The sequence below is a fragment of the Phacochoerus africanus genome, chromosome 12, assembly GCF_016906955.1.
Source record: "Phacochoerus africanus isolate WHEZ1 chromosome 12, ROS_Pafr_v1, whole genome shotgun sequence".
Classification (NCBI taxonomy): Eukaryota; Metazoa; Chordata; class Mammalia; order Artiodactyla; family Suidae; genus Phacochoerus; species Phacochoerus africanus.
In genome coordinates this window covers 26,860,635-27,148,992 of record NC_062555.1, presented here as the reverse complement: position 1 = coordinate 27,148,992, position 288,358 = coordinate 26,860,635, and the positions used below count along the sequence as shown (strand labels likewise).

Below are 288,358 nucleotides of genomic sequence, written 5' to 3'. Positions count from 1 at the left end.
TTTCAGATAACAGGGTTTTCTCTCTTCCGACACAGCATGGAGACATAATCTCTCATGAAAGATTTGAGATCACAAAGTTAAAACATGGGAATCTTGGCACAACATGATGGGGAAAGACATCGTATGGTCTAGAGGCAAAGTACCCCATGGACCAGCACGGGGCCAGATACCCACAGTGCTGACCCATCTAGGAGTGATAATACCTGACAGGCTGTGGTGCTCTGAGGGTTGCTATGAAGTTCCCGAGAGAGCTGTCAGGCATTTTACGCCTGATGAACCGAAGAGCAGCCTGTGCTTCTCTGACTGTGTTTTTCCAGTCTGGGAAGTGGAGAAATGGCAGACGCATAAACCCCCCGGAAGCTCTATTTTGTGGCCTGACACAGGGGATTTCTTTCTAGACTGACTTCGGAATATTACTCAAATGTCATAGAGAAAGCAAGAACCACTCAAATTAATTAACTGTCTATCGAGGATTTTGCTTGTTCTTTGCATTCCTCTTGTCGCCCCCACCTTCTTCTGGGTCAGTGTCCCCTTTTTTTGGCATTTTTCTCCTCTTTCTTTGAAGTTAACTCATCCTAAGTACATCTTTCCTGGGCTTTATTGTGTTCTTTTTCTGGATCCTGTAAACCATACATCATCCCCTGGCCCTTGATGCTCCACCCCCACCACACATACCCTCACCTAATCATCTTCTTACAAAGCCCCCCTGAAAGAAGATATTTGTAATGAAACCTTAGGAAGATGTTGACAATCTCAGAGAATAATTACACACCAAATATACTTTTAAGTGGCTATTACATTCCAGGCATTTTGCAAGCTGCTGGAGACCCATCCACGGAGAGAACGGGTACCTCCCTTTTCCACGCAATTAAGCAGATGCTTATGGATGTGTCATAAACACTATGGAAAACTGTAAGGTTCCAGGGGGTGGGGGGAAGCTTTTGGCCAGAGACACCTACAGGAAATTGAAACCTGAAGGATGAATAATGGGAGGTCAATGGAAGAAATTTTCCAGCCAAAGAAAATGATGTTTGGAAGCCTTGGGGTGGGAGAAAATAGAGATTGGTCCAAGATCTGGGAGGAATCCAAGATGGCTGGAGCTTAGGAGAGACAAAGCAGATAAAGCCATGTGTTAGGAAGGAAGACCTCAGAGGCCACTTGTAGGACTTTTCCCCAACGTCTAGGGGCAGACCAATGGTCTACCAGAAGGCTGACACAATGGGGGCTGTCTTTTCCCAAGATGGGTCTGTGGACCGAGATGTATTGGGAGGAGTGAGATTTGATGTGATTTCCCATGTCCAGCAGAGAAACTGCAAAGATTTCACTGCAACATCGTGAGTACAAAGAAAAGAGAGTCATGAGAGTAGATTCTTTACCACCTTCAGAGATAGAAACTGCAAATATGAGCCTTGTAGGAGGGAAAGTGCTGGGGTTGTGAGAGAAAAACCCATGGGTTCGAGTTTGAGAAAGTAAGGGTCTATAAAAATTAGATATGCCAAGCTGTGAGATGCAAGAATGCCAGATTGAGAGGGAGGGCTCATTATCAAAGTCATTAACAGCTTGGGGTATGTGAAATGGCGTGACGAATAATACTTGACAAAGGGAAAGCACACCCTTTTAACATTCCTAGATATTACAGTCTGTGGCGTTTTAGCTTTTGCTAACTTTGAAATATTTGCGCCTGCCTTACCTCATCGTATATTGAACTTCCATAAAACGGATTTTTCATTTGGGTAATAAAGCTCACTCGGCATTACTTGTAAAATTTGAGCATGTATTCTCACAAGACATGGACCAAGGGAGGAGACAGTGTGAGCCAGGGTCCTCGCAGAGATGCAGAAGGCTGGTGACTGAGGCAGCCTCTGAAAAATACATTAATTCCTATTTTTAGCTCCACTGGGACCTTGAAAGAGAAGGCAGTGGGACCTAAGATGAGCCAGCGCAATTCCCTTCCCTGACAGGGTTTGAAAGTCCTGGCCACGGACTCTTAATAAACCTGTCAGGGTGACTTTCATAATTTTTTTAAAACTCTAGCCCAAACCTCTTTTCTGAGCTTCCATCTCATTTATCCAACTGCCTGCTTGACTCACTTTTATGTTTAAGGAAGAGCTTAACTTAACATGCCCACATCTGAATTTCTCCCCTCCAACTCTGAAGCTTCTCTGCTTGTGGTCTCCACACCTCTCAATGGCATCACTCTTCACCCAGCTTCTCAAGCCAGAAAAATGGGAGTCATATGTGACATCTTCCTCACTGACCACATCTCATCTACCCATTCTTTTTATTTGTTTAATTTTCACGTATAAAAGAGACCGTATAGTGTTTGTCTTTCTCTGAATTATTTCACTTGCCTTCAACATCTGTATTTTCACAAATGGCGAGGTTTCGTTAGTTTTTATGGCTGACTAATATTCCATTGTATATGCATGTGTATATGGATAGATGTGTACACACACACACACAGACACACACACTGTATCTTTAGCCATTCATCCATTGATGGATACTTAGGTTGTTACCATATCTTGGCTTTTGTAAATAAAGCTGAAATGAACCAAGGAGTGCATTTATCTTTTTGATTAGTGCTTTCATTGCCTTTGGATAAGGACCCAGGTGTGGAATCTACGGGTCATATGGTAGTTTTATTTTTAATCTTTTGAGGACCCTCCACACTGCTTTCTGTGGTGGTTGCACCAATTTACATTCCCACCAATAGCACACAAGGGTTTCCTTTTCTCCGTATTCTCACTGCCTGTTATTTCTTTTCTTTTGATAATAGCCATTCTAAAAGGTGCGAGGTGATATCTCATTGCAGTTTTGATTTGCATTTTTGATGATTAAGCCTCTTTTCATATACCTGTTGTCCATTTGTATATCTTCTCTGAAAAAAAATGCCTATCAGATCTCTCGCCCATTTCTTAATTGGATTGTTGGTAGGGAGGTTGCTATTGAGTTGTGTAGTTCTTTATAAATTTTAAATATTAGCCCTGTATCAGATATGTGATTTACAAAATTTTTCTCCCATTTAATGAGTTGCCTTTTCATTTCATTGATAATTTTCTTTGCTGCAAGGAAGTTTTTTAGTCTGATATAGTCCCATTTGTTTGTTTTTGTTTTTGTTGCTTCTGCTTTTGGTGTCAGATTGAGAAAATAATTGCTAAGCCCTATGTCAAAGAGCTTACTGCCTATGTTTTCTTCTAAGAGTTTATGGCTTCAGGTATTACATTCAAGTCTTTAATCTACTTTGAATTAACTTCTGTGTATGGTGTAAGATAGTGGTTCAGTTTTTCTTTTGCATGTAACCATCCAATTTTCCCAATACCATTTTTTAAAGAGACTGTCATTTCCCCATTGTATGTTCTTTGCTCCTTCATAGTAAATGAATTGACTATATATGCTTGGGCTTATTTTTGGGCCCTCTGTGCTCTTCCATAAATCTGTGTGTCTATTTATGCCAATACTATACTGTTTTGATTCATGTAGTTTTGTAGTATAGTATTAAATTGTGGACTGTGATACCTCTAACTGTTGTTCTCTCTTAAGGTTACTTTGGATACTTTAGGTATTTTGTGGTTGCATACAAATTTTAGAATTGTTTGTTCTATTTAGGTGAAATATACCATTGGAATTCTGATAAGAATTGCATGGAATGTGTAGATTGCTTTGCACAGAGTGGACATCATAACAATATTAGTTATTCCAACCCATGAGTATGGAATATCTTTACATTTATTTGTGTATTCTTCAATGTCTTTCATTAATGTCTTATAGTTTTCAATATACAGGTCTTTCCACCTTCTTTGTCAAATTTATTCCTAGGTGCTTTATTCTTTTTGATGCAATTGTAAATTAGTTTGTTCTCTTCATTTTTCCCTCCAATAGCTCTTTATTAGTGTATGAAATGGAACACATTTTTGTGTATTGATTTTGTATCCTATAACTTTACTGAATTCATACATTAGTTCTAACAATTTTTTGATGGCATCTTTGGGGTTTTCCTTATATGGTAGTGTGTCATCTGCAAATAATGTCAGTTTTCCTTCTTTCATTCTGATTTGGATAAATTTTTTTCTTGCTTAATTGCCACAGCTAGGACTCCCAAATCTATTTTGAATTAATGTGGTGAAAGTGGACATCTTTATCTTGTTCCTGATCTTAGAGAAAAATTTTTAACTAGGTATGATACTAGCTGTGTGCTTGTTATATATGGTCTTTATGATATACATGTACATTCCCTCTATACCCGCTTTGTTGAGAGGTTTTTTTTGTTTGTTTGTTTGTTTGTTTTGTCATTTTGACTTTTCTAGGGCCGCTCCTGTGGCATATGGATGTTCCCAGGCTAGGGGTCTAATCGGAGCTGTAGCCACCGGCCTACACCACAGTCACAGCAATGTGGGATTTGACCTGTGTCTGCAACCTACACCAAAGCTCATGGCAACACCAGATCATTAACCCAGTGAGCAACAGGGATCAAACTCGCAGCATCATGGTTCCTAGTCAGATTCATTAACCAGTGAGCCACGATGGGAACTCCTGAGAGTTTTTTTTTTATCATTAATGGATGTGTAATTTTGTTAAATATTTTTCTGCCTCTATTGAGATAATCACATGATTTTTATTCTTCATCTTGTTATAACGGTGTATCACACTGATTGGTTTGTGGATGTTGAATCACCCTGGAATAAATCCCTCTTGATCATGATGTGTTATACTTTTAATACATTGGTGAATTTTGCTTGCTAATATTTTGTTGAGAATTTTTGCATCTATGTTCATCAGGGGTATTAGCCTAATTTTATTTTTTTGTGGCATCTTTGTCTGGTTTTGGTATCTGGGTAATGCTAATCATGTACCAAGTGTTTGGAAGAGTCCCCCCCCTTCTTTTTTTTTGGAAGAATTTGAGATTTGGTCCTGATTCTTTTTTGAATGTTTGGTAGAATCCACCAGTGAAGCCATTCGGTCCTGGACTTTTGTTTGTTGGGGGTTTTATTTTGTTTTAATTCTCTGGAAGAAGGCACAAAATTTAAGGGCAGCTCCCTTGTTTTGTGAGGAATGAGGGAGAGGAGAAGTGTTGAAAAATGAAGGTGTCGTCACGTTTATTGTAACAATCAGAGGGAGAGGTTTAGTTTTCCCAACTGAAGTGAAACTAGAAAATGGCCCTTCACTGTGCATTTGTACTGCCTTTTTTTCTTTTGTGGTAGAAAAATAACTATAGGGAGATTCATATGTTCATGGGCTGCACTTGGTTTGTTTTGACAAAGCCCTACTGTTTAATCCAGCAAGGGTAAGTGGCCAATATTGCCTGCATTCCTGCCTCTCCTGTGTCTCCTCTCAGTTCTTAGAAACAGACTGAGAAGTTATAATTTTGTTCCTTGGATGCTTCATGCCTGTTTTCCTGCTGTGTCTGTTATATATATGAGTCATTTTCCAAATGTTTAAAAGAGAAAAATATTGTGTCAGAGCTCATTGTAGCATCTTGAAATCCCTTGGGGAGTCTGAAGCCTCCAATGGAAACTGCCCTGGATCAGAAGCCTTGATATTAGCTTTCTAGTTCACTTTGTCAACCCCTGGCTGCATGAACCTGGACAAGCCGATGTTGTCTCTGGGCTTCAGTTTACAGGCCTAGAGAGATCCCTGGATTAGATTATCTCCTAATCATGTGTTCATGATTTATTTTGTATGTGTGAAGACTCCCTCTTTAATTTAGATATGCTCAGAGATTATAAAGATGCCAACACAATGGTTATTGCTTCTGGGCTGTTCACAGAAAGAAATTGAGAAGAACAGAGAAAGGGGGGCAAGAAATAGAGCAAACACTGGTCTTTGGACCATTGACTCACTGCAGCATCACAATGTATTTTGGCCAAATAAGGAACTTCATTTAGGATGCTGTTTCAATCAGCTTAAGCTAGATCTTGCTACAATAAAAAAAAAATGGTGCACAAATTATCAGCAACAACAAAAGTTTCACATTTTTAAATTTTATTTTCTTTTTATGGCTGCACAGTATGTGGAAGTTCCTTGGGCTAGGAGTGAATCGGAGCTGCACCTGCAGGCTATGTTACAGCACAGCAACATTGGATTCGAGCCAGGTCTGTGACCTACACCACAGCTCATGGCAATGCCAGATCTTTAACCCACGGAGTGAAGCCAGGGATCAAACCCACATCCTCATGGACACTCTGTCAGGTTCTTAACCCGCTGAGCCAGGGTGGGAACTCCGTTTAATATATAAATTATATCTCCAGCATGACTTGTTTTGGCTCTGCTTTCAAGTTTCTCCATTCCTAGGCCCCAGCTTGAGCAGCAGCCTCTCTCAAGGATGTGCCTTCTTAATTCAAAAGCAAACAGCAATGGTAAAACCAGAGAGGGCCCTTGAACAGCCACTGAGAGGCATCACCCTCCCCTGCTCCTCTCATTTTTTTGGTCAAAGCAAAGAACACAACCAAGTGTGAATTCAGCAGAGAAGGAAGTATGATCCTCTAAACAGAGAGAGAGGCAAACAATTAGGGACAAAAACATAATCAACTACAGGAACATTTTTCTATGTGAAGATTGAAAAAAAAATAGCAGTCATACTGGAAAGTAAGGGCCTCTGACTGCTGACATACCCAATAAATGTTAAATCAGGGCTTATGCGTCTATCATTATAGATTGACTTTCTTTATACGGAGTAAAGAAAGTGGCATTACCTGTCTTTCTAGTACAGCTGTCTTACAAACTCTGACTTAATTATACACCAACCAAGCAACAAAAGAGCCATATTCTGCTCTCTGGATTGTCCTCAGATGTTCAATACTCCTGCCAAGCCTGACCTTCATTCCCTCCATTCTTATCTATTTTTTCCTATTTGGATTGTGTCTACAGTTTAAAAAAAAAAAAAAAACTCAAGAGTTTCACAGCTTTTAAAAGGGTTATAAAGCACTATATTTGTTCAATATGTGTGTATGAACTTGGCTTCCTACAAAGCAATAACAAATCAGCCACTGTAGGAAAGCTAACGCTTCTGTAGCTGGGACAATGTGTAACTTGTTTTGTGGGTCATCATTTTAGTTCTTCAATATTTAAGCTTCTTGGGAGTTCCCATCATGGCGCAGCGGAAACGAATCTGACCAGGAACCATGAGGTTGCGGGTTCGATCCCTGGCCGTGCTCAGTGGGTTAAGGATACAGCGTTGCCGTGAGCTGTGGTGTAGATCGCAGATGCAGCTTGGATCTGGGGTTGCTGTGGCTCTGGCGTAGGCTGGCAGCTATAGCTCCAATTAGACCCCTAGCCTGGGAACTTCTACATGCTGGGAGGTTGGCCCTAAAAAGGAAAAAAAAAATTGAGTTTCTCGGGTACAGATGTCATACCTACAATATTTAAAAGATTAAAATAATTTAGGACATTTTATTTTTAGAGCCTTCCAAGATTTTGTTATTTAGTTGAATGAGAGGGAAAAAAAAATTGGTCTAAAGGAAAATGGGCTTAGAGTTTGCTATATATTACGAACCAACCAATAATGACCTTTCAATGTTTATTGTTGTTTTGTTTTATTTTTTAAGCAGGAAGAAATCTTTACATAAACATAAACACATGAACTGCAGAAAACATTCTTAGCAGAGGTCTTTAATGTTTTACATATATATATACAAAATCTAAATATATTCAATCTATATTAGATTACAATACCCTTTAATTATCCAAATAAAAATTGGGAATGATCAGAAACTAACCATTTCTATAGTTCCATTCTCTACAGGAGGCAGGATTGGAGACCACCATTAGATGGTCTTGCTCCTCCTTTTCTGTCACCTGATATTTAAAAAGCCCAGTTAAGAATCTGACTGGCATCCATGAGGATGCAAGTTCGATCCCTGGCCTCACTTAGTAGGGTAAGGATCTGGCATTGCTGTGGCTGTAGTGTAGGCCGGCAGCTACAGCTCTGATTCGACCCCAAGCCTGAGAACCTCCATACACCGTGGGTGCGGCTCTAAAAAGACAAATAAAATAAATAAATAAATAGGCACATTAACAAGATTTCTTGGGGGGGGGTACATGCCCCATTGCACCAAAATTTCGGCTAATTATATGATGAATCGCCATCTTTCCTTTACAGCCTCTTTTCTTTACACATCAGGGCCTCCTACGGATATATTTTAACTAGTCTCACCAGGCAAACATATATGTCATCCTCTTCCTGGTTTACCATCTTCTTTTTGTTGACCATGTTTTTGGTGTTTGAAGCAGGCTGCCCGTGAGACCAAAGGCCCATGAGAAAACTCCTGCTGGAGTTCCGCAGAGGGTCAAGAATCCAACCGCAGTGGCTTAGGTCCCTACAGAGGTTCATGTTTGATCCCCAGCCTGACGAAGTGGGTTAAAGGATCCAGCATTGCAGCTGTAACTCAGAATCAATCCCTGGCCGGAGAACGTCCATATGCTGCAGGTGTGGCTATGAAAGAGGAAAGAGAAAAGAGCAAACCACCTCCACTGTTCGTTCTAGCAATTGTATTCTATGCTGGCCTCATTGTGTTGGGATTTTGCTTGCAACTTCCACATATTGATTTCTCACTTGCTGCTATTTTCAGCTATGTGATCCTGGGCCAGTTACTTCAATGCCTTGTGTCTCAGCTTTCCTACTTGTATAATGCATCTACCTATTTGTGTTGTTAGGAAAATAAAATAAACTCTTGCTAATAAAGCACTAGGAACAGAGCCTGGCATCTAGTAAGTCCTCAATAAATGTTAACTATTACCATAGAGATGAGGACATGTAATCTTGAGCTTTGGAATGTGACTCCTCTATTGATGGAGAGTTCCCATTGTGGCTTAGCGGTTAACGAATCCGACTGGGAACCATGAGGTTGAGGGTTCGATCCCTGGCCTTGCTCAGTGGGTTAAGGATCCGGCGTTGCCATGAACTGTGGTGTGGGTTGCAGACGCAGCTCAGATCTGGCATTGCTGTGGCTCTGGCGTAGGGCGGCAGCTACAACTCCGATTCGACCCCTAGCCTGGGAACCTCCATATGCCACAGGAGTGGCCCTAGAAAAGGCAGAAAGACAAAAAAAAAAAAAAAGTAAGTCTTTCCATTATTGCTTTGGAAAATAAAAAACATTTCCAACAATCTGATACATTGTATTTCACTATTTTATTTACAAAGGAATTTTGCATGTGATATTTTGATAAGTTCCAGGAAGGTAGACATGTCAGGCTTCCTATCCTGGTCTCTGTGATGGACTGTATATGGGTAGCTATTTGTTGACTGAATGAACGAGAGAATAATATGCTTTGATCCTTGCGATCCTGACTCTTGTGAAGAAATGGTGACGACGTCAAGCAGTTCTATTGCTTTGGTAGGCCCGCTTAACAAGGTACAGAGATTTAGCAACTTAAAGGACAGAAATTTATTTCCTCACAAGTCTGGAGGCTAAACATCCAAAAGCAAGCTGTTGGCAGGGCTAGTTTTTTTCTGATCTTCTTTCCCTGGCTTGTGGCGGGCCTCTTTCTCCCTTTGTCTTCCTGTGGTCTTCCCTCTATGTATATCTGTGTCCTTATCTCCTTTTTTTTTTTTGTCTTTTTGCCTTTTCTAGGGCCACTTCCCTCGGCATATGGAGGTTCCCAGGCTAGGGGTCGAATCGGAGTTGTAGCCACCAGCCTACGCCACAGCAATGCCAGATCCGAGCCGCAACTGCGAGCTACACCACAGCTCACAGCAATGCCGGATCCTTAACCCACTGAGCAAGGCCAGGGATCGAACCCGCACCCTCATGGTTCCTAGTTGGATCCGTTAACCACTGCGCCATGACAGGAACTCCCTTATCTCCACTTCTTAAAAGAACACTGGTCATCCTAGGGGTCCATCCTAGAAATACCTCATTGGAAACATCATCACCAGAGTTCCTGTCATGGCTCAGTGGTTAGCAAACCCGACTAGCATCCATGAGGACACTGGTTGGATCCCTAGCCTCACTCAGTGGGTTAAGGATCCAGCATTGCCGTAAGCTGAGGAGTTGGTTGCAGACACAGCTTGGAAACCATGTTGCTGTGGCTGTGGTATAGGCTGGGGACTACAGCTCCCTTTGGACCCCTAGCCTGGGAACCTCCATATACCGTGGGTATGGCCCTAAAAGGATAAAAGACAAAAAAAAAAGAAAAAAAGAAAGTAGAGAAGGAAAAATACTAGAAAGTTATAAAGGAAGTAATGAAGAAAGGAGAAAGAAAGGACTGGCTAAAAAAAAAAAAGTAGTGTATCTTATGTCTTAAGTATTATTTTAAGGCTAACTCTATGCAACATCAAAAAAAAAAGGTTATAAAAGTCAGTAATCTAAGAATAAAGGGAAAAGCTAACTCTGGGCATACCATTTTCACCATCTTTCTCTATGATTAATCCAAAACCTCACTTGTTACTGTAGAATCACATTTAGATTATTTTCCATTATGCAGATTTTAGTCCAAAAACACAGACCAAATTTGGGTTTTTTTTTTTTTTTTTTTAATCTTCCATATAGCAAACCATCAACAAGCAAACGAAACCAAAAGTAATTAGTAGGGTTTTTATGAACTGCCCTAGAACTGGCTGTTTGTGTCTGCTGGCAGCCTGTCCCAGCAACCACAACTGTGATGTCCAAAGCATATAGCTGGAAGCTTCAACCCTTGAAGCAATATTCTCCCCGCTGCCTCTGCATTAATCCATGAACTTAATAAGCATCTGTCTCCCTGGTGGTGCCTCAATGTCTAACTAAACTACTTATATCCTGTAAATGTGCAGTCTGTCTGACTTCTAGAAAACAAAGCAGTCAGACTTGCCTGATCTCATCAGTTTAATCTTAGAATATCTAAGATACTCAACAACCCATGTATCTTTGCGTTGAAAAAAAAAAAAATTGGTGCAGCAAGAGCTGTTATTAGAGACATGTGTTCCAGGCTGGGGTCAGACATCGTTAGTCTTTCTGGGGGAACATGAAAATATGGATATGATAGACGAAAAAGGAGTGTGGCTAATAAATGACCATGTGTTGAAATTAACACAGTTGTCTGTAGGAGGATATCGTCAGGGTCTTGAGCATCAGTGAGAAAATGCACTTCTCGGGAAAACGATTAGTTTTGAGGGTCAGGAATCTTCGGATGACCCAAGAGAGTCCGTGTGTGTAAGCCCGTTTAATATGTTAATTATGCTTACATCTGAAAGTTTCTTAGGTCTGCTAATTTAAGTCTGAGAAGTCAGGAATGAGTATACACTAGCCAGGAGTTGCTTGATAACCAGAGGTATCTGGGGACAAAACGGTATCCTTTCCTTAGCTGCCTCCTTAGTGATCTCCACCTGCTTGGTACCAGGTAAGCAGGCACTTCTGTCGTATAATGTTGCACAAAGGAGGGAGGAAGTGTTTTGGTAAAGCAAAGTTTTTATCCGCAAGGCTTCTTCCTGCAGTACATTTGGGACGGCACCTCACAAACCCCATCCCTGCTTTGTGCTCAGGGCAGGGACAGAGTGAGAATGGCCAGCATGGACCCAACACTTACTCTGTTCCAGTCGTTTCCAACCACGCACATTACATAACCATCCTGTGAATGAGCATCACCCCCATTTAAAACCAGGAAAAAAAAGAGGGGGAGGGAGAGCTTGAAGACTTTCTGAAGGTGCCATCATGAGGGAGCAGCAGATCTTGGACTTGAACTTGGGCGTTTCACACCAGAGCATTGAGATTAAGCTCTATGCTATAGAGCAATTGGGGGCATGAACAGCTGGTTAATGAGGACCCTGTTCTCAAAGAGGAAATGCCGCAACTCCCTGCTTGTCCCACTTTGCACACACAGTAAGCTGTGTGTGAAGGGGTATGAGTAGGACAGAGGCCAGCTTCTTTCAAGGAAGAAATAACAATAGGACTTGCTCTACGTGGGGAACGTCCTCTGTGAACACTCCCAGCACCTTCTATCATCAACCAAGAACAAGGGCTGCGGGAGCACGGGTTTGAATGCAACGTTGAGCCCCGCCTCTCTACCCCTGGGCTGGAGGATGAGCCATGCCTTTAACTTCTTGACCTTTGGTTTCTCCACTTTTGACTGAGGATAACAATAGCATCTGTCGCCGACCTTGGAAGAAATCAGAAGATTTTCCCATTTCGTCTTCTCTGTAATGGGACAAATAACATTAAAAGGGACACATTGTTAAATCCGTTTGACAGGGGAGAAAACTAGGAAGCATCAAAATTTAAATGAAATCCATGAGTTCTGAACTCCATGCTTTTTTCTCCTAAACCACGTGGGCTATCATAAGGTGCTCTTCCGAAATTTTTAAAAGCCTCCAATGGATTGTTAGGGGACACTAAATTGCCTCTCGAGAGGGATGTTCGTATGTGGGCTGCAGATCATCCAACAAGGAAGTAGCATGTTGGTGAAAAAGGAGAACATGATGGAAGATGGTATGAGAAAAGAATGTACATATATATTCACATATATGAACGTATAGTCACATAGATGACTGAGTCATTATGCTGTGCAGAAGAAATTTACACAACACTGTCAATCAAATCTACTTAAATAAATAAGTAAACAGGAGATATGCCAGAGTCTTCAGAATCTGAGATCCTTGACGGCTAGATCGCCCAAGATCTATCCATCCATGGTTCTGACTTTCTGGAAGATTTCTATTTCATGTAACCTGTGGTCATAGTGTCACTCTATAGTTAGTTGACTTAGTTGGTTATTTCATGTTTCCAATCACTGAGTCCTGAAGGCTATATTTATTTATGTATTGCACTGTGAGCCAGTACATTTTGTGTTCCATGACCCTGAATTAAGTCCTTAAACCCATCAAGATTCCTTGAAATACAAGTATGACGGAAATAACTCAATCCTTCTCCAGTTCTGGGAACCAGACGAAAATACCTGTGTTACCAAGGGCAACTTGGTAGCCTTATCTTATTTCCTTATCCAAAGGGTACTATTAATCATTGGGTAGAAACAGCTCACTACCAAAAAAACAGGTACATGTCCTGGAAGGTCCTTTCAGTTTCATTGGTCCTAATGTGGGCTCTACTTTCCTAAAATCTGAAATAGACCTGCAACTTTCTGAATTTATCTTTAAACTACACCTACCATGCTAAGTGGGTTTCTTTTTAAACTGAGCTTGTAACTAACTGACTAAATAAATAAAATACGCACATTGGAACACATCTTTTGATGTAATTTACCATTCTAATACCATCTGTTGCCTTTTGCAGGCATTGTGGACGTGTCAGACTGAAGGTTAATTCAAGAAGAAACCAGAATGCTCCTTGAAGGCGTTTGTTGGCACTGTGTGTTCTGCTTCTATTGGTGGTGTAGAGTTTATGTAATTTTGTTTTTGAAGAGGCAGGCATCTCCTGAGAGCTTTATTTTTTGAATTGACATTTATTTGTGCGCCTTGTCCTTGCTGTTTTTATGCTCCCAGACCATCCTCAGTGATCATCTGAAATGAATGAGAAAAGATCAACTTGAGTGAATCTGAGCAAAGAAAAGCTAGGCACACGCAGAGCCCTCAGCCACCAGCCAAGATATGGTAGTGGCAACTCTGCTTTCATTTTTGAAAGAGATGACAGTAAAGTTTTTACCAAAAGGTGCAGGGGAGGGAGATTCTTTAGATAAATCCTCACTGAGATTTTCCAGTAAGCAAGAATTGTTGGAACACCTGATATCCGACACGATATCTAATATATCTAATAGCGTGTGTTTCAACTTCTGCTTCCACTCATGAAGGAGAACCGCTATTGGACTCCACCATCCAATCACTGCTTGCCACAGAAAATAACCTTAAAACCGAATAAAAGATGCAAGGCAACAGTTGAAAGTACCAGATAATAGGAAGCGGAGAGTATGATCCTTGAGAGCAGGAAGCACATAAAATAAGCCCCAGAACTTTCCATACTCCAGTACCAAGAGCGACAGTCCAAGGGGAGGACAGTGGGCCATTCTGCTGATGGAGGTGGAGCTCAGGGTCAGAGCTGATAAGACACCTGGAATCTGTGAATATAGGAAACTACCCAGAGTGGGAAGCCCCTGAGGTCTGCATGGAAACCTCTCAGGTTCCTGGCTGAGCGCTGGTTTATACACACAAAAGACAGGACCCTGCAGGTTAGTGTGGTGAGTTAGGCAGACATTTAAATGGACACACCAGATGTTGTGCAGGGCAGGGAGCCAGGTTTCGCTAAGCTCCTATTGTAGGAATCAGAGCACCAGGGTAAGCATGATTGTGTTTTTAATACACATTTAATTAACAAAACATTAATATATATGCATCACTATTTATAATAGCCAAGATATGGAAGCAACTCAAGTGCCCATCAGCTTAAGAAAATGTGATACACACATACAATGGAATATTACGCCGTCGTAAAAAAGAATGAACTATTGCCATTTCCAACAACATGAATGGACCTGGAGAATATAATGCTTCATGAAACAAGTCAGAGAAAGAACAGTACCACATGATGTCACACAAGTGGAGTCTAAAAAATAATACAAATGAATGTATTTACAAAACAAAAATAGACTCACAGATATAGAAAACAAATATATGGTTACGAAAGGGGAGAAGGAGAAGGGAGGGACAAATTAGGGGTATGGCATTAGCAGATACAAAGTACTGTATATAGATAAGCAACCAGAATTTATTGTATAGCACAGGGATTATAGTCAATGTCTTATAATAACCTGTAAAGGAATATAATCTACAAGAAATTTAAAAATCAATTTAAAAATCAATGCTGTACACCTGACACTAACACAATATTTGAAATTAACTATACTGTAATTTTAAAAAGAATGAGATCAATCAATAAATTTATATAACTTACTATATATATATATATAATTTTGTATATTCTAAAATGTATAGGGGGTTACCCTCATGGCTCAGCAGAAACGAATCTGACTAGTACCCACGAGGATGTGGGTGGGTTAAGGACCTGGCATCGCCATGAGCTGTGGTGTATGTCACAGATGCGGCTCCGATCCTGGCATTGCTGTGACTGTGGTGAAGGCCAGCAGCGGTAGCCCTGATTCTACCCAAGCGTGGGAACTTCCATATGCCATGGGTTCAGCCCTAAAAAGAAAAAATAAATAGATAAATAAAATGTATAAAATACCTTCCTGGTATTTGCCTTTTTCTCATCCATGTTTTCATTATCTGCCCACAAAAACCCAAAGTAGTCTCTATTCCAACTTGAACATAACTAGTCTGCAGGTATTATTACCCACCTGGGAATGAAGGGGTGCATGCAATCAGGAGAAAGGCAACAAGGAAACCCTGGCTGTGATCCTCAGGGAAACAGCCAAAAATCTTGAGTGGATCCAGCATGGTTTGTTTAGTGAATAAAACCCATACCTGGTTTCACTATTGTTGTTCTAGAGCCAAAAAAAGGAAGACTGGTTCACCCAGTCTAAAATTATGAAATGAGCACTGTAAGGCTATGTTTTAACACTATGCCAACGTTAGGGTAACAGAAGCATGCTCACATTTTGAATTGATTAAAATTCTTACAGCCATCAAAGGGCATTTTTTTAAGCAGACGCTGTTCAACAGTTTATAGGGTTATTTGATGTATTCCCTCAATGTGTACAAACACAATAGGGACACAATGCCCAGTGCTTTTCTTGGGAAGAGTTGGAAGCAGAGCTTACATATCACAACACTCACATTAGTCTGTGTGCCAATATTTTCAAAGCCAACGTATTTACCATTTTACAGATGGAAAAACTGAGATTAATTGTGCATGAAGTAATCACATCCAGATTTCTTCGATCCTGCCCAACATTCACTGGCTTCCAGCAAAGTAGCTGCTTGAATTTAAATTTTCAAGAGGGCTGGTTTTCATTGGAGGCTTACATGTATCTGCTGTTGGAGAATTTCAAGAACGTAAAAGGCTCTTTGTGTACAAGTTTCATTCTGGCAAACAGATCAAGTGGCTTTTGCCATAATGTGGAATGAAACTTGAGAAAAGTTGGAGACATTTATTAATTTCTGAGTTAATGCCATGCCAAGATTGTTGATCTAATGCAAATGATAAGATCGGGGGTGTGATATATTTCATACAAAGAATAATTAAACTAAAACCACATAGAAATCAAGAGAATTATAAACATTTATTATGAGAAAAAAATTAGTTGACCTGCTTATGACACTTCCTTACTTTTATCAAACTTTTGTAACTAGGTGCTCTTAACCGAGGTTTGCAGATTATAAGGTTTCTAGTATATTCATACATTAACTCACAAGAAAGCCTAACTTCAGAAAACTACTGTATATTATGTTAGCCTTCAATCCCCAAAATAAAACCAACCAACAAACAACCAACAAAAATCCCTGAAGCTTGGAGTTCCTGTCGTGGTACAGTGGTTAACGAATCCGACTAGGAACCATGAGCGTGCGGGTTCGATCCCTGCCCTTGCTCAGTGGGTTAACAATCCGACTCTGCTGTGAGCTGTGGTGTAGGTTGCAGACGTGGCTCGGATCCCGCATTGCTGTGGCTCTGGCATAGGCTGGCAGCTACAGCTCCAATTCGACCCCTAGCCTGGGAATCTCCATATGCCATGGGAGTGGCCCAAAAAATAGCAAAAAGACAAAAAAAAAAATCTCTGAAGCTTAACCCTGTTACGCTAAAATCAATCAGTGACTGCTTCTGAAACAATCAGTCTTTGAAACAACTCAGGGACAACTGCTTCTTGGAATTGGTGACATAAGGACTGAAATTCATTATCTTTCACTGTGGAAATCCATGCTTCAGTTGGATCAGTAATCTTGCAGGACCCTGACAATGTAGAGGCAGTATCTTTAGGGAGGTTCCAGCAGTGAGCGCTGCAAACAGAAATTTACATTAGACCAGTGGTTCTCAGCCAGGGGGTGAACCAGGACGAGGGGACATGTATCAATGTCTGAAGACATTTTTGGTGTCCCAACTTGGAAGTTATTTAAAAAAAAAAATACAAGGGGAGTTGCATTGTGGACCAGCAGGAGGAGAACCCAACTTGTATCCATGAGGATTCAGGTTTGATCCCTGGCCTCACTCAATGAGTTGAAGTTTCAGTGTGGCCGTGAGCTGTGGTGTAGGTTGCAGACATGGCTCAGATCCAGCAGAACTGTGGCTGTGGTGTAGGCTGGCAACCACAGATCCAATCTGATCCCTAGCCTGGGAACGTCCATATGCCACAGGTCCACAGATGTGGCACTAAAAAGGCAAAACAAAACAAAGCAAGAGGCCCCAGATGGAGTCACACATGCTAAGCTCCATGTCACCAAACCAACACTTAATTACAGAAATGGAATCTTGAACCTGTCAATCAGGAAGCACCTGATTAGCATGAAGGAGGCAGCCCACCTGATAAATCCTTACCATTCCCTAAAAGAAAGCAACTTTGAAATAACCCCACCCACTTTTTTGCCTGTTACAACTTCCTTGTGCTCATAAAGTGTTTCATCTTACACAGCCACTCAGAGCTCCTTTCTGCTTACTAGATTGAATGCTGCTTAAATCAAATCCATTTTTTTGCTCAAATAAGCTAAAAAAATGTATTATACCTCCATTTATCTTTTGACAGCATGTACCTGGCATCTAGTGGATAGAGGACAGGGATGCTGCTAAACATCCTACTACGTGCAGGTAAACACCCTACAGCAAAGAAGTTTTCAGCTCCAGGTATCAATATTGCAGAAGTTGAGACACTCTGAATTAAACTATCTTCAGTAGTAATCATTAGGTTTTTTTTTTTTTTTTGAAGCATTGAGATAAACCTATTAACATGTATATGAAGAGATTTATTAGAAAAAGAAGATTTCTATGGTTTCTTTGCTGGTGATTGAAAACATTATCAGATAGATAGAGATGTGATGTATTTTGGAATCTTCTTTGATTGAAATTCTTGACCTAAAATCAATAGACCGACAGATCTTTCTCCAGCAAGGATGGGTTTGTTTGGGATCAGCAGAGAATTGTAAATTGGGGTCTGCAACTATGTTGAGCCAAGTGCCAGTCCCACAAGGCAGGGGAAGGAGAAAGCTTTTACAGAGGGTGTCTGGAGGGCTATGTAAGCAAAGAGTCCATGGCTTTTCATTGGCAGAGTCCTTGCCAGGAAGTAAGAAGAATCTTTCTTCCTGTTTGGGCTCTGCTTTGGTCACGAGTGTCAGCCCACCTCCTTCTGGTCTCCTGATTCTATTTCATTGAGGTTTCTGTTCATAAGCATTTTTTTTATTTATTTTTACAAAATCACAGGAGCCTTTGAATAGGAATAGGAAGAAGAAGATAGAGAATATATTAGCTGTGGTCAAGGTGTTAAGAGCTTAGGATTGTATCTGAGTTACGTCCACTTAAAATTTCAGAAAAGTCAAATGTTGGCACACTTTGGTATGATTTTTAAATAGAAGTTGTATTCTTATGCATCTGAGGTCCCTGCTCACATGCCTCAGGGACCGCACCCTCATTCGAAAGTGCCAGGACATTGATGTCGCATTAACCACGGCTCAAAATAAAGCCTACTCATTTGTCAGGGTGGAAATGTTTTCTCGCAAAGTGTGGTCTCTGTGTAGACACCACGCTGAGTGCTTTCTCTGATGACGTGCCTGGTCCAGCGTCCTAGCCAATCAACATGTGTTGGTGGCAATGGTGTGATTGATGATGGCTGCTGCTTAGATCTTGGAAGCAACAGAAAGTTATTCATCCCAGACCAAATATTGTCCGTGTCAAAACAAAACCAGTGGACTTAAACAGGGTGTGTGAGTTGTTGAACACCACTCTAAAGCCATGCAGACTGAATGAAAACTCACTCTGATGCTGAGGATAACAGCAATGACATGTGTAGGACCTGGAACCCATGTGAGGGACACCCAGCTCTTGAATGCTGATGAGGAAAAAGGAAAATCTACTGATTATCCTCTCCTGGGCTGAACGGGCACATCCTTGCTTTTTCTTTCAGAAGCTGTGTTGTTTCGTTTCGTTTTGTTTTTTTTTTAAAGATTGAGATAAACTGATAACTTGCTTTTTAATCATACATTTTTATTCACAGAAAACTTCAGTTATTCCGTCACTTTGGTGAATGACTGTTTTGCTCTCTCATATGAAGTGAGAATAATACTGCGTCTGTCTCCAGATAATCCAAGGGTGAAAGGTGCTACCTGAATACACGGTATTTATCACAAGACTGGACCCTATAATTTTCATGGCGATTTCATCTGGGCTTAGCTAATGGTTTTTCCATTCTGGCGGGGTAACCAGTAGAAGTGGGTAGAATCCTATAAGCCCACCCAAACTGGAATCATCTGAAAAGTTCCAGCCACCGTGGTGAATGTGTGTGCTGGCCTAGCGTCCTTCTGGGGGGCTCTGTGGCTTGTGTGGATTAATTGCCTTTCCCTCCGAAGCTCTTACAAAATTCAATATCCAGTGTTTTAAATACTGTCTTTCTGAAGTGATTTCCATGGCTCTCTGCAGTTCTCAAAGGCTGCGATTCTCTATAAGTACTATTGTTTCTCTTTTTATAGCACTTTTCTTGGATATCATCAGCATCATCATAGAAATTCATCCTCTTGTGACAAATTCAGGCAGAAGAACTCTAGGATAGACTCGACAAGACAGAGTTATCGAAGAAGGAATATCTGAATGCCAGTAGCACACATGGTTTAAAATGTCCAAAGAGAGACAGGTAACGCATTTGTGATGTCTTCTCAACCTTTTTCTGAGTTACTTTGTGGAAGAACACATTAAGACCGCAACAACAATGAACACTGGAGTTATTTAATATCCTTTATAATGAACATATGTTCTGTTCTAGGGCAATTTAAACCATCTAGAAATTCCCCTGGAGAAGTATATGGTTACTGAATTTCACAGTGTTTGTGTTCTTAGTCAGAACCTAAAGATATTTCCATGATCATGGAAAGATATTTCCATGATTACAAAACTCTTTACCATCAAAGATGGATTTTTTTTCCACTGTTTTCTTTGGAGAATGGAGGGTATTGCACATATTTCTAAATAACTTATTTTGTTGAAACAATTTATGCTCAAATAAAAAGAAGGACAAGACAAGAGAAGAAAAACATAAAAAAAGAGTGGAAAAGGAGGGGAAAGAAAGCAGCAGTCATTCAAAAATATTCATTGACTGCAAAGCAATCTTCAGGGTTCTGCTTTTAATATGCAACATCTGTCTTTAAAAACATATCAATCACATGATCACTAACAGCTGTTGCATTAGACTTTTAATCAGCCATGATTTTCAAAAGGGAGAAAGAATGCCTTTGGATCGGTTGATGGAAAGTTATAGCTTAGAATGCACCAGCTTGGTTCTGGCAACCAATTCAGAATTTAAAGAGACCAAACTTTACCAAGCACGGTGAGCACTAATCATGTGTCAAGTGCTATCAACAGCATCAACGCCCCCACCTGTTTGGAAGCCTGAAGAAAACAAGGCAGGTCATGCCCTGTAGTTAAAGTGATACATTTAAGGTGATAGCAGTGTATGAAAATAATGTGAAAACAGTCTTTACGTTCATAACAAGGCAAACCCAGAGAAAAATCATGATCCATTTTCACCACAACACCTACTTAACAGAATGGATCCTCTCAATGCGGGGAGACTACTTCTTCCGAGGTGTTGCAGCTCCCACTCATGCTATTGGAAATTAATAATCCATGTGAGCATGAGAATCTCAGCGCTTGCAGCCATTTTACATATATGGGGGAAGAGGTTACTCCTGTTTTGAATTAACTTCGAGCTTTCTTGGAGACAACTTGTCAGATCTGCGCCATTTCCTTTTTCGTGCTAGGATATGATGGCAACGCGCTAAAAAAATTCTTGCCTTGAAGTAGGTCATGTTGTTTCCAGTTAAGAGGGAAAGATACTTGCTTTCAGCCCAGAATATTTCTTAATTCATCAATCATTTGCTGCTGGAAGTGGTCACAGAGGAATCAGTGGGGTCCATTGAGACTGAAAGAGAATTAAATTCACACGTGACTCTGGCAAAATATGTTACACCCCAGGAGTACATCTTTCCTCCAGAGTCACTTCCACTGAGACTGTGGTGGTGATAATATCTCATGGGTGATGGCCACCATAAATTGTAATTGAGTTCCCTTGGAAGACATGGATTTCCAAGCAGAAGATGGAATGACCAAATGACCCTAAATGATCAAGACAATGAATTTATCTTTAGTCTTATGTATTATAAATAAAAGAAGTAGAGTACTTATAGATGTGGATATTGCATAGTACTCAATTTCTTTGTCATAATAGGAAATCATTTCTTTTAATGACTCTCAATTATATCCTACAAGATTCATGAGGATAAGCATGATGGTTAACTGTCCTATACCGCTCTAGAGCCCAGCAAACATTTACTGCAGATATACATGCCTGTGTTCTATGTGTAAAAAAATGATGTATCAAAATATACGAGGACATGGGCTTGCTTTCCTAGAGTTTAGTTCTAGAACAAACCTAGGGCCATTGCGACTGAGAGGCAAATGGAAATCAAGAGACAATGACAACCTCCGTCTCGGGGTGGTGGGGTTCCTGCGATGAGAATCTCTGGAGCTGGTGTTGTGACAAGTCTTCTGGATGACGCGTATGTGTGTGGGACTGTGGAAACCCTGATGTAGAGGGTGAGCCAAAGTCCTGAGGTTGGTAAGTGGAGTGCATGGTGATTGACAATGAGAGAGGGACGTTTGGAGACCAAGATAATCATTTCAGTTCTGGGTATGTTGTGCTTCACAAAAATAAAGAGTAGACAAGAGATATTTTGGAATATGGGCCTGGAGCTCAAGACAGGAATTGGCTGGGTTATTGGTTAAGCTGGTTCATACGGTTCTAAGACCACCAACTCCTCAATGTCGATGGCTTAACCTGCAGGCATTTATTTTCACTCATGTAACGTCCCAAACAAGTACTCTTTTTTTTTTTTTTAATGAAGTACAGTTGATTTACAGTGTTATGTTAGTTTCAGGTGTACAACATAGTGCTTTGATTGTTTATAGATTGTACACCATATAAAGTTATGATACAACACGTTCTTAGAGTTCCTGTTGTGGCTCAGCAGTAACAAACCCGACTAGTATACATAAGGATGTGAGTTCTATGCCAGGCCTCACTCAGGGGGTTCAGGATCTGATGTTGCTGTGAGCTGTGGTGTGGGTTGCAGACACAGTTTGGATCCTGCATTGTTGTGGCTGTGGCAGAGGCCAGCAGCTGCAGCTCCAGTTCGACCCCTAGCCTTGGAACTTCCATATGCCATAGATGCAGCCCTAAAATACACACACACACACACACACACACACACACACACACACACACACACACACACATACACATATTCTTGATCAATGGGTTGGCGAAGGCTTCTCTGACGCGTGGCCTCACCAATGCCAACACTGACCCACCAGCCTCAGGCCACAGGAGAGGAAGGGCATGGAGGACCATCCATGGCTGGATGGGAAGATGTAATGTCACCTGCACTCCCATTCAGATGGGAGAATGCAATGCTTTGGTCACATCTTACGTCAGGGGAGGCCAAGAAACATATATCTTCTAGCTGTGGCTCCGGGAACGAGTTTTGATGAGAAGCCAACCAGTCTTCACCCCTCCTGAAGTTAGCAACTGGGGAGTCAGCAACCTTGGAAGGGCTCCTCTAGACATGGAAGAGGCAGGGACTGCATATTCGACAGGTGCTTTGCCAATAAGGAACATAAATAACACAGTAAGATAAACAGGTAGGACGCACTGCCTAATTATGAGAAATAAGTCCATGGCACTTTCAGAAACGCATGTGCAAAGCTGGGAACATGACATAAAGTCAGTGATATTCAGATTAACAACTTTGCTTTTGTCCTCTTCAGGAAGATGGCTTATTTAGCTAGAGCTTTTGTGATAGTTTCTTGAGATCTAAGGAAGTACATCTAGTTTTTAAGATAGTCCCTTCTTCTTCTAAAAAGGGATTATTGTAAAGTACGTACCTTCTACTTTCTTGAATAGATATAGTATTTCTTTGAGATATGATTTTTCATACTATTATTTATGTTTTGACGCTCCTAGAAGTGCTCCAGGCTTTTCTCCTATGTTGTCTCGTTATTATTATTATTTTTAAATCACATATGTGGGAGCTAGGATGGTAGATAATTTGAAAGATGATAGAATAAAGGCTTAGCTGGTAAAGGTTTTTGTCCAGGGGTACAAGATAAGTGCAAACCAGCCCGGGGCAAATGCAAGGGGATTGAAAGCCACAGGGCTGATCCGATTTGGTAGCTGGAAACCAAGATCCAGCGAGTGTTATGTTGTCTTCAGAAAACCTTCATTTCACTTTTGTAGTTGCTGGACCACTAGTGTCTCATGGGCATTCTCCAACCCATCTCCACTGCTCCTAGCAGGCCTTGGAGGTAGAGGAGGGAGTGAGAGGGCTTCAAGGAACTCAGAGGGAGGGCTTGGCAGAGCACATTAAAGGACTGGTCCAGGAGTTCCCACTGTGGCTCAGCGGAGACAACCCAACTAGCATCCATGAGGATGCGGGTGCAATCCCTGGTTTCCATCAGTGGGTTAAGGATTTGGCATCGCCGTGAGCTATGGTGTAGGCTGGCAGCCGCAGCTCCAATTTGATTCCTAGCTTGGGAACTTCCATATGCCACACCTGGGGCCCTAAGAAACAAAAAAACAAACAGAAAAGGACTAGTCCAGACAAGAAAACAGGCGAAGAAGAGGCATGCAGTCTGGGCTTGGGAAACATGTCTTTCTCCAGAACTTTTCCTCAGGAGCCTGGTGTCCAGAGTAATTCACTCCATTTACAAAGTGAATGTGTTTATCTGAATGTATCGTGTTTGTATTTGAAGATCACTTGGAGCCTTCCTCATCATACAGGGGATAATAATATGACATTCAGATGTGCGTTGTAAGATACAAAAGATGTAACAACTGCCTGAGATACAAGAACTCAATAAAGACTGGAAATGACTCCTATTGTATGATTTTATGTCTCCCAGGACATCACTAAGTGAAACCCCCAGAAGAGGGAGCCAAGGCTGATTGGAGGTTTACTCCCTGCTCTCCATGGAGACAGGCCCACACAGCACACTGTGGGGGAGGGTTGCTATGGTTATCAGGGAGGGGCCTGCTGAAGGGGGAGGGAACAATGACAGCTGTTGCAATGTGGAGGGGCCCTTAACCCCTATAAACTCCTGTGAAAGAGGCTCCCTTTGTGATGGCTTGAAATGGTACATGGCTACTTCCCAGTGTCAGTATCATGAGGTCAATCAAGTTTCCTTGTATGGGATGGGCCAGACTTGTGTATGCCTTCAAGGCACTGCCCAGACAACAGCAGGGAGGCCACAGTCCCTGAGAGGGGTCAGGCATCCCAGCCACCTTTTGTCTAGAGTGTGCCTCCCCCATGCCCTCCCTGAGAAAATTCTAAGCATATTTCCAACGTGGCTTCTTTCCTAAAGTCTCCCTACACCTTATCCCAAGCCATCCCAGAAAAGGTGCTTCCTATTCACTGTTCCTGTTGTGTTTTACTCAACTACTCAATGTGCCCACAGGCAACTACTGCCTTGAGCGACAGCAGGAGAAAGTATGGCTTCCTTGTGTTGCAAATTGAGTGCCACCCTGTCTTTATGCCTCTAATGCAAATGAGCATTTCTTCTTCCTGAAAATGCCAGGACAGTACAAAGCCCTATCATTTTTTAGATTCCCACTGATATCCTATGATAGTTGCCTTTCTCTGTCTGACAGACTTCACTTAGGGTGAGAATCTCTAGGCCCATTCGTGTTACTACAAATTTCGTTATGCCATTATTTTTTCTGGCTGAGTAGTATTCCATTTTGTATATATACCACATCTTTTCCCTTCCTCTGTTGATGGACACTTAGGTTGTGCCCATGCCTTAGTTATTGTGAACAGCGCCGAGGTCCATCTTGAAATTACATCTTGTACATGCCCACGGTTCTGTTCTGTGGGTTACTCCTGGGTCCTACCACACCTATTAAATTGAGTGTCTTTATACCTGCTGGTGGAGGTTCTCTGTCTTGGTCTTTCTGCTGTTCATAGACCTCTTCCATGGCTGTCATCCTCCTCTCCTTTCTCCTCTGCTCATTCCTCTCATCTCTCCCTCTCTCCTCCCCCCTTCTCCTCCCATCTCCTCCTACCTCCCTCTCCCCCCCCCTCCTTCCCCCCACATCTCCTTTTCCTTCCCTTTCCTCCCCACAGTATTTTTCCTTCTTTTCTCCCTCTCTCTTTCCCCTTTATTCCCATCTTCTCATTCCATTAATTTATTCTTCAAATAAAGAAGAAATCACTCAGATAACTTGACTATTGGAGATAAAAGCAGAATGAGATCTGAGTTGAGGGAGAAATTGCTTCTGATGGGGACAAATCTAAGAGAAGTATCTAAAGAGGCATGAGAAGTGACTCTTGCAGTGGGAAGCATTTGAGTTAAGACAACATGACAGCCATTTTTCAGATCATCATCTTCAAGGTCAAGACCTTCCAAATAGGATGCACACCACCATAAATTCTAGGAACGTAAGAAGTAGATGGAAGTTCATGTAACATGAGCAGAGCAGCTCAGCTGGTGTGTAGGGTGGGTGCAGATTAGGACACTCAGGTCAGCAAGAGGGTGACCTCCCCCTGCGAGCCATGGGAGAATCACAGGCAGACCGTGTGACCCTCATGGATGTATTATATGAAAGTTAGTTGACATCAGTGGGTTGGATAAACCAAAGATGAGAGCATTTGGAGTCTGGGAGACCATGAGGTTTTAGATTAAAATACTCTAATTAAAAAGTAGCAAGGACTTGCGCTGCGGCCTTGGCTGTGGGTTTCAAAACAGTGGACACATTCCAGACCCTTTGGAAAAGCAGGATCAGTCACTCTTTGTGATCGTAGGCTGTGGGAACAGATTAGAGTCAACACCGATCTGGGACGCTGGGTGATTATTGATTCCATTTACCAGGACAAGACAGGAGTACCTAGTAATGAATTAAAATAATGGAAGATAATATGAAAAAAGAATATATATAATATATGAATGCCTGGGTCACAATACTGTACAGCACAAATTGACTCAACACTGTAAATCAGCCATACCCTACTGTAAAATAAATTTAATTAATAAAAAAGTGAGTTGGGTCCCTCCAAGGAGCAGCTGATTCTATATCTTTTGGTGTACAGACCACCTATATAAACAAGATACAGACAGCACCATCCACAAAGGAAAAAAATGCATAATTTTCCTTATATGTAAACTAAGAACTTCCATTCATTGAAAGTCAGTGCTACGAGTAATACTCTATATCGCAGAGGACACTAAGGAGGAATCCACCTCGTTACTGAACATGGTCAACCCTGGAGCCATCATCCTACGCTTAGGAACGGGGCTCTAGGGAAACTGGTGTCTTTTCTGTGGGTTCGAGGCTCAATGCCAGAGCAAGTCCTTGAGCAAGGGGCAGTGGGCAGCCCATGTCTCTAGTCCCAGGTGAGTGGGCAACTGGGAGAATCAGCGTATGGTGTCACCTATTACTGAAGTCAAGAAGTCAAGTCACAGGAAGACGAGGAGACATTACTAAATCTGATAATCCAGAGTTTATCATTAAATTTCAAAGGACTAATGTTAGGCATTGGTCTGGGGATATGCATTAGATTCGAAAGATTGAAAAGTGAGTGTGGATGAGGCAATGTAGCCGCAGAGGTACACCACTGCTCTTTTGAGAATTTGAAGTTGATTCAGAGGCAGCTAGGATGGGATGAGCTGGGGGGACAGCCAAACAGAGCATTGTTTTTAGAATGAGGTAACGTGCTTAGAGGTCAGAATGACCAGCAAGAGAGGGAGTTCCCGTTGTGGCTCAGTGGTTAATGAATGTGACTAGGAACCATGAGTTTGTGGGTTCGATTCCTGGCCTTGCTCAGTGGGTTAAGGATCCGGCGTTGCCATTAGCTGTGGTGTAGGTCACAGACGCAGCTCAGATCCCATGTTGCTGTGGCTATGGTGTAGGCCGGTGGCTATAGCTCCGATTAGACCCCTAACCTGAGGAACCCCCATACGCTGCGGGAGCAGCCCTAGAAAAGGCAAAAAAAGACCAAAAAAAAAAGAATGACCAGTAGAAGAAACAAATTTGGGGCGAGGACCAGTAAAGTTGTGTGTGGGGCGGGGGGGAGGCCGTGGAACCCAGCACACAGGAGGGATATCCTTTAATCAAGAAAAGAGGAGCCCCAGTTCTGCGAGAGGAAGGGAGTCTAGAGGAGGAAAACACAGAGGGACCCAGAGTTTGGGAGAAGCTGGCCGAGAAGACACTTGAGGTCATTTTGCTCTTGATGGAGCAGAAGGAAGTCACTTGCTGAGACGGGGGATGGAGCGGGTGGGCTCAACTGCTGAGAATCCTGAAGCCTTGCAAACAAACCATGGGTTGCAAAGACGTGCAGGAGATTTAATCACTCAGCTGTGGCAGAACCCACCAGAGCCCATCTAGCTCTCTTTTTAAAAAATTGTTATTGTTGCTGTGCTGTTCTTGCTTTGATTTTGCAGGGTTTCAGTTTCCTAATAATATTAGCGCCGAAGAGGGGAGGGAAAGATTTTTGGTTTCGGCCTCGCTGCTTATAAAATATGTTAATAGGCAAAAATAGAAATCAAAGCCATCTCTTTTTTTTTTTATATGTGAAATTACAGAGTACACGTTTAAGAAACAAGTTTTCCTTTAACTCCAGAGGCAGACCTAAATCTTGAGGGGTATAAAAAAAGGTTTCACATGGGAAGCTGGATTTTTAGGCTAATGAATGCAACTCTATTTTTGATACTATGCTGTGTGTTTATATAAAATAGAGGAGCATTTTAGGCCAATTAGTGGCTTGCAAACCCTATACTTTTTCCAGCAAGGGCTAAGCTTGACGAACTTGAGACGTTAATACAGAAAAGTGCTGGCAGTAGATCCTGCGGTCGGGTTGATTCAAGGCAACAAAGCTTGAGCATAAATTAGTTTTTATTTGTTAAAAGAAAAACAAATTCTGTTTGTTTTTGTAATACAGTTTGTTAGTTCTTTTAATTTGGGGGAAAATTTGGGGAATTCCAGTGCTCAGAGAAGTGAGAGGCTCAGGCCAGCGGGAGCCAGGCCCCAGCTCCCAGGCCTGTGTAAACAGCCACACGCGTCTCCCGCAATACACCTCCTGGGTCAGCGGCAGCAGGGTGGGTCTGTTATGCCTGGACCTCAGCTGCACCCAGAGAGCCAGTCGGGCGGGGGCTGGGGTGGGAGCCACACTGGATTATTCAGACCACCAAAAAGGAGCCTCTGCCCCTGCTGCCATCCCCCGTCCCTCTAGACATTTATGCAGGGGCTCTGGAGATGCAGCTTTAGAGGATGCTGGCAGGTCCATAGAGTTCAGAGATCCAGGGGTCCTTCCCCTTCATTTTGCAGATAAGAAAAGTTAAGGTCAGAAGTTCCTGTCGTGGCGCAGGGGTTAATGAATCCAACCAGGAACCATGAGGTTGCGGGTTCCCTCCCTGGCCTTGCTCAGTGGGTTAAGGATCCAGCGTTGCCGTGAGCTGTGGTGTAGGTTGCAGATGTGGCTCGGATCCCACGTTGCTGTGGCTCTGGTGTAGGCCGGTGGCTACAGCTCTGATTAGGTGCCTAGCCTCCATATGCCGCAGGTGTGACCCTAGAAAAGGCAAAAAGACAAAAAAAAAAAAGAAAAGTTAAGGTCAGACACTTAGTTTGGCATTGTCCAAGCAGATCCTACCACACCAGGCCGACTGGATTCCCAAGTCCAGGGCTCTTTGACATAAGCGGCGCCATCAGAGGGTAATTCTATTTTGCATTAGCTTTTTTAAGGAAAATTTTTACTGTTTTTCCCTAGTGGTTGTACCAGGTTACACCCCCCTCCCCACAGTGTAGGAGGGTTCTCTTTTCCCCACACCCTCTCCAGGTTTTGTTATGTGTAGACTTGTTAATGAGGGCCATTCTGACCCTTGTGAGGTGATATTGTGGTTTTGATTTGCATTTCTCCAATAACAGAGATGTTGAGCTACTTCTCATGTGCCTTTAGGGCATCTGTAGGTCTTCATTGGAGAAATGGCTAACTTAGGTCTTATGCCCATTTTTTGATTTTTTCTTTCTTTTTTTTGTCTTGGTTGTATGAGCTTTTTGTAGATTTTAGAAATGAATCCCTTGTTGGTTGCTTCGTTTGAAAATATTTTCTCCCATTCGGTAAAGAATCTGAAAAAGAATAATATGGTATTATATGTATAAGAGTATATATCTATATCTATATCTATATATATAGATAGATAGATATATCTGAATCACTATGCTGTGTGCCTGAAATTAACACAATACTGTAAATCAATGATCCTTCACAGAAATACATGAAAACATAAGTAAATAAATAAACTGTGTCAGCAGCAGCCTCCTCTGTTTGTCAACCATCTGAGGAGAACGCACGACGTGGGGGGCTCTTCAAGCCTGAACCTAGAAAAGATGGCATAGGTGAAAAGCAAAAGACTTGCAGCCCAGTGAATGGTAAACCCGTCCACACTCAGAATCCCTGCTCTGCTGTCCTTGAGCCCTTCACCTTGACCTCAGCGGCATCTCCCAGCTGCAAGGAAGCTTGGTCCTCCTGGGGAGACTTAATGGGATCATTGCTACATTTGACTTACTTGGTTGGATACGTTGGTAACATCTCAGGATTTGGGGTGTAAGAGCTTTTTTTGGAAGAAGTCTGCAGCTAGGGTTCGTTTGCATACGTGTGTTTTTTGCGTGTGTGTGTTTTCCTTAGGGTTCACCAAGCTCTCGCAGTCACGAGGCCCTTGAGACGGATGACCACACTGTAGAGTGCTGGGAGCAGAAAGTGCTAGTGGGTTCCAAGTTCCCTTTTCGTTTTTCTACAACAATAGAATCCGTGCATGAAGCAGGGTTCCTCAGAGAAACAGAACTGATAGGAAATAGAGAGAGAGGTAAGAAGGGATGGGTTTTGGGACTTGCTCCACAAGGTGGTGGAGGCCAAGACACCCCTCCCCACCTTCTGCCTCTGTTGGCTGGAGACCCAGGGGAGATGCTGGTGTGATTGAGTCTGAGAAGCAGGGGTCTTGGTACCCAAGGGAAGGAAAAGGTGGACAGCCCAGCCCAAGACGAGAGAGAGGGTTCATCCTACCTTTACTTTCTGTTCCGTCTGGGCTCTCCAGGCCCTGGGTGAGGCCACCCACCTTGGTGAGGGGCTATTTCTTCACCCGGTCCACTGCATCACATGCCCATCTTTTGCAGAAACATCCTCACAGACACCCCCAGAAATAATGCTTTACCAGCTGTCTGGGTATCATTTAGCCTGGTCAAGTTGACACATAAAATTAATCATCACAATCTCTGATTTTTACGTGGACACAAAAGAACAGCCACACACCCCAGCCTCCCGGGCGCTAAGTGTGGCCGCATAGCTGAGTTCAGCCACCAGCACTCAAGTGGAGGTGATAAAATGGGGGTTGACAATGGGTGCTCCCTGTGTTCAGCCATGAAAAGGTAATGGCAAACCCTTTCCACTTCCAAGGAGAATATTGCTAGAATAGCACTGAGGTTGACAAATCTCGTTCTAGGTGATTTCAATACATCCATAAAGAATAGGAGTTCCCGTCGTGGCGCAGCAGAAGCAAATCCAACTAGGAACCATGAGGTTGCGGGTTCGATCCCTGACCTTGTTCAGTGGGTTAATGATCTGGCATTGCCATGAGCTGTGGTGTAGGTTGCAGATGTGGCTCGGATCCCGCGTTGCTGTGGCTCTGGCAGAGGCCGGTGGCTACAGCTCCGATTAGACCCCTAGCCTGGGAACTCCGTATGTCGCAGAAGCAACCCTAGAAAAGGCACAAAGACAAAAAAAAAAAAAAAGAATAAATGCAAAAGATGGCTATTTTTATAAATGCTAATGTGTCCTCAGGTGCATTCCGTAATCCTTCTGAGTTGGTTTTTCCTCAATGGAAATTGGAGGCGCTAAGCGTTGCCTTGAAGACCATGACATATATTAGAGGGGCTGTGTACCATGTGCCAATCCCAGTGCCCTTGTTATTGGCGACAGCGAGCTGATCCTGGGTGTGGGAACAGGAGCACAGGAGGGAGAACGGGATGGGGACTGTGGCGAGGCGACCAAGGGGGGTGGGCATCGTGAGAGGTGGTGGCCAGCGGGGCCAGGCTTTCCTCTCCTTTGTGAGACCACTGCGGGGGTTTCCTTAGTGAACAGACAGGACTCTGTGGTTAGCCCTGGAACGCTTTGTCCTCAGTTCACAGGAAGAGTGACTCAGTCTCCAGCCTCAAAGGATGGAGAGGCTGAGTCTGGTTTGGAACTTCCTCCCTCCACTCAGCCTTGGTCTGGGAACCAGAAGAATAGAGCTGAGTGTTGGGATGATTCAGAGATCAGGGGGCCCAGTGGAGGCAGGCGTGGGGGAGGGAGGGAGGCACAGAGGATGAGAGTGGCCCAAATTGCTGGCAACAGCCATTGTTATCAGGGGTGGTTTGAGCCCTGTTTTAAAAGCCAATGGACCTAAGCTTGAATCTCAGGTCTACGCAGTAGCCACTGTTATTGGTACTAATTTCCACCTTTTTATGGCGGGGGGGCATACCTGTGGCATATGGAAGTTCCTGGGTCAGGGATCAAACCTGTGCCATCGCAGTGACAAACCAGATCTTCCACCCACTGCATCACAAGAGAACTCCAATTTCCACATCTTTAAAGGGGTAATAACTACCTTTTGAGGGCTGTTAATAACAGCCATCATCAACTGAGTACTTATTATGCGTCCATCACTCTCGGAACTTTTTTTCACATTCTCTTGCGTCATCTTCCCAACACCCCTTGGGAGGTAAGACCTCTTGTGATTTCCAGGTTGGAGACGAGAAGCCCGGGGCTTGGAGAGGGCAGCAAACAGGCCCACCCTCAAACTCAGCTGCTGGCTTGGCTTTCTGCTTGGGAGGAAATGAGACAACCTAGCATGCTTAGCCCAAGCCTGGGGTTATCGGCTTGATGAGAGTCATTTTAAACCATCATCCCCATTTTAGCGATGAAAACCTGAATGGAAGAACAGCAAAGGAAGCTGCCCCCAATTGTACAACGGGTGTTGGGCACGCCAAGTGCAGACTTTCAGCTCTGAAGGCTTTTCCTACTCCCTCACACTGCCTTTGCAGCAAAAGGGCAGGGAGCTGTTTGAAAGCAGACACCTCACCCAAGATGGAGCAGCAGGTTCCCCCAGCTCCTGGGGCCCAGGCAAATGCCCTGGCTCTTGAGGACACGGACTCATGCCTCTGAGAAAGGATGTTTTCGTTGCTGGATGCATCTTAAAACAGCAGCCTCTGTCCCTGCCCCCAACCCTTCCTTTCCAGGGATCCGAGCTGCCCAGAGCGCTGGAGTCACATGGTCTCTTGCTCACTTCTGTTTATGGAGTTTCTCAGCCAAGAGGAAAACCATTAGGTGTCAAATTGCAAGTTGAAAGCATCCAAGAAGCTGCCTATTCCAGCACGAGTTCCTGCCAAAGAGCCTTAAATAAACTCGGTGGAGGGAAGATGTCTAAACCTATTCTGTGTGCAGTATATTTAGTTTGTTAGAGGAATATTGTAGAAGTTGATTGCACCTCACTAATTGGTTCAGTTTCTAAAAGCAGAGGAAAATAATGGGCTCCCCCCCCCCAATTCTCTTTTTGGGTTTCTTTGGGGCAAAAAGCAAGTCAAGGCATTATTGAGGATAAAAGAAAAATCTAAAGAGTTAAGCAACTCTATATTTTTAGCCAAAGGTGAGAGGTAAAGTCAACAGTTTCTCTAGGAATCAAGGGCTGTGCACAGCAGTAGCACAAATAGAAAAAAATAAAAAATAAAAAAAGACTTGAACACGTAAGAGGAAAAACACAGGAGTTCCCCCTGTGGCACAGTGAGTTAAGAAACCAACTTCAGGGAGTTCCTGTCATGGCTCGGTGGTTAACGAATCCGACTAGGAACCGTGAGGTTTTGGGTTCAATCCCTGGCCTTGCTCAGTGGGTTAAGGATCCAGCATTGCCGTAAGCTGTGGTATAGGTCACAGACATGCCTTGGATCTGGTGTTGCTGTGGCTCTGGCGTAGGCTGGTGGCTACAGCTCTGATTCAACACCTAGCCTGGGAACCTCTGTATGCCATGGGAGCGGCCCAAGAAATAGCAAAAAGACAAAAAGACAAAAAAAAAAAAGAAAGAAACCAACTTCAGCAGCTTAGGTCACTTTGGAGGCACAGGTTTGATCCCCAGCCCAGAGAGTCCATCTCCAGCCTGGTGCAGCAGGTTAAAGGATCAGGCGTTGCCACAGCTGCAGTGTAGGTCTCAGCAGTGGCCCAGATTTAGCCCCTAGCCTGGGAATTTCCATATGCTTCAGGTATGGCCATTAAAAAGAAAAAAAAAAAAAAAAAAGGAAAAAAGCCAGTACAATTAAAAACCACCATGAAATATGTAAGATGCTTTGCCTCCATTTTTCAAAAAAGTATTTTGTTTCATTACAATGCTTTCTGAAAGAGACTGAACTATTTTACCCTCTTTTAAAGTGTGTGTGTGTATATATATGTATAAACTTTATGTTTTACATAACAATGAATTTCATGCTACTTGACTGACATCCAGACCACAAGGTGCCTCAATGTCAATGCCCCTCGGCCCTGCGAAGCTCCTCCTTAGAGAGCAGAGTGTGGGCCGGAGTCAAGTTGGTCCTGGTACCTAACCCTTGAGAAGGGCCAGGGCTGGGAAGTGAAAGAAAGCAGTGTTTGACGTTTTACCTTTATGCCAAATTTCTTTTCTCCAAAGAAATTTCACACCAGGGAATGAGCAGAACTTCTCTGTACACATCCATGGAAATGTTCCGGGAATAATTTTTGGAAGAACCTGGGTGGAGTTCAAGGCAGATGTTAAGAGTTTCTGGGAAACCAGGAAGAAAGAAGAGAGAGTTCTGTAAGGAAGGCTCAGATAGGCCAAAAGGAAACCCTCCAATAGGACAGGGCACAGTTAAAACATAAAACAAGAACCACATACAAAAGCCGTAGGAAGCTGGAGATTTAAACAGTAAGGTGCTAGTCTGTGTAGTCAAGATAAAAGCAGTAGACAACTACCTGAGTGAAAAGCAGGAAAGGGTCAGGAGGGCAAATAAAAACCTAAATTATTTTGTTCTTTTTCATGACTGAGTAGTATTCCATTGTGTATATATACCACATCTTCCTAATCCAATCATCTGTTGATGGACATTTGATGGAGCATGATCATGTGAGAAAAAAAGAATGTATACATGTATATGTAACTGGGTCACCGTGTTGTACAGTAGAAAATTGTCAGAACCAGCTATAACGGAAAAAAATAAAAATCATTATAAAAAAAAAAAAAACCAACTAAATTAAGGTGCAGAAAATTACAAGCAGCGAAAGGTCCAGAATCCAAGCTGTGAAGCCAGGGGTTTCCACGTACCAGTCCCAAACAGCATGTCAAGGAAAACGTACAGTACTTACAGCTGATTAAAAGAAGAATTCCCTTCCCCTGGGACAGCAGCATTGAAAAAAGAGCGAAGGCGTCTGTCTAAAAAAGCAAGGTCATTTTGCTTCTTGGCACAAAGCTGCGGAAAAAGGGAAAACGCTTGTGAAAGAAGGAAAGGGACCTTTAAGACAAGTCTCTGTCTCTGAGGCGCGGTGATCCCACGGTCTGCTAGGACCGAGAGCTGTATAAATAGCCCTCCGCACAAAGAGTGGAGAGGCCAGAGGCTCTAAAACACACTCCGCATTGTTGAGATCTATAAATCAGAGGCCACTGATATGCCATCGTGAGGCCGAGGTCCATGCAGGTCATAAGGACGGATGTATTGATCCTATTAAGAGGCTCTGCCGACCACAGACACTTGACCCAAGTGATAAGTGGCCACGTGGCTCGGCTGAGCCTCCCAGCATGTTCCCCTCACTGAGCTCAGAGTGAATGAAAGTCTGTGATAAACAGCAAACCAAAGACACGGTCCTCACAGGATGCTGCCTCTCCTTGCAGGTGACCAGCCTCAAGGTTCTGCGGCTTCTGGAACCTGGAAGATCCACGGGAGTTGATGTCCAGGTACCCCAGGAGGTCCAGCTCACCTGGCTGGGAAGCCCTGCCTTGGGGGATGGGTTGAGGTCTCCTGAGATAACGACCCTTAGAGGCAGATGACCACACAGTGAAAGAAAGGGATCTAAGCAAACGTCAAAATGAAATGACAAGTCCTGGAAATTATTGGACAGAGAAACTGAGCCCAGTGCAGAGTCAAGGGATGGCTCAAGCGTAAACCATAACAGAGAGAAAGAAGCCATTGTTTGCCTGAGTGAAACAAGGACAGGGTACGTTCTCTCTCCACACCCCCTCCTCCCTCCCCTCCTCCATCTCCTTCTCCTCTTCAGTGGAGGCACTTAACAGTGAATAAATGTAAAGAAACAGACAGATGAAGAGAAAACAACCTAGCAGACCAGCAGCAAGAGCTCCCTAGGACAGAAAACGGACGGGTAAACATAGCCCAGAGATGGTGCAAGCTTAGGCTGCTGGGGAAGTTGGTCAAGCCAGAGCCATGTTTTAAAAATAATTGAATTTGAGTGCTTTTAGGTGGGGTATGCATTTTCCATGTTTTTCAAGCTGCCACCCTTAATATTGTATCAACTTTTTTCATTCCTTCTCGTTATTTTCCTAACCTCTGAAGGTATTTGAGTTTGCAAACTCCAGCTCTTGAGCAGTTCTGGGAAGATCTTGAGGCCAGCATTTTTAGAGGCACAAGCTCCAAAGATGTTTAGCCCAGAGGAGATAAGCTTGGTTCCAAAGGAAGGGATGCACCAAAAAAATAAAGACCACAGCTAGCATGGAGACAGAAGCAGTTCCTGGTAAGGAAATACTGTTACTAAAACCTATAGTTTTTATATATATATTTATATATATATATGTATAATATGCATATATATTTATGCATATATATTTCCTAAAAAACATATCACTAGCTTCCCGTCATATTATGTTATTTTGTTCTCGATTACCAACAACAACAAAAAAATATTTCAGTTGAAGTACATAAGCTTTCTACCACCTGAAAAATGTCTAACTCCTTTGGCAGCAAAGATCTTTGATTGAATCTTCCGTGTAGCCAAATGGTTTGCACAAAAAGGCTTCAGCCACTGTGTCTCTGTAGCTGTAAGATACATAAGGCTTTTGCAACATTGTTCTGATTCGGGGCAAAGAAAACTAAGACCAACCTGGAGTTCCCTTAGTGTTTTTTGCCTCCAAGGGGACTGGTGCTGATGCAGGATGGATAAAGGGATGCGCTTGGGAAGCGTAGAGGGATAGGATGTATGGATGGAAGCTCTGACCCTAAAGACAACTCGCTTGCCTGGGGTTCCACTGTCAGGGCAGTGACGATGGAATGGATTTCTATGATGGGCAAGTGGACATGTCAGGCTGGACCACTCTGGCAGATGGTGTGGAATACAATCTAGAAAAGTCATTCTTCTCAGAAAGAATATCATTGATTTACCTCGTGGGACCATTCTTAGGTAAGTGTGAATGAGCTCGAGGATATAAAATATCAGCAGGCACTTGTGAACCTGTAAAGCAGGCATGTCTGAATGTGTGGCCGAGTGTACTGACATATCCCACATTATGTTGTAGCATTTATTTTGAAGCCCTCTACCCCTCTCCCTCCCAGCCTCTGGCCGATGAAAACCATGGCAAAGCTTTTAGCGCAGCCTGGTGGTCATTCTATGTTATACAATAAGGTGAGCAAAAGCATTCTAGTACATCCGTGTAAACCCACCTTAGGGGAACAAAACTATCCTCGAGAAAATACAAATCATTCCCACGTACTGTTCGGCATTACCTCGTAATAAAATAGGTACATAAGTCAGTAAAATGAAATGTACGTTTTCTCAGATTTGTTTTTATTCAGCCCTCATTCCGAAAGGAAATATGTATTATGGAAGAAAAAGAGTCCTAAGCAAAAAAAGTAGTCCTCAGAGACTGCTTTTTTTTTTTTTTTTGGTCTTTTACTCAGAGAGTTAGCAATTTCCATAGAATTTTTAAAAGTATTTTTAAGGTTAATAATTTGGTCTTAATCCAAGAAATGAAAGCCTGGGGTTTAAAAATAAGTTAATGAAATTCTATTTTTTTTTTTTTGTCTTTTCTAGGGCTGCACCCATGGCATATGGAGATTCCCAGGCTAGGGGTCTAATCCGAGCTGTGGCCACTGGCCTACACCACAGCCACAGCAACGCGGGATCTGAGTCGGGTCTGTGACCTACACCACAGCTCACGGCAACACCGGATCCTTGACCCACTGAGCAAGGCCAGGGATCGAACCCACAATCTCATGGCTCCTAGTCGGATTCGTTAACCACTGAGCCACGATGGGAACTCCAAGTTAATGAAATTCCTATAAAAACATCTTAGGAAGTCCAAATTAAATTGTGAATATTTATATTTTGTTTCATTTTAAATGAACAATCCTCTTAGAGTCATAAAAAAGTATAAAGTAATTGCATGGAGTTCCTGTCGTGGCACAGTGGTTAGCGAATCCGACTAGGAACTATGAGGTGACGGGTTCGATCCCTGCCCTTGCTCAGTGGGTCAAGGATCCGGTGTTGCCGTGAGCTGTGGTGTAGGTTGCAGACGCGGCTCGGATTCAGCGTTGCTGTGGCTATGGTGTAGACCAGCAGCTACAGCTCCGATTCGACCCCTAACCTGAGAACCTCCATATGCCACGGGAGCGGCCCAAGAAATAGCAAAAAAGACAATAAATAAATAAATAAATAAAGTAATTGCATAACTTGTTTGTCTGGTTTTCTCACCCTAGCGTATAAACCCCACTGAGTTCATTTATGTTGTATAGGTTCATAAGTTTTATAAAAAACATTTGCTGTTTTTCATAAAGCAACTGTTAGAATAGCTGGGTTGACTGAGATACAGACACGGGAAGATTTACTTTCCAGGGAGCATTTAGGGACATATTTCCTCTGACATTTTAGCGCATAAGTTATTGGGGTCAGAACTGTGTAAGTCAAGAATTTTAAATCTCCTTCCAAGATTTTTTAATAGTTTTTTGGAGAACAATTTTTATCAAGCAAGTGTAAAAACAAAGCAGAGGATTTCCACATTGCATTTATTATGAATCCAAAGCTTTGGTGATCCTCACATTTTTTTAATGATAGTTTGATTTTTAAAGGGTTAAATACCAGTTTTATTTCAAAATTAGTGAAGTAATACTCTTTGAGTCTGTGATCCATTAAGAATAAAAATCATTAAAAAATTTAAAAGAAAATTGCTATTGAAATATGACACTTTTAATAATTGGAACATGGCTATTTTATTGAAATTGGAATTGGGATTTTTTACCTAGCTCTCTATCATGGGCCCAAGGCTGAAGAGCTTCACGTAATGGAAAAAATGTAAAGGCTTCTCTTTTTTAATATTACAAAAAAAAAAATTATACTTTCCCTTGGTAAGATTGACTCACTTGGGAGGGGATTTGTGTTTGTAGAAAAATGAGGTATTTCATGACTACAAATGCTTCCTTTATTAAAAATGCAGATTTCTCCTGAAAAAAATCCACCAATGTTTTAAATACCTATTCAGTAATAAAATCACTGGGACCCTGTAAAAATCATGAAACAGTGCCTCATTTGTACTTCAGATTGTACGGCAACAATAATAGCTGTTTAGTTAGATAAAGTGGAATTGCTAACATGCACCCAAAGGGAAGTTAATTGCGTGTGCATGTTTGCACGTGTCTGATGGAAAAATAAAATAAAAATTATGACTTATAGCGAGTTGTGTTTCATTAGCTGCTGCAAAGCAAGCCCCCTTTCTTATCTTCAAACGTGGTAGGTAGAATGTGAAATTAATGTTAGGTGAAGTAAGAAAACCCTGGAGAGAGGGGGCCTGGAAACAGAGGGTCCCCTTCCAGATGACAATGTCCCAGAGCGAGGCCTGGGGAGGGCAGTTGCCGAGGGTATTTAGAGCAGAGTCACTCCTCCAAGTTCCTCTCTGAGTTGCCCTCCCTGAACCCTCCCCTTCCTGCCCAATGACAGGAAGGGCTCCCCAGGCTGCAGGCACAATGTGGCCTGAGCAGCGTAGCTCTGCCCTGTGCCTGGGTTTGTGGCAGACCACAGAGGCCCCCACAAACTGGCTTCCTTCCGCTTAATAACACTTGCCTTAAAAAGTCCCCAGAGCCCACCTTGTGGCAGGTGCTTGAAATGCAAGTGACCGGCTCCCTGAGGCATGAGCTCTGTCGAGGTTGAGGAGGGTTGAGGTCAAGAGCCAGGGGTGAAAGGACGCTGCAGAGGAGGTCGGGGGGGGGGCAGCCTGCGGAGCATCCATGGGGGTTACAGCTAAAGCAACTCAGAGTCCCCGGAGCTGGGGAAACAGCTCGACCCTCGTTCATAAATGTGGATGACTTGGGTGAGAAAGCATGGATACGAAGTTCAAGATCATCCCTTTCCTCAAGTCAATACTGCACTTGAGGTTGATATAAACTTAGGCAGACTCTAAATTTATATCGGGCAGACTCCAGAGATATCATGGGTTCAGTTCCAGACCACTCCCAGAAAGCAAATATCACACTAAAAGGAGTTGTGTGCCTTTTTTGTTTTCCCAGTGCCCATAAAAGTTTGTTGACACTATACTGGAGTCTATTAAGTTTGCAACAGCATTGTGTCTAGAATATGTCCATTTCTTGGAGTTCCCATTGTGGGATCAGTAGGTTAAGGACCAGATGTTGTCTCTGTGAGGATGCGGATTTGATCTCTGGCCTTGCTCAGTGGATTGAGGTTCTGATGTTTCCGTGGCTGGGGTGTTGGCCTCAGCTGCAGCTCTGATTTGGCCTGGGAGCCTGAGAGCTTCCATTTTTACATTAAAAAGCACTTCCTTGATTTTAAAAAAATGCTCACCCTCATCTGACAATCCAGGGGCTCCACAGACCTTCAGCTTGTAAACAACGAAGTATCTGCAAAATGCAATAAAGTATGTCTGCATATCAGAAAAGTTAGGCTCGCCTCTAAAGTGAAAGATGATTAACAGCTTTTAAAACACACCTAGTGACCACTTCAGCGTTCTCCCTAGAAGTTGCTACAGAAAGGATGCACAAATAGGTGCAGACACAGTTCTTGATTTTGAGGAGCTAGCTTTCCTGAAAGAGACACTTGCGTAAACACTGCAATAGAACATGATGGATATAAATGCTGTGGTAGAGTTATAATTGCTATAACTCTAGCCGTGGGCATAAAATGAAGGGGTGATAAATTCTAGCTGAGGCAGGAAGAACATACTTCCAGATTTAGTGACCTTTGGGATGTGTCTTAAAGGCCTAGAAGTGTGCCAATCAGTGGAAAGAATGCATTGTGTCACCAAGAAAGGACAAAATCTAGAGTTGGGCAAAGGAAACATAGGAAAAAAAAAGAAAAACAAAACCCAGACCTGCTACCAGGAATAGGATAAAATGGTAATTAATACACTCAGAGGCCTTTTCCCATCATAAAGTATCAACATGAGATGGTTAAAAAGGAAGATCTTGGAGTTCCCTGGTGGCACAGCAGGTTAAGGGCTTGGTGTTGTCCCTGCTGTAGTTTCGGTTGCAGCTGTGGTGAAGCTTCCATCCCTGGCCCAGGAACGTCCACATGGCACGGGTGTGACCAAGAAAAAAAAAAAAGACCATGAGAATAAATAAATACATTAATGAATAAGAATTCTTACTTTAGAAGCAATAATCCATATAAGAGAGAAGAGGAAGCCTATCTCAGAAAGGAAACCCAAAAGACAGGGAGGTTTTGTGGGGTTATTTTTTGTTCGTTTGTTTTTTTTTTTTTTTGGTTTGTTTGTTTGTTTTTTTGTCTTTTTGCCATTTCTTGGGCCGCTCCCGTGGCATATGGAGGTTCCCAGGCTAGGGGTCCAATCGGAGCTGTAGCCACCGGCCTACGCCAGAGCCACAGCAACACAGGATCCGAGCTGCGTCTGCGACCTACACCACAGCTCACGGCAACGCCGGAACCTTGACCCACTGAGCAAGGGCAGGGATCGAACCCGTAACCCCATGGTTCCTAGTCGGATTCGTTAACCACTGCGCCACGACGGGAACTCCTGTTCATTTGTTTTTAATAGCAAAGGAAATATAAGAACATCGGAGAATTTGGAAATTCAATACAGCAGGAAAGGTAACTCTCCCCACCAACACACACACACACACAAACACACACACACAAAGAAGAATGAAATGGGGGTTGGGTAAGAGAGAGCGAGAATGGAAAGAAGGAAGGGCAGAAATCATCAAAGACATAATTTATGGTAAGTCCCCCAAACTGGAAAATACTCGTTTCTATATGAATGGGCCTCTCGAGTGACTGAAACAGGGAAATTGTAAAGCAAACAAACAAAACCAAACCTGCCCACACCAGGGCACCTCATGGCGCATAGCAGATCCCAAAATATCTCAGGAAGAAACCAGGTATCAGGAACCAAGTGACGTGAGACTTCTCAGAAGCAACAGCCAGGGTGTGAAACAAAGAAGAAATGCCTTTAAAAATCTGGAGGAACCTAATGGGTGTAGACGTTTGAACAAATGTTCCTAAAGGAAAGCAAATATGTGGAAGATAAATTCAAAGATACAGTAAATGAAAAAAAATCATAAAAAAGGAAAATCCAAATATAAAAATTCAAAGTACAGAAACCCCACAAGTAAGCCCACAGAGAGATGGGCAATGAATTTAGGATAAAGGAGCCAAGAATACACACTGTGGGAAGGATGCTCTCTTCAATATGGGGTGTTGGGAAAACTGGACAGCCTCATGCCAGAGAACAAAACTGGACAGCTGTTGTATGCCATACATAAAAATCAACTCAAAACAGATCAGAGGCTTAAACCAAAGACTTAAGACTCCAAGCGAAAACTGGAAGGGTAATTTCCTTGACACAAGATCGGTCTTAGCCATGTTTTTCTTGATTGGATGGAAAAGGATGAAAAGCAAAGGCAGTAAAAACACACATAAACAAGGGGAGCTTCATCGATCTAAAAGCTTCTACAGAGCAAGGAAAATCATCCATGAAATAAAAAGGCAAACTACTGCATGGGAAAAAATACTTGCAGGTCATCATCTGATAAGAAGTGACTATCCAAAATGTATAAAGAATGTATACAATTCAACAGCAAAAAAAAAAAAGAAAAAGAAAAAGAAAAAGAAAAGAAAATCAAACCATCAGATTACAAAATTGACCGAGACCCTGAAGAGATGCTTTTTCTAAAGAAGGCATACAGATGGCCAGCCCCTACAGGAAAAAGAGTTCAAAATCCCTCATCACCGGGGAAATGCAAATCTAACCCACAGTGAGATATCACCTCACACCTAGGAGAAGGGCTATTATCAAAAAGACAGCACATAACAAGCGGTGGTGAGAATGTGGAACAGGGGAACCCTCATATGCTGCTGGTGATAATGCAAATCGTTGCAGCCACTATGGGAAACAGTATGGCGGCTCCTCATAAAATTAAAAATAGAGCTACTACATGACCTGGCAATTCCACTTCTGGATATTTATCCAAAGGGAATGAAAACTAACTTGAAAAGATATAAACAGCCCCATGTTTATTGAAACCTTATTTACAATCGCCAAGATATGGAAACCGCCGAAGTGTCCTCCAGTGGATGCATGGATACAGAAGATGTGACATATGGATACAATGGGATATCAGTCATAAAAGAGGAATTTCTGCCACTTCTGACAACATGGGTGGATCTAAAGGGTATGAGGCGAAGCAATGTAAGGCACACAGAGAAAGACAAATACCATATGATCTCATATGCGGAACCTGAGAAATGGCAACCCAGCAAATCGAACCCCTAAGTCATAGATGCAGAGAGCATAGTGGTGGTAGCCAGAGGTGGTTAGGTGTGAAAGTGAAGAGGGTGAACAGACATCAGAAGGTACAAACTTCCAACTCTAAGATGCATAAGTCCAGGGATGTGACATCTAGCACAGTGACTGAAGGAAGCAATACCATGTTCTATTTGAAAGTTGCTTAAGGCAACTTAAGCAACTTTCTTAAAAATTCTTATCCTAAAAGTTCTTATCTTAAAAGTTCTTATCTTAAAAGTTCTCATCCCAAGAGAAAAAATTATAGTGTACACCTGAGACAAAGATATTACTATATGTTAGTTTTTTACCAATAAGAAAAGGAAAGGGCTACATGCTGTGTCCCAGGAAGACTTCATGTAGAAAGATCAGCACCATGATTGGGTGGGATGAGTTATTTCAAAGAGTAACAAAGAATCGGAAAATCAACCAGGAAGGAAACACAAGCAGATACTTAAAAAAGGTTTCAGTTAGCTCCAACTTTCCATAGCAACCATCAATGACAGACGTCAGCGAAACAAAGTCTATAAAATTGAGATTAAAAGTGTGACTCCTAGGAGTTCCTGTGGTGGCCCAGCAATAATGAACCCAATTCGTATCCATGAGGATGCAGGTTCGATCCCTGGTCCCACTCAGTGGGTTAAGGATCCGGCGTTGCCATGAGCTGTGGTGTAGGTCACAGACAGCTCGGATCCTGCATGGCTGTGGCTGTGGTGAAGGCCAGTGGCTACAGCTCTAATTCGACCCCTAGCCTGGGAACCTCCATATGCCACAGGCAAGGCCCTAAAAAGCAAAACAAACAAACAAAAAGTGACTCTTAAACTTTATACCTCCTACTTGCTGTCTCTAGTTCACAATCAGCTGTTGACCATCTCAAGTATCAGATCAGAGGGAAGCGCCTTCTACAGAATATCTACTGAGACCTCCTTGACAATGAAATCCAGCCAATGAGAGATTAATCAAATAAGAAAACTGGGAATGGTGAAGCCCTAGAAAGGATTCTGGACCTCAACTCAATTTAAAGGCAGGTCTGGGAGTCCCCTCTGTGATGCAGTGGGTTAAGGATCCTGTGGGGCCACAGCTGAGGCTCAGATTAGATCCCTGGCTCTGGAACTTCCATATGCTGTGGGTGTGGATGGTAAATACATACATACGTACATACATACGTAGGTACATACATCCAGGTTTAACACAGGGCTTGTTGGCTTGATATCATGAAATTAGCAATGCAAAGAGGAAAAATATTAAGAGGCAATGAGAGCAGATTGTTAGGAAGTGTGGATAGGACAATGCATCATCTTTAACAGCAGGAAGACAAAGAACAGTAAGAGACGTTAAGGCATTTTGGGGTTTTTATGACTTTTGTTTGCCTTCAGTTTAATGTGAAGTCGTTTACATGTGATGTATATAGTAAAAAAACATAATTTAGGTATAGGTTAAAGTTTTTTCAACTCTTTTTTTTCAGCGAATTCAACTGGATTAAACATATCCTTTCTTAAAAATAACAATTTATATTATGATTTATATTTTCAAATTTTTATGTTATTCGAAATTATTCTACCTTTTTTGTCTAATGTAAAGAATCCTCACTTATTTTGGCCTTCTTCTCTCCTTCTCCACTTCCCTGTTTCCCTCCCTCTCTTGTTAATTTTTATATATACATATATGGAGAAATGGCTAGAATAATATATGCATATATGGAGAAATGACTAATGAATAATAACAGTATATTTATGGAGAAGTGACTAGAATGATATTCACCAAAATATAATCTTTATGTCTGAAAGTACGTTTGGGGACTTTTAAAAGTTTAACTGTTTTTCAATAGGTAATGGAGTTACTGTTTAAAATTCAAAGAGTGTGCTAAGATGTACAAGCTTCTACCTGTCACCATAGCCCACCAGCCCCAACAGGTAAGTACATAACACTCCATTGAAAGGGAGTGACTTCGCTTCTTCCAGAACTTGGAATATAAGTACACTTGGGTGGTTTCCAGTAATTTCCAGTTTCATACAAAGACATAATTATTTGTACATGTGACATTTTGTAACTGTTTAGCTGTCTCTGGAGGGAAATCGGAGGATGTGGTTTCTAGGTAGATGTAGAAAAAAATCCAGCTATAAATGTGACAGCTGTTGCCACATTGCCTGCGGTAGGGCTGTGGGCTTTGCAGGATGAACCCATGAGGGTGCCGTTCCCCACAGCTTCTGTGTACCTCCCGTTAAGAAAGGTTTTGTCATTGTCGTCTTGACTTGTGTCTCATATGAGCAAGATTGAGCATAGTTTTTGTTCTCTGAACTCTCCTGTCTCCTTTGACCAATCTTCAATTGGATTTGGGGGTGATTTTTAAATTTTCTGGTGTTTCTCGGTATTGCTTGCTTTTATATAAGACAAATGTGTCATTTACATCAAACAAAGCTTACTTAAAAAAAAAAACAGAAACATAACGACTGCAGATGAAAAATTTGGTGTTGGTTAAGCGTAGGGCAAGTCCTTCTGAGATGGGAGTGGGAGAGTGAGGATGGTAATTGTGGAAATATATTTTTAAATGGATACAAAGACATTTAGGTGAGTGACTCCTTTTTTTTTTTTTCTTTTTTTAGTAAATGGATCAGTGGCAGTTGATCAAAGTAGCAGCCATGGAGATGGTCAAGTTGGGAAGAGCACCAAGGAGGCTGGTGAAAGAAAACAATCCTCTTGCCATATTGTGATCCTGAATCAAGTTTGGCATTGTTCATATCTCATGGTGCCCATAGGTAAGGTTTTTTCAGTTTTTGGTTTTTGGGTTTTTTTTTTTGTCTTTTTGTCTTTTTAGAGCTGCACTCGTGGCACATGGAGGTTCCCCGGACTAGGGTCCAATTGGAGCTGTAGCTGCTGGGCTACGCCACAGCCACAGCAATGTGAGATCTGAGCCACGTCTGTGACCTACACCACAGCTCAGGGCTATGCCAGATCCTTAACCCACTGAGTGAGGCCAGGGATCGAACCCACGTCCTCATGGATGCTGGTTGGGTTCCTTAACCACTGAGCGCTGACAGGACCTCTACCAATAGGTAAGTTTTTAAAAAGAATTGTAGTTCCAAGCAGAGAAGCCACAGGAGGGGAAATGGGGACAGAGAGGGGAAATCTCTCCAGTGCAGAATGAGTTGTCAGGAAGGGCAGTGTTGGCAGTCAGGCTGGAATGGGTAAGCTATTGCACAAGTAGGTGAAGTGAGGGCCCAGAGTTGAACAGCAAAAGTGGTCTGGTCTCCACAGAGTAACTAGAAATTCCAGACCCTGCCCTGTTCTTATCTTCTCTGTTTTCTTTTGTGAAAACTCCTATCAAAGCATGTCTTGCACTTGTAATAATTTCAGCGGTTACATCAAACACAAATCTCAGATAATACTCCTGGAATGATATCTTACATATAAATCTCCATAGAAATATGTTAAATAATGAATTACCTACAAAGTGTGTCATCTTGCAATACTAAATAAAATGAATCTCTTCCTTCAACACTGTATAAATATACAGTTGATTTTATCTCTGAAATACATGTGGTATCCGAATGACTCCAAGGTATTGAATGAAAACATACGTGCAAAATCTGTAGAGAGAAACTTAGTGGATTTTAGTAAGCTGACTAAACTTGTCATTGATTTGACTGATTTTGACCTTTTTTCACTTCCTGCATTGAAATGGTGAATAAATATTTTCCTACCCCTTGCAAGAACAAATTGAGTTTATTTACAACGGACTCTCATCAAAGAGGAATTTGACTCCCATGATTTATTGCTACTTTAAACAAAGAGAAAACTGCCAACGCATGTTTTATTTACAAAAATAACTTGTCTCATTTAAGAAGTCATTTCATAAAACTAAAATTGACTGTGAGCTCAGATGAGAAACATTAGGCTATTTTAGGGGAAACCCACACACTTGCACACACACACACTGAAAAATCCAGACTAAAGTTTACTATATTTATATCCCTGATATGTTATTTTCTCACATAATTCACATGACTTTAGCTATTGGGGGGGAAAATGCTTCTTGTATGTTGAACTAACTGTGAACCTTTATGGCATCCCTGTGTCCTGCAAGACAGATGGATGCAGAGTTTTTTAGGATTATCAGCTATTCCAAGAGAGGATGGGCACAAAGTCAAGATGCAGCTTCCAGAACAAGGATCCGATGGATTGTTAGACGGGTCACCTAATCAGAGTGTATCCCCTGGGAAAGAATAGTGTGTGTGGAGGGGGAAGAAAACCATGTTTTTAAAAGATGATGTAAAAATAACCATTGCTAAAATGTTCCACAGAGCATTACCTTAAATAGCTAGACTGTTCTTGGCCATTGCCTACAAAGATCCACCACGATGTCTGAGAAATGATGGGAGATTTTATCAGCCCAGTTAATTCAGTGTAACTCAAAGCAGATACTGGATGGCCCATGTAGTGAGGTTTGTTTTTTATTTCTGTTAATTATGGTGAAAACATCCAGGCTTTGAGCTTTACAATCTTCTGCATACCCTTTATTTTTCTTCCCTGTCTTTAGGTTAAGTAGTCAACGCAATGAAAATGCAAATAATTATAAGGGGAAGCCCCTGTAAAAAAATGGATTTAGTACGTTTAATTTCTTATAAGTGTAATAATCTGTTTCTCCCCAAATCTTATGTCTTATAAGATTTGACCGAAGTCATGAACTGTAATTCATGAGGGGTCATTTAGTCTGAACTAATGAAAAGTCTGAATGATGGATAATAGAAGAATTCTCAGTACACAATTACTAAGTGCATCTTGAGGAAGCCCCTTTGTTCAGTCTGCAAATAAAGGGGGACAAGATCTGTAGACAATGCACCTGTATCCCATGTTTCATCCCAAATAGTGACAGCAGGCAGGCTGTTTTCCTCCTTGGTACCACATCTTCCTGCCTCACAGAATGTGCAGGGTAAGATCTCATAAGCTATAAAAACTCAAGAGAATCTCTTTTATTCGAAAGAGGTCACCAACCTCTACCTGTGGGATGTGTCTGTGATTCCTGAGAGATACTGTTGAGTCCAACAAGTTCTCCTTTCCTGGCAAATTAAAAATCCCAGAGGTCCCACTTTTGATGAGGAAAGGTGCATAGGAGTCAAGAAAGCCCTGCTTTGTCTAGAGGGAAATACGTGTGTTATGTGACATAGGACGTGCATGTCTAAAGTCCCTGGTATCCTAAGTTTGGGGACAGCTAGGTCAGAAGAACCAAGCGCGTTTGGACTCACTCACCAGAGAGAGGGCTTGAGTCATGCTCTCCATAAATGTGGTTTGCATTTTACGGTGCCCTGTTAACTTGTTTCAAGTACTGATTGATGGGTCCTCGGACAAACATACTGAAATGTGATCTAAACAGTAAGAACTTGTTCTGATTACCAAACTGAGAGACAATGGAACAAGGACATTTGTGATGTATTGTTGGGTTTTAGTTCCTGGCACTCACTTTGGAGATGAGGTGATCTTTGTTTATATGCATTATGAGAACAATCCTTTCCCATGGATGTTGAGGAGTGTGTTTATTTTTGTGTAATAACTTCAATGTTGTGAGTCCAGCTAAGCTTACTAGGTTGTATGCTGTTTGTTGAGGGTGTAGACCACACGAGGTTTTGTTTGTGTTTGTGTTATAATCACGGGATCAAGAAAAGAGAAAATACATGCAGGCTATTTTTTTTTTTCCGCTGATTTTTCAAAACACATGAATAAGGTTAATACTCAGGAAGGCAGAAGAGCAGAGGTTATAAATACAGTCTATGGTGCCAGGAAGAGCTGGTTCGAATCCTAAGTCTGTCGCCGAACCAGATGTGCTATTATAACAGGCCAGGCACCAAACTTTTCTAAGCCTTCCTTCCTCATCTCTAATGTGGAGATGGAATGGAATTTGTCTTGAGAAACAAATGCAGATATTTAAAAGCCTGTCATGAATTATGCTTCAAAACATATTAGTTATTATGGTAACAATATTTTTATTTATTAAAAAATGATACAGGAAGCATACCCTTTGATTGGGTTAGTAGGGAACCAAGAAAAGGGAAGACGTTTACTAAAGAAGGATTACAGAAAAACGGACCTTTAGTAGAATAAGTCTTTTCACCCAGCATAGGAAGTGAAAAAAAATCTCAATTTTGAACATGTCTCTTTGAAGAACCTCCGGATCCTTCCAGTTGTAAAATTTGTATAAGAGATTGAACATGCAGTCTTTTCTACTAATTTAAACAGATATTCTTTTCCTTTGAGGTTCTGTATTTGAAGGTCTTGATATCAAGAAACATGTGGCAGTTAGCCTGGGCAATTACCACCCTCTTACTTAGACCTAATGTGGGGCTAAGAGAACATTTTGTAACAAATCTCCAGTGTAAATTAAAAATTAACATCGGTTATAGTTAGTTATAATAAATAAACTTCATACTCCATGTTTTATCAGGAAAAGAGCAAAAACAGATAAAAAACGTCAATGAATAAGTATTAAGAGTTCTGAGTAAAAGCTTATATTTTAAAAATGATCAGATAATCACTTCATACAGTTTTTCCATTGCAGAGACATATTAAAATGTACATTTCTTTTCTGCAAATATTCACTTGTTGTATGTAACAAATTAATGGCTGGGGAGCTGAATTTTGAGACAACTACTTCTTTCATTCCCAGTGAATGCTGGTGCCAGAAATAAATAAATAAACTTTAGAAGAAACATAATGTAACCCCTTTCTGTCTAATAAATATACAACGGGATCCAAGCCTCACCCCTAAAATGGACCCGGCTTTTTTAGGTTGGAACTTTTTGCTTAATTTTTCTGACGAGATCTTGGAATTACTAAGGACGGTGCCAAACATTAGAAAATGAAATTTTTTTTTTTTTTATATCTCATGACAGATTCCCTAGGAGTGCAACCCATAGTCACAGATATGGGTCTATAATTCACATACTATTTTCTTTTCAAAAATAAAAATCATAGACATATAATTACACGTTCTAGGACAATGGGCCCTGGCTTTTGAATGATATGTAATGTTGACTGTTCAACTGACTACTCCTCCAGCTTTCCCTCTACCATAACTTCTTATGTGCAGAAGAAAAAAATGTGTTCAGCTCACTCCTGTTAAGCCAATAGAACTTACCTTTGCTCTGCAACCTAAGGATTTATTTTGTGTCTTTGTGAAAAGAGAGACTCACATGGAAAAGGACATATTTAAAACATACAGTATCCCTATTTTGAAGATGTCACTTGCAGCTGACAAACCTTTAAATTATAGATTAAAATAAAAACTTGTAAATACACATTTAAAAAAAGCTAGGGAGTTCCTGTCGGCGCAGTGGAAACGAATCCGACTAGGAACCATGAGGTTGCGGGTTCAATCCCTGGCCTCACTCAGTGGGTTAAGGATCCGGTGTTGCCATGAGCTGTGGTGTAGGTTGCAGACACAGCTCGAATCTGGTGTGGCTGTGGCTGAGGTGTAGGCTGGCGGCTACAGCTCCAATTAGACCCCTTGCCTGGGAACCTCCATATGCCGTGGGTGCAGCCCTAAAAAGACAAAAAATGAAATGAAATAAAATAAAATAAAATAAAATAAAATATAAAAAAACTAAACAAAAACTTTACTTGTAGATTATTTAAAATGTAAAATTTTAAAGGGAGGGGAGAGGGATAAATTAAGATTTGGGGATCAAAATATATACACTGCTATATATAAAATAGATAAACAATAAGGACCTATTGTATACCACATGGAACTATACTCAATATCTTATAATAACCTATAATGGAAAAGAATCTAAAAAATTATATATATATAATTGAATATATAGATATAATTGAATATATGTAACTGAATCACTTTGCTATACACTTGAAACTAGCACAACATTATAAATCGACTACATTTCAGTAAATTTTTAAAAAACCTTAGGACTTTTGCTCTTTGCATTTTGAAGCACATATAACACCAGTCTACTGAATTTGAGAACAATATAAAATTTTAACTACATTGTGTAGTAAATGGCAAGGGAGCAAGTTGCCATGGAATGCCTAATGAGAGAAGAAAAAGCAAGTTTTCTTTCTTTCTGGAGCTCATAGCTGACAATTCCCAGGCCTCCTTTTTTTCATTCGTAAGAGATACAAGGAAACAATATAAATTAGAAACATTGCTTCAATGTAAAATTCACTTACTTTCATAAATTAACAGCAAGGTACTATAAGCTAATGTAAGGATTTATTGCCAATTATTTTGTGTATGATAATAAGAGAATAGAAGGATGAACACAAAGCAAATGTGAATTGAACGGAAAGCAACTGGTGATGTACAGTTGAGATACTTAAACTCAGTCAGGAGAGAGAAGATATAGAAAATAAAGCCAACTAGAGGTAATGTGTGACTAATATAATAAGCTGATATAGAATTCAACAAAAGGAATTTTGTTTATTACTGTTTGAAAAATATCATTTTTCTTCCATTTTTTCCTAGATCCCAAAAATTATTAGACTATAGATCTTTTAAAAAAATGAGACCTGAATAATTGTTCTACAAATATTAACTGCATAAACCTACATTTCAAAATGTGCATACATAATTTATATTTGAACAGGTAACACAGTATATTATATAAGAAAAGAAAATGATTGAATTTTATTGTAGTTATTGATATCAATTCCTGGTAAAAAGCCATCTGAACATTTGAGAAATTCAAAAACTGAATGCACGTCATTGGAAATCAAGGATAAACTTTACCACGAAAAATAGGCACATGCAATTCTCAATGTCTCGTCAAAGTCCATAAAAATAGCTACATTAGGTTTCATAGGTAAATATTTAGCACAAATACATTTGCATGACTCCATTTTTATCCTAAGGATTTAATACAAACTGCATTTGTTTGAAGATGTTTATTTAAGTTCAATTGTAACAAACATATAATTTGGGGTCAAAAGTACCACGTGGTGGATTTCACATTGTACAGAGACCAATCCATGTTGCAAATACCATATGAGGATAACAAGATAGGCTTGCTTGAAATTTTTAAATTAGATTAAATAAGCTTGAAAAGAGTTTGGACTAAATGCTAACATATGGAACATAAGATTTCCAAATGTTAATTTAGTTAACTGTCTTGTAGTAACTATATGCACACACACTACTTTTATGTCTATTTCTAGAAGTAAAACAGTAAGCTGGGAGATATATTTGAATAGAACAAGGAGGACATCTTGAGGTCATTCTAGAAATGTACATGTTATTCTTACACAGAGCTCACACGCAATTTATGATAAATTTAAAAAAATAGATCCTTTAAGCTAAGTTAATACTTCCAGTATAAAATGTTGTCCATTTTTCTTCCAAAAAAAAAAAACCTCCAAAAGACAGTTTCTCAAGAGCATTGATATTTACTTGAAACAATCTCCATCTGTTTCTGTCTCTTTGTCTATCTTTATTTCTTTCCCTCTTCTCTCCCTTTCTCTCTCTCTCTCTCTCTCTTCTCTCTCTCTCTCTCTCTCTCTCACACACACACACACACCACACACAGGCATGCAAAGAATACAAAGAAGTTTCTTTTTGCTGAATGATGGATACAATTTAAAACAAGCATGCGATTGTACAAAATGTTTCATGAAAACTGTCTTAAATAGTTTTCTACAGCTGTAAAATAGAAACTTTCCAACGATATTGGTCCATACCCTTATTTAATCCACTGTATCTCTATTTTGCATGCCTAGTTCTAGAAAAATAGAAATAACATTCAATGTGGGGTATTGAGATGCCCCATCTATGTCTTTTCCTATGCACTTTGAGTTAAAGCTGGACTCGCTGGACCATTGGCAGAATGTTCTGGCCCTTCAGGGCCACTGGTGGGTTTGGAGCCTTCATCCTCTGTGTCTCCACCAGAGGCCTTGTCTGGGGCACTTGGTGAACTGACACAGTTAGCATCCTGCTTTGTTTTGCCCACCTCATCCTCCAACTCAATTTTATCTTCTTGATTGTTCTTTTTCTTTACTTGTCCGTTCTGAGCAGGGTAGGTGCTAGCAATGACATCATACAGGAATTGGTACTGCTCCTAATAAAAGGAAAAGAAAGCAATGACATAAAAGAGGTTTATGGGATTATTTTTACATCAGATGAAAATTAGCAAGACCTAATCATTTAAATGTGGAAGACCTGGGCAGCAGAGTACTATGCTTATGTATTTTCATAAGACATGCTATTTGAGCCACACTGATGGTATGGGGAAGTTCCAGGGCCAGGGACCAAACCTGATCCCCAGCAGCCACCGAGCCACTGTGGTGACAACACCAGATCCTTAACCCACCGTGCCACCAGGGGAACTCTGAAAAGAACATGTTGAATAGCTCACTGTCCTTGCACAGTTCTAGAGGACTGACTGCAGGGTGCGCTTTAGAATGTACTTTGTAGCCACACCAAATGGGTATTCAGCCCCCTTGAGCCATGTGGGGGGGTGGGTCTCCTTCTAACACCTTGGCACAGGATGCCACTTTTGGTGTCCATCCTCTTGGCTAATGCCTATGCATCATTTAGCATCAGAGCAGGAGTCACCTGCTTCAGGGAGCCAATCTGATCCCCTGGGTTTAAACTAAGGGCCCTTATTTATGTCTGAATAAGAATTTCTCCATCATTTCACTGACTACATTGCTTAATAAATAGCTGCCACTTCCACACATTAAACAGCAAGTCTTAATGGCAGAAGCACATAGGAGGGCTCTCAATGTATTTTTAACATCAATACATGCAAGCTCAATGTCATACACAAGTAAAAGCTGCACTTATTTGAGTGAGTACCTAATTTTGTGTTGTGACAAGTTACTGATTCCCAGACTATCACCTGTGGTCGCTGTCACTTATAGCGAACACACGTTAGATTGATCAGGACAATGACACCTGCATTATCCTCTCTGAATCCACATCTCTTTGCAAGATGACTTTGAAGGCCCTTTGGACAGAGGACAAATCTACGTCCCCACGCCTACAATGAAGCTGGCCTTGTGACTTTGTTTGGGTAATAAAATGCAGAGGAAGGTACATGCCAGTCCCAAGCCTGGCCCCAAGGGGTCTCGCTCTGTCTCTTGAAGTTCTGCTGCCTTTACCTGAATACATCTGAGCTACTCTGGATGAGGAAAGACATGTGATCTGGGCATCCCTGTTACCACAGCTAAATGCCAGCCAACTGCCAGCCTAGTGGCAGTGCAGGTCCTTTTGGAAAAGCCAAACCCTAGCAGACACACATGAGTGAGCCTGGCCCAGGCTGGCTAAGCCAGCCATGATTAGCACAACTAAACTGGTCCAAACAACAGACTATTGTACCTGAATACATACTGCCTTTTTTTTAGTCACTAAATTTTGGGGTGGTTTGCTATTCAGCAAATTGATGCAAGATTAAAGGTGGGGAAAATTAGGGAATTCATAAGCACTTTTTAAAATGTTCCTCATGAACCATGACCACAAATTGCTGGCAACCTCAAATTCTCTTATCATGATAACAATTCCATGTGTATTATCCTGCAAAAAGTGAATTTAAAAGAGATGAGAAAAGTAAACAGAAGAGAAGGAAGGGAGAGGAGAGGCTCGGAGCAGAGGGGAGGGAAGGATGGAGACAAAATTGTCAAAATAAAAATGCAAAACATGTTAAAAGCAATGGGGAGCTCCACTCACAAGTGTAGGAACCATTCCTGGCCGAGCTTTGCGTAGAGATTTTACTGTTTGAAAAACATCTATCACTTCTTCTGTTTCTGCACTTTCCAAGAGATTTAACAAAGCACAAAAGATTCCTGTTTGCTGAGATCCATCCCTATAAAAGGAAGAAAATATTTAAAAAGGGAAAATTCTACATTTTATGGAGAAAGTGATATTCGAATAAAAATTGAATGAGGGAGACAAGAGTACACTATTCACTTCATGTTTACTATAATTATTTTAATCCAATCTCTTAAGAGCGAAATATTTCTGCTAAGTGCATGTTCTATACAGACTTTTTCAATTTGGGAATATAATAGTCTTTTAGTTCAAAAAAACATTTGTCTTAGGCTTTAAAAATACACTTTCTTCAGTTTAGTGCTTTGTAGATTATAATACATTTTACTTACATCTGAAGTTGTTGGGACAAATATCATAATGCCAATTTTATAGATGAGGATACTGATATTTAGGGAAGATAAAGGCATGGCTAGTTAACTGATGAATCCAGAAATACCGAACCTGATAGTGTGTAAATTACTAAACCACATGCTTTTTCCCCTCTCTTCTTCTTCTCCAGTGCTTTTTATAAGTGTTTACACTTGTGCACCCATAGAAAAATGATACCTAGTAGAATAACTCATTAAAAAGAGGACAATCAAGTCAAAATTGACCACACTGCGAGAGCTATGTTACGTTCAAATAAAAATTCCATTTAAAAACTGTGATTAGCAGAACTTTATTCTATATAACCAAGGAACATAGAGTAGGTATTCAGCCATTCCCTAAGAAACACATAGGTTTATATTTTTGTTTTTGTTTTTCCTTTTCTGGCCACACACCACAGCGTGGTGGAAGTTCCCAGGTCATGGATTGAAACCTGAGCCATGGCAGTGACCTGAGCTGCTGCAGTGACAAAGCCAGATTCTTAACCCACTGAGCCACAAGAGAACGCTGAGAAACACATAGTTTTAAAGCCAAAACTTCCCTTCATCAGTTCTCTTTCCATGTACATTTTACCTTTGAAAATGCCAAAAAGTGTTATATGCCTAAGGGCTTGATTGTAGGATATGCAATTCTAACCATAATAATGAGGTGTCTCAAAAATTCCAAAAGCACTTCACTAGATGAACATTTCTCACGTTATTACTTTTCATCTCCAATTTACTTTAACATTTTTATGTAAACATTTTATTTCATGTGTCCTAATTCCAATCTCTCTTATTTAAGGTGGCTATCTATCACAGATGAAGGATAAGAGTCTGCATAACAGAACTTGATAAAATAAAGTATTATTCTATTATTAAAAAGTTTTGCCCTTGGGGTCAGTTCTTAGAGAGTCAAGTGATGGGTTTCAAATTGAAGTTGCTAAGCACTAAGATTTCAGCTAAGATATGTTTATTCGAGGCAAAGCATTCCGTGGCCTGGGTCCCATGGACACCTAATACAGTAGCTCAAAGCACTTGAGCAGAAATAAAATGCCACGTCCATCTACCTGCCAATGCATCTTTCCAGGCATCCATTAATTCACTCAGGACACGTGGCATTCCAGGTTCAATGTTAGGTGCTGTGGAGTCAGGGATGATATTTTCCTGGTGTTAAAGGACTCACAGCCTGACATCATTGCACTGAAATACACCTGTTTCTACTGTATTTCTATGATAGTTTCACTGTAGGAGCATACAAGTAAGAGTGACCAACTTCCTAAGAGGCTTCCACTGGGGTCATGCATTTTATCTACTAGGAGAAATGGAATTTAACAGGAGGTATGGACCCAGAGGTCCAGGGGGATGCTAATTCTTAACACGTCTCATCAAACCCTACCCACCTGCAGTGGATGAGGAGAGGCACATTTCTGTGATATTTATTCCCTTCCATGGAATTCTTCTTGGGAAGTTTCTGTTTGAGATTCTGAATCATCAAGATTAATTCTTTGGGTTCAGCAGGCAACTCTTCCGCATTCCAGTTGTGAAATTGGTACTGATACACAGTCCGAGGATCTTTCCTCTAAAATCAGAAGGGAAGGGAACATTAGCACCAGTGACGCTCAGCCCACTGGATACATAGATCCGTCACCCTTTCCTCATGGTCACGTTCATTTAAATCGTTTAAAAACTGTATTCTGAAAACCTCATACAGAGAGTTGCTTTGTTTTCAGAGAGTAATTTCTATTACTTTTTCGACCGGATCAGTTAGACCAGAGATACACACACCCGGAATCGTTGCCATACCTTGGAATGTCTCAGTTCAAATGCACGGAGGGTATAGGCTGAAGACTTGTTGGTGTCTTTCATATGAACTTCCACTTCCCCATACGTTTGCTTTGCATCTTCCCAGTACTGAGCACAGTCCTCCTGGGTAAGAAAGAACAAGATTCAGCATCTTCCACCCAAGGGTTCTGCTGGCTTCTCAAGGACTCAGAGCCTGTCTCCCTGTCTTTGTCTCTGTCCTCTTTCTCTTTCTTCTCTTCCCTCTGTTCTACTAAATTGAAGTTACAGGTCATGTTCTAAAACTGAACCCTGCCCATAAAAAAAAAAAAAAAAAAACCTAAAATCTATTTGAAGTGTGTGGGACATCCATTCAACACGGGGTTTCCCTGTGCAGATCAGGGGAGCCCAGGATAACATAGCTGGACAGGACATGGCAGGAACAGCTCTCCCATCCCTGGTGTCAAGTTCTGAGATGGATCCCTCTCTTCCTTCCATTCACTCAGCATCTCCTCTTCAAAATGGATGGATATTGGCCGTGACCCCTGCAATAACTTAGGTCTCTCTCCCCCCAGGGCCTTTGAGGACAGAGCTTTGTCTCTATCCATGTCTGCATCAGCTGACTGAATATCTAAGGAAAGGGTCAGGTTGAAAGACAGGTGGATCACAAAATCTCTCCTCCCTCCTCAAATCATTCTTCACCCACTACAGTCCCAGAGTCGCCGACAACATTACGCATTCCTGCTGGCTCTCCTATCTCATGCCCTGGCGTCTTCTAGAATTTAGATGAAGGAAAAGATTGCTGGCATTCCACGCTGGAAATATGAGCATATATTTCTCTTTTTAAAAAAGAAAAAAGGAGTTCCTATCAAGGCATAGTGGAATCGAATCTGACTAGGAACCATGAGGTTGCGGGTTCGATCCCTGGCCTTGCTCAGTGGGTTAAGGATCTGGTGTTGCTGGGAGCTGTGGTGGAGGTCACAGACATGGCTCAGATCTGGCGTTGCAGCTCCGATTAGACCCCTAGCCTGGGAACCTCCATAGGCTGCGGGTGCGGACCTAAACAGACAAAGAAGAAAGAAAGAAAGAAAGAAAGAAAGAAAGAAAGAAAGAAAGAACAGAAGAAGAAAGGAAGGACAGGACAGGAAGAAAGAAGAGCAAGGAACAAGCAAATAGGAAGAAGGAAGAAAAGTAAAGACTAAGAGAAGGAAAGGAAAGTAAAGAAAAGGGAAGGACAATGACGAAATTACAAAGGAAAAAGAGAAAAGGAAGAAAAAAAAAGAAGGACAGAAGGGGAAATGAGGAAAGAGGGAAGAAGAAAAAGGAGAAAGAGAAAAGAAAGAAAAGAGAAAGAGAAGAGAAAAGGGGGAAGAGAAAAAGAAGAAGAGGACAAGAAAGAAAGAAAGAAAGAAAGAAAGAAAGAAAGAAAGAAAGAAAGAAAGAAAGAAAGAAAGAAAGAAAATGAAAGAAAGAAAATGAACGAAAGAAAGAAGGAAAGAAAATCATAAAAACTAAAAAAAAAAAAATCTACTTTCTATACACAGGAAGAGGAGACCAAGGGAAAGTGAGAGAAAGAAGGCATATATAATGGCATTCTTGTAGGAATATTTATTCACATATGGCAGATAATATGTTAGGTGCTAAAAGTTAAGATTGACTGCCAGGAAAATGTTGATAATTTAAAGCATTAAGGAAAGGATCAAATACAAGTAACAGACATTGAGCAGAAGATCAAATCAGAGCTTGGGTTCACCTCCAATTATAGAATTTTATAGCAATAACTATTACATGAATATAAAGAAGACAGGATTTAGGTAAATTTTCTGGAGTTTTATCTTTCTGGAAGAATAGGATCCAAATGGGAGGAGAGGCCACATTTAGATGCATGGAACATCAGAAAATCCAATCTCAGTGATGAGAAAGCAAATGATGTGTTAAGATTCAGTCAGCAAATCTACTTGTCCCTACTGGAAAGTATGTAAAACCTTAAAAAATGAGAAAAATGGAAAGATAAAGAGGGACCCATTATTGAGGGCCTCAAATTTCAAACTGAGATGTTTAGTCCTGAAAAAAAAAAAAAAAAAGGAAAATCTAGCTGTTGTTTGCTATTTTCAACACAGGTGGCATGGGATGGCTGTGCCTTAATGGTCTGTGAGCAGTGGGCAGGGCTGGCAGCGAGGGGCAAGGTCAGAGCCTGGAGGCAAAACTTTGGAGGCCAGGGGCTCTGATGGGAAACAGGAAGAATAAACAAACTGAATTGCATGCCGGAGGGGGATCAAAAAGCCTGTGGTAGAGCCTTCGAGTAAGTTATCCAAGAATGCTGAATCAGACTTTGTGTCAGAAAGACTTTACAAAAGAGTCTTAGAAGTTCCTGGTCTCAAATTCCCAATCCATCCCATTCTCTCCCCCTTGGGGTTAATAGATGCAAACTATTGCCTTTGGAATGGATAAGTACTGAGGTCCTGCTGAATAGCCCTGGGAACTATATCTAGTCACTTATGATGGAGCATGATAATGGGAGAAAAAAGAATGTATGTATGTATGTGTGACTGGGTCACCATGCTGTACAGTAGAAAATGGACAGAACACTGTAAACCGTATTTAATGGAAAAAATAAAAATCATTATAAAATAAAAAAAAAAGAAGTACCTGGTCCCCATTCTTCAGCTCAGACAGCATAACTATCACTTTCACTTTCCTTTGGAATATCATCTGCCAGAAGTCACCAATGGTCTCTTTCAGTGGCCCCTGAGCAGCAATCATCACTTCTGGTTTCCAGTAACTCTTTAAAAAAAAAAAAAAGTGAGACTCAGTTACTACTGCTGACAAGAGAGAATAGTGGATTCTTAACCATTTGGAAACATAGTCAATTAAATATCAATGCTGTTGCATAAAAACATTAAGATTTTTAAGTCAAGAAACCATGTGGTATCTGTATGCAAGATATTTATTTAGTAAATGATAATGCATAGCTAATAATGTAAAATCATGTGTGGAAGATATTATTTTAGAAAACTAACAATTCTTTTCTTCCCAAAATACCTTTTTTCTCCAAAAAGCTTGATGTGATTGTAAAAAATAAAGTGCATAAGCATTGCAAGTTCTCTTCGTCATGTCTCTAATTTGTGCTTATATATTCTTACAATATGTCATAATTAAACTAATATTCTATGAATGTGTGTTTTAGGAAAGCCAGGAAAAGAAATAAATCTAGCTTAGTGTGTATTCACTGAATGTCTCAAAGTTTCTTGTTTGAATTCTCAGTGTGTTTAAAACAAAGGTAATGAACTCCTGCTGTACAGCATGGGGAATTATATCCAATCCCTTGGGATAGACCATGATGGGAGATAATATAAGAAAGGGAATATATATATATATATATATATATATTTGATTCAGTCACTTTTCTGTACAACAGAAATTGGCACAACATGGTAAATCAAGTATACTTTAATAAAATTTTTTTAAAATAAAACAAAGGTATGTGACACAGACTTACTTAAATATTCAGTTAATGTGAATGAAAAGTTTTTACCTATACAAATGTGCAAATTTGGATTTGCTTACCATCTGGATATCTGGGTCCAGAACGAACATCTTCAAATACTTGTTTTTGCTCAAATTTTATTATTTTTAAAATTATATTATAGTCATATTTGTTATAAGTTGTAACTAATAGCATCGTTTTATTTTGCATCCACTTACTTTTTTTTTTCCTTTATGGCCGCACTTGTGGCATATGGAGTTCCCAGGACAGGGATCAGAGCCTAGCCACTGTTGTAACCTAGGCCACAGCTGTGGCAATGCCGAATCCTTAAACCTACTGTGCCAGGCCAGGAATCAGACTTGTGTGCTGGAATTTCAAAGAGCCATGATCCCATGGCGCCACAGCAGGAACTCGATTCGTTAGGTTTGAACATCTAAGTATTGTAATGAGTTCAGATAGAGTATTATAAATGGAAAATTTTGTGTCAGTCAGTACTTAGTCACGTCAAGCTCATCATTCTTTATAAAATCACTTAATGCACAGCCATAATAACACACACGTATTTTTTATTAGAGTTAGACCTGGGTTTTGGCAGTGTGAGGACCTACCATCACAAAAGATGCGTTGATGTATCTGGTTGTCTCCTCCGAGTCACTGTCATCGTCAGAAGACTCATCTGAGTCATGCTCACTCTCCTTGCTTGTTTCTAGCTCATGTTTCAGGGTCACCCTGTTAAAGTCATCTACACAAAAGAAATCAGTGGTAAGTCTTCTAACGAGCTCAGATTTCTGCTTGGTTGTCACGTGGAAATTAGAAAGTCATTTAGAAGTGACATTGTATGATGTACGCATTGATCTAAGTGGAATGAGATCCTATTCAATTTTTATGGATGAACAAATTACGTTTTTAAGTCTAATAAGAAGGTCTCGAGAGGTCCAGGAAAACACATAGGACATAACTCTATGTCATAACGTTCCATCCATTTACTCAGTCATTGATAACATACACTTTAATTTTTGATGGAATATCATCAGTCAGCTGTAGATAAGTTTAAAATATTTATATATGTTAATAAAATACATACCAGGTAAAAATCTAATTTTTCAAGGATGTCTTAACATTAAATTAATAAGCTTAAGTGGGTATCTCGGATAAATTATAATTTCATCAAGAAAAGTATTTAGCCCATAATTTCTCACTGTTTCTCAATTTCTTTGATTTATAATAACCAGGTCAAATGATCTGATAAGCTACATCACCATCAATACTATATTCACAATACTATATTCACAAGGGCCTCTTCAGAAATTAACTAGGTCAACCATGCATTGACATGATTTATTTGGTTTTCCAGTTTATTAGCTTGGGTTACATGTTCTCCATGCTAATGTTAGTGTATGCGACTCAATAAAATTGAGTTGTACCAGACGTGGTCCTATCCATAGAGTAAATAACAAAATGCAGGTCTTGAAAATGATGCATATTTTGATCTATTCAATTTGATGATGGATAGCTTATAGCATACTTTCACCTATTTTCAACCTCCCTAATAAAAGGAACATAAGAATGTAATTTTGAAATAAATGGAAGATGAGAAAACCCATAAAGAGGACTTGGCCTTTTTCCTCCCAGCTTCAAAGGTTATGTCTTTCTGACAACACATTTCTGAACTAATTGGTAGAAGAAAAACACTGAATACAGCCTAGCTTCCAAAGTTCACTGTAGCTGTTTGGAGTTCAATGTATTTGCTACAACTAAAATTTCAATAGCCTAGAACTATTCTCTCATGTCAATCCAATGTGGAAAACTTGCTTCCAAATGGGTTTTGTGTGTTTCACATTGAACAACTCCAATAGAGAACTTCACTTGGTCTGATAGAAAAAAAAAAAGAAAGAAAATAAACTGCATACATGGAATCACTTTAGAGTTCCTGTTTTTACTCTTATTTTCTTCTTGATTTCCAATGTGCTGTGTCCTCCAGCTCCTATATGAAGGAAGCCTCTATGAGAAAAAAAAAAAAAAAAGAGGAAAATTCCTTTAAAAATGTAAGTACAGGCTTAGTTTATTATTGTAGAATAAGATGCTCCCTAAAGAAAAGAATTTCATATTTCTTTTTAATTGCTCAAGTATCTAGTATTTGGATGTAGCAAATGTGAACATATACAATTATACAACAGAATATGCTTCCTGGTTAAGAAATGCTGGATAGCAAAACAATGTGGTTTGTTCTTCCACAAGCTGAAACCACTATACAGATGTTGATGATTCTCCATATTGCAAAAGCAATGGTAAATTATTTTAAATGATCCAAAGTAAATTCTCCAAAGTAAGGCATTTGCAGAAGACTAGACTCATGAGTTGAATAATCAATAATCAATAATCAATTTCTTTGAGGCTTCTGGAATCTTTCCTTCTCTGTCCCAATAGCTAATCAGTTGGCAAGACCTATCATCCCTGCTGGTGAAGCTCTCTTCCGCTTTTCACTTTTTCTGCTTAGTCCAATCCACTTTCATTTCTCACTTGAACAATATCCATCATTTCTTCGCTGGCCTTTTTATGTTCCATTTCACTTGCTCTAATTCTTCTAACAGAGCACACCCCTCTCTGGTTTTGGGCAGCTTTCCATCTTTGTTAGGAAGGATCCAACATCCATCAGAGAAAGGCTGTTGGGATATGTCCTTGACCATCTCTGAAGCCTTCCCTCCTGCTGGGCCCCTCTGCCCTTCAGCCAAACCTACTCCCTCCAGCTCGGGAGGGGCCAACCTGTCCTTTCAGTCCTGGCAGACGTGCAGGTGTCTTTTCTGCCTGGACTACCCTGTTCTTTCTTGTCACTCTGCTCACTTCTACTCGCTATTTAGCTATCCAACACTCATCTCTTCGTTTCTTAGCCTCTTCATTGCCTGTAATTTCCCTCCTCTCTTTGGCCATCCACATACTTCAGTCTATACTTTACTTTATAGTTTTTATTGCACATATTGTATCACCTTAAAAATTAGGATTTCAACCATTCCTGCTATTGAATGCTACCTCTGTTCCCCCTCGTCATTTAAAATCTAGTACTTCCAGTCCAACAATCTGCAATCCTATCAAAACCTTCAACATACAGTTTTTACTACTCTCTTTGCTGAGCCACAATGGGAACTCTGCCTCCCAACTTTCAATTATTCACATTTAAAAATCCTAAATGGATTTAACCCAACTATACATAGCCTCTAGTCCCAATGTTCCTGTAGGAAACAAAAACAAACAAACAAGTAAAAAACAACCAACTGACTCCCTTTAAATTCATGACCAATGAGTTTCAAATGATCCAACAATAATTTCTGGCAACCCTAGAACATTTGCCTGGGAAATGGCTTTTCTGCTTTGATATAACTCTTTCCTTTTTTCTCCCTCAAACATGAGCTCCTCCTTGCCCTACTCACTTCCATCCCCCTAAATTCTCAACCGATAATCTTGCTTCCTCTTCTCTTGAGAAAGATAAGGCAATTAGGCATGAACTGCCTCCATTTCCCGTCACTAATCCACCAACCCATCTACATCTCTGCTCTCATTTCCCGTCTCCCTTTCTGCTTAGAAGGAATAATTTCAGTTTATATCAGAACCATGGTCACCACCTGTGCTCTGGATTATCTTTATCCACATTCAAGTCACTGTGACTCTTTGCTTAGAACTGCACACAGCACAGAGCACAGACTCGATCATGTTTGTTCAGCCCAAGAATTGACCCTTTCTTTTAGTGACTTTCAGTATGAATGCTTACATCAAAGGGTCTCCAACAGTGTGTGTGTGTGTGTATATAGTACAGTGGACTTGGTGTATTAAATATGGTTGATGTATTGGCTAAAAGAGCAAGAATAAAAACACCCCCCACCCCATTGAAGACCATTCTGGTCTCCCACTGGTTTCTCCACCACAGTACAGTCTTCTGGTGGATTGTGTTACTTGGGGATTAGCTCACGCTCCCCTCCACCCACCCCCAACCCTACTCCAGCCCCCCTCTGATCTAAAACATTGAATGATTCTGCATCTGATTAAAAACATGTCCCTGGTCTTGCTGTGAAACTCTCTGAATTGACCAGTGTGGTAATTTACTGAAAGATCCCATAAACCGAAAATTATAACTGAAAGAGGAAAGTCACTACGCATTTTTTTTGGATGCCCGAGCAATTTGGAGCTGGCTACACCAACCGCTCTGAAATCATCGTCAGCTACATCCTCGGTTAGTTTTCAGAGCAATCGCCTAATAAATAGGTTAGGACACTAGTATTGTATGTACCCACTAGTTTCTGTCTACCAATGCCAGCCGGTTCCCTTTCCTAAGAAGTCATAAACTATTCTAATCATTTCCTCTACAGACCGAAACCAGATGTAGTTTTCAGGGGTGAGATGCTTCCTCGCCTTTGGCGGGCCCATTTTGTGGCCACTATTATTTTGACACTTTGTTTTATACCAGCTTAATCAGGAACAGTTAAAATGCTGGCTGTCGAGTCAGGTTGCTTAAGTCTCTTATGTAAGAATTGTCTGATTTCAGGCATTTTTCTAAAACCCTCTGTGCCTTTGTTTCCTCCTATGTGCTCCGTTTTATGGTATCACCCAAATACAAGAAGAGCTATGTCAGGTGCACAGCCCAGCACTGGAAAAGGGAAGTTCCAGTTATCTGTAACAGTACTGCTGTTATTGCTCTTATTACCTGGAATTCGGCCTCCAGTGGAGAAGGTTCACTGGGTGGGTCTCTTTTCTTCAGGTTGGACAGGTATGGGTGTAACTCGGACAAGCTCACTTCTGTTTCGCCAAACTGATTATATTCCACCAGGGCCTGATGGATCAAGATGTACTGTGCCTACAGTTTCAAGGAAGAATGCAATTCATTCATTGATAACTTAGAGTCCTATAAATCACATTTAAATAAATCATACATTTCCATAATGTTGCTCATATGGACACAATTTTATGGAAAAGCAAACCTGATATCTGTAATATTTAAATAACCTGGAAGTTGGCTCTCAACAGTTCTCTGGGATATCAGCAAATTCCATCTCAAACTATTTTTCCAGAAGAAAAAAAATATACCTTGGTAAATAGATAGGCATTTACCATGTAAGGCATAGCTTGTATCTTATTCTGATCAGTTAAAAATCTTTATCTGTTACTTTCTTCTGTGACCAGTATTGGGTCAGTAAGTTAAATTACTAACATATAAAACTATAATGTTGCATACTCTGTCTGAGAGAAAAGAAAGCAAGTTGATATTCCACAGAACATATGTTTAAAAATAGTTTTCTAAAGTCTTTTAAAATAGAAAATTATTCTAAACAGCACAATATGCCAAATCCAGTTTTAATAACACTTTACCCTTATATTTGAATTCACTGTTTTTTAAATAAAATTACTTATTTCTGATAAAGTTGAAGTCACTTTAACACCATCTCAACCCTCTGAGTTTGACTGTATCTTTCCACTGGATTTCATTTTTCCACAGGAATGTAATTCTTTTTTTTCTGATGAACAATCTGTTATTGTCCTTCTATACTAATAACTATGTATCTATAAACATTGTAATTTTGTGTCCTTTCTTAACAATTGCATACACTGTATCATATACATTTCATCTGGTGGCTATTTACTGTTTACATCTGAGCATATGCCCACATGGAGAGCTATGGACCTAGATTTTTACAGATTATTCCATATGCCTCTCAATTGCAGCAGAGCTGTGCGCACCAAGAGTCCACATGTCCACATTATGTTTGCTCCATTCCCATATGGATATAAGTTTAAGTTTTTCCAATCTTTTGTTATTCTAATGATGCTGAGTGCAATGAACATTCTTGAACATATTTCTGGTTGTGCCTGTTTGCAAATGTTCCTCTAAGGTATACACACACATGGAATTGCTGGGTGAGGTGCAGATATTTTCAATAATAACCATCACTTTCAATCACTGACTGTGTGCATGTTCTAGGGACTTATCTAAGTGCTTTACTTGGATTTTATTTGTTGTGTCTTAACGCTATAGCATAAATACTATCATTATCTTCATTTTACAGATGACTGAACTGAAACAAAGGAACATTAAAAACTGGTTCACAGCATGCAAAATAACATGCACAATTTGAAAACTTTAAATCTAGTTCAAAAACCAATAGTCATTCATCTTCTACTTTCAGTAACCCATGCAAAATGTTTCCACCTGCAATTGGTGCTTTAGTTTTTAGGAACTTAAAAGAAAACAACTTTCACCCTCAGTTTGAGATTGAGAAGAATTTGGACTTCCTTTATGATCACTATTCCCACCACAAAGACTTAAGTAAGAAGCCAAAACTGAGGATAGCGACTGCAGGCTGGAACATACCTCCACCTGAACCATTAGGCACCTCTGTCGCCTCAGCTTGACAACATAGCCATAGACATCCACCTTGTTCTCTGCCTCCAGGCCTTCCAGCATGGCATCAATCCCAATGTAGGTGCCTGTGCGTCCAACGCCAGCACTGATGAAACAAATGAAAAGGTTGGAGGCATGACTGCGGCAGGAAAATGACTGGAAAATCCAGCAAGGATGATGCAGAGAAAACAGTTTCTTCTCCTAGATTATTTCTGCAAGTAGGAATTGCCAGGGGAAGGGTGGCCCTAACAGCCCAGCCATGAGGATTGGAATAGCCCTGGTGCTTTGAGTGGAGATCACTTACCTGCAGTGCACCACGATGGGGCCGCTGAAGAAGTTGCTGAACGCATTCACTCTCCTGCGCAGCTTGAGGAGCAGGTGAGGGTCTTCAGGGACCCCGTGGTCCGGCCAGCTGGTAAACTGAATGTGAGTCACTGCTCTTCCATTTATTTTTTCTTTTCTCTAGTTAGGAGATAATATTTCTTTTAGATGATTTTTTTTTTTCTCAAAGCAAACTCTGGGACATAAATAAGTGAATGGGAGAACCCGTATAAAAACTCCTCATGCAAGGTTTTTTCATCCGTGATTACAGTTTCCTTTCTACTATAAAAACTAGGAGTCAAAATTTCATGCAGGACTGGCATGCACTAAGCAGTGAGCAATTACTTACCAGGAAGGTAAGTAAGGAATGGCAAGTGTAGCTGAGACTGCTAGGAATGTTCATGCCGCAAGGCCAAAAACAAACAAAATAAAAACACAAAATCAAAAACAAACACACAGGTTTTGGTGGGGGCATTGGTGGGTAAGGGGGAAAAGAGATAAAGTAAAAGCCCTTCTTACATCTGTTCGAAATACTCCTACTTGGTAGGCAGACAAATTGGACTATTGCCAACTAAAGAAAGTCTGATTGATTATTATCATTGTTATTATTATTGTTGCTTTTTAGGGCCACACCTGTGGCATATGGAGGTTCCCAGGCTAGGCGTCTAATCAGAGCTACAGCTGCCAGCCTACACCACAGCCACAGCCACGCCAGATCCAAGCTACGTCTGTGAACTGCACCACAGCTCACGGCAATGCCGGATCCTTAACCCACTGAGTGAGGCCAGGGATCGAACCCGCAACCTCATGGTTCCTAGTCAGATTCATTTCCACTGCACCACCATGGGAACTCCATGGGTTTTTTTTTGTTTTTGTTTTTGTTTTTTTTTTGCTCTTTAATTTTTTTGATTAATTATTTGATTAATGCTGTATATCTCCTTTTAGATATGTCAGCTCAGGCGGTATAGAGAGAACTGAGGAAAGTCATCCCCCATATTACAGCTCCTATTTGTCCCAATTCCAAGGTAACCACTAGAAGATGCATAATTCATAAATTCTCTGACAAGGTATGATGAAGAACCACCTACATTTGATAATAGAAGAAACAAAAAGACTTGGCCGGTTGTCATTTTCAGATAGGAAGTAACTGAGTCAATGAGGAATGTCAGACTAATCAATATACTTGTAATCAGATTGGCACTGGCCTCGCCATCACCCAGATCTATGAGATGGGGCCTCCGTGGCTTAGAGCATCCTGTATTCAGTCATGAGCACATGAAGGGCTGTTCCAGAGCCTTCCAAGGACATAGTCATTAGTGATGCTCTGAGAGCCTTAGAAGGCCTTGGGAGGACTACACAACTGGTAATTTTTCTTGCATAATATGTATCTGAACCATACAAAAATATAATTGAGATTACTGAGAGAACATCCAATAAATGGAATGCAGAGAAAATGTCAACCTTTTCTAGAAGGAGCTCCATTTTTAACACTTTTATTACAATATTGTTCACATACCTTAAATTCATTCATTTAAAGCATAAAAGTTTTTATTTTATTCACGGAGCTGTGAAACCATCACCCCTGTCTAATTATAGGGCATTGTCATGGCCCCAAAAAGACACCATAATGATTAGCAGTCACCTCTATTCCTGCTCCAGCATCCCCCTCAGTCCTATGCAATCACTAATCAACTTTCTGTCTCTATACATTTGACTGCTCTGGACCTTTCATATAAGCAGAATCATATCATATATGTAAAGACCCCTATTTTAACTATTATTTAAGGCCACATTGATAATTTTTTCTTTCTGAACTAAACATTTTGTCTTTCCAACTGAGTTAGAACTTTAGTCTCTGTGCCACTGTATAAATATTCTTTCCAACATGGTAATAAATCCATAGAGACCAGAGACTATTTTTTTTCACTTATTCAATAATCCCATCCTTCATCAAGCACATTTAATGTGCTATTTTCTTTATAATTCAAGGGTCATAGCATTGCAAATACTTATGATGTGATGTTGATAAACACCACTTTCACTAGTGAATCAACGAGACCCTGTTGGCTTGTGTTATTGTTCTATCCCAACATACTTTCCTGCAATTCATCAAAACTATTATTTTCCAGACAGATCTTAACATCCCATATTTAACATTCCATAATTAGATTTTAGACTGTGTAACAATTACAACGATGGCATAAAGCAAACTCACGTTTGTAATGGTAAACTTCTGAATGATGTAATCTGGGCATCTTTTGTGCTCATTGACCTCTACAATCACATCTCCGTAAGCATGGCTGCCCTCTTCCATCGACGGCCAGTATTCTGCACACTTGTTCTGTGGTTTTTAAAAAAATCATTAACAAGTCCACGTTTTCATTTAAGTGAATTGGTTTATTAAACATGTTTGGTAAAACAAGACCCACAAAAATGTACTCTTTGAAATTCCCAGAACATTTGTATGTTCTTTAAACGGGGATGCTTAGAACATATTCCATGTCCCATTAAGTGCCCTGAAGGATTTCCTTCATTCTACCCAGCCAAAGGGTGATCTTCCTGGCCTTAGCTTCCTATTAAATGGGGATGTGCTTGGTGATCGGCAGAGGTGGCATGATTGCATGCAGTGAATTTCAACCTGGGGCACAGGGAGGCTTTCATGCTTTCTAAAGTCACATTACATGAAGTACCATCTATCTGTCCAAGGTCAGTTTGTTTCAAGTCTTCACAAGTACTTAGGAAATCGATACACAGAAATGCACTGAATTGATAATAATGCTGCCACAAAAGATGACTAACATGTAAGTCTAGTAATTAAGCAGAAACAGTTAAAAGGTATTCTTATATATGTCTATTTATATATGTACATATTTTATTTTTCTACATGTATGAGAGTTTAAATGGAGAGTTATACGGATTAAACTAGAGGATGGTCTGTTTGATCACCAAGCACATACACATGTGGCTTTGCGAGATGCCACCCAACACTCTTGCCCTAACTCCAGCCTCTGTGAATCCTAGACCCGCACGCTGTGAACTTTCTGGGTCCTTACCTTGTTTCCTTCTTCACATCGAGTGACCATGACAATAACTGTGGCTTTCTGTTCCCAGATCATCCTCCAAAAATCATCAATAGTTTCATCCCTGGGACCTAGGAGGTACACGAACACAAACTGGTAAGAAATATTTCCTTAAAAATGCTGCAAAACAATTTTTCCAAAAGAATACGGGACTATCAGAGAAATTACCTTGTGCGGCAATGTATTTCCTGGGTTCTTTGAAACCCTGTTCAAAACACACACAGAGGTATATGTTATTTATTGAACACTCAATTATTCATTTACATGCAAAAATGTGAGAAGAAGTTGCCTTAGACCCACCATTTGTTGATTGTGTGTTTCCCTGGACAGTTTCAAATTATAAGGGAGATTTTATTAACTCATGATCAGGCATTTAATTGTGCCAAACACATTAGTTAACATTTACAAGCAATATTCATGACCTTCATGTGTCTTTGCTGTATACCCTGAACAATGTTTAAATCTAGATAGGCTTGGTTCTCATCTGGGATCGTGCAGAAATTTATGAGTAATCCAGGCATTCCTATATTTTATATCCTGCCAACCTTTACAGCACCATCTGCCACAATTTAAACTTCCTTACCAGCCATATAGTTACCTTGGGGATTTTTTACTCAATTTCTTTCAATAAATCATCCTGAGATTAGCCCCACACTGCTCCCTTTCAACAAGTGCTGGAGGACCCTGCTGAGAGCCAAGATCCTTTTCTGCCATTCTAGATAAGATATATAATAACTTACATTTTATTACCTACATGGTCTGCTTTCTCCATACCTGGTCTCAAGGCAAAGGAATGGAGGCAGATAAGTTACTGTGCTAGTTGCCTCCAAATTATCTCATTTTCCTTAAATTCACCTCTGCCATGAGGGAAGCCCTTCAGACAAATAACCTTTGCCCTTAGATAAAATTCAGTCACATGGGCCACAGTGATTTGTGATTTATTTTAGTAACATTTTTACATTTACATCTCATGATGCAGTATTATTTGTACCTTCAATTATTCAGCAAATATCCACTGAGTGGCTACAATCTGTCAAATACTTATCTAAAAGCTGTGACTCATGCTTTCCAGGAGCTCCCAGCTCTGCTGGAGAAAAGTAAGTGTAACTCAATATCATAATGACCATGTATATTTGATTAGAAAGTATAGGGTTTCTTTTTTTTCCCTAGAGACTTCCTAAATCCTTATAAAATCTGCTCTCCATTACTTTACTTTGAAGAGCAAGTTGTTTTGAAAAGGCACTACACACTGAGATAAATTTGTTCATTGTTAATTGTGAAGGTCTGCAGAGGTCCCCTGCGGAATCAGTTAAAATAGAGGTCAAAATTATGACAGTACTAGTAAATATTTCTGGACCATGACCTCCATTTCTAAGTGTCGGTTGTCATTGTGAACAAGTCCTTTTGAGGATCACATGAACAAGGAGAGTAAGAAATTGCACTGTGGGTCTGACGAGCACCTGTCGGGGAGAGGTATATGTTGATGGGATAGAATTTACAGGGACAACATTAAACAAAAATACAAAACCTCATGCATCAAATAAAGTTGATGGGAAGTAGGACATGGTTTGGATAGGGCTGTCTCCAGACAGAGTGCTTGAGAAAAAAAAAATCTCAGCTCTGCTTCTGCTAACAAAATTGGGAATACCTTGTAGAGCTGTCATGAGATTTCACTGAATGAATACATGTAAAGCTGTCAAACCGGTGACCGATAAGTAGCAAACATACAATAAATTGTAGACGTATTATCGCAATAGTCATTAATGTCGAGAATTTTTGCTCTGGAAAATTAGATGTCTCGCAAAGAAATGTCATTAATGATTAGAACACATGTTGCAGAGGCCTGTGTCATGATATTATTTTTTGAATTAGATGAATTCTTTTTGAAGTATTTGAATTATTCTGTACTTTTAAATTGTGTGCAGAGGTTTGAACAATGTTCCCCCAAACCTCATGTCCACTCGGAATGTTACCTTATTTGAAAAGAGAGTCTTTGTGGGAGACGAGGTCATACTGGTGAGGACAGTCCCCAAATCCAATGACTGGTATCTTTGTAAGAGAAAGAGGATGCAGAGACGCAGAGACATGGGAAGGAGGGCATGTGACAATGGGAACACAGGCAGGGGGAGGCAGCCACAAGCCAGGAGCCTCTAGAAGCTAGGCAAAGGCGAAGAAGGATTTTCCCCAGACCCTTCAAACAAACACGGCCCCCTACTAACACCTTCATTTCGGACTTCTAGCCTCCAGAACTGTAATAACATGCTTTTGTTGTTTTAAGCCATCCCGAGTGTGGTGCTTTGTTATGTCCATTCTAGGAAATGGATACACTGTGTAAATAAATCCATAGATAGATAGAATGTAACCACTTTACCTTCTGCACCGAAAGTTTCTATATTTGTGTCTATTAAAACCAACCAACCAACCAAACCTCAACTTCAGTTGGTTTTTCTTTAAGAAAAAGTTCGAATCCCCTTATAAACCAGCATAGATGGTAGTGTGACTTACACTTTGTCAACTATTTGATTGTCAAAAAAATATGTTGATGGTCACTATTTTGGCAGTCTGTGTGGAAATAAACACTCATACTTTGCTGGTGGAAGGCAGACTGGTACAACCCAATGGAGGACAACTTGGAAATACCTTTTAAAATTACGAATGCATATTCTCTTTGACCTGGCAATTCTTTTGGGAATTTATCCTACAGATAGACTGAAACTCATTGTGAAATAATGAGTCAAAATTACTCATTAAACCATTATTTGTAATAGTAGGTTAGAAACCATACTTAATGCCCATTGTTATAGGAACTGATTAAATACATCACAATATAGCTAGGCCAAGAATTACTCTAAAAATATCAAGGAAAGATGTAGAAATGCCCTATGTCCAGAGTCAGCCAACTACACCCTGTGACCCAAATTCAGCATGGCCTGATTTTGTAATATAATTTTTCTGGAAACAGCCACATCAGGTATTGTCTATGGAAATGTATCCAATGAGCTTCAGAACTGAGTAGTTGTAGCAGACATGGTATGTCCTATAAGACTCAAATATTTTTTATCTGGGCCCTTATAGAAAAAGCTTGCCAATCCCTGCTTTATAGAGTGGTATCTACTGTATCCAAGATAGGTGTTTTCGGGAAATGAAGCATCGCATAGAATACTGTGAACATTATGTCAGCATGTTTGGATAAAGGAGGGGATAAAAAATGTTGGTGCTTTCCTGTTTATGTACAAAGAAACTCCCTCTGGATAAATAAGGAACAACATAGAGATTACCTCTTTTTTTTTTTGTCTTTTTTAGGGCTGCATCTGTGGCATACGGAGGTTTCCAGGCTAGGGGTTCTAACCAGAGCTAGAGCCACTGTCCTACACCACAGCCACTGCAAGGCAGGATCTGAGCCGCATCTGCAACCTACACCACAGCTCACAGCAATGTCGGATCCTTAACCCACTGAGCAAGGCCAGGGATTGAACCCACAACCTCATGGTTCCTAGTTGGATTCGTTAACTGATCAGCCATGATTAGAAAGCCAAGATTACGTTTTAAGGTAGGTGGCTATTATAGGTAAACAGCGGATTGGGTGGGAGGAAGATTTAATTTTTTAGTCTCTCTATTTTATGCTGCTAATTTTTTTAAAATTTGTGTGATGTATTATCTAACAATTGCATAATAAATCACATTATTGAATATTTTGGATAAGTTAACCATGTGCTATATCCTTTAATAATTGAACAAGGGCAAAGTAGCAAATTAATTGAAGCCTACTAGTTTCTATGGTAAGGAAAAGAGGTGGGGCTCTTAAAAGAAATACACACATAGATCACTTAGTCTTATATTCAACATTTAACAGACACCAGCGTATTTTAATTCTTAGTGTCTTTTTGTTTGTAGAGAGAAATACCAATGGCAAATAACAAATAGCTATTCTTGCAAATACTGATTTTGTTGTTTCTATCAATGACATTTATGGGCTGGCTTCAAATTATTTGAAATAATATTTCTAAGAATTTGCCCTGACAAAGAAGGAGCTGAATGGAATGCAGAGATACAAGAGAAATGAAAATGGTCGGTGACAATATAATAAAATATAAAACAATCTGGCAATTATGCATTTTCACTCACATCGATATAGCTGGCATTTATATAGTTTGACCCTGCATCTCCGTTTATATCAGAGAGTTCAACACGGTTATAATCATCTGTTCAAAGAAAAGAAATATAAATAAGTGAAACAGTGAATAATCAAGTAGCTTCAATATATGGAAATCCAATTCTCAACGAGCACTTACAGGGAAGGATGTCAACATAGCGATTTTTATTTTGGTTGAAGGGCTTTCGAGCATCCTTGATGGAAAACTTGCTGAATACCCGTGGAATGCTCTGAAAGACACAAAGATCCTGTGGGTCACAGCAGATTCATGAAAAACCATTTCCCCTTGCCACTCATCATTTTGAGCAAATTGAACATCCCGGGATAGATTTCCTTTACATTGATGAACAAATTGTATGTGGTAGAAATTGAAATTATTTGCAATTATCTCATTATTAGGAATTATGAAAAAAAGCACTCTAAGAAAAATAAATGATGGACTACTTGGAGAATAAACCCATGAGAGCAAATTTAGCAGCAATTGCTCTGTCACTTTAAAATTCATTAAACAACACACACTTGGGTGATTGCCTGCATTGCAAGCACAAAATTAGCCAAACGTGTTTTGTGATACAACTTCATAACTAGTAATGATACAATGAAGCTGCATTTGTTTAAAATATGTACTTGGCTTATGACCACATATCTCTCTTCTGGTCTGTAAATATCTGCTAACAATATCTGTTTAACTCCTTTGCAGTATTATGTGGGGGAAACTCAAGACAAATGGTTATACAATACATTTAAGATGGACTTATGTTGATAACTGAGTAAACTTTCTCACTAGGTATCAAGAAGAGCACACACCTGAAATTCAGCCAGGAACAGCCTTCCTTCATCAGCGATCTTTCTCTTGTAAGTTTCCAACAAAACATCTGCATTGATCGGCTCCACGTTCATCAGCTGTTTCTCATCATCTTTAAACATATTAAAGACTTGTGACTAGTGTTACGTCTCTCTTTCCAGTGTTCATACATATTTTCGTTAAAGGTTTAGTCCTTAACATCTTTCCTTCTCACACATATTTCACCTGGAAAAATCTCACTCACATATAAAAATTCACCTATAAACTTACAACATCTAAATCTTGGGCTCCCTCTTCTCGGCTTTATCCTAATCTTTTCCAACTTAGTCTCAGATTTTCCATGCAGTTATCCTATAGGTACCGCAAAATCAAGATGTCCAAAGTCATTTTCCCTTAATACCAGTATCTCAAATCTCAGCAAATGGGACCACCATTCACAAAGTCACTTAAGTTCAGAAGATTCTGAGTGATGCACAGTTGCTTCCTTGGTCCCCCTGTCTCAGGGGTCACCAGGTACTTTCCATCCCTTCTGTCTGTGGTCACCCTGGGGACCCCTCCTCGTCTACGTAACATCTTCCTGGCTCCTTTCCTTGCCTTCAGTCTTTCCCCACCTTAATTTATCTTTTAAACTGCCACAAATTCATCTTCTGATAGATAAATATGAGCATACAACTCTACTTGTTGAAAAAAACAAAAATCCCACCCTGTTGTTTGTGCTCCATTGCCTAAAGGCTAAAGGTTAATGAACGCGTCTTAGAATCTCACGCGACACATCTCACCCACGCTAATTGCTCCACTCTTGCTTTACATCTTAAGCATGAATTTTCTCCAAGTGCATCACATGATTTCTATCCCCATGACCTCTGCACACACTGTTCTCTCTACCTCCATGTCCTTCCTCACTTTCCATAAATGGAACAGATTCCAAGCCAAGTAATCTCCATTGTGAGGATATTTTCTTTTTTTATATGCATCTATGTCAAGCCCCATACCCATTTCACTATATGGTGATTATGGATTTTTCTTTTTGTTTTATCTATTTGAATTTGTGAAATATTCTAAACATAGAAATTAAAGAATATGATTCATACCCTTATACCCAGGACTCATCTTAATGGGATAATATCTATATCAGACTGTGAACAGATTGTGTTAATTTGTTAGGCTTCCAGAGGGTGAAACTCATTAGATGCTAGGCTTGCAAAATAATTTACTGAAGTACAAAATACGTACTAATGTAAATAACTATAATTGTATCTGGATACTTACAAACAACAGTTTCAGAAGAATAAGAGAATATAAGCAGCCAGGCATGTAAAAAGTGTTTCTCCTACTATCCTGTGTTCCCCTGGCAGTATTTCTTTCAATATTTGTGTTACTGCCCCCTCTTTAGCAGATGGAGAAGGAAGGTATCCATTAGGAGGGCACATTTATCTCATTGTTCATGGAAATTTTCTATCCAGTCACAGCTATCCCTATACAATTGCTTCATTGGATGAATGGGAATCTCCAGCACTCATTCATTCTGAGTTCAGGGCCACCTTCAGGGTTTTATGGGGTTTGAGTAAGTCCTAACCATTCCAAGGGGCAATCAGTGTCATCTTTGAGATAAATGCTCCTTGGAGGCTCTCTGGTTGGTTTTGACCCCCAGCAATGGTCCCCCTCCTGTCTCAGGTGCTTGTCACTCTCATGACCTTCATCTGTCCTTCAGCCCATCCATCAAAACTAAGCCATAGGATACTTTTTCTCCCTTGTTTATTTATTCCTTGACATGAATTCCATATGCTCACCCAGGTACTGGGGATAAAGCACTGAATAGGAAAGGCAAACCTCCCTGCCACCTCAGAGCTCACATTCCAGTTAGGGAAGAAAGGTTAGCACGCAAATGAAATATATAACATAGCGTCAGGAAGATCCTGCAATGGAAAACTAAGCCTACTGGGAGACTCCAAAGAATTTGCCTTAATCCTTCTGCTTACAGACTTGGGATCCACTCTTGCAGAGGGAAACCCTTCAAAGACAAGTTAAAACCAAGACAGAGGAGTTCTGAAAGGTTTCCTTCCTTGAGTATGAAAAAAAAAATCATTTTTTTATTATAAACACAGTTTCAACTTCTCTAACCCTGTCCTCTCTTACTGGATTAAAAATCCTATTTTTAAAAAGGAATTAAAGATGTACTGTAAAAGTTGGGGGGGAAAGGAGAAAAATGGAAGATGTTTTCATTTCCTATGTCAAATTGCAGTTTTCTTGTCACGTGCCTTTAGTGGAGACAGTCACCAGCCCACCCTTGCGGGGACGTGAGGACCCTTGTCACCTCCTGGCCTGAGGGGCTGTCCATCACTCCCTTGTGTGTGGGTCTGATGCTCCCCCACAGTCTTAGAAGACCCAGGTTCATGCCTTCCTCACATTCAGTTCTCTATTGTCCATCTTTCTATAGAAACCTACACATTCCCCAACTATGGCATAGATCGATGTCTGTCATATTTGTCCACTGGTCTGTCTTCCTCTATAAGATTCTAAATCTTTACGAGCAGAGTCTGTGATCTGTCACTGCCGTTATCTTCCGTGCTGGCTGAATATTTGGCATGCACTGGGGAAATCACAGATTTTGGCAAACTGGATAAATACATAAATGAAGTAAAGTGTCCTCATTGTATCCACAGAGGAAGTCCAGGTTAGATTTTTTTTTTTTAATGTTGAATTCTTATTTAAAATGAGGGGATTCGAATGGGAGGGGTTAGCCACCAGTAAAAAGCATACATACTCACCTCTTTCAACAAGTTCCTGCTGTTCATCTAAATTGCTGTGAAAATAGGAAATGTAAGTTTCTATCCTCCTAAGAAACATCAATTTCAGTTGGCAGTCAATTTATAGTTAATGAATTCTTGAAGGAAGGAGGGCTTGGAGGATAAAAGGGAAGCGGGAAGGGGAGAGAGTGGGGAGGAGGGGAGGGAGTGGAGGGACGTGGGAGGGAGAAAAAGGGAGGAGGAAGAAACCAAGGGCAGTTGGCCAAATTCAGATAAGCAAATACATTATCTTATTGGGAACCTATTGGTTTTCATAAAATGCACTTATTCTTGGCCAAAGGAATGCATATACCTCCCTAGATATTTCTCTCTTTTGCTGTTGTTGTTTTTGTTGGTCTGTTTTGGTTTTTGTCATTTTCCAGATTCCTCTGACCCACTTTGTACTAAAACAATGGACACATTCTTTTCATTGGTTATTATTAAAGGAAACCCATCGCATTATTAGTGAATGTAGAAGGTATTAATATTTAATATATATCAATAAGACTATAGGAAAGTCTTTGATCAAAAGGTCACTGATGGCCTGAACTTCATGCTGTCATCTCTGAATTCACATTTTTTCACTTAATTGGTTCCAAACTAGCCTCAGAGATGGGACTATCATCATTATGACTATTTTTTTTTTCATTTTGAAATCAACTCTTACCTGGATCTTTTCTTATGCAGGTCATAGATTTTATAGAGAACTATAAGCAGGGCTATTGATGTCACAATAATCAGAAATATCAGAAATATGATCAGGGCATGAGAATTATCTAGAAATAAAAAAGAACACATGAAGTGAGAATATTATGTAAAATATTTTGCTGGATTCTTTGAAAAATCACCTTTAAAGTACTTTTAACATTTTAACATTTTCATTTCTTTTACTATTCTCGAAAAATGGAATTTTAGAATGAGACTAAATACTATATATTCCTGATTTTGTAAATCTCTCCTATATGGTTGAAAACCAATAAAACGTATGTTATATGTTATATGTTAAGGGTTTAAGAGTATATAGAGTATAGGAAAGCAATTCTTTCTCCCTCCATTAATTAATGTCCTGTCCTTTTTTGTTTGTTTGTTTTTGCTTTTGAGGGCCACTCCCACGGGAGGATATGGAAGTTCCCAGGCTAGGGGTCAAATCAGAACTGCAGCTGCCAGCCTTCACCGCAACCACAGCAACACGGAATCTGAGCTGTGTCTGTGACCTACACCACAGCTCACAGAAATGCTGGATCCTCAACCCACTGAGCAAGGCCAGGGATGGAACCTGTATCCTCATGGATACAAGTTGGCCTCATTACCACTGAACCACAATGGGAACTACTAAATAATGTCCTTTTATTAGGTACTGTCATTTAGATTTAATTACCTTTCTTTCAGCCACTGCATTTTGAAGGGATCAAAGAGGTAATCTAGTTATAATTCTCAGAGAGAAACCCCTATGGTTTAAATTATAGGCAGCAGTAGATAGCTTCTTACAGGGATTAGAAAAGTCTCTGCCCCACAGAGATAAGCCTGCTCATTGAGGTATAAAATCAATTAACCAAGGGACAAAATCATTTTATTCTACCATTGGGATGACGCACCCTGGCATGAATTTTCACTAAGGTTTAATGTGAAATCCTACCCTTCTTAGAGGAAAGGCAGAGAAAAGAGAGCACATTGGAAACACACCTTGCTCTGAATTAGTAGGTCACACTGTTCACCCACAGTGAGAGTGCAGAAAAACAATGCAGAGACATCAAAAACCACATTGCCTGGGTTCCTGGTCCAGCTTCCACCACTTTATAGTTGGGACCTTGGTCAGAATCCTTATCTTTGTGTCTCTGTCCCTAATCCCTAAAATGAGGCTAAATGAGTTTGATTCACAGTAAGCATTCAACAGAGTGCCTGGAACACAGTCAGCCCTAATTATTACCTACTTGCATGAAATATTTTGAGTCTTATTGTGTGCCAAACACTCACTTAGGTGCTTATGATATCTCAGAAAACAAAGAAAAGACTCTTGTCTTCATGGGCGTGATAGGGAGGAAAGACAGACAGATGACAATATACATGATAAGTAGTAAGGAGGTGATAAAGACTGAGAAGCTATGGGAGTTAGCTAGACAGGTGCCTGGGGATGCATGTTCTAGGCAGAGAACTAGTTAGACAAGAACCTGAAGGCAGCAGCATGCCTGGAGTCCAAGAAGCAGCAAGAATTGGTGAGGCTGGAGTGGAGGAAGGGAGCAGTGGGAAGCAGGAGAGGCCATCTGAGAATGTGGCAGGGAGTCAGCAGAGGGCAAGGGGCAGATGTGAGGGCCTTGTAAGCCATTTTAAGTCACATTGGTGTTTGAGTTAAATGTGTAGCTCCTGTGGGATATTGAGTCAAGCAGCAATAAACCCTGTCTTGCACATTATACAGATTTTTAAGATCACTTGTTGAAAATATCATAATCCGTGGAAAATATGACAGCAGCTCAGATGAGATTCATAGCTCTGAATCTAGGGGAAACAGTCATATGGGGCTACAGTGAATGGAGATCAGAAGGCTGTGAGAGGAAAAGCCTTCAGAGAAGAACAGAAGCTCAGTTTTGGATTTGAGAATCTAAAGAAACAATCAGACACCCAAGTGGAGGAAGGTGGATATGCAAATCTGAAATTCTTCTACCACAAATCCCATGAGAAAGGATCGGGGGACCTGACATTAATTGGAGAGTCTTGAACACAGGGTGGTATTTAAAGCTATAAGTTGAACAATTCATCAGAAGATTAAAATTGGATAGAGAGGGAAGAAATCCCAAGACTGAATCCTGAGACATTCCCGTATTAAAAGTTTGGAGAAGAAAAGTGGAGCCAGCAAAGAGACGAGCAAGTGAAGTAGGAAGAAATGAGCTTTATTTCTGGGAGACACAGGGATAAAGAAATAGGGCAGCAGCTAATGAGGAAAGAGGGTCCAAAATATTACAGTTGTTGCTTGCTTTTAACAACAGCATACTTGTGAGAATATCCAGCAGAGAGGAGAAATCATGATGCAGGAAAGAGAGGTGACAACTGTTGGCAGAACTAGAACAAAGATTTTCAAAATTTATATGGAAATGCAAAAGACCTTGAAGAGCCAAAGCAATCTTGAAAAAGAAAAATAGAAATGGGAGGATCGGGCTCTAAGACGTCAAACTACACTACAAAGATACAGTCATCAAACCAGTACACTACCGGGACAAAAACAGAAATATAGATCAGTGGAACAGGATAGAAAGCCCAGAGATAAACCCATGCACTGATGGTCAAATAAGCACAGGAGGAAAAGAAGGCAAGAAAATACAATGGAGAAAAGACAGTCTCTTCAACAAGGGCGAAAGTGAACAGCTACATGCAAAAAAAAAAAAAAAATGAAATTAGGACATTCTCTAACATACACAAAAATAAACTCAGAATGTATTAAAGACCTAAACATAAGTTGGGTACTATATAAAACTCCTAGAGGAAAACATAGGCAGAACACTCTCACATAAATCACAATATCTTGTTTGCTCCACCTCCTAGAGTAAGGAAAATAAAAACAAAAATAAACAGATGGAATCTAACTAAATTTAAAAGCTCTGCACAGCAAAGGAACCCATAAAAAAATGAAAAGACAACCCACACAATGGAATAAAATCTTTGCAAATGAAGCAACCAACAAAGGGTTGAAATATACAATCATCTCACTCAGCTTTTTATCAAAGAAAAAAAGTCCAATAAAAAAAATGGGCAGAAGATCTGAATGGACATCTCTCAAAGAAGATAGGCAGATAGCCAAAAAGCACATGAAAGGATGTTCAACCTCACTAAATAGACAAATGTAAATCAAAACTACAATGAGGTATCACACCAGTCAGAATGCCCATCATTAAAAAGTCTACAAACAATAAATGCCACAGAGGTGTGGAGAAAAGGCAATCCCCCTACACTGTTGGTGGGAAAGTAAATTGGTACAACCACCATGGAGAACAGCATAGAGGGTCCTTAAAAAACCTAAATATAGAACTGCCATATGATCCAGAAATCCCAATATGGAGCATATATCCAGGGAAAAGCATACTTTGAAAATATACATCCATCCCAGTGTTCATTGCAGTATTATTTACAATAGCCAAGTCATGGTAGCAATCTAAATGTCCATTGACATAGGAATGGATAAAGACGATGTGGTACATATATACAATGGACTATTACTCAGCCATAAAAAAGAACAAAATAATGCCATTTGCAGCAATACAGATGCAACTAGAGATTCTCATGCAAAGTGAAATAAGTCAGATAAAGAAAGACAAATACCATATGAGATCACTAATATTTGGAATCTAATAAAAAGGATACAAAAGAACTTATTCACAAAATAGAAACAAACTCAAATATTTTGAAACCAAACTTATGGTTACCAAAGAGGAAGTGCAGGGGGGAGGGATAAATTGGGAGGTTGGGATTGACATATATACATGACTATATATGGAATAGATGAGGAACAAGGACCTACTGTGTAGCACAAGGAACACTACTCAAAATTATGTAATAGCCTATATGGAAAAAGACTTCAAAAAGAAATGGATATATGTATAACTGATTCACTCTGCTGTATACCTCATTATAAATCAACTATAATCTTCTGCCCATTTTTTTATAAATGCAACTATAAATGTAATACAATTCATTGAGCAATTATATAAAAAAAATGAATAATTGCAAGAGCGTGATTACAGTGAGGGGTTTTAAATTGTCACCATGCCTGGAGGGAGTGGAAGACTTCAAAGGGGTGAGGGCAGTGTGTTGATTTGAAATACCACAGCTGTGGTTTGCTATAGTTCATGAAGCTAGGGAGAGACTTGGTGTTCTTACTACTTTAGATGAAGAAACAAAATCAATCCTCTTAAATCATGTTTCTAAGGCAGTACAGAAATGATACGTCTAAGGCAGGGATAGGCTGAGAAGTTGGGTATTCTTCAGGAAAAATGCAGTGAGCAGAATTCCAAGGTGGTGCCCAAGCTTCCCAGGTCCCACTTATTTAATTCAACACTAATCTAGGTACTGTGGCTGTGAGGCTGTGCAGAGAGAATCCGAGTCTCCTGTCAGTGAGATTTTAATCTATAGAGATTGTTCTGGGTGAGCCCAACCTCATCAAGTGTCCCTAAAAGCAGGAGCCTGAGATCCGAAGCACCAGAAGGATTCCACACGCTGCTGTGGTGGGAAGAGGGAGGAGGCCATGTGGGAAAACCTGAGGGGCCTCTAGGATCTGAGTGCAAACCCTGGCCCATAGCCCATCCAGGAAATCAAGTCATTGGTCCAACAACATCAAGAAACAGGACTCTGGCAACCTGGAATGACCCTGGAAGCATTTTTCTGCATGTTCTCCAGATAAACACTCATCATGGCTGACACTTGGATTTCAGCTGTGTGATACCCTGAGTGGAAGAGCCGGTCACAGGGAGCCGGAATTCTGACCGACGAAACTGTGAGCTGATAACCGGTGTGGTATTAGGCTGCTGGGTTTCAGTAATTTGTTAGAGAGAAAAACGAATACAAAATATTGCCTCCCTTGCAGTTTTGTCTAGGGACAGTCCGTACCGTTTGCTGCCTCTGAGACAGCAATCCTCCCCTTCCTCACCTCCTCCCTCCCTTCCCCTGGCAGACACTGGCCAGCTCCTAAGCACTCCTATTTTCTCTTCCTTCTGGACCAGCTCTCCTTGCTGCTCAGTGTGTCCAGATAACTGAGGTAAGGGTAGAAGTGGTCCCAGGTGTGGTGCTGGGACTCTACACACCTCTCTTCTCCAAACTGCTGGCTGGATGTTGCTGGCCATCTCAAAATCAGAAGCCACATATGGGAGAGGGCAGCCTTGTGTCTGCCTGGGGTTCTGAATGAGGGTGTGGAGCAGAACCCCGCTCTCTACAGGCATACAAACATCCTGCAATGCTGTGGAGTAAGAAATGTCCATTCTGCTACATCACTGGGACCTGAGGGTTTATCCATCCCAGCACCCAACACTGGCTTCGTGGATTCATACCCCTCATTCATCCCATTGTTACTGAGCAAATGCCGTGTCTTACAACTGGGATGGTCTCTGAGGGAACAATAGAAAATATGGCATAAAGAGGTACCAGTTCTGAGGGGATTTTCCTTATCTTGGGGGGAAAACAAAAAGCTAGACAGGTAAACGAACACATCAAATTATTATGTGTTTTCCTTAGATTTATGAAAAAATAAAGTAGAATGGTAAGAACATAAGGGGAACCTATTTTCTCTGCAGTCCGTGGAAATCTTCCTGAGCACAAGAGATTTCTCCTGCAATCAAAAACATAGAAATGACTCATCCAGGCCATGGGCTGCCCAAATAGTGTGTCTCATGCTCAGAACATCTCTCACTGGGAATTCATAAAATCGGGAACATAGAAAAGTAGCTTCACGTGAAGATTTTCTGATGCCAGAGTTAAGTTTGAATCGTGGCTCTGCCATTTGTTTGACTCAACACAGGGCGGACCAATTAAATGATCTGAGTTCACCTTTCCTCATCTATGAAGTGGCAATGATTTGTTCTTTAGATGGTATTGTAGGATGTCTGTATGTGTCCTGCGTGTGTCTATGTATGTTTTTATCTATCTATCTATCTATCTATCTATCTATCTATCTATGTATTTATATCTATCAAGAGACAAAGAGAAGGCCAACATGTACTAGACATTTTGCAAATAAATAAATGCACCAAATATTGATAAGTGCCAACGAACACATCAGTGTAGGATTCCTAAATATGACTCATGCGAATTCCAAAAAGACTGCAAAAAAAAAAAAAGAGCAGAGCAAAGAAAATTTCTCATAGCTATAAGCCTCCAGGTCATGAAGGCCAATGGCAGCATCCAAAAAAATAAGTGAAAATGACCCACATAAGACCAAGAATAAAGAGGAAAGCCTAAAATCTCCAGGGAGAAGAGGAAACGAAGGAACATAAGAATGAGAAACAGGTAACAAATTGCATCTAGAATGTAATTCTAGATGCAGGGGAACAGAGCAGACATGATTTTTAAATTCTATGTTTTTAAATGTGGAGTCTATGCCAGGGCAAAATGTTGATTAAGTGTCAGAACAGAATAAAGATATTTTCATGCATGCAAACATTAGGATATTTTCTTCTTACACTAGAAGATACAAACCAGTAAGATTTTTAAAACTGCATTAGGAGTTCCCACTGTGGTGCAGTGGAAACTAACCTGACTAGTATCCACAAAGATGCAGGTTCAATCCCTGGCCTTGCCCAGTGGGTCAAGGAGCCAGGCTTGCAGTGAGCTGTGGTATAGGTCAGATGCAGCTCAGATCCCACGTGGCTGTGGCTGTGGCTCTGATTCGTCCCCTAGCCTGGGAACTTCTATATGCCGTAGGTGTGGCCCTAAAAAGCAAAAGTTAAAATTAAAATTAAAAATGCATGAGATTCAAATGCATCAATCCGACAGGAAACAGGAAACCGATGCAGAAAAATTTTATGATGGCATGTGAGTTGTACCTCTAGAAAGCCCCGAACCAGAACAGGAAGCTCAGCTGGGAAAGTTGTCAAGATCCATGCAAGAGGATGTGATGCCAGGGAACTCAGATATACATTTCTAGCAGCTCTGTTTTTGCAACTTGCACCCTAAGACCTTTGCTGGAGCAGATGTCATTATTAACACATAACTACATTATTCAGCTCTTATGAAAATGCTCTTGTGAACGAAGAGTTAATGATACCTTTTTCGGCTTCATGGGGAAAAAAAAAAAAAAAAGGAGCCTGGGATAACCCTCTGGCCCCACTGAAGTGGGAATGTGATAAAGATGGAATAGTAGCTGTTACCTGGCAACAACGCTAATGTAAATGTGATGGCTGGTTTCTAAAGGGCATGTGGACTAGGATGGTTGCATATGAACGATGGTGAACAATGGAAGTCCTGGCTTTGTGTCTCCTGGAGTGCACTAGCCCATGGCACATTTTGTCACTGGGCACACCCCTGTTGGCACATCTGGAATTATTTTAAGAGATACTGATTTCCTTTCTTAACATGGGGCTCCTAAGCCAGTGACTCCGGCACCCACACACGTGATCCATTTTACATCTCTGTTGCCTCCTAGAGGGTCAAAAAGGACACAGTCCCTGGCCAGTCGTGGGTACCGCTACCCACATTCCCATGGCCAGATCCCCTCACTGGGTGTGTTTCCTGCTCTGTGTCTCTCTGCATGAAAAGGTGCCAGCCTTCCCATTAAGTAAAATGAGAGTCTGAAATGTCCAGCAGAGCCTATGACCCCAAGAGTCGGTGCTGCTGCTATAAATTATTGACCTCATCAGAAAACCTCAATGAAGCTGTTGTTATTAAAAAGGAATCATAAAAGAAATGAAAGTGAAGAGATCTGGCTGGTTTTGTCTGGCATCTCACATTAGGGGCTTTTATTTTAGCAATCTGAACAGAAAGAACTTTATATGGGACTTGGTATAGAGGTTTGGAAAATAAGCTGATTTTGTATCTTCCTCTTTGGAAAGATTTTGGAAAGTAAAGCATGAGCAATTAGGCATGTGCATATGTGGGTAGTTGACAAAGACGGAGAAGGGGCAGGGATGGTTGGAAAGAGCCTGAGCTTGATACCACTGCACTTGGAGCTTTGAATGGAATTTTATCTTATTTTCTTTACAAAGCAAACAAGCAGGGAAAATGTAAAGCACTGTGTTGTCTTCTTCCTTCACAGCCTCAAATCAGTAGGCAACGTTAATAACTCTGAAAGAGCAGCTGACAATATCGTCTCTCTATATATAAGAAGGAAACTGTAAGGAGACCTGAAATCAGAAAATTGCTCGTTCTGGAGACCATAACACCAGGTGGGAGTGGTGACATGCAGCTAGCATTTTCATTATTATAATGGTATTTTAATTTAAGTGTTTTTTTTCTATATGCACCTTTATTTTGGTTAAAATAGTCTAAATAGTCATGACAAAACAATTAAATACCCTGATTGCCACAAGGGAATGACCTTCCCAGCTTTCAATGGATAAATCAGCACAGATTTGTAGGTACCTACTTCTGTCAGGTGTACGGTTGAGAGATGGCACGAGACAAGATCATAATTTCTAACAGAGCACACGAAACCAACATGCTTGAAACAAACAGGAAGAAATATCCTAAACATAGCTGTAGTGTTAGCCTCTGCAGATAAATCCTTTTGGAAGTGTTTGATGAAATGTTCAATCTTCGAATAATTGAGTTTCTTAATTTGAACTTAAGAGGCCCTATTTTAATAGGACATTCACCCATACAGAGGTTTGACCAGACAACTTGAAATATAATGTTAATGGAAATTTAAACATGTAATATTCAAACTTGAGTATAAACGTAAAATAAGAAAGCTTTGCAATTGCTAAAATATATTTAATATGAGTATAATAAATAGGGGGAGGAGGAGAGAATGGGATGGATTGGGAATCTGGGGCTAATGGATGCAGACTATCGCCTTTGGAATGGATAAGCACTGAGATCCTGCTGTGTCGCCCTGGAAACTATAAATGGTCACTTATGATGGAGGATGATAATGTGAGAAAAAAGAATGTATACTTGTATGTGTAACCGGGTCGCCTTGCTGTATGTACAGTGGAAAATTGACAGAACGCCCTAAACCAACGATAACAGAAAAAACAAAAATCATTATAATAAAAAAATTAATTAATTAATATAAGTAGAATAAATAGCTGAGTAAGGACTTACAAGAAGTTGAATGTGTGGCAGACTCCGGAGCACCACGAAATTGTCCATTGTTGTAATAGACCTGAATTTCAATAATCAAGGAGAAAATCATTTTCTAATGTAAATTCATAACTCACAGCATAACACATACACTATTTCTTATACATTGCTGTTTATTTTCATTTATATATATATATGTATATATATATCTATATATACTGGTTAGCTTTAAAGTTGAAACGTCGAGATTATGTCAATATTTACTTACCAAAAACTTTTTAAGGAAAATACTTAACAGTGAAAAATGTATAAGGACATTTTAGCCCCTTTAGCCATAATAAAATAATAATAGTTGGAATCAGCAAGAATAAATGAAACTGAAAGAGCAAAATCCAACACATCAAAATGTTTGTCATTTAAAGTTAAGTCCCTATTTTTTTTTTTTCCTTTTTAGGGCTATACCTATGGCATATAAAAGTTCCCAGGCTAAGGGTAGAATCAGAGCTGCAGCTGCAGGCCTACACCACAGCCATGGCAATGACAGATCCAAGACACATTTGTGACCTGCACCACAGCTCACGGCAACCCAGGTCCCTCAACCCACTGAGCGAGGCCAGGGAGGGAACCCGCATCCTCATGGATACGAGTTGGGTTCTTAACCAGCTGAACCACAACAGGAAATCCTATTTGTACTATTTTCTAATGTAATGTACCTGTAAACAAGTTTGTAATTAAAAAGTCACACTAGTCAAAATAAATAGCCAAGGTGAATAAGAAAGAGAGTAGAGGAATCATCCATTGTGCACAAAATGTTGTGTTTCTTGATGCAGGGGCCACCCTTTAACTGTGAGTCAGGTTGAAGGTCAAAAATATTCCAACAAAATCTTTGCTGTAAACCACTGTATTTAGGACTAAAGACAAAAAGTTTGGAGTCAAACTTTCGAGGCTTTTAAAGCGTGATTCCATTAGACACCAGAGCTTCTCAAGCTCATGGGAACCCCGGTCTTTGCATGATTTAAGGACGGCAGAATAACCACTCTAATGGACACCTGTTCTGTAGGGGTTACAGAAATGGCAGTCTTACCTGAAATGTATATTCTGTTGAATAGCTAAGATCTTTTACTAAGAAGTTGCATGTTTTGTTGAGGTAAGTTTTCTTCTCGGAATCTCCAATGAGGACCTTCAGGACGTAATTCCCAGGGGGGCCATTAAGGTCGGTAGGAGGCGTACAAGTCACAGTCATGCTATTATCTGTCTTCCGTGAAACGTGAATGTCTCTGACTTTGCTTGGCTCTATCAAAAGGAAGCCAGACATGTGGCTTTAATCACCCGGCAAATGCCTATTTAAATTCCTTGGCAATATATGTGTCCAACATAAATGATGTGAAGTGCTCATTGGGGGGGGCAGTTATAGATGGGGGAGTTAGGGTAGAAGATACATGCAAAAGTTATCACAAAACACCCCAGAAGAAATTATATATTCAGGCATTGAATATTAGCATATAAAACCATGAGATTGTTTGCAATTTCCCCAAAGAGAGTGTGCAGAAATGAAAACAAGAGAAAGGAGGCGGGGAAGAGCAGGGAGGGAAAAGGGGGTGACTGGGAAACCCCAAAGGCCTCCAGACAATCCAGGTCCTCCTTTCTGAGACTGATAGCCTCACCCTTTCAGGCACCTACCTGTTGGATTCCTCAGCAGCAATGGATTATTCTATGATAGCACGGAAACTCAGGAAAATAACAAAAGCATAAAGCTTGAAAACCTAGATTTTTTTTTTTCTTTTTACAGCTGCACCTGTAGCATATGGATGTTCCCAGGGTCCAAGCGGAGCTGCAGTGTAGGCCTACACCAGATCTGAGATGCCATCTGCCACCTAGGCCGCAGCTTGCAGCAATACTGGATCCTTAACCCACTGAGTGAGGCCAGGGATGGAACCTGCCTCCTCAGAGAGACAGTGTTGGGTTCTTAACCTGCTGAGCCACACAACAGGAACGCCAAGAAGCTGGATTTTTGAAACCAGAATTCAAATGACATCCAGAGCATTTTATGTGCAGCCCTGAATGAGACAAGTTTTCTTTGTGAGCCTGGTGCCAGTTAGGGGCCCTGGAGCCATAGATTCAGGGGTATTTCTTATTCCTTGACCCTGATGGACATGACAACCCCTCAGACACAGATCTAGCTTTGAACCTGGGCTCTACGGAGCCCATCACACAGATGGCAAGAGCCAAACGAATGTAAAATGTGACATGAAATAAAATGGTAGGTAGTTCACTGTAACAGAGAAGAAACTGCTAACAAAATAAAATGTTTTCTGAGGCCTTTTGTCATGTAGCCAGAGGTCGGCCAGTGACAGCTTTATGACTGAGGTCTTCTAGGTGCCTGAAGGCCGTCAATTATTTCTAGGTAATAAAGAAAACAATAAATAATGCATTTTCTCTAAGTTGGTTAATTGCCCTGAAAGCGAATACATTTTGCCAGTTCCTGTGCCCTCCGGCCTCATTCTTACAATTCTATGATTCTACCTGAAGGATGCAAAGAACCCAAGATAAGAATTTTTAACTTGTTATATTTTTAATTATTAGAAACCCTAGATGTTAACAAAAAACATGCCAGATCGACGTTGTTTCCCCCCTGAAAAGAAAAGGTACCTGTGCTGTAGGTTACAGGGTTGGAACTTGGTGCCTCATCATTCATAGAGAAAAAGCACTAAAGTTCATAACTTACCCGCTGCGTTTGTTTGAAAGTCACATTTTGCTTCAGTTCCATTACGCTCTGCTTTTCCCTTGACAGAGGCATGTAAGGTTACATAATATGTTGTATAGGGTTTCAATTGTTTCAAATCATATGAGGTCAGGCTTTCATTCAGAGCGACGCATACTGGATCTCAGGGGGGGAAAAAAAGCATTTATGAAGTCATCAAAAGTCAGGATTACCACCTATTTAATTTGGCGTCCACGTTAAACCATTCCGAGCTGACCCCAAACTGAGTGACTGCGAAAGAACAACACCCTTGATGCTCAGAAGTACATCCAATCCTCAGCAAAGGTCCTGAACAAATGTGATCCCTCTAAACTCAAAGATTCCACAATTAGGGTTTCATGATATTAATTTGGGACATAACGTACTGAGTAGTTCAGACACATCTGTAAGGAGGGTCTCTTCTCTCTGAGAAAACACAACCCACCGTAGACATCATGAAATTTTTTTTTCTGCTATTTAGCAAACGTTTTTTAGATATTTAACCTCCAAACGTTGAACTTTGGTATTAGCTACGGTTATGGACTTGAGATGCAGAATCTACGTAATCACCCATTAAGGGGTTTACTCTGCCCTCTTGGTCATTCATGGGGGGCTGAGGCAATCGGGGAAAGCTTTACACTGGCAGTAGACTCTAAGCTGTTTACCGAAAGATGAGCGAGGTTGAGTAGGTGTAAGGGGGGGAGGAAAGCTTTCAAAAGGAAGGAAGGCACAAGCCTGACTAGGACAGCAGACTCTGCCTAGGTAGGCACCTGAGAGGTGGGAACTTGCTTACGGTGTGTTGCATTCACTAGCCACCGACTAGTCTTGAGTAGCCTAGTGCCACCAAGAAAGATAGATTGAAGAAGGTTTGAAAGGCAGGAGGTTATTGACTCTGAATTGCAGTGAAAATAATAACAATAACAATAATAATACCGGCAAGGATAAAAACAATGAATAGATGATGCTGTGTGCCAAGCACAGCTCTGAGTAGTCCACATGAGTTAAGCCTCCATCGCCCCAAGCCTATAAGTTGGCTCCTTTGATATCATCCAGTTTTACAGATGAGGAAACTGAGACCCAGAGACCTTAGCCGTCTGCCCATGATCTTGCAGGAAAGGAAGAACAGAGCCCCAGTTACGGAGGTCCTGGCCATGCTCTTCACCATGGTGCAGACTGTCTGGGAAGGCAGAGAGGACGAGGCTCTGCTGGGGGACCAAGCTGTTTGCTCCCCTTGGACACTTCTCTGGTCCAGCTGGACATGCCAACAGACTTGCAGAAACAGCATAAGCAAACATCTTGCACGTGCTCACATCTTGTCTCTGTTGCTTATCCATGACATGGAGATAACAGTTATTATCTGTACTCCGCCACAGGATGCTGAGCAGCCAGTGAGATAAAGTGTCTGTGCTAGCTTGGTTCAGTGCCGATTTTCTCAGAAATCCCCTGAGCTGGAGTTAATTGATTTATACCTGTCAGTGCAGCTGCCAAGTCCTTAGGGAGAATTCTCTTTGAGGACAGGAAAGGTGTGAGCTCAAGAAAGGGGCAGGTGGCACCCCTGCACCCCCCCCTCCCCAACTCATAGCTCCTGCCCATCCCTCATAGGGAGTCTGGCTGCTGGGACAAAGATCAGCTTCGAACTCAGCTACCCTGCAAAGGTCAAGATGTCATTTTCAAGGTCCATCTGGCTTCCACTCAGGAACCTAATTTTGTCTGTTTGCAGATATAACCTTACACACTTTCTACATCAGAATAAGTTTCACTGATGTTTTTCTGCGACCCTTTTAAGTTAGCCAATGTGACAAAAGTCAAATCATTGACTTAATTTGGACCAGCACATCTTTTTTTTCAAAAGATATTGTCGTTTGGGACATCATACTTAGATGGTTCAGAACAGTCATTTCCAACTGTCAAGGGTTTTGAACTTTGGCTGAAAGGGCAATGTACTCTATACGAACATCTCGAGGGGTCAAACTGGAGCTGCAGCTGCCAGCCTACACCACAGCCATAGCAATACTGGGATCCAAGCCCCATCTGTGACCTACACCACAGCTCATGGCAACACCAGATCCTTAACCCACTGAGCCAGGCCAGGGATCGAACCCACATCCTCATGGATACTAGTCAGGTTCATAACCCGCTGAGCCACAATGGGAACTCCCACATGTTCATTTTTGTTCACCCAGTTTTTTGTGTGTATATCAGCTGGAGTCAGCTTTGGCTGTTGTTTGTGGCCCAGAATAACGAGTTCAAATCAGTGCAGCCCACTTCCCTAACTTTTGGAAGACAGAAAGGAGTATTGTCTTCCAGAGAGGTTTTTTTTTTTTTTTTTCCTCTAGGCTTTGGTATGGAAAGATTAGAGCTAAGAAGACCAAGAAGAATGAGTTTGTATGGGGGTTGTTCTGAGCTACAGTAGTTTCAGAGGCTGGGAAGCCCAGAGTGAGTAGAAGCAATTTTAAAATCAAGGCAGTTGGCACGCCCATCATGGTTGAGGCAGAGAGAGCTCCGAGGCTCACTAGCTCTACCCACATATCTACGCTTTCCAATCTTCCACTTCTCTTTCCTGATATAGAATCCAATTCCATTCAAGTTACCTTGATCAGAGTTCCCGTCGTGGCTCAGTGGTTAACGAACCCGACTAGGAACCATGAGGTTGCAGGGTTCAATCCCTGGCCTTGCTCAGTGGGTTAAGGATCCAGCATTGCCATGAGCTGTGGTGTAGGTTGCAAATGCAGCTTGGATCCTGCATTGCTGTGGCGGAGGCGGTGGCTACAGCTCTGATTCAACCCCTGCCTGGGGAACCTCCATATGCCCCGGGAGAGGCCCTAGAAAAGGCAAAAAGACCAAAAAAAAAAAAAGTTACCTCGATCCCTCCGATAACAAAGAAAGAACTTATGAAATACACTGTTAGGTGGTTTCCAGGTCACCTGTCCTTCCTGAGAACTTTTATTAGAACATTCAATATCCTGAGGGGTTCCTGGACCTGTTAAAAGAATGAGACTATAAAACATGGAAAAGAAGACACGGAAAATATTCTTCATAGTACGAGCATGGATTACTAAAACCCATAGTCTGATCATTTGTGAATATGAGCGTGGATTACTAATAGCTGTATTTGGATTAATTAGGACTTGATGATGAAATTAAAAGAAAGAAACATGAAGGCTACATTGGAGGTCTTTTAACAGAGTAAAGGTCAGTCCAGGATGGCATTCTCCACTGCTTTGAAAAAAAAAAAAAACAACCCTGAAACTCCTCCTTTTCCTCTCATGGGTATTCTTGTCCTGCTAGCTTTTCCATTGTGCTGGAAATCTGCCCTCAGTTTAGGGCTGATCCATTTAATGGTCATCATTGGAGTAGAACGTGTCATTGCTTCCAGTAACTCGTCATCAGAACTTGAGGTGAAGAATGTAATAAATGCTTACATCAAAATGATGAGGTATAATTCACATGAAAACACACCCCTCAGGGACACGCATTTATAGAACCACGGTCACAATCAGATGCATGACATTCATTTCTGCCGTACCCAGGAAGTTCTGTGTAGCTCCCAGGCAAGGGAGTTTTCCTTGCCCAACCCAAACACCCTCTGAACTGCCTGCCCTCTGTTACTACAGACTGGTATCTGCTTTCATTTCATATAGATTAAGTCCGACAGAGAGGACTTTTTCACATGTAGCATAATGTTCTGGAGAGTCATTCATGTTGTTGCGTGCATCAATAGTTCCTTTTTCTTAAATTTATGAGTAGTATTCCATGATGAAGAGACCACCTTTAATCTATGCATTCCCCCGTCGATGGACGCTTCATTCTTTCCAGGCTGTGGCTACTATGAGTGAATCCACCGTGGACAGGTGTGTAGACGTCTCTCTATGGATATAGCTTTTCCTCTTTGGTAAATCCTTGGAGTGAAATTTCTAGGCAAGCAATTGCCTTCTCACCAATAGGGTTGTTACGTGTTTTTAATTTTAGCCATTTTCGTTGGTGTGTGATGCCATCATCATCTCCTGGTTGTTTTAATTTGGATGTCCCTGTTGACTAATAATATTGGACATATTTTTATGTGCTTCTTGGCCTTTCATGTATCTTCCTCCGTGAACCATATGCTCAAGATGCTTGCCCACTTTAATTGGGTTCCTTGATATCTTATTTTGTATTTAGAAGAGGTCTCTACATACTCTGGCAAGATGGTCTGGGTTGAGATTTTTATTTTGGATTTGTTCACAATGTAGGGATTGCTCTTTTATTTCCTTAATTTTAATGGCTTCATTCAAAGAGCAAGAATGGTTAATTTTTAGGAAGTCTATTTTCTAAATTGTTTTCTTTTAGGATTCCTGTGTTTATGTGTCCAGCTAAGAAACTGTCGCCTTCACTAAAGTAGCAATGAGTTTTCTAACGTCTTTGTCTAGACATTCTATAGTTTTAGTTTTAATGTTTAGGTCTACAATTCGTTTTGAGTAAATTTTCGTGGTTGTTGAGAGATAAAGGTTGATGTGTTCCCCCCACCCCCTGCCCCGCTGTAGGGATAACTTAAAAAACTCCAGTAACCAAACAAATATCCAAGTAAATACATAACAAAAAAAAATCCTTTCTCCCACTGAGTTGCCTTTGCATTTTTATAAAAAATAAAAATCTTTTCCTGGGCTTTCTATTTTGTCACAGTGATTTATAAAGACTGTATTGATTTCACACTTAGTATCCAAAAGGTGTTGATTTTTTTCTAGATATGCTGAGGACATGATGTCACTGGAGCTTTATTTTTCTTCTTGTGGTTTTTAGTTGTTTTGGGAGGCTCCCTGGAGATGGATTTTGGAAGTTCCCTCAGTCCTTAGCTACCCATTCCTCCCACATGAAATGCAGAATCACCTTAGCATGCCCTGTTGAAAACCCTGTAATATTATAATTAATAAACAAGTTCATCAATGAGGCAGATCTTAGGATCAATACAGAAAAATCAATTGTATGTCTACACACTGGCAATGAACCATAATAAGCAGGAATACATGTAAACCTAGGAACGCATTTAACAAAAGAACTCTAAGACTTGTACCCTGAGAACTACAAAACATTTTTCAGGAAAGTAGGTGAATTAACAAAAGTGTGGGTTTTTTTGTATTTTTTTAAAGAATGTAGCTTCTTTTGCAATGGTCTTGACAAATTTTCCCTCTTTCCTGAATAAAATGACATGTAAAATGGTTAAATTGCTATTTTCAAAGGCTGCATTACCAGAATAAATCTTACTCAGTAATAATGCTTTTTTTTAAGACCATACTTTTTTAGAGCCTTTCTAGTTCTTAGAAAAATTGGGGGTGGGGAGGAGCATACAGAGATAGTCCGTGTACCCTTTGCTCTCACACATGCACTGCCTCCCCAGTTATCAACATCCTGCACCTGAGGGGTGCTTCTGTTACAATTTATAAACCCCTGACACATCATTACCACCCAGAATCCACCATTTACACTAGGCTCACTCTTGGTGTTGCACATTCAATGGGTTTGAACTAATGATTGGACAGGTATCCAATCCATTATCACGTTGTCACACAAAGTATTTTCACTGCCCTAAAATCCTCTGTTTCTGTCTCTTCATCCCTCCCTCCCCTCCAGCCCCTGGCCAGTCATTGATCTTTTTATTGTCTCCAGAGTTTTACCTTTTCTAGAGTGTCACATCATGAAACCATCTGGTATGCAGCTTTTTCAGATTGGCTTCGTTCACTCATTAACATGCATTTAAGCTTCTATGTCTTTTCATGGCTTGATAGCTCATTTCTTTTTAGGGCTGAATAATATTCCATTGTCCAGATGGACCCCAGTTTACCCATTCACCTACTCAAGGACATCTTGGGTGCTTCCAGGTTTTGCAATTATGAATAAAACTTCTATAAACATCCACATGCAAGTCTTTATGTGGACATGAGTTTTCGACTCCTTTGAGTAAATACCAAGGAGTATGATGACTGGGTGGTATGGTAAGATAAGTTTAGTTTTCTAGAAACCTTCAAAGTATCTTCCAAAGCGATACCCTACCAGCAATGAATGAGAATTCTTGTTTCCATTCTTGCCACCGTTTGGTACTGGCAGTGTTCTAGATCTGGCCATTCTGAAGGTGAATAGTAGTATCTTGCTGTTATTTTAATTTCGCTCATTACATGTGACACGGAGCACCTTTTCATAGGCTTATTTGTCATGTGCACATCTTCTCTGGTAATTACATATTTTATAATGTACAAAAGCATCCACTTTGCTAATATTTCATTTACTGGTTAGTATCTATGTTCATAGGACAGGCTAGCCTATAGTTGCCTTAGCTTTGCCCAAGTTTAGTATCCAGATAACATTCACCCTAAGCTTATCCCACTTCTTAACAATAATCAAAGTGAGTTGATAGATTGTCATGTTTTCTCTGCTGTGGAATAGTTTGGATAAGATAGGAACTAAGCATTCTTTGAATACTGGCAAACTCGCCTTTATGTTTTTCCTTTTTTAAGGGGCAGGTAAGGTAAGCAGACAAGAAATGTGAAGTGAGTGGAAAGGTATTGGATTATAAGTTTATTCTAGTTCTTCCAAGGTGATCGTCCGTAATTCATGTTCTAAAAATTGTCTATTTCATCTAACTTTTAGCGTTTTCGTTCTTTGCTTCGTTTCTCCCTTCCTTCGCCCTTCCTGGGGCTTACTTGCTTTCTCCTTTCTTCTGCGCCAGCTCTTTCTCTCTCTCTCCCTCTATCGTCTTCTTCTTTCTTTCTTTCTTTCTTTCTTTCTTTCTTCTTCTTTCTTTCTTTCCTTCCTTCTTCCTTCCTTCCTTCCTTCCTTCCTTCCTTCCTTCCTTCCCTCCCTCCCTCCCTCCCTCCCTCCCTCCCTCCTTCCTTCCTTCCTTCCTTCCTTCCTTCCTTCCTTCCTTCTTGCTTTCCTTCTTACTGTGGCATGCAGAGGCTCGATGTACTATCTCAGTTCCCAGACCAGATATTGAACCTGGGCAGCAGTGTTGAAAGTGCCAAGTCCTAACCATTAGACCACAAGGAACTCATAACTTTTCATATTTGATTCAATTTTCTTTATAATCTGAAAATTTCTACAGTATTTTTAATTTCCTTTTTTAAAACATGGGGGAAGTTTATTTTGCTAGAGGTCTATTTTATTTCCCTTTTCAGACATAAGCCCTTAAAATGGTTAATGAATTCTTGCTATTTTTCGTTTCTTCTTTCTTTCCATAACTTGTACTTCAAACTTTATTTTCTCCTTTCTACTATCATTGCATTCATTTACTGGTTCTTTTGCAAGCCCGCTCCACTGATTTTCATTCAATAAAGAGCAAAGTGATCAAAGTTCCCATAAAATATCACTTGATCTGAAGTAATTCCCCCTAAATATGTCTTTACTCAAGTCGGGATATCTTTGCTTCAAAAGATGAATTTAGGCCATTTATATTTATAGTGACTTATGACATCTTTTGACACGTCTCTGCTATTTCACCTGCTATTGCCTACTTAGTACTCTTTCTTTTCCTCCTTCCATGCTGCCTTTTTCTTATTCCTTCCCCTCCGCCTGCCCCACCTAGGCCCTTTTATCTTCTTCTCCTCCTCCCTCCCCCTCCTTTGCCTTCTTTCGCCCTCCTACTCTCTCACATTTTCTTCTCTTCTTCTTCCTCCTCCTTCTTTCCTCTTCTTCTTTCTCCTCTTCCTCCTTTAACATGTGGAATTTTTCATCATTCCATAACTTTCTCCTGCTGCTTACAGGCAATGCCATCTAGTTATCTGTCCTTTTTTCGTGTTTTTTAGTGATAACTCATGAATTGTTTTACATGCGATCAACATATTTTCCTAAAAGATTCTAAATTTAACTGGAATCCCTTGCTTCTACTAAGTAGAACATGTAGTAGAAATGGAAAATTGACATTTTAGCTTTTTTCACTTCCTTCTCCCCTCCATCTTCCAAATGCTATTATTTTCTGGACTTTCCTTTTCCAGTGGTTATTAGCTGTGATAGTCTTGTTATTACTTATACTGCTGACATTATAATAGTAACAACTATTATTATTTTGCCATAAACACGGAGCTCTACCATTGTGTGTGACTAGCTTCTGTGCTTACTTTACTCCTCTCAGAGTCAGGATTTGATAGGGGGCAGAGGCTGCAGGACAAAAGAGGACAATGATGCTACAGGATGAAAGAGGAAATGAAGTGGGAAACATGTGCACAAGCATTTCACATACCTGACAGTTTTGTTTCCACCATAATCTCACAGCAGCCTACAGTTTGCAAAAAAACTTGATGGAGGTTTGGATTCTCTATCATTTATTTCAAAACTCTACTTTAATAATGGACCCAAATCCACTTTCCGAAACCTTTTCTCTAAACCCAAAACATCGTTTTCTGTGATTTTTGAAAAATCATGAGCATATAAAAAAGGAACTTTAACATATAAATGTAAGTAATATACTCACTTGCAAAATCGGTTTCAATAGTTTTACTTCCACTGGCAAAAGTCTGTTGATTGTAAAACACTTGTGAACTACAAGTGTAATTCTTTTGAGGATGAAGACCTTTCATTTCAAATTCTTTTTCTTTACTTTGTTGAATAGATTTATCTAAAAGAAATACATATTGCCTATGAGGACATGGATACAATATATCACACTTAAATTTCATTCTGGTTTTATAGCTATAATGAATATTTATTGGGTTGAAAACCTATGAGTGAGGAGTTCCCCATGTGGCTCAGTGCTAATGAACCCAACTAATATCCATGGAGATAGATGTTCAATCCTTGGCCTCGCTCAGTGAGTGAGTTAAGGATCTGACATTGCTAGGAGCTGTGGTGTGGGTCACAGACACAGCTCGGATCCCTCGTGGCTGTGGCTTTGGCGTAGGCAGGCAGCTGCAGCTCTGATTCAACCCCTAGCCTGGGAACTTCCATATGCCATGGGTGTGACACAAAAAAACTAAGCAAATGGTCAAAACAACAAGGAAAAGAGCCTGAGAACTGCTATAATAATGCTTGATTTTACCACACTCAATGTTAAAGAAAACATTAGGAAGTAGACCTGAATTTGAGAGTGTCTTGAATCTAAGTGTTGAAATGAAGCATTAAATCAATGTTCTCTGCTCAGAAAGTGAGACTGCACTTGAGTTAGGTGATACCTTGTCGATATCTTAGATCCTGTGTATCTGTTCAACATGTGTCTGTTCTTGCTTCCTTCCTACTTCTTGTTTCTGAGCTTGTATCTCCCCATAACATGATGATTACAACAGAGTCATCCTCCGTCCCCTGTGTGACAGTGTGTGGGTGTGTGTCTGTCTGTTCTGCCTTTATGGCCTAGCCCATGGCTTTATGCCAGGGGAGGGGGATTTCAACTCAATAAATTCAAATTAAAATAGATTAAGGTACTAAATAATTAATCATTAAAAATGTCTTAATTATGACCCCCATGAACTTAAATTCATATTCCTGGGATCCCTTACTATTCTTTTCTAATTTCCTTTTATCGACGTCTTCTTGTAGTTGCTCATGAACATTGCTGAGGGGGGCTGACAAAGGAAATTCTTGGAATCACGTGATCCTGTGGTCATTTTCCCTTTCTAACAGTGTGTGTACCCTGATTTTTACAACTCCCTGCTCTGGTAATCTCTTCAATACTGCCTCATGTATACAGTTGCCAAGAAAATTCTTATAAATTAATTGGTATTACTATTTCAAAAAATATTTTTCAGATGGTATATGTGTCCATTTTGTGAATTTGAGCGGTATAGAGAATAAAATGCTTTGATGCCAAACATATCATGGACTGTGAGAGAGAGACTGAGATAGAGGATAGAAGAAGGAAGGAAAATAAGAAGGAAGGAAGGAAAGAGGAAGAGAGGGATGGAGGGAGGGAAGGAAGGAAGGAAGAAGGAAGAGAGGGATGAAGGGAGGGAGGGAAGGAAGGAAAGAGGAAGAGAGGGATGGATGGAGGGAGGGAAGGAAGGAAGGAAAGAGGAAGAGAGGGATGGATGGAGGGAGGGAGGGAAGGAAGGAAAGAGGAAGAGAGGGATGGATGGAGGGAGGGAAGGAAGGAAAGAGGGAGAGAGGGATGGATGGAGGGAGGGAAGGAAGGAAAGAGGGAGAGAGGGATGGATGGAGGGAGGGAAGGAAGGAAGGAAAGAGGAAGAGAGGGATGGATGGAGGGAGGGAAGGAAGGAAGGAAGAAGGAAGAGAGGGATGAAGGGAGGGAGGGAAGGAAGGAAAGAGGGAGAGAGGGATGGATGGAGGGAGGGAAGGAAGGAAGGAAAGAGGAAGAGAGGGATGGAGGGAGGGAGGGAAGGAAGGAAAGAAGGAAGGAAGGAAGGGATTAGATAATATCTAGAAAAACTTCCCACCATAGGAAAAAACTCCTCTGATGGATGTTGAATTCTTACCAAGACATTGAAAATTGTATGTAAGTTTCGTTTCATCACAAGAAAAATTGCCACTGTTCTTCCACCTCAAACAAAGAGAAGTATTTGCTTCTTCAGGCTGTACACAGTCTTCCAACTTAAACTTTGTAGGATCTGTTAATAAAAAGATATAAAAATAGATGAAAAAATTTTTTTGAAAAATTCTTTTTTTTAAATTTTTTACTTTTGAAAAATTCTAACAACTCTCAGGGTTTTGCTTTTTTTTTTTGATTCTCTAAGTTTACTCTTTTTTAATACCATACATATTGGTATCCTTTCATTTAGAATTATACTTACTTCTTTTTAAAAATGGAACCCAATGTAAATGTCTAGATAAAACTGCATTTTTTTTTTTTTTTGCTTTTTAAGGCTGTACTCGCAGCATATGGAGGTTCCCGGGCTAGGGGTTGAAATGCAGCTAAAGCTGCTGGCCTATGCCATGGCCACAGCAATGCAGGATCCGAGCCATGTTTGCAACCTACGGCAACGCCAGATCCTTAACCCACTGAGCAAGGCCGGGAACGGAACCCACATCCTCACGGATGCTAGCTGGATTTGTTTCCTCTGCACCACAATGGGAACTCTCATTTTTTGCACCTTTTAAAACACTCATTCTATTTTGTTTTCTTATTTATGTCTTCAATTTATCATTTACTCTTTGATTTTTCATTGAATGATCATTACACAGAATAAGGAATCTCCCTTCTTGGGGGATGTATTTTTTTTATTGTCATTTTCTGATCATTTATTTTAATCTGTTTTTAATTGATCACTTATTTTAGTAATACTTAGAAAAAAAGAATAAGTTAAATGGCATCTTTTTCAAAACCTCAGACTTGAACCCATTTAAATGTTAATAATTCAATCTGTGTTCTCAAATTATTGAAAGACGTGAGAGATTCAACAAATGTACAGTCTCTGAATCCCTTCTTAAAAACACATTTTGTGAAGGTAGTTTAGTACATTAGTCCTCTTTCCAGTAGTAGCTTAGTTTGATCGCCTTAGCATAACTACCACACTCTTTTTTTTTTTGGTGAAAGTACTTTTGTTCTTTCCACAAACATCAAATCTTTGACATTGTACCCCCCTCCCCACAATATTCTGGGCACACTTGTATTTGAAAGGATTAATACGTGCACATGTATATTTCATGACTTGAATTCCACAGAGGAGGAAAAAAGAAAGCTTATGCATCATCACTCAATGGGGTAAGTTCTATCTAATCTACATAAAGCACTCTATTTGAGAGGTATGGGGAGACAGGTAAGGGGAAAACAGAGAAGGCTCATCTGAGGTTTCCATTGTCACTGGGTTAGGAGACCAGAAGGTCCACCCATGGGCTTCCTACTGCCATCTCTCCTGGTTCTCCCACCAGCTGATCCCTGAACATGAGGACATGCCACATGCAAAATGGCACTGTGGGTTGTTAACACACAAGCAGAAATCAATGGACATTTACCTGGAGGTGTCTCTAAGAGGATTTGTTTAAAAGGAGGAACACATGAACTATGGGATAGGTGAACAGTCCTACTTTCACATTCCTGTAGGTTCTGGAGCATCTTTGCACACTCTTGAGAGTCACACTGGATATCAGATGCAAACATTACACTGTATGTTTTACTGTTCTCATTGTAAGTGTAGTTCACACGGATATTCATGTATTTCTCTTCTAAAAGAAAAAAAAAACAGCAAGGGTAATCTTATTTTCAGAGCAAATAAACTTAACGTTCAATGCAAACTCCTTAACACACATTTTTTTTTTTTTTGGTCTTTTGTCTTTTGAGGGCCGAACCCGCGTGGCATATGGAGGCTCCCAGGCTAGGGGTCGAATCAGAGCTGTAGCCGCCAGCCTACACCACAGCCACAGCAACACGGGATCCGAGCCACGTCTGCGACCTACACCACAGCTCACGGCAACAACGCCAGATCCTTAACCTACTGAGCGAGGCCAGGGATTGAACCCGCAACCTCATGGTTCCTAGTCGGATTTGTTTCCACTGAGCCACGGTGGGAACTCCAACACACATTTTTTTTTTAAATATCCAATCTCCAACAAGATATCTCCAGGAATATAAAAAACAGAAGGGACACATCAGTGCCTCCAAGTTATCCTTCTGTAATTCAGTTTACATCACTGCCCTACCAAGGGCCAAGGCTTGTGAGTTTGTATTTGGACAATTATCAGATTAATGTCTGTCTGACTGGACTACAAATTCCATGAGAGCAAAAGTCCATCCATTTTGATCATAACTATAAGTCCAGATCCTTGTGTAAAACCTGTCATTAGTAGGGCCTCCATAACCGTTGAATTATGCAAAAATAAACAGCATTCTCCTTCTCACTTTAGCATTTCCCATGCTTTCTAAAATGTAGCGCTTGATGATCTCGTTCTCCTGATCTGTGGAACATTAATTATTTAGAGACCACAGGTCTCATTATTCCTTTGCTTACGTAAGATTATCAATAACAACTCCGCTTAAGCACATTCTCTGAGTGTCATCTCACAGTCTCCTCTTTGTTTAAATGGATTCTATTGATTGGTAAAAAATATCTTTTCAACACGCAATGATTTACCCACTCATTTTTAGTGCAACAAAAATTATGAAGCTCTTATTTCGCTTAAGACTGTGTCTGGAGCCGTAGGAATACAGAATACCATCAGCTCTGGGAATGGTAGGATCTAGCACGGAGATGGGCACGGGTAGGGGCTGCCGAAGAGAGGAAAATGCCTAAAACAAGATTATGCACAAAAGAATATGTAGTGGGGAAAGGGACGGGCCCTCCCAGAACAAAGGGAAGACAACATGCAGCATCCGCATCTGTGCGCAGTTCTGCAACAATGTAGCATAACCTCTGTCCACAAGCACAGGCTGCATCTGCAACTGTCTGCTCAAAAATTATAGAACACCCTATAGGGGGGACAAAGGAATTCAGATGTAGCGGGAAAACTAATGGGGTGTATAAGGTGATGCCCTGCTGCGTTAAGGGCTCAGCCTTTGGATATGAATCTGCTGTGCCCATGCTGGCACAAATAAACGCTGCTTCCTGGCAAAACCCCTCAGTGTCTCGTTTCTCTGTACGTAAGTCCTGCAACAGATACAGGAGTAAAGAGGCAGAGCCGTCTGTTCAGACTGGAGGACCAGGAGAGGCTCTCCAGAGGCAGTGACTCTGCATTTTAAAATGTGAGCAGGACATAGAAAAATTAATGGGGGAGGGAGGTGGCAGATGAAGATGGTGTGGCATTCCCAGGTAGAGGAAGAAGAGCAGGTGTGGACACAGGAACAGGAAGAAACCCATTTAAAGAAAAGTACAAGTAGTTCCACGCTGTGGCAGTAAAGGTGTAAGGAGGTGATAATGAGAGAGGGACCTGGCCAGGAAACTTCCCATGAATTAAGCAAACACATGAAGGCTGATGTTTGCACCAAATGTACAGAGAGTTAAGGAAGGCAGGGATTCCTGCGCCGAGATTTAGAAACACGTAGATAAGCCCTGGCTGTGAATAAGGACTCTGCTTCCACTGAGAACAGAGGAACCAAAGGGGGGAAAGATGGACACAAGCTGTTCTCAAGCATCTGCTTTGAGCAGAATCCTAGAGAAAAAAAGAAACGTTGGTCTAGATTAGCTTTAATGGTATCCTTCCCGTTTCATATTTATCATTGCACTGAACCCTCCCCCCAGCCCCCGAACAAAATCATCCCACTTTACCAATATGCAAACTGAAGTTAAGTAGCTCCACCAAAGTTGTTGGGCTACTAACCATCCATCCTGGTCTGAACGTGACCTCAAAGCTTCTTGCCCTGAAGGAACCTTGCTCTTAAGAGTTGGAGCTAATCATTGGTAAGCAATTAGAACCAGTGGGTTTAGCTTGTTGGGGGGCGGGGGGGGGTTGTCAGAAACTTGGAATAAAACAGGAAACCATTCAAGTGCTCTTCAAAAGTGATATATGTTGCTGCTAGGTAGACAAACTTACCACAGGATGGCTTCGGTGTAGTAGGAGCTGTGATAGAGGAAAAAAAAAACAGAGAGAATGCAAATTATCAAAATTGCCATTTAGAATACCTCTGCTGTATTTTGGAGTACCTTTTGGAAAAGTGTGGTGGAATGGTGACATGTCTGGCTATTCTTACAGCCCAAAGCATTTTAGAAATTTTCATCCCCTTAATGAATCCCAAAATTGATGTATATAGGTAAAACCTCTAGAAAGTTCTGTTTATACCTTTGTTTAAAAAACAACCAGAAAACAGGCAAGGGCGGCTGCATTCTGTGGTTTAACTTTGTAAGGTCTTTTCCTATATACCTCATCCAGGATAACACTTTGCTCTGTCCACCAACTGAGACATATCTTGCGTGGGCATATATATTGAACTCAAGAATTGGGTGGAAGTGCGGTTTGTGGACGCCAAGAGATCTCTGCTGATCTGGTCCTTGATTTGGAAGAAACTGGAGGGAGATGATGCCCTCGCACACTCTGCCTGGCTGACCCGAGAGACACCACCCACGCCTGGACCTTCATGTCCCTGCGTCCCATACGCATGGCTGGGGTTCTGTGGTCTCTCCTCTGCTACTGACCTCTTGGAACAGAGAGCCCCTCTGATAGAATGATTATTTTTCATACTAATACCGACACCCAGAATTAGAGAAAGAAGTCCTAGTATAGCTGGTCATTTCTCTACACGTTTCCAGGAAGGACACAAACAACCCGGGGGTGGGGGTGGGGGTGTGCTATTGCCAGGATGTCATAGGCTATCCCAGTAACATCATTAGAACTTGCAGTTGAACATCTCGAAAAAAAGCCCAGGGTAGAGCCAATGGAAGCCCCTTCTGTGACCATGTCCCAAGCGCGTGGTGGCGATGTGACTGCATGACTGGGGGTCAGGTTGTCACCTATGGTTGAGAGAGCAGCGGTGGAGAAAATGCTTGCTGAAGTGGTCAGAGAGGATGGTGCAGTGAACGTGGTGGGCCCATCTGGAAGGAAATGAACAGAGGAATCACAGTTAATGGAGCTGGTCATGTGGAAGGGCAAGGGGGAAACTCATTAGCAAAGATCAGGTCTTAATGGAATCTTTGCTAGAGGCATCTTCCTAATTTGAACGGACATGTGCTTGTTTTCAAAAGAAGAAAGGGAAGAGTTCCCACTGTGGCCCAGTGGGGATGGGTAGCATCTCTGCAGTGCCAGGACTTGGGTTCGATACTCAGCCCCGCACAGTGGGTTAAAAGACCCAGCATTGCCGCAGCGGCAGCATAAGTCCCAACTTCCACCTGGATCTGATCCCTGGCCTGGGAACTCCATATACTGTGGAGTGGAAAAAAAAAAGAAGAAAAAGAAAGAAGGAAAGAAAGGAAGGAAGGAAGGAAGAAGGAAGGAAGGAAGGAAGGAAGGAAGGAAGGAAGGAAGGAAGGAAAGAAGGAAGGAAAGAAGGGAGGAAGGATGGATGGAAGATAGGGAGAGAGAGAGAAAGAGAAAGAAAGAAGGAAAGAAAGAGAGAAAGAGAAAGAGAAAGAATGAAGGGAGTTCCCATCATGGCTCAGGGGTAATGAATCCGACGGTATCCATGAGGTTGCAGGTTCATTCCTTGGCCTTGCTCAGTGGGTTAAGGATCCAGCGTTGCTGTGAGCTGTGCTGAAGGTTGAAGACATGTCTTAGATCTGGTGTTGCTGTGGCTGCGGCCAGCAGCTGCAGGTTTAATTCAATCCCTAGCCTGCGAACTTCCATAGACTGCTGGTGGGGCCCTAAAAATCAAAAAAACAAAAAGGAAGGAAGGAAAACAAGGAAAGGAGGGAAGGAAGCAAGCAAGAAAAAAGAAAGAAAAGAAAAGAAGAAAGTGAGTCAAAGATTTAAATGATACTTGTCCCCTGAAGAGGACTAAGAGTTGCAACAGTTGGAGCAAAATGTTACATAAGTTGAGAAGAAGCTATTCATTTCTTAGTATAATTCCGACTCCGTGTGCAGAGTCCCCTTTGAACTCCTCCTCACCCGGTATCTCCTACAACTCCCCTTAGTTTCATTACCAACAAAAATACCAGCTACCCTTTTGTACTCGTTAGTTCATCTCCGGGTTTTACATATTCTGCCCTCCCATTGGTCCTATCCTGATACCCATTTTTCCCCCCCACTGTACAGCAAGGGGATCAAGTTATCCTTACATGTATAAATTTTTCCCCACCCTTTGTTCTATTGCAATATGAGTATCTAGACATAGTTCTCAATGCTCCTCAGCAGGATCTCCTTGTAAATCTATTCTAAGCTGCTGATACCCATTTTTTTAAAAGAAGGCATTGAAGGGTCTGAGCAGCGTGTCCTAAAGTCGGCTAGAAAGTTGAAAAGGCGGCATCTGATTTCAGGGCTATATATAGGATGTTAAGGTTTGTCATCTTTTCTTTTTTGCCATGAATTTTTATCACATATGTGATAAAAGAACATGCACCCGGGGGGGGGGGGGAAATGCTCACTGGCACGTTAGCGTTTTGTTTTGTTTTTCGATTAATGAGTATCATTGGAGGAAAATGCATCAAATGGAAAACCTGCAATTCATATTTGGTGGGAAGTAAAAGAGCTGCATGAGAGGTTCAAGCATCCATGACCTTATCCAGAAGCTAAAGCACTTAGAGCAACACAGTCAAACCTGAGGCGTTATCTCTGGTGGTCGAGTTGGAGATGCGTGGAGGTGAGGCAGCGGGGCTGCTGCTGTGTGCAGGGTTGGGGATAGCTACGGTTGAAGTAGCTGTGTCTGCAGGCAAGGTGAGGGGGGTGGTCTTCATTCCTGGAGCACCTGCAATCAGAAAGGCCGTCAGCACCACACCCCCTTCCTACCACAATGACAGTGGCCACACAGTCAGCGGATGCATGCTTATTAACAGAGGTGAAGGTGGAGCAGCAAACATTCAAACACCCCTGCTACCTTGCAACGAAGCCCCATCTGCAACTGTACAGCAAGAGGAAATGACGTCCACTCTCTTAGAATAAAACATAATGGGAGACTATAGGAGAAAAAGCATATATATATATATATATCCAGGTCACTTTGCTGTATGGTAGAAATTGACACAACACTGTAAACTAACTATAATTTTAAAAATCGGGAGTTCCCGTCGTGGCGCAGTGGTTAACGAATCTGACTAGGAACCATGAGGTTGCGGGTTTGGTCCCTGCCCTTGCTCAGTGGGTTAACGATCCGGCGTTGCCGTGAGCTGTGGTGTAGGTTGCAGACGCGGCTCGGATCCAGCGTTGCTGTGGCTCTGGCTTAGGTCGGTGGCTACAGCTCCGATTCAACCCCTGGCCTGGGAACCTCCATATGCCGCGGGAGCCGCCCAAGAAATAGCAACAACAACAAAAGACCAAAAAAAAAAATCATATAGTTATAAACGTTTTTCAAGTAGCATGGCTTTTGGGACAGACAATGTGCCACCTGTGAAGCTTTGGCATCAGAGCACACATTTTAAGAGTATCTGGGACCTCCAGGAGTTGTTCCCTAGCAGCTTAGCTGTGAAGGTTTCAGCATTGCCATGGCATGTATGGGTTCACATCTGGGCCTTGGGAACTTCCACATGCCACAGGCACAGCAAAACAAACAAACAAACCAACAAAAAACCTGGGACCTTGGGAGATAGCGTGGACCACAAAGGGAGGCCATCTGCCCTAGGCAATACGGAAGATGCCCAGAGTGGGTACCACTGGCTGGTGCTGAGACCACAGAGATGGAAGTGAGCTCTGAGGGTAAAAGGCTGTGCTGAGATTGGCCCCAGAGGAACTGCTGCCCGCCTCTGCCATGGCCTTGGATGGGGCACACCTCTCCGGGGAGGGACCCTGGATGCAGGTGCTTCGTTCTAATTTTCTTAAAATAGAGCTGAAGGGGATCCTGCCTGTGCAGCTACCGAACTCATTTTCTTTTTTTGTTTGTTTGTTTATTATTTTTTTTTTCCTTCCAGTTGAAGCTCACAATTCTACCTTCACTGCAGCGGCTCCCCTTGCCAGGAAAAAGCAACCTCGTTTAGAGCCCAAAAACATCACATTAGAGCGACAGCATCCCTTTAGTTTCTGATACAGACGAGCTAAGGGGTACAGAATCAAGGGTGGTTGCCAAAAGCACACACAGCACGTCACATCGTTCTCCAGCACCACACCCAGAATCACTGCACAGGTGAGCGACGTGTATTCGCTGGGGACCAGCTAGATGCCTAGCACTACACTATTGTCCGGGCAAAAAATAGAGCTAGATCCTTTTTGAGTTTGTGTGGTCATTTCACTGTCAGGATCCCTGGGGTCACCAATTCCATGGTATAAGGTTGGTCCTGCACCTGCCTTGAGATGCTCTGTGTTGCAGAGCGGGAGGTACCCTCCAATCTCTCTCTCCCTCTCTCTCTCTTTCACACACCACACACACGCACGCACGCACGCACGCACGAGGGCGTGCGTGCACATAGCACTGAACATGAATCTTCCCAAATTCTGAGTTTGGGTTCCCAGTTCAGTCTTAAAAGCCACTAAATCCCTACCCAAGTGTAAGTAAACCCCAGAATGGAATGAGTAACATAAACATCCATTTTTTCACCTCTGGATACTCAAGGCACGGCTTCAATAGAACCAGAAGAGTAGAAAATGTTTGGGTTTTTTTAATCCTTAAAAAAAAAGGTAGGCATACGGCTGGCCCTCTGCAAATTTTGGAATCAGTCAGGCTTGACTTCATCCCTCCTTCATACTTTTTTTTCTACTTCTCTTTCACTAGCTCATTCTCTTTGCCCCTCCCCAGGGTCCCCTGTCCCCATGCCGGTTCTGAAGTCCCCCACTCTCACCCTTCCAAACCCCTTACCTTCTCTCTTCCTATGAAAACTACTTTCCCTGGTGGAGAATCTTAGCAATGGCCTAGGACTGGCAATTACAATTTTAATGAGGTCCATTAATAGATTTTTTAATGAGTGAAATTAACCACCGAGAGAGGAAAAATTCCTTGATGGGGCAAAGCAGACTAATCTGTGTGATGGTCAGCCCTCCAGAGCTATTTCCCAGCTCCTTTCCAGCCACAACGTCTGAATCCCTGCATTTGCTAAAAGCACCCAATCTTTGTACTGCAGTTCCTGTGGCAGCCAGACCTGGTGGAAGATGGTAGACAAGCTAGGGCAGTTCTCTTCCCAGCTTGTCATGATTTTTATGCCAAAGGAACAATCTTAATTCTTCAAAAAAATAATGACCATTTGACAGATTCCATCTTCCACACTGGAGCAAAAACTGCCAGGTTCCCCATTCATATCTTTAACTTTCAGGCACTCAGGGCAGAGAGTATATGCCTCTGTTACCCGAGAAACATGCTTACTTTTCAGGATAAAAAGGGCACCAGGAAAGGAGTACACACTGAGTGGGAAAGACAAGGCAGGGGCTATTTTGCAGTTTTTATAGACAGAGATGCTAAAACTGAAAGGATTTTGATGCTTTGAATGGAGAATATGAGCGTCTATTTTTTTCTATTATTTTAGGAACAATTTAATTGTGGGTATAATTTCTCAGTGCCCTTTAGTGGCAGTGGACACCACTTACTCTTCATTGTTTTTGTTTAGGTAGGATATCTTAGTAAAGAATTTGTGCATCTATTCTTTATTCCTAGTGAAGAGAAGTTCTCACTGCACAGTAACACCTGCCCAGGAAATAAATAAACATATAAAGCCCTGAATAATCTTCTGAATAGGCTTCTTCTCTGTTCTCATCATTCTTCTTTATTAATTCATCTCTATTACAAGGACTTTTGTTACTCTGCCTCGTGGATTGAGGGTAACAACGAAAGTATAAAATTTCAGATTAATCCACCATCAAATGCTACACGTGAGATGGTGCTTGGATTTCTTCACTCCTACGTAGATGGTAGTTCACGCAGTCTTCATAGCTGCACAAGTCTAAAGGGCCCGCAAATCGGAGTTGTCATTCTTGCCGAGAGCAGGGGTGAGTCCACAGAGGACGCCTTGGGGCCAGTGTCCGAGCACCTCATCCTGCAGAGGGCGCCCGCGGGTCTACGTGAGCCTCAGGTGAGGAGGAGTTTGTGCTAATTAACAATGAGATCATTTCATCAATATCTCCCCACCGCAGATAAAAAAAAAAAATTAAATACCAGGAGGTTCTAAGGAGAAAACTGATATTATAGTTTACCAACTGTGAAAGGGCCCAGTCTCTTAAAGTTCAAGTCTGCCTGTTTTTAAGTTCACCTGCCAGGTGGGTAGCACCTGCATCCTCCGTTTACACATATGGGAGGCTCCCTGGGCTGATGCAGCCGGAGACGGCCCATGTTTCCAGGTGGCTTTTGTGACGTCTAGGTCATTATGACCCTTTAGAATTCTCCATCAGCTCCACAAACTGCAAGTGGGCAGAGTAAGAAAAGAATACCCAATATGCAAGGGTCTCTTACAAATCACAAATATATACATACTTTTATGAGGCTGTTTTGCAACATGCATGCATTATTTTTTATAAAGATAATATTACATAATTAAATTTCATATTATGATGTAGATGCTTATTGTAATCATTTTTTAAAATTTTTGAAATGGTGTATGTTATACTGTTAGAAAAATGGACTGAGGGATATTTTTCCTCCTCGTGTATTAGTAAGCAAGAAAAGTTGAATTGCATTCCCATCCACCATACAAATCAATCCTAAGACTATATTAAATAACTCAGAAGTTTTATTCCAGTAGATAACTGAAATATTGCCTGATAGCAAGATTATTTTCTAGAAAAGAAACTGTGTTCTCTTGCTTGAAAGCATGAGATTTTCCAAGCTAATTGCACCATCCCTTTTGCTGTGCCAGATCAAGTATTTTTATTCATCTTTATTTCCAATCCATTTCATTTTGAACCTTTTTTCTAGAATTTTGCTTCATATGTAAAACTCTGGCTTTAATTTTTTTTGGGGGGGGGATGTGGAAATGAAACTTGGGAATGTTGTATGCGTGCATTTACGTATGTGAGGGGAAATGTGGAAGCTTTGAGCTGAAAAATTCTGTGTGATGTCACTTCGTCAATAAAAAAGTTTAACATGAAAAGCTCTACCTAGCCTCCACCTCCCTCATGCTCACATTCCTTTGATTAAAAGGAATTCAGACACTTGCGATGTTTAGAGAAGCCCCAGCCACAACCCATGTCCTAGGGTAGCCAGGAAAAGTGGAATCAAGATTAAATCTACATTACTGTAATTGATATGACAGCATCGATTGTCCATTTAGCTGCTTATCACAGCCAATAAACTTCAAGACACTGCATGTAGCCTGTACCACGTGTCTGTGATCGGCTTACCCGGGATTGTGTTTCAAGCTAACCCTGAAGACTCTACTGAACAAATATCTTAATCTCTTTAATCAGAGTATGCCTCAGAAAGTGGCACACTGTACATTATTTCAGAAAAGGCGCCAACCGCCCTCAGTATGGTAGGTTTATGTGCAAGATATACTTCCAGATCTAACATTACAAAAAGAAGGAGCAGATCAGTGGTCTCTGGATCCTAGGAGCATCCAGAGTCTTCCCTCGCAGAAACACCTCCCCTGTCATTCTCCTAGTTTCCTATGAACATGGCCACATTCCCTTAAATTCTACCACTGGGACTCACAACTCTAATTATGTGTCTATGCATCCATACCCATATAGTTGCATAAATAATGTGACTATCTCTGGAAGAAATCCAAATAACCAACCCGGATTACCAAGCCTCTGGTTTTTTTTTTTTTTTTTAAATTATCTCCAACAATGTTCTGATATTGAGAGTCTGGAATTGAACCAAGAAAACCCTACTTTGGGGTAAAAGGGGGGACAGCATGGGGAGAAGAAGGGTGAGACCAACCAAGACCTGAAGTAGAGTTCTGACCTGCTCAGGGCTCCAGAAAACCTACGTGAGCAGGAACTGGGAAAATGATGCAGCCTGTGGGGATCAGAGAACACCGAGAAAACCCCCCACATCCCGATTTTATTTGGGGGGCAGGGGAGCTTCCCTCCCTCTCTCCCCCTCCCCCTAACAACCTGCGGTCATGACTTTCATCAGCCAATATTTCATAAACGCCTAGATGTTCTACACTTGGTAAAATCACATAGAAAACTGAGCAGACAATTTAAAGATAAACTTCTGATAACTTTAAAATTAAAAAAAAAAAAGAGCGAGAGAGAGATCGAGAGGCTAGTTTCCCTCAACCCGTCTCCAGTGAGGTCTCTGCCAACCTGTCCCATCAGTAGTGCTATCGTTATCCTCAGGGCCCGGGGAAACTTCCACTGTGGCATTGCCTGCACTAGAAGGAGGCTTGGTCTCTGAGGAGTCGTTTTCTCGATCAGAGATGCTTGCGAGTGAGGATGCAGTGGTGCGAGCAATTAAGGGGTCACGTGGAGGCACAGCAGGGGACTCCTCTGTCATGTTCGTTCCTGTCGTATTGGTTGGAGATGGAGGAAGGAGAAAATAAACATATGAATCATATCCTGAATCATATCATCTGAGCCTATAACTCCCCAGCCCTACAGTGTGACCATAAGTAAACAACTGGTGTGCCCCTGCATGCAAACACACACACACCACACAGGTATAAATTATGGTATATATATATGTATATGGTATGTGTGCATTTAAAATGCTTATACAGGAGTTCCCGCTGTGGCACAGTGGCTTAAGAATCCTACTGCAGTTGCACCTGTTGCTGCAGGGTTGCGGTTCAATTCGCAGAGGGGCACCCTGGGTTAAAGGATCTGGCCATTGCCATAACTGCAATGTAGGTTCCAGCTGTGGCTCCAATTCTATCCTTGGCCCGGAGCTTCCATATGTTTCCAGTGCAGCCGTACAATTAAAAACAAAAAGGAAAAGAAAGCAAATAAAATGCATAGACCTTGTGTCTATGCATCCATACCCATATAGTTGCATAAAGAGGTTTAAATATAATTCGTAGACTAAGATGTAAAACAAGCCACAGAACAGTGGCTAGAGATGAACCTGGGGAGATGGCGTTGAAAGCAGCTATTTCCTGCCCTCTTTCCAGGTTGTGGCTGAATTCTCAACTGTCCAAAGCAACTGGGTTCAGACAGACAAAACTCAAAGCATGAAGAGGATGAAAAGAAATTGTAAAAGGCTGATCCACACAGAAAAGACTAAAGAAAAATCAAGTTGGAAGAGGATTATCAGGAGGGTTCCAAGAGGGAAAAAAAAGTGAAAGAAAAAATTCTAGATGGACACACCAATGTTTTTTTTTTTTTTTTTTTAATAAATCGAGTTCAAACAAAACAAAGACCATGTAAAAGACTGGATAACAGAAGTTCCAAATACACAAATGACCCAAGTCTACAAAAAAAAAATTTTTTTTTTTTCATGATAATAAAAGAAACATGAGTTGAGACGTGGATTTAACGTTTTACAGTTTCTGTTCACATCAGAAAAAAAGCGAAAATGGGGCATGGTCTTGGTGAAGTAGGTCTATGCAGAGCTAAGATGAGCGGATGGAAAAAGCTGCCTGTAGGGCAGGTGAACACCATGCATCAAAGTCCTTTGCATCGTGAAAGAACGGGGAAGGACACCCGTTTTGTTTTTTTAAGCAACAATAATACATTGTGATTTCTTCATATTGGGATTATAGAGGCGTAATTTTTTTCGAAAGTTTCTTTAACATGTGTTTACTTCTGAGAATCACAGAGTTTGTTTTTCCATATCTAATTAATGAAAAATTGAGTTACACCACAAGTAGTTTGATGAATTCAGTTCAAGGGGGATGGATAAGAGAATGGCACAAAATTGGGAAATGGGAGGGGGATGCGGGGGACAGAAAAGGAGCAGAAGTGCTAAGGGGGACAGAACAAAGAACAGAAACGGAAAGTCACCGAGCAGAGAAACAACGGAAACAACTACACATATAAATGAGAAAGAAGATGAAAAATAAAGTGAGGAAAACAAACTAGAAAATAAAAGGAAAGTCGATTCTTCAGTAAAATTATTTATCACACGCTTTTAAAACGAAAAGAAAGAAAATGGAAGCAGAAGTGACGCTGCGTCCGAGATTCATTCATTAATGTCAAGGATGATGTGAAATCCACTTCTACTAAGGATGGATAAAACCCCTCTGAGCCACGTGGAACTGCCCCAACGCCAGGACACATGGATGATCACAGGGCTATTCTGTGACTACAGAAATCCAAAGAGATAGGATAGTCGTTGTATGTGTTCTCCCCCCCCCCAAAAAAAAGTCCAATCCCTAAAATTCCATAACCTAATGACTCACAAATGCATATGTTCGCCATCAAAATTTCGCCCATAATTACTTGACAACATGTCCAACTGAGTAAATAAGCAACTAGTGCCTTCCTGTCTTCGGCGTCAAATGACCAATCTAACTTTAGTCTTTTCTCATCCTATATGTTGAGTGAAAGTGGGGGGAGGGGGCAGGCAGGAGTGAGGACGTGCGAGGGAGGGAGGAGGGAGGAGCTTAATTAACATTCCGTCCAATAACATTAATCCACCTTCATCCTTATAGACTTGATCCGTTACTAGTGTATCGTTTTTGAGGTTGAACCCACTTGGGTGTTGGCAAGATTCCAGGTGCTTTGAGAAAGATGGTGGCACTTTCCCTCTTTCACCTCCCCCCTTTTGTTAGATGCAAATGACAAAGAAGGAAAATCCCTGCCCATGTCTCACATTACAGCGCTGTACTATTTTGAAGAGAAGCATCCTAAGAAGGACTTCCAGTCAAGAGTGAATTTAATCCACAAGTGAGTGAAAAGAGCGCATTCTAAGATCCGCTCCCCTGGAAGCCTTCACATCCCTGCACACATTTTAAAGCTCCATGCACGAGGCCCTCGTGTCACAAGTCAGAGCTGAAGGTAGGATTAGAAATCACGCCTCTGTTGCCAATTCCACTTAGTCCCTGTCCCGTTCCCCCACCCCGGCTTTGCAGATACGCTGGTTTCCATGGGTCCTATTTTCCTTGGCAACATTGGGGAAGAGACCACGCTGATGTGCCTTTGGAATAACTTACCCGGTTTCATCATTTGGAGGCTTGTTGTCATTGAGTCCATGCAGAGCTAATGGAAACTGTCTCAATAAGGTGAGGGTCCCCCCACTATTTTAGACATTCACCCTCCCTTCCTATCCCCATTTCCACTCCCCCCCCCTGCAAAAATGACCAGGTTCTAGGGTTGAGACTCTGAGTTGCCAATAGGTGGCATAAACCAGTCTCAACCTGCTACGCATGGATGACTTTCATATTGAGAAATCCTCTCTGCCATCCTATAAAACTACAAATGTCTAATATTAGACCTTTGAAAAACAAGAGAGGAATATTTAGGAATATTTTGTTAGAGTTCCTTGTTTTTTGGAATGAACTTCCCTTTACCTACAAAAATACTTCTTTAGGAAAAGTTGGGAAGGAGGGATGGAGGAGGGGTTTGGGACTGGCAGAGGCACGGGATTGTATATGGAATGGATGGTCAACCAGGACCTGCTATGTAGCACAGGGAACTCTAACCAACACTCTGTGATAATCTACAGAGGAAAAGATTTAAAAAAAAAAAGAGTGGGTACACGATACAACTAAATCACGTTGTTGCACAGCAGAAATTATCACACGTTGCCAATCAACTATGCATCAACGCAACTTTAGAAAATGAAAAAAATAGTTCCTTTAATAATCCAGTTCTCAGAACAGTTTGAATGTGCCTCATTAGAACTGTGCATCATAATTGTTTAAATCGGGGTTATTTTTCACGCTTTACCTATGTTCTTAATGCATAATGTCAGCCACATGCTTCATCAGGATATCAAGAATATATGGTCAACAACAGTAACATTGAAGTGATGTAATGTATGTTTAACCAGATGCAATCTAATTTTTCTCTCTTCTTTGGCAGGTGATATGTATGAATTTATTGTCAGCATCTCCATTGCTTAAATATAATTTCTCTCCAGATTAGGCCACTTGTTAAGAGTTAATTGTGACAGTTAGACTTAGTTGTGGCAATAGAATTTGGAAATGATTATTACAAAATATCTTAATAGTGTCAAAGCTTTTCTCTAGCAGGAATTTATATTTATACATATAATTATGTTTAGAATTCTCTCTAGTTTCTCATATTATTCCTTAACTATGCAGTTTCACAATCTCTCTAACATAAAGTGATTTATTTATAGCGTTAAAATTTTAAAAAGAGATCGAAAACCTGTCAGGTGGTTTACTGTCAAGTTTGTTAAAAGCTGTAATTGACAGACAATAATATCTACAAATAATAATAGGTTCAGGTAGTTATCAAAATCATATCTTATAAGCATAAATACTAAGAATAAGAGAATGTCAAGGGCCATTCATGATTATAAAGTTTGTCCTTACAAAATAATTTCACAAGATAAAAATAGAAAATTTTACCAACATTACATATACAAATCTAACAAGAAAAAAAAGTAAAATTCAAATATTAATTCCTACCTTGATTGGGAGAATTGGCTTGTCCTGCAAAAAAGAACAGAAACACCTCTTAGAACATTTCGAACTTCATGCTTATACATGTAAATGTGTTAGATTTATATGTATATAAATATGTATACTTTATATAAAAAGCATCTCCATATTCATACAGTGGCAGTTTTCAGGACCTTTGACACAGGGGAAACCATCTTCCTTCTCTTAATATCATATTTACAAAGCCCCAAACTCTGTCAAAACTATGCTGTTAACTTTTGAATTCTCAGGTAAGGTAAGACAACTCGTAGAATAACGAAGAGCTCCTGGAAGTCATTTCAAGTCTGCAAAAGACGTTGAAAAGACTTCTGGAAAGTCTTTCCCAAACACATGCATTTATTGAGCTACTGATGATTGACGGAGTTCTCACCATGTTCTAGAAATTATGCCACATTCATTTTCCATGCTAAAATATGATAGAGTTATAGAAACGCTCTGCCCCCGTGGGCTCAGTTCAGTGACACAGACCACATAAAATAACAGCAACAACAATAACATACATGGTAATGACAGAGAGAGGAACGCTGCTCTGGAAGCACGTAGGAGGATCATCTAATTTATTTTTTTAAATTGTATTGGATTATACTTGACTTACAATGTTAGTTTCAGATGTGTAGCAAAGTGAATCAGATAGCCATTCTTTTTCAGAGGCTTTTCCCATTTAGATTATTTCAGAATATTGAGTTCCCTGTGCTGTACTGTAGGACCTCATTAGTTATCCGCTCTCTATAGAGTAGTACTCTCACTATGTAGTGTATGTATTTAAGTCCCCTAATTAAGACTCCCAGGTTGGTGGCTGGCTGGTGGAGGAGGTGTTAGATAGAATTTCTTGAATACATGTAGGCTCTGACTTAAAGGCTGATGGACAGCTACCTTAGTCCTAGAATAAGAAGTTGGGATTATCTCACAGGCTTTAGCCAATGATATATTTTCTGAGGACAAGCTGATCAGAAAAAACTCTCTCCCCTCAGAAGACCCATCAGAGGTGTACTACTCAATGTTCTTCAATCCATCCCCTGGTTTATTGCTTAAAATAAAATGTACTTTTGTGTTATATATGTAAAGTGTGTATCATACATAAATGCATGTAATTAGTAAAATATATGGTTTAAATAGGTAAAATGCTTTCTTATTTTATTATGGTATAGTTCTCTGCTTTTTTTTTCATCGTTTATATTTAAATTATTGTTTTACTGCTACATTATTTGCATTTTTGTCCTTGCTAGGTCAGCTTTTGTCTATCCCATGCAAAATAACTTTTAAAAAATATTTTTATCTTTCCATTAATCATTTTCACTCTACTCTCATTCATTCTTATTTCCTTCTGAATAAAGTTATTAGAATCACATTGATTTGCAAAAAAAAAAAAAAAGGTAAATAGAAACAGAAAATATCAGTATATCAGCAACTAATATCTTTTGTACTTCAAGTGAAAGGAAAAACAACCCTTCCTGGTCATTATAAAGAGAGTAACATATTGCCACATTCAAAACATTCAGGTTGGTTTAAGTGTATGAACACATTTCATAGAATACACCTGTCTTCTTTATCGGAGAAATATGTAAGCTTTGAAATATCTAAAATGATTTTGATATGCCTCTTCTCACTGTAAGCCCTTAGACTTCAGACAAGTTCATTTGATTTGGTTAAGTCCAAGAAAGATGTATTGTTTTGCTGGCATGCTGGCAGTGGCTAGTTTCAAGCATGACTAAAAGCATGGAATTTTGCCCTGGCAAAGCTCATCACCCATAAGAAATATAGGTAGAAATATAGCTATAACCTCCAGTGGTCTGCCAAGACACTTAAGTCATGGATGTACCTTATCTCTAGAGTAAGGGGTATTAATTAAGGGTCTATATAATTAATAAGGGGTATTAATAAGGGGTTGTGTAATAAGGGGTTGATAAGCCATTGCTGCGTGATTCTGAACAAGACTAAATGCAAGGGAGAAATCAGACCTGAAAACAACAGCTTTGGGAGAAAAGCCAAGAGCAGGCATTAGAAACTACGATAAGGAGTCCGGATTTTTTCTTGAGTGATGGAATCAATTAACAAAGAGTAGATATGATTAATCTATCGTTCTGATCTATGAGTTTGTTGCCACTAAAATATATAGTGCAAATTACATAATAAGAGCCTTGTATAATAAGGAATTATAATCTGTCACATATTTCATGTGGACATGAGAAAATAAATGATGGGATGATAAGAGAGCTCTTTCTTTCTTTTCTTTGTCTTTTTGTCTTTTCTAGGGCCACTCCCATGGCATATAGAGGTTCCCAGGCTAGGGGTCCAATCGGAGCTGTAGCCGCCAGCCTATGCCAGAGCCACAGCAACGCTGGATTCGAGCCATGTCTACGGCCTACACCACAGCTCACGGCAACGCCGGATCTTTAACCCACTGAGCAAGGGCAGAGACCGAACCCGCAACCTCATGGTTCCTAGTCGGATTTGTTAACCACTGCGCCACAACGGAAACTCTGAGAGCTCTTTCTTTTTACCCCTAAGAACTATGAGTATTAGAGTCAAGATGTTAGCTATGGTTCCAATCAGTAGACTGTTGGTCAGGCCACTTACACGTCTAACGCCCCAGTGATAATTCATTTGATTCCAAATGATTCAAAAGCCAGGCACTTCTTTAAAGCAAATAAATAAGGTTCAGCATTTTTAATCTAAGTTTTGAAAAGGAGAGCAGGGTAAGTTCCCCAAATGAACAAGAAGGTTTCTAGAGATTTGTCTTTTTTAAAGAACAATTCATAAATAAGATTATATTAATAATATTTATTGAGTGTTATCAGGTGCCAGGCAGCACACTAAGCCCTTTGCTTGTATTTTCTTTCTCAAGCATCACAGCAACCCTCAGAAGTTAGAGCAGTTAGACCCCTTGGCTGAGGTCTCAGGGCTGGTCCATACTAGCCTGGGCTTGACCTCGAGCCTGTCTGACTCCCCAGGCCATGCTTTCCAGCCTCAGACATCCCGCTTTCCCCATCAACTTGTCCTTGGAAACTTTCCTCTCCAACCGACCTTGTGGCAAGGAAATTCTTTCCCCGTGTTTTAAGTTCCATCGAGATCAGTGTTTATGAAGAGCTTAGTAAGTAAGTAAAAAAGCATCTTAATCAGGATTGGGTTGCAGCATAAATGACTCTGAGTGCTACAGATGCTCAGATCATCTTGGCACTAGATGTAGACATTCGGAGGAAATTAGAGTTTGCTGAGCGAATGCTCTGTGGACAATACAGAAGAATATTCGAAAATTCCGCGGTGCATCAGTTTAACTCACTGCGACATGGCATTTTGACAGGAAAGTCAACCACGCAACAGCAACATCAGACAAAAGTATTACAACTCACATGCCTCGTGTTCAGCTGGGAAGAGGCTTCTGGTGTTTGGGAACAGAATAATAACATATCTGTGTATCTATATAGCCACATCTGTCTACACCTATGTCCATATATTTCTGGTATAATCATGGTCCCATATCCAGTATTTACCCCAAATCCTTTAACCTTCAAGGCAAGACAATTTAGGATCCAGAGAAAATGACATCCTATCTAAAAATGGATCCCTTTTCCCTTTCTGCCATGTTCACGCTTACTTTCCATAAAGGCTTCTCAAACTGAATTACGCATTTTATTTTCTGTTGTTTATCTCAGACTCTAATTCTAAATTCTTCCACTGCAAGTTTTTTAGGCTGTACAAAAACACAAAACAGAAGTTCCCTGGTGGCCTAGGGGTTAAGCATTCTATGTTGCCACTGCTGTGACTCTGGTTACTGCTGTGGTAAGGGTTCAATCCCAGGCCTGGGAGCTTCTGCATGCCATGGATGCAGCCAAAAAAATAAAAGCATTATTGCATTGCCTTTATACAGTACCACACATACACACACACACACACACACACACACAGAGCCTTCTATCTTTTTGAAAGATAATTCCAAGCCTTCAGCATCACAGTGTAAGAATGAAATCACTTGTTCTCATGGTCACAAAATCTCTCTAAACAGATCAGCAACCTCTGTAACACTTAAGTAATACTTACAGGACATATCCCCCCCCCAAAAAAAAAAATTAGTGACTTTTGCATAAATGTCAGAAGTACATGAACAAATGCTTCCATGGAGATAGCCTCTCCACACAAGATAAGGCAGAGGACGGGTGAAGTTATGTAAATATTCAGAGGAGACTAAGCTACCAAATGTCTGCATAATTTGGCGACACGTCATCACAATTCATCATTCTTCCTAAACAAAATGAGCAGTGATTTCAAGTATCTGTCTCACTTCACCCATCAGCCATTATCAGAACAGCAGCTAAATCACAGGCAGAAGGGACTATGCTGAATCCTCACTGATGAATGAGAAGACCTGGTGGGATTGGTTGTATGAGATATTTAATGATGTCACGATCTGCCCATGTGGCTGCTGGGTTTGGTCACAGAGGGATCTGCTCGGCCAGTGCAAAGCAGAGCTAATGTGGTTCCTCCATCGTCCAGCATCAATGGACAACCCTTCACTCTTATACCCTAGTTCATGTAATACTTGAAAGCAACCATCTACTCTTTAGGGGCGTCAAACAGACCTGAAAAAGCAAATAAAACATCTGCGTAAAGCACTTACTCACTAGGCTCCAATACATACCTACTTAATATTAGGAGCGTGTGTTAATATAAATAGCATTACAACACGTGTAAACATAATACATGAACAGCATCTCAAAGGTGTGGAAATCAGGAAAGAAACATACATGAGGAGTTCCCTGTGGGGCGCAGTGCATTAAGAATCTGACTGCAGCAGCCCAGGTCCCCGTGGAGGCATGGGTTTGATCCCTGGGCCCCTAGCAACAGGTTAAGAATCCAGTTTCGCCGCATCTGAGGCTCAGATTCAATCCCCGGCCCAAGGATTTCCAGATGCCATGAGTGCAGCCAAAAAAAAAAAAAGGAAAATAGTGAAATAGCAGTGGGGTTTAAGAGGGTACCTGCTTAGGATGTGACAATAAAGAGAAGGCATCAGTATTTCTGAATGTGTGACCTGCCTTGAGTGCTCAGGATCTACTACACTACACTCACATCACATCAAATATTAGAAAACAGAGCGCTGTTTTATAGCTAATGTTGCCATATATTATCCTTTGAGTTTTACCCTCCTGGGAATAACATTTCCTGCACTTGGAAAAAAACCTAGATGCCTGTTTCCATTATTTAGACAAAGGAATGTTTAGAAATCTTCCAGTAGGTGGCACCACAGCACCAAAAATCTGTAAAGCCTGTCCCAGCATTAAAATCTGGTAAGTCACCAGTGGAGTTGACTAGGTACATTAAACAGAGGAAAATGTAGATAACAGACCCCTTGATCTTCAAAGCTGTGTTATTCTAACACGTGTATTGTTACTGAGTTTACTTTTCCCAATATGTTTCTGTTACAACTCAAAATGTTTAAGTGATTGCAAATCAAAGTTACCTTGAAGTCACACCCCTAAGTCCTCCATCAGAGATTTCAGCAAAAGCTAGGAATCAATTGAGTGACAATGACATTTCAAAAGACACGCTTGAGCTTTAAATATCAGCCGGTCCCACTACCACCAACCTCTACCCCCCTCCCCAAAAGGAATGGAAGGCCATTTCCACAGGGATTTAAACCTGTCTAGTTTGGCAAATCTAAGAAAAGTACAAGGACAGAAGGGTGAAACAGAAGAGATGAAATGAATGCTTATTTGCAGCATGCAGCCCTAAAATGAATGGTTGCCTGCTTTGAAGGTTTCAAATGCACACCTGACCTCCATAAACATAAAGGCCATATAAAAATGGAAAAAGCAAATCAGGACAAAAAATTAGGGTCAACTAAAACAGATATGTAGGGTGTCCCTTGCTTACTATGGCACGATAGTCATAAAGCAGATAATAAAAACAAAAGAATCCTCCTTTCATTTATTCTGCATGGTTCACAAACCGCAAATTCAACAAATATCAAATTCGTATGGAACCAGCCCTCCATGCACGTGGCTAACAGCATTTTCTACATTTCAGAGAACCATAGGAAATAGTCTATCCTTCCCTACATCAGTAAATATAAAATTACAGCAACAGTTTACTGAAACATTATGTCTCAGACCCCGTGCAAACCTCTTTATATGTTTATGCCCTTAATGATCCCAGTAAGTCAATGCATGGGCAATTATTTTTCCTATTTTATAGGGAATGAAACTAATCTTAGAGGAGCTTAGTAAATTGTTCACAGTCACACACCTAGGAAGTCTTGGGTGTGAAGGGGTCTGCCTGACCCTAGTTTTCTTATCCTTTGTGCAGGCTTTGTATTAAAACATTGGTTATATTGTTATAAGGGCCTGGAATTCCTTGAATAAAGCAGTTGCTACTTAGCACCGGGAAGTAACTTTAGACATTTCAACTGGTATATAGAACATAAGAGTTTAACATCCGTTGGCACGTAGCTCCCTTGATAGATAAGAAAACTGGGGCCGGTTGAGTTTAAACGCCTTTCTGATCTCATGCAATTTAGTAAGACTCGTGATTTACAAGTTCACTAACCATTACAGAGTTTTACATATCTTTTGGGGCGAGCGGGTTCACGCTTAAATACAATGGACAACCAAGAAACACAGACCAAAGCTTTTAGGAAGGACGGAGACCAAGACAAACAGGCAAGAGACCTGAGAGAAACAAGATGGTGCCAGGAGCAGATGAACCCCTGAAACCAACCAGAATCCATCTTCTCAAGAATGAGAAAACATTGCACCCATGCACAAAACATGAAGCATCACTGCTGTGGCTCAGGTTCAGTCCCTGGCCTGGGGACTTGTGCAATACAGAGCAGGCACGGCCTCCGACCCCCTCCCACTCCCCCAAAAAAGGAAGAAGAAAAAAGACATAAAAAACAACATTTCAAGACCAAGAAAAGAAGTCAATAGATACGAATCTTTGAAAAAAAGAAAAAAAAAATAGCAGGACAATAGAAAATACCACTTAAGGATGGTGAAACATTTTAGTGTTTGTGTTTGCTTCTTGAAAATTGGAGAATGGGGATTTGGATGGGACAAAGGGCTGGTCTTACTTCCTCTAGATCTTATGGTCCTATGTAAACTTTCAAGGAACACACACACACACACACACACACACACACTTGAATCAAAACGTAAGAAAGAAAGATATCAGTTTGTAAAATGGAGTTGAAGATGAACAGGCAAATGCACAGGGCTGTGGGGTAGAATACAGATTTTAAATTCATTGTCTTTTACAACAGCCATCCTATCTAGCTGTCTCCCAAATAACTGCCACGTGCAACATCACAAATATTCTTGTTCCCGTGTGAGTACGTCCACACACCCACCCAGGCATGCATTTACAGGTCTTTCATAATTGACTTAAAACATGATGTTATCAGTTTCAGCTGTTGTAAAGAACGACATAAGGGACCAAACCATAAAAAAATGCAAGATGACCATCTATAAAAGATTGGTTACTTTGCCTTATAAATTTATCTTAACATATTTATAAGCCCGGGGGGGGGGAAAGGAAACCAGATTATCACTTCCTGTCTGCTGGTGGCCAACCTGAGGGCTTTGATTCAGATTCCTGTGTCTTAAAATGGCGCGTAGCCAATTTTTTTAAAGAAGTATTTCACACTACACGTCCCTTGGAGAGATGTATAAAGTGTGTTAACGGAGGAAAGGCAAAGATAAATGCATGCGATTTTGTTTAAATCAGACTCTCCCAAAAGTATTTGCCACAAACCCGTTCCCCGCCCGAGGACATCCTGTAGGTGATGTCACAGAAGTGGAGACGGAGGACCCCAGTGTCCTGGGCTGATGCTGCTGGGTTGTGCAAGTGATGAATAACTGTACACATAGACTAGATCAAATCAGATCAAGAATTCTGGGCTCCACCTCTGGGCAAACTCTGACTCAGTAGCTTGAGATTGAGGGGATCTGGGTCCTGGTATTTTCTCATAGCCCTAATGGTTGTTGATGGTGTGATCAAGGGTTAAGAATGTTTGGGAACACTCTTCCTCATGCACTGTCTCTTTAAAAAACATTTCTCAGAGTAGGTCTATTTCTTTGTTTTCTTTTTTGCTGTTTTTTATTTTTAATTATTATTTCCCCAATAGAATTTTTTTTTCCTACTGCACAGCATGGTGACCCAGTTACACATACATGTAAACATTCTTTTTTTCTCCCATTATCATGCTCCATCGTAAGTGACTAGACATGGTTTTCAGGGCTACACAGCAGGATCTCATTGCTCATCCATTCCAAAAGCAATAGTTTGCATTTATTAACCCCAAGTTCCCAAGAACAGGTCTATTTCTGTATTGAATGTCTTGTTGTTTCTTATGAAAATGTTTTCCTTTCTCGAAATCCAGGGATTTTACACCAAAATGTTTAAAATATACACCAGATAGGGAAAACATTTTCATTACATCAATCTCTTAGCAACCATACGTTTTTGTAGCGCTTTGCTTCCTCTAGGATAGGGTAAGAGCTCAAAGAGTCATCAAAGGATGTTGGCACAAGCGCTGAAAGTGTTTTATCAGAGTCTTTTGTTTTATGAAGAGTTTTTTACTGTTTATTAACCAGCCACCACGTGGATGGTGCTATGATAAATATATGGACACAGGACCTTATCTAATCAGAAACTCCACAAAGCAGATAGCATTTGTTCTCTTTTTACAGAGGCTCGATAAATAAATATGGCAAGGCTCAAGAGCTCGTGGCAAAAATAATTTGATTTTAAATGCAGATCTGACTCTAGAAAGCCGCATGCTTATTCAGCTAACCCCTGCCATAAGGGGAACCTATGTAATGCTAAATCCAGCAGTTATGCTAACGAGACCAAAGATGAGTAAAATATCAGGCTCGAACCATAAAAGTGGGATTCAGAGTTAAGTCACACAGTGAACTTTTTTAAAAGTGCAAACTGTTGAACAATGACGATAAAAAGACCTGGATAGAAAAAAGGAAGGGCACAGGGGAGGGAGGTGAGGGATATGAACAGGAGTGTGACACCTAAACCCAAGCCATGAACTTATCCTTCAGATGTTTGTTTTTTGGGTTGTTTTTTTTTTTTTTGGTTTGGTTTGTTTTTTGCTTTTTAGGGCCATACCCGCGGCATATGGAGGTTCCCAGGCTAGGGGTCCAATTGGAGCTACAGCTGCCGGCCTACACCACAGCCACAGCCACACCAGATCCGAGCGGCATCTGCAACCGACACCACAGCTCACGGCAACACCGGATCCTTAACCCACTGAGCGAGGCCAGGGATCGAAGCCACAACCTCGTTTCCACTGCGCCACGACAGGAACTCCTCCTTCAGTATTTTTACCCAAACCCTCAAGAAAGGAAAAAGAGAACATGCCTGAAAATGGTTGAGTCTTATTACGTCCACGCTGTAAAACTGGAACTAGTACAACACTGGTGCTGATCAAATCTGTATTTCCTAAAAGAAGCGGGGAGAGGGAGAGAGGGGGCTGGAGGGCTGGTGGGGAGAAGCTGAAATCAGGTGGAGGGGCGCGCCTGCATCCAGCTCTGTGGTCAAGGACAAGGACTGAGGGCACCATCCAGAGACTTATCTTTAAATGAACCAGGAGTGAAACCTAATTTTTTTGGGTTTGTTTTGGTGAATTAAATACTAGATAATAAGAAATAAGCAGACCATCGACGCTAGGTTGGAGAGAGTCCACCTAACCAATGGGTCGCCATCTCCCAAAGAGCATCCGAGGGTCTGCTGAGCCTGCCCAGAAGGGAAGGGGCGTCAAACAAAGGCTGGTAAATGCACTGCTAACTTCTCATTTCCCCTTTGCTGAAAACTCCGAACGGAAACACTTGATTGACTTTCAAAATCATTAAAGGAACCGGGCCCAATGGGAAAAGCTCTCCTTTCAGATAGAAGAGGCTTTCAACACGCTCTTCTCACCAGAGGCCTGTTTGCACAGCAAAGAGCAGCACTGGTGGCTTTTCTGCTCTTGTGGTTTCTCCTCCTCGGAGTCGGAGTACTTCTGTTTTTTTTTTTTTTTTTTTTTTTTTTTTTTTTTTGATTCTGAGTCTTTGTAGGAAAGGAAGAGGTGTAGCTGGTGCGGTTAAGCTCACAAGCCTTTGCAAATGGTGCAGCGGGTTGCCATGGCAGCAGCATCATCGGCCCCATCTCGGGGTTAAACCACAACTTCTCTAGTTTATGGCGAAGCCGGCTGATAAGACAATGAGCTCCTGCAGCAAAACTGACTTTTAGGTTGATTTGTTTTTGTTTCAGTGAAAAGGTGTTTCAAAGATAAGGTTGCGCGTGAGGAGAAAGATGTGTTTCACTTGGAAGCATTTCCTTTTGAAAAGCGTTGGCAAATGAGTTTAATGAGAATAACAGTTACTTCCCATCTGATCTTCAGCAACATTCAGGAGTCACCCCCTCTGGGTCCAGGGTAAAATCTGATGAATTCATTCCAGAATGCAACTGGGAGAAAACAGGTTCTCAAGAGAAAAAGTAAGACAAACCAGCTTAGGTGAAAATAGAAATCACACTCCTTTAACCTCAAGATTATGAAATGACCAAACAGAGTGGAGGTGAGGATATTTCACAAAGAATGGAGCCTGTTATCATCACCTATAAATGTTACTCTCCCTCCACGACACACCACATCACACCCTCTGCAAGCCAACGTACTGAGCTAAATAAGTCAAGTGACTTCCTCAATGTCACACTTGAAGTCTGATGAAAGGTCATGCCTGAGAACCCAGAAATGTATAGCAGCCTCTTGCTGCCTTTGCAGCATTGCCCAGCACCCTCGAGCCTTGGGTTGGTAACTGTTTTCCATGCTGAATATTTCTACCAACTCTCTAAGGTCTTAGCTAAAAGGAATGGTTTCGTGGCAGAGAAAATATTGAACTAAGATGTGAACATCCATAAATGGTCACACCTGGAAAAGCTCATGAGATCATTTTCATCTGACTTTTTCAGAAAGGTTCCTGTTGGGTCAGTGCGTGCCTTTTTATATCAGAAAATGTTTCCTCTATCTTGGGTAAAAAAAAATTTTTTTTTTTGAATACCTATTCTCCTTGGACTATCTCTACGTGGTAAGTGAGTGTTATGACTCTTGCTTTATAAATGGGGAAATGAAGATACTGACAGTTTGGGTAAACTGCTCTTTTAGAGAGTAACAGGAGGAAAACTCAATTCCAAGCTTATCAGACACCAAAGCCCCTGCATTTTTTTTACTAACTATATAAGGCCACCTCCTGGGATGCAGGATTCAGAGTATCCATTTCACATTATGCTCCAACTTTGATACATAGTCTGCGAATATCTACTATCTGGGGTCTGAGCTTCTTTCTCATTCCCTGGCCTTTACCCTAATCCCACTGCTTATCACATCCTATTTCACCAACCTTTGTCCTCAGTTCTAAGCTATGACATCCCCTTCCCCTCCACCCCGCTTCCTCATACAAGCTAGACACTGCCACATGAGTCCACTTTTAAATTGTACTGATATGCTTCGTTCTTGTGAAAATGCTTTAGTAGAAGATTCCAGCATCTTTGCTGGTATTACTGAAAGCCCTTCCCTGTCCACCTCCAAATTGCCTTATCAATAACTGTCGATACACTTAAATGAAATCACTTCAGTTCAAATGCAATCTATGGTAACCCAAAAGGGTTCCAGCATGCCCCCTCCCTCCCTTTTGGTTTAATTTTACCCTAGCCTGGAATATCTTTCCTTCTTTTCGTGACCCTGCATTATAGCCATCCTCAAGGCTTGATCCAGTCTCCAACCTCATGACAATTTTCCTGGTCACCCCTGGGGCCACTTCTAACATTTAGAAAAATAATTATGTGTAGTACTCATGGGAATGCATATCACAAAATGACTTATTGAATTAGTTCTCTCTTTACATAGAATGTTTCTGTTAAGATCATAGATCTTTGAAACAAGCACAGGAGGGTCTGAATCCCTCCATTGCCGCTCTTTAGCTGTGTGACCTTGGCAAAGTGACCTACCCTCACTGAACATCAGTTCTTCGCCAGTTACTCTATAATAGTTTCTCATAGGGCTGTATGGCTATTAGATAAGACAGAGTTTGTAAAATCCTTAATAAGCACAGTTAGCCCTTACTTAAGCTCTGAGCCCCTCCTGCTTAGAAACTCAACAAAGATAGTTATCACTGTTTTTGTCATCATCATCATGATTTTCATCTTTGGGCATTTGACTTGTTAACTCTATGTTTCTTAAAGGCATTGGTGAAATCACCATCCCCGCATTTTGCACAATGGCTCGTTTATGGAAGGAAAATAAGAATAATTTTGGTTTTAGTCTTAATATAGGTCATACGTGTGGTTCTACAGTAACACAACTTGAAGCAATCTAATTTTGAAACTCATTGTAAGCTCTGGTATGTGTAATGTCTTATTTCATAAGATGGCATGGCAGTTCCTCTTGTCATTTTCATGCGCTTTCGAATTTTCATATATATCTATATTTATGCCATGCAATGAAGAACAAAATGCAAAACTCTACCCAGAACGAGTGAGGCTTTGCATTGTATTCACACTTTGAGTCCTAGCTCAGCCAGTTAGGACCTCGTGCAGGTTAAATAATATCCGTGAGCTTTGTTCTCCTTATTTGTAGAGACAGAACCGTCACACCTAGTATGTGTACAATCAGATGGGAGGATTATACAGAGTAATGCTTCCAGAGGGCTTCACAAAACGGACAACAGACACACAATAAATGTCCATGGCCTTTAAAACCCAGTCTTCCCTCTGCCTTTTCCAATTGGCGGCCATCAATGGCAAACTTTTTCAAACGAGAGTCAGGAATCCAGTGGTAGTCGAAACTATTTTCAGAGGCTCTCAGGGCTGAGCCATCTATTTTTAATTGGCACACAAAATCTCACTTTATTTTTCAATCATGAGGTGGGTAAGAGTCTGAGTTTTTGCATAACTCTTCTATGGTCAATGCGACTCATGCTGGGCAAGAAAAGAAAGAATCTGAGTTAACCACCAAGAACATGGTAGACCTAGTGCCCTCAGCTTGGATGTGCTTGTTACATGCTGTTTCTACACACAAATATTAATACATAATATTAGTATATATTACATAATTATATATAGCTATAAATATATATAAATAAAAATATATTCCTCTGTACTCCCTCCAGCCCTGGGAGGGATTTGAAAAAATTTTATAAAAAGCAAGGCTTATGAGTAACCATAAAGTTATCCAAAAAAAAAAAATCCCATGTCATTTCACAATGACCTATTATCTGCAATTTCTGTCTCTGGGTAAGCAGTGGAAAGGGCAGGCCCCATGGGTTCTGTGTCCCAGGCTTCCCTTCCCAACGATGTGTAAACCCCAGGGCCACGTGGTCTGGGACCCAGGTTCCTGGCCAGCACCCAGAACACTGCCCTGGAACCCCTCACTGACTGACATAGATCTTAAGTCTGACAGGTATACAAAAAAAATGTTTTTCACAGCTGGAAGGAAACAGGTATGGCCTTTTTTCAGTCTCCCATTCGGTTCCTCGTTCTTCCTTGTCAATCGGTGGAGGCGTTCCCCAAAGTCAAAAGAACTCCCACTATAGGCTTACATGAAAGCTACGCTAAAATTGACCCCCTTTCAAAACCTCAGGACATGACTTCTTTAGGCCTCTATACCAAGTGTCCAGTGCCAGCCTGGATGCTCAAACAGCACATTAACGCTCCATGTGTTGAGATGAAACTGGTTTGACTGAGTCAAGTTATTTAAAAACAACAATGATTATAAGCCCTCCAGCAACTTTGGAGAGCGGACATGCAGTGGCCTAAATAATATTACCCATTAATGGTCCAGTTCTTCTTGTAGTCATGCCTTACTTTTCACACTAAGGTACAAGTTTAATCTCACCGAGTATCCATAGCCTCAACTTTGAGGTGTCATCCTCCCTTTGGGGGCAGAATGAGTCCAGTCATTGGCATGTTCTCAAAGAGCACTTCTAATATGCTTTGGGGATCCTTTTGAGTGAAATCAGCAGTGACCACAGAAATGAGCCCACTCGTTTCAAATCCAGGGATGTAACCCCTGGTCAGATAAAGGCGGACCTTCAAGGGTAAGGACGCCTGTCTTCTTTTTTGTGGGGATAAAACCTTCCAGAGTAAATGGACCACGTGGGTGTGATGGATCCATTCATTTCTATGTTTTCATAAACTCTAGCAAAGTCATGGAGGCACGACAATTTTTATGCCGGCCTGATACAGATCTTGGCACAATATGTCATTTCATCTCAGAGAACAAAAAGCACACCTAGGCTGAGATCATTCTTATGGGAAATTTTGTGAGGCATTCATACGTTCATTTTCATTTTCTTACATCGTCTTGTCTATGGTAAAATCTATTCCAGTTGATCCCGGGGGCGGGGGGGAAGGTGAGGACAAAATCAGGCAGAATATTATTGCCAGTGAGATATTATCAATACACGTTTTATAAGATTAAAAGCTCAGCATCAATGAGATAAATGTAGATTTGAGGCGCATTTAGGGGTTTTTTCCCTATGATAAATCCATTTTCATAGTCTATTGCTGACCTCAGTAACGTTATATCTCTTTCAAATGCAGGTGTTTGTTTCTCACAAAAAATGAAGTCCATGTTCAAAACCTACAGTTACTATATTCTTAAAGGGAATAGAATTGAGAAATATTTAAAGTTGACTTAAGAAAATTGTGGTAACTGAAATCAGGCCCTCCGATGACAGACATAATTAAGCGAAATTCACATGCTCTGTGATGGTTGATTGATTTTTTTAAAAGGAGTATGCAAAATTAATGGGAGCACTGCTCAGCCTCCAAAAATGGAGAATTCTAGGAGGACAATTTTTCAACATATAGTTCAATTAAAAATTTTGGTAAATTAAATACAGCCACATTGGCATACACATGGGGCAAAGGGTCTAGAAGCATCTGCATCGTTACAGTGACTATTAAGTATCATGAACTATTTACCTTATCACCACATATTTCTGTGTCTATATTGTTATAAAGAACCTATTATATTTGTAATTAAAAAATTATATTGATTGCGAGAGAAATATTTAAAACTACATCTAATCTATTTTTTGTTAATTGGCATTGAGATAATGATTGAAAACATATAAAAAGGAGCACAGCTGTTTGGGGAAGGTAGGGATCACATTATACAATTGTCTCAATTTGTAGATACTTAAATAATACACGGACATATTTATAATACATCAGAATAGGGGTCCCATTGAGCATCTTTGAACACATATCAAACATCTTTTAAAAATGAAGGAGTTCCCTGGTGGCTCACTGGGTTAAGGATTGGGTGGCGTCACTGCTGCGGCTTGGGTTCGATCCCTGACCCTAGAACTTCCACATGTCACGGGTATGGCCCAAAAAACAAAATTTAAAAATAAAGACTATAACATAGCAGGGTTAGGAAAATGAGAGCCTACTTGAAATCACTTGGGGCCAATGGTAGAAATGGCGGCAGTAACAATAAATGATGATAGTGGCACCCGCTAATGCTGGTTAAGCCCTCATTCTATGCCAGTGTTACACAGAGGTGCTTGGATAAAAAGCCCCCTTTTATGTGGCATCCTGACAGTCTCTGCTCAGTCTCTGACTAACATGGATCATTTCCCCTCCCTCCCCACTGCTCTACATAGCCCCCCAACCCACTCTCTCTGCAAGGTCACTTTCTTTAATGCATACCCTACCCCCCAGGAGCCAAGCAGCATAGTAGAATTACTCTGGACTGGAGGCCATGCAGACAGAGGGCATGGTCCCACGGTCCAGGGTCATAGGACAAGAGGCTGCCCCTTGATTTAGACCCCGAGTGAGCTTTGCCTTCTGATCTAAAAACTGGGTGACCAAGACATATCTTGCAGTGGTGGGGGGAAGATTAGGTCTGTGCAAAGCCTCAAATATGTCATAAGCATTCCGAATAATGAGCAGCTGTTCTCATGGCCAAAGATGCAAAGAGGAAGTAGGAAATGGCCAGCTACAGAAAGGCAAGTATCAGAAGTTTCTGTAAGGAAATCTGTATTTATTCACTAATATTTGTGTAACGGGCTTTGTGATGGATGTACAGGTAAGAGCTGGGTAGATGAAGGCAAATCACTGTTGCAGGGTGGGAAATATATAACTGGGAGTCAGGGATCCTCAAGCTTCAGCATCACTGTGCGAATGAAATGGCCTATGACGAGTGATGATACTGCAAATGACTGAGTCCTAAAGGGAGGCTCTTTGATAATAAAGTTCTTTCGAGAACTATTTACGGTCAGCCTCTGTGTTCCAGAAAGAGCATCAAAATCCAGTGGGAACAGCCGACACACCCCAGTTCAAAGAGGTTCCATGAAACACCTGACCAGTAACTGCAACCGTTTCAAGATCGTGAAAAACGAGGGAAGACTCGAGAACTTCCGGATCCAAGCAGGAGAAGGAAGAAGCAGAAGGAGTAACCAGGGTGCTATTCTGGATTAGCCCCTGCATCAGAGAAAGGACCTTGCTGGGAAAATGGGTGAAATCTGATTGCTGCTTCCTTAGTTTTGATAAATGGCCCGTCGTTATGTAAATTGTTAAAATTAGAGGAAGCTGAGTGAAAAGCACATGGGAACTCTCTCGGCAACTTTGCTGTGACTCTATAACCATTCCCCCTATTAAAGTTTTTTTTTTTTAAGTTTTATTTTTATACTTCGGAGAAAGATGAAGCCGGTTTTCTTTCACTCTTAAGGAGCATTATTTTTGAGATTGGAAGCACTTTTGTAGCAGAGCTGATACCCTTTTGCCAGCAGGGCCCCAGTCTTCAAAGAGCTATAATGCTGATGCTGTTTAAAAAAAAAAAAAAAAAAAGCCACTACAAAAAAGACCGTGCTGTTTGTGCCCTATTGGAGGAATTATAAACTTTAAGAATAGAGCGCGATAACAAAGCTTCCCTAACCATCTACTTAATACATAAAACTGCTCTACAAAACCCCTCCTCACTACTAGTGAGGTCATCCTTAAATGTCCTTGTTGAAAACATTCTCCTAAGTGTTTACCCATGAGGACAGCTTCCATCACCTAACAGAGGTGGTGGTGAGTCTGAGATGCTGTTCTAGGGGCTCATAAAAAGAGGACAAGGTCAACAAGCCATGTCATTTCTACCGGATGTCAGAATAAGCAAATGCAGGGGGGTGGAAAGGTCTTTGGTTTAAGAAGACAAGTCTGGATTAGGTTGAAAATGTGTAAATATATATATATATACTTTTAAAGACGTTTTGATTGCTACCTTATGGTGTACCCCATGGATACCTGCAAGTCTACATATCAATCAATGAAGCTTATTTTTTTTAGAGTTTTTAGCCACCATGTGTTTATATAAGTCAACCCTAGGGTGAAAATCCTTTAAATAAAAAAAATGTTTGGAGATTATATTACAAACATCTCCTGACTTCAAAACTCTGAAGTTTGGGTTTGCTTTTTTAAAAACACCAGCAAAGTAAAAGTAACACACACATACACACACACACACACACACACATACATATATACACTTAGATATCTCACAAACCAAAAGGCTTATTCCTAGAGAAATTCTGTTTCACTCTGAGCATATATTGTTAGTCTTTCATCATACTTGGTTTAATTTTCCATAAGAGATTGCATTCCTCAATACCCCTGGAAGAATGATAAAAAAAGAACTCATTTTTTTGAAATAACCAACTGAAGGCGAGAGAGTGGGGCTTTGCTTCTGTCCAGGAAACAGCCGAAACGATGTCCTTTGGTTTGTTAAAATCAAACACGTCACTCTTCATTCACTCACTAGATGTTTCCAGGTCCCCTCTGGGTGGAAGATGCCGTGTTTGATGCTAAGATACTCAGTCCTTGGCCCGAAGTGACTTGTAGCCCAATAGAGACACAGTGATAACAACACAGTCCCAATAATACCAACTCATACAAGGCCCTTATTATGGATCAATGGACTGTGGACAATGTCTGTGAAAATGCACTATTTATATGAGCTTCCCCACTCACTGTAATCACACAGAGCATGTAGAAAGATTATCCTGGTTTTAGGTATGCAGGGAGCACAGGAAGGCCCAGTGAGGGACTCAACCAGGACGGCTCAGGGGTAAGAGGCAGAGACAGGAGTGGGCTGCAGACTGGAGGCTCCTAGTCAGTTCTCATTGCTGGTCCCTAACCACATGGCAATGTGTTAAGGGCCTCGGTGGAGCCAAATGCATGGGGTCATGGAAGCAGAGAGAGGGCCTCCCTCAATCTCGGGCCAATAACAGAAGATGCCTTGACAAATGCAATGTCTACGTTGCTAAGACACCTAGGCGGCGGGCAGGAAGGGGAGACGGGCCCTTCAGAGAAAGAGGGTGGAGTGGCCCAGAGTAGGGAACTTCATACATTTCAGAAAGCGAAAGTGGTGGCTCTGCAGGGGCTGGAAAGCAAGAAGTGAGGTAGCAAAGGTTCAGTTGTTTCTGGAAGGGGAACCTGAGCTGCTGCAGAAGGACCTCCTGTTGGGGGCTAAGGGGTTTGAGCCCTTTCCTCAGGCAATGGGAATCGTGGTAGAGCTTCAAGCAGGGCAGTGGTCCCTTCTGTGGCCTTCAGAGTAGAATTTAGGGATGTGAGATGAGGACGTGGTTAGGAGCCTGGGAAATGCCCTCAAGATGCTTCTGAGGTACTTCCAGCTGCAACTAATGGAAATAAAAGAAAATAACACCAAGGGAGTTATTATTTCCGAAACAAGGGTTAATGCGGCAGCTCCGCGATGTCTCAGGGCCCAGGCTCCTTCCGTCTTTTCTCTCTGACATTCACAGAGAATCGACCTAGCTGCCCTTGAGGTCTCAAAATGACGAGGTGTCACGTTGTCATAAAGTATGAACCAGAGACCGAAAAGGGGTCTTGCCTTCCTTTCGTTTCTTTTGCAAACCGAAGACAGAATCTCCCCCACGCTCTCTTTCTGTTCCATTGGTCCAAATTGCCTCCCTGGCCAAAGAAGATGGTCCCCACATTGGTCCCTTTGACCAAGCAGGACCCAAGTTTAGGTCCCCTGGAAAGAGCAAAGTCTTATTTCAAGTCCCATGGAAAGGCTGAATAATTAAATACATGCACAATAAACATCTTTCAAGAAGAGGGTTTCCATTAGCAAGAAAAACACAGAGGTGTGTTGCGTGGGGCAGCGGGGGGGGGCGGGGGGGAAGGGGGGTTATAATTCCAGGTGGTTCGGCTGTAGGAAGACAAGTGGTCTGCATTAAAATGGCAATGGAAGTGGAACAGGAGGGACGATGTCCAGAGATAGAAAGACCCCAGGCTTAGGAGTCGTGTGTAACTAAATGCTGAGTCAGAGAAATGAAGACTTTCAAAGCAGGTCCTAAGAATCTGCCCCAGAAACCATGTGAAAGCTGCTAGAATTCCCTGGTACAGGGCATTACAGGAGCAAAGCAGGTTAAGGGAGGAAGATTCCAACTTCTGTTTTGATGTTCTGTTTGAGACACAGAAGAGGCTGCCAAGCTGGAGATGCAGACACAGGAGCATCCTATAGAGGACAGACTAAGCGATGGCAGTGAGGGACAGTGCCCAGAAAGACACTTGACACCGACATCTAAGGAGCCAGAAGGATGACAGAAATGAGAAAACCTAGAGAAGGTGGTTTCATGTTTCAGGGAAACTCGGGGAGGAAAAAGTTTCAAAAGGACGAAAGCTGTTCTTAAGGTCAGACATCTGGGAGAGGTGACGTGAAGTAAATGCTCGGGATGGTCCATGGGATTTAATTTCTTAGCAACTGGGAGTGGTGATGCTGGTGTGTGAATCCGAGGAATTTCAGGGACGTAGGAGGAGAAGCAGCTGGAAAGTAGTAGGTGGGTCAGTGCATCGGAAGTGAGGGTGTAGATGGTGTGGCTGGAAAAAAAGTCTTTACAAAGTCTGTGTAGGAGAAGAAAGAGCTGAAAAAGAGTGACTTCGAGATGCAGGAGGGTATTTATGTCTTCATTGAACTGCCATGGCAATCACTTCTCCCACAGTTGTATTTTGATGATAATATTTCATAAATGTTTTGGAGCCTATGGAAGAAAGGGTTTTAAAATGTATTGTAAATCTCTCATCCTCAATCCACTCAGAAATGTTTTAAGCTTGCAAGTCTTTGCTTTTTAATTTGAAGTAGTGAATATGTCCAAAGCTATCTTGTGTTCTTTGTTCTTTGTATTTCTTCAATGGTGTTTCCTTTTATTACCAATCTCTAAACCCCAAACTGATCAGGTGTCATATTTCAGAAGCTGAATATAATTTTTTTGCCTTTTTTTTTTTTTTTACTAGGGCCGCACCCATAGCATATGGAGGTTCCCAGGCTAGGGGTCCAATCGGAGCCATAGCCACCGGCCTACACCACAGCCACAGCAATGTGGAAACTGAGTCGCGTCTGCGACCTACACCTCAGCTCACGGCAACACTGGATCCTTAACCCAGAGTCAGGCCAGGGATTGAACCTGCAACCTCATGGTTCCTAGTCAGATTCGTTAAACACTGCGCCACAGTGAGAACTCCTAGAAGTTGAATATAATTTTTACACCTAATGGAGTTGTATAAGATTCATCAATTATCATACAACTGTTACCAGGAATTTTGGCTTTCTGTGTCTTTCCTTAAAAATTGCTAAGGCAAATCAATAATAGGAACAGGCATACTTGTATTGAAGGCTGAGTTTGTCATATGGACACTCATCAAGCTATGCCAGGGATGTATTTCACTTTTGACCTCATTTACAAAATGCCTGGATCACTATCAAAACTCCAAAGTATAAACATGAATTCAAAGAAAAGCTAATAATCCTTTTAAGTGTCATTTAACATGAAAAAATAGCCGGTATCCTTACACCTCAGAATTAAGATGCTCACAACAGAAAAAAAAGGGGCGGGGAGGAGGACGTAGATTCAACTTTACTAAGGTCCTTTGAATGATGCTGGAGAAATATCTCATCCAGTCCATTCCTTTACAAATGCAAATTTCAGGATGATGCTGGTGGGGAGACACATGGAGGAGAGGAGGATGCAGTTTGAAAAAATGACTTCCTCCTTCACCGGGCTTTCCTGCTCAAAGGCTCGGTTTTCAGTTCAGTTAAACTAAAACCTGGTTTGTAAAAAGTTCCCTATTGTATCTTTGTAAAAGAAAATAGGCTTTTCAATTAATTGAGGGGTTGGAGGGGAGGGGGAAGGGCATCCTGTAGTTGTTGGCGAGACCCTAGCACTGCTCCTAGGGGGCCAGACAAGTCCAGGAACCCATATCTGTAGGATGCAGCAACAGGATGCTCAGCAAAGGTTAAAACATGGCCTGAAAATAATATGAAAACTGGAAAAAGGAAAGAAAAAACCCTTTGAAGGAAACAACAGGAGTTCCCCCGATGGCTCAATGGTAACAAAATCCATTAGCATCCATGAGGATGAAGGTTCAATCCCTGGCCTTGCTCTGTGGGTTAAGGAGCCAGTGTTGCTGTGAGCTGTGGTGTAGATTGCTGTGGGGCTCGGATCCCGCGCTGCTGCGGCTGTGGCTGTGGCTGTGGCCAGCGGCTGCAGATTCAATTCAACCCCTAGCCTGGGAACTTCCCCATGCCACAGGTGTGGCCCTAAAAAGAAAAAAAAAAAAAAAAAAAAAAAGGAAAAAGAAACACAACTTTTAATCTCTTTCTAAAGAAGTAAGTTTACTTATGTCTCAGACTTATATCATTTGAAATAAATGTTGGAAAACAATTCAACGACCTTCCTACATAAATGAAGTCTATAAGGAGACTTTGCCAAGTCATCACATGATTTCTTAGTGAATCAAAGGGGCTCATTTTTTTCTATGCATAGACTTGATTTGCTTCTATTCAGTGTCAGCAAAAAGCCTGCCATCCTTTTTCGCCATAAACACACACAAACCCACAGGTAGCTATCATCTTCATCTGTGACTCACAGCTATTCATTAACAATTGGCTTAAAGTAATATTAAAGCCCAATGAAACAGACTAAATATTCATTGACAGATAACTGAATTAGGAAGATATGGTATATGTACACAATGGAATACTATTCAGCCATAAAAAAGAACAAAATAATGCCATTTGCAGCAACGTGGATGGAACTAGAAACTCTCATACTAAGTGAAGTAAGTCAGGAGAAGAAAGACAAATACCATATCAGTTATATCTGGAATCTAATATATGACACAAATGAACCTTTCCACAGAAAAGAAACTCATGGACTTGGAGAACAGACTTGTGGTTGCCAAGGGGGAGGGGGAGGGAATGGGGTGGATTGGGAGCTTGGGGTTAATAGATGCAAACTATTGCCTTTGGAATGGATTAGCAATGAGGTCCTGCTGTGTAGCACTGGGAACTATGTCTAGTCACTTATGATGGATCATGATAATGGGAGAAAATAGAATGTATACATGTATGTGTAAGTGGGTCACCATGCTGTACAGTAGAAAAAAAACTCTATTGGGGAAATAACAATTAAAAAAATAAAATAAAGCCCAATGAAGGTGAAGAATGAGCATTCTTGAGCGTTTTTTTAAAAAAAACATCTCATGTTGTGAGTGCAGAGCTGATGAGTCAGGACAGAGACCCACCCCGAGCCAGCAGGGTGGGTGGAAGGCATTTGAGGATGCTGTTGGGTGCAGCTGGGTGGGTGTAAGCACCAGATAAGCTGGCAGAGAACCAGCGTGAACCCTGCTGGTCAGAGAGGCAGAACCCTGCACGGGAATTTGGTGGCAGAGGAAGCAACACGAAGAGTTAGTCATTTCCAAACACCCTCTCAAATCTACCATGATTTGAATTCTGAAAATAAGTGTTCATTTTTCTTTCTTTTTTTTTTCCTTTTGTGGTGACTATGCAACCATTTAGTTCTTTGTAACACAGACCCAGTATGTTAGCTGTGGGTACAATTTCAACCATCTTATTTGGCATGAGTCCCTCCTTTGAACCACCGCCATTAGGCTGAATCACATAAAATGGTACCAAAGAGCAACCCTTCCACACCTCTGTCTAGATGCCACATGTCACTAACTGTCCATGTGAAAATACCTTCTAGCTCAATATATCCTAGCCCTCGGTGGTCTTGTGCTATGGATGGTCTTGCTATATGGATTATACTCTCTTAATCTCCCTTAAGTGTGTATCTGTTCACCAAAGGGCTCTAATTAATTCTTCAATAAAGATCCCCAGTTCTTTTTTTTGGGGGGTGGGGTCTTTTTAGGGCTGCACCTGCTGCATATGGAAGTTCCCAGGCTACAGGTTGAATCGGAGCTGCAGCTGCTGTCCTACACCCCAACCACAGCAATGTGGAATCCAAGCCACGTCTGCGACCTACACCACAGCTCACAGCAATGCTGGGATCTGAGCCACATTTGTGACCTACACCACAGCGCATGGCAACACCGGATCCATCACCCACTGAGCAAGGCCAGGGATCAAACCGGCATCCTCATGGATACCAGTCAGGTTTGTTAGTGCTGAGCCACAATAGGAACTCAGCCTTCCAGAACGCCCCAGTTCTGGAAGGCTAAAACATCCACCTGAGTCTCTCTCAAAGTCTAGCATCTCTGCGGCCCTGCCCTCATCTCCTTTCCTGGAATTTAGCCTTCTCTGTTCTTCCGCTTTTGCTCTCGTGGACTCTTGTCGTCTAATCGGAAAGAAAAAATCTTGGATTTTTCCTGAATACATTTGAGCTGCTGCCATACTTCCCTCTTCCCAACGAAATCCTCTTTCCTGGTACAGAACCTACCTAATGCCTTATACCCAGTCTCACCTTGACCTCAATCTTTTTTGTCTTCCTCCAAACCTTGCAATCGGAATGATGATGCTCATTTGGCATGTACCAAGCCAAATGCAGGGAGGGGCCTTTTGGTGAGTCTTCGGCCCCCTTACCTCCTTCTCCTAAATTCTGACTGTTCTTAGCAGCGGTGTGGAAGGTGTGTGGCAAAACTAAAGCCTGGGAGTTTGTATGCAGGTCCGTATCTCAGATGTCTGAATGCACCTGTGTGCTATGCCTTCCCCTTCATCCTCCATCTAGTTGACTCCAAGAGGGTTTTTGCTGTTGTGCTGTTTTTGGCTGCGCCCAAGGCATATGGAAGTTCTTGGGCCAAGGATCAAACCGGTGAGACAGCAGTGACAACACAGGACTCTTAACCTGCTGTACCACAAGAAAACTCCCCTATAGGATCTTTAAAACCCTAAGTTAGGTGACACTCCTTTTTGCTACCATGTCATTCTATGTGTATGTTTATATAAAACTTGTCCCAGGAGTTCCTGTCGTGGTTCAGCAGTTAATGAACCCCACTGGCATCCATGAGGACGTGGGTTCGATCCCTGGCCTCGCTCAGTGGATTAAGGACCCAGCGTTGCCATGAGCTGTGCTGTAGGTCTCAGATCCTGGAGCTACGGCTCCAATTGGACCCCTATCCTGGGAACCTCTGTATGCCATGGGTGTGGCCCTAAAAGACACAACAATAACAACAACAACAAAACCCTTATCCTATGATATCTTCACCTTTGATGTGAGTACGTGGAACATACTTCCCCAGGTAAGCCTGTGCCTAATTTTTTACCATTTCTGATTTTTGTCCAATGTCTCTTTCAGTCACTATTCCACCATTGTGACAGCACATTTTATCTCTGACTTCTGTCTCCAGGGTCAGTTCCATGCTAAATCCCTGAGTAATTTTCTAACATCCCCTCACTCTCATTGCAAACAGATATATTACCAGTTACCCCACTCTGCCCTGTGTTTTCTTTTCTTACCATATTTTCTCATGCCGTGTACGATATCTGTAACACAGGGACCACTTATCCTCAGCTTAGGATTTAAATTCTATCCTCAGCTTAGGATTTAAATTCTAGCAGCTACTGGACTATTTCTCTGGATAGTCTAGGTCTTAGTGCTATGTTTTCCCTATGTCTATGGCATGCTGTGAATTGCTGGTTTGCATACGTGTGTCCGTGTCTTCTCCCACGAATAGAGGAAAGGTGTTTTCGAGGCAAAGGCCATGACTTTTCTCTTCCTTTTCTGGGCCCTGCCCAGTAGACAGCCCACTGCTCTGCAGTTAGTAAGGATTCAAAGGCATAGCCAGAATGGCCCAGTGGCTGGATGAGTGTCCTGCCCCCTTGCCTGGTTGTCCATCAGGAAAGTGACCAAGCCAAAATCTTGGCCTCCCATTTAGCCCAAGAAGTTAGCCTCCGACACCACTACCAATTGTAAGAATTACTCCCATGGGAGGCAGGCTCACTCTTGTCCTTTGATCTTTGGTCTTTACACATTGGGAAGTTTATCAGACAAAATGGCCCAATATAGAGTCAATCACATGAAAGAAATACCAGCTCTGGCAACGAGAAGACACAATAAATATTCAAAAACTCTTCCTAAGCCCATTCCTCCTGGTGGAAGCCTACCATAGAGGCTGGAAAGGGAAAATATAGAATATATCTCGGTGCACTCCACTTTGCAGTGGGGTCCCTGTGATGTGTTTTCTGGCCAATACGCACGGACAGTCTCTGGGAAAGGTTTCCGTCTCTGAAACAAAAGGCAAAAGCTCAGGAGGAACAATCTCCTGCCACTTTTCTCTTCCCTCTCCTCTCGCCTGGAATAAGGTGAGAGGTGTGGATACAGCGCAGCCTCCAAGAGACAGGAGGTGGCAAGCAGGAGGGCTAAGGCCGATGGAACAGAACAGTGGAACAGACACAGGAAAGAGATGGTCGCTGAAAGCATCCTGACGCCCCTGTGCCCATCGTGGATTAAATTCCTCTAGCTCGCCAGGTGTATTGCTCCTTTCTGTTTGAACTACCGGTGGTTATTTTATTTCTTTTGCTAGCCGAATGCTAAGCTGACCGATACAGTAAGCTGCTGGTCATTATTGAGATTTCTTCCAGTCATCTCTATTCAAGTGAGATTACATTTAACTTTTAAAGATGGGTAAAGATAAAGCAAAGCGGTCCTACTCTATAGCACGGGGAACTGTACCCTTGGGATAGAACATGATGGAAGATAATGAAAGAAAGGAAAGGTATATTTACAATATTGTGTTAATTTCCACTATTATATATGTGTGTGTGTGTGTGTGTGTGTGTGTGTGTGTGTGTGTGTGAGAGAGAGAGAGAGATTGGGTCACTTTGTTGTAGAGTGGAAATTGACACAACAGTGTAAATCAGTTATAATTTAATTAAAAAATATTTTAAAAATAACAGACTTGTGGTTGCCAAGGGGGAGGGAGAGGGAGTGGGATGGATTGGGAATTTGGGATTCGTAGACGCAAACTATTGCCTTTGAAATGGATAAGCAATCAGATCCTGCTGTGTAGCCCTGGGAGCTATGTCTAGTCACTTATGATGGAGCCTGATAATGGGAGAAAAAAACATGGATACATGTATGTGTGACTGGGTCACCTTGCTGTACCGTCGAAAACTGACACAACTCTGTAAACCAGCTATAATGGAGAAAATACAAATCATTATAAAATTAAAAAAATTTAAAAATAAATTAAATAAAAATAAATAAATCTACTACTTTAAGATGTATATTTGTGGTGGGAGCTGTCACAGTCTACCTTGACAAGCGTGTCATGTTAAATTAAGGTCACTTTGCTCCTGGAGTGCTTTACACCCTTGAGTTCTGGGCTGGGTCTTAGCACGACTGGACAAAATCTGTTCACGCCATCTCTGCTACCGCCCTCTGCATACTGAAGGCCACTCTATTCCATCTCTTCTGCTTGGCTCATGGACTCTCGGGCCCTTCTGCTATACCTTTACTTCAGCATCTAGACATGAGCAGCAGATGCTGTCAGGATTTCCTTTTCTTTCTAAGATAGACTAGTCTTTCAAATAGCTTCTAAAATGTTGGGCCCTGGGTTGCGGGGGGGGGGAGGATCCATTAAACCCAAAGCATCTGTTCTGGGGCCACTAGGATCACCAAATTGCTGTCACCCTTGTTCCTGCTCTCCCTTTCCGCCACCCTGGAAAAAAGGCAGGCACACATCTGCCCACATCTACCTTTCAAAGCTCTGGGAGGAGCCGTCCGCGCATGCGCTGAGCTGTCTTCCCAGGACCAGAGAGGGACCCGCTCATATTTCTCCATATTCTCGTTTTATTTGATCGGTTTAATGTGCCGATCAGAATACATGTGCCAACACTGTACCACTTCGCCAAATAAGCCCCCTCGGTCTGCGCTGTGATGTTTCTTGCCAGGCACCGTAGGGAACGCACTTGACTGTTTCTGTTCTGCTTACCAGTCAGATGGTAAGGAAGCAAGAGAGACGATGCACATGCTGGGTTCAGAGTTATCTGTTCTCAGAGACACACGGTGTGTCACGAGACCGGGACGAAAACATCAGGCCCCAGAGCTCACCCTTCTGCAGCTTCACTGGCTTCGCTTCCACCGCCCTTACGCCTGAGCGGACTCCGTTGGCCCATTTTGATGTCAAAACACATCCATCAATATTGCAATAAATAAGAAAATGTATCCCCTTACAAAATATGATATCCAAATATGTTCGATGGTTATGGAAGGCTGAGGGAGTGGTCCAAAAATTTCCTCCCGATATTGGCTCCAACCCCATTCGGATTCAAGATACTCTTTCAATCAGAAGACCTGACTTTTCCTCCAGCGGCCCCCAGGACCTCAGCCTTCAAAGGATAAAGACAGGGTTTTTCTTTCTCTGCTTATCATCGACCACTGTTGAGATGTGAGTATCACAAAGTCAAAAGAAAGTGGCTGTCCAAGAGACTCTTCGGAGCTGGAATGTTCAGGGATTAAAAGGAATTCGTCCAGGGTGGGAGGGAAAACAAGTCCTTGGCTTTTTCTGGTGACTCCAGGGTCACGAGTAGCCTGGGGAGAAGATTTTGCCTTCTTTCCCATCCAGCCAAGGCCAGAGCTTCACACACACAAATGGAAGCAAACGTCGGATTCCGAGATGAAAGCAGCGCTTGGCATCGTGAAGTTGGAATTTTCCAACTTTCCAAAAAAGCATTCACTGAATATCATTAAGGGTCCCTCTGCCAGTCTTTGTCATCAAGTAACATGACTAGTAAAGATTATTAGTTGGCTCAAACCCCGGTTTTCTACAGGAAACATTTCCACTCTGGGCCCCCATAGATGGTTGAAAGGATACACAAGGGCAAGTCCACTGAAATCTGTTCTCGGAAAGGTAGGTTGGGGTTTGGTTTTGCCACACACAAAGCATCTTTAAATTTCTTCTCGCCAACGAAATAATTTCTTTTACTGCTAACACCCTTCCCAATTTCAACAGCATTCATGTCATACAGCTCTTTTGAATAGCTATTTTATCATTTTTTGCTACAGTTCCCTTTCAAATGTGGGAAGATGGCCTCTTCCTTATTTCTCACAGCCACAGACACAGACACTGGAGGAAACAGAATGAAAACCCACACTCGCCCCTCAATTATCCACAGGCCAAGCGTCTTAGAGCACAGGAGCTTATATGGAGATAGAAAACACTGAGTAACACTGCCTCAAATAACATTATTTCCCTTCCTATTTGCTCCCATCCTTTTTTTTTTTTTTTTTGTCTTTTTGTAGGGCCGCACCTACAGCATATGGAGGTTCCCAGGCTAGGGGTCTAATCGGAGCTGTAGCTGCCAGCCTACGCCAGAGCCACAGCAATGCCAGATCCGAGCCACCTCTGTGGCCTACACCACAGCTCAGGGCAACGCCGGATCCTTAACCCACTGAGCGAGGGCAGGGATCGAACACCGCAACCTCATGGTTCCTAGTGGGATTTGTTAACCACTGAGCCACACGGGAACTCCTCACTCCCATGCATTCTTGCTAGTTGATGTGCTACTCCTTGGATGACCTCAAGGCATGGTGTCGAGGGAAGGGGAGTCTAGTTTTGAAGCACTGAAAGCGTTTGTTGCAATAATTAATACAGACATGCTCTTTTGTTTGTGTTCTACTCTGTTGATAGGCAGGTAACGTGATGTCAGGCATAAAGGAATAATAATAAAAAAAAGGACAGAAACTCACCAGTGTCTCCACTTATTCAGCAGGGTTTTTTGCCTCTACTTCCACAGACCCACCTGGGCCCCTTTACACTTTGGAAGAGGTTTCAGCTGATTTAATCAGATAAAAGGACCATTGAGCTTACAGGGCTCCTCAGAATGCTGGGGTTTTGTCTGTTCGTTTATTTTGTTTTGTTTTGGGGGGTCATTTACAGAAGGATAAACGTTAAGGACCATTCTTACTCAAGTTAGGGCCACCACCACCTTGGTTTGGCTTTCTTACTATACTGAAAAGAAGGACATTCAGAAAGGTGTCCGGAGGAGCAGGTGTATGCAGCAGGGCTGGGGTCAGAGGAACTCAGAAAGACCTAGAGGAATGTGCGCGATCAGAGCATCCTGCCTGCCGGGCAATTGTGCTGGGAGAATTCTCAGTTCCCCAGGAGCCTGATCACAGCTCAGGAGGCTGGGGCGTTTCCTTGGCGCGGAGCCCTGGGCACTAGTACACAGATGCTGAACTTCCCCGGTAGCAGGTGGTTCGCACCCGGGCTGCAGACCGTGGCAATTCGGCCCCTCCCTCCCACAGCTGTACAGAGGACACATGGTGGTGTTACAGCCGCTGCACAAAGGGGATGCTAGTCCCGAATGAGGGACTGAAATGAAGTCCTTGGCGCGAAGGAAGATACGGTAATCTTCCTAAATCCTATGGAAACAAGCAGGCGTGTTAAAGGAGCGGAAACGTAACTATCACGTGGCTAAGACTGTCTGTAGCATCTATAAGGCTGTCCTAAGAAAGGAGAGACCAGCCTTGGAAAGGCACTGGATGGCTTTAAAGCAGGAGTTCTCCAGAATAACAGAGGACTATTCTTTAGATTCTTCAGTCTTAGTAATTACTTTTTCCTTTCTTCTCTCTTCATCCCTTTCCATTCCTCCTATTGCTACCAAAATAAAGTCCCCCTACCTGTGGTGTTCCAGTCTAAAATAGAGGTTGATATTTATGTTGATACTAACACAGGTTTACAATTTTACATATTTATCCAAAAACACAGCTCCCAGAAGACTTCTAGTCAAAATGACTCAGGAATCAAAAGATTTGGGATCAAATCTTGGCTGTGCCTCTTACTAGCTATATAACCTCAAACAGCCTCTTCAATATCCCTAAGCCTCACATTCTCTATCTATAAAATGGGGGAAAAATAAATGTATATACATTATAGGATTATTGCACAAATAATGTGAGCGGATGAAGATATGCATTACACCTACCATCTGGCACATTTCAAGTGCTAAATAGTGTCAGTAATTTTAATTATGATTCCTATTGAGATTATTATTCAAATAACCAATACAGCATGGAAGAAATTCTTCACTTGAACCCCATTAGGGGAATCTGAGGTGATTAGCGTTTAATGTGAAAAGTCAGTCTATTAATTAGATGGAGTAGCATCTCAATAGCCATCCTTTGGAAGATATATATTTGTTGAGACAAGGTACCAGGTCTCTGAATGGCTATGTCCAGCCCAGGTTGCCACACACTGAGAATGGAATTGAAATCCTGGAGTATTCAGAAGGGGGGGGCACAGTGAAATACAGCATGAAAAATATAGAAAGCTTAAGGAAATGTGGGATATTTTTTCCTAATATTAAACAGTGCAGGTGAGGGAGGATACAAGAAATATATTTAAACACTTGAAATATTATTATATGGAAGAAGATATCACTCTATTTTATGCAGGTATAAGGACAAGAATTTTTTCCAGTTGGCTCAAGTCAGAGGTCCTCAAAGTGTGTTCTAAAGGCTCCAAGGGTCCCCAAGAAACTTTCAAAGTGTCTTCAAGGTCAAAAGTATTTTTGTTAATTTTTAAATTTTTTTAGATTCACCCACAGCATGCGGAAGTTCCCGGGCCAGGGATCAAACCCATGTCACAGCAGCAACCCAAGCTGCCGCAGTGACGATGCCAGATCCTCAACCTCCTGCTCTACCAGGGGACTATTCAAAACTATTTTTTATAATAACAGGACATTTTTTGCCCATTCTCTCTTTCCTTAGGAAGTATATTTCCAGAGACTACAGGGCATATGATACCCAACAGTTAAGATGTAACAGAAGATATGAGAATCCAGGTCTCTTCTACCAAGGCGGATATTAAGGGATTTGTAAAAATAAAATTTAAAAAATGCCACTGTTCCTGCTAGGTCTTTGTTTTGTAATATGTGATTATTTTTCATGAAAAAATGCTCCTTACATTAACATCTATTGAGTTTATTCTTCTTCTTAAACTAATAGTCAATAAATACTTTAAACTCTGAGTTTTAATTATCACTATGGCAAATAGATCACACACACACACACACACACACAGACACACACATACACACATGCTCTTCAGGGTCCATAATGATGCTGACAAGTGGAGTTTATTTTAAAGAGTGTTTAAGGAGGAGTACTAAGCCTAAAACACTTGAGGTCCATGAGCTTCAGTCATAACGGAGAGACTTTGAAACTGCAACATTTCAAATAATTTGAGCTGTTCACCACTCAAGTAGGCTTTTCTTTGACAACAGAATCTATAGAAACTAGTCAAACAGGGAGGGTAGGTGGTAAAAGGGATGCAGGCATTGACCTTAACGGCGTCGAAGATTTCTTTCAACTCAGATTGTGCAATTCCCTTGCAAACAGAAATGGAAAGGGAGTTTTCTGAGAGTGCTGTCCCTGTGAGGCTGCTGTAGGAGTGGGCAGATAGGCGTGGGGTGGCAGGTGGGAGTTTGGGGTGAAGCAAAATGGAAGAGTCCTCCAGGGAGAGGGGGTGCAGTTCGATTCTCTGTGCCTGTGGTTGGTTCTCTGAGAAGAGGGTCAAGATGCTCTGGGCTCACACTCAAAGTCAAAGTCACCTGCACTTCCTAAGGGACTTCCTCCTGGGAAGATGGAGGCTGGTTCCCCTGATGGCCTCACAAGCCTTCCCTGAACATTCCAGAAACTCTTCATTAAAGAGTTGTTCCAAGAGGAAAATGGATCGAAGCCCATGTGGCTCATCTTTTGCACCATGTCACAGTTGGACACCTGGTAATCTCTGCTCACTGTCCTGGTTCTAATATTTGTAAAGTGGGGAATACATATACTTCTCTCCTCTCCCCTACAATTTTAAATCGAAATGTAGACACAGCTGCACTGAAGATAAATGTGCAAACCAGGAGAACACAGCTCACAGGGGAAATGCAAATGATAAGCAAATGAAACACACACACACACACAAAATCAAATTAAATGCAAAATTGAAATTTTAAGGGATACAAGTCACACCTGTAAAATTAGCACGTTTGAAAATGATGCAAGTAAACTCTGGCAAATGTGGGAGAGAGGAAACTCACGTACATAATCAGGAAGAGCCTGGGCGAGGAAGTCTTTCTAAAAAACCACTTGTTCATGTGCGTGAAGAAACAAACTATTCCTTGTCTTTGCTACAGAAATTCCAGGTTGAGGACTCTATCTTAAAGAAATGGTCATATACAATGGACAACACTTTCTGCATCACGTTAGGCATTTTAAAGAAATCTGCCAAAACATTCTTCTTTGACTGCAAACCAATGAACCAGTTCCACAGAACAATTAAGTCGAATATCCTTCAGAGCCAAATAGGTTTGGTTATCAAATACACACTGTGCATTTTCTGAGTCGGGTCCCCACCTGCTATGGCCTCAGAATAAGCATTGGCCACTTCCGTGTCTCTGGGAGGAGCACACAGGAAGAGTCCGCATGTCTCCCACCACTGCTGTGGCCCCTGACTCCTGGCACAGAACATGCTCATTTGTGGAGTATTTGGAGAAAATAAGCCAATGACTGCTGTGACACAGTGGGTGTCTAGTGACCATGACAATCAAAAAAGGCAGAGATCAAAGTATAAGCATGTTGGTTCCTGCTCCTCAGAGACTCCTCTGGACGCCACCCACATGTCTCCTGAGTCCATCTAAGTTTCCAACCTTAAAGAAATAGAATCTCATCTCTCTAAAAGTGTTTGTGTTACTTGGTGTAACTTGCCCCCTAATTTTAAGTTCACCATTAGGATTTAAAAAAAAAAATTTATTTCCTAAAATCTTGGCTAGGAAGAAAATTATCTTTCTGATGTTCCACAGCCAAGCCAGAACACTCCCCGCTATGGTGGGTATTTTCCACACACTCCTGTAAGGTAGGACCACTCTCAAATGGTTGGCATTCAAAATGCTTTTCCTTCTAGAGACTTTGACTCCAACGGGTAGAGAGAACCAGGTTTCTGATTATCATGAAAACCTTTCAGGCAGTTGTACCATTCAAGCCTTTGGAGGGGGACTGAATTATCATAATTTTCCAGAAAATGGTATTTGAACAGAAGAGCAATTTTATTCTCTTGTCATATGTGTATTTGTGTGTGTGTGTGTGTATGTGTGTGTGAGAGAGAGAGATTGAGAGAGAGAGAGGGAGGTGGGGGGAGAGGCAGAGAGAGAGGGACGTGTCTTATTTAGGATTCCCAGGTCACAAATACCAAAGTGTTAACCACCTTTTGGGGGGGTGAGAGGGGACAGGAAAGGGAGGAAGAGGCACAGAGCACTTGTTACCTTGGTCTGTAAGACACCAAGTTAAAGGCTCTAGAACAGGGACCCCTTCACATGGAAGAAGTATTTGCTCATACGCTAGAGATTGGTAAGTCCTGGTGAACATTCTAGGCTGTCCAGGCCATTCTGTCTCCAGGGAGTGACACATTTATGCACCTTGTTGTCACGAGTTTAGTTATTGAGAGTACCCACCGCCTTACTTTAGCCCCCTCCTGATGTAAGAAAGTAACCTAAGAAGACATGGCTCCAGCTCAATGGTTGACCATTTTTCATCAGAATACCAGTCCGCAGTACCTGTCTCTCTACAAAACAGTCTAAAATATTCCCATGAGAACGAATCGCCTCAAAGAGTTATAAGGGTTTGTGTGTTCATTCATTTCCTGTGAATCAATAAATCTATGTTTCAAAGCTGCCCTCTGATGCCAGGTACTAAGGATGTAAAGCCAAAGAGGAACTCTGCTGTGTAGCACTGGGAGCTACGTCTCGTCACTTCCGATGGTGAGAAATGATAATGTGAGAAAGTAGAATGGATACATGTATGTGTAACTGGGTCACCTTGCTCTACAGTAGAAAAAAAAAATGTATTGGGGGAAATAACAATTGATTACAATTTAAAACAAAAAGCCAATAAGGAAAAGACATTCTGGAGAGGCACTGACAGGATTGCAGGGAGAAAGGAACACACAGATAAGGAAGGGCATTCCAAAGAGACAAGGATCAGAAGGGGTCCCTGTGGGCATTGGGAGGGGCGTGGATGGGGATGCAGTCTACACGCACCTCAACCTCTTCCCCAAACAGTGCAAAAACTGGGCAGTGCCACAAGTTGCTTGCTGGTATTCAGTTTAGTTTAACATTCATGGAGCATCGAAACATAAAGAGATGGATTCTGTAAAGCATGGAAGAGAGGCTACCAATGCGTAATTTTACGGCACATGGAGGAAGCCCGTGGTGACAAGAAACCTACAAGAATTTGTTCAGGATGAAGGCGGGGATGTCGATGCACAAGCAGCCACTGTGAATGGGTCAAGAGCAACCAGAACCCTGCAAGGGAGATGCAGCTCCGAAACGGGCATTTAGCAAGAATGGACTTTCCTCTCAGACTTCTGGTATTTCCATTTGGGTGGAGATTGAAAACAAGTAAAGCAAACGTTTTCTCACAAGGTTTTGCAACTTCTGCTTCTGGGCTTGGTCAGAACCCGGAAGGAGCAAAAGAGACAAAAAGGAAAACATTGCTTATTTTCTTTTAAAGGACAATCAGTTTTTACCCACAAACCTAAGTACACCTCATTCAGGTACGTTTGGGCTTTTAGGTGAATATCTATAATGAATCTCTCTCTATTCAGAATGAAAAGCAGTTTATTCTTGACAGCTGGTAGCTTAGCTGAAGGAGAAATAAAGTCTTCGTTGTGTGACAAGGAAGTAAAACAGAAAATAGACTGAAAGCAGAAAATAGACTGACTTATAAAAGTCGAATTTCTTTTAGGAAAAAAAAACCCAAACAAACCTAAAATACCAGTAATCTAGTGAGAGGATTCAGTATCAGAAAAGACTCATTTCTCCATTAGTAAACTCAGAAAAATTTAATGTTCTGAAAAATCAATGATCAACACTAAGATTAGGAAAAAGATGTGGGTAATTGTCTCTGCTCTAATAAGAAAAAGTTTTGGATTTCAGCCCAAAGTCTGCTTTACTAGGGAAAAAAAAAAAAAGACTGATCAAAATCTTGATTTTCGATATTCCTATACATATATACAAGAGGCGTCAAAGGATTTAATTCCACCCTATGCTGCATTTCAAGGGTTCTCTAAGCACTAATTTAAATAAAATTGGTTTTCCCCCCTCTAACTGCATCTCCTTGTCTAGTGCCTTTGTCTAGCTACTCCCTGATAGAGTTCTGCCTGCTTTAACAGAACTTTCTAGTCACAGGATGTGGCTGCCTCAGTTTTTATCTCCATCTGGCAGAACCTAACCAACCTATGTGAGCTCTCAGCTCCCACTTTACAGCAAGTAAACTTTCCTTGTGTGCCCCCCTCCCTCCATCTCCATGACAAGCATTTCTTGTAAAACCATCAGTCAGTAAACTTCCTCGGGGAACTTGTAGCAACGCCTGACAAACAAAGTAGCCCTGTGAATGCACCAGTTGCTAAACAAGTTTCTGATCTCCCTTTGTAGCTCCTGTTCTTACCCTGCCTTGTATGAGGCTTTCACATCCTACCCGCATGTATCTGGATGCACTGGGGGAAAAACAGGGATGAAGAGGGAAAGAAAGGGAAGAAAAAAACATCTTTCAATTTAAAAACTAAGGATAGTAGGTGTCTATTTCTTCCATGTGCAAGGAATGAAAAGACATCTGTGACCCTTCTCGCCATGAAACACTTAATGCTTGTTCCAGCAAATCTTATCAGAAACAACATTCACAGTTGAAATTGGTCTCAGAGAGGAACCTATGATGTGCAGCAGGTCCCTATTAATCTATGAAATAATAACTGAATTGTTGTTGTGCTTTGGGGGACAATGGATTAATACACGGATAATTGTTACATAAAAAAATGGCGTTCCCGTCGTGGCACAGCAGAAACAAATCCAACTAGGAACCATGAGGTTGTGGGTTCGATCCCTGACCTCACTCAGTGGGCTAAGGATCTGGCATGGCCGTGAGGTGTAGGTTGCAGATGCGGCTCCGATCTAGTGTGGCTGTGGCTGTGGCTGCGGCTGCGGCTGTGGCCACAGCTGTAGCTCTGATTGGACCCCTAGCCTGGGAACCTCCATATGCCGCAGGTGCAGCCCTAAAAAAAAAAAAAAAAAATACCCCTTACAGTCAGTAAATTTTTTTATATTGCTTTGTTATATCTTCTTAAACCTTTCCAATATTTACTAACTCAGGACTACAGTAAAAATCTCACCGGTGACTATTTCTGACCTTTTAAGTGTCCTGCGAACAGCACCCATCAAACCTCCTGGCAAAGAATGCTTGGTGGGTCCTTCCTGTTGAGCCAGCCAAGAGTTAACTTGGTCCTCTAGACTTGTACAATTAACGCTGCAGGAGGAGTCCTAAAGAAATGATTTCAGCTTAACCACTGGTTCTCTAGGAAGGTGGCAAGGGCTGGCAAAGTTTGCCCTTGTAGGGACATTTGGTTGTCCTGATGGTGGGGGAGGGGAAAAGGGGTTAGGGCTGCGGCTGCATCTAGCTTTCGAAGGCCAGGGAGGTGGGTGAACCATCCTGCCATGCAAGAGGCAGCCCAGCTATCCAGCCCCAAATACCAGGCATGCTCAAGAAGAGGAACTGGATCAGCAGTTCACTTCACTCAACAGGGAACTGAGGTTTGAAAACGTCGAGGGATGACCCAGCCACACACATCAGAGTCTACGTCTAGGCCAAAGGAATGAGAGGTGGCGTTTAGAGTCAGAACTTGTCCCTGAAGATTTAATCTGATACTCACCTCATTTTGCCAGGTAGGCGACTGCGCACCTTGTGAGGACAGGAGGAATTCTGGACCAAGATCCCTTCTTGGGGATATAAGACAGAACAAGTCCCTAGATGTTCTTGAGTTTCAGTTTTTTCATTTGTAAAATGGATGCATTAACATAGGTGATTTCTAGAGTCTTTTTATTCCTCTAGAATTGTCTTACTGTGCAACTAATAAAGATGTCCATTCATGTAGTCTCTCTCTTCCTTTTCTCTTTCTTTTTTAACTTTTTAGGAATCCCAACCCTCCAAGAAAGAGGAAATAGTGCTACTCATTAGAACACGAGAAAACCAAACAAAATAAAACAGCATTTTGACCAAAACTCGACTCTCAGTAAACAGTGAAGAGCCTAAGAAAATTCAAGGGCACTATCTAAAAATAAAGCAACAGGAATAAGAGAGCCCCTCACCAGTCTCTGATTTTAAGAGGAAGATGAGGTCTCCTGGTCCTTTTTTATCCTGTGCACAGATTAACTTATTTCTATCATAAACATGCAAAGATAAAGACTATAAGAATAAGAGAAAAATCAGCCATGTAGGCAGCACAGTGTTCTTAAAGATGTAACTGAATTTGTTGGGCAGATCCAATCCACTGATACATTTCCTGAGGCAAAACAAGCTCCCAAGCTATTCATGGCTCTGTCATTCATTCTCAGTTGTGTTCAAATAGCAGACAAGAGAAATTACCTCGTTTTTACATTTTAATTGTCATGCTCATGCGTTTCGAGGGAGAGACCAAAGTTGCTTGCTATGTTGCTCTATACTGAAAACTAAAGAGGTCCATAGATGATTCGCAATAATTGTAAAGTAGGACAAGAGATGGAAAGAGAGAGTTCTCGTTTCACTAAAAACAAACCTGGTACCTATAACCTGTGTGCATAAATTTTAAATGCTATTTAAATTTTAAATACATTTCTATTATAACATAAGGGAAAGACGCTGCAGATGCCAGGGTGCTGTTTCATTCCACTAGCTAATTTTTCTTTAATGGGAAGGAGAAAAGGCAACCTTTTTTTTTTTTTCCCCATTCTTTCTTTTTTGCACAAAAAGAATTTTAATCTGACCCATGTGCTATCATTATTGTTAACCTCTGGACGTTTTAACAACATTTGGATGGACCTTCAATCAATTAACAGCATAAAGGAAAACATCTGTGGCCCTAATACTTTTTAGAGTGGCTCTTAACATTGTTTTTATAAGGAATTTAAAATGTATTTAATTAGAAAAAGCCACTGAAAATCCCACAATCCACTGCGTGTTAAAACAGTAGATATTAAAATCATGTCAATTTTACTAACAAACATAAGGCCTGTGTATCTGTAAGAAAAGATTATTAGAAAAGTCAGCGGAAGGAAATATTTTCCTGTCATCAAATCCAGATGTTCAGCTCATAAAATTGAGGCCTAGAATGAAAGGCAAGTTATAGTATCTGACATCCTTAGGAAGTGTTACTTTTGAGAAAATTCATGGCCAAGGAGAGCCAAAAAGGACTTTTAAATGAAGGTACACTTTTCTTTTGTTTTAAAAGAATTACAGTAGTATCTTCTACATTAAATATGGAATGGAATAAAATGACGTTATCATTTTATATGAATATACGTTCAAATACATCGGAATTAAAATAAAAGGCACATGGATTTTTTTTTCAGAAATGTTATATAAATACTTTGATTGAAAATATAACAAAGGCTACTCTTTGAGCAAAAAAAAAAAAAAAAGATCCATGATAAGCATTTTCTTTCATAAACTGACAAAACAGACACCAAAGAGTCCATTTAACCAGGGTTTGGTGGTTGCATTGATTTTTTTTTTCTTTTCTTTAGTCCAATTCACTTTAGAAAATATAGATGTTCATAGAATAGTTTAACTATAAAATCAGAGTTCATGTTGACAGTGGCTGAGCATTCTCTATTGCTGTATTTTTGATTTATAGATTCATATGCAAACACCTCTTGTTTCTGAAGTCAAGATCTCAACTTTTACGCCACTTCTTAAAGTGAAAAACCAAAAAAGAAGCTAATGATGACAGTAATAACAGAACTGGGTACTCCTTTATAGCTTTCCAAAAGCTTAAATAAAGGAAGTATCCCTTATATGATTTCATGTTATTACACTCTGTAAAAGTGCCTTCTCATTCCTTTTCCGTAACCACCCCCTACTTGGAGATGTGACTATTAAAATTTAGTTTAAGAGAAGGCATTCTTTAAGGATGGCAAAAGAGTCATTTTGGATTCTTTGAGCAAAATGCATTTGTGTGTGTGTGATTTGAAAATTGACTAATTAAGGTAGATGGGGAAAATAGGTATAGTTAAATGGATGTTTGTAGAAAGTATCTTTAGTGTTATAATGCTCCTGAAAAACAGAATGTGACAAAACGGGCACAGATTGTACGCTGGACAACTAAAGTGATTCCTATGATTTTTATTTCTTCATCTTTGACGTTCTCCTTCCATTGTATCTGGCTTATGCCACAGCCCTCATCACAGTACCACCTCCCAGCCTTAGCACAGGCATCATCTTGAATTTCAAAGGTTTTGGTGATTTTCTGTTGTAGGTCACCCTGAAAATGACCTCCCTCCATTAAGAACCTCTCTTTCTTGGACCTGTAGGTGGACTCATGGGTTCCATTTGTTCTAAAGTTACCAGGGAGCAAGCAGGCATCACAGCTATTCACACTGGAAAGGTGCCTAGCGCTCTTTGATGTAGGTGTAAAGTCATTTCCCTCCTTGGAACTTTTATCCCCCTAACCATAGGCAAATAAAGGGATATTTGCTCTATAACTGAACTCACACATGTGAAAATGGATCACTTAGGGTCACCAGGATTTTATCTCCCTACTAGTTACATACAGGTAGATTTGGGGCGTGCCAGCAACTATGCTATCTGATTCACTGATGATAAACTCACATGCATGATTATCTGTGTCCCACACACTAAGATACTGCCTGCAATAAATGGCCCTCTTTCTCTCATTCCCTCCTCCGCACCCAACCCCCAGCTTGCAGGCACGCATCATGAAGCAGAGGTACCTAAGTGATGCTCTATACCCGTATGAAAACACAGCAGGGCTGGAAGAGAAAGCTGTACACTTTCTCTGGTGCTGAGACCTTTCAATTTGATTTCATGGGTGAGATGGCAGTAAACTGCCAGCACACTCGATGTACCTTTTTTTCAACTTAAGCAAAATTCCATAACACGAAAATTAAACATCAGTCATATTTAGATGTCTTACTCTTTGGGTTTCATCTCAGTTCTGCTCTCCTCTATGAAAACTAGAGACCAAGGACCGTCGGGACACTTATTTGCTACTCTGAAAAATTCTGAATGTAGGAAACAGAGGGAGGTGAGATGGCCACAGAGCAGGTGAAGCATCATGCAGGGTGCCAGGCCCACAGAAGGCGTCCCGGGCTTATTCCCTCTCCTTCCTTCCCTGTCTTAGTACTTCAAATTAGAACAAGGAAAATGAAATTTAGCTATCCCCCCTTGAGGGAACAATAATCAGTAAATCTTAGGATAAATATTGGGAAACACACTAAGAGATACAAGAGCATAGGCTGGACTTGACAATGGTTTGTATACCTATGTGACCTGAGACCATACTTACAGATGTGGACGTGATGTCTGATCAGCACTGCTTTTCTTGCAGGTTAATTCCCAGTGAACACAAAGCTAAGCTGCTCTAAAGATGTAACCCTAAGAAAACCTGCCAAGCCTGAACGTGAAATCTTATTTACGTATGACCTCAAAAAGGACAAATCTCTACTTATATGCTGCACCTTTACCAAGGCTATCAGGTTCCACTTAATATAAGCCTATGTGAGAGCCAGTTGCTCTCGATTTTCTCAAAGAAACGAAGGATTTAAAACTTGCTTTAGAAATTTAGCCTCTTACAGAGAAAGGCAAATATTATATGAGATCACCCATATGTGGAACCTACAAAATGAGCACAAATGAATCTATATACAAAACAGAAACAGACTCACAAGCCTAGAAAACAAACTTAACAGTTGCCAAAGGGGGCCGGGGAGGAGCATAAATTAGGACTATGGGCTTAATGGATACAAACTACTATACATAAAATTGAGTAAGCAACAAGGATTTACTATAGGACACAGGGAACTGTATTCAATATCTTATACCGGAAAAAAATCTGAAAAATACTATCTATCTGAATCACTTTGTTGTATATATAGAACAAACACAATATTGTAAATCAACTGTATTTCAATTTAAAAAAAAGAAATAAGCCTCTTAAGGGATGAATTAGCTCTCAACAAACTCCCCAACCTGTCCAAGTATTGGCTTAAGTAGTATTTAAAGATACTTTTATCATTAAGAATCAAAACAAAGTCCCCACTGAGGGAGTCAACACAACATTGTCTTTTTAAGACATTTTCGGTTAAATCCCCAACTCACTAGTCTCTCAAGATATTTTACATGGATTTTACTAAAACAAATTACTTTAAGCTGCACCTTTTTTAAGAGCCAAGATAGCAAGGAATATATATGTGTATATATGTGTATACACATATGTATAGCGTACATATGTAGAAGACATTTAATTCTCCCCAATATTATTATAACTTCCTTCATATTTACTTTTGTGCCAATATTAAAGTTAAATGGGAGTAAATGGCCATGAATTACTACGTTCACAATCACTGTTCAATAACCTTTCAAGAGGAGACATGAATTTGAATTTTTAGTAGAATTTACTCGTTTCTGGTGATATGCCAGCAAAGAGGTTAAGCCCTTCACAACCATCACTTCTTTTTTTTTTCAAGATCAAAAGTAAGATACTCTTCTCCTTTCCCTCATGGGCTGCACCTTCTCCCCTTCTTCTCCTAAACCTCCTTCCAACCTCTTTAAACATGTCGTGTCCCCAGGGCTCAGGATCTCCTGCACCTGAGCATTCTTCCAGCGCTCTCAGAGTCGGTCCCTGGTCTCTAAATCTCATCTGCACACAGTGACTTCCAATCAAGACCTACGGAGCCCTCACTCTCTGCTCCAACCAACTTCCTGATGTCCAGTGGGAATTCTAGCATTCCCAAGGACAAAACAGAATCTTAATTATCACCCCCTACCTGAGATGTTTCCCATCGGGACTGCTCATGGGGAAAAAATCATAATAATAATAAACTCATTCTGTAAAACTTCCCAGTTCTCTTCTACACAGCAAGTACCCTGGGTCCTGTATGAATCTGTCTGTTCTTTCACTGTCCACACTTGGTTCAGATACCCACCTCTTACTCTCTTTCACCCACTCAACCGGCTGCTAACTAGTCCCCAGGCTTTGTCTTACTTCCAGTCTGCTGTCTCACAACAGCCAGAGTAGTGTCTTAATATGGAAAAACGATTTTGGGCAATCCCCGCCTAAACATTCCAAAGGTCTTCTTCCCATTACACTCAGGGTGAGGCCACATTCGTTCCACTCCCAGCAGGCCTTGCGGCACCTGCTCCCTCTGCTTCTCTCTCCCTCCTCTCCACACACCTCTCAACCTGTACCCTGCATACTGCAAGTCTCCGACCTCCTTCCTGTGCCTTGAATCCACCAATCGTTTGCTTTGTCCAAACATCTTTGCACCTGCTAGTTCCTCGTCACGTGAATCTTTACATGCCTGTCGGCCAACACGTAGCTTAACGACACTTCTTCAAAGACGACTTCTTTGATCACACTGTCTCAAAAGTCATCCAACCCCCGGTCAGACCAGTCTCTATCATATTAATAATACTGTTTTGTTTCACAACGCTTAACCGATATCTGAAATTGTCCCAATGACATGTTCGGTTTTTTGCTGTCTCTTGCTAAGATGAAAGCGTCGTGAAAGCTGGTACCTTTTCTGTTTTATTTACCACTATGTCAGCCCTTAGCATAGTTCCTAGCACACAGTAGGGGCTCTCAAAACAATGGCGTCAGGGAATAAATTGACTCATTGAAGAAACCACCGCTATTGTTCCTAGTCTACGGATAAGGAAGCTGAACAATTTCAAGGTAATTTGCCACTGTTTCATGAGTGGAAAGCTCAGAATGGAGCCCAGGCAAGAAGGAACAACTAATGTCTTAAACCCTTTAAAAGTAGAGCTCGTCTGCCTCTGACATTTCTATCATTCTCTCTAAATCACTTCATTAGCTCCCTAACCCTTTTCCTTCCCATACCCACCTCTCTCCTCTCATCCCTCCCTTTCACAGGCAGAACTCTGAATTGATGTCTTTAACTTCCTTTATGTTTTCTTAGCCCTTCTAGATCTGGATGCTGCCTGCAGTATCAAGGAGTAAATTCAGAAAATAAAATCATGGATCACTGGAAAGTAGAAAGACAGGGTTTATTGGGCATACCTTAAAATCTTAGTTTAGAAACCAAGAGGGGGTTTGGACACCCAAGTCTGAAAAGCTAAAGTAGAAACCAAATCAGAATTATCTGATTGGCAGCCCACGTTCATCATAGTAACCAAACAACAAACAGATTTTTCTTTACTTTCCCTGAAGTCATCGCCAGCTTGTTCCTGGAGTAGGAGACTGTAAGATAGCACTACCTGGTTCATTTAAAATGTGTCTTGGATGACTATGAAAAGCTTATCTGGTGTTTACACTTCTTGGAATCAGATGAGAACCTCATGCGTTTTCCATGATCAAAGTGTTTAAACAAAGGTCAAGTAACTTCCCTTGCACTTCAAAAAAAAAAAAAAAAAAAAACTCTATATACTTTGGTAAATTATTCAATGGCTTTCCCTTTCTGTAATGTCAAATACAAATTATGTAGGGGGAAAATCCATTATTTCCATCATATCACTCACCTGGAGGCAGACTTTGTGAACCTTTTCAAGACGATATTAACACATCACTTTTGTGTTATTAACGTGGCATCAACATTCATAGTAAAGACAAATTAATCAAAGATGTCTTTCTGCTTTTTCTAGGAGACACAGCCTTCGATCTTGCTATAGATAGAGATGTGGCTCAGTGTGCAATGGTTCACCCACGTAGTGAGTCAGGAGGTTGGGGATTAATGCATATTTCCCACAAATGACCCCCAAGAAACTAACAACTGCCCTTCGGTCTTGCTGTGATTTGCCTGCCATCATGTAGTCATGTCCTGAGTTACCTGATTGCTAAGCTGACCATTAAGAAGACAGAAAAAATAGACGCAGAGTCAGATAGACTTAGCGTGAAATCTCAGCCTTCACCCCACAACTCCCCAGTCCTTATGAGCTGGTGACCTTGGAAAATTACTTTGGAAGATCCCCCAAAACAATTGAGGATTTATTTATGTGCTGTGTGTATATTTAAGATTTCTCTCCAAGTGAATCTTTTATTCTCAGTTTAGATCATAAAGCAAGCAAACCAAAACAAATGCTCTGGTTCCTTTTCATATCTACCACTTTCACTTATTAAATATCTAAACATAATCTACACAACTCAGTGGCAGCTCCAAAGCTTCTAGAACCAAAGAGTTCTGGTTGGAATGGGGGTCTAGATGTTTCACTTAAATAGTGTACTAGATGTAGATTTTAGAGGAATAATTTATAATGCATCAGCATTGAGAACGCAACATGATCTGTTTCAAGGTATGTGATTACTCTGAGGAGGAAGCTTACAGAGAACTTGGAAGATTTAAAATATCTACACCAAGATTACACACTTCACAAGGAAAGACACAGGATACGGGATTCCCAGCTCATGGTAGGGGAAAAACACCCATAAAACATTTGTTCATTCAATGAATAAATAAATAAATCGATTTAGCTAGCCTGGTAAAATGAAATTCTCATCAAGCGTTTAGGTGATGAGTAAGGATAATCTGTGAGATTTTAATTTTTCCCATGTACTCATTTCTGAATGTCTCAAGTTGGCTAGAATAATCATGGTTTACTTAGAGAAAAAAATGGGAGATGCAATTTTATACACAGGAGCACGTGCGTGAAAGAGAGAAGAGGGGGGAGAGAGAAAATAAAACAAAATGTGAGCGAGGGTTTTAAGCAATTTTTTTCTTCCTTCTAGTCCCTGAAATTTTCTATCACGTAGAAGTTTTATCATGCATAATTCACTTAAGTCATGACAACAAAAGGACAATTTAACTTGTCTGCGTGAGTTGTTGAGTACTTTCTACTTACAGGATCAGGCTACTGTGACAGACCATCCACTAACTCCACACACTGGCAAATGAGCAAAGACCCACTGAAAACCTGCAGGAGCTCACCAGCTACTGTGACAGGCAGCCAGATAAAGAGATGGCTGGGGAGCACCATCATGTTGGAGGAGCACTGATCCAGGTGTGTCTGGGGTGGAAAACCAGGGGACGTGCAGGAGGACTGCCTGGAGGAAGCAACCTTTGAATCCAACTTAGAGGAATAATTACAATTTGCCCAGTTTAAAAAAAAATGATGGAGGGAAGAAAACACAACTGTTGGTCAACAGTCTGGAGGCAGGTAAACATTATATTTTTAGAAAAATGAAAGTTATCCAAAGAGTATAGAGTACATGTCACGAAGTAGCTCCAGATAAAGCTGGAGAAAACTGAAGGGATTAAATCTGAACCACGTGTGTGCCATGGTAATGGCTTTCGTGTTTCCTAAATGCACAAGGACCAAAGGAGGAGGATGTGACACCTTATTTTGACTTTAGCCGCCATTGGACTTGAGAATGTTTTAAACTTATGCTGAGTCTCCTATTTATTTTTTTGTTCTACAAGTTAGTAAGAAGTTGGCACAAATGAAAGCGAATTAAAGTGCAACAATGCTAAACTCTACAGCAGTCCTATAAGTAGTTCCTGAAGTTTGCACTGGCTACCTGAGAAATAACCCAAACTCGCAAAACCTCAAAAGAAATCTTTCAGAAAGAGCTCACAATGACAAAATGGATGCAACGAATAGAACCAGCAACAGAGAAGAGATCTGACAGTGGCTATTACCTCCCAACCTAGAATTGGATGAAGGTGAAAAATTATATGCTATAAATTATATTTCATATAACATTGACATCCAAAGAAAATAAAAAAAGAAAGAAACCAACACTGGCTAAAAGTGCACACAGGAAATGTTGCATCTGACTAAAAAGAAAAATGAAAACTTCAGGGGACATTTCAACCTGTATTGTTTGACTAGGAAAATTGCGCTTAGACAAATCCCATAAAGGAAAACTCCCACAGGCATACACTACCATCGGTAAAATGTGATGTGGATAAGAATCGATTCATGAATTTAATAACATTTGTAAAAAGTCAGTAAAAATAGACGTTGGTGCAGTACAATAAAAAAAATGGAAAAATTGGTAATGAGCTAATCAGGTTATATAAAAAATACTCAGGAAATTAAATTGGCTTCATAGTGGGATCTGTGTATGTGTGTGTGTAAAATCTATTTTCAAGGAAAATTCATAAATGTTGACATATGCTAATTCAGTGTTTATTTACATAAACGTTGAGTCAAAACACCCTTGAGATCGAGGGACCAGTATATTCTCTGTCCCATGGGGAGCCATTGGCAGAGGGATGGACAAAAGCTAACTTTGCCTTTTGCAAAGATTATCTTGGTGAGGACGGAAGGAGGCAAGTTTTCGGCTAGCGTTCCAATAAGAGGTTGGAAGCCCCTTTAAAATGAGCTATGGCACGGGATGGCTCTATCAACAATTTAAGAGGTAGAAGCCAGGGAAATTTGAAAACCCCTAGATGGCGGTGGGGGGGAATACAAAATTACAAGAATTCGAAATTCTACAACAGCTCGTGCCTCTGCCACCCCACCTCCCCGGTATCTTCTCAGAATCTCTCAAAGGAAGAGATATGATCGGGATCATGTTTCCGTGTGAAGAGCTGTGCGCTGAGATTTCACGATTCCATAAGTGTAAAACTTTGCAGAGCACCTCATAGTTTGGTTTCTAAACATGTTCACAAAATAGTATCACTTTTAATGCTCACAACACTTTCTCGATGAGGAAGCTGTGTATGAGAGACAGAAAATGATTAGGACCCAGACCGTGCAATTCATCAAGTTTGATTTCCAAAGTATTTCTCACTCCAACTGCCATGCTCTTCTCCAACTGGGAATGGCTTCAGGCTCATTTCATATGCTGCTTTATAGTTCTTTCATCAGTGAACAAATGATTTTTTTTCTTTAAGTGGAGATATTTAAAATATGGTGACCCTACTGTTATTGCCTTGCTATTGTCCCTTCGATAGCTCTTAACAGCATGGATATTTATACAGGCGTATCTAATCCATTTTCATGACTATCAGGACAAATGTGGGTGTTTTTTGTTTTTTTGTTTTTTTTAATTTACCATGCAGAGAACTTCTTCTTATCTATCAGTGATTTTTATCAAATTCACCTTACTGGCTGTTCACTTCCTAATGCTCCATATGAGAATGATGCTGAGTTGCCCTCAGCTCTTAATTTCTGCTTCAGAAGGTCACTTTGTTGGAGGCTTGATGATTTTCTTCCAGGGGCTCATATTTTGGTTGGGAGTAATTAGGAATGGCCGTCACTGCCACTTGAATATCACTGCAGGTGGCTATAATTTTGTGACCCTTGCAATATATTTACAGGGGAAACTGAAGTTTTAGGCAAGTAACTTTTTTTTCACTTTAGCTAATTATGTGTCCTTTTTAACAGGAAATAAATGTTTAGTCTTTAAACCCTGCCTAGCTCTTCACCATAAATTATGTTTCAGTCTGTTGGAGTTTGGGTCTTCAGTAAAGCATCTAATAAAAGCTTTGATAATCTTACTGATTATTTTTTTCCTAAAGCTAATACCCTGAAGATAGTATGGATGGACATGAAAGATGCTTAAGTATTTCACTAACACTGACTTAGTATATACTTATGATGGTTGCAGCTGAAAGAGTAGGAAGGTTTTCATTTCTTTATTTGTTCTTGTGTTTGCTGGCATTCTTGAGAACACCCGTAATATTCTGCTTACAGTAGCCCTCCCCCAGACTCTTGACAGACTGAAATTGAGATAACAAGCTGCTATGGACAAGAAATGCCTATGAAAGATTTCAGGCAATAATTAACTATTCTCTAATCTAAATATTGGTAAGGATTGTGCGCACAAAAGCTAATGATTACTGTAACTTTTATTTCTGTATAATTCGGAATTATGTAGAAACAGATGGTACACAGTATTGCTAAATAAGTAGCCTTCAATATTTTCTTGTTCTCTTCATCCTTCCATAAAGCTCCGGTCTTTATGTATGCAAAATTTATAACACTGATCCTTTGGTGAGAGGCAACAAGTATGAGCTTGGGTGTCTTGTGCTGACAGCAAAACTCTTTCGACAAGATTGAAATTAGTTGGAACTGAGATTAAGTTAAATTTCCCTTGTCTTTTCTCCTGTCTAACAATTCCTATAAACTCATAAGGCGACTGAAAAAAATGAAAGGTCTGTGGCGATGACACTTTTCTTTCTCTGCAGCAGTCACGTACATACACGTGGTCTGAACACACAACGTTGCCTGCATTAGCGCTGTGTGTTCACCCATCTGCCTGCAAATCTCTGCTCTTTACCTACTCAGACAGATCGAAAGTCATCCTCCCATTAGCTAGTGAGAAATGATGCCCAGACTCCCACAGACTTTCTGTGTGCACGCTAGGCAACTGGCAAAGTGAGCTGTCTTCCACCTTGAAAACAGTTCTTTATCAGCACTGTACTAAGCGCTGCCCATGTGGGTACTAGAGGGCTGGACCTGACTCCGGATGTCCTGTTCCCGGCTCCATGAGTATCCGCCTCTGCATCCCTTACTTTCCTTCCCATGGACCTCTGGACCTAAAAGGAAAACTGATCCACCAAATGAAATGCCGCTGGCAAGACCATCCAAAGAGTAGATCAAGGGAATATCTCTCAATGACGGATTTTTAAGAAATCAGGAGGCTCCTTCCAGATACAGGATGAAAGAAGGAGATGAAAGAAGGAAAAAGGAACCCAAAAAAGGCAAAGCCCATAAATATCTACATCCTAAATTATTTTATTTAATCTTGGTAAATTATTTCACTGCCTCCACCCTTCCAGGTTGCCTCTGGTTAATGTTTTCATCTCATGTTTCTTCTTTTCCTGTTCTTTTTTTTTTTTTTTTTCCTGAAAATTTTATTATCCTCCCCCTTCTCCTCCATTATTATAATCTGCAGTTTTGTCAAGAAACGCCCATTCCTTTTTCAGGCCTGGTGAGAAATCAAGCACAGGTGATACAAAAAAAGACGGGTTGCAGTGGCAGCAGTGCTCTGATGGCAAATAATAATGCCAACCACAACCAATCGAAATAGTCTGTGAAGAATGCCAAGGAAAGGTGATAATAAGGATACAATTTCAGGGGAGCTATGTTGTGGCGAAAGTGACGGAAGAGAAGGTTAGAGAGGAAATAGCCTTTGCACAGAGCTTCAGAAGTCTCAAGGAAGTATAGAGAGGCCGATTGTTGCAACAACCTCCTGCCTGTTCTGTTTTAGTCAATCCGAAAAGAAAAAGGAAAAATAAATACATAAAAGATCCCTGCTCCCAGCCCTGCTCCTAGCCTGTTGGTGGACTCTGAGGTCTGGCAAGAAGTTTAGAATGTCTGCCAAGACAATGAGATGTGTCAGAGGGTGGCTGTTGGTTTTTTTTTTCCCCCTCTTTTATTTTAAGTGTTTAAGTTGTAGGACATAAAAAGAGATGGATGAGACTTCAGACAGATTAGGAAGCAATTCCCATATTGCATGTGAACAATGATAATGGCGCACATGAAAAAGATGGCAAAGGTGATGAAGCGGGGGCTGAGAGATTATGAAAAAGTAAAATGATAGACCTTGGGGTCTGTATATTTCAAATTCGCTCTCACCCTTGCGGTTCTTTTTTTTTTTCTTTTCTTTTTTTAAATACAACAAAACAAGATTAAATTTAGGAAAGAGAGTAGGTTCCACCCCTCCAAGGGGTGAGTCTGGACACAGAGAGTCCGGATCAATACAAGTGACGGTAAGGACGTCTGAGAGCAGGAAACAAGAGTAAAACTGGCTGAGGACCGAGGCTGGGGGAAACGGAATATTTAAAAACAGACAAATATGTGCAAACTATTACATCTAGACTGGATAAACAACAAGGTCCTACAGTATAGAACAGGGCACTGTATTTCATGTCTTGAGATAAACCATAATGAATAAGAATATGAAAAGAATATACATATATATACACACAAACTGAATCATTTTGCTGTAGAGCAAAGCTGAATGCAACCATGTAAATCAAATATATTTCAGTATAATCATTTTTTTATTTTTTTATTTTTTTTAATAATCATTTTTTTAAAGCAGACAAAGATGGAGAGCCAGTAGGTAGAGGATAGACAGGCCCATATATACATGTATGTATTATGTAGCTTTTATACACACACACACACACACACTTATAACTGCTATGTCTATATATGTATGTATAACTATAGGCATATGTAAGTGTACAAAGCAGTGTAGAAATACCTATATTCTTACACTAGTTACTTGTCACTGATACAAGAAAACCATGCAGCCCAGAGCAGAGCAAAGACTTAGCTCAAGCTGAGTGTGCAGACCCAGTGCTTCGTTACCTAAAGCAAGTGAGGAATAAGAAGGCAGATCCCCAGCTTCCCCTTACTGGGCCACTAACAAAATGCATGTCAAATTCTAGCAGCGTGAACGGTCCCAGGCAGATGTGTACTGGGAAAATGTTTCAAAAACTCCCTACCTAATCACTCTCATGCCCCCACATTTCTCCCTTGTCGTGTATTTAAGACTTAATAGGATGGGTGATCCAGTTCCATTCATCATTCGTACTGAACACCTACAAGGTGCAAGAGAAGGTACATGTTTGTAGCATGAGCTATTTCTTTTTCAAGTAGATGGAAAAATGAAAAATTACGTCCAGGAAACGACTCAACTGTTATGACTCATATAACTTGTGTATGCATAGCTGTTATGTTAGGACACAGCAGACTGGCCTGGCCTTACACCTTTATTTGAGGGAGAGACCCCTCTCCCCAACCTGAATTCTCAAAACCATCACTGTCCCCTAGAATTACTTAGAAATTTTAAACAAAGTGTTGGTTTCCAGTCATCATGGCAAAGAGGCACAGCAAAGAGGTTACCAACGTCCCTGCAAAACTCAATCCAGCATCGGTACCGTCCCAGCAAAAGTTAACTATGGTCTTGCCCATATTTGTATTTTTTAAGTGATTAAATATCACATCTGAGTTGTGCGTCAAGGTATGCATTGCTGTCTCTCTCCATTTGGCTCCATTTCTTTAGGCCTTTAGAATACACAATGTAAATGCGATGCCTCATACTTCCTACAAACACTAAACTCAATTTTAACACATCAAGTTAAAACCTATAATCCAACTCAGTAATAAAGAAAAGTATATAATTTGAAGCATTAATAACTTCCAAAATTATGTATTGAATCGCAAAATCTCTCTCGAGACCAAAAAGAGTGATAAACAAGATGTGCACACCTGGATAAATATATCTATATATTTCTCCAAAAATGAGTGTGTGTGGCAGGAAGACTAGAAAAATGTCTTCTCTCAATATTTGTGTAAACAATTGCAGGTAAACTTGACCTTTCAAAAGAAATCTACATATATCTATCCATTTAGTCATAGTAGAAACTATTCAGCAAAATTGGCTTAAAGGTTTCTAGATCACTTTAGACCGCTCTTCAGATTATAAATTCAAAGATGTTTCTTATGGTAAAAATCCTTAGCAGACTGAGTTGAAATTTTTTATGGTGGTTTGCTCTGTGACCTAAAAAATGTTTCTGTATTTCTTTCTGCTCATTTAGAAATGTTTTGCATCAGCTCCTGAGTGATAATTTTTAATAAAAATTTGCTCTGATTTATGATAATATTACCACCCTATTGAACTTATTATTCTTTATACATTATTTTTATTATGATAAGCAACTTTACAGGGATGGTCACTTGATCAACATTACATGTACTAAGACAAAATGCTGTACCTATATGAACATTTTTAATCTATTTTTGCAGCAGTATGCACACTGCTTTCTACTGTCCTTGGGTACACAAAATGTAAATGAACAGTGTAGCATGCTCAGGAGGTAGCTACGGCTCTAGCTCTTAGAGGAAGGGAGAGTGGCAGAAAATGAAAAAAAAAAAAAAAGATTTCAAAGTGAATTACAGTAAGCAATTTTTCAAAAAATAATGTTTCCGGTTTTCTTTTGATTTATTTTGAAATCTCCCACAACACCATTTTAAATATCCTTTCAATAATTAAAAAAAAAAAAATAACTATAGCATAAGGAGGAACGGTACATAACAACCAAAATGTACTCCCTGACCCAAACTGAAACCACTCAAGAAATACCCATGAAATAGATCATAAGGGTAAAAGGATCTCAAATTTGAATAGGTACCAGAGGTACATTCAGTTCCAATTTTCTATAGAATACAGCATTTGCATGATTCTCAAGAGTTTAAGTATTTTGGTCTCATTAAGGTTCCAACAGTTAGGCATCACCCAGGAAGGGCGGTGGCCCCGTAAGAATTTTCAAAGCAAATAATCATCAAAACTATGGTGAGAAACCCAAACCTTGATTTAAAGTATATTCTGTGATAAGAATTTGCAACAAGTCAGTATTTAACTGAATACCCCTGGGTATTATTTTAAACTACCATACAACAAAGTATTCAATAAAATATTGTATTCATAATCAAAATTTGAGGAAGCAAACTCCTGGTCCGAAAAGGAGCTCCCAGGCAAGCAAAGCCATATTGCGACTTTTCAAAATCCATGCTTTGTTAAAAACACAAACCTTACTTCTTTTGCTTTTAAAATTTCCTCAGACTTTCATAAACTTATATTTGTATATTTGGAAAGTCAAGTAACAACGTTGCATTGTAATGTCCTTGAACAGTTTGTAAACCAAGATAGGGAGAGACCATGTTTGTCTTTTAAATTGTGATTTTTTTTTGACCAAATATGTATGCCTTTTTAAACAGAAACAATGTATTCTGTCACACAGCAAGCTATGTCTCTCTGAGCGACAATAGCCTTGACCATTTTACAGCTTGTTTCCTATAGTCAACAACCCTTAACTTATTTTCAAACCAATGTCCTTCTACCAAAAAAAAAAAAAAAAAAAGAAGAAGAAGAAGAAAAGAAAGAAAGAAAAAAAAAACACCTAAGGAAATATGAATTTCCTTGCACTTACCTGTAACAAACATTGCGGCGTCCAGAAAGGCGAAGCCAAATGCCAAAAGTTTAAGCCACAAATCCATGGTCATATCTGGAAATCAGCCGTATTCCTGTGAAACACCATGCGTCCTTCTGAAAGGCAAAATAATGGTTATCTCCGTGAACGTGTTTCTCTGGGAAACCAAATCAAAAATAAAAGAAATGAAGGCATACTCTTCACTGGCGTCTTATCAGAGAGGGAGCAGTTTCCTTCTCTGCTACCCTAAGACCGAACCACTCGCCAGCTACATGAACTGCTAGGTGGTGATGTCAGATTCGGTTTTAGTAACTTCTCCAAAATGCTCTAAAGGGGTCCTCTTTACAGGAAGTCAAGAAAGTTGTTCAAAGTCACTGCAAAGACATCTTACTTCCTTAATTCAAGTAATTAGGCTGAGTTAGCGGGCCTTTTAAGAGATTTTCCCTTCAAGGTAGATGTGCTTTAAGCATCCACAAAATAACTCTCATGGAGTATTCATTGCCATGAAAAAACACCATATCCCCCCCCCCAAGAAAAAAATCCCTAACATTCTTAACTAAAAGATGATAACACAGAATCAGCAAAACCAAACGGGGGTTGGTAAGAGGATATACTAATTGAATGAAGTTTTAAAATGCCTGTCTTTGTGTTACAATGACCAAACGAATGAAAAAATAAGCAGCTATCTGGTTATTTTTGCCCATCAGTATCATTTACCAGGAAGGCATTCAAAACCCAGCAATAATGACAATTTAGCCATCCAACTATATCCTATGCAAAAAGTACTCTCAGAGAGCTTAGCAGTTTTGCCCCCAGATCTTTCACAGATATCCCTGTGGGGCCAGGGATGGAATTGGAAAGTCACTTCAACTTCAGCAAATCCTGCTTCAAAAAATGAATGCTTCTTGACTTGAGAAATTCTTGGTGCTGCTGCTGAGGGAAAGAGACCCATCATATTAAAAGTTGTCTTTCACAAAAGTTAACACACACACTCCCAGCTACTTTCCCAAATTTTCAGGTTAAAAGACAACAAATAAGAGTTTCCTGGTGGTTCAGGGGGCTAAGGATCAGGTGTTGGCACTCTTGTGGTCCAGGTTCGATCCCTGGCTGGGGAAATTTTGCATGCCACAGGCTTAGCCAAAAAAAAAAAAAAAAGGCAACAAATACATACGCAATGTGTTTCATGATTTTGATGGTATCCTTAGTAAGTCCATTAACTAGGAAAATGCATATTAGCAGAAAGCCTCTATGAACTCAGCAACACATTTAAAAGTGAATTGATATTGTTGTTGTTGTTATTATTATTATTATTATTATTTTGGCTGTGCCCAGGGCAGGTGGAAGTTCCTGGGCAAGGGATCAAACCTGTACCGCAGCAGTGACCTGAGCCAAGGCAGTGACAATGCCAGTTCCTTCACCCACTGTGCCACAAGGGAATGCCTGAGGTGGTGTTATTATCACAATATCTGTACGCACTGAAAAGTCATAGTATGCACATACACAAGACATTATTATTTGAACTATAAATAATGCTGAGGGGACTTCAAGATAGACAGAGCCCTTGTAGTAACTATAAATCCTGGGTTAGGAAACACAATTGTAGGATTCTTGTATTTAAATATATATATCTTTGGATGTTTACAAACGTACTTGTTTGATTCTTATTTGGCTGCTAGGAACTGCAGCATCAAATTTGCATCCCCTTCTTGGTACAAATGAAAATCATCCCACATCTTAAATTCTGAATAGTGACATTATAAGAACACTTTTGTTATGATTGTGATTCTATATGATTATTATTACAATAGATAATTTATTGGTCTCTTACCATGGATGGGAATATGCTTAGCCTTTTAATTGCATAATCTAATTTGTACAACACATTCTGAGATAGATGATGAGATACATAATTCCTCATTTTACTGATGAAGCTCAGAGAGGTTTGTTCAAGGTCTCACAGCTGAGAAGTAAACAAGTAACAATGTTTTGAACCCAATTCCAAGTTTCACCTTCTTTCCTTATTTACCTTATGCTCTTCTTTCATTTTTCTCACCTTTTTCCTCAATCTTTTTAACTATGTACTTAATTTTTTTTTTCTTGGCTGCACTCATGGCCTGTGGTTCCCACAACAGGGATCCAACCTGAGCCACAGCAGCAACCAGAACCACAGCAGTGACATCAGGCCCTTAACCCCAGAGCCACCGGGGAACTCCTAAAATTTTAATCTCTAAAAGATATAACATTGATGTCCTAAAAATGATATTGTTTTCTTTTTGCATATGCATTTTAAATTAAAACAGCTATGAATGTCAGCACCACCCTTTGGGAGGTAGGCCTAAGGAAAAGTATGAGTCAGAGGTTACAAATTTAAGTACTCAGTTCTCAAACTACCTTTTTTTTTTTTTTTTTTGCTTTTTAAGGCTGCACCTGCAGCATATGGAGGTTCCCAGGCTAGGGGTCGAATCAGAGCTGCAGCTGCTGGCCCGCACCACAGTCACAGCAACACAGGGTCCAAGTTGTGTCTGTGACCTACTCGTTCACAACAATGCCAGATCCTTAATCCACTGAGCAAAGCCAGGGATTGAACCTGCAACCTCATGGCTCCTAATTGGATTCATTTCCACGACGGGAACTCCTCAGCCTACCTTTTTAAATTTATTTATTTTTTTTTAATTTTATGGCCATACCTGTGGCATATGGGAGTTCCTGGGCCAGGGACTGAACCCAAGCCACGGCTGCAATGTACACCAAAGCTTCAGCAACACCAGATCCCTTAATCCACTACCCTGGGCCAGGGATCGAACCTGCACTTCTGCAGCAACCCCACGGCAGTCGGATTCTTAATCCATGGTGCCATGGCAGGAACTCCTCTGACTACCTCTGAAACTTCATTTATAATGGAAATTTTTTGGGGGGTTAGCTTTGGGTATCTTTAAGCAAATGGTTGTGTTCTGCCAGCTTGTTACTACGGCAGGATATCTGGCAAAACTAAAGGCCAAGCAGAAAGTGCGTGACACCCAATCTTGAAGAAGGTAGTTATGGAAGCTCCCTGACAGCCTAGCAGGTTAAGTGTCTGGTTTCCTCACTGCTGTGGTGAAGGTTCGAGCCCTCACCCGGGAACGTCCGTCTGCCACAGGCACGGCCAAATAAATAAATAAATAAAATTTAGAAAAATAAAAATAAAAGGGAGTTACGTCAATAAAATATACTCTTGAACAAGCTCATCGTAGGAGGTCAGATGCCTTAAAGGGACGTTTTAAAAAGGGCTTTGCCGACCACAGCTTTGAAGAAAGAGTAAGAAAATAGGAGAATTCATTTTATTTCAGGCAAGGGGGCAGAGAGCGTCCACCTAGGGAAATCCGAGATGCATTCGCAAGAAATGAGTTGGATTCTGTGTTGTGTTTTACGGTGTTAAAATGGCATTTAGGGTCGGCAAGAAAGATTGTCTGACATGGTCTCTTCTGGGGTAGCACAATGTGTGTAAGACACTGAGGGTAAAAGACATAGCACCTGATGTACAAATAGCACTGCGTGAATACACACACAATTCCGGTGCTCCCAGGATGGAGGCAATGGCAGCCAGGTGTTTGAGGTCATGGAGTTGAAAGTGTCTGGAGGGGGGCAAGAAGGCAGGCCCCACTGCCACTGGGGACAGAGCAGAGCTCCCCTTTGCAGGTGGACACCACCAAACTGGCCATGCTCAGGAGTCTGCTGAGCAGCTGGCCTTTCCTGAGGGCACCCAAAAGGATCTCTATTTTATCACCTATGGGCCCAACACCAGCCCTAAATGAGCAGCAGCAGAAAATGCATAGAAAGAGAAAATATGTCTATATGTGCGACACTAGTGAGAGGGAGTGGCCAGACCACTGATAAATGGAATTGTGTGTGTGTGTGTGTGTGTGTGTGTGTGTGTGTGTGTGTGTGTATGTCTTTTGTCTTCTTAGGGCTGTACCTGAGGCATATGGAGGTTCCACGCTAGGGATCAAATTGAAGCTGTAGCCGCCACCCTAAACCACAGCCACAGCAATGCAGGATCTGAGCTGCAAATGCGACCTACACGACAGCTCATGGCAACGCCAGGCCCTTCACCCACTGAGCAAGGCCAGGGATCAACCCCACCTCCTCATGGATATGAGTCAGATTCATTACCGCTGAGCCACAACGGGAACTCCTGATAAAATGGGGTTTTTTAAGAAACCCTGGTGGAGTTCCCACTGTGGTGCAGTAAGTTAAGGATCCAGGGATGCTGCAGCTGTGGTGTAGGTTGAAGGGTTCAACTCAGCTGAATGAACCTTTTTGTTTAATCCCAAAGTAACTGAGAAGCTGGAGAACCTTCCCTACACCGTTAAGAGATGGAAAAGGCAAATTCAATATGCTGTTTCCTTTAATTGGCTTAGAGACACAATATGGGGCAAGATGCATCTGGTTTCAGCCAAGTTAAAATACATTTTATAGGAGTTCCCATCGTGGCACAGTGGTTAACGAATCTGACTAGGAACCATGAGGTTGCGGGTTCGATCCCTGCCCTTGCTCAGTGGGTTAATGGGTTAACGATCCAGGGTTGCCCTGAGTTGCAGTGTAGGTCACTGATGCGGCTCCGATCCCGCGTTGCTGTGGCTGTGGGGTAGGCCGGCGGCTACAGCTCCGATTCGACCCCTAGCCTGGGAACCTCTGTATGCCTCGGGATCGGCCCAAGAAATGGCAAAAAAAGACAGGAAAAAAAAAATACATTTTATAAAACGTGTGTCTTGGAATCAGTGAAATACATTGAAATTGCTGAGTGGTGGCAGGAGGGAAACACAGTTATTTGAATGAGCTCAGACTGTTGAATAAACCAGGAACGAATGTAAAACTCAAGGATACAGGCTGTGCGTTCTGATCCCAGTTTCCAAATCTGCCTCAGTAAAAAAGTCTTGTAGCTTTTCACAACGTGAGAGAATATTCCACGCTGGCTGAATCTTCTGGTGGGTTCCACATTGTTCTTGTTCTGTAAGGTCTGGACCGAGGTGCGAGGGCTTTACTGCGGTAACATTGCCCGTGACAAGCCCTGGTGAGCACTGGTTCCTTTGAAGGCTGCAGGCTTCTGCCCCCCCCGCCCCCCCCCCCCATCTCTCTCTCTCTCTCTCTCTTTCTCACGCTCCACCCCCATCTCTTACAACACTGGTTCCTGGCAATGGATGACTTCCCTTTCTGGGCTCTTCCAATTGCCTAGCTGAATGCACAGTATAACATGTAAAACATGGCACAGGAAATGAATTAGCTTCCAAAGGCTATGAGAAAACGTGATGCTGACAATGGATACGGCAACGAGGAGACTCTCTTCATGGTCTATTGTATGCCTTATCTATAACCTCATGCGTGCACCCCAAACCATGGACTGAGGGCTTGCTGAACTAATTACAGTGTCCACGACAGCCACATTAAGGTAGTAGGACGTTTGCGACAAGACAGAAAATATAAAACAAAAGGTGTTGCACCCGTGACTCTATGTGAGCCATCACTGATGCTTTCCTCCCGGTGCACTCAGCTGGCATCCTGCCCTCTTGCACAAACGTATTATCTTTGGGTGCTGTTCCCTGCCACACAGACAACACTCCAACTCCTCCTCATCAACTTCATATAAAAGCAGTGGTTTCTTTCTTGGTAGCTCTTATCGCATGGAACTAATGTTACATAGCAGTCTGTGCTTTCCTTCCTTTTGACATAAAAAATCCCTAAAAGTCCACCCCTGAATCACACCGTGGTTTGACAAGTCCCCCGGAACAGCATCATAACATCGATAAATACATCAGGAGGCTATGGTATAAATGTTTACGAAGTACACAGTTTCAAGCGAAGATTTCTGAATCCGGCTTGAAATCAGTCCACGTACAGAAGGGACAATTACAAAAAAAAGATCTTTGGAAAAGCTCACAGCAGATCTCAAAATGTCATGGAACAGAGACTCCAGGCAGAGGTTGCAAGTTTGGCATACAGAGACACAAAGGAAATAAGTGTCAGATGAGCTGTGGCTTGGGTCCCATGAAACGGACTTAAATAAAACAAGGGCCAAGCGCGTGAAAGAATGTGTAAATTTGATGACATGTCCTCCTAGAACTTCAGTCTCAAAAGTTCCTGTGGCTGCGGTGTAGGCTCAGCATCATGCTCTTGGCATCTAAAAGCCATTGTATGTCCCTTTGGTCAATTAGTGAAACATATTAAGGAAGAAAATGACTAGGACCAACTTACAGAACAGGAACCTGTATTCAGTATCTTGTCATAACCTATAATGGAAAAGCATCTGAAAAAGAATATATATATATGTATTTATTTAGGCATAAATGAATCACTTTGGGGTACACCCACCACTAACACAGCATTGTAAATCCACTGCAGGTCAACCAAAAACAATTCCTTTGAAAAGATTCATTCTCTACGCTGAGGTGTTCAAGTTTAACCCGTGAGCTCTGGTTATGCTGGTTTCAGTTGGACATGATCTCGAAGAGGTCTTTAGATGGGTCATGTGAGAAATAACATGCTCTTTTGAGAGTGTGAATCCGGCGCTCTTATTATATTTTTGGAAAACATAATTTCTCATCATGTTTGCTTGAGCAAGGTCCGCTGGTGGGGAGACCGGAGGCTGCCTCCTCTAGGGAAGTCCATCGTCCAGCATCTCCCCTCCAGCCCCTCGTGCAGCAGGGGAGTCATGGAAAGCCTGCACCATGGAGCATTTGGTGCCCAATGTCCTCTGGCGCATGTTGCCCGGGAGGAGGGAGCGATGCCACGACGTCCAGGTTCTGTGTGTTTCTTGCAAAGCGATGAACAGCGAGCTGAGAGGGGCGAGGCTGCCTAACTTGTTACTGCTGCTTCTGAGAATAACAAGGGTGAGAAAACCTGCTGTTGGGGCCTCTGAATTGTGTCAAGTCCTTTCTCGTGCACACGTGGTTTCTGAGAAGTCAGCTTTCTGGGGCAAGCTGTCTCCGGAGGAAAGAGACAGATGCGAGTCTCTGACTTTGTGAGCCTCCTGGGAAAGAGACCCACGCTCAGCTTTTTCCTCCAGGTCGGCCTGGTCTGGGGTTTATCTCCTGCTCTGACTTGTGTATCGATTCCTCTCTCCAATGTAGTTCTCACAGGCTGTGTCCCAAGAAGTCACTGAGGGCTTCCGGCAAAATAATTAGAACTGTGGCCCTACAGCTAGAAATCAAGGGACCTGACAGGCTTGGAACATGGGCCCAGGGGACACAGAAGATGAAAATTAAGGCCTGGAGTTCCCGTTGTGGCTCAGTGGTAATGAACCTGACTAGTACCCACTAGGATGTGGGTTCCATCCCTGGCCTTTCTCAGTGGGTGAAGGACCCTGCATTGCCCTGAGCTGTGGTGTAAGTCACAGATGTGGCTCTGAGCCCGCGTTGCCGTGGCTGTGGTGTAGGCCAGCCGCTGTAGCTCTGATTCATAACCCTAGCTGGGGAACTTCAATGTGCCACAGGTGCAGCCCTAAAAAGACCAAAAATAAATACGTAAATAAACAGATAAATAAATAAGCTCATAATCTTTCTCCCGCCAAATACAATTCTGTTCTTGAGTTTCCTACTTCCCTTTGTAGCACCACCAGCCATCCTGTTGTGAAGACAGAAACTTCGGTGTCCTTAACGAAACTTAGTTCCTCCAATCCATCACTACCTTCTCTCTGTGTGATTTCCTAAGTTCATCTTAAATTGGTCAATTTTTCTCCCTCTACGCCACCGTCCAAAATCCTGCCAATTCATGAATAAATAAAGTGACCTCCTGACAGCTCTACCTGTATCTGCTCTAATATTATTTCTCATTGGCCAATTCACTCTCCCCTCTTTATTCAGAGAGAACCTCTAAATGAAACTGTATCTTGGGCACCTGACTCCCGTCTTGTCATTATGTTTCCACTGAATTTAGGATGAAAAGGAAACTGCTGAAGAAAAATATTTCCGTGTCTTTACTTAGCAGGCATTTCATCTCCTCCCATCACCCAGTTGTACAGACAAGAGCTCAGACTTCCCTGTTTACTCTAGTTTTACCCGGGCAAGAGACTTTTCATAGAGTGTCTACTCTACTCTAAAAGCTCTGTCCTCATCCAGCAATAGGCTTTCAATCCTAGAGGTAGGACCAGGCAACCCTGTCTCTAGAAAGGATTCATTTACCTCTTGGTTATTAGACCAAAGAACCTACCATTGCTCTCCTGGTATTTCTTTCCCCCTCCTCATGGTGCCAGTCTCATTATTTGGGTGATTATTTGATTACTTTCTTGCTCTACCATCAAAAATATGCCCCGAGAGGACAGCTACTCTAGCCCACGGGCAGCGGTGTATGCGCATTCGTTATTGAATGAATTACCACAGCATCCTTCCTGGTGCTTCCGAGATGCCTGAGACTCACAATGTTTTTGCAAATCCAAGGTAAGGATTCCATTTCCCACCCTTCCTAGGTAAGAGGTGAGATTTAATTTGAATGACAGAGAATAAAGAAGTGTGGCAATTTTTACATGTCGGGAAGAAGATCACAAAATCATACCTGCTGTATAGACAGTCCCCAACTTATAGTGGGTCGACCTAATGACTTCTTGACTTTACAGTGGTGCAAAAATGATATGCATTCATTAGCAATCAATCGCACTTCGAATCTTGAACTTGGATCTTTTCTCTGGCTACCGATAGGCGGTTTGGTGCCCTCTCCTGAGGCTGGCAGCAGCAGCTGCGGCTCCCAGTCGGCCCTGAGGTCATAAGGTCAAACAAGCAAGACACTTAGAACAATTCCGTTTTTCCCTTTCATTACAGCATTCAGCCACTTACATGAGATAGTCAACACTTCATTATCAACTAGGCTTTGTGTTAGGGGATTTTGCCCAAGCAGGCTTATGGAAGGATTCTGAGCACGTTTAAGGTGGGTTAGACCAAGGTACCATGTTCAGTAGATTAGACACATGAAATGCATCTCGACTTAGGATAGTTTCAACTTACAGTGAGTTGATGGAGACGTAACCCCATCATAAGCGGAGGAAGATCTGTACTGCTTAACAGGGCACCTCTAGTCTTCCTGTTTACAAAGACAAATTCATGTCCTGCCCTGTGTGCGGGAGGAAACTCAAGGGTGTATAAAAACCAAAGTTATCTTCCAAAGATGTAGCTCTGTCTGAATGGAGTCCCTTTCACACTGAGAAGCCCTCCATTCATTAGAGGTAATTCTTCCCGCTGGAACAAATAGACCCTCACATGTGTCAAGGCTCTAACGCAGTGGAAGCTTATTTCTGCCTCACGAAACAGCCCACGGTGGGGTTCCAGGGCTGGAAATTGATCTTCTCCACACCGGGATTCAGGGACCAGGTCCTTTCCATCTTGAGGCTCCCCAGTTCCCCGGCCTTGGCATTGTCTGCACTTAGTGGCAGAAGGCACACACAATTCTTGAAGGTCTTGGCCTGGAAGGGACACTGATCACTTGGCCACCCATTCCATTGACCGCTATTTGTCACAGTGTCAGATCCAGATATACTGGGGGAGGGGCGGCAGGGAACTACAGTGCCCAGCTGGGCATCTACTTGTCAGCACCACCTTTATACCATGGAAAAGGAGAATAAATATGTTTGGGAGGATAGCTAGACATTTTTTGCCAAAAAAACAAAACAAAACAAAACAAAAAACCCTGGGTCTGGATAAGAAAAAAAAAATCCAGGCAAACTTGGAAGGAGAAACAAGAAAGTGCTAAAAATCATTCTGCTATGTGTAGAGTGCAAATAAGAAATGAGTCAGATAATATCCACACCCTCTAAGAGTCCAGGCCAGGAGGGAAAGGACAAATGCACAGCTAACTCTAATATAATATGATCTGTGACATATACATAGACAAACCTAGATCCTCATGTGTATGTTCAATATTTTGATGACTATAAGATTTTTCAAACCTCTTTGATCTTAAGAATTATCTTCATTTTCTTTCTTTCTTTTCAGTGATTGTCAACCACTGGGTTTTATTGGAGCAAAGGAATATCACCTTAAAAAGTTACTTGCTTTAGGAGTTCCTGTTGTGGCTCAGTGGGTTACAAACCGAGCTAGTATCCATGAGGACGGGGGTTTGATCCCTGGCCTCGCTCACTGGGTTGGGGATCCGGCATTGCCCCTGAGCTGTGGTGTAAGTCGCAGATGCAGCTCTGATCCCAAGTGGCTGTGGCTGTGGCGTAGACTGGCAGTTGCTGCTCCAACTTGACCCCTAGCTGGGGAACTTCCATGTGTCGCCACAAGACGAACACTAAAAAGCAAAAAAAAAAAAAATTACTTGTTTTATAGGAGAAGCATAGCATCTGGGACCCCTTATTACTTGCCAAATAACCTTGACATTTTAGGGGTTTTTTTGTGAATTGATAGTATATTTATTATGTAAGGTAGTAAATGTTTATGGTTTTAAAAAGAAATTGTTGACATGAAGCAATATAACACAGGCAGTAGGGGAACTTCAGTCCAACCCACCCTCTCCCCAAATTCTGCTCTACAGAGTTTTCACTTCAAATACATGTAATTCTATGTAACTCAAATGGAAACAGAAATGATACGGAATATCAAGACACCTTTTTGATCAAACACAACCACCATGAGATATCACCTCACACCCGTCAGAATGGCCATCATTAAGTCCACAAATAACAGGTGCTGGAGGCGGTGTGGAGAAAAGGGAACCCCCCTGCACTGCTGGTGGGAATGTAACCACTACGGAGAACAGTTTGGAGATACCTTAGAAAACTATACATAGAACTACCATATGACCCCACAATCCCACTCTTGGGCATATATCTGGACAAAAGTTTCCTAGAAAAAGACACATTTACCCGCATGTTCATTGCAGCACTATTCACAATAGCCAAGACATGGGATCAACCCAAATGTTCATCAACAGAAGATTGGGGGAGTTCCCGTCGTGGCGCAGTGGTTAACGAATCCGACTAGGAACCATGAGGTTGCAGGTTCCATCCCTGCCCTTGCTCAGTGGGTTAAGGATCCGGCGTTGCCGTGAGCTGTGGTGTAGGTTGCAGACGCGGCTCGGATCCCGCGTTGCTGTGGCTCTGGTGTAGGTCGGTGGCTACAGCTCCGATTCAACCCCTAGCCTGGGAACCTCCATATGCCGTGGGAGTGGCCCAAGAAATAGCAACAACAACAACAACAACAACAACAAAAGACAAAAACAAAAAACAAAAAACCAGATAATTGGATTAGGAAGATGTGGTATATATACACAATAGAATACTACTCAGCCATAAAAAAGAATGAAATAATGCTATTTACAGCAACATGGATGAAACTAGAGACTCTCATACTGAGTGAAATAAGTCAGAAAGAGAAAGACAAATACCATATGATATCACTTATAACTGGAATCTAATATACAGCACAAATGAACATTTCCACAGAAAAGAAAATCATGGACTTGGAGAAGAGACTTGTGGCTGCCTGATGGGAGAGGGAGGGAGTGGGAGGGATCAGAAGCTTGGGGTTATCAGATACAACTTGGAATGGATTTACAATGAGATCCTGCTGAGTAGCATTGAGAACTATGTCTAGATACTCATATTGCAACAGAACAAAGGGTGGAAAAAAAATGTATGCATTTAAGAGTAACTTGATCCTCATGCTGTACAGTGGGAAAAAAAGATTAAAAAAAAAACAAACCTTAAGTCCAATAAACACATTTTTATATGAAAAACAAACTAACAAACAAACAAAAATACCTTCCTGTCTCTCAGAAGAAATAAACACTTCTACTATAAAAAGCAAATTTTCAGGGGTTTCATACCCAATCTTTTCTATCCAGATTGTAACATTGCAGTCCACGGCCCTGTTCTTCTGCCACACTTTCTCACAACACAATTTTATTGACGCCCCTGCGTTAAAACGTGTTGATTTCCATGGATTCAAATATTCATCCATATTTTTTTACCCTCAGCCCAAACCTTACCTTTGTACCCCAATTTCCTGTTGGCTAAAATGACAAGGCACTGGGTGTTCCACTGACAAACGCTTGGACCCTGAACCCCAAACCCACCCTCCTGCCCAGCCTGCATCCCTGCCCTGGTGAAGGGCACCACCACCTACCCTGTGAGTAAGGCCACATACTTGGAATTCATCTTCATTTTCCATCCTCAGCTCAAGCTGCCAAGCTCCATCCAGAAGCAAGTTTTCTCAATACTGCGTCTAAAACGTGTATCCGTTTCATGTCTTTCTTTCCACTTCTATCACCACCATGTCCGTACCACCCCCTTCTCTCCTAGAGAACTAGAGCAGCCCCCTAACCTGACTCTCTGCTTCCACTTCCGCTCTGCTGGAAGCCATCCTCGGCAATGCAACAAGGGAGTCTCTTAGGAGGTACAGAAGCCCTTGTTGGGTCCTTGCATAAAATCTGCTTAAAGCTTTTGTTTGCAATTCAAATAAAAGCCAAACCCCATGTGCGAGCCCACAAGGCCTGGAGGTTCCAGAGACAGCCTGGATCTCACACTTGGACTTAGGGACTTTTCACCCCATGCTTCCCCCGCAGTGGCTGGTGGTCCTACCGCTGATGTTGGCCATGACCTGTGCTGGTAACTTGATCTACACTCTTTCCTCCTGCTTCCCATCGCCAACCTCTTCTCCTTTTCCCCCCAGGGCTTAACTCTCAGAAAGGCCTTCCGTGACCAGTCTTCCAAAAAGAAGCTCCCCAATTCTGATCCTCTCCTCTGTTTCAACCCCTTCATCTTTCCCTTGGTAACATTTTCCAATCCTTGTGATATTTTTATGTGCCCACTTGTTTACTAGCCTTTCATCCAACTGTTCCCCTGGGATGTGAGCTCCCTAAAGGCAAGGGGCTGCTTTTCTTGCCCCCCCGCCCCGGGGTCATGGGTACCAGGCACAGAGTCTGTCCTCTGGCAGGTGGCCAGCACATGTCCACTAGTGAAGGAGAGAATGATAGTACGAATGAACAAGTAGCTGAATCAATGAATAAAGAGGTGCCTTTCTTTTTCCCATGTGAGGAGATTTTAACATGTGAATAATTTTCTTAGATAGAGATACATCATACTACACAGACAGCTCTCACTTTTGAGTCAGCTTCCCTTCCTAAAGCTACTTCCACTCCATTCTGAGATCTTATAAAAAGTTACTTTGCAGCATGCCCACTGTGGCTCAGCAGTAATGAGCCCAGCTCCTCTCCAGGAGGATGTGGGTTTGATCCCTGGACTCGCTCAGGGGGTGAAGGGTCTGGCATTGCCGCAAGCCGCAGTGTGGGTTGTAGATGAGGCTCAGATCTGGTCTTGCTGTGACTGTGGTGTAGGCGGGCAGCTACGGTTCCCATTTGAGCCCTAGTCTGGGAACTTGCACCTGCCAAAGATGTGGCCCTAAAAAGCAAAAAAAAAAAAAAAAAAAGTTACTGTGCTAGATACTGTGCTAACTACTCGCACTTTTTCTTGGCCCAGTTTTCTCAGGATAAAATGGTGGAGACTGTTTTACTGAGGTAGAACAGGAACTAAATAAAAAATATTCTGCATGTAAAACTATATCTTAGGGGATGAAGGGATCTCAGGAAATGTTAGGTTCCTAGAGAATACAGCCTGTGATCTAGACATTGATCCAGGAACCAGAAGACCTTCTTTCTATCTTAGATTTCCCATTTACCTGTCCTATGACTACCCAGCTACTCTTTAGCTTAATTCTTTACTTAAGGGAAATATTCCACCTTTTTCTACCTTTTTCTATCATTTTTATAAAATTATAATTATAATTATATATTGAGCCAACGGATTACATATGAATGTGAAATTATAATTTTATAAAATTATCTCTCACACATTCGCTTCCTTAGCTAATGCGATATGATAATAAGACAATATTTTGAGCCCTAACTTAGGGGCTTAAATCCATCCGTGTATCAACTGGGAAAAGTCTAAGACAGTTTACTGATGAGCCGTAACAGTGTCAAGAGGGGCAAAAATTAAAATGCCCAAGTTTTCCAAATGAGATTCTAGCCTATTTTCGAAAATAGGTCAGTCTGTAATTTGCAACCGCCTTTAAACAGGAGTTTCAAGAATCGGCAAGCCCATCCCTTTCGACCTCTTACTTAACAATTTAATAACCATGTACACGAATCTGAGAATCACGACCCAGAAGGAACCTGCCATCAGGAAGTTGGCATCTGGGTTCATCTCAATGGACTTCACATTCATACGTAATCCGTTGGCTCAAAGAGACCACTAGCGTCTTTGACCGTTGTTATTTTCCAGGAGAAGCATTATGTTTTGGGAAAAGGGTCAAAGGAAGGGAACCTCCCACTTTCTAGACTCATCCTGAGCCAAGAATCATACTGAGACTCTGTCTTCCAGTCTGAACCCATGGAAAGGTTACCGACCCATAAAACTCCATCCCTTGTAATCTAGCATCAAGTGGAAAGTCAGGGGGATGGCTATGTAACAATTCCTCTTAAAGAGGAATCAATTACCCTTCTTGGGAAACATCTGGATGAATAATGAATATGCTCTCTGGTAAGATCAGAAACAAAAAGCTTGAAAGTGTATTAGAAAGAGGTCAGAGCACTGAGAGCAAGTGGACTCCTAAAATCTCCTGTTCTCCATGTGATGCTCACGTCCAAACCACCTATGAAGGTAAGACAGAACTATTTTGTTTTTCCACGTTTGAAATCAAGGCAAAGAGATGTTATGGCTTGAAGAGCGGAACTGTTCACTGTGAAAGTGTTCACAGACTTGGGGAAAAATAATTCAGCCAATGCCCTCTGCCCTCCTCAAAGGGTCCTCTTTTGGAAAGAGGGTGCAGGTCAAGGGTGGGAGACGAATGAAGGTCACAGGATGTGCCACCATAGGAGGGGACAGAAGGAAATGGCAGCTCCCATTTCATGTCTCTTGAATAGGCACCCTTGAAGCCTGGAGCCTAAGGTAGCCACATGCTGATGCCATTCACAGTGGAGGTCAGCAAGTTTTTCTGGAAAGGGCCAGCTAGGAAATGTTTTGCGGGATATACAGTTGCCAAGAGGAGATAACGTTTAAACAAGTGGATGCACGTCTGTGTTCCAAGAAAAGTTCATGGATGGATGCACATTTGAATCCCGTTTCAGACCTCAGGGAGCATGATTCTTCCTTAGTTTTTTTTTTTTTTTTTTTTAATTAACAAATGTAAAAACCTTTCTCAGCTCATAGGCTGTCCAACTCAAAGGCTGAAGACTGCATTTGACAGTGAGAGAAAAAGAGGAGTTGGGTCAGCCCTGGACCACTCCAGCCCTCAGACACCTGTTATGTATCCCTGCTAAGGCCCCAAGTGTCAGGACGAGATCCACCCTATCCAAGATCTTGGTCCCTAGAGCATGAGCCATGATAATCACACATTGTTTTAAGCCCTAATTTGGGCGATAGTTTGTTAGGCAGCAGTAGATAACTGGAATCACTCAACAAAGACGGTAATGAAAAGCTACATGTAATATCCTTGGAAACTTGGGGACTGTCTCACGAGTCCTACCCATTGCTGATGCCCTTTGAATCAATGATTTTGACTGTATTGATCAAAGTACGTAGTTTCTTGGGTGCCATAGATACAACTCCATTATCAAAAGGAGCCAGGTTCCCATTTACGAAGCACCTTGAAAGGCATGAGTTACATGAAAATCAAAGAGAAGGTAAGTCTCCTGCTTTTGCCATTAGCAGTGAGGCAGCAACCGAAGCATTCAACTTCACACATCTGGGCTGAAGGGAGCAAAGTGTTCCCTTTCCTACCTTATTCTAATGGACCCACGGTGTTTGTCTCCTGGCTTTAACTCTCCCCCTCCTGGTAGCCCTTGGGGCATGGGCTGCCATACTTCTGTACTCAGCCCAATTCTCTGCACTCAGCCCTGGGCTCTGGGGAGGTGGACCACACAGGTGAGCACAGGACCCAGGCCTGAGGCCACCTGAGTAGAAGCATCCTCCTGGTCAGAGAAACTGGTTCCACAGGGAGCATCCAGCCCCGTCAGAGCCAATGTGGCTCAGGTGACTTTGCTATTTCTGGGAAAAAACTCTCACTTTTTTTTTTTTTATTTTTTCTTCTGGACTGACCATTGGCAAATCAAGAGGCTAGAGTTTGGACTTTCTCTTGCTAACATACCCATTCTAAACCTAAAGTATCAACTGGGAAAAGTCTAAGACAGTTTCTTGATGAACCTTAACAGGGTTAAGAGGGGCAAAAATTAAAATGCTAAAGTTTTCCAAATAAGATTCTAGCCCATTTTCGAAAATAGGTCAATCCATAATTTGTAACCACCTTCAAACAGGGTTTTTTTTTTTTTTTTTCTGCTGGACTAAAAATTGGCAAATCAAGAGGCTAGAGTTTGGACTTTCTCTTGCTAACATACCCATGCTAAACCTAAAGTTAAAAAAAAATAAAAAATAAAAAAAATAAAAATAAAATAAAAAAAGTAAAATATTGCTATTTGCAACAACATGGATGGATTTAGAGATGGTCACACTAGGTGAAGTAAGTCACACAGAGAAAGACAAATAACACATGATAGGGCTTACGTGTGGAATCTGAAAAGAAAAAATACAAATGAACTTATAGACAAAACAGAAATAGACCCACATAAAAATAAAGCTTATGGTAACACAAGGGGGTGGGGGGGGATAAATTAGGAGTTTGGGATTAATATATACACACTTCTATATGTGAAATAAATAATCCACAAGGACCTAGTGTAAAACACAAGGAACTATGCCAAGACTTTGTAATAACCTACAAGGGAAAAGAATCTGAAAAAGAGATTCATATTCATATGTGCGCACATGTGAGTGTGTGTGTGTGTATAACTGAATCGTTTCACTGTACACCTGAAACTAACACAACATGGTAAATCAACTATACTTCAATAATAAATAAATAAATAATACCTACCTACCTACCTACACACATACATAAAATAGGTGATGCTTCCAGAAGGCCAGGAAAACAAACAAACAAAAAAAAACAGCTTAAATGCAACCATGAGGATGGGAGCAAGGAGATATGGAAACACATGAAACTATTGCCCACTCCATTGATTTATATCGAAACTACTGATATTCCTAAATGTTTTATCTTACCTCAGCCCCCAAGTTATCTTTTTGCTTACATTTAGATTAAATCTGGAGTTGCTGCTCTGGCGCAGTGGGTTAAGCATCTGGCATTGCCACAGCTGTGGCATCGTTTACAGCTGTGGCTGGGATGCGAGCCCTCGCCTAGGAACTTCTATATGCCGTGGGTGCAGCCAGAAATATATAGAGAGATTAGATTAGATTGATCCAATTTTGTGACAGTTGCAAAAATAAGTGCCCTGAGTCACGACCACATGGGAAAAGGCTTATCTTGCAATGGACTATGTCCTCTTTAACTAATACTTCTGGAATTATACCTGGGATATTCCAGGCCTTGGCGACAGGAGGTAGGAACACAAAAAAACAAGTAGGAACAGCGTCCATGGCCACCAGCAGCTCACAGCCTAGTAGTGAAAACAGATAGATAAACAAATAATTCAAATGCACCGTGATAACAGCGGAACACGGCTGTGGCCTGAAGGAGGAAGTGATCGACCATGCCTGAGTTGACGGTGGAAGGTGAGCAGAGGAGAAGGCAAGCTGGGTGGGGGAGGGGCACAGGTCCCGCGCCCCAGGTTTGCAGCGGCACCCCTCCTGTGCAGAAGGGCATGGCTTTGCATTTCACAGAACCCACGTGTGCCGAGGCGTTATTTGAAGAGACGCGTCCTTCCTGGGACAGGAGAGGCCTTGGTTGGGACACCAGCGGTTTGCAGTTCAGCTTGTGGGCAGAGAAGGAGCATCAGAGCATCCTAAGTAGGGGGAGGGGAGGGAAGGAAGAGGATAACGTGTAGCTTCTCCTTGCGGTAAATGGATCTTGTCCCTTTTAGCTGGAGGGACCACCCTCACGACACCATGCTGGGGGCCCCAGCTGGGAAAGGGCGCCCTGAAGGCCGGGGGGTAGAAACCCGAAGCCGGAGATACTGAAGCCGTCTCATCAGTACATCTGCGGCTGTGTCTATACCAGGGGTGGCGGGAACACTCTGAGACTGTCCTGTTTCCACCAGCCAGATGTACAAGCTGATGGCGTAGGTGTGGCTACAAGAGAAAGCTTGCTCTGTGCGCCCTCCCTTCCAGCTTCTCTTGTTTTGTCTTCTAAATGCTTGCTTTTTTTTTCTTCCTCTCTGCTACCAACTCATTTCCATCTTCCCTCAAGAAAGTACAGTTTAGTAACTTCCTTTAAAAAAAAATCATCTTCTTTAAGTCTAACAAACCTTTGCTTGATGTGTTCTCTCTCCCTCTCATCCCCTCTTCTCCCCTCCCCTCTTCTCTCTCTCTCTTTCTCTCTCTCTCTCTCTCTCTCTCTCTCTCTCTCTCTCTCTCTCTCTCTCTCGCTCTCTCTCTCTCTCTCTCTCTTCCTTTCTCTGTCGTTCCTGTTTTCTTCCTTTCCTCCAAGCACTCAGAAGGTGTCGAGGGACACAAGCCCCAGGAGGGACTGGGACCGGCGCTCATGTGTGCTGCAGAAGGTCACTGGGAAGCGGGGATGAATACAGAAGCCTTCTTAAAGCCTCAGCCCTCTCGGGGCGCGACCCCTCTGCATGGTGTCCACGTGGTCCCCGCCAGCACAGGGTGTAGGAAGTGGCATCTGGGTCTAGAAGATGTAAAACAGCTAATAGAGGGCTCAAGTGTAGCTCCCCGCAAACTCCTGTGGCCTCTGATGTGGGAGGAAATGAGCTCAGCCCGCGATGCTCCGCCGCCTCCCCCTCCCCGCGGGGCAGTGCAGCTGCGAGGCGGATGCTGTGAAACTTGGGAGCCACAGAGCCGTGACTTGGGCGCTAAGCTGGGAACCGAGAACAGCAGACACACGGGCGACAGGAACAGTGGGAAGGCGGGCCTTGGTCTCCCTGCAGGAAGCCTTCTCCACCCACAGCTCTGAGCTCAGAGCAGCACCCCTGGGCTGCCCAGAGCGCTTCCCGCCTGTGTGATGAACTGGCAGGCTCCCCTCCGCCTCTGCCCAGAGCAGGGGTGAGATGCTCACAGGAAGTCAGTGGTTCCCCTTCAACAATACCTGCTCTGCTCTCTGCTCTCAGCCTGGCCTCTCAGGCTGCCTTGTAAAGCCTGGCCAGTGGGACAGGGAGCTGGCTGGGTCTTGGCCCTGTGGTCGAGTGGACTGCCCTCTAGCCACTGATGGAGCTCAGTGCGCTGGAGCAGGAAGAACAGCCTGCTCCCAGGTGGGGCCCAGCCCTGGGCGCCTGGCCAGGAGCCAAGTTCAAGGCCAAGCAGAGCCCGGGAGGCCCCTGGCAGAGGCAGGCAGCTGAAGGGCTGAGCTTTTCACATAGCAACACATCAGCCTTACTTGTAAGTTCCATGCACAGTGCCACAGCGGTTCCCTAATACCCAGGCAGGGTTCACACCCATCCCTGCCCCCACCAGCATATTGAGAAATAAAATACTGCCTGCTAGATCCATAAACAAAGGATGCCACAGTCGCTAGTGATTGCAGCCATCTCTGAGCCTGCGAGCCCTGAAGAAACTCAGAAGGTAAAAACACAGGATCCTGGCCCCAGACAGCTGAGGGGCACATCAAAAGAAAGTTTTCAGAGTCCAGGCCTTGCATTTTCCCATACATAGAAAAGCACTAGATTCCTTATTTGAGATGTCTGGTTTTCTTTGATGAACACTAATCTTTTGTTCCTACTTGGTTGTTCCACTCTTGGTTGCAAAACTCCTTATATATCCCAACTCTCCCTTCACCTCCTGGGAGCTGTTTTCTCAGGGTTACTTAAGATACTGCCTCCAGGGCTTAAGTCTTCATTTTGCCCCAGTTAAAACTTAATTCTTCACTTTTAGGTTGTGCATATGTTTTAGTTGACAGTATGCATCCTACTTCTGGACAGGATCCTTCTCCATTTAAATGAGATGGTGTGATTTCAGGCCACCTAGGGTGGGCTGAGATTTCTGCTATGCCTAGAAAGGTTCCAGTGAGGAGAGAGGGCTCCCTGGTTACCATGATTCAAAAGGTCCTTTCAATGATAAAGGGATGATTCCAAAGAATAAAGCAGGGGCATCCTTGGATAAGACCATAGCGGTGTCTCTAGTACATACTCTAATCCTAGTCACCTGATTAAAGACTGCTAAGGGAATGCCATTCATTCTACTAGATTTATCCCCTGATCCCAACAGATCCAAGGAATAAGATCTCTGAAAACCAGCTTTTTTTTTTTTTCTCTCTCTCCTCTTTTTGTGCTGTTTACTTTATTTTTGGTTTCTTTGAAAGACAAGAACCAGGTCCCTGTTTTACTGGATTTGAAGACAGCGAGGCTCTGCCTAAGGGTCTAGGGTGGTGGTTTTAAAGATGTCAGTGAGGAGTTCCCATTGTGGCTCAGGGGAAACAAATCTGACTGGCATCCATGAGGATGCAGGTTCAATGCCTGGCCTCGATCAATGGGTTAAGGATCTGGCATTGCCCTGAGCTGTGGTGTAGGTCACAGACATGGCTCTGATCTGGTGTTGCTGTGGCTGTGGTGTAGGCCGGCAGCTACAGCTTCGATGGGACCCCTAGCCTGGGAACCTCCGTGTGCTGTGAGTGCAGCCTTAAAAGGAAACAGGAAAAAAAAAATGAATCTTGGGTTTCCGAAAAAAGAGATTCTTCCCACAGACAGGCAGGGCTTCAATGAAAGAATCACCTGTTTGGGCTGGAAGCTCACTCACAAATGTGAGTCCACAAGTGAAGTGCAAAGTAGATTCCATGCAAAACTGTATACTGTTGTGTGTTCAACTGTATTTAAAAGTTTTTTCCTCGCTCTTGAAAGTTGGCTTTTAGAAAAAGTCAGTTCTCAATGTTCAGTGATATTCAGGGTTGTATCTAATTTTGTGAGGTATTTGGTAACAGTGTGATGACACAATCATGACTGTAGGAGAATGGTCACAATTTCTGGAACTCTCTGACATCTTCAGGAGCGAAGTGTCCTGGTGTTTTTAGAATACTCCAGGGAAGAAAATTGAAGCGATTAAACTGAGAGACTGATAAATAGGTAGACAAGGAAAATAGTAAAATGCTAAAAGTTGGTGAATGTAGGCAAGTTGGTGAATGTAGGGTGATCATTGTACCCTTCTTTTTATTTTTGTTTAAATTTTCATAATACAAGTGTTTTTTTTTTTTTAAAAAAAAAAGAACATATGTAACACACATGTAAATTTCCCTTCCAGGTAATAGTACACTTTTTTTTTCTTTTTTTTTTTTTTTTTGCCACCCCCATGGTATATGGAAGTTCCCAGACCAGGGATTGAATCCAAGCCTCAGCTGTGACCTACACGGCAGCTGCAGCAAGGCCAGATCCTTTAACCCACTGCACCACAGTGGGCATGCTCAGTTAACAGTAGCTTATTGTAGCTATGTGATACTCATCCTCTGAAATATTATCATTCCTTATTATATGATTCAGTAATACTCACTTCACTACTGTATTAAGAGCATATACAACTGAAGCCCAGTTTAAAGGATGCTTCAAATTTAACTCATGGATAAGGGTCTCCACCTTCGTGTAAAATGGGTGCATTTATGGGTGGGTGTGAAAGTAAGGTCTGTATATCACATTTGGAAAGATTACGTTGATATAAAATCTTTGTGTGTGTGTGTGTGTGTACACAAACGTAGACACAGAGATGACTTGGTTGTTTTTTTTAAATGCATGGTATACCTTTTTAAAACACAAAAGCCTAATAAAGCAAATACACACATTGAAGTTTTGTCCTGTCCCATGTAAGAAATACATGAACTTGTGAACCAGAAACATATTCTATGTACATGGTATACACGAAATTGACTTTCTCAAGAAAAGTGCAAAGCCATTGAGCTATTCTTAGGTTGTACTTACACCCATATTTCTTTTTCTTTTCCACTTAGGATAGCATATGAGTAGGTGGTTTTTAGTTCAAAGAATTTGAAGGTCTAAATAAATAACGCCCTCCGACACGTATTTTTCTCCTTACCTAAGGAAAGAATTATTCATATACTGTAGCAAGGCTAAACCATAAGAGAAGGAAGTCAAACTGTTACATCTTCAATGAGAAAACTTTCTACTCATTTAAAGTATCAGCATCCAGACAAGTCTGCACGCTTCCACAAGCCCATCTTTTAACTTTCACTCTTGCCTTATGTGGATCTTATAAAAGAATTGCATATGCATCGTTTTCACATGGGTGTGCATAAATATGAAATGAATAAACTCAAAATCACACTGTTGATAGTGTATACTCTTCTTCATTATTATGACAGAGATGATATTTATTCTTAACTTTTAATATCTGCAGCCGTAGTTTCTAGACGTTTGCCATGGCTAGACTTGGACCCTACTTACAAAGTGCTTCATTCACCTTTAAAGAGTGAGCCACATGCAACGAACAGAACAAAATAAGAGCTATATTGCTTAGAAAGGACAAGGATAACCTTCTTACCCTCTTCCTTAGTGGATTAGAACCTGCTCTGTGTTGCTCATGCCAAGGACTCAGGGTAGCTCATGCAAAAAAAAAAAAAAATAGTGAAATGATACAGTTACTAGTGCCTTTCTTGCTGGTTGGTTTCATTCATCCTTCTGAACAAACATTTAAAGCAAGGATCAGAAAAAATTCCTTAATAGGGACATAGTGGGTAGAGTCCTCAACTAAAAAATCAAAGATCTAGAATCTAGTCTTGTTTTTGTTATCAATTAGCTGACCAATTTCTACAAATTATTTACCTGATCTGAGGGTGTGTTGATTTTTTAATTGGCACAACATATGATTTAGCTGTGGGAGTGATGGGTCCTCTAAGCTAACATTCAAATATGAAAACATTGTCTCAGTGGAAGAGCCAATCTCCCCTAAATGGAGGAACATGAAAGAGAAGGATAGGGTCAGCACAGCCAGGTTCTAGAGCTGTACTGGCACCCGTGGATAAATCAGTTTCCTCTGGTGCTGCCATTTCTCTTACACCAGTGTCCAAACAACAGAGTTCTGAGCCACTCACTCAAGGACCTGTCCGTGCCTCTTTGCATCAGATGCAGTGCGTAGGGTGGGTGACGTCAACACATTCATGACCTCGACTTCCTTTTGAAGCCACTTTTCCTCCCTGCAGCTAATGAGGTTTGCCCATCTCTCTTTCTCTGAGGCTGGAGTGTTTTTTCTTCTGTGTCTCCCTCCGGCTATCTCCCTCTTCCCTGCCTGGGACCTTATGTTTGTGCTCAGAAGTAGCTCCACTGCAGCTTCCTGGGACTCCCGGGAAAGGTAAACGGTGTGCAATGAAACCGGCACCTGAAATCTGCAAGTGCCTTGGTACAAGGTGTCAGGACATCGCTGCTTCTCCAGCTGTTGGATACCGAGGCGATAGTTCTGCTGTGATAAGATGCCCTTGACCCAAGCCATGAACATCCTCAGCGGTGCATGCCAGCGCCTTGGTAGGTGTGTCTATGGATTTCAGAAGCGGCTGCAGGAACTAGCATTTTTGCACTGGCACTTTAGGCAAGGATTGAAGGAGAGATGTCACCGACTGCAAAGAAGGAAGACCACAGATGGTGAGGGATGGCACAAGAGGTTGAGCCGGTGGTAGCACGTGTGACGCTACCCTCGCCTGCCCCATAAAGGATGCCCAGGACTATTTGAACGGAAAGTGAAGGTCAGACAGGATTCACCCATGGCGAAAGGAATACTGTGAACCTATTCTTACCATCTGCCAAAGATGGGATAGGAAACACATTTTACATGTATTTTAACAGCATTCTATTTGTACTCCAGGTACCTCCTCTAGAAGTAGTCTAAATCATCTATAATTAACCTCTAAATTTTCCATGATTTCCAGAATCCTAACATGAATACGATATCCCAGGATAACATGCCCCGTTTACCTTTCCCGGGAGTCCCAGGAAGCTGCAGCGGAGCTACGTCTGAGCACAAACATATGGTCCCAGGCAGGGAAGAGGGAGATGGCCGGAGGGAGACACAGAAGAAAAAACACTCCAGCCTCAGGATAACATTGAATAACATGTCAGAAGTGCATAAATGATCCATCAAATCAATCAAATATATTTGTCACAAACTCATATTGAATATTCACCCTACATTGGATGTGACGTTATTATAATAGTGATGTGAGAGTCAATAGAAATATCCATCAAAATAAAGACTAAGATAAATGTTAAGAGACAGGTTAAGGGGAGTTCCCGTCGTGGTTCAGTAGTTAACGAATCTGACTAGGAACCATGAGGTTGCAGGTTCGATCCCTGGCCTTGCTCAGTGGGTTAAGGATCCGGCATTGCCGTGAACTATGGTGTAGGTCGCACACGTGGCTCGGATCCCGCGTTGCTGTGGCTCTGGCGTAAGCTGGAGGCTAGAGCTCCGATTCGACCCCTAGCCTGGGAACCTCCATATGCTGCAGGAACGGCCCAAGAAATGGCAAAAAAGACAAAAAAAAAAAAAAAGACTGGTTAGGACTCCAAACAGCAAAAAAATAAAACAATAGCAACATATCAGTAGCCACCATTCATCAGGCACTTGCTGTATAGCAGGTATTTTTAGAAAACTTCTGCATTCATTTTTTCCTTTAGGTGTCAAAACCAATATTAAGTAATGTGCTGTTACCTCTGTTACACAGCTGGGTGGTAGAGTTCAAGGCCAGTATTAAAAAATTGTGGCTGTGATTTTTTTTTTTTCCCCTTGGCCCATATTGTTTGTGTGGTTGTTTGAATCTGAATTAGTAGCTACCATTTGAAAATAAGAAGGAGTTACTGACAAATTCACATTTTTAGTTTCTCTTGAAAAACCAGAAGATTGTATGCTACCCTAGGGCCTACAGCCTATGTTTTTAAATAACGATGATGTAACAAACCTGCCTCATGCCTGCCTGCCCACTAAGGTGTTTTTTAGAAGAAAAGGCAAACAATTCAAGTTCAGCTTGATGAGTTTTCGCAAAGTGAATAGGAAATTAATTTTCACAAAGATCAAGAAACAGAACATTAGCAAGACCCAAACCCCTTTGTGCTCGCTCCCAGCAATCCCCCTCCAATGCATCTTAGTCTTGACACATAGATTATTTTTACGTGCTTTTGAATTTTACATGAATAATATACAATTTATTTTTGTGTGTGCGCGCCTTCTATCACGCAACATTGTATTTTTGAGATTCCTTCGTGTTGCACTATTTGTAGCTTGTTCATTCTGGTTGTGGTATAAAATTCCATTTACAAATATATCATTTTTGTTGATCCATCGCACTGTTGATTGACGTCCAGCTTTTTTTTTTTTGTATGTGTCCTTTTTTGTCTTTTTAGGGCCACTCCTGCAGCATATGAAGGTTCCCAGGCTAGGGGTTGAATCCAAGCTGTAGCTGCTGGCCTACACCACAGCTCACAGCAACGCTGGATCCTTAACCCACTGAGCGAGGCCGGGGATCGAACCTGCATCCTCAGGGATGCTCATCAGATTCGTTTCTGAGCCACGACAGGAACTCCTAGACATCCGGTTTTTGGTTTCTCATTTTTAGCTATTGCGAATAATGCTGCTGTGATATTCTGATGTACCTCTTTGGTTGAACATACATGCGTGCCTTTTCTTATGAGAATTAGCCTGGGAGCAGAATCATTGGGACATATCATTGCACATATTCAGCTTAGTTAGATACTGCCAGAAGTATTTCCAAAGTGATCGTGCCCTTTTATATTCCCAGTAGAAACAATATTCCATGATCTTCTATGTGGGAAAAGAATCTGAGGGAGAATGGATAGGTGTATATGTATGACTGGGTTACTTTGTCGTGTAGCAGAAACTCTCCCAGCCTTGGAAATTAACTACACTTCGATAAAACTTTTTTAAAAAGGCCTATGAGTATTGTTACTGCTCCACTTCTCACCTTCCTTCTTCTTTCCTTTCCTTTCCATTTCAGTTAGTCCAATGGGAGAATGAATAGTATCCCATCGGGTGTTTAATCTGCATTTCCCGGATGATAAATGAAAGTGAGCACTTTTCCTAAGTCTGTCGACCATTTGCTATTCTCTTCGGTAAAGGGCATGTCAGTCTTGCACCTATTTTTGTGGAGTTGCCTTTCCCTTCCTAATTGATTTGTAGAAATTCTTTATATGGTCTCGCTACAAGACTTCAAGGAATATATGTATTGCAAATCCTTTTCTCCCATTAAGTAGCTTAACATTTTACCCCTTAACGGTGTATTTTAATGAACATAGATTTTCCTTTTTCATGTAATCCATTTTGCCACTTTTCCGTTTCATTTCTTTTATATTTATTCATTCATTTTGTATTTTGCCTTCTATAAATGGTTGTGTCCTGTTTACAAAATTGGTACCCATCTGAGGCTAATGAAAATATTCTGTTGCTTTTCTTCTTGAATGTTTATTATTTAGCTTTTGACATTCAGATCTACAAGCCATCTGAAATCTTTCTTTGTCCATGGTGTGGAGATATGGGTCAGGATCTATAGTTTTCCACACAACTGACCCAGCACCATTTATTGAAAAAAAGCCTCCCTTTCTGTAGTTAAACCTTTGTTATATATTGTTACACAATTAATGTTTAGGTCTTTTTTTTTTTTTCCTGTCTTTTTAGGGCTGCACCTGTGGCACATGGGCGTTCCCAGGCTAGGGGCCAAATCCAAGCTGTAGCCCCCAGCCTACACCACAGCTGCAGCAACACCAGATCTGAGCCGCATCTGAGACCCTCACCACAGCTCACAGAATGCCAGATCCTTAACCCACTGAGCGAGGATTGAACCCGCATATTCATGGATACTAGTCGGGTTCAGTTCCACTGAACCATGGCAGGAACTCCCAAATATTCAAATCTTTTTCTGGACTCTATTCAGCTCTTTGGGCAGTTTATTCTTATACCAATAGTACACTGTCTTAATAATCATACCTTTACCCCAAAAAATAATATATAAAAAAGTAAGAACTTTGGCATTGTTTTATAAGATTGCCTTGACTAATCCTGGTCCTTTGCATTCCCCCATAATTTTTTGTTTTGTTTTGTATTTTGTTTTCACTTTTTACAGCCAGACACTTGGCATAGGGAAGTTCCCAGGCTATGGGTCGCATCAGAGCTGTGGTTACCGGCCTGCACCACAGCAATTCCAGATCTGAGCTGCTCTGTGACCTGCATCACGGCTCATGGCAATGCTGGATGCTTAATCCACTGAGCAAGGCCAGGGATCAAACCCACATCCTCATGGAGACTAGTCAGGTTTGTAAGCAGCTGAGCCACAATGGGAACTTCATCCCCATACAGTTTTTAAAGAGTTAGGCAACTTTCTGAAAATATCTTCTGAGATTTTTGACAGTGATTGTGTTAGACACATCAATTTTGTGATGATTTATATCTTTACATTATTTGTCTTCCAAATCATGACTCTGTTTATTTAGATATTCTTAATTTTTCTCAGGAATAGTCTGCTGTTTTAACTGTAGGTGTCTTGCACAATCTTAGGAGGTATATTTCTAAACGTTTAATGTCATTCAATACCACTGCACATGGCATTGTGTTTTTACTTTCATTTTCTGTGAATGTGCTCCTGATACATGGATATGTAATTGGTTTTTGCATAAGGACCTCATACTCAGCAACTGTAGTTTCAGTATTGTTAAATTCACTTGTGAGTTTTAGTAACTTGTAGGTTCATTTGGATTTTCTGTATATTTGACCATATTGCTTTCACTCTTAGCCTTATGTCTTTTACTGCTTCCGTTGCCTTATTGTCCTAGGATGGACCTCTAGCACCTCGTTGAAAAGCACCGATGGTACTGAGCAACCACTGCTCAACTCCAGACTCAGAGGGAAGGCTTTCAATGTTGTGCAATTAACTATGACATCTGCTGCAGGTCTAACCCTCCTTCTGTGGATTAAGGTAGTGCTTCTCTCTTCCTTGTGCACTGAGATATTTGTGACATAGTTTCTTTCTTTTTTTCCTAGATCTGAGCAGATGATCACAGGATTAATCGCCCTCTGTCTCTATACCATTGTCTCTCTTTCCCTTTCTCTCACAATTACATGGTAATATACAGTCATGTTTTTTGACCATTCAACTTCCCTTGCATTTTTACAGTAATGGCATTGATGTATAGTATTTTTTTTTACTTGCTTTAGTGCCTATGTGTATATATATATATATATATATTTTACTTTTCCTTTCTTGTACTGCCAGTATAAACTGTTGATAGCAAGACTGCACTGCCCTCTTAAAATAAAAGGGAAATGATTTCCTTTCCTCTGTTCTTGGGAAGAGTTTATGTAGGACCAGTGTTCCTTCTTACAAGAACTATCTGGGCCTGGAAGGTTTAGAGGAGAAGAGAGCAAGTATTTCAATAATGGAATCAAGTTTTAAGGACCAAAAAAAATTAGTTTTTCGAATTCTTATTGAGGCAGTTTTAGTAGGTGTGTTTTCAAGAAATGTGTTTCTTTAGTTTAAACTGACAACTTTCTTGATACAGAGTTGCTCTTAATATTCTTTGCCTCTCTTTTTAAAGTTTTTAAGATCGAACTGGTACAGCCACTATGTAAGAGGATGGAGGTTTCAGACAAAAAAAAAAAAAAAAAGGCGAAGATTCAAATCCAGGCTACCTTCCTCCCATATCCATGGGCTTCCTGCTCACACAGGGTTGATTATAGAAGCCACTGCGTGAAAGAAAGAGATCATAGGAAAGCAAAAGTAAAACAAAGCAACCTTGTCCAATGCATACTTCTTGCAAAGCACAAAGCAGCTTCTGGAGGAGACAGAGAAGTGAGAGGAAAACCAGACACACTGTGTCTAGAAGCTTCCTAAGTCTGTGACCTCGGACGAGTCTTTGCACTCCATGGCCACCGTTCCCCTCACCTGTCACACAAGAAGCATGGACCCGTCACACCCAAGAATCCTTTTCATTCTAACATTCGAGTCTCGAAGGGGAAATGGTCAGTAATATTATATGTCATAGAACAGTTACAAATACATGATTTAAAAAATGACATTGTGACAAAAAAAAAAGGTGGAAATAAAGTTCATATATTGCTAAAAAAAAAAAAAAATGGCATTGTGGCTCAGGTGGTTAAGAACATAACATAGCATCTGTGAAGATGCAAGTCAGACCCCTGGAGTCACTCAGTGGGTTAAGGATCCAACATTTCTGCAAGCTCTGGTGTAGGTTGAAGATGAGACTCGGATCTGGTATTGCTATGGCTGTGGTGTAGGCAGCAGCTGCAGCTCCAATTCAACCCCTAGCCCAGGCACTTCCACATGCCACAGGTGCAGCTGTAAAAAGAAAAACAGAAAAGCGAATAAACAACAATGACAACAAAAACAAATGAAAGGATGTATATCCCATCTAATATGAAAAGAGGTCCAAGGAGTTCCCACTGTGGCTCAGCAGAAATGAATCTGACTAGTAATCGTGACGATGCATGTTCAATCCCTGGCCTCGCTCAGTGAGATAAGAATCCAGCGTTGCCGTGAGCTGTGGTGTAGACTGAAGACTCGGCTTGGTTCTGGTGTGGCTGTGGCGTAGACCAGCAGTTGCAGCTCTGATTCAACCCCTAGCCTGGGAACCTCCATATACCATGGGGGCAGCCCTAAAAAGACAAAAAAGAAAAAAGAAAAAAAAAAAACAGGAAAAAGAAAAGAGGTCCAAGTTAAAAACACAAGCTGTGAAACACTATATGTAGTTTGATCACATCTGGATAAGTGAATATTTTACCCACAAAACTCCACATTTTATGGGCATATGTATATAAATGTTTTTAGAAAAGTCTGCAGCATAGGACTGCAGGCAGAAAACAGTGGCTACATCTGGGAAGACAAGCAGGACTGAGTGAGAGTTAAGCAGGATGTTGTTCCCTTGATCTGAATTTGAAATTTTTTAAAATATAGATGTGTTTATCTGTGTAAATAAAGATAAATGCATCCAATCCTTAAAAAAAAAAAGAACTAAGCAATGCATTTTTTAACCAAGTAATAATTATATTACTGAAGGGGGAAGCCAAATTATAACAGTTTTAAAATTAAATGGGTTTGAGGAGTTCCCTGGTGGCCCAGTGGCTAGGATTTGGTGCTTTTGCCTCAGTGGCCTGGGTTCAATCCCAGGTCTGGGAACTGAGATTTCACATCAAGCCACTGCATGCCATGGCAAAATAACAACAACAACAATTAAATGAGTTTGACGCCTTTATCAAGTGGATGGAGAACCCTGTACAGGTGTTCCCGTGATGGCACAGCAGAAACAAATCTGGCTAGGAACCATGAGGTTGCGGGTTCGATCCCTGGCCTCGCTCAGTGGGTTGAGGATCCAGCGTTGCTGTGGCTGTGGTGCAGGCCTGCAGCCGTGGCTCTGATTCGACCCCTAGCCTGGGAACCTCCCTATGCCGAGGGTGAGGCCCTAAAAAGCACCCCCTCCCCCCAAAAAAGAGAACCCTGTGCAGAAACTCATCTTGCACAAGGTTGCATATTTGGGAAAAGTCCTAGCAGAGGTAGGAACCACAGGCCTTGTCACCCTGAGAGTGACATTTCACTTCCCTCATCCTCTTTTTTCGTAGATGGAGAGACAGACACAAGATGGGATCAATCAAGAAAGATCATCACAAGTAACAACAGAAACATGAATTCACTTGATTTTTAACATCAAAAGAGTACCCAGAAAGAGCTGGTGTTAAAAAAACCTCTGAGATAAACAATACCTTATGCAGACAAGAGCAACTCCAATAGTATAAGTCCTTATGCAAAGATGATCATTAAGACAGTTGTGACAAAATTCTTCAGTCACCTGGCTTTTCCACCCGAGACAGTCTATAAGCAAATACAAATAAAAAATAAGTCTGTCTCCCTGTTGAAAGAGAAACGATTTCCCTTTAAAACATATACCTTAGGAGTTCCCGTCATGGCTCAGTGGTTAAGGAACCCAACTAGGAACCTTGAGGTTTCGGGTTCGATCCCTGGCCTTGCTCAGTGGGTTACGGATCCAGCGTTGCCGTGAGCCGTGGTATAGGTTGCAGACATGGCTCGGATCCCGCTTGGCTGCGGCTCTGGCGTAAACCGGTGGCTACAGATCCAAATAGACCCCTAGCCTGGGAACCTCCATATGCCACGGGAGCAGTCCAAGAAATGGCAAAAAAAAAAAAATATATATATATATATATATATATACATATACACCTTAGAAAGTGTGTAATTTTAAGTTTTTCTCCTCTCTTTAAAATGTGTGTACACGCCCCTAAGAAAATAAGATTGACCTTTTGTCAGCTTTAGGAGCAGGACTGGCTCTCTCAAGTACCTGGAAGCTTTCTCTTTGAAAGTTTCCATCAAGGCAGGAAGCATCCTATCTCCCATTTACCATGGGAGGCAGAAACCCAACTGTAGTCAATACCTTCTTCCAAGTTCAAAACTACCTCCTGTCCTAAAGAATTAGGTTTTGGGAGTTCCCGTCGTGGCGCAGTGGTTAACGAATCCGACTAGGAACCATGAGGTTGCGGGTTCGGTCCCTGCCCTTGCTCAGTGGGTTAACGATCCGGCGTTGCCGTGAGCTGTGGTGTAGGTTGCAGATGCGGCTCGGATCCCACGTTGCTGTGGCTCTGGCGTAGGCCGGTGGCTACAGCTCCGATTCAACCCCTAGCCTGGGAACCTCCATATGCCGAGGGAGCGGCCCAATAGCAACAACAACAACAACAACAAAGACAAAAGACAAAAAAAAAAAAAAAGAATTAGGCTTTGGTGGGAGGGATCAGGAGCTTGGGCTTATCAGACACAACTTAGAATAGATTTGCAAGGAGATCCTGCTGAATAGCATTGAGAACTATGTCTAGATACTCATATTGCAACAGAACAAAGCGGGGGGGGGAATGTATACATGTAAGGATAACTTGATCCCCTTGCTGTACAGTGGGAAAAAAAATAAATTAATAAAAAAATTAAAAAAAAAAGAGATTAGGTTTTGTTTGTTTGTTTGTTTGTTTAGGGCTGCACCTGCAGCATGTGGACTTTCCCAGGCTTGGGGTCAAATCGGAGCTACAGCTGCCAGCCCACATCGCAGCCACAGCAACACCAGGTCTGAGCCACGTCTGCAACCTACACCACAACTCACAGCAATGCCCGATCCTTAACCCACAGAGCGAGGCCGGGGATTGAACCAGCATCCTCATGGACACTAGTCAGGTTCATAACCCACTGAGCCACAACAGGAACTCCCAAGATTTTAGATGTTTGTTTCTCCTGTGGATAAAGCCCATCCACTCACATAGATGAGACTCTGATTACCATGGTGAAGTTGGGATGAACCATGTGTGACAGTCAAGTTCTCTTCCTTGAGGACGAGTTATTCCTTATTTTGAATCTGGAAAGTGTGTATGCAATGGATTGTATCTACCTGGCTGTATCAGGAGGGGAGAGGTCTCTGTCTTGTCAGTCTCTTAGCAGCTTGCCTGTGGTACATATCACATGCTAGATTAAGGCTTATTCAATAATCAAAGTGGGGAGTTCCGGTCGTGGCGCAGTGGTTAACAAATCCGACTAGGAACTATGAGGTTGCGGGTTCGATCCCTGCCCTTGCTCAGTGGGTTAAGGATCTGGCGTTGCCGTGAACTGTGGTGTAGGTCGCAGACGTGACTCGGATCCCGCGTTGCTGTGGCTCTGGTGTAGGCTGGCAGCTACAGCTCTGATTTGACCCCTAGCCTGGGAACCTCCCATTTGCCGCAGGAGCGGCCCAAGAAATGGCAAAAAAAGACAAAAAAATAATAATAATAATAATAATTAAAGTGCTTTCTTTCTCCCCTGCCTTTGTGAAGAGGGTTTCTGGGTTCGAAGATGATTTTGTTTTTATTTATGTTTGCCAAACGCATGTCAGAATTGCATCCAGAACTGAACCATCTGAGACCAGCCAGCATATTCCAAGACAGGAACCTCCCCAGCCCCATCCCAGCAAGACTCCTCCGATGTCTGTTTCCAACAGACTAAGAGGCTGACTGGCTAGAGGTGGATTGTGCTGGAAGTGAAGGGGGATGGGAAGAGACAAGTTCTATAACCTGGACCCCAGGAAGTGAGTTTTCGTATATCAGAATCCTTTGCTTTATCTCCCGGTGCCTTTGTGGAGTTTTTCCGCAAGAGCACTCTCTCACATGGAAGAAATAAAGGGAGGTATTAAAGCCCAGGGTTCCACGGTCCAGAAATAAAACAGAGATGAAGGTACCTTGAAGCTATGGAGTGGAAGTTTCAGGGCTTATACAGGTCCCTTTCAAGGACTAGGAAGGTGTTTACATGATTGCATGTGTTTATCAAATTGGCCAAAGGAAGAGCTTCCTGTAGTCCTTTTGATAAAAAAAAAGCACACGCCAAATCATGAAATATTCAGGCTCCTGCTATTAGGGGAAAAAGAGAAATAACAAGGACCCCAAAAAAGGTGAGAGGATAACACTGACTTTATGTATGTTCCCAAGATAGGAGTTTTAAAAGAATGTAGGCCTTTTCCAAAAACAGCTACTATATTTTCTCCGAAGAAAAAAAATAATTGTTTAAATTCCTGCCAAGCAATAGGAAATTCAGCTACCCAGATGACCTGAATCCTTGACATCCAACTGAAAAGCCTGTTAGAAAATAGTTCCCCAACACATCTGCTTCTCTTACACATAATTTATTTCACACATTTAAATAGCATCGGCTAAAAGGAAAATAGCACAATTGGTACAAGGGTACGATCTTTCGAAAACAGTGTGTTTTTGAAAATGGCAAAGTTTAGGAGTTTGGGAGTTTAAATTGCAAAATACCAGTGCATAGTCTTCTCACTTTCATATGCTAAAGCTATTTCAGTGAAAATGCACAAATCGGAGTTCCCATTATGGTGCATTGGAAACGAATCTGGCTAGCATCCTTGAGGAGGTAGGTTCCATCCCTGGCCTCGCTCGGTGGGTTAAGGATCCGGTCTTGCCATGAGCTGTGGCGTAGGTTGCAGATGTGGCTCAGATCTGGTGTGGCTGTGGCTGTGGCATAGGCCAGCAGCTATAGGTCTGATTCAGTCCCTAGCCTGGGAACCTCCATGTGCCGTGAGTGCAGCCCTAAACAAAAAAAAAAAAAAAAAAAGCACAGATCACTCTGGGCAATTGGTTCATATTATTATCAATATGTTAGTCCATGTGGCAGAAGGTAATGACAACCCTTCCCCAAAGATCCTTGTTTTTAAAAGGCTCTGAATTAAAATAAGAATGACATTCCTTAAGTTCCACCCCCTGGGTGGGTTAGGGGCTGGGGGAGATCCAAAAAGAGCAGCCAGTAAAAGCACAAACCTCCCAGAAAGAAAGCAACATCCTCTGGAGACCAGAATCACGACAGATGCTGAGCATGAGACCTTCTCCCTTGGCCTGGCCTGAGTTTTCCCAGAGGTGGAAGAGTCAGCAGAATTGGGGGTCAGATACCGGAAGGGATGGATCTGGGTGTGCACAGACATGAATGGGGGTGTGGGGACCTCGCTCCACTCCCCCTCTGCAGGCCTCAAGCTTTTCACACTTGCTGTAGGAGACCATGGGGTTGATGAAGGCAGCTAGAATGTTTTTATTTTCCATTATATTGACTATCATTCCCTGTGCTATAGAGTAGGATCTTGTCGTTTATCCATCATATATATATATATATATACACACACATAAGTTTTCATCTGCTAATCCCAACCTCCCCCTCCATCCCTCCCCCAACTCCCTTCCCATTGACAACCACAAGTCCCTTCTCTATGTCTGTGAGTTGGCTTCTATTTGGAAGATAAGTTCATTGGTGTCTATTTTAGAGTCTATACATAGGTGATAGCATAGGATATTTGTCTTTCTCTTTGTGACTTACTTTGTTTTGTATGATAATCTCTAGATCCATCCATGTTGCTACAAATGGCATTATTCTTAATTCTATGAAATCATTCTTAATGGCTGAGTAGTATTCCATTGTCTATATGCACCGTATCATCTTTATCCATCTGTCAGTGGACATTTGCTTCTATGTCTTGGCTGTTGTAAACAGTACTGCCATAAAACAGGGGTGACTATATCCTTTTGAATTATAGTTTTGTCCAGAGATATGCCCAGGCATGGGATTGCTGGATCATAAGGCAACTACTTTTAGTTTTTTGAGGAACCTCCGTCCTGTTCTCATAGTGGCTGCACCCACGTTCCCATTTACACAATAAGGTGGCTAGAACCTTAACCTCGTCTCTTCTTCATCGAATTCCTTCTGAGATTTCCCTGGCCCTGCACAAAGTAAATGTGCTGCTGCCGAAGGTGTAAAAGCAGGGTCACAAGAGAAAGAGGCTGTATTCTACCCTGCAACCTTCCAGGCTACGGTAGATAATGGATGCTGCCTACCCCTTGTTTTCCACGTGGAAAACCAGTGATAACAATAGACAGCAGCCATAACAAAGACAGGACCCCCTGGAGCAGGAATAGCATTTGAACATGAGAAGTGCAAGAGGGCCCCTGGAGCCAAGTCAGGTCTGCTGCCAACTCCTCTTGGGATTGTGTGTGGTGGGGACATGGAGGGTGGGTTCTGAGACAGAGGGAAGGGACCAAAACAAACCATGCTCTTGACTTTTTATGCTCCTCCGTAGATGAAAAAACTTCAGGGATCAAACAAATGGTACAACTTGTTTCAGGAAGGAGCTCTTTCCCACCAGGCAGAAAGCTCCTGAGTGTCCCTCTGTTTTTTTTTTTTCCATATGGGTTTTTGGGGATTGGGGGGCTTTTGTTTTCTCCTTACAGTAGAACAGCATTCAGTGATTCTCAGGTAGCTGTGCTGTGTTTGATAATACCAGGTAATTCATTATGAATGAATGACATTATAAAATAATAATCATAAGAATTCTTGGTCAAAAACATAAATGAAGAGAAAGTCCTCTCATTATTACTGTTTAATTATTAAGTCATTTTGATCAGCTCATGGTTAAAGACCAAAGCCTGTTCATACAGGCTGGTTAGCTCCGTTGGTTAGAGTATGCTGCTAATACGAAATACCAAAGACTGATCAATTCGTTGCTTACATTTAATGAGAAAAGACGTCAATTCCATTTTCTCTTTTCAAAATGAGCACAAGAAATGTTTACATGGTGCCTATAAAATGTTTTCTCAAACTCTTTTTTTTTTTGTCTTTTTGCCTTTTCTAGGGTTGATCCCGTGGCACATGGAGGTTGCCAGGCTAGGGGTCTATTTGGAGCTGTAGCTGCCAGCCTACACCAGAGCCACAGCAACAATGGATCCAAGCTGCATCTTCGACCTACACCACAGCTCACGGCAATGCCGGATCCTTAACCCACTGAGCAAGGCCAGGGATCGAACCCGCAATCTCGTGGTTCCTAGTCGGATTCGTTAACCACTGAGCCACAACAGGAACTCCTCAAACCCTTACAAATATGACGGAAGCCGTAAAATTTCATGTAGTAACAACTAAAAAAAAAAAAACTAACCATCATAAGAGATTTAGGGTTGATTATCTGCTAGACATCAATGGTGCATGGATACACAATGACAAGAAGAATGGCAATAGTTCTCCTAAATTTGAAATTACTCTTCCAAATGCTCCACTCATTTTAAAAGGATAAAACAACTCTAAGGAATATGGTAATGAGATGAGATGACTGTTTCACACGGCTCTTTCATTTTACACAGGAGGCCCCTGGAGCCCAGTCACTGTCTCCCCTATAAGCTCATGGCTGACGACTAATTATCATCAGATCTGGAAAGGGAATCACTTTTCTGGAGTGCCATTTCTAGGTACTATGTGAATCTAAAATTTTGGAATTCTCTTTTTCATTTAATCTGACTTAATTGCATTGGCCCTTGTCTCTTGACGGATCGTAGGGCGTTTGGTGTGGAGGTGATGGGGTGTGGATCTGGTGAATGAACAGAGACAGCTGGCAGTTCCTGCTGTGGCTCAGCGGGTAAGGACCTGACAGAGCATCCATGAGGATGTGGGTTTGGTCCCTGGTCTCACACTCAATGGTTTAAGGATCTAGTGTTGCCGTGGCTGTGGCATAGGTTGCTGACGCAGCTCCAATTCACCGCCTAGCCGGGGAACGTCCATACACCCCCGGCATGGCCCTAAAAAAGCAAATAAACAAAAAACAAACCCCCCAAAACAGCCGATTATCACAATTCGTGGACTGCTCCTAAATCTGCTTAATAAAACAATGCCTCTTAGAAGGCCTTAATCACAAAATCGATTAGTGGGAACCATACTGACAATAGCACTTCAATTTTCACAACAGATGCTGTCATCTATTTTATACCAATGGCCAGCGCTGATTTGATAAACATGAACATTCCAAATATTGTATTAAGTAATGTGCTTTTACCTGCAGAAGGCTGAAAGGTGTTAAGCACATCACCTGTTAGCACAAAGACCTTATTCATATAGTGTAAAAGAAGTTGTTATTTGGGAACTTACTAAATTTGGTCCCAAAATGTGCCTTATTTATCTTAGCACTTCCAAATATAAAAGAAAATGTAAACACTTAAAAGTAAGAAAATGCCAAAAGCATGATGAATGACATAAAGTACATATTTTGGACACTGTGTCATGTAACCCCTGCTGACCACCTAAGCGATAGAATATAGGGCACATATGTAATAATTCATAATGAATCCAGCCGTGAACCTGGATTTTTATATGTCATGGCTGGAGACCATCCATGTGGCCCAAGATAGCAGTTCACACACCTTGACACACAGTGCAGGCAGATCATTTGAAAAAGAAAAAAAAAACAAAACAGAAAACAATAAAAACAAACTCATGTACTCATGTGATATCCACTTATATTTGGAAGTAAGCATTAATAAACGAAGTTTTGGAGTTCCGGTCGTGGTGCAGTGGTTAACGCATCCAACTAGGAACCATGAGGTTGTGGGTTCGATCCCTGGCCTTGCTCAGTGGGTTAAGGATCCAGCCGTTGCCGTGAGCTGTGGCATATAGGTGGCAGACGTGGCTCGGATCCCACGTGGCTGTGGCTCTGGCGTAGGCTGGTGGCTACAGCTCTGATTAGATCCCTAGCCTGGGAACCTCCATATGCCCTGGCAGCAGCCCAAGAAATGGCAAAAAAATAAATAAATAAATAAATAAATAAATAAATAATAAATAAATGAAGTTTTGAGGTTTGAACCAGATGTCCTGAAGTTTTCATGGTCTAGGTGCATTTGAAGCATTCGAGACCTCTAAATCTCATACAATACTCGATGTAGAGGGATTTAACTGTGATGTTGCTACATTATAGTTAAAATTGCCACGTCTAATTTATACGAAATAACATTCACTTACAAACTCCTCTGGTTACGCTGTATAAAGACTGATATTCTAGGGTTTTGCTTGCTACTCATAATTTTTTATTTTTTTTATTTTTTTGGCTGTGCCCACAGCGTGTGGAAGTTCCCAGGCCAGGGATCCAACCTTCACCACAGCAGGGACAACGCTAGATCTTTAACTGCTGGGCCACTGGAGAACTCCATTCATAATGATATAATTAAACGAATTTTCCATTTTGAACAAAGAGGTGTTCTTGAAGGGTAGTGTCTGAGCAGCTGTGAGTTGGACTTATAGTCAAGATCTATAGCATAATTATCTTTGAAAGGTTCAGAAAGTTTGAAGGAAAATCTTTGGACCTTCAATATTATTATTATTTCCTTAAGGAGATGGACTATTTACTTGACATATTAATAGCTCAACGAAGGACAAGCATTGGGTTCCACTTATGTTTTTAATATTGAATCAGGCCAGGATTTCTGAGTCCTGGCACTATCAGCATTGTGCTTAGATAACACCTGTTGTGAGGGCCTGTCCTGAGCGTGGTACCACTTTTGGCCTTGTTCCTGGCCTCTTCCCACTAGATGCTGGTAAGATTTCCCAGTTGCAACAACCTAGAAGTCTCCACATGTCCTGGGTGGAGGAAGGGGTGGGGTGGGAGGAGGTAAATTTGCCCCCACTTGAAACCACTACCTTGGTCATTAGGAATTTTTAAAAGGTTAATAAGGTACAGTAGCCCCAGAGCTCTCTCTTTCACCCAGCACTCGTTTAAAACCCATTCAGGGAATTCCCATTGTGGCTCAGCAGATTGCAAACCTGACTAGTATCCATGAGGTTGCAGGTTCCATCCCTGATTCCTGGCCTGGCTCAGTGCCTTAAGGATCCAGCATTGCCTCAAGCTGCTGTGTAGATCACAGATGCGGCTGAGATCCGGTGCTGCCATGGCTGTGATGTAGGCTGGCAGTGGAAGCTCCGATTCACCCCCTAGCCTGGGAACTTCCATTGGCTGTGGGTGTGGCCTTAAAAAGGGGGGGGGGGACATTCCATTCCCATGGGTAATGGCAGTCTTTCTCTTCTCTTTCCACAACTGGGAAGCTGGTCCTTGGAAAGCAGAGGCAGGATGCTGTGTTATCTGAGCAGAAGGTGCTGCAAAGATGCAGTCTGAACTGTGTGGAGAAAACAGGCCTAGGAATTGTCCCTGGCTGGGCTGGGGACCATGGAAACCCTCTATCTCTCACGCATGTGAATGCAGACATCGGAAGCTTTTCAAGCGAAAAAGAATAGGCTTTGTCTAATCCAGAGCGATTTTCCCTAAAACAGAATATTTACATCTGTCCCTGCCTCTTGCACTGCTCTCCCGGGGTCTGGAGGCGGGGGGGGGGGGGGGGGGGTGTAGAATCCTCGCCCAGAGTGACCCTCCTGCCGGGCCTGTGGCGCTGGCCGGCCTGTTGTCATTTTTGATGTGGGCTGGGGGTCTTGCTCGGATCTGACTTAGCCCAGGGCTGCTCCTTCCAGAAAATGTTAACAAGCACAGGCGCTGAGGAAAAGCCTCTCCCGCAGGGTGCTGACCCCAGGCCGCAGACGGGGCAGTGAGTTTATAGCTTCAGAGAATGGTTTTAATTTAGTCACCTCAAAGCTCTGTATTCCTCAGACTTGCAAACGGCCCGCCCCCTCCCTTCCCTGAAGCCCCCCACTCCCCTCAGCCGCAGCCTCAGCCCCAGAGGAAGTTTCTCTTGTAAAGAACAGTGTCCAGTTGGGTCACTAATGAGCATCTCCCACTGCTTGAGAGGCAGTGTTTTCCTTCTTCAAAAGGCAGCTCAGGGGGCCTCTTTGTGTTGGTGGACTTACCAAAATCTTCACAGACACCCCCAACCATCACCTCCACCCAATTATTCCCTAGGTATCAGCGTGGGTCCCTCAGGAGCTTTTAATCTGGATATTGATGGCAGCAATTTGAGATATCTCTGAGAAGAAAAAAAAAAAAAAAAAGACTTATCCTGAGAATGAAGCTTTTTCCACAGAAATTTCACCTGGGGTTGCTGTACAGCAGAAAATGGACAGAACCCTGGACACCAACTCTAATGGGAAAGATAGCACTCATTAAAACATGAAAAAGAGAAAAAGAAATGTCACGTTGAGATGACTTAGAAGGGCAGACATTCTCAGGCTGGCTCAGATCTGCTCCTTCTTTCCATCTGGGGCGGCTCGTTCTTTGCTGTGGGGTCTTTGCTGGTCATGTCGGTGGTTCAGCGGGACCCCTTGTTGGCATAGTCCTCTTGACTATGAAAAAAAATCCGCTTAGCATCCTTTCCCTCCAGATGCCAGGGTCTAGCCACCCCCCACACACCCCCCACCACCCCCCGTGTGACAACCCAAAACCTCTCCAGATGTTGCCACATATTGCCCAGGGGGAGGATGTGTCCTGATTGGAGCCGCTGGTCTAATGTCACACAGAGTAAGGATGTGTCATGTTAGTATGTGCTGGGCCTAGGACTATTCCACATTTATGACTAGACATAACAGCGGCCACAAAACCAGATGGTTTTCCTTTTACCCAAAAGAATCCCCCCCCCCTTTTTTTAAGATTTAGGTTTTATTATTGCTATTTCAAAGACAAGTGCCCTAGCTTTTGCCAACTTTTCATTTCCCTAAGGAAAGGAAACCTCTCATAGACCTCACATTTTCATTTTGCCAGATTTCTTGATAGCTATGAAATGGAGAGAAACCCATTCACGAGGAAGCCAGGATATTTCATTTTTAGTGACTGGTTAGAGAGGTGAGTGGGGTTCCTACTGTGGTGCAGCAGGGTCTGTGGCCTCTCTCGACGCAGGTTTGATCCCCAGCCAGTACAGTGAGGTAAAGGATCCAGCATGGCTGCAACTGCAGGTCTCAACTGGGGCTCGGGTTTGATCCTTGGCCCGGGAACTCCATATGCTGCAGGGCAGCCAAAAAAAAAAAAAAAGTGCTAAGTGGATTTTTTTCATTGTCAAGAGGACTATGTCAATTCCCTCCTGGACATATTGAGGGCCTCCCATTTTCCCCTGAGCAGGTCCAGAACCTCTGTATTGCCACATGGTCAGGGAAGCTGGGCTATGAGACAAGGGGACTCACTTACAATGGAATTACAGGGATCAAGTGACTTCAGATTTTAGTGAGGAAATATTGCCAAGTCAACAACTGACAAATTACTCCACGTGGAACTTCAAAATTAAATCAGTTAACATGGTCTTTATACCACTTGTACATAAGGTCCATTTAAAAATATATTTTTAACTAAGTACACTTTATTTTATTTTATTATTCTTTTTTGGTCACAGCATGTGGAAGTTCCCCAGCCAGGGACTGAACCTGAGACACAGCAGTGACCCAAACCATTGCAGTGAAAATGCCAGATCCTTAACCTGCTGCTCCACAAGTGCATTTTATTTTTAATTTTTTTCTTGCTTTTTAGGGCCACACCCATGGTAGATGGAAGTCCCCAGGCTAGGGGTCGAATCAGAGATACAGCTACAGGCCCACACCATAGCCCCAGCAATGCTGGATCTCCAACCCACAAGCAAAGCCAGGGATCGAACCTGCATCCTCATGGATACTAGCTGGATTTGTTTCTGCTGCACCACAATGGGAACTCCCGCATTTTAATTTTTTAAAAATCAGAGATATCAATGCAACTGAGGTTTTTCTGATTTAATTCAAGTAAGGAATTAAAATAGAGCTGATCTATTGCATTTTACAAGCATTATCCTTGACACATAAACCTTAAATAAGAAACATTTGCTATAATCCATAAGGAGAATTATGGTGGGAAGAAGGGGGTTTGACATATAAGTCAAATAGTTACAGAAATGGACCAATAAAGAATCAAAAGAAAGAGTTGCCCTGAAGAATACAAGGAAATGTTTACATTAATAGTTTTGCATTTTAGAGGACCCTTTTGTAATTACACAATAGAGGATAAAAAATTACATAGCAAGATACCAATGAAAACAGTTTTTATTTATTGCTATTGTTACCAGGAGCTGGGGTGTGGTACAGAGTATGAATTTCATCATGCGGTTGGTGAAGGAAAATGAGATGAATTTCTCAATCCTGCATAGCATCGGAGGGATTCTTCCGGGCTGCCTCGGAAATGAAAGGTCTGTCTCTGGACAAGCTCTCTTGCTGTGTACATGTAGAAAGGAAAGCCAGCTTGCTTGCAGGCATCATGCAACTGGCACTTGCAATCAGAGGGATTCTATTGCCTGGATCTGTGAGGTGCCAAACATGAAAACAGCAGAGCTATAGCGGTGGAGTTCAAGGTTAATTAATACACTGTACATTAAATGACTGGCTGGAGTGAGCGTGGAGAGACAAGGGATCATTCCTAATTAGTGTATCAATTCCGAGGTAAATTACCATCCACATCCACTGTGTCAGCTTCACATGGGATACAGATCCGAGTAAGACACAAAAGATGAGCAGAGAGATGTCAAAAGCAGAAAAGCCTCCTCAGGGCCAGGAACGAGAAAATTGCATTAATTGCTTTTGACTACAATTCTCATTAAAAATCAGGTGGGAATAAATGGAAACCAATACAGAAAAACATGGTCATCATGGTCATGAGATTATAAAATTATAAAATATAAAATTTCTTGTAGAGAGTGGATATATTTATGCTGGGGTTGAACTGTTCAATAAACGAGACATATTATTTCAAAGTAAAGGTTTCTTCTTGCCCAACTAGTTATTTTGTTAGTTTAATGTAGCTGAATATTAAAAGAATAGGTTTGGAGTATCTTTTTAAAATGGTAAATTGTGGCTCCAAAGAATACTTTCAGACACAATTTTGATGCTTAAAGTAGAAGGCCCTGTGAAACAACAGAATTGGAAATTGCCTAGTAGTTACATATGTTACGTGTTCATACACATTATCTCAGCATTAATGTGGCTTACATCAGTCAATATTATTTTGCCTCATTGTTATATGATCCTATTATCTTCATGGTATTGCAAAGGGGCCTTTGGAATATCTTTTCCATGAACGGGAAGAACTTGCTCAGAGAGTTCCTAGGACAAATACTTTATATTTTAATGATAACAATAGCTTAGAGTTCTTTCATTCATTCTTTCATCTAATGACACACCTGCAAACAAGCACAGGCATCTGTAGTAGGCACTGCCCTGTTTGCTAAACGTAAGATATGAGCTACGTTTCAGTCCCTCTCAACAAGTTCCCAGTCTTGGCATCATTCCCGTAGTGGCTCAGTGGTTAATGAACCTGGCTAGCATCCATGAGGAAGTGGGTTCGATCCCTGGCCCTGCTCAGTGGGTTAAGGATCCAGCATTGCTGTGAGCTGTGGGGTAGGTCGAAGACGCAGCTCGGATCCTGTATTGCTGTGGCTCTGGTGTAGGCTGGTGGCTGCAGCTCTGATTCAACCCCTAGCCTGGGCCTCCATATGCCTCAGATGCAGCCCTAAAAAATGACAAAAAAAAAAGTTCTCAGTCTAGTGGGGGCTTGGTCCAGGTGAAGGAGTTTGAGAGCTGGGCAAATAGGAAGATCTTAAGAGTTTTAAGCAAAGCATCACATAATCTGATTTACGTTTCTGCTCTCTTCTAAGTACTCTGCAGACAATATATTATAGGAAATCTGGAGCGGAAGTGAAGAAATCAAGTTGGAAGCTATTGCCATGGCCAAAATGAGACATGGTGGTGCCTGGAAACAAGGAGAATAAGAGTGAGGCTGAGGGAAATCACAGGCTGCAAATATAGTTCTGAAGTAGAGTTGACCGGACTTGATCTCACCATTTTGGATATGGTGGTGGGGATGGTGCGGGGGTGAGATTAGAAGGTAGAAATGTCCAGAATTAGAAGGCTCTCCATACTGAAATGAAAAGTGGCCTTCATGTCACTTTAATAAGGGAACCAAGCGAAAAAAATATTAAAACTAGAAGAACTTGTTGGTCAATGGGATGACGTAATTTTTGAAGTTTGAATTCAAGGATAGCTGTGATCTAGAAACTGGATAATAGGGTGAATTCCAGGGCTGAACAAAAAATAAACTGGTTTTGACTCATTTGATGGTGGCTGGGAGGCCTGTGGCTGTCAGGGCGAATTAGTCAAATGCCTCTCCCTTTTTCACCACCCACTACAAATTTTGGAAAAGTACCGCTTACAACAAGTTTTGAAATAATCCGACACTTCCTTTTTTTTTCAACCTCCTTTGTGGATGAGGATGGCAAAGTGGACCTGTTTCCATCAGTAAGGGGTGAGTGGAAGCGTATTCCCGTTACATGGGCTTCTAGAAAAGGTGTTTCTCACCTGATGCAAGAGGTCAGATGAGACCCTCCTCCCTCCCTCCAACTTAAATCCTCTTTGCTTTCTACCCACACCCCCTGACTGTGGGAGTCAGCAACCATCGGGTCCAGTGATGTGTTTAGTTTTCTCTACTGGAAGCTAGTTTTCTCTAGAGCTGCACCCACAGCATATGGAGGTTCCCAGGCTAGGGGTCTCATCGGAGCTGTAGCCGCCGGCCTACCCCACAGCCACAGCAACACGGGAGCTGAGCTACGTCTGCAACCTACACCACAGTTCAGGGCAATGCCAGATCCTTCACCCACTGAGCAAGGGCAGGGATCGAACCCGCAACCTCATAGTTCCTAGTTGAATGCGTTAACCACTGAGCCATGACAGGAACTCCCCATTCTCCATTCTTGAGCCAATGAAATGTGATGGAAATGAGGTATCATTTCTGGGTGGCAGAATTAAGAAATCCTTCAGGATTTCACAATACCTACCTAGGATTTTGATAACTCAACTCCAGACTTCTTGTGGAGAAAGCAATTAATATCTTCATGCTTGAAACGACAGTTGGTAGGGTTTTCTGTTACAAATTAATCCTTGCTGATAAAGGGCAGCCAGGTGGCAATTTAGGTAAAAAAAAAAAAATCAAGTGGAGAGCAGGTAAGTTTTAAGAGTCCACCTTAATTGACATCTCAGTTGATAGCCTGTGATGGAATAAACTAGTTTTTTTTGTTTTTTGGGGTTTTTTTTTGTCTTTTTGCCATTTCTTGGGCCACTCCCGTGGCATATGCAGGTTCCCAGGCTAGGGGTCTCATTGGAGCTATAGCTGCCAGCCTACACCAGAGCCACAGCAATGCGGGATCCGAGCCATGTCTGCAACCTACACCACAGCTCACGGCAACACCGGATCGTTAACCCACTGAGCAAGGGCAGGGATGCAACCCTCAACCTCATAGTTCCTAGTCGGATTCGTTAACCACTGCGCCATGACGGGAACTCCCTAAACTAGATTTTTTAAAGTTATTCTTAGTTTAGAATCTTTTTTCAACCAACCAGGAAGCTTGGTGTAATGGAACAGGTCTTACCAAACAGACAAACTCAATCCAGAAATCCACTCCTTTATGTTAGCGCTCTGACTTTTGGCAGAGTTTCCCAACCTTCTGGTGGTTGCTTGAAGTTTTTATGAGAACAAAATGACATAATCCGTGTAACATATGCAATACACAGGGCATAGGCCATGGTAAGCAATTGGTAAACAGCCTTTGAGCATCAAATTCCTCATAACGCATTCACAGGCTTTTGTGAGAACCAAATAATATGATGCATATCTGATGGCTAGCAGAAAGGAAGTTCTCAGTAACTAGCCAACATTTCACCTCTGATAGGTCCCCTCACTAATTTATTATGGGGCTACTAATAGATGCTTAGATATAACTGTTTTCACATCTATAATTTCTGGTGGCCATAAAGCATAGAGTAAAATTCAGGGTCCGTGTCTCTAATACGGTGAAATAATTTGAAAGTGTCGGAATCTACTCAGTTTGACATACTTTGAAGTCAGGAATTGAACCCAACCATGAGGGGGTTATAAGAAACTTGACCCTCTGTGTCCATTGGAATTAACATTTGAATAAATATCCAATGGAAGAGGAAAGTTTCTAGATGGCCATTCTGGAGACTCAGAGAGGCTTGGCTGTCTGCCTTTTCAAAGTTTTGTTATGGCTGAGAAATTTGTTCTCACCCAGCTAAGACTTACTTTGAATTCTCCCGCTCTAGAATGCTTTCCTGACCTGAGCTCCTGGCCTTGGATTCTTAAACCTGCAGCCCCAGATACCGGCAGCTGTGTTTCTAACCCAAGACGCAATAACCCAGCCATGAACCTTCAGAGCTGCCATGTGGCTTTGCTGATCTCTGCTCCAGCCTGAAGCATTCCACCAGATACTCAAGTGAGTGCCAGGAATCTGTGACTTCTGGGTGGCTACGTTTATATCCAGGATGGGATTCACTTAGTTTCCTTTTCTCGGCTACACGATCCGGGAGGCAAAACCTAGAACTGACTCCCAGTGACCACAATGCGCAGACAGAAAACAAGACTCCTTGCCAATTCTCATCGTGTGAGCAAGAAACACACTTGGTTCCGCTAAGCTTCTGAGACATGGGGGCTGTTGGGCCATTGCATAACCTACCTACCCAGACAAAACCCTCATTATAGGAAGCTCTCTCCCTCAATTAAAGAACTCAGATACTCAGATCAGGACAAGCCATCCTGGGAGGTCCCACAACGAAGTATATTTCAGAAGGTCTCATAAGAGGGGCCATGTTTTAGCCTTATTGTTTGATTTATTATGCTCAAAAGGAGGGGGACATTAGGAGGGGGACATTAGCTGTGACTCTCCAGAGAAAGACACCCAATAAAGAGAAAAGACTGGGCTCCCACAATTATGGCTGCTGAGAAGTCCTATGATCTGCCACCGGCAAGCTGGAGGCACAGGAAAGTCCATGATGTGATTCGGTCTGAGTCCGAAGGCCTGGGAACCAGGGAAGCCCCTGATGCGAACCCCAGTCTGGAGCCAGAGATGAGGCAGGATGTCCCAGTTCAACAATGAAGCAAAAGGGGGAGCTTCCCCCTTCCTCGGTCCATTGTGCTATTCAGGCCTCAGCTGACTGGAGGGGGCCCATCCAGACTGGGGAGGGGTGTCTGCTTGACGGGGTTCACCCATTCAGGCGCTCATCTCAGCTAGACGCACCCTCACAGACACACCTGGAAAGCGTGTCCAATTTTTCCGGCACCCCACGGCCAGTCGAGTTGACACAAAATGAACCATCACAGAGGGGACCATCAAACAATCAGAGCCCTGGGCACCCTGGTGGCACAGCGGGTCTGGCATTGGCCCTGCAGCCACTTGGGTCGCTACTGGGGTGCAGATTTGATCCCTGGCCCAGGAACTGCTGCATGCTGTGGGTGCAGCCAAAAAGAAAAACAAAAAAGAATCAGATCGCTAACAAAGGATGGGAGAAGTCCTGACAAAACTTCCTCCCTTGAATCTTGTCTGAGAAGAGCAAAGAGCACATCCTGCAACACACTGGCTCACACTTTTCAGAACTATTGATTTCAAACAGAGGAAGCTACGTGGTGGAAAAGCAACAGATTTTTTTTCCCACATTCGCTTCTTTCATTCAGTTTTCGTCAGATAATTGGAGTATTTTCTTTGTAAGGTTGGAGGGATGGACATTCAAGTGGGCGGCTAGCTCCTTGCACCTCTGATGGGTAATGAGCGGCTCTCACCAGGGAAGAACTTCGTGGCAGAGCCCTTGTCACTGGACTGAAGGCACATTTACACCAAGTCTCCACTTCTGCTCTTTCTAACCCTTCAAAACTCTCATGGTAGTTTTCCTCCAAAACATCTATGTCTGATAACGTTTGCTTCATTTAGAAAGCATATTACGTATGAATGATTTTAACCATCTCAAATAGCATATAAATAATTATGTAAGAGAAAATGTGCTGTGCAAGATCAATTCAGCTGCAATGAACATAGTAGCTTCAACGGAGCAACTGCCTTTGGAAAGTTACAATGAAACCAGTGTGTTGGCTCATGCGCCTTAAAAATGGAGACCCTTAGTGGGCATTTCATTTGAAATCCCTTTCCAGTGTTGGAATAAAAATTAATCTACAATTGAAAACACAAACAGAACATTAGGTATGATAGCTGGTTATTTTATTTTGAATTTTTTTCGTACTGTTTTTAATCACAGATGGCGTGTCGTATTGTAATGGAGTGAAAAGTAGAGGATTCTTCATCAAGCTGGATCTTTGGGTACTTGTGGATTCCTAGTGTCCCTGGGGGTACACATATAGGATAATAATACTCAAAAATAAACTCTGAATGGAATACTGACTTCTTACTTTAGGTCCTGGTCAAGAGACGATATCTCTTCACAAAGTGAGCCCTTCCACTGCTCAGATTGCTAAGAGATCCACTAGGCTGTCCTTCTAGGAAGGTCTCTTCTCATCTATCCCTCAGATGGTAGGGCACTGATCTCACAGTGACCAGGGCAGGCAGCAGGGGTGGCCTGAGAGGTACATACACTCAGCTTCAGTGTTGGCTGCAGGTGCCTGTGTAGTAATAAGAGCTGGTTGTGGACACACGTACAGTGTTGAGGGCCGGGACTGGCAGCAATGACTGAGCTCAACTGCATGGGCGCAACAGTTATGGGGCAGATGGGGCTTACTGTCCATGCCCACTCCCATGGCAGCTGGGTATTACCCCTGGCACACACAGTGTGGACCAGTAACAGGAGCAGGCTCAGGGGCATGCAGCTGCACAGATGGATGGATTAGCTGCAAGCGAGCCCAACAGTGCATGCCAGTATCAAGAGAGAGGGCTGGATCTGGGCCCACAAGCAGCTGGGAGGACCATCACTGGCTGCTCTGTGTGCCCTACTGCGACTGAGACTCACAGGTCTCCACACGGAGGTCCGTGGCATGGAGGCCCATGACAGGAGTCAGGTTGGTGGCAAGCAGGTGCACAGCTGAAAGTGCACACATCCCTGGTGCACTGCAGAGATCTATGATGGTGTCGTATACCTGTGCACCTGCAGAGGTCAGGGCTGGCTGCCAGAGTGGATCCTGGACTCCAGTGTGGGCTGGAGGGTGGGAAGGAGGGAGTAGGAAGGCATTCAAGCTGCTGGCATCTGCAAAGATGAAACTTATAAGAGGAAAACATCCATGGTGAAATGTGCAGGGACCCCCATGGTGGCTGTGTTCCTGGCCTTTGGTTTCTTAGGCAGCAAAACCCGCTGGGATTTCCTGCAGAGTATGCCCCTGGGAACCAAGTCACTCCCACTGGGTGGCTAATGTTGGTTGCCACTGCCCTTTTCCTTGTTCCAAAAGAACTTCTATTCATTTCAGCTTTGCTGGTCCCTGGGTGAGGTGAATCCAAAGTGGGTCCTTCATGCAGTGACCCCAAAAGGTTGGGGAAGCTGACTGGCTGCGCATCTCTTCCTTTCCTGGCAAGGGGAACTCTTTTGACCTGGGGAGTTCCCTCTTAGCACTGAGCAGTTTCAGTCTGGGAGCTGGGTACAAACAAATGCAAGCAAAATGAAGCTGCCCTTCCTTCCCTTTTTGTGTGGTTATTCTCAGGCTTTTTGTTTCACTGTGCTGCCAAAGTTGCTTAAGTGGATTCCTGAGCTTTCCCAGAGCTATTTCTGTTCACGGATGACTGTCTAATTGCTGATTTCTGTTAGGGAAGAGAAGGTGGGGTCTCTAAATTTGTCATTTTGGTGTCAGTGCTCCCTAATATACATTTAATTGGAGTTCCCAATAAGGGGTGAGCAGAAAAAGAATTTAAGGAAACAATGGATGAAAACTATAAACCCACAGGCACACAAGAAGTTAAAAAAAAAAGCACAAAAAAAAATGAAGAAAACTACAGCAAGGTCCATCATAATCAAATTTCTCAAAACTAATAATGAAGATAAAACATTGAAAACATCAAGATAAAAAGGCAATTTTAAATACAGAAGATCAAAGATAAGGATGATAACAGATTTCTCACTGAAAACAATAAAAGTGAAAAAAACACCTTTGAAATGTAGACATTAAAAAAGAGTAAACTCTCTAGAATTCTATATCTATCGAAAGTATCTTTAAAAAATAAAGACAAAAGACTTTTACAGGAATACAAAAGTGATGAATTCATTACTGGCAGATCTTCATCACACACACAAAAAAAAAGTTAAAGTACTTCAGCAGAAAGAAAATGGTACTGCATGAAAGTGTTAATCTACACAAAGGTATGAAGATTTCCAACAACAGTAACTAGGTAAATGAAAAACAAATTTTCCTTATTATTTAAATTAATCTAGAAGACAATTGACTATTTGAACAAAAAATAACAAGGTACTGTGGGGGTCTTTTTTTTTTTTTTGTCTTTTTGCTATTTCTTTGGGCCACTCCCGCAGCATATGGAGGTTCCCAGGCTAGGGGTTGAATCGGAGTAGCCACCGGGCTACGCCAGAGCCACAGCAACACAGCAACGCAGGATCTGAGCCGCATCTGCGACCTACACCACAGCTCACGGCAACGCCAGATCGTTAACCCACTGAGCAAGGGCAGGGGCTGAACCTGCAACCTTATGGTTCCTAGTCGGATTCATTAACCACTGCGCCACGATGGGAACTCCGGGGGTTCTGACATACATAAAAGTAAACTGTATGCAATAAAACCACAAAGGGTGGGAGAGGATAAATGAAAGTATACTTTTATAAGCCTTTCATACTACACATAAGGTGATATAAAATCATTTGAAAGTAAACTAATAAGTTAAATAGGTATACTAATAACACTAAGCAGTTACTAACAAAAGTGTGATAGCTAATAAGTTTAAAAAGATGTAACAAAAAATACTAAATCAAAAAAAAAGTTGACAACAGAACAGGGAACAAAGAACAAATGAAACAGAAAGCAAACGGCAAAAGAATACATTTTAACCTAACTATATTAACAAACACATTAAATGTAAATGGTTTAAAAAATCACTTAAAAGGCAAAGACAATCACACTGGATATAAAAACAAGACCTAACTATATACCATGTCTAAGAAATGATGTTTAATAGACACAAACAGTTTTAAAATAATGGAATGGGAAAATATATATGATGATGATGCTAATTGAAAGAAAGTTGAAGTGTCTATGTTGAGACCAAACAAACTCAATTTCAGAATAAGAAATATTACGGGAGGTAAAAATGACCATTTCATAATGTTAAATGGGTAAATTATTCCAAAGAACATTACAATCCTAAATATTTATGCATTTGATGACACAAATTCAAAATTCAATCATCAAAAACTGGTGGAATTATAATGAGAAAGAGACAGAACTACAACTATAGTTAAAAATTACAAAAGTGGTCTGTCCAAATCTATAGAATAAGGAGAGGAATTACTAAGTATATAGAATACTTGGACAACCACACTATCAGCCAAATTGACTTAATGGATACTCCATCCAACAACAGGCAGATTACACAAAGTGCATGATTTATTTATAAAAATAAACCATATTCCAGGTCATAAAAGAGGGCTCAACAAATTTAAGATTCAAGTCTTATAAAAACATGTTGTCTGATAATAGAATTAAATTAGAATCAATATAGAAATATTTTTGGAAAATCCTCATATATTTAGAAACCAAATGATACACTTACTAAATAATAAGTACAATAAAATACTAAATGATAACTTATGAATAATATATACTTCAAAAAAGAAGAGGAAAATTAGAAAATATTTTGAAAGAAAAATGGATTACGATGCATTTGAATTAAAAATTAAAACCTATGTATTAAAAATTTTGGAGTTCCTCAAAAGCAATATGTAGGGGAGTTTGTAGCACTAAAAGTTTACATTAAAAAAATAGTCTTGGGGAGTTCCCATTGTGGCTCAGTGGTAACAATCCTGACTAGTATCCATGAGGTTGTGGGTTCAATCCCTGGCCTCACTCAGTGGGTTAAGGATCTGGCATTGCCATGAGCTGTGGTGGAGGTCACAGACTCAGCTCGGATGCCCTGTTGCTGTGGCTGTGGTGTAGGCCAGCAGCTGTAGCTCTGATTCAACCCCTAGCCTGGGAAATTTCGTATGCCTCAGATGTGACCCTAAGAAAGCAACAACAGCAACAACAAAATATTCTTGGAGTTCCTATTGTGGCTCAGCGGGTTATGAACCTGACTAGTGTCCACGAGGATATGGGTTTCATCCTGGGCCTTGATCAGTGGGTTAAGGATCCACCATTGCCATAAGCTGTGGTATAGGTCACAGACGTGTCATGGATCCTGAATTGCTGTGGCTGTGGTGTAAGCCGGCAGCTGTAGCTCCCATTCAACCCCTAGCCTGGGAACTTATATATGCCACAGGTGTGGCCCTTAAAAAAAGTATCAAGTCTTAAAACCTAAACCTTAAGAAAACTGAAAAAGAACAGCAACTTATATTCAATGTAGGCAGAGGAAATTAAGATGAAGATAGAAATTACTAAAATAGAAAACAGACAAAGTAAAAGAGAAAATCAATGAAACCAAGGATCTCATTCTTTGAGAAGATCTATAAGATTAATAAAACACAAAATTTTGATATCAGGAATGAAAGAATTGACATCACTACAGAATTTATAGATATTAAGAGTACAGTAAGGAAATGGTATGAAAAGCTTTTTGCCAATAACTTTGGGAACTTAGATGAGATGGACTAATTCCTTGAAAGACACAAGTAATCAAACTTACTCAAAAATTAATCAGGGAGTTACCTTTGCGGCGAAGTGGAAATGAATCCGACTAGTATCCATGAGTTTGCAGGTTCAATCCCTGGCCTCAGTTGGTGGGTTGGGCATCCAACGATGCCCTGAGCTGTTGTGTAGGTCATAGATACAGCTCAGATCTGGCACATTGCTGTGGCTGTAGCTCTGTTTTGACCCCTAGCCTGGGAACTTTGATATGCCATAGGTGTGGCCCTAGAGTGCAAAAAAAAAAAAAAAAAAAATTAATCTATTAAAGAAATCAAACTTGAGGTTAGTTAAATTTTTTCCTAGAAATCTACATACTTGGGGTCAGTTAAACGTGTATAAAGGAGGCAAGAACATGCAATGGAGAAAAGACAGTTTTTCTGCAAATGGTGCTGTGAAAGTTAGACAGCTGGATGTAAATCAATCAAGTTAGAACATTCCCTCATACCATAAAAAAATAAACTCATAATGGCTTAAATATAAGACATGACTTCATAAAACTCCTAAAAGAGAACACAGGCAAAACATTCTCTGACATAAATCCCTGCAATGTTTTCTTAGTTCAGTCTCCCAAGGCAAAAGAAATAAAAGCCAAAATAAACAAACAAAACCAATCAAACTTAAAAGCTTTTGCACCACAAAGGAAACCATAAACAAAATGAAAAGACAACCTGCAGAATGGGAGAAAATATTTGCAAACAATGTAACCAACAAGATCTCAAAATATTCAAACTGCTCATAGAGCTCAATATCCAAAAAGCAAACATCCCAATCAAAAAATGGCCAGAAGATCTTAGCAGACATTTTTCCAAAGACAACATGCAAACGGCCACCAGGCACCCAGAAAAATGCTCAGCATGACTAGTCACCACGGAAATGCAAAGCAACACCTCCACGTCACCTTGCACTGGTCAGAATGGCTGTCCTCAACAAGAACACAAATAACAAATGTTGGTGAGAATGTGGAGAAAAGCAAAGCCTCCTGCATGGCTGGTGGCAATGTAAATTGGTGCAGCCACTGTGGAAAACAGCATGGAGGCTTCTCAAACAACTAAGAAAGAGTCCTACCATAGAACGCAACAATTCCACGCCTCCGCATTTTTCTGAAAACAACAAAAATACTAAGTCGAAAAGATACACACACGCCAATGTCTGCAGCAGCATTATTTACAATCGCCGACATATGGAACCAGCCCAAGTATCCATCAACAGATGAATGGATACAGATGTGGAACATGTACAAGACGGAAATCTATTCTGCCACAAAAAAAGAATTAAATTTTGCCATTTGCAACAACATGGATGGACCCGGAGGATATGGTACTGAGTGAAATAAGTCAGACAGTTAAAGACAAATACTGTAGGCTCTCACCATATGGGACATCTAAAACACACAGCAAACTAGTGAATATAAGAAAAAAGAAACAGACTCACAGATACAGAGAACAACTAGTGGTTACCAGTGGGAGAAAAAGAAGGGAGAGGCAGGATGAGTATAGGGGATTAAGAGACACACATTACTATGTATAAAACAAGCTGCAAGGCTAGTTCATAGTAGGCAGGGGAGGTAGTCAATACTTTCTAATAACTATAAATGAAGGATAACCTTTAAATCTTGAGTCACTATATCGTACACCTGTAAAATATGATCGTGTACACCAACCACACATCAATTTAAAAAACTATGATTGGAGTTTCTGTTGTGACGCAGCAGAAACAAATCTGACTAGGAACCATGAGGTCGCAGGTTCAATCCCTGGCCTTGCTCAGTGGGTTAAGGATCCGGCATTGCCGTGAGCTGTGGTGTAGGACGCAGACTCAGCTCGGATTCTGTTTTGATGTGGCTGTGGTGTAGGCTGGCAGCTAGAGCTCTGATTCGACCCCTAGGCTGGGAACCTCCATATGCCGTGAGTGAAGCCCTATAAAAAAAAAAAGAAAAAGAAAAAACAAAAAACTACGATCTTCTCTGTTGATGCTGAGAATAAATTTGACAAAATTTAATATCCTTCCTCATGAAATTATCTCCAACAGTTGGAATAAAAGGAACTTTCTTGAAGGCATCTATGACAATCCTACAGCTAGCATATTCTTATATTCTTTTTTTTTTGTCTTTTTGCTTTTTCTGGGGCCACTCCTGCAGCATATGGAAGTTCCCAGGCTAGGGATCTAATCGGAGCTGTAGCTGCCGGCCTATGCCATTGCCAGATCCTTAACCCACTGAGCAAGGCCAGGGACTGAACACACAACCTCATGGTTCCTAGTTTGATTCATTAACCACTGAGCGACAGGAACTCCCAAACAGCATATTCTTAACAGTGAAAAGTAAACGCTTTCCTCTTGAGATCAGAAATAAGATAGGATGTCCTTCTTCCTTTCATTGTATGAAAAAATATAACCATTAAGGCAAGAATAGCTAAACCAAAGCCATCCTGACTGGTAAGAAAGAGGTACAATTTTCTTTATTTGAAAACAAAGTGATCGTCTCCTTGAAAAATCTCATGGCAAGTTCCTGTTGTGGCTCAGAGGTAACACGCCAACTAGTGTCCATGAGGTTGCGGTTCGATCCCTGGTCTCGCTCAGTGGGTTAAGGATCTGGCATTGCTGTGAGCTGTGGTGTAGGTCATAGATGCGGCTCGGATCTGGCGTTGCTGTGGCTGGGGTGTAGGCTGGTGGCTACAGCTCCAATTAGACCCCTAGCCTGGGAACCTCCATATGCTGCGAGTGTTACCCTAAAAAAAAGCAAAGAAAAAAAAAATCTCCTGGACAATAAAATCCCCGGGGTGTTAATTTAGAGAGGTTGGAGAATAAGAGATCAGTGTACAAAAATAAAAATTGTATTTCTGTGTATTAGCAGTGAACAGAATTGAAATCAGAATTGAAATGTTAAGAAAATACTATTTACAGTAGCATTTTGAAAAATCACCTACTTTGAAGTGAGTCTGATAAAAGATGTGCATGCTGTGTGAACCAAAAGCTGTAAAACATAAGTGAGAAATAAAGGAGAATTTAAATAAATGGAGAGCTGTTCCTATTTTACGGGTCAGAGGTCAAGATTTTTTAAATATTGATTTTCGTCGGATTGATCTATGCATTCAGCGGAGTCCCAAGAAAATCCCTGTACACATTTCTGTCCAAACTGATAGGCTGATTCTCAAATTTGCATAGAGATCAAGGAACCTAGGAAAGCCAAGAAAATTTTTTCTAAAAAAGAAGACTAAAGGAAGTCTCTGGTGTCCTAGTGGGTTAAAGATCCGGTGTTGTCGCTACTGTGACTCAGGTCGCTGCCGTGGCTCAGTTTTGACCCCTGCCCCGGGAACGTCCACCTGCCACAGGCACAGCCAAAAAATAAAAAGAAGAGCAAAGGCAGATTAACTTTATCTGATTTCCAGATTAATTATAAAGCTAAAGTAATAAGGGAAAGGTGATGGTGTGGGTCTAAAGAGAGACACGTAGATCAAGAGGACAAAAGAGCAGGACCTACAGAGATGGTCACCCAAAGGCCACTGATTAGGGTTGGCATTTGCCAAACCTGGTGTAAATCTCAGGTTTTCCTCCTCCTCCCTTCCCGCCCCCACTCCCTTGGGAACCAGGGTCGGCCCTTAAGCTCAGAAGAGCCTTGGTAGAGAATCTGGGGGTGGAGGAGGAGGTGTGTCAGGGTGAACCAGCGAGAAGAGCGTGTTACACAGGCTCAGAGTTAAACAGGTAAGTAAAACAGTTGTATGTACCTGTGAGAAGATGATTTTAGCTTAACTCTAAAACACGGACTAGCGGGAGTTCCCGCTGTGGCACAGTGGGTTAAGGAGCCCAAGTTGTCTCTGCAGAGGCTCAGGGTGCAACTGCCACTTGGATTCAGTCCCTGGCTTGGGAACTTCCATATGCCGTGGGTGGGCCCCCAAAAATACATAAAAAATAAAATAAAATAACATAAAACAACATAGAAATAAAAAACATCACAAATGAGGCACTAGCAAACCTTCCTGTAAATGGTCAGAGAGGAAGTGTTTTACCCTTTCAGGCCTTTGTGGTAACTACTCAATTCAGCTGCCCCGGAACAAAAGCAGCCATAGAGAGAGGTGTAGATTAATGGGAGTGGCTGATAAAAGTCTACTTACAGACAGGCAGAATTCAGTCCCGCTAGAGAGGAGAAGAAAGCATTATAAGCAGAGGCAGCTATTGCTGGGAGAAGGTTAAGATCACTGAGCAGGCAGAGGACGCTGAGGCTTCAAGGAAGCCCTTAGCAGAGGCAGGAGAGGGAGGAATATTCTGCTAAACAGAGTAGCAGGCAGAAATCACAGGTCTTCGCAGCCAACTGGATGAGGAAGGGCAGAGCTTGGATCTGGCCTGGCGGCGGGGGTGGGGTGGGGGGGTGGACAGGTGCACATGGCACCCGCACTGCATGATGGGAAACCCTGTGGGCACAGAGCCACCGCCAAAGAGATGACAGTACTTGGGAAACCTCTGCGTCCTGGCCACAAACCACAGCCCTGACCAAAAGTCTCACCTCCATCCAGGGCCAGCTACATAATTTCCGGGACTCACTGCAAAATAAGTGAACACGTGGGACTTCTGGCTCAAAACTGTGAAGCTTTTCAAACAACACACCAGAGCATGAAACCAAGGAGCCCGGTTCTAAGTGCTGGGCGAGGTGTGACTGCACCCGTGAGAGGACCAGAAATCTGACTCCGCCTCCATCTCCAGCCTGGCAAGCCTCTGGGGTAGCTTAGCTACTGTACTTCCAGAAGCGTGCTGCATTTACCAAATGGAATCTCTTTTGTGGACTTCCAGAACACTTTACCATGCGGATAACTAAGGCCCTTTTTTTTATTGGGTCATAATTTTTTAACATGCCTCCACAGGCTCCCAATCTGTCACGTAGAATAAATAGCTGTACTTCAATAATAATTTCACTCTAAAAGAGCTTTTATTTTGTTTCCCTTTTCTCCTGCTCACAGCTAAGACGATCGCTGAATGGCAGTTTACATTCTCCATGACTGATGGAGAAAACCCTTTGAAGGTGAGTTTTTCCCTGCTCATCAAGCTGACAAGTGCATTTTGGGAGCTGCTTTGAACGTGAATGCAAGTCCCAAAGCCCTCGACAGCAAGCTGTGCTCCAGGGCTGCTGTTTCTCTGGGAGCCCGTGGCTGTCTTAGCGGCTGAGCTTGGACAATATTGTGTCGCCAGTGAAGAAGGGTTTGTCTAACCAGAACCCCAGAACTATATGCTGTCTGTCCAGCTTATCACTATATTTTGTGCTCTTAAGCAAATTGCTTAATGTCAGTACATCTGCCTATTGTGACATAAGTCTGGATCTTTAAGATCCAAAATTCATTATTCATTTTTTCTTTCTTTCTTTCTTTTTTTTTTTTTTTGACTGTACCCGTGGCATGTGAAATTTCCCGGGCCAGGATCACATGCTTGCCACAACCGTGACCCAAGCTGCTACAGTGACAATGCCAGATCCTTAACCCACTGTGCCACAAGGGAGCTCCAAAATTTGCTTCATATATCCTTTCTCTTATTTCACAAAGCGATTGAGGACCCAGTGTGTCAGGATATTAGATAATTTACACTTCATAACAAAAAACAAAAATTAAAAATTTCATTGTAGTCAATTTCTGTGATTACATACACGAATTTTTTTGGATCTAGACATCAATATAGCATATATTTTTCAGTCATGACAGCCATGATAACCAAGTATCAGAATTGTTTTGTCATAAAATTTTTTGACAATAGTGAAGCATTTCCATATTTTTTAATGTATGAAAATATTCTTATACATCTTCTTTGTGAAAACAAACCGGTTTTGATATTTTACTTTACATATTAATAAGATATCTTGGAAATTAAAATGTTTTAAATCTTTTATAAATAAAATAAAATGTATTATAAGTAGTTATTTCTTTTAATCTTTACTTCATCCTTCTATTTTTTCAATTTTATAGTTTATTATATTTGACTACATTTGAACATTCATATAACTTATAAATAAATAATAGTCGCAAATCAGAGGTGAATTAAAATTTTCTATTGCTCACTGTGTACTTTTTATATTTATATTTATATTTATATTTATATTTCTGTTTAGGGTCTGCATAAATATACAGAGATATATGAAAGATATTCCAAAATTAAGTTGGGTTTATTCTAAATGATCTTTAACTTTTATTTTTTCCTTTTGCTCCAAGTTTATTATTTTTGACATTGTTTGTTATCCCAAGTAATGCTGTTCATTCTTCTGGTTTTGCAAAAAAAAAAAAACAGTTTAACTTAGAGACCCAGACCAGAACTATTCTTAAACTGTCTTGTGCTTCAAAATTTAGTGGAACATGGATAATTCTTTTTTAATTTTTTATTGTTATTAAGTTTAATAGTTATTTCCCCAATACAATTTTTTTCTACTGTACAGCATGGCGACCCAGTCTCACATACATGTACACATTCTGTTTTTGCACATTATCATGCTCCATCATAAGTGACTAGGAACATGGATAATTCTTTATCTTTTCTTATAATACCTAGTTCAACAATGCCATCCAATGTAATCATTTCTAATACAGATCAAACTTATTTCCTCTTATAGCTATCCCCCCAAAAAGCTCCTTACAACTCTGAACTTGAAGATGGTACTAGGTTCTTTTCTTAAAAAATTAGTTTTGACATTTTTAATTTCGTGAAACAGAGTGCTATCCATTCTTTTTGTCTTTCTCTTTTTTGTTGATGGGCCTACCTAATAAAAAATTAATGCACTTGTAATGTCATCAAGTAAAAAAAGCAATTTTATTTTGTGTTTGGAAATAAAGAGCTAACCTACAAATTCAGAAAATATTAGTTGAAGCAAAAGATGGACAACTTAGGGCGTCTTAAAACCGCTATAATTCTTAGATGACTGAATAGACTTAATTGGACCAGAAACCACATGAAGTTAGAGAAAGGTTAATAAATAGCCTAACTGTGAACTTTTTAGTCACGGCGACTCAGTTCCCATAATACAATCTCAAAATTCTTAACATAGGAAAGACCTCGATGAACAACTTTATGAGAAATGAAACTTTCAGTATTTTGGCCAAGTCATATTTGATAGAGAAACTACGAATAATTAAGGAAAATATTGTAGGAGTCTAAATCTATTGTCGGATGCCATTTTTCTGTGTAAGAGACATGCAACAGATATGCAATACCAACAATAATGTATGGACTGATCTTATCTCAACCTGGCTGAAGTAAATGAGTTTTCTAAAATAGCCACTCTTGGAGTTCCCGCTGTGGCACAGGGGGTTAAGAATCTGACTGAAAGACGGAAAAAAAAAGGAGTTCCCTTCATGGCTCAGAGGTTAATGAACCCGACTAGGAGCCATGGGGACATGGGTTTGATCCCTGGTCTCACTCAGTGGGTTAAGGATCTGGCGTTGCCATGAGCTGTGGTGTAAGTTGAAGACAGGGCTCAGATCCCATGTTGCTGTGGCTGTGGTGTAGGCCGGCAGCTGCAGCTCCAAATGCACCCCTAGCCTGGGAACCTCCATATGCCATGGGTGAGGCCCTAAAAGATGAAAATAAAATAAAATAAATTAAATTAAATAAATTAAAATAAAATAAAATAAAATAAAGAACCTTACTGAAGCAGCTCAGGTCACTGCGGAGGCATGGATTTGATCCCTGGCCCAGCGCAGTGGCCTAAAGGATCCAGCATTGCCCCAGCTGTGGCTCAGATTTAATCCTTGGCAAAGGAACTTCTATGTGCTATGGGTGTGGCCATTAAAAAATAATGATAAAAAATTAAAAAAAAAATTTTTAAAGTCTTCACTTAAAAATTAAAATAAAATAACCACTCTTGCTTCTACTTTGATGATTTATCAATGAAAGTTCCTAGAAAGGAAAGAAAGGGAAAAACATCCTAAGTGGCTTTTCGGGTTACTCTACCCTGAGAGCTGTTTATGCACCTGCAATGGGCTCTGAGCTGGAATGCTCAGATCCGGAGGGGTCCCTGTGGCGTCTTAGGGTTCCGCTTAGACCACAGACCTCTCTGGCATCCTATGTCTGAAATAGCAGTTACTGATAAATGGTCACTGGCTTTGTGGTTACAAAAACCCCCTGAGAGATATGAAGAGGAAAGGAGGGAATGAAGAAAGAAAGAAGAGGTTCAAAGGAAAGGTTTCAACATAATAAACATGCTATTTTCTTCCTTCCTTTCTCCCTTTCTTCCTGTCTTTCTATTTTTCTTTTTTTTTGTCTTTTTTTTTTTGCCATTTCTTGGGCCACTCCCGTGGCATATGGAGGTCCCCAGGCTAGGGGTCCAATTGGAGCAGCCGCCGGCCTACGCCAGAGCCACAGCAACGCAGGATCTGAGCCACGTTTGCAACCTACACCACAGCTCACAGCAACACCAGATCCTTAACCCACTGAGCAAGGCCAGGGATCGAACCTGTAACCTCATTGTTCTTTGTTGGATTCCTTAACCACTGAGCCATGACGGGAACTCCTATTTTTTTTTTTTTTTTTTGGCTGGGTCCACAGCAAGCAGAAGTCCCTGGGCTAGGAATTGAACTCACTCTCTTCCTCTGTCTCTCTTTGTCTCTCTCTCTCTCTCTCTCTCTATATATATATATATATATATATATACACACACACACATATATATTTTAATGCACATGCTATTCTCCATGCTTTTTCTGAGATCATAAATCTTTTTCCAGGATCACCCAAACTCTTTCCTACAGGCTAATCCCATTTCATTTTAAAGGAATATATAGAGATCCAGCATTCTAGTTTGTTTGTTTTTTTTGTCTTTTTAACATTTCTTGGGCCACTTCTGCGGCATATGGAGGTTCCCAGGCTAGGGGTCTAATCGGAGCTGTAGCTGCCAGCCTACGCCAGAGCCACAGCAACGCAGGATCTGAGCCACATTTGCGACCTACACCACAAGTCATGGCAACACCGGATCCTTAACCCACTGAGCAAGGGCAGGGATGCAATCCTCAACCTCATAGTTCCTAGTCGGATTCGCTAAACACTGAGCCATGATGGGAACTCCCAGCATTCTAGTTTAATCCAGGCACCTGAAAAACTTAGCTTGGAAGGCTCAGCTCACTTGTTGCCTCTTTTGTGAAAACATCCATGATGAATCTAGAATATTTTCTGCACAGCTCTTTGTCGGACTGTCATCCACAGGTTTAAAATCGTGCCTTCTCAGTTGGAATAGGAGCGCCACATGGCAAGGCACACAGCTTATGGATCTGCATATGCACAGTGCTTAGACCAGCTCAATGTCGATACATGTCTGACAAATGAAAAAAAGAAAGAAAGAAAAAAAGAAGAAAGAGAGAGAGAGAGAGAAAGAAGGAAAGTAAGAAAAAAAGAAAGAAAGAAAAAAGAGAAAGAAAGAGAGGGGCGGAGGGAGAGAAAGAATGAAGGGAGGGAGGAAAGACAGAAAGAAAAGAAAGAAGGAAGGAAGATTAAATGAACGGATAAAAAATGAATAAATGGTATTTAAAGATGGTATTGGATGTGTCACGAGTTGCTATCTGCATTATAGAAGGAGTATAGCACACTCCTCATTTAGGTCTCTGTTAGGCAATCAATAGATTCAGCCCTGAGCATTGGATGGAGAGAAATCTCCAAGGTTTGTTGTTGGAGCCAAAGGTCATAGGCGGTCACAAAAAGTTAGTACTGAATCAAGACAGGGCAGATCATTAAAACAGAGCTGCCAAGTGAAAGAGCCTAAGCAAAAAGTCAGGATCCAAGTCAAGAGCAAAGGAATGGAAGCCACGAAGGCTAGATGGAAGAAGCAGCAGAACCAGAGAAACCTTCAAGGCACATAGAGCCATTACCAGCATTCTTTCTGTGCTAGTAATGACCTTAGATTCCACAGTGACTAAGCCACACCCTGGAAGAGGCTGCCTGAAGTCAGGCGTCAAGTCTGGGCTTACCAGACTCCTTACTGGATCATGAGAGTTCCCTCACTCATAAACCAGGGATGATCGTAATATCAACCTCACAGGGTTGTTGTGAGGATTAAAGGAAATGTGTCTTAGGAGTTCCCACTGTGGCACAGCGGGTTAAGTATCCAGCCCCACCTCTGTGATGGCAGGTTTGCGCAGTGGGTTAAGGATTCTGAGTTGCCGCAGCAGCAGCGTAGGTCAAAGCTGTGGCTCAGATTCCATCTTTGGTCAGGGAACTTCGGTATGCCACAGGTGCAGCCAAAACTCTTCTGAAACATGAAATAAAAGATGCAAATTATAAGCAAAAAAAAAAAAAAAAGTCCCATCACACTGTGTCAGAATTTAACATTTCTGGAAAAAAGGCAGAGATCTCCCAAAGTGAAGACTTACACTAGCAATCAAGAACCTGCAGATAAAATGCAATGGTGATTTTGCATCTAGAATAAGATAGAGATGGTTGTAGAACAAACCACCCATAGGGGCCAAGTAGAAAAGCTGGACATGGGTAAAGGGTTTACATTATACAGGGAATGTTCTATTACAGTGACAAACTAGAAATTTATAGCAGAAATATAACTAGAAAATACCATGATGTTTAGAGATGAGACAATATATTTCTAAATAACGCATGAGTCAAATAACTAAATAAAATGTATGTGATACCCATGACCATTAAAATATGATCTATTTTGGAGTTCCCTGGTGGCTCAGTGGATCAAGGATCCAACATTGTCACTCCTGTGGCTCGGGTCACTACTGTGACACAGGTTTGAGCCCTAGCCTGGGAATTTCCACCTACCATAGGTGCGGCCGAAAAGGAAAAAATATGTGTACATATATATATATATATGTACACACATATATATGTACACACACATATATATATCATATATATATCCTATATATCCTATATATATATATATCCTATCAAAATATTGATAAATATATAAATATATAAATATATATATATATATATCCTATCAAAATATATATATATATATCCTATCAAAATATTGGGAAGTAGCTAAAGCCATGCTTAGAGGAAAATCCATAACATGGATGAATATATTAGAAAAGAGTAAACATAATGAATTACTTCTGATCTGAGTATCCATTTTAAGATACTTGAACAAGAACAAATGAAACCCAAAGGAGAAGACACGAAATACATATAAAAGTCGAAAGAAATGAGGAAAAAATGTACAGCAAAATTAACAAATGCAAATGTTGTCTCTTTAATTAAAAAAAAAGGCATAAATCTATGTTGCCTGAAAATTTTCTTTTAAAAATAACTGATACCAGGAGTAAAAAGTAAGTCATCACTACAGGTATTTATTCCAAATAGGCATTTACCCTCGAAAACCAAAGACATTCACCATATTAATGTAATAAGGGGAAAATTATGTGATCATTTCAATAGCTACAGAAAAGGCAGTTGTGCAAATTCAACATCTATTCAAAACACTTTTACTAAACCAGGGATAAAAGGAAATTTCATTAATCTTATGTTTTAAAAAATCAGTAGGCTTTATTTTCAGGGAGAATGCCTAACAGCTTTCCTCCTTGGATCCTAAATGAGGCAAGGATAGCATTTTCTTAACTCCAAGTAAAAAAATCATATTTAGATTTAAAAAATGCATGTTGATCCCTGGCCTATGAACCTGTCTTTTCCTGGGGGTGCAGGAGGCAGGGAGAAAGAGAAAAGGCGGAAGCTAATTAGCTCTCTTTCAACCTTTTTTTCTTTCTCCTTTAAAAAAAAAAATATGAAAAGGCACTTAAAAGAGAGAAAAATGTAAGTAGTACCAGGGGCTGGTATTAACATGTAGATGCTGCTAGTGTGAAAGAAGGAACGAGACCATGGCAGCAAGCCAGACAACTCAGGTGATTTACAGAAGTGCAGGGAGAGAGGCAGTCAGGGCTGGGAAATGAAACACTTGGAGACTGAGGAGTCAGTTTTTGAAAGTCCCTGTATTTCATGTTTTCTTGTATTTTATTTTTTTATTATGGTGTCATACAGGCTCCTAAATCCTGGTACAAATGAGAATATTGGCTTTTCACTGAATCCGAAATAGCCACTCTCTTTTGACTAGGATGAAAAATCGTCAAACTAAGGAAATAAAATGAATAAAGAGAAAATAAAATTCAGAGGATCCTGATGTCTTTCGAAGTCTCCCCACATTAAAACCTTGTCTCTATCATCATCCTAAGAAAAAGACAGTCAGCAACAGCCTGCATGTAAGAGAAATCTACCAATGTCAATAACAAAAACCTAAGGCAGTAGGAAAAGCCCCAAACTCAATGACAACTTTTAAATGGCTAGTTTCAGGTATTGTGGCACATATTACAATAATCATGGATAAACCTGTTTATTCCAATTAAATGTAATACATGGATCTAAAGTAAGTGAAATGAATACTGCTTTGCTGTAGAGCTGACAAGTTAACACAAACAACTTCTTTTTCCCAATAGAATCTGTACAAAAAGACTCACTCACTCTGGCAAACTTCACGGAGCAAATTTCCACTCGCGGGGCTGCATGTATGTTCGATTCCTGTTTGTGTTACACTGGTTGGATGGCTTAAAAAATTAACACGGCATTGTCATATAGACAAAACAGCCAGTATGTTGCCTTTTCCACCTGGTCCTGTTGGTATCTTACAGACACAGGCAGCAGTTCTTGGGCCACGGAGGGCTCCCAGGTATAACAGAGGTCCGTAGCATAAGACTATGAAATTCTGGATTCAATCACCCCAGGACCATTAAAAGCTGACTTTATAAAATATAAATAAATAAAACCACGAATCTGTTGGCTGAGTTTTGCCAGTGCTTTTAGAACTGAACCTCCCAGTCCACTCTAATCAAGGCTGTAAACTGCCGGTGATTAAATTGTTTTTCCTGGGGGAAGCAAACAAAGATACATTGAAGCCAGGCAGGTAACAGCATCATTCTCCAGACTTTATGGAGCCGAATTTCACGTGGCCAATCAATATGGAGCCACACACAGTTGTTTTTAAATGCCCTGCCACAGGAATTGGCTTGCAGCCACCCGGAGCAGAGTGGTGCAAAGGGAGCTGATATTAGAGGAAGGGAGCAAACGCGTTTGGCCTCCCTGGAGTCTGTGTATTTGTACACTGCGCTACACAAATCAGGATGTGAAAAGAAAGCAAGCCCAAGTCGGAACTTGCAAAATATGGTTTGAGTCTAGAGAGGACAATACTGATGCGAAAGGCTTGCTTGAAATCTTGAATCGCCCCTTGCATCCATCCTCAGCATAAACGGTTAGCGACCCAAAAGGTGGTTTATTAAATCTTAAATATTTGGCTGACCCATTTTAATTTTTATCATTTTCTACCCTTTTAGAGTTCTGTACTCACTTGTGACTTGGTAGCGTGTGAAGTGCCTCTCACAGAGAAGGGATCCAGTTTTCAGATCTCAAAGTCCAAGGAAATGAAAGATTAATTAAAACGCAGGTAAACATCGAAGGGAAATCAGAGCTTCTGAGCTCTGTCTTTAGGGCTCGGTTTCTTGCCACATATAGGTATTTTCTGTCCACACAAGCATGCCATATTCTTGTCATTTTCATGCGATGTTCCAGCAAATAAATCGAAAGTTTATTTGGACTTGTTATTTTTTGGTGATGGAAGAAAGTATTTATCAAAAAGGCCATTATGAGTAACAATAGGAAGTAGAGAATTTATGTATGATTATTGCATTTGGAGATAATTTTATAGAGCAAAATGCCAGGCTTTTGAGAATTCTACCCCCCGTAAATAATCTGCCAAAAATAATAGGAATATTTCCTGTCTTTTTCTGCCATAGAAAATGGAAATCCCTCAGTAATGCAATCAAAATATGCATTGATACTTCTCATATTGCAAATTAGCTTTTTATTATGACCCAGGCCCCTGAAAGTTTGAGCAGGTGTATCTGGAAGTCAAGAAACATGAACCTTTGTCTCCTCTACTTATTTTTCTTCATTCCAGATGTACAAGCATTTATTAATTTTTTTCCTCTCTAGGGAGCATTATATCCTCCAAATATTGCAATAAACGTCCTATTTATCCCCAGGAGGTGCCTTAATTGTTCAGATGAGGGGAGAGCCGAGTGTGGTTATATATCAGGGGGGAGGCAGGAAGGGTTTTCAAACAGTTTTAAAAGCATGTCCAGATGTTATCAATCTCTGATAACCCTGGGGCTAGGATATTGCTCTGCAAATTTGCTTTGGAAATATGTGTCGCTTAATTGAGTTGGTGCTTTTCATGTCCATCACTGACGTACAAACACCACCACCATTAAGTCCTGCCTTCAAACTTGCACGCGGGAAAGGCCATGTGGTACAGCCGCTGCTTCTCAAACTGGGTTTGTACATCACTCTGCAGACATCGGGGGAATGGAGGAGGGGTCTGGGAAGAAAGCCATGGGATGAATCTGAAGCCTTTTCCTTGAGGGAGGAGGAGGGGAGAGTTCAATAATTGAGAGTAAATTGCCCGGTAGGTTATTTTAAAAGATTATATTGCAGGAGTTCCCACTGTGGTGCAGTGGGTTAAGGATCTAGCATTGTCCCTGAGGCAGCTCGGCTAGCTGCTGAGGTCCAGGTTGGGCCCTTGGCCAAGCGCAGTGGGTTAAGGATGTGGTGTTACCACTGCTGTCGTGTAGGGGATGCAGCTCAACTTCCATCCCTGGCCTGGGAACCTCCCTATGCCACGGGTGCTGCCAAAAAAAAAGAAAAAAAAAGCCAATACTTATACAAATTTTGGAAATGTGCTGCTTCGGCAGGATGTGAGCAGCTACACACAGCTGCCCATGGGATCCAGGGCTGACAGTTTCCTCGGTTGCAGGGACTTCCTGGTGACAAAGTGGAGAAGTCAGGTTCAGCAAAGTCATGCTAAGCTTCTGCCTTTTCCTGCAGACCACGTGACCTGATCAAGATCTGCTCAAAACGTACGTCAGGTGGCCAAAATGCTGTCCCAACCAGGATGACCTGTGATTTGCAAAAAGAAGCAAATATAACAGTGCAGATAAAAGTCCTTTGGTGATTGGAAAAGGAAGGTAGGTTTTTTTTTTTTTTTCATGTATTTATTTTCTTTTATTTTCAGACCTTGATTGAGCATAAACTATGTGACAAAACTCTGGGAGGTTCTTATCTTCAAGGAGCCTGCGGGCTAAAAGAAACAAACAAATGACTCAGTCCATCCCACTCAGAGCTTGGAGGAAGGGAGTTCCCATCATGGCTCAGTGGTAACGAATCTGACTAGTATCCATGAGGATGCGGGTTTGATCCCTGGTCTTGCCCAGTGGGTTAAGGATCCCGCATTGCTACGGCTGTGGTGTAGCCTGGTGGCTACAGCTCCGATTAGAACTCTAGCCTGAGAACCTCCATATGCCATGGGTGCAGCCCTAAAAAGACCAAAAAAAAAAAGAGCTTGGAGGCCAGTGACAGAGTTTTCTCTGAGTTTAGTGATGGCGTTTGAGGGGAGGAATTCCTGAGGATGGAAGAATAAAGCTGCAGAATGCAGCTCAGGAAAGAGATTTCTGGGCAGAGGACATGGTGCAGGAGCATGTTTTATTTATTTTCAATTTTTTTTTCATGTAAAAAGTTGTCCGATATTACTAACCATCTGAAAAATACACACATCCAACAGGATGATCATCATTAAAGAGACAGATAATAACAAGTGTTGACAAGGACGTGGAGCAACCAGAACGCCTTTCCTCTGCTGTTAGGATGGGAAAATGATGTAGCCACTTCAGAAAACAGCCCGGCAGCTCCCTAAACAGAATTACCATACAACCCAGCAATTCCACCCCTAGGCATATCCCCAAGAGAAATGAAAACATGGGCCCTTACAAAAACCTGCACACAAATGTGAATAGAACTATTACTCAAAATAGCTAAAATCTAGAAACAACCCAATATCCATCAACAGATGAATGGACAAATAAAATGTGGTATATCCATCCCATGGAAGGTCATCCAGAAATAAAAAACATTTTATTGGAGTCCCTGTCGCGGCTCAGTGGTTAACAAACTTGATTAGTATCCATGAGGACATGGGTTAGATCCCTGGCCTTGCTCAGTGGGTTAGGATCCGGTGTTGCCATGGGCTGTGGTGTAGGTTGCAGACGCGGCTCGGATCCGGTGTTGCCATGGGCTGTGGTGAAGCTCTAGGACCCCTAGCCTGGGAACCTCCATATGCTGCAGGTGCAGCCCTAAAGACAAAAGACCAAAAAAAAAAAAAAGAAAAGTTTTATTTATTAAAGGGATGGCTTGTTTGAGGAATGACAGGTGAGGAGTCAACTCAGATGTTTGTTTTTCTCCAGCCATGTTCATGTAGGACAGAAACAATAAAATTGACTTTTTTTTTTTTTTGAGGTTCAGTGTGTTACCAGGGGATCACAAAAAGGGATTTGAATATATAACAAAGAAGTCATTTTATGGAAGGATCAGAGAGTCAGAAAGAGACTCATTGGGAGAAATCACATCTTAAAGTCAATGACTGGGTCTGCACAAGGATGGAGAATTCCTCGAGGGAGATGCTGAAGCGTCCAGAACATCCGCAGATGCATGACATAAAAACAGAGCTCAAAGTCCAGGGGGAAACTTGGTTACAAAGCAATGCAGCGTGTCACCCCATTTGGGCAAAAACTAATTGATTAGGAGGATGTGTGACCAAACATGAAGAGTTACTGCAGGGTGACAGAATTATGAGCCGGCTTTATTTTCCCTGTCTTCTGTATTTTCCAAATTTTCCCCATTGAATATATATTGCTTTGGTAATGGAGAGAAAATAAAAACCAGATGTGTCAGCCCCGAAGCCGGGGCCTAAAACCCAACAGGTAATTAAAGCGAATCACTCCCAGGCCCGCGGAAATGGAGAGTGACATTGGGCATCAAGGCCGGCTCCAAAGTGGACAGACCTGCCACGGACTGCACTTCCTCCGCTGGCCGCCCTGCACCCAGCCATGCCTGGCTGGCCCGGAAACACACTTGAGCACTCACACACATGCTCACACACCAGCTCATGTTCACATACGCACATCCACACACACACACACACACAGATGCACTCCCCCCACTTCCTTGTTCTTCAGATAACAGGAAGCCTGAAATACCATCACACAGGCGACCACACCCAGCCACCTCTGCACATTTCTGATGGCTCTGGAGAGTTTCGATGGTGCCCTTGTGTGTCACAAGGCTGATGTGAGCTCCCATTGTGGTTCAGGGGGTTAAGCACCAGACTAGCATCCATGAGGATGCACGTTTGATCCCTGGCCTTGCTCCATGGGTTAAGGCTCCTGGGTTGCTGTGAACTGCTGCTAAGTTCGCAGACATGGTTTGGATCCTGCATTGCTGTAGCTGTGTTGTAGGCTGATAGTTGTGGCTCAGGGAACCTCTTGGGGACTTCCATATGCCACAATGTGGCCCTAAACAAAGTGCAAAAACACAGAGAGAGAGAGTGTGGAAGGAAGGAAGGAAGGAAGGAAGGAAGGAAGGAAGGAAGGAAGGAAGGAAGGAAGGAAGGAAGGAGAGAGAGAAAGAAAAAAGAAAGAAGAGAGAGAGAGAGAAAGAAAGAAAGGAAAGAAATTAAGTACAGGGGTTTCCTTCCTGGTCTCCATCTCTCTACTCCCATCTTCCCTCTCTGAGTAATGTGTCAGCGCCCCTGTCCAGGCAATTGGAAATTTTTTTCCAAAGGATGCTCTTGCTGAAATTCATAGACTTTCCCCCTTCCACTCCGGTGGCCCTTTTACCTATGATCCCGGGGCCATGTCCCACCGCCCTACAGCAACACGTGAGATTGGCCACTCAAACATTTTGGGCTTCAAATCAATTCAAAGAAGGGAGTACACAGTAGGTGTCGGTTGGTCGCTCAGTCTTCTCTATGAACTCCTTTCCAGCATCTCCTTTCCAGCCTCCAGTCACCGCTTTGAGTCCTTTCCTTTCGAGCTGGTTTATTCCCACCCGAGGGCTAGGTTTTTTTTCCTTCATTCGCCTTGGTCCTTAGGAAGGCAGGGATGCTTTGCGGAAAAGTCCTGATTTCAATTCCAGAGAAGGGGGAGGTTTCTTCTTTTCAACCCAATGGAACCTCATAGATCTGTGGTACAAATGTTTCCTGATACAATGTCGGGTTTTTTTTGCTGGTGGTGTTGTTTTTTTTGTCTTTGTAGGGCCTCACTGGCGGCATATGGAGGTTCCTAGGCGAGGGGTCCAATCGGAGCTGTAGCCGCTGGCCTACAACACAGCCACAGCAACGCAGGATCCGAGCCATGTCTGCAACCTACACCACAGCTCACAGCAATGCCAGATCCTTAACCCATTGAGCGAGACCAGGGATGGAACCCGCAACCTCATGGATGCCAGTCGGATTCCTTAACCACTGAGCCACGATGGGAACTCCGCCATGTCGGTTTTGTTTCCCAAACCCTTCAGCTGTCATTCTGGGGCGACTTGCCATATTCATTCTGGAAAACGCAGTGCGCAGGAATTCACAAAGCACTTGAGACCCCAAAAGGAAACCCGGGTCCTGTGCACGGGATGCTATTAGCTTAGGAGGTGTCCCCACAACAGAGGTGACCCTACCCCAACCCAGGCAAGCTGGGTCCAGATTCCTCTAGGGCCATTTTAGCTGTATGACCTCTAGAAAATAAAGTATTTGAACATGAATTTCTTTAACGCAAAATGGGGTTCTGATCACCTCACACAGCTGTTGTGACATTTTAAGGCGCTAAAGGGCCACACAGCTCCCAGTTCAGAGCCTGGCAACGATGCCCAGCCACTACCTGTCTCCCCTCGCGCCTTCCGCTGGGAGCGACTGTCTTTTCATCCGCCGAGGTGGACCCTCCTGTTGAGCGCTATCTTTCACCGAAGTTAAAAGGAACACACCCCAAGACCAAACCTGTTTGAGAGAGAAGTACTGTCCTGCCTAAGAACTGCAATCAGAACTGTCAAGAGGTGGGTCTATTCCAGCAGCACGAGAGCCTCGTGGGAATTATCGCCGGCCACCGGGAGGGCAGATTCAAAACACCCACCTGGTTCCAGAAACAACCTGATTTTACTGAGTGAGAAAGAACCTCCTTCAGGTCCTTAACAAGCTGAGCCCAGCAGACACTCCTAGGATCATTCCTAGCCTGGAACAGAACCCTCCCAAAAGAATAAGGTGGAGGAGAAGAGGAGGGGGAGGAGGAGGAGGAGAGGGGGAGGGGCAGGGAGGAAGGAGGGGAGGGGGGGGGGGAACAAGGAAGAGAAAAAAGAAAACCAAACTAGTTAAATTCCTTGGAGGAAGAACAAAAAAAAAAAAAAATCGCTCATTACTATTCACCTTCTGGAACCCTCTAATCCTGTGTTACACATGCATGAAACCATTAACACAAATCTCTCTGACAAACATAGATCGTGTCTACTGCCTCATTTCGGCATCACTGGTCTTCCAAAGTTATCGCATTTTCAAATCGACCCAGCAGGTCAGAATCTGCTTTTGATTGTATTTTTTTATTTGTAGTAACTTCTCTTGTCAGTGACCATTTCTTTCTCCAATTCTTCTCTTCCCTAAATTAAGAAAAGGAAGCCTCTGCCAGAGAAAATGCTCTCAAAAATAGCCCTCCTGGAGTAATGAATCCGACTAGGAACCATGAGGTTTCAGGTTTGATCCCTGGCCTCGCTCAGTGGGTTAAGGTTCCCGTGTGGCCATGAGCTGTGGTGTAGGTCAAAGAGGCAGCTCCGATCCTGCATGGCTGTGGCTGGGGCAAAGGCCAGCAGCTATAGCTCCGATTAGACCCCTAGCCTGGGAACCTCCATATGCCGGGTGCAGCCCTGAAAAGCAGCAATACAAATAAAAAGTAAAGTAAAATAAAATAAAATAGCCCTCCAGACAGACTCTCATGAATGAGAAATCACAGAGAAAACCAGCCAGGAGTAGGATCATCTTGCCTTTAGACTTGCTACTTTTTCTGACTTTCTGGTTTAGAGGATGCCCCGGTTTCTCTGAGGAATTAGCTTTTGAATCGGGGCACCCTGAATTTTCGAGATTGAGTGATGAGGGGTATCGTGTGCTTCCATCGACCTCTTTGTCCCTAGTGAGATCACAGTCAAGGGAAAAAGAAATCAAGGTTCATTCCAGCAACAGACCCAGCAAGCAGTTGGGAAGGAACTAAGGTGGTGGCCGTGAGACCTTCCATGCTTATACCATGGTCAAGATGTCTGCATTCTTTTCAATAACATTTAGTTTTCCTTAGTAAACCTCAATTCTAAAAAGCCATAGAAGGGAATTCCCATCACAGCTCAGTGGTTAACCAACCTGACCAGCATCCCTGAGGATGCGGGTTCAATCCCTGTCCTCGCTCGGTGGGTTAGGGATCTGGCATTGCCGTGAGCTATGGTGTAGGTTGCAGATTCATCTGAGTGTGTCTCTGCCAGGTCTAATGCTAGTGATCTCAGGCAGAATGGCCTGGGAAGGGCTTTGGAGTCTGGGGGGCTTTCCAACACTGGAAGCTTGGGGCGAACGGGGATGCTTCTAAAGCATGGACCCAATCCCCCAAGGCAGTCTTGAGACCAAGCTGATCTCATGAATCCTTCAGTTTGCAGATGACTGGTGGAAAAGCTCACCTGCAGTCCCAACATTCTGCATCAAGTAGGGACCATAACAGCAGTCCTAGCATCAGCCTCCTGGTGATGGGACTCAGAGCATCATGAGCAGGACATTTTACCAAAAGCCTGTGTGTCTTATAATAATGATAATGGCCTTGTTCAGTGTTATAGTCTTAAAACCAGGCAATTATCTATTGCCTGTCACATAGCAATAGACACCTGCTGAAGGAATGAATGAAGGGCTTACATTATGAGACGGATGAAGCTTAACTACTTATGGTACATCATTGCCTTTCAATTACAAGTTCACCATCACCCTGCAGCACATGAGGTGTTACTGACCCCACTTTACAGGTAAGAAGATAAGCCTCAGAAAGGTTAAGAACTTTGCCAACCAAGAAAAACAGCCATTTGATTCTAAAACTCCTATAATAATGTACCATCAATTCATCTCACCTTGTCTTCAGGGATTCTTTTTTTTTTTTTTTGCTTTTGCCTTTTCAGGGCTGCACCACAGCATATGAAGGTTCCCAGGCCAGGGGTCTAATCAATCTGATGTCTTATGAAGTCCCTTAAATTACAGCAACTTCTCCAATCCCACCAGAGCTTTTGGATTTTCTGCCTGTAGAAGAGTCCGTATATTATAGATTTTAGGTTCAGGTCTAAGCAAATTAAAAGTAGTTTGGAGAAGAAATCAGCCAAAGCAAACACACTCAAAGAAGTTAAGATTCTAATTAAACTCACTAATTCTGGTGTACCTTTTCCTATATTTATAGCAAACAACCAAAAACATTTGTCTGTTTATACTACAATGCATACTCTATCTGCTGGACCCTGCTCTGTGTATTTTCTGTCACAAAACACAAACATTTTATGGGAGCTCACATTTCTAAAAGACTGTGAAACTATTTTGAAAAATAATTGAATTATTGTTATTCCAACTATCAGCAAAATACTTCAGATGCTTTCCATAGCTACAACAGTTGGCGGGGAATAGAGAAATGTATTCCAACTCAGCCCTTTTCTAAGGGTTTATCTCTGACTTGTAACTGTAGCTCACTGAAACCCTTTTACAGAAGAAAAAAAGAGGGAGAGAGAGAGAGAAAGGAAGGAAGGAAGAAAAAAAGAAAGAAAACTGATAAAAAGCACTTTGTAATAGTTAACTCTTTTGTGTCCCTCTGGTGCTGCCATACAAATACATATGAATTTGTTATAGCTCATTCATTGATTGATAAAGAGAGATAAAAATAGCTAAATTTCCTGTATCCCAAATATTCTTCTAAGTGCTTCTCTCATATCAAATCATTTCATCTTCACAACTCAAGTACTTTATGGTTGAGGAATTGGAGGTACAGAGAAGTTAACTAACTTCCCCAAGGATACACAGCAAATAAATGGCAGAACTGGTTTAAGAGTAGCAGTGTCCAATACAAATATAATATGATCTGTCATTTTAAATTTTCTAGTAGTCACATTAAAGAAAAAGCTAAGACAGGAGCTCCCGTGGTGGCTCGGTGGTATTGAAACTGACTGGTATCCATGAGGATTTGGGTTCGATCCCTGGCCTCCCTCAGTGGGTGTTGCTGTGAGCTGTGGTGTGAGTCACAGAGAAGGCTCGGATCCCACATTACTGAGGCTGTGGTGTGGGCCGGCCACTGTAGCTCCATTCCTAGCCTGAGACTTGTATATGCCTGGGTGTGGCCCTAAAAAGACTAGAAAAAAAGGTTAAGACAAATTAATCCTTACATGTTTTATTTCACCCAGCTCATCCAAAATATGATTTCAATATGCAATTCATTTAAAAAAGAGAGATTTTCACATTCTTTTAGGCACACTACATTCTCAAGGTCCAGTATGTACTTGGATTAATAGCCCCCCTCATTGCAGACTAACTAGCCACATAGAAAAGCTCCATGGGCAGATATGGCAGGTGGCCATCATTTTGCCCAAGGCGACTCTGGAGTCTGGGTTTTTTTATTTTTATTTTTATTTTTTTGGCCTTTTTTAAGGCCGGTCACCAGTATATGGATATCTAGCTCCCAGGCTAGGGGTCTAATAGGAGCCATAGCCGGTGTCTACACCAGAGTCACAGCAACGTGGGATCTGAGCCACGTCTGCCCCTACACCACAGCTCATGGCAACGCTGGATCCTTAACCCACTGAGTGAGGCCAGGGATCGAACCTGCAACCTCATGGTTCCTAGTCAGATTCGTTAATCATGGAGCCACAATGGGAACTCCGGGTGTTTTTGTTTTGTTTTTCTTTTTTCGATGTTGATATTGATCAATCTTGCTCTTTAACAACATTTTCGATTGGCTGAGGTGGCTTGAACACACCTATGTACACATTAATTCTCAATAACAATGCAAGCATTTTATGTCTGTCTTAACTTCAGAAGGTACCTGATGAGATGAGCACAGCCGAGATTGAGGTACCACCTGCCTATTACGAGAATACGGCGCTGGTTCACTCAGACGCCCCCGGCCTCGCTTCACTGCCTCCACAAGGCACCCTCAGGCGCTCTCTTCCTCCGTCTGGCACATCTCCCTGTGCCCTTCTGCTCAGCCCCGCAACTCCTTCAGCCCCAGGCTGCTCTTCCCCAGAACCTTCTTCCTTGTGCGAGTTCCCAATGCAGATTTTCTTGAGCTTCAGGTGTTTTTTTGTTTTTTGGGTTTTTTTTTGTTGGTTTTTGGTTTTTTTCTTTGTTTTTTGTTTGTTTGTTTTTTGCCAGCTCCCTAGTATCTTTGAACTCCCCTCACTAGTACTTTCTGACACCTGCTGTGGTCAGGGGCGTCTGGGGTCAGGGGCTTTTCTGGCCAAGGGGCCACGTTGCCCTGGGAGCCCAAGTCGCAGAACTGGGAGGGACCCCGAATGCACAAGGTGCGCGCGGCTACAGGACCTATTCCCGGGGAAAGGCTGTCCCTCCCACCCTGCTGCTAGGTCTGCTCCTGACATCTTCCTTTCCTTTTATTGAGGTTTCCGGAACATTCTTCAGGGTCACCAAAAAGGCAGTTTAGCGGCTGTTCCTTCTTTCCCTCTCCCGTATACCCAGAAAGCAGAAACTAGGTTAAAGGAGCATGTTAGGCAGTCCTAGAAGATAATAAATTGCATAAAAGGGCAGCCGAGGGCGAGGGTGAGAGCAAAAAAAAAAAGGGGGGGGGGGAACGCGGCCCCCTCTTTGTCTGGGGGTGGAGGGTTTCTAGCGAGGAGGTAGTGGGCGGATGGCGTGTAGTCTCAGTTCTCTATGAAACAACCTGGGAAACAGGCTCCTCTCCCCAGTCTTGTGATGGCCTAAGTCACCGAGAAGCAATTTTCACCCCAACCTAGAGCCTGGGGCTCCCAGGGGGGGGCTACTCATTAAAGGTTCCAGCAGGGGGCGGGGTGGGTGGGGGAGGGATGGGGGTGACTCCACTCTATTTACTGAAAGAAACCATCTCGGTGGCTCTGCATCTCCAATTCCATCTCCATCTCCAGCTCCTTCGCTGCTGGCTTCCCTTTGCTGAGGGTGGGAACGCACAGGCAGACGATAACTCCCGTGGCTGTAACAGGAGGTGATAACGGAGCAGGTGATGGAGACAATGATGATGGGTCTCTACCCCCAAATTGGGATACCCCCTGCCCACCTCAGACCCTCTTGCCACCTGTGCATCAATCCAGTTTATCTGCGGCATATCCAACCTTTTCCTTGCAAATCCAGGCATGTTTCATTCCTAAACCTCTGAGAAGTAGGACAGCATAGCAAGTAGAATAATAAAAAAGTCAGGGTCAGGAGTGACCATCGTGGCTCAGTGACTAATGAACCTGACTAGCATCCATGAGAACGCAGGTTCTATCCCTGGTCTCATTCAGTGGGTTAAGGATCTGGTGTTGCCATGAGCTGTGGTATAGATCACAGACGAGGCTTAGATCCTGAGTTGCTGTGGCTGTGGGGTAGGCTGGCAGCTACAGGTCTGATTAGACTCCTAGCCTGGGAACCTCCATATTAAAAAAAAAAAAATGTAAAAGTCGGGGTCAGAGTTCCCAGTGTGCCTCAGTGGATTAAGGATCCAGCATTGCTGCAGTACAGCCTAGGTTGCAGCTGTGACTGGGATTCAGTCCCTCGTCTGGGAACTTCCACATACGCATCAGGTACAGCCAAAAAAAAAAAAAAAAAAAGGCAAGAGTCAGTGTCAAAACTGGTCCTCACCTGACCTTTTAGGAGCCAGGTAACTAGGACAAATTTCCCAAGTTACCTTCAGCTCAGTTTCATCATCTGTCTGCTTGTCTTGCCTACCTCAGGTGTCATTGTGAGAGTCCAACGAGGTAATACATGTGAAAGTGCTCAGCAAAGCATATATATTATTATTGTGACCCAGGTGCTAGGTCTTAGTATTAGCATCATGTGAACATGTATCCTCCTTTGCTGCACAGACCCGTGCAGTTGCCAGTGGCAACGTGAAATCTATGGAGTTCAAGTCAACTGCCTTGTATCACAAAATGTACCATGGAGGATTTATTGACTTTCCAGAACCCATAACCTCGAGGCTGATCTAAAATATGTGCAATAAAAAGTGCATTTGATGCCATTTATTTTCCTTTGATATAGAGCTGCCTCTGAAAGGTTAAGAGTGAAGTCTCAATATAAGTCGACCACACTGACACGGAAATCCGACTCCGAGTGAACTGTGCCTCCATTGTCTTGTTTAATCTCCCCAAAACCTAGCAAACTCATGGCATATGTTATGGTTACACAGTACTAGTAAACCAGAGTAAAGCGATCATTCCAGGCAATCAGGAATTCTCACGTTAATTTGTCTGAAAGCCAGAAAAACTGGAAAACCCAGATAACTCTTTGCTTTTGGTCTTTCCTTCATTTTATGTCAGTGGGTTTTGAACATTGGGATTCAGTGTTTGGAATTACTATACCCAGGCTTGTTTGTTTGTTAATGAGTAAATTCAAGTAAATCAACTTTACAGGACTGCTAAGGGTTTTTCATTTGTATCTCAACATACATAAGCCACAGAGTTTAGGACTTAAAATGGCTTTATAAATGCAAGTCAATCCCATGACTCCCAGGAAGGGTACTTTCAGTTGTTACTGCTATTTTCTTTACTTGAGCATTCCAATAACTGGAGCTAATAACTATCATTTATTGCAAACTGTCTCTATACAATACAATACACTACAATAGATTCTTTTATTGATCATCTCTGATACATACAACAATGGGAAAAGGCGGATGTAACTGTTACCATTTACAGAAGGAAAAACAGAGTTTCAGCCAAGGAAAGCAACACTAAGGAGATTACATGGTTAGAAAGTATCTTGCTTTTCTTTGAGGCCCTCCCTAGATTCTTGTTTAAATCCTTTTATGTTATCTCTGAATTATCTGAGAATGAGAATTTCTTTTTTTCTGCCATACCCATGGCATATGGAGGATCCCAAGCCAGGGAATGAATCCGAGCCACAGCTGCAACCTATGCCACAGCTATGGTAACGCCAAATCCTTAACCCATTGCACCAGGCTGGGGATCAAATCCATGTCTCGGCAGTGACCCAAGCCACTGCAATGACCATGCCAGGTCCTTAAGCTACTGAGCCGCAAGGGAACTCCTAATTATACAGTTTTAAAAGGGTAGCAATAATTTGTGCTAGACACTGTCCTCAGTTCTTTATAAAGATTAATAGTTTAATCTTCACAGCAGCTCTGTAAAGTAGGTACTGCTTTTATCTCTCATTTTCCAGCTAAAGAAGCAGGCATAGAAAGAGGGAGGGATGAGCTGGGACCCAGACTAAGAGTCCACAGTCTTTTTTTTTTTTTTTTTTTTTTTTGGTCTTCTGAGGGCTGAACCCGTGGCATATGGAGGTTCCCAGGCAAGGGGTCAAATCAGAGCTGTAGCCACCAGCCTACACCACAGCCACAGCAACACCAGATCTGAGCCATGTCTGCGACCTATGGCACAGCTCACGGCAATGCTGGATCATTAACCCACTGATCGAGGCCAGGGATCGAACCTGTGTATTCATGGATGCTAGTCAGATTTGTTTCCGCTGAGCCGTGGCGATGTGAACTCCTCCTCAGTCCACGCTCTTACCTAGCTTTACATTGTTTTATTAGTTGACAATGCATCAATGCATATTCATTTTTTTTGTTTGTTTGTTGTCTTTTTGCCTTTTCTAGGGCCACACCCACAGCATATGGAGGTTCCCAGGTAAGGGGTCGAATCGGAGCTGTAGCTGCCAACCTACACCAGGGCCACAGCAACATGGGATCCGAGTCATGTCTGCAACCTACACCACAGCTCAGGGCAACGCCAGATCCTTAACCCACTGAGCAAGGCCAGGGATCGAACCCAAAACCTCATGGCTCCTAGTCGGATTCGTTAACCACTGAGCCACTACAGGAACTCCGACAATGCATATTCTTAACTAGGCAGTGAAGGCATGGAAATTAACATGCATGTAGTCAATAATGATTTGACTAAAGACTTTGGAATATATGGTAGCACAGACAGTCTAGTTGCTTGTCCTCTCAAAGGATACATGATACAGAAAATTTTTAAAACATTTTTTTTCCACCTGGTAATACAAACCTTGATTCAACTAGTTTATTAAAAATAATCTTTCTTCTCTCTCTCCTTTGTTCTCTCTTCTTTCTTTCCCTTCCGCTTTTTGACCTCATTAAGCTTTTGGTCGGTATTTGATTAATACATACAGGAAGGAGAACAAAGAGGTAACATGCTTGTGAATGTATTTTAAGAACAGACCTGGGAGTTCCCATCATGGTTCAGTGGAAATGAATCTGACTAGCATCCATGAGGAGTTAGGTTCCATCCCTGGCCTTGCTCAGTGGGTTAAGGATCTGGCGTTGCAGTGGTGTATGTCACAGACACAGTTCGGATCCTGTGTTGCTGTGGCTGTGGTGTAGCCAGCAGCTGCAGCTCTGATTTGACCCCTAGCCTGGGAACCTTCATATGCAGTGGGGGCGGCCCTAAAAAGGCAAAAAAAAAAAGACAAAACAGACCACTTTGGGAGTTCCATTGTGGTATAGCAAGTTAGGATCTGGCATTCTCACCACAGCAGCTCAGGTCACTGCTGTGATGTGGGTTTGATCTCTGACCTGTGAATTTCCACATGCCACAGCCACACCCAAAAAAGGAAGAAAGAAAGAGAAGGACTGACCTCTTACTCTAGGATAGACTTGTTGCATACCCTCCCCTATACCTTTGTTCCTGCAGCAATATTTGGCCACCTGTTGTTTGCCAGGTACTGTTCCAGGCGCTGAGCATAAAGGAATGAATTAAACAGGCAAAATCTGTGCCTTCATGGAATGTATTATTCTAGTGGGAGGAGATGGATCATAAGGAAGAAAAATAGAAAAACAAAATGTGAGATGGTGTTAAAAAGCCATGGTGTAAAATAAACAGGAACAAGGTCATGTGTGTCTGGACAGGGGAGCGGGGAGGGGCTGCCCATTTACATGGGGAGGTCAGAGGAGCCATCTGCAAGCCACGACAGGAAGGTGGGGAGGAAGGAAGCCAGCAGATACTGGGAAAAGCATTACAGACAGAGGGAAGAGCAAGGATGTGAGCTCTGAGGCAGCAGCGTGCCAGGATCAGAGAAGTTGGAGCAGCTTGAGTGGCACCAGCGGTGGAAGCCTTCAGATGCCTTGATACGGATCTGATTTTTACCCTACGTGGGCCGGCAAGTGTTATAAGGCCTTGAATGACACCATTCTGACTGTTTTAATAAGATTATTCTCACTGCTGCACTGAAAACATTTAAATGGAGCAAGAACAGAAACAGAAAAGCAATTGGTAGACCAAGGCTAATCATCTACTCAAGAAGTGATGGTGGCTTTGACTGGGGTGTTCATGAGAAGCTGGCGAGAAATCAGATTCTGAATTTATTTTGTGGGGAGGGTCAGCAGATTTTTCTGATGAGCTGGGTGCAGGAAAGGAAGGGAAGAAAGAATCTGCTTTGATGAAATATATAAAGGGATCAACCATTTTCTTCAATGGGAGGACGTGTAGAAGGAGCAGGAACTCTGATTAGGACTCATCAAATCCAAGATGCCTTTTAAACACCCAAGTGCATATGAGGTTTGGGGAGAGGGGCAAAGTGGAAATTTAATTCGTGAGTCATCAGCATGAAGATGATAGTTAAACCCGTGAGCCAGGGTGAGATCACGCTGGGAGTGAAGAGGGGTTAAAAAAAGGGAAGTGGTCCAAAGCCTGAATCCTGGGCAACTCCAACACTTACCAGAAAAGAAAATGGGAAGGAACCAGAGAAATAATAAATAAACAATAAGGGAGCAGCCAGAGAGGCACAAAGAAGATCAGGATTGTGGGTGTCCTTCAAGGTCCGTGGAAGGAGCCTTTCAAGTGATTCAGCCAGGAGTAACGGGGTGACATCACAGTAACTCCGAGACGCCTACACCTGTCTTTCAACACTACCTGGGGTATCTGGGAATGCATCCTCCGTCCTTTGGAATAAACACCCAGGTACACAGGGGGGAGAGAGGATCCCAGACAATCATATGACCATCTCAGGACAACTTCTGTAAGGCTAGAACCACCCAGAAGAATCCATCCCAAGAAGGCACGTGAGCTTCACTGGGGATGGGGAAGCCATGACATTTTGCAAAAGAAACACAAAGAGCTGAAGGGAGAGCCTCTCGTAAGTTTCTCACAGGAAGTAGAGTTGGCATTCTTCAGCTGAAAGAACCCATCCATGTGATAAAATGTATATATGGCGGGAAAGAAGACAAGTGGAGCTTGAGATATGCCCTCCAGTAGGTCAGCACAATGTCCTATGGGTTTAAAGATAGAGAAAAGTCAGTGCGGTCCGGGAGGACTCAAAACATTTCATGCTTTCAAGCTGACTTTGAAAGTGGACTTTGAGTGATTTATTTCCCAGGCAAGTCAAAGAAGGCTATTCCAGGCTGAAGGAAGCCTGAAGAAAGGCATAGAGGACTGTTTGTGGAGTGGAAGGGACAATGACTCGTGGGGTGGGTGAACCAGCTGGAGAGAGAAGGTCAGGAAGGGGACAGGAGTCAGGAGGGCTGTCTCCCTGGCCAGTGGCAGATAAAAAAGGGAAGATGGTCCTATTTGACTGATCCTTGTTTTATATATCAGTGCTCAGCAATAGTGAATAAGTGATATGAATGATTCTGGACTCTGCAGTTGCATCCAGAACAAGTCTTAGAGTTTTGCCTGAAAGGTGCAGCTTATGGTTTTGAAATACCTAGAAGCTCCAAGGAACCAGGAATTAATCTACTTTGCACTGATATTCAGACTCAGGGACTGAGCCCACATGCTCAAAAGGAGGAAGGATCGTTGGATCAGCTGAAAAATGCAAGGTTGACGGTGGGATGGGCAGTAAGAGGAAGTCTGAGCAGAAATGAAACTTCAAGCAAGAGAAACCAAAAAATATAGACTGAACGCTTGCTAAATGTATAATTATAGCTATTCAAAACTTTCAATGCTATATGTCTTTCAAGTTAGGCAAAACTAAGAGGCATTTCACTGTAATCCTTCAACATTTGGCCATGAAACATTTCCAAAGGGACAGGTTTTGTTTTTAAGATTTTGTCAGTGTTTGCAACTTTTTTTTTTTATTTTGCACTAATAAGAGAGAAATATGAAAGGATTTAGAAAAGAGAATCAAAGAACAGAGACCTAAATATACATGCCACTTCCTTTTTACACAGTTACTGTGAGTAATATATCTCATTTCTCTACCTCATCTGAAAAAACCAAATTCTTTCTACTCTTTGGAATATGTATAAAAATATGTAACTTAACTACTCAATTTATAACAATAATAATTATAATTATTATTTTACTATTTCTATTTCTCACCTCATATTGGTTTTTTTTATTAATTTTATTTTGTATTGACGTGTATTTAATTTACAATGTCATGTTCATCTCACGTATATCACAAAGGGATTCAGTTATATGTATATATGTATGTATTGTTTTTTAGATTATTTTCCCATATAGGTTATTACAGAATATTGAGTAGAGTTCCCTGTGCTATACAGCAGGTCCTTGGTGATTTATTTTCTATAGAGTAGTGTACATATTATTGAAAATAACAAGAATGAAATAACATCACATAATAAATATAAATAAAAGTATAAATAAATTGTCTTTTTTTTTCTTTTTGTCTTTCTGCCTTTTCTAGGGCCACTCTCCTCAGCATATGGAGGTTCCCAGGCTAGGGGTCGAATCGGAGCTGTAGCCACCAACCTACTCCAGAGCCACAGCAACGCCAAAACCGAGCCGCGTCTGCGACCTACACCACAGCTCAGGGCAACGCTGGATCCTTAACCCACTGAGCAAGGCCAGGGATCAAACCTGCAACCTTATGGTTCCTAGTCGGATTCGTTAACCACTGTGCCACCAACAGGAACTCCAATTGTCTTCTTTTAAATACAATTACACATTGAAATCATCAGTGTTAACAAAGAAACCAAAAATGGTTTATACCACTCAAATTAAAGTAGAATGTGTTATTTGGTTTTCCTTCCTAGGTATAAATGAAAAAGATAAAATAGAGTAAAATAAGTAGTAAGACCAGAACAAGTGGCCCCAAACAAATAGAATAGGAAGAATGCCTGTCGCTTGAAACCAGTATTTCTAAGGAGAAATCTTCAATAAGACAGGAGACCTGAGTTAAGGCAAATCTCACTTTGTTTTGATGTTTTTGTTATTTATTTGAGCATCCTGCATTTTATTTATAGAAACAGTGTTTTATACAGAGGGAAATGCCAGGTGATATTTCTTGTTTTCTGTTCATCTTTTCCACTATGAGACAAGAAACATGGAAGGAAGTTCTTCCTGGGAAGAGAGACGATTGTGCCGGAGGAAGATGGTTGACTTTGAGATCAGTTTCTAAGCTTTTCCCTTAGGAGCCCCTGACCTTGGGCTTGTATTTTAGGTTTTCTGAGCCACAGTCTCCCAACACTAGTCTCGTTTATTTTGTAGGCACTCTTGTCTCTTTGTGGATAAAAATCAATGTCATATGGAGTTCCCACTGTGGCACCGTGTGTTAAGAATCTGACTGCAGTGGCTTGGGTCACTGCAGAGGTACAGGTTTGATCCCCAGTCTGGGGTGGTGGGTTAAAGAATCAGGCATTGCCTCAGTTGTGGGTGTGGCTTGGACTCAGTCCCTGGCCTGGGAACTTCCATATGCCAGGGTTGCAGCTAAAAAAAGAAGAAAAAAAAAAAAAGGAAAAACCAATGTGGTATGTGACAACAGTACCCATCTTCAAGGCTGCTGTGAGAATCAAATGGGTGACAGTATAGAATTATGCATTATAACTGTGAAGTATTAGACTCAGTTTTATTGGTATTTTATTTGTAAACAGAAAAAGAAATGCTTATCCATCAAAGTCTCAAAAATACAAAATATTTAAAGAGCAAAATCAAAATCTAGTTTTTTAAACATAAAATTTGTAAAGTCTGATTATCCTCAAATTGGTAGATTTCACTTTATTTTATTTTATTTATTTTGTCTTATTAGGGCCACACCTGTGGCATATGGAAGTTCCCAGGCTAGGGGTGGAATCAGAGCTGCAGCTGCCGGCCTATACCACAGACACAGCAACGTGGGGTCTGAGCCACATCTGCAACCTACACCACAGCTTCATGGCAATGCCAGATCCATAACCCACTGATTGAGGCCAGGGATCGAACCTGCATCCTCATGGATACTAGTCAAATTCATTTCCACTGAGCCACAATGGGAACTCCCAAAATGTTAGATTTTATAAATGAAAAGTCACACCAGGGATTAGCTTTGTTTTAAAAAGGGACTAATTCCAGAAACAAGGACCTACTATATAGCTCTGGGAAATCTATTCAGTACTCTGTGATATGGGAAAAGAATCTGAAAAAAAAAAAAAACTATAAAAATATATATATATATATGGCTGATTTACTCTGCTGTACACCTAAAACGAACACAGCACTGTAAATCACCTACAGTCCAATAAAATCGATTAAAAAATAAAAAGGGACTAACTCAGTTACAGTAAGTAACCCATTAGTAGCATCAAAATAATCCTCTCCTGGAGTTCCCTGTGGCTCATCGGGTTAAGGATCTGGTGTTGACACTGCTGCGACTTGTATCAATGCTGTGGTGAGTTTTGATCCCTGGCCCTGGGAACTTATGCATGCCAAGAGTGCAGCCCAAAGCACCAAAGCGGTGGGGTGGCAGGGGGGAGAGAGAAAGAAAAAAAAAAAAAAACAACAATCCCCTCCCTTTAGGTTTAAATTCAGATCCCCTCCCCCATTCCTGGCTCCACCCACCTCCACACCGAGCACCTCCCCTGGGCTTTACCTTCTCATTTGTTTTGCCATTTAGATGATCAGCTCCTGTCTGGCGTGGTTTCATCTCTACAGAAGATGTTTTTCATATATTTCCTAACCCACACCAGTGTAGACCCATAGTTACTTTTTTCACGCAGAGCCCAGGCTAAGAGGAGCTTTCTCCTCTGCTCATGGGTGGAGTTTGCTGTCCCTCTTCCTCCCTGGGAGGGTGGTCCTCTGAGGTTCAGAGAAGTCGGATCCTCCTAACACCTTCCTCTGAGCGACACCCCAAGCCCTGTTCTCCTCTGCAGGTGGAAGCCTCTCCCAGGATTTCACTTGGCATCTTTTTTATCAAGAGGGAATCATGCAAAGTCATATTAAAGGTGGTTAGTCCAGGAAAAGACGCCTCCATTAAATAAATGCAGAAAAGGACAACTTGTCATAAAACTAAAAATTATGGGTAAGATCTTAAAGGACATACAAGTTTCTACCATTGATGTGGTCGTGCGGGTTATAGGTGTTTAGAAAGTGCCGAAAATATCCCTGTGTTAGCAGCAATGAACAGAGGGGGATTCCTCTATCCTGACTGAACATCTAGATGATTCAGAAGTTGTCACTACTGCTATCAGAGTTTAGGCACAGGATCCTGATAGGGGGCCAAGAACTTTGCAGAGCAAAATTCCATCAGGCATTTTGAGTGTCTGAGAGTTTGAATTGGTGTAATTAGCCCCGGTGTGAATGGACAGCACTGTGTGTCAGGGGCAGGCAGTGATGTTATATTTCACATAGTGTAAATCTTCTGTTCCAGGTGAATGTCTGAAAGTCCAGTGCCCTTAAGTTGCCTTAAAATACATGCACATTAGGAGTTCCCACGTGGTGCAGTGGGTTAAGAATCCAGCTTCAGCAGCCCTGGTCCCTGTGGAGGTGTGGGTTCAATCCCCAGCCCCGGAACAGTGGGGTAAGGGATCTGGTGTTGCCGCAGCCGTGGCTCAGATTCAATCCCTGGTGCAGGAACTTCCATATGCTGCAGGTGTGGCCATAAAATAAGGTAAAAATAAAATAAAATAAAAACATGCCCATTAGTATGATGTTATTGGACAAAATGATTTGAATGGAAAGGGTGAAACATACAGGGAAGAAGTCTTAGAATCAGGCCAGGAAGGTGTTTATTATGGACCAGGGGAGCCTTTGCTGGTGAGAATCTCATTAGGTACCTTGTTTGAATTATGGCAAAATCCTATCGTTCTTTCCAAGATTAGGAGACTTTCTGTTTGTCTATGCCAATACAAAGAATCATCTTTCGCACCTAATTCCTCTCCTATAATCCCTCCAGAATCATGCTTTCACTGTAATTCAAGATCTGGTTCTCCTGAATTGGCCTCATTTGGGGGAACACACTCAGGAGGTGGGTGCAAGATTAGGGAGTTCCCTCTGTGGCTCAGCGGTTAACAAACCTGACCAGATCCATGAGGACTCGGGTTCGATCCCTGACCTTGATCGGTGAGTTAAGGATCCAGCATTGCCATGAGCTGTGGTGTAGGTCACAGAACGCGGCTCTGATCGTGTGTTGCTGTGGCTGTGGTGTAGGCCAGCAGCTGCAGCTCTGATTTGACCCCTAGCCTAGGAACTTCCATATGCCAAGAGTGCAGCTCTAAAAAGCAAGCAAAAGAATAATGATAATAATAATAATAATAATAATAATAATAATAATAATAATAGGGGAAAGTAATTATTAAAACTTGAAAAGATTTGGCTCTCAAAATGTTTCACATGTATTTTTTTTTTTTTTGTCTGTTTTTAGGGCCACACCTGTGGCATATGGAAGTCCCCAGGCTAGGGGTGGAATCAGAGCTGCAGCTGCCGGCCTCCACCACAGCCACAGTAACACCAGATCTGAGCCATGACTTCAACCCACACCACACACAGCTCATGACAATGCTGGATCCCCACGCCACTGAGAGAGGCCAGGGATCAAACCCTCAGCCTCACGGATACTAGTCAGATTCCTTACCAGTGGGCCACGACAGGAACACCTCACATGTATCTTTAAATTTGTGCATCTATTAAAAGAAATTGCACCTGGTATTTATAGATGAGGCCATAGAGCTGTAGTTTCTGAAAGCAATGGTACATGACACTCCAATCTGCTGACTGCTTCAGAGAAAAAAAAAAAAAAACAGCCTTGGCCATATGTCAAAAGATTAGCTTTTTCATTTCAGATATAACTTTACGATACATGTAAGTGATATTTTTATGAGTCCCAACCGTGACAAACATTCCGATGTTTTTCAATCACTAGTGGGCTGAATCTAATCAAGTAAGATGGTTTTACTAGATTGCTGCAGCACAACCCACAGGACAAGTGCTGAGTAATACAACGTGCGGGTTTTGATGATTTTTTTCTTTTTGGCCAAGCCCATGGCAAGTGGAAGTTCCTGGGCCAGGGATCGAACCCATGCCACAGCAGGGACCCAAGCCACTGCAGAGAGAACCCTGGATCCTTAACCCACTGCACCGCAAGAGAACGCCTAGATGATTTTAATTTAAACAAAACCAATAGTTATAGTTCCCTTTGTGCTGATTTTGTCACCGCACTAAGCTTTTCCAGGAACTCCAGCAACAGCACAACACAAAGTCCCAAGAAACCTTTTCATTCCTATCACCCGAGACCCAGAGAAGCAGGAGAACCGGTGCTCACCCTCTGTGCACTAAGCCAGGAAATCACCTTCCTTGTGAAAGGTTAAAAAATTTGTCCCAAGCAGATTTTTTTCTTTTTTTGGCTTTTTTGGCTTTTTAGGGCCAAACCTGTGGCATAGGGAAGTTCCCCGATAGGGGTCAAATCAGAGCTACAGCCACTGTTCTAAGCCACAGCCACAGCAATGTAGGATCTGAGCCGCAGCGGTGACCTACACCACAGCTCATGGCAAGGCTGGATCCTTAACCCAATGACCAAGGCCAGGGATCAAACCTTCGTCCTCATGGTTACTAGTCAGTTTTGTTTCCGCTGAGCCATGTCAGGAACTCCCCCAAGCAGATTTTTGTGTTGCCGGGAACAAATAAAGACAAAGACCTAATACCAGAACCACAAAGAACCAAGAACGATCCAGTTAACTTGCAAGAAAAAGGCAGCAGATAAGCCAGTATCCCTTGGAAGAAGAGGGAAGTTCATCTGCCTAAAATATCTTACTCACTTTTCGTCCCTAAGTAGCCTCAGCACCCCTTAAAGTCTCCTTATTTCCTGTGATAGAGCAGAAGCTCACAGACACAAGTTCTCCGTTTCCTTGACTTGACTTGTTTTTCTGGATTCCACCCTTGGGCTCTCCTTGGAGGCCAGCTCACCTGCTCAATCAGGCCATTTTGGAACCAAGAGCTGTGTTCAGCACTCAGTGTTGACACAACAATTTGAGTTATGTGGAGATTTCTTTAAAGATAAACAGACCCGTTGCGTCCCAGAGTCCCAGAAGCTGCCTGACCTGGAGCCGGCCACCATGACCAGCCAGTCTCAGGGCATCCACCAGCTCCTCCAGGCCGAGAAGAGGGCCAAGGACAAGCTTGAGGAAGCCAAGAAGAGTGAGTGTCTGTTCTATCTGTCCTGTGAGGGTTTGGTCACAAAACGGGAGGAGTGGAGGGGAGCTGGTCTTAAAAGCATAGCCCTCAGGGGCAGGCAGGAGGGTTCCACCAAGTTTCCTGGGAGATCTTGGCCCCGCCGTCTCAACTACCCCCTTGTATGTTTCCGCAATCACTATGGGGGTATGGGGGTGAATTTCCCCCACTCGGATCTTTGGAACAAGCCGTGTGCTAAGTGAAATAATAATGGACATTGAAGTTACAAAGACACAGGCTTAAGCTTTGCCTCTGCAACTTCCTTCATGTTGCCACACCTCAGTGTCTCAATACTGTGAAACAGTTAAGAGATAGACAACTTCCAGATTGAATCTCCTTACTAGAGAGTGAAGCTGAGCCAGGGACTTCTTCTCTGCAAACATCAGCTTCTGCTTCTGTCAAATTTTGTTGATAGAAACTCACTCCCCCTCCCCCACCCATGGCTCTTAATTTCTGATCTTTGAAAGTATTTCCATTTTGGGAGCTCCCATCGTGGCTCAGCAGTAAGGACCCCCAACTAGGGTCCATGAGGACGTGCGGGTTTGATCCCTGGCCTTGCTCAGTGGGTTAAGGATCCTGGGTGGTGGTGAGCTGTGGTGTAATTTGAAGAAGCAGCTCAGATCCTGTGTTGCTGTGGCTGTGGTGTGGACCGGCCGCTGTAGCTCCAGTTTGACTCCTAGCCTGGGGACTTCCATTGGCCACAGGAACAGCCCTAAAAAGACAAAAAAAAAAAAAAAAAGGCGTTTCCATTTTGAAGTTACTTCGTGGCTCAGTGGATTAAGCATCTGCCATGGCCCCTGATGTGGCTCTGGTTACAGCTGTGGTGCACGTTCAATCCCTAGCCCAGGAACTTCCGCATGCCACAGGCACAGCCAAAAAGGAAAAAAAAATATGTATATATACACACAGATATATATATTTCCATTTTATTCTCTGTTTCTAGTGTTCTTGTTATTGAATCATGTGTCTACATACTTACTTGTAAATGTTCTCAAAAAATGTAAATCGCCTTCCTGTTCTCTTTGCTGCTTCCAACAACCATGTAGATTAGGTATTTTCATCGCATATATAGAGAGACTGAGAGTCCATAATTTGCCATAATATTAAAAAAAGAGGCGTTCCCGTTGTGGCACAGTGGTTAACGAATCCGACTAGGAACCATGAGGTTACAGGTTCGATCCCTGCCCTTGCTCAGTGGGTTAAGGATCCGGCGTTGCCGTGAGCTGTGGTGTAGGTCGCAGACGCGGCTCGGATCCCCCGTTGCTGTGGCTCTGGCATAGGCTGGTGGCCGAAGCTCCGATTCGACCCCTAGCCTGGGAAGCTCCATATGCCGAGAGAGCAGCCCAAGAAATGGCAAAAAGTCAAAAAAAAAAAAAAAAGATATTGTGTCGGGTATCATGCTCAAAACTTATCTTACTTTCTCCTCAAGCCAAGATCTTTTGCAAAAAGGGGAACGTGACCACGTAGAGCAGTTAGGCAATGTGCCCCTGGTGACGCAGAGGGTGATGGTGGAGATAGCATGCAGAAGGGGCTCTGATGCCCAAGCTGCGATCTTAACAATTGCTCTGTACAAAATGAACATGGTGTTTATTTTTATGTATTTACTTCTGCTTATCTTATTTATTTATTTATTTTGCTTTTTAGGCCACACTTGAGGCATATGGAGGTTCCCAGGCTAGGGGTTGAATCGGAGCTACAGCTGCCAGCCTACACCACAGCCACAGCAACGCAGGATCCAAGCCGTGTCTGTGACCTACACCACAGCTCACGACAACACCGGATCCTTAACCCCCTGAGGGAGGGAGGCCAGGGATGGAACCCGCAACCTCATGGTTCCTAGTCGGATTCGTTTCCGCTGCGCCACAACGGGAACGCCCATGATTTTTAAGTGAAAAAAGAACATCACGGATCTACCACCCACATTCGGTTTCCCTGGGCCAAATCCTCTGTTTTTCCCATAGTCCCATTTCATGTCACTTCATGACTTAATCCCATAACAATGTGTGTCATTTACCATCTTCCTATCTCTGCCATTAGATGGCAAGCCCGGGAGTTCCCATTGTGGCTCAGTGGTTAACGAATCTGACTAGGAACCATGAGGTTGTGGGTTCGATCCCTGGCCTCGCTCAGTGGGTTAAGGATCCAGCATTTCGGTGAGCTGTGGTGTAGGTTAAGGACGAGGCTGGGATCTGGCGTTGTTGTGGCTGTGGTGTAGGCCGGCAGCTACAGCTCCGATTCGACCCCTAGCCTGGGAATTTCCATATGCCACGGGAGTGGCCCCAGAAAAGACAAAAAGACCAAAAAAAAAAAAAAAAATAGATGGCAAGCCCTGCGAGACAGGGATCAGGTCTTAAAATTGTTGCTTATTCAAGTCTTTGGATGCACAGAGTTATAGGAAGAGGGTGGGGGCAGGCTGAAGTTTGTTTTAAAGTATTTTCTTTTGTTGACGTATACTTTTGAAGTATAGGTGATTGACAACGTTGTGTTAATTTCCACCATACAGCAAAGTGGTTCAGCCACCCATATACACATATCCATTTCCATATAAGCTATCACTGCACTTGAGTAGGTTTCCCTATGCTCCACAGCAGGTCCCTGTTGACCATCGATTCCGTGTACAAAAGTGTGCCTACACCCGTCCCCAACCTCCCCGTCCATCCCTCCCCCTAGCCCTTCCCCTTGGGTAACCATACATCTGTTTTCAGAGTCTGTGGGTCTGTTTCGTATGAAATGAAATGTAGGTAGGGGACTTTACAAGGCAAGAGAGGAAGTGGGGGGACACGACTGGGTCCCCTGGGGTAAAATCGTTTTCCTTTCTTAAGATGCATTGATTTCCTGAGCACTCAGCAATGTGTACATCAACAACACAAAAGAGAAAGACTCCCTGTGGAGGGGCTGAGAGAGGACCGGAAGGTGAAAGAAAAAGAAGGCAAACGTTAGCTCCTTCTCCAGGTCTTTTTTTACAACAAACCCAGCAAAGCGTGGCAGCAATGGTAAGAATGCAGTGCCTTTGTATGGAAAACAAGGCAGCCCAGGAGCTGCTGGTTGAAACAGTGCAGTTTTCTTGTATTCAGCTTCCTTTACCACCTTTCAAATATCCAGGAGAGGAGTTCCCTTTGTGGCTCAGCGGTTAGTGAACCCAACTAGGATCCATGAGAATGCGGGTTTGATCCATGGCCTCGCTCAGAGGTTAAGGATCCAGTGTTGGCATGTGGCTCTCATCCCACGTTGCTGTGGCTGTAGGCTGGCAGCTGTGGCTTCAATTCAACCCCTGGGCTGGGAATTTCCATATGCCATGGGTGTGACCCTAAAAAAGCAAAAAAAAAAAAAAAAAAGAGACTGGTGAACATGAATTTAAAAAGAAAGGGAGGGAGGGAGAGAAAAACAGCAATTCCCATGTTAATCATTTTAGAAAAATACAAGATTCATAAGGTGGAAGTATTTAATATTACATTGCAAAAATATTGATATATTCCACTCAGGAGGACTGCCTCCGATCCCAGTGCAGTTGTTACCTAATCCAGTAGGTGGTATAAATGTTTTATCTAAAGGGACACAGGTAAGAGGTTGGAGCCCTAAGGTGTGAGTGTCAGAACAAGCTTGTGTGCAGAGCGCAGAGTGAGGCCAAACAAATGAAAACATCGGAGTTTGGAACAGAGAAAGATTTATTGCAGGCCGTGAAAGGAGACAGGTGGCTTGTGGCTCCAACAAAGCCAGAACTCCCCAAACAAAAAGTAAAGCATTTTTACTTGTGATGGAGCTTGATGGAGAATAACATGAGAAAAACAATGTTTATACCTATGTGTGACTGGGTCACTTGGCTGTACAGTTGAAAATTGACAGAACACTGGAAACCAGCTATAATAGAAAACATAAAAATCATTTAAAAATATAATTTAAAAAACTAAAAGCCTTTTAAAAAAAAAGTAGGAGTTCCCGTCATGACTCAGTGGTTAACGAATCCGACTAGGAAGCATGAGGTTACGCGTTCGATCCCTGGCCTCACTCAGTGGGTTAAGGATCTGGCATTGCTGTGGCTGTGGTGTAGGCTAGGGCTACAGCTCCGATTAGACCCCTAGCCTGGGAACCTGCATACGCCGCTGGAGCGGCCCTAGAAAAAGGCAAAAAGACAAAAAAATTAAAATTAAAAAAATTTTTTAAATTAAAAAATAAAAAGTAAAGCATTTTTAAAAGCCAGGTGAAGGAGGGTAAGTGGGCAGCTCTTGTGCAGGGCTCTGATTGGCTGATGGTGGGTTCCCAGGTGGGGTCAGAGGAGTTCATCTTCTCCATCCTTAGGCTCCTAGGGGCCTGGGGACGAAGTGCTGTTGGTCATCAAGGAGTTAACATCTTCCATTTGGAGTGTGTTGGGGGTGGGGATTTTCACATTTGTAAAACAACAGCAGATGCTCTTCTAGGAGGAGCTAAAGCAGAGGGGCAGCGCCCATCTGGGAAGACCCCACAGGATCCTGATAGCTTAGGGAGTGCTCCCAGATGCTCAGGGCAGTGGAAATGGGATCATCGGTCCCCACTCTGAGGACACTCACCAGCTGCTGAGAGGTTGTTTTGTTATTTTGCTTTGTTTTGTTTTGGGGTGGGAGGTGAGAGTGTGGTTAGTAAACAGACCTGAAAAGTTGGGATGTGAGACAGCGGAGTAGAAAAAAACATTGGGAGCTCCCCTCTTGGTGCAGCGGTTAACGAATCCGACTAGGAAGCATGAGGTTGCGGGTTCGATCCCTGGCCTCACTCAGTGGGTTAAGGATCTGGCACTGCCGTGAGCAGTGGTGTAGGTTGCAGGACAAGGCTCAGATCTGGTGTTGCTGTGGCTGTGATATAGGCCAGTGGCTACAGCTCCAATTAGACCCCTAGCCTGGGAACTTCCATATGCCATGGGAGCAGCCCTAGAAAAGGCAGACAAAAAAAAAAAAAAAGAAAGAAAGAAAGAAAAAATCATTGCCTTTTTATGTTTCTTTGTACAAACTTATGTTCCTTCGTGTAAGTTATTGAGTACCTGAGTGTCAGTCTTTTCTTTACCAAAGTAAAAATATAAAAAATTAGAATAAAAGATTATAAATAATATGTATGGTCTGGTAAATATATATTATAAATTATATAAATATTTAATCTATATATGGCTAAAATGTTTTAAGGATCAGAAAATGGTATCTAAGGTAGTAGAATACAAACTAAATAGTTGTTTTTATTTTTAATTTATATACTATATATTTGCATATTATGGTAAGTCATAACAATAGAAGAATGGAATAGAAAAACAGAATGAAAACAATCTAGTTTTGTTCCTTTTATACAAGTACGGCAAGTTCTGGCTCAACCTTTTTTTTTTTTTTTTTTGGCTTCAACCAAGACATGTGTTAGTTCCTGGGCCAGGGATTGAACCCTTGCTACAGTAGCAACCAAAATAATTGCAGTGACAATACCAGGTCCTTAACCGGCTGAGCTGCAAGGGAACTCCTGGCTCAATTTTTCTTATAATGGGGAGACCAGGGCTGCTACTAGTAAGATCGCAGAACTGAGATATTTAATTCTCTTCACTGATTACAGATTCCATTGCATTTATTAGCTGAGACATTCACCTAAATTTCTAATTTGTGAAACTTGTTGCATTTAGATGGAATCACAGTAGGTGAGCACCATTTTAAATTATCTTACTTGAAGTGAACACCTTTTGCCTAACAATTGTTCCTCAATCAAAACATGTAAGTGGGTGTGTTACATTTTTTACGACAAAACACCTGATCTGGTTTGGGGAATTGAATTGCATCTTTGATCAGAACTAGAATAGAAATTCAAAGTACCATCATCCACAGGAGGAATAAGGACTGGTGTTCCTCTGGAATATGATTTTCTACTTTAAGTTATGAACTTTTATGAGCACAGTACTTATTTCATTGACACTCATTGCAAACTTGGAATGTTCTACAGTTCTGCGTTAACACTGTTTGAAGTTCTGGACATCGCATAAAGAGCCCGTGTTCCCAAAATTTTTCCAAAAGCACACCCTAGGCTTGCTCACAACATGACAATCGGTCTACTTGGGCAGATCGAGAAAGTAAGGTTTGTCTTAACCCCAAATTACAAGTTGCATCACAGGAGGTAGATGGAAGGACATGGTGAGCAGTATCAGAGTTCACGCCTGGACATGAGAAAAAATGAACAAGCAGGAGTTCCCATTCTGGTTCAGCGGGCTAAGAACCTAACTAGTACCCACGAGGGTGTGGGTTCGATCCCTGACTTTGCTCTGTGGGTTAAGGATCTGGCATTGACACAGGCTGCCAAGTAGGTCGCAGATACCCCAGATGCGGCTCAGATCCAGCGTCGCTGGCGTAGGTCACCAGCTGCAGCTCTGATTTGACCCCTAGCCTGGGAACCTCCAAGTACCTCGGGTGCAGCCCTAAAAAGGAAAAAAAAAAAAATGAACAAGCAGGTGTGTTAAAGAGGTTCTCAAAGCTACGGACAATCTTCATAAAAATAAGGGACACCCCCACAGGGTTTCCAACCAGACAGCGTGGGCTGTGCTCTCCTGGAGTCAGAGGCTCCTTGGGTTCAAATCCAGCTCTTGGCTCTGACGGGTGGGGTGATGCTGGGCAGGTTATCCCTCAGGCTCCCTGTGCTTAAGCCTCAAAATGGATATAAGAGTACCTACCTTATGGGGTTGTTGTCATGATCAAGTGTGCAAAGGCTTTTAAAGGCCCGAAAACACCCCTTGGTACCCAGCAGGGGCTTCACAATAGTTAGCTGTGAACACTCTTCCACTGTTTAGTAAGACGGATTCTGTTGGACGCCACAGCCCCGAGTCCCACAGATCTCTTGTTCAACATCTTCTATGAAGTCCCCATTGAATTAAATATTTCTGCTTCTCACTCTGATAACACCTCAGCGAACACAGAAATGCTGATTTTTTGGGGGTCTCTAGGAGATCTACCATCAAAATTTGAATCCATTATTTTTAATTGCTTATTTGTTTTCAAATACACAGATATCCCAAATTGTTTAAGCAAGCACCCTGGGGAGTTCCCTGGTGGCTCAGTGGGTTAAGGATCTGGCATTTTCACTGCTGTGGTTCTGGTAACTGTTGAGGCGTGGGTTCCATCCCTGGACTGGGGAACTTCCATGCTGCAGATGCAGCCAAAAATAAAATAAAACAGGAGTTTCTGCGGTGGCATAGGACGTTAAGGACCTGTCATTGTCTCTGTGGCCACATGGGTTCCATCCTCATCCCAGCACAGTGGGTTCAGGATCTGGCATTGTCACCACTCTGGCATAGATCAAAGCTGAAGCTTGGATTTGCTGCCTGGCCCAGGAACATCCATTACCTGTGGGTGTGGCCAAAAAAAAAATGACAGAATAAAATTAAATAAGTAAATAAATAAAATATTCAAAAATTTTCAAAATAAACAAGCACCTTGACAATACAATTTTCACTGTGCAAGGGAGGTTTTTGATGTTGGTTTTGCAAGTGAGTGTTTCGATTCACAAAGACGTGACTTCCACTAAGCGAATAAAGTAAAACTTGTTCAAACAGAAATTCATGGCCCTGTTTGGTAGTTTTGTGGGCCTGTAAATCCTTCCGTTTTCTTTATAGTCCGCAGACTAATGGGGTATTTGTAGGTATGCTGGGCTTTCTTTTCTTCATGTTAAAGGGATAACCACAGAACATGTTCATCTATGAAGAGCGTTTGGTTCTATTCCATCCAGGCTCTACACAAAATGACTTACGATATATATTTTTTAATAAGGAAAGAACCAGTAAACGGCGAAGCAAAAGACTTATGGGAAAGCAGAGATATGAAAGGAAAGATGAGAGTCGGCAGAGAAGCACTGTATAGTCACAGGCACCAAAAGAGAGGTGGTTTCTTTGTTTTTCTGGTGACTTACTACTTTTTCCAAGGTTTGCAGTCAGTGAGCAAAATAAGAACATTCTTTGAGCCAGGTATGTTATATCATCATATTAACAACCCCCAACGCCAAGAAAGTTTCCTTCCTTCCTTCCTTTCTCTTTTTCTCTCTCTTTCTTTCTCTCTTTCTTTCTCCCTTTCCTTCCTTCCTTCCTTCCTTCCTTCCTTCCTTCCTTCCTCCTTCCTTCCTTCCTTCCTTCCTTCCTTCCTTCCTTCCTCTGTCTCTCTCTCTCTCTCTCTCTCTCTCTCTCTCTCTCTCTGACATATGGAGTTTCTAGGCTAGGGATCAGATCTGAGCTGCAGTTCTAACACCCCAGCTCCTTTAACTCATTGTGCTGGGCTGGGGATCAAACCTGCATCCTGGCACTGCAGAGACGCAGCTGATCCCATTGCGCTGAACACTGAGAGCTTTTTTTTTTTTTTTTTTTTCCTTCTGCATGGGAGAGTAGAATAAAAATGCTCTTAGTAACAGTGTGTTCTGCTCTGGGTCTGCATATTGTTTTTCACGTGGATACCTCCTCTTTCTACCTCTTTCTAGTCTCTGTCTTTTCCAGTGCTCAAGCAGCATCCTTTCTCTGTTCCTCTGAGCCATTGTTAGTTTCTAGGGCTGCTGTGACAAATCACCACTGACAGGCTCGCTTATGCCAAAGCCGACAGAAACATGTTAGCCTCCTATTTTGGAGACCAAAAGTCCAGAAGCAAGGTGCTGGCATGATCACCCTGTCCCCTGTGCCTCTCTTAGCTTCTGCTGATGGCCAGCCATCCTCAGCTCTCCTTGGCTTGGAGCTGCTTCATTCTAATCTCTCCCTCTGGAATCCATGGCCTTCTTCTCTGTGTTGTACCTCTAGGTGTTTCTATCCAACTCCCTTCTCCTTCCAAGGAGGCCGGTCATCAGATGCAGGGCCCGGAGTTCCCGTCGTGGCACAGTGGTTAACGAATCCGACTAGGAACCATGAGGTTGCAGGTTCGGTCCCTGCCCTTGCTCAGTGGGTTAAGGATCCGGCGTTGCCGTGAGCTGTGGTGTAGGTTGCAGACGCGGCTCGGATCCCACGTTGCTGTGGCTCTGGCGTAGGCCGGTGGCTGCAGCTCTGATTCAACCCCTAGCCTGGGAACCTCCATATGCTGCGGGAGCGGCCCAAGAAATAGCAACAACAACAACAACAACAAAAAAAAAAAAAAAAAAAGACAAAAAGATGCAGGGCCCATCTTCACCCAGTGTGCCCTCACCCTAGCTTGATTACACCTGCAAAGCCCTTACTTCCAAGCAGAGTCACATTCATGGGTCCCAGAGGCCTTGGAACATCTCAAACCCACACTTTACTCGCTCCTTTCCTTCTTAGCAAAAGAACCCCCAGGAATTGGGCCTGTTTTCCTAATAATGATTAAAAATTGTTGAAAATTCTTTTAAGAACTTCCGTACATAAAAAAAAAAAAAATCCTTCCAGGAGTTCCCTTGCGGCACAGTGGGTTAAGGAGCAGGCATTGTCCCTTAAGTGGCCCAGGTTGCTTCTGTGGCTTGGATTTGATCCCAGGCCCCAAGCTCCAGGCCCAGGAGACTCCTCATGCTGAAGGTGCAGACAAAACAATAATAATAATAATAATAATAATAATCCTTCCCATGACTCTTTGCAATAATAGATTCTTTTTCCTTTTTTTTCTCGCTTTTTAGAGCCGAGCTTGCGGCATATGCAAGTTCTCAGGCCACATCTGCAACCTACACTACAGCTCACTGGCAACACCAGATCCTTAACCCACTGAGTAGGGTCAGGCATCGAACCTGCATCCTCATGGTTACTAGTTGGGTTCGTTAACACTGAGCACACAACAGGAACTCCCTGCAATAGATTCTTAAATCTGTTTTTCTTTTGTTTGTTTTTCGGCCGCACTTGCAGTATGTAGAAATTCCTGAGCCAGGGGTGGAATCCCAGCCACAGCAGTGACCTGAGCCACAGCAGCAACAACACCAGGTTTTTACCACTAGGCCTCCAGGGACCTCCTTTTTTATTTTTTGTATTTTAATTTTTTTTAATTAGGGCCACACCTGCAGCATATGGAAGTTCCCAGGCTAGGGATTGAAGCTGAGCCACAGCTGCAAACTATGGAGCAACTGAGGCAACACCAGATCCTCTGACCCATTATGCCAGGCTGGGGATCGAACCTGAGCCTCCACAGCAATCCGAGCTGCTGCAGTTGGATTCTTAACCCACTGTGCCACAGCAGGAACTCCAATTAAAAATTTTTTGGGGGGGAGTTCCCGTCGTGGCACAGTGGTTAACGAATCCAACTAGGAACCATGAGGTTGCGGGTTCGATCCCTGGCCCTGCTCAGCTGGTTAAGGATCCGGCATTGCTGTGAGCTGTGGTATGTATATAGGTTGCAGACGCGGCTCGGATCCCGTGTTGCTGTGGCTGTGGTGTAGGCTGGCGGCTACAGCTCCGATTCGACCCCTAGCCTGGGAACCTCCATATGCCGCAGGAGCGGCCCAAAAAATGGCAAAAAGACAAAAAAAAAAAAAAAGCTTTTTGGGGGGAGTTCCTGTCATGACTTGGTGGAAATGAATCTGGCTAGCATCCTTGGGGACTCAGGTTCAATCCATGGCCTTGCTCTGTGGGTTAAGCATCCGGCACTTCTGTGATCTGTGGTGTAGGTCACAGACACAGCTCGGTCTGGCATTGCTGTGGCTGTGGTGTAGGCCAGCGGCTGCAGTTCCAAGTTGACCCCAAGCCTGGGAACCTCCATATGTGGCCAGTGTGGCCCTAAAAAAAAAGACAAAAAACAAAAAACAGCAACAACAACAAAAGCTTTTTTTTTTAATAAAAATGAATGACTTTATTAAGGTAGACCCATCTAGAAAGAGTCCCCCAAACTATTTTAAAAAGCATCATCTCACACGTTTGCTGATCGCAAAGATAGACAATCCATTCCCATTTCTGTCCTGGCTAATGAAGTCTATTCGGCTTAAAGACTCTCCTCAGAAATCTTCCCTGATGTCCCCTCACAGCCCCGACTCTGAAGTCGTGGATCTATTTGTTTGTATTTTTCACTTACTTTGTCGTCATAAGACATGGCATGACTCTTGGGGTGGAAGGGGAAGCACAAGTTTCCATAGTTGTAATTTTTAACTATCACAAAACATCTAGAACCAAGGTGTGTGTTTCATTGTTTTCACAGTTGATTTTGTGGGTTCCTCCCACTTTTATGTGTTTTCTAATTTTCCTTTTGGACCCTGGAAAAGCCTGTGCCTATTTCCAAAATCCACTGCATGTTTGTTAGCTAGAGGCAAGGCCCTATCAGATATTCCTCTGGTTCTCGCCCTGTGCACTCTGTGTAGCTGTGTTCAATAAATATTGCATGAAGCTGGGCTGGATAAAGGAAAGCCATCGCACTACGCTGCAGCTCCTGCTTTAGCAGTACTTAAAATCATGAGTCACGAGATCACCACATTCCTTAACCAAAAATCAGAACATTTGGCCTAATAAACCTATGTGACCTTAAAAAAAAAAAAGAGAGAGAGAGAGACCAAAATTCGACTGTTGTATTTAAAGTCCAGACTATCCCCTAGGGTCCCCCCTGGGTTTGATAGAGAACGTGTTAAGAAATAAGAATATGAACGCAGGAGTTCCCGTTGTGGCGCAGTGGTTAACAAATCCGACTAGGAACCATGAGGTTGCGGGTTCGATCCCTTGCCTTGCTCAGTGGGTGAAGGATCCGGGGTTGCCGTGAGCTGTGGTATAGGTTGCAGATGGAGCTTGGATTCTGCATTGCTGTGGCTGTGGTGTAGGCTGGTGGCTACAGCTCCAAATCAACCCCTCGCCTGGGAACCTCCATATACCGTGGGAGCGGCCTAAGACATGGCAAAAAGACAAACACATACAAAAAAAAAAGAATATGAACCTGTGTGGGTGCACAGCAGCCATGGTTTTTTCATGCTTAAGAAGAAAGAGGTGTCATTTTAAAGTCTGGAAATCTCCCGCACAGACCGAGGAGCCAGCCCAAGCTTAATCCACTCGGCGTTGATGCAGGCATTTTGCTTCACCTGCAGTGGAGCCAGCCAGCTTGAGGCTCCCGTTTCCTGCACTGGCTGAAATCAGAGGGAGCCTATCGATGCAGGCTCTCACGGGCGGCTGCCGCTGAGTGCATCCAGAAAATTGCTGCGCCAGCACCGAATTCCCTTGGCTCCTCTAGTTAATTGAATGAGAACCAGCAGGTGACTGGTGCCATGAAGGGGGAATGAGTCACACTCTGAGTTTGTCACTGTGTGATGGAGCTAATAGAGAGCCTCTTAAGGGGAGCTCTGGAGGCGGGCACACGGAGCTTTTATTATTATTATTATGTGCTAGAGTCATGCCTTTGAAACCAGTAATTTTACATAATATGCAATTAAGATGGAAAGTAATGATGTTGTGTGTGGCTTACTGGATAAAATTACATCCTTCAGCCCCTCATCATATATCCTGCCACCCATTAAAACTAAGATATTAATGCATCTTAAATATATTTTTGTCTAATGTCAACGATAAGAGAGTGGGCTGGGGATCTAGGAATAGTTTTCCTTGCCAACCTATCATCTCTTTGTTCTGTGAAGAGTATGTGTGTGGTTGCCACAAAATAGTTAGAACTATAGAGAACGAAGCAATCTCTATCTACAAAATGATCACGAGCATCAATTAAATAGGAAAAAGGTAAGCGTTGCTCTGAATGTTCCATTAAGCCTCAAGCATCAGGAGAGCACGAATTTTCACTAGACCTTGGATTTTTAAAGAGAATTAAGACGGAGTTAAGTATCCATTCTGAATGAGGTCTGCTCCGTTCCATTCAAGGTAATAGATATGAAAAGAGACACCTTTCAATTTGTAACTCAGTGACTCTCTGTATTCCATTTATATACAGTGACTTGCAAAGCAACTTATATGTAGCAAGGAGAGACAAGTGGAAATCAAGGACAGTCAAGTGCAACAAAGGTACCAAAAAAAAAAAAAAGCCGTGTAAAAACATGTATCTAAATGATGGATAATGTTTAAGATTTTCTTTTCTGCTACTTGATGAGAACATACTTATTTAGTTCAAAATCTATACAACACAACAGACCCTTGGCAAAGATTAGAGTCAAAAGCTGAAGAGACATCACTAGAGAAAAGAAACTATGGCGAATAGGCAAAGGCATAAAGGCATTTAACTAAAATAGAAAGATGAGGATTTGGAGAAAAATGGATGTTCACACAGGTCAGAGTGTCTTTGCAGTTTGAATGGTGACAAAGCGTTCGTATGGGAAGGTGGTGGATGGTGAGTGACTTGCAGCCACGATGATGATTCTATAATCCCGCAAACTTACTCCGGTTGCCAAAAAAAGTCATGTGCCTACCTAATGATCTCCACAGCTTGGTATCTGTCTGAAGCTTTCATCTCCACTGCAGTCTGCTGGCTTAAGGCTTACACCTCTGCTCGTAATAAAAGAGAGCTTCTTAATGAAATCTCCTAACCATTAAAAACAATTGGTTTTACAACTACTTTCAAGTCCCCCCCCCCCCGCCCCCCAGAGAAGGCAACTACAAAAACCAGCTACTTTGATGTGCCCTGGGGCTTCATCAGACATTGTAAGGTCAACAAATGGCAAGGAAAAAAAAAAAACAATAAAATGCTTTTAAAAATTATAAGTTGGTTTGATAGAGTCTGAACCGCATGTTTGTCATGCACTTGGAGACCTGCCAGCATCAAATAGGATCCAGTTGGTGGGGACTGGAGGATTCCTGGCAGCAAATCAGGACAGAAAACGTGACCAAATAATGTCTTTTCGAGTAAGTGACAGCTAAAATCTGTTCTCTGGCGGGGACTGCTGTGAGTAAATGGGCAGATATTTTATTTAAACATGGCCATGTGAAAGAAAGTTGTCTTTTCTATGGTCTAACGAATCCAGTGGGGGGAAAAAAATCAGGAAATTTTCACTATCCCCTGCTTTTCTGATGAAGGTTGTCATTCTCGGGGGGGGGGGGAAATCATCAAAAAAAAAAAAATGGAGCCCCCGGCTATATTTTTTAAAAATCAAGTTGGAAATTCCAGGTATGTTGAAAAGAAATACTGTTCCTTCTTCGCCCTCGTTAATTTTCAGGAAAAGCCAGGCGATTGAGGCAAGCCAAGGAGGAGGCAATGGCAGAAATCGACCAGTACAGGATGCAGATCGATCAGGAGTTCCGACAGAAACAGGCTAAGGTAAGTACCAAGCACCAATTTCCATGCAGTGTAGCCTATGAGATCTTAAGATTCATCAATAACGATAGTCATCTTCTTAAGATGTAATGCAGAATACCAGAAGAGAAAAATACACGGGGGGCAGTTCCCGTCATGGCGCAGCAGAAACAAATCCGACTAGGAACCATGAGGTTGCAGGTTCGATCCCTGCCGTTGCTCAGTGGGTTAAAGATCCGGTGTTGCCGTGAGCTGTGGTGTAGGTCGCAGACGAGGCTCAGATCCCGTATTGCTGTGGCTGTGTCACAGGCTGGCAGCAACAGCTCCGATTAGACCCCTAGCCTGGGAACCTCGGTATGCCACAGGTGGGCCCTTAAAAGCAAAAAAAAAAAAAAAGAAAAAAAGAAAAAAAAAGAGAAAAATACACTGAGGAGTTCCCGCTGTGGCTCAGTAGGTTAAGGATTCAGCATTGTCTCAGCAGCGGCATGGTTCAATCCCCAGCCAGGTTCAGTGGCAAGGGATCCAGTATTGCTGCAGCTGCCTCGCAGGTTGCAGCTGTGGCTCGGAATCCATCCCTGGCCTGGAATTTCCATATGCTGTGGTTGTGGCTGAAAAAGAAAAAAACAAAAACAAAATAAAGCGAAAACACTGAATTGAGCAAATATAGTCCAACCAAGGCTGAGTATCAGACTAAATCTTAAACATGACAGAATTACTGATTTAACATTTTCCCTTCCAAGGCTTTATGACTTGTCATAGAGAGTGGCAATCAATAGTTATTATCTAACACATAGTAGATATTAAAAATCATATTCTCAGAGTTGTCTTGCGGTGCAGTGGATTTAAGAGCCCGCACTGTCACTAGAACTGCTCAAGTCACTGCTGTGGCACAGGTTTGATTCCTGGTCCCAGAACTTCCACCAAAAGACACCCCCCCCCAAAAAAAAATCATATTCTCAAATATACAGTGGATGGAATTGGCTAAAACATTATTCCTACTACAGATTATTGATTAACACATTTTAGTGAGAAAAAAAATCAGAGAACATTTTTGTTGTTATTGTCTATTAATTTACTAGTGGAATCAATAAAAAGCATTGTGCACTGTTACACAATGAGCTTGTTAACCCAAATGTATTTTAGTGAACTCAAGATTTACGAATGATCAAAATATATGCTGTAAATGCTGAAAAGTCTTCTGGTATTTCCTTCTGATTTCCTTTTCAACTGGCTGAGCTGCATTCAACAAATCTTTTATGAAAATATAAAGAAATGTTTTTCCTACCATCGCATTTAAAAAAAGTATCTGCAGTTTACAGTAAAAAAAAAAAAAATTACTAGTGCAGGAATTTTGCAGAGCCGATTGCAGTGTGAACTAAAAGAAATGATTAAATTCCATGTGCCGTAACTAAAGTTTATATATTTTCTTTTTGCCTCAGCAAAAAACACAAATAAAGTTCTGTGCAGAAGCCTGACCTTGTAAGATGAACAGTTTGTAAATCTCTCCATTTACAACTTTGATTTTAGTGGGAGTAGATCAGGAGCTTGTGTGGGATCAGGTAAATTGGATCCCATGGAAAGAGAGACTTTCCCAATGAGCTGTTTCTTAATATAAAAGATCCCTTCTAGAATAAAATGGGCCACTCAGCAAAAAGAAAGTCGTCTTATTGATATTTGGATAAAGGAATCCTAAAACCCCAAGGCCACGCATGCGGATGGGCCTTCCACGATGGGCTGGCCCTCCTCTGTCTCTCAAACCTGTCACCTCCGAAAATGTCATGCGCTTACATTTTACTCTGCACTGCAGGTATTTTTTAAATGCTAGGGTAGCAAAGAGCATTTCTTTATATTTTCATGACAGATTATAGAAGGAAGCCAGCTAGTTGAAAAGAAAATCATATGGAAATGTTAGAAGACTTATCAGCAATATATAAGCAGATATATAATAGAGCAATATCTTGTTCTATTATACACTAGAACAGTGTCTGCATTGGTCATTTGTAACATTTCCTTTTTCTTTCTTTGTTTCTTTTTTCTTTTTTTTTTTTCCTTTTGGCTTTTGAGGGCCACACCCACAGCACATGGAGGTTCCCAGGCTAGGGGTCGAATGGGAGCTGTAGCTGCCGGCCTACGCCACAGCCACAGCAATGCTGGATCCAAGCCGCATCTGTGACCCACACCACAGCTCACAGCAACACTGGATCCTTAACCCACTGCGCAAGGCCAGGGATCGAACCCATGTCCTCATGGGTACTAGTCTGGTTCGTTAACCACTGAGCCATGATGGGAACTCCAACATGTCCTCTTTCTGTTCTAGGCATATCTGTTTCCGTGTCCTCCCCCGGAAGAACTGGGCACACTTCTGCCACAGGGCCTTTGCATATCCTGTATCTGCTCCCAGAAATCCTCCTCTATTTTTTTTTTTTTTCCCCCTAGGGCCGCACCCACGGCATATGGAGGTTCCCAGGAGAGGGGTCGAATCGGAGCTGTAGCTGCTGGCCTATGCCACAGCTGCAGCAATGCGGGATCCAAGCCGCATCTGTGACCCACACCACAGCTCACAGCAACACTGGATCCTTAACCCACTGCGCAAGGCCAGGGATCGAACCCATGTCCTCATGGGTACTAGTCTGGTTCGTTAACCACTGAGCCATGATGGGAACTCCAACATGTCCTCTTTCTGTTCTAGGCATATCTGTTTCCGTGTCCTCCCCCGGAAGAACTGGGCACACTTCTGCCACAGGGCCTTTGCATATCCTGTATCTGCTCCCAGAAATCCTCCTCTATTTTTTTTTTTTTCCCCCTAGGGCCGCACCCACGGCATATGGAGGTTCCCAGGAGAGGGGTCGAATCGGAGCTGTAGCTGCTGGCCTATGCCACAGCTGCAGCAATGCGGGATCCAAGCCGCGTCTGTGACCTACACCATAGCTCACGGCAACGCCAGGTCCTTGACCCACTGAACAAGGCCAGGGATCGAACCCGCAACCTCATGGTTCCTAGTCGGATTCATTAACCACTGAGCCACGACGGGAACTCCGAAATCCTCCTCTTCTAAGCACATTTATCTCTCCTTGACCTCTGTTGGGTTGTTAGCTCTTGTTCCTGAGCCCCTTATCTAAAACTGTGTCTCTCATAAAGAAAGAAGGTACCCATTAGAGTTCATAGTTTTTATCACTACTGGATATATTATATATTTACCTTTTTTTTTTTTTGCTTATTGTTCATCTTTCCTTCTGGACTATAAGCACCAAAATGGCATTCTTTGTTTTATTCTCTGTTGCCTTCCTGGACCTAAGGATCGTGTTTGCTTCCCAGTAAGCATCCAGTAAGTAGTCATTGTAAGAATGAAGAATGAAACACCCGTCTCCTCAAGGCCTTTATCTTTCCTATTGAGGTCTTTCAGAACCATGACTCATCAGGATCTAAAAGAATCATCCTTAACACCAGTCGGTTCTTCTGATCCTGTGGGAGATATTTCTAACGTATGCACTACTATTTTTTTCATCAATGGCAAAACCGACCATCATTTTAGAAAGGACCTGGGTTTAATCCCTTAAGATAATTATTTCTCCAGAAGGATCGCCTCAGATGTCAATCGGGTTAAGGATATTTGGTCTCCACATTGGAGCATAATTACACCTCCTCATCTCTCTCATAATTAGAGCGCTGAGCCAGTTTTACAGCTAGTTGATCAAAAGCTCACGTAGAAAGGTCAACATGTTTAGGCCTCTGCTACTTCAAGCATATTGTAAATTATGAGCACAGATCTTCTTTATGGCATGATCTCCATATGCCAGACACACTGCTCTTCCAGTTTAAGCTCATCATCATTAACCCAGGGCACGTAGGCGTGTTCTGCCTGCTGTGGGCATTGCTCCTCAATGCTACTTTTTTGGGGTTGCTTTTTAGCTTTTGTTAAGGAATATGTTTTTCCAGCTCCCCTGATTTATCAATAGAAGCCAAGTATCCTAATGTGAGTTGTAGAGGAACAAATAGTTTTATAAGAAAGATTTATGTATCCCTGGCTCTTTACTGATTCCTGGTTTTACTTTTGCCCTTGCTCCAATGTAACACCACTCAGCAATAAAAAGGACCATGCCAGCAGTCCATGAAACAGTTTGGATGATTCTAAAAGATACCATGCTTAGTGAAAGAAGGCCGTCATTCATACTCTGTGATTTCATTGATAGGGTTACACATACACACGGTAGGATTCCTGTGGGATACTCTCAAAAAGCCCAAACTATAGGGATGGAGTGGCTGCACCCATCCTATAGGACCCTGGAAAAGTCCTACAAAATAACTGGTGCTCCTGAAGAAGACAGTACATCACTAAAAAGAAAGCTGGACTCCAGCAGAAAAAGTAAATCTACTGTCAAGGCAAGAAAAAGTTAGATGAACTATGAAGCTAAACAAAAGACCTTAAGACAGTCTCCTTGGACAGACTGAAGAGGTCTTTCATCTTTCTTCCTAAATTCATTTCATAAAAGCATTTCTGTTTTCCTCAAAACCGTCAAAAATTGAGAATGCACCTGTGCGGGACTCGAACCTTCAATCTCCCGTAAACTGGAGCATGCGAACAACGTACAAAGAAACTTATTGAAGGTTGAGGGGTTTCACCCACACCATCGGTCATTAAGCTATAACGCTATACACAGCAGTCTCCACCCTGAAGGTTGCAAAATGAACATGGAGAAGTCCTTAAATGGATCCCTTTGACCACATGTACCATTACATGTCACATAATTACCAACTTCTAATGGATATAGTGTCCCACATTCAGGCAGCAGGCTTCAACCAGCAAGCACAATAGAACAGAGGTAACAGGTTCTCTGTAACACCTGGTGACTGGCTCATTCTGTTCTGTTCAACAAGTACTTAATGAACAGCCACAATGTGCCTGGCGACATTCGAGGCACCTATAACTCATCAGTGGACAAGACGACACTTATCCCTGCTTTGTGGACATTACATTCATTCATTTGAACTCCTCCACGGCTTAAATCCACGCTATCTGCAGATACAAATGGAATTCTCCCCCAAGGAAGACCATTTAAAATAGGGTATGATGCAGTTCCCATTGTGGCTCAGTGGCTGACGAATCTGACTAGGAACCATGAGGTTGTGAGTTCGATCCCTGGTCTTGCTCAGTGGGTTAAGGACCCGGCATTGCTGTGAGCTGTGGTGTAGGTTGCAGACAAGGCTCAGATCCCACGGTGCTATGGCTGTGGTGTAGGCCGGCGGCTACAGCTCTGATTCGACCCCTAGCCTGGGAACCTCCATATGCTGTGAGAGCGGCCCAAGAAATGGCAAAAAGACAAATAATAATAATGATAATAAAACAAAATAGGGTATGATAAGTCATTGATAGAGTACTGTCCGGGAAACACTGTAGAAACTCAAATTATTATTAACCCACTGGGCGAGCTGTGGCGTAAGTCACAGATGCAGTTCTGATCTGGTGTTGCGGTGGTGTAGACCTAGGCTACAGCTCCGATTCAACCCCTAGCCCAGGAACTTCCATATGCAGCAGGTGCAGCCCTAAAAAGACAAAAAAATTAAGAAGTTGGATTTAGAGGAAATTTTTTATTTTAGTAGAATTCTTTTGATAAGTAGTTCTCTTCTATTTTTAAACATCTTCACAGCAAGGAAAAATTTGTTTCCATGTATGTGCTTCTTCTGTATTCACTTATCGAAATGCTATTTGATAAAGATTATTTGATGTCTTAGAAGCTTTATGGCTTCAAAATGATTTTCTTTGAAGGAGGAAGCCCTATCACCTGGATAGTAAACAGAAAAGAAATTGAACTTGATCACCTCAATAGCCTCGATTTCAAGTTTGGGACCCCAAAAGTGCACCTGGAGTCTAGGCTTTAGAATATTCTAACAACCTTGAAGTAAAAAATTGATCACTGGTGGAGTGGCTTGGGCTAAATCAAATGTATACCCCTCCAAACCCTCACAGAAGGGAAAAACAAGCAAACAAAACCCATACCAATACCCTGCTTAAGAAAGGCTGAGTTAGAGTTCCCTTCGTGGTTCAGTGGTTAACGAACCTGACTAGCATCCATGAGGACATGGGTTCGATCCTTGGCCTCGCTCAGTGGGTTAAGAATCCAGTGTTGCCGTGAGCTGTGGTGAAGGTCACAGACACGGTTCAGATCCTGCATTGCTGTGGCTGTGGTGTAAGCCGGTGGCTACAGCTCTGATTGGACCCCTAGCCTGGAAAACTCCATATGCCACGGGTGCGGCCCTAAAAAGACCAAAAGAAAAAAAAAAAAAAGGAAAGGCTGAGTTTACAAAGGAGATAAATTGGAGTTAGCTTTAGCAAAAGATAACTTTACAAAGGGTTTCAATGCCGAATCCCTTTAAATTGGTAACTCTCCTGGTAAAATTATATTTCAGTCATATCATTCCCTGATAGAGAGGCTAAGAGATAGGAGAGAGAGAGAGAATAGGAAATACTGGGAATCACTGCTGAGGAAAGAACAATCAGGAGATGTTAAACTGAACCTAAAATTATTAAATGGAGGAGTTCCTCTCATGGTGCAGTGGAAACGAATCCAACTAGGAACCATGAGGTTGCAGGTTCAATCCCTGGCCTCTCTCAGTGGGTTAAGGATCTGGCGTTGCTGTGAGCTGTGGTGTCGGCCAGCAGCTGTGGCTCTGATTTGACCCCTAGCCTGGGAACTTCCCTATGCCTCGGGTCTGGCCCTAAAAAGACAAAAGGCAAAAAAAATTTAAGAATAAATAAAAATAAAATTATTAAAAGGACAAGCACAGATCTTCCTTGACTTACAGTGGCGTTCACAGCCTGATAAACCCACTGCACGTTGAAAATATCAGTGTCTATGGTGCATTTAATACATAACCTACTGAACATCATATTTAGTCCAGAATACTGGACTAAATATAATTTATATATATAAATTTTATAAAGTTTATTATATAAATATTTTATAGTAACACATTGACTATGTCATGTATTGATTACTGTACCAAAAGTGAAAAATAGAATGCCTGGGGACGAATGGTTATAAGTGTAAGGATTACTTACCCTTTTGATCACTGGGCTAACCAGGAGCCTAGGCTACCACTGACCTATTCTCTCATCACAAGAGAATATGGTATTGGATACCACCAGCCCCGACAAAGATCAAAATTCAAAGTATGGTTTCTCCTGAATTTACATAGCTCGCATCATCAAAACATTGTAAGTTGGAGTTTCTGCTGTGGTACAGTGGGTTAAAGATCTGGCACTGTCTCTGTAGTGACTTGGATTCAATCCCTGGCCCCAGGAATTTCCATATGCTGCAGGTGTGGCCAAGGAAAAAAATTGTACACCGAGCCATCAAAATTAAGGACAAAATATCTATAAATCTCAATTTGAAAGAAGTCCAATTTATACCCAAATTTTCAAAATTATGTCTATTACCTAAAGAAATATAGCTGTCCATGTAAAGGTATCTCACTGGGCAGATTGTGGCTGCATCTTCCTGAAAAACAAGATTTAATGCATTCCAATAATATACTTTAAAAATTGACAAACCTCAGGGGAGTTCTCGTCGTGGCACAGTGGTTAACGAATCCGACTAGGAACCACGAGGTTGTGGGTTTGATCCCTGCCCTTGCTCAGGGGGTTAACAATCCGGCCGTTGCCGTGAGCTGTGGTGTAGGTCGCACACGCGGCTCTGAACCTGCATTGCTGTGGCTGTGGTGTAGGCCGGCGGCTACAGCTCGGATTCGACCCCTAGCCTGGGAACCTCCATATGCCGAGGGAGCGGCCCAAGAAATGGCAAAAAGACAAAAAGAAAAAAAAATTGACAAACCTTGGCATTCCCTTCGTGGTTCAGTGGTTAACGAACGTGTCTAGGGTCCATGAGGATACGGGTTCAATCCCTGGCCTCGCTCAGTGGGTTAAGGTTCCAGCATTGCCACGAGCTGTGGTGTAGGTTGAAAACGCAGCTTGGATCCAGAGTTGCTGTGGCTGTGGTGTAGGCCCGAGGCTGCAGCTCCAATTGGACCCCTGGCCTGAGAACCTCCATATGCCTTGGATGCACCCCTTTCAAAACCAGCAAAAATGGGTTTAATTATATCTTCCAACTTTATTTTTCAGACTTTTAATTCAGAAAGTAAGCAACAGGGAAGACACAGGAACTCAGCAGAAATTATTATAAATACATGAGAAAACTTCTGAGCATGGTATAATGATTGTGAATCTGCATTCAACTTGTACTGAGTGAAGGTCAGCTTAGAAATATGTCACCTGCCACAGCCAGATTCCATTTTTTTCATAGTTGATTTACAACATAGTTTTAGGTGTACAGCAGAGTGATTTGGGTATGGCTTTTTTTTCTTTTTTCTTTTTGGCAGATTATATATATACAGTCTTTTTATGGCCACACCCACGGCATATAGAGGTCCCCAGGCTAGGGGTCTAACCAGAGCTGTAGCCACCAGCCTACGCCAGAATCACAGCAATGCCAGATCCGAGCCACCTCTGTGGCACATCTCATGGCAACGCCGGATCCTTAACCCACTGAGCAAGGGCAGGGATCGAACCCGCAACCTCATGGTTCCTAGTCGGATTGTTTATCCACTGAGCCACAACGGGAACTCCCAGATTATATTTTTTTGAAAAGTTTATCCATACTGCTCATAGCTTTGGTGATCTCATCCATTCTTTGAGAAAATTAATACACGTACACCAGAGAACATTCATTCATAAACAGGCCAAAGCAAATTTAACTTATGAAACAAATTTTAATATGATGCAAACAGTAGTGAATTCTGTCTATTTTATTTTGGTAGATAATGGGCTCACAGAGTAACATCTCAGAAGAAATAGAAGCACAAGCACTGGGGAAGATAAAAGAACTGAGTAGAAGCTACAGCAATTCCATGGAAAGTGTGATCAACCAGATTTTGGGCATGGTCTGTGATGTGAAACCAGAAATCCACGCAAACTATAGAATCGACAACTAAACATGAATCCTGTTCTGCAATAAACAGTATATACATGCCTCCTGGGTGCTTTGGACTTCATGTTTGTATTAAGAGATTTGAAATGTACTTTTTTTTTAAAATTTTTTGTCTTTGTCTTTGTTCTACGGCCGTACCCGCTGCATATGGAGGTTCCCAGGCTAAGGGTCCCATCAGAGCTGTAGCTGCCATCCTACACCACAGCCACAGCAATGCCAGATCTGAGCCACGTCTGCAACCTACACCACAGCTCACGGCAACGCCGGATGCTTAACCCACTGAGCAGGGCCAGGGGTAGAACCCGCAACCTCATGGTTCCTAGTCAGATTCGTTTCTGCTGCGCCACGACAGGAACTCCTGAAATGTAATTCTGAAAAGCACTAAACATCTACAGATTATTTTTTCCTTTTTAGTGCTGCACCCGAGGCATGTGGGAGCTCCCAGGCTAGGGGTCAAATTGGAGCTGCAGCTGCAGGCCTACACCACAGCCACAGCAATGCCAGATCCAAGCCACATCTGCAATCCAGGCCGCATTGCAACTGCAGATCCTTAACCTGCCAAGCAAGGCCGGGAATCAAACCTGCATCTTCATGGTTACTGGTCAGGTCCTTAACACACTGAGCCACATTGGGAGCTCCCATCTATGGATTTTAATGTGACAAAACTCATACATGAATACCGAATTTGAAAGCAAACCAACGAAAATTTGCTATACCTTTCCTGCTAATAGGCATGACCTTGTCTTTTAACTCAGACTAAACCAAGAATGCAGAGTAACCTATTTTTTTGACCCCTGAACAAAAACATGGACTCAACCATTTTTTTTAACTGGTGTGAGTTTTTCTTTAATTTTTTTTTTATCAATTTAGAAAATGTGTTCTTGGTTGCAGTTGTTAAAAGGTTGTTTTTGACCAAAAAAATGGGGAGTAGAATTATGACTCCTGTACAGATATAAAAAGAACATATGCTAAGGATTTTATTTAACTCATTAATCATGGAGGAAACCAGTAAGAGGGTATCACTAGTTCAGAAAAGAATACTGAGAACTTCATAGATAGAAAGAGATGATAAATTAGGTAGATGATAGATAGGTAATAGATAGTAGATTAGGTAATAGATATTAGATATATAGATAATAAACTAGATAGATAATAGATAAATAATAGACTAGATAGATAATAGATTAGATACATTAAAGATATATTAGATAGTAGATTAGATAGATAATTGATATATTAGATAGATAATGGACAATAGACTAGATAGATAATAGATCAGATAGATAATAGATAAGTAATAGACTAGATAGATTATAGATTAGATACATAACAGATATATTAGATAATAGATAGTAGATTATATAGATAATTATAGTAGATAGGTAATGGACAATAAACTAGATAGATAATAGATAATGGATTAGATAGATAATAGACTAGATAGATAGATAGATACAGAGAGCTGGGTTGCCTAACCATCCTCTCTGCCTAACCTCAACTAACCAAATGTTCTTCTCTTTCTAGCAGAAATTTTTTCAAAATGATTTTTATTTTTTCCATTATAGTCGGTTTACAGTGTTCTGTCCGTTTTCTATGGTACCGCAAAGTGACCCAGTCACACATACAGATGTACATTCTTTTTCTCACATTATCCTCCATCAGGCTCCATCACAATGACTAGATAGTGTTCCCAAATTTTTTTTAAAAATAAAATGATAATGAGAGGAGTCGCTAGCATACACGTTTAGGCTAAAACCCAAAATACAAAACCACAACAAAACTTCCTAGGAGACATAGTAGTCAGTACACTTTATGTTATATAGATATATGTATATCCTCAAGATGTCGATTTTCTGGAGTTCCCATTGTGGCTCCGTAGGTTAAGAACCCAGCTAGTATCCATGAGGTTCGATCCCTGACATTGCTCAGTAAATCAGGGACCCGGCATTGCCACAAGCTGTGATGTAGGTTGCAGATGTGGCTTGGATCCCGAGTTGCTGTGGCTGTGGTGTAGGACAGCAGCCACAGCTCTGCTTCAACCCCTAGCCTGGGAACTTCCATGTGCCACGGGTGATTCCCTAAAAAAAAAAGAAAAAAAAAAACTTCCTGAGCCTGCCCAGGAGATGAGATAACTTTTTAGGCCTCAACCACTACAGAAACGTGCTAAGATCAGCACAGGATTTTTCTCAACAGTGAAGTTGCTCCCACACCAAGAAGGCAGCACAAAGAAGGGCAGGGTCTGGACCTGGCTGTGCCTTGAGCTCTGTCTTGCTGGTGACTCACTCAGTCTCTCTGGGCCTCAGATTCTTTTTTAATGGCTTAAAAGACAAAATGGTGCTGAACTAAATGATCCTTATAGGATGTCAACACTTAATGCCACAAACTAAATCAATTTCAAAGAGCTGTATTCACAGGTTCTCATCCACTTCTGCAGTATTTGTTCATTTTTCCATGACGCCCCATCTATTCTAAACACTATACTGGCAGGAGTTAAGTGCTGATCCCAAGCATCCTAGTTTCTCTGTAACTTACACATTTCTATATTCAAATATGGTTTCATGTCTTTGCCTAACTGATTGAGTCATTTTCCAAGAACACTCACACTCTCACAGATGGTGGAGCCACCAGGGTTTATTTTATTTACATATGAAGAAGCTTTTTTATGTATTTCAGAGAAAACTCACTTATCGCTGATAAATTTCTCAGTCCCAAGAAAAGCTGACTCTGCATATGTGCTTACCCTAAAATGCTTTTTCTGCTCACATAGGTCTTCACACAGAAATGGAATCACCTTAGAATGCCTTGACTCCTCCTCTGGTTTTGTTTGGCCTCTTTTGCAAAAGGAAAAACGACTCCATTAAGTTCTTCCTCACTTCCGTGGCACCTGAAACCCAAACCATGCCATTTACAGAAATGTAAAGGAATAAAAAGATTTAAGAATTTTTTTTTTCCTCCTCTCTCTGAGCAACCAAACACACACAAAATCAAGAACTGGCACCAGTGTATCCGCTTCATTAACCTTCTAGATGCACTGAGCCAGAATCACGTTGGCCAGAGTACGCAACGCTGCCAACTGTGAAACACTGCAGCTGGCCTTGCTCAGTGGGTTAAGGAACCAGCCACCCTGCAGCGTGTGCAATCCAGCTCAGATGAGCAGGGCCCATGGCCTGCACTTGATCGTTCTCTCTTCTGGGGGAGGTTATTATTTTCTTTTATTTCAAAGTTTTATTGAAGTCTAGTTCATTTACGAGGTTGCAATAATGTCTGCTGTATGACAAAGCGATTCAGTTATATATATACATATACCCATTCTCTTTCAGATTCTTTTCCCACATAGATGATCACAGAATGTTGAGTAGAGTTCTCTGTGCTAGACAGGAGGTGCCCAGATCATCACCCTTGAGTGAGAAAAGAAGAAACTATAGAAACCACCCAGAAAATGCCTGGACTCGTGAGCAATAGTAAATCGTTATTTAATTTTTTCATTTATAAAATGGGACGTATAGTTGATTTACAATGTTGTGTTAGTTTCAGGTATACAACACATGATTCCGAATATATATATTCTTCTTTAGCTTCTCTTCCATTATAGGTTATTTTAAAATATTGGGTAATTGTTTCCTGTGCTATATACGGCAGACAGTGTGTCTTTGCTATTTTATGAATAGCAGTGTGTATATGTTAATCCCAAATGCCTACTTTGTCCCTCCCCCTTCTTCCCTTTCCCCGTAAGTAACCATAAATTTGTTTTCTATGTCTATGAGTCTCTTTCTGTTTGGGAAATAAGTTCATTTGTATCTCTTTTTTTTTAATTCTACATATAAGCAATATAATATTTATCTTTCTCTGGCTTCTTTCCCTTAGTATGATAATCTCTAGGTCCATCCATGTTGCTGTCAATAGCATTATTTCATTCATCCTTTTTTCTGGCTGAGTAACATTCCACTGTGTATAAGCATGTGTATGTGCGAATGTGTATGTTTAGACACATATATACATTTATATATGTATATATATACACCACATCTTCTTTATCCATTCATCTGTCAATGGACATTTAGGTTGCTTCTACGCCTTGAGCAAATTGTTATTTTAAGTCACTGAGTTGTAGTGTGATGTGTTAAGAAGACATAGCTAACTGGTATACCCACTGGGTATTGCTTTCAAAAAGGAAAGGGTGACCATCTGTCTTGAATGCTCCTGGGCATTCCAGTAAAATAAGAAAGAGATGTGATTGTTAGATTCAGGTGTGTAGAGGAGGAGTTTAAGGAGATAATGTGTGGACAGCAAGGGAGAGATACCAGCTACAGATAACCCAAAACTGTTAACACCCCCAGAGACAGCTTGCAGGAGATATGCATCAAACACGTGTTTTCCGTTTGGGACCAGACACGTTAGAGCATATACATACCTTGACTGAAATTCCACTGAAGAGGAAAAGATTTCAGAGTTCCCATCGTGGCACAGTGGAAGCAAATCTGACTAGGAACCATGTGGTTACAGGTTCGATCCCTGGCCTTTCTCTGTGGGTTAATGATCCAGTGTTGCCGTGAGCTGTGGTGTAGGTCGCGGAGATAGCTTGGATCCAGCATTGCTATGGTTGTGGCTGTGGCTGGCCGCTGTAGAACCGATTAGACCCCTAGCCTGGGAATCTCCATATGCCGCCTGTGTGGCCCTAAGAAGACAAAAAAGACAAAAAATAAAAATAAAAAATAAGAGTAAAATATTTCAATGCAGAATAGAAGAAAACTATGACAGGAGCAATATCCCTGAGGAGGCAAGGGGCATAGGATTCTGGAAAAGCTGGCCTTAGATAAAGTAGAGACTCTTGCATGGGTAGGAAGATGGCAGCTGGATTGAGATCAGTAGGCAGATGTGGCGGTAGGAAGACGAGAAAATGCCTGTTTTTAAAATAAAACGGCCAAAGATGATAAGCTGAGTGAAGAGAAATTTTAGGAGATTTATCAAGCAAGAACAAAGGGTAAAATGGCCATTTTATTTATTATTTATTTATTTATTTGTTTGTTTATGTCTTTTTATGGCTGTATCTGTGGCATATGTAAGTTCCCAGGCTACGGGTCCAATCAGAGCCACGGCTGCCAGCCTACACCACAGCCAGAGCAACGCCAGATTCTTGCTGCATCTGCAACCTACACTGCAGCTCATGGCAATACTGGATCCTTAACCCACTGAGGGAGGCCAGGGATCAAACCTGTGCCCCCACGGATACTAATCAAGTTCGTTACCACTGAGCCACAATGGGAACTCCCTAAAATGTTCATTTTATTTATTGATTGGTTGATTGATTGATTGATTTACTTATTTATTGCTTTTTTCAGGGCTGCACCCGCAGCATATGGAGGCTCCCAGGCTGGGGGTCATATCAGAGCTGCAGCTGCTGGCCTACACCTCAGCCCCAGCCACACCTGATGTGAGCTGCATCTGCGACTCACGCTACAGCTCATTGCAACACCGGATCCCCAACCCACTGAGTGAGACCAGGGATGGAACCCGCATCCTCACACGGATCCTAGTTGGGTTCGTTAACCACTGAGCTATGAAGGGAACTCCTAAAATGGTCATTTTAGAAAGTAAAAAGATGGAAATATAATAGGACTAGCAAGCAGTGTTGAGTGTCAAAATGAGATGCACTGACCTACTTTTACAATGAGATGATGTCAGTGCTTTTCTCTGGTGATTTTCTCTGGGATTCAGGAGCCACCGAGGGGTAGGCAGATGGTTCCATCTGCAGGCTCATCAAACAAGATCCGAGATCAGCTCTCTTGTCCGGCTTTCTGCAGCT

The 288,358-nt window shown here is 41.9% G+C and overlaps 2 protein-coding genes across 11 annotated transcripts; one reads left to right on the top strand and one right to left on the bottom strand.

Annotated features, from left to right (window-relative positions):
- Positions 1-51,710: 51,710 nt before the first annotated feature.
- Positions 51,711-170,559, bottom strand: PTPRC (protein tyrosine phosphatase receptor type C). 10 transcript variants are annotated; one of them, XM_047754886.1, is made up of 32 exons: positions 170,426-170,559; positions 170,229-170,344; positions 117,026-117,049; positions 112,797-112,994; positions 107,233-107,379; positions 105,494-105,574; positions 104,580-104,606; positions 102,069-102,278; positions 100,592-100,723; positions 98,641-98,784; positions 93,064-93,183; positions 90,189-90,347; positions 88,548-88,756; positions 87,485-87,545; positions 78,414-78,522; positions 77,729-77,763; positions 74,963-75,072; positions 74,295-74,385; positions 74,128-74,204; positions 70,171-70,207; positions 69,976-70,073; positions 69,138-69,263; positions 66,906-67,063; positions 66,572-66,707; positions 64,910-65,059; positions 62,127-62,217; positions 60,825-60,958; positions 59,379-59,513; positions 56,754-56,876; positions 56,351-56,529; positions 54,502-54,637; positions 51,711-52,891 (listed from the first exon to the last, which is right to left on the bottom strand). In XM_047754886.1, the coding sequence occupies exons 2-32, from the start codon at positions 170,299-170,301 to the stop codon at positions 52,616-52,618; spliced, it is 3,786 nt and encodes a 1,261-aa protein (XP_047610842.1). In that variant the 5' UTR covers positions 170,302-170,344; positions 170,426-170,559; the 3' UTR covers positions 51,711-52,615. The 10 variants fall into 10 exon arrangements, with proteins under 10 accessions (XP_047610842.1, XP_047610844.1, XP_047610843.1 ...); XM_047754888.1 differs by having other exon boundaries at positions 90,189-90,341; XM_047754887.1 differs by having other exon boundaries at positions 170,229-170,341; positions 170,426-170,525.
- Positions 170,560-259,105: 88,546 nt separating this feature from the next.
- On the top strand, positions 259,106-282,597 carry ATP6V1G3 (ATPase H+ transporting V1 subunit G3). Its single transcript, XM_047755033.1, has 3 exons — positions 259,106-259,445; positions 273,498-273,598; positions 282,386-282,597. Exons 1-3 carry the CDS (start codon positions 259,364-259,366, stop codon positions 282,557-282,559), a joined length of 357 nt encoding a protein of 118 aa, XP_047610989.1. The 5' UTR covers positions 259,106-259,363; the 3' UTR covers positions 282,560-282,597.
- Positions 282,598-288,358: the final 5,761 nt, after the last annotated feature.

Bases quoted from the DNA above. Each gene is read 5' to 3' on its own strand.
- PTPRC (XM_047754886.1), bottom strand. From the start codon at position 170,301: ATGACCATGGATTTGTGGCTTAAACTTTTGGCATTTGGCTTCGCCTTT. The intron at 87,546-88,547 runs GTAAGACTGCCA...ATTGAAATTCAG, and splicing joins CAACAGAATATACATTTCAG to GTCTATTACAACAATGGACA. The intron at 69,264-69,975 runs GTAAGGACCCAG...TAAAAACCACAG, and splicing joins GATGTGAAGAAGGAAACAAG to AACAAGTGTGCAGAATACTG.
- ATP6V1G3 (XM_047755033.1), top strand. From the start codon at position 259,364: ATGACCAGCCAGTCTCAGGGCATCCACCAGCTCCTCCAGGCCGAGAAG. The intron at 259,446-273,497 runs GTGAGTGTCTGT...GTTAATTTTCAG, and splicing joins GCTTGAGGAAGCCAAGAAGA to GAAAAGCCAGGCGATTGAGG. The intron at 273,599-282,385 runs GTAAGTACCAAG...TTATTTTGGTAG, and splicing joins TCCGACAGAAACAGGCTAAG to ATAATGGGCTCACAGAGTAA.